Below are 235,303 nucleotides of genomic sequence, written 5' to 3'. Positions count from 1 at the left end.
GTAAATGGGGATAATGAAGCAAACTAAAAGAAGGCTACAATTCAACAAACAACTACATAAACATATGCATTAAATAGGTTAAAACTGCACAGTCGGTGTCATACCTGAACGCACGTGCTTCACTTGAAGAGGGAAAAAGTGCTGCACATGCGCAGTAGCGTAGACTGTAGGTAGGCCAAAAGGTCAGAAAAATAATAAATTCAGGTAATTTTATTTTAAGAAGGAAACAGAACACTTCCGTTTATATTGCACTGCTACATTGATCTGTGACATTAGAATCCACATAATTAATTTTTCAATAGTTTTTGCCGTTAGTGATAATATGTATTGTAGCGCGGAGCAGGCCGCTTTGACTGAGTGCTACAATGCACAATGGGAGTTCGGGGTGTTTGGGGTTTACATGTTGTTATTGTGGTTTATGTTAGTGTTATGGTGTTATTAGTGTTTCTTTTTTTGTGCTTCTGTGGTTTAGTCAGTCTAGCTCGTTCGTTGAGTGTTATGTTGTCAGGACCATGAGTGTGGAGTGTTGTCTGTTTAATGTCTTCCCTGGAGGTGCGAGTTTATGTCCGCGTTAGAATAAAATCATCTGTCAGCTGCAGATTGCATGAAAGACAAATAATTTTTTTCCAAGAGTGTTTTTCAGCGAAGCTTGCCATAGTGTTTTTCACAGAAAGGTATGTCTGATTTTCTTCTAATTTATGAAGGGGATAGAAAATCAGGAACTTCCCTGAAAGATGAAAACCCAGTAAAGATTAAGTTGCTGGGTCCTTGGTGTTTTAAAGATGTTGTCCACACTAATGTCTGTCATGCTTTTGGAGGACTTGCTCACTGTTTTGGTCACTGTATAATGTGCACTGAGTTTACTGACTTTAGTAAACATATAGACCTTTATAAACAGTCAATATAAAATTCAGATGGGGTGACACCTTGTGGCCAAGTTTAGTACAGTCTTCCACTGCTTTCGCTCCACTACACTTCAGAGGAAATATTCTACTCTTCTCAACTGTAAATACATTATAGATGTTTTTATTTGTAATTATGCAAATTCGAATTTTATATAAACACACAACATGCGTTGATGTGTCTGCATGTGTCAGATGTTTGGTCATGCCCAAAAAATGGCCTCACTGACACAGTGGTCTGTGGAAATCTAAAGAAATGATTTTGAAGTACGTTGATGAAACATTTTGATAAAACAAGATAATTCTCTTTTAGATATGAAAAACCAACAGCTACCTTTAATTTACTTCTAACCTGAGTTATGTGGAGGGTTTTCCATTAGTTAGAACAAAAATAGCTTTTTGGGATTTTTTTTTTTTTTGTTGTTGTTGTTGTTGTTTTTCAGTCAGATATTTGCTCACAGCTATGGGCTGACCACCTCTGGTGATTTGATATTATATTTTATCTCAGAAATTTAAAAGTATGGAACAATAAAGTTATAGCTTTATTTATTCGTCATATTGTTTTATGGGACATTTGAAACTAAAAGTCACTAACTTATTCACTGTATTTTAATGTTCTGTGAAAGGGCATTTTGAGTCATTCTCATGACATAGCTTGGAAAGCCGTCCTTTCTGGAAAACCTAAGGTGGAGTAGAGGTGTACCTGTCGTTTGCTAACGTCAGACAAACGTCATTTGTCTCTGTGCTGTAATTGGTTTATATCTCCTCATCGTTTTCCCTGCAGAGGCCATATTTGTTGATGTGTCATATCAAAGGGACTTGTTGGGCGATCAGCTGGTGGAACCGAAGATCTAAGTTCACGCTTATCCCGCTTGTCTCTGCATTGTTCTAACCATGGGATATATGCATTCGGTGAGTAAAATTACAACCGTCTTTATTTAGCTTTGTTGAGCATTTATATTAGCTGCTAGCGTTAGTTACGATGGCCACAGTGTGAGCCGATTGCACTGTACGAGCTAACGCCTCCCTTATCAACGTTAGCATGGCTAGCTAAAGTAAGCCTCATTATTCTACAATATGTCACTCTTTTGTTGAGAACTGAATACATACAAACCACCCGTTGTTAGTTTGCTGTTATTACGCCTTAGCGTATGTTGTGCTTAAAGCTAGGTTTCGCGTTTTCTTGACGTTAAAGCATTGTCCTGACTGTCTAAACAGCTAGTGAGCTTAAGGCAGCATAGGTAGTGCTAACGAGCTGAAATGTAATAAATCTGCTATATAAACAACTGGCTCACCGGCCTGCTGGTTGCAGTCACCACCCCGGTTCACTGACACGTTAAGGGTTTGTTTTAATGTCAACCGGCTACACACACCATGTTAACGCTTATGTTGTGGTATGACACCTGTCAGAAAAGCATCTTCAGCACTGCATGTGTAGTTGCAGTTGTGCTATCACTGCTCAACTGAAAAAAGCACAGCTATGTTACATTTTGCACGACAGTTTGACTGTAAACACAATATTTCCAGGTTTTAATTGCAATATATAATATGTCCGTCCCTATTTATGTAATTTGGCAGAAGGAAGAGCACAGACAGATGGTACTGAAATGCTATGGAGGTGATTCTACATCAGGAATCATGGAGTATCGTAGGAAGGGGCCTTAACCACTATATGTATTTCAAGAGAGCCGATCTTAGTTATCACAGCAAATATTATGGCACTAAATGCTGATAAAGCCTTTTTCTTTACAAGGGGACAAAGGTAGCCGCTGAATATTCCATGTCCAGAGGCCTACTTTGTTTATTAACCTTTTTCCATGGCTTTAGCACAAACATAGTGGCTGATAATGTCTCTTTAACTTACCTTTACCATTAATTTAATTCGGTAACTAGAAGTGTTGAGGAGAGTGAAATAATTACAACCACAAAAATGGTGTAAAATAATCTAGGAATGGGCACATGAAGTGAATTTCCAAAGTAAAAACCTTTTATTTTGGTGGATTAGAGACTTTAAAAAGCACAGTAATCCTTGTCAACTTGCACCTTCGAAAACCAAAAGTGTTTTTGATGAGTCCATCAAGGTTATGATTCTTCTTCTCAAAAGAAACTTGAGAAGGATCCAACACTATGTCTTCTGTCTTGTACCAGCCCCTTTGGAGATGCTTTATGATTTTAGGGCATGAGTTTCATATTACATCTATTGTATTGAGCCTATTAGACTGTAGCTACGGTATACTAGATATCACATTTCTCAATACTGTACGTCAAAGCTCAAGACAAACGTACTGATATTTTCACTGACATAATTGGCAAATTCTTTAAAATGTTTTTCATCAAGACTTCTAAATGCTTAGTGATACATTTTGGATATCCCTGAATACGTTTTCAGGGTGTGTAATAATCTTGAATACCTTGAATACCTGTCATAGTTGTATGGCGAGACCTCTATCTCATCACGGGCAGTGGCAGGACCACACCTCTTGGTCTGTGTCACTAAGTTTCCCGTTTACTAACAAACAAACTAACTTGAGGAAACACAAAGGTTGCTCTTGGGATAGTCAGGGTTTTTCCAGGCTCAGCAGCACTAAGATTTTGCTGTATGACCAGGAAGGCACAACATGCAAATAGCACAGGGCTGTCATGTTGGTGACAGCCGCTTGTTCACAGAAGCACTGTTGATACACTGTGAATTAAAACAGTTTATCACTTTGATCCCACTAATTTTTCTGTGTCTGTTTCCTCCTCTCTGTGCCAGATTTAAACCAGGGAAGGACCATGGAACAGCCTGGTCCTGTTACAAATATGATGGAAGAATCAGAAGTTAAATCTTCGTCAGAGGGATCATGCCAAGTGACTCAGCTTCTCAACAGCACGTCTAACATAGAAGAGGAGGAACAAGTCTCTCACAGCAGTGGACATGAAGCAGAAATATGCAGTCAGGTGACAGATGAAGTAGAGCTTGACAGTGAATTAGTCAAGATTATCACTGATGATGAGATGGACATAAAGACAGTGCAGGAAGCTCAGACATGCAGTCAGGAGCAGGCTGCTGATACCAGTACAGAAACTGAAAGGCCTCTATTTAGTCTTTCAAATGAGACTGATGGTGCTTTAGCAACCCCAGTCACCACTCTGGATGTAGTAGAAAGCTCTCCTTCTGTTCTTGAGGGGACAACAGACACCGTATTGACTTTTGATGTTGTCGTTACAAACAATAACGAGCAGCCATCACTTTTAGTTACTAATTGTTCCACAGAGCCATCACCTGAGGATCAAGATTCAGCCGAGAGTCCGTCATCCTCCTCTGTCCAGAGCACTTCGAAAAACTCACCCACCGACTCAACAACCTCCGGGATCTCTAATGGACCCTCGACCCCGAGCTCTGACACTGTCAGCTCCTCGCTTGCTTCCAGCCCACAAACCAGTGCCACCAACATGGTCCCCTCACATTCCTCGTCAAGTCCTTACGACACTGATTGCAGCCGAAAGCTCATTTCCCAGATTCAGCGCTCACTGTCACAGGAGTCACTGCTGGATGAGCTTGAGTCAGAGCTGTTGTCTTGTCAACTGCCTGAGGGGGAAAGCAGGGGTGAAAGGAAAGGGAGCTCTCCTGTGAATGGACTCACCACAGACCAGGAAGGCTGCATGGTGGTTTTTGAGAAATGTGTACAGTACAAGTATGCACAGCAGGAGAAAGCTATTCAGAGGTAAGCAGTGACTTTGTTTAAACAAATGAGACATACATCCATATCCTGGATGTTATCGGCTTTGGGAAGTAGACTATAATGCACTGGGCCACCTTTCATTTTAAAGTGTTATTTGTACATTACTTCCAGTGCACTAGGTTAATTTATCAATATGTTGAATTGTATATATATAAAGTCTGCCTCCATACACAACAATATCAAGCACTTAACAATGTTTTTCATAGTGAAACTCGTCATTTTGTGTAAATAACAAGAGTATAATCGGCATTTTTCTCTTTCAACTCTGTTTCTTGGCCTTCATAGTCTAAATTCTGCAGTACTCTGCATGGGCTTGACCTGAATTAGGGTTGTGTATGTGTGTGTTCATAGGTTGCTTGAGGAGAACAAGAGACATCAGGAGCTGATCCTGGGAATTTGTTCAGAGAAAGACAACATGAAGGTGGAGCTGAAAAAGAGGGCAGAAACAGAGAAGCAGCACATGGCCACCATTAAAAAGGTCGGTTTCACTCTGTGGTATTTTCATGTTGTTTATGGCATTCACCCTTTGGGAGACAAACTCAGATGATGTCGGTAAATCTTGGTCAAGAGCAGGCGCATTGTGAAAGAATGGGCTATGTTTGTCACGCATGTCTCTCCAAGCTATTTTAATAGATTTTTGTGAACAATGAAAGCCTGTTTAGCATCTGTTTTTGTCATCTGCAAGGAAATGCTCCACTGCAGTGTTTTGTCTGATGTCCTGTCTGTGGACATTGACTTCTGCTGATTGTGATCACGTTGCACCTGTAGTTTTGCAAAAAAACATTTGGGGCTTTTATGGCTGCAAAAGTTTGCATTGTTCTGCAGCAGCCATACAGATTTAAACAAACACTGATTGCTTGTTATATCACTTTTCTTGCCCAGTGCTGGATCAAATGAGAGCTGAGAACACATTTTCATATTATAGCTTGTTTTATTTGTCGAGTATTGGCATTTAGAAATGCTTGTTGTTGGAATATTTTTTTATGCAGAAATTGCACACATGGTCATTTGGGTTTCAGTGGTGGAAAAGTTATCCTGTGTTGGTTTAATTTGAAAAGGAATTGCATTCTGGGAAAATTTTAGAAATAAATGTCTCTTCTAAAAGCTGAGTTTGAATTTTGCAGACTGCTGCACAGTTAAAGGGACACATTTAAGGACAATGACACTCCAATTCAATTAAACCTGGATTCTAGTCCTGCTACTCATTTTAATGTCAAACAAAGCAACCCATTTGTGTATAAAAAATACTGATTCCTGATCACTGGTATTCAACAGCAATAATTGATTCATGCTTTCTAGGTGACACAGTTTGTTTAGGCGCTGTGCAAGCAAAAGGGTATAGAGTGGATCTTTATGACTTGCATCCAATACATGCTTACTTTTCTCTTTTTTCCAAATATGGAGTTTGCCTTGACGGAGCAAATGTTTAATTGACATTTTGCAGCACTTGTCTGAACTCTTGTAACATTTAAAGCTTTTCCCAAGTCAGACTGACACTGATTATACTTCAGGCCACACAATAAAAGAAACTCTGCCACATGTAATTATTTGATTCTTATCTTGTCAGACATTTTTTATTTTAGAGTAAAATAATCTGATTTCAAGAAATTAATCAGTGTCAAACTGATATCCTCTTCCTCTGCTGTCTAAATTTAGTTTGTTTTCAACAGTTTGTGTTAGGTGTCATCCTGTGTAGCAAGCCAAGCCAGTTGTGGTCCAGGTTTACAAATTGCCAAACAAGTTGCTCACACTTTGTACTCCCTGTTTCTGCAGTTGGAGGGCAGGGTGGAGGAGCTGCTGAAAGAAGTAAAGGAGTCGCGGGACAAACTAATTCACCAGGATCAGTCAGCTAAAGCCGCCCTGCAGCACATGCAGAAGGAAACGACTTACCGACTAGAACAGGTATAACTGGGACCTGAGACTTCTCGATAAGCTTGTCACACAGCTTAGTTTTGCCTTAGTTTAGCCTGTATATCCATGTTGAGCCATGTTCCTTTTGTGCTGCTACAGTGGTTCAGTAACCTGGCAATAGCCAGATTAATAATTGTGTAGTACTTGATAGTACTCCACAATATCAATCTGGGACCGCTCCATGTAAATCCGTTCAGAGGAAAGAGGCACGGACTGGACAATGCAACAGTATGTCCCGCCTCTGACAGGTTTGTTTTTAGCCAATCGCGGGATCTTCACAACGAGCGGAGCCAATTGGTAGATTAAACTCTTACCAAAACCCGTAGGTAAAAAAGCACAAACATCTTTACCATCTTTACCGTTGTTCTTCCTTCAAAGAAGCGATAGGAGATTCAGCTAAAACTGACTTAATAGCAGCATCTACACGATCGTTGTCCTCCGTTGCCATGTTTGTTTTGATCCACTGGCGCTTGGTGTCGTCTTCACACCCGGATATCCCGCCCATTATCCCGCCCCACACACGAATACTGCTGCGTGATTGGCCCGAACCAACTTGGTGCTGTACGAAAAGTGAAGGCGGGAGCGGAGCAAGATGGTTTCTTGAGAGATTTGTGAACTCACAAATATCGCGAGAAATCAACTTGCTGGCAAGGTTAGTGGTTCAGGTTTGTCACTTAGCTTCTAATGTTACCTCAAGAAATGATAAACGCAATCATTGCAAAGGCGGATTTGTGAACATTGATGCACGAAAGTTATCTGATTAAAAATGTAAATTCTGAGGTGAGGATGATAAAAGTAGATAAGACAATAGAAATTACTACCAGTTTGAGGTTACATTATGGATACGTGGGGATATATGTTTGACATAAAGTGCTCACTGTCAGTGTTGTTGATGTGTTGACAAGAGGTCAAGCTACATCTGTTGGTGTTGAAAATCCCAGAGAGGAATGGGCAGCAGCAAACTCTGCTAGCTAATGAAGGCATTTCCAATCACAACAAAGCACTCTGTAATCTTAGTCATCTGCAACCTTTCCGACAGTCAGGAAAGCATACTTTTATATACTTTAGGTACAGAAGAAAAATAGATTATCAGTGTTTAAGCAGTATATTAATCTTAAGTAACTGTAGTGTTTTTGTCTACAAACTAAGTTGATGTCTATGTATCAATATCTTCAGTGTAGGTTTCACACAAAACCAGCAAAAAACCGTTCAAGGTCTTTCCACGTTGAACTCTTGTTATTTCAAATTTAATCACTTGTTAAATGAATTGCGCAGAAAAGCACATTTTTCATCCAACAGTTTGTGCACCTGGTTGGGGCCACATTCAGGCACTCCCTTGACAGTTTTGTCACACTTCACAATTTTTAATTTCACTGTTCAGTGAGCAATACAAGTTAGGTTTTGCCCTCAGTGTCTCTTTTAAGCCCTTCTCTTGTATCAGTCTCCCCCTTTAAGTAACATGCTGATCCGGACCTAATCATCTGTTACCCCCGAGGTTTGAAACATTTGGAAATTTTAATTTTAGAAGCATTTGCCCCAACTAACTGAAAATGTCTGTCTTTTATTGTCACTTAAATATAAAAACTTTGAAGTCAGATGCACAGCAAAAAGGCTGTTCCTGGTTTCATATTTTTTGACATACAAATACACACAGCTGTATAGTTTGTAAAGTTTCTCCTATTTTGTCTTGCTCTCCCAAAACACCAGCTTGTTACAGCAAACAGTACAAGCTGGGTGTAGCAAGTGTCTCGTTGGTTTGAGGAATGAACACGCAGGTGTGAGACCAGAAAGGACAGCAATAAGAGAACCGCCAGGTTGAGAGTGAAGTGTCTGTTCTGCAGGTGTACCAGGGTTGCACTCGATCTTTAAAAAACTTGGGCTGATGAAGGACTTCGGGTAGAGACTAGTTGGTACCTGCAGAGTGAAAATATTTTTTGTCTAAAGGAAAATGTAATTGTAGAAACATACGCACGTGAAATTTCTACTGAATTTAACTGAGTTCAGCCTCTCACATATGAGATTTTTTGAAAAATGCAATTTTCTGTCATTTGGCTGCAACACTTTGACCGACAACATAACGAGAATGATAATTAATAACTAATTTGAGTCCTAGTCAGTGCAAAAAGGCAAAATATGGGAATACGTCTGGGTGCATTTGTACAAAATATCAAGGCACTGTTGTACACTAAAACAATAGAAAATGGTCTTTGTAATATTGTTGCCAAGTGGAAGCTTGTTGAATCCTTTTGCTAAAGGTTCACAAACTGACAGTTATACAGTACGTCAACAGTTTAATCTCCTATACACACTGCAACACAAATCCACAAACTGTCCATCTTGTGCCAGTCCATTGAGATAAGTAGAGTAGTTCATGCTTCTTGTCCCCTACCATCTCCTGTTATTGATTTCCCTGGAGAAATATCACTTTTTTTATCATCTTCCTTCCAACAACACAAGCAATGAAGTGACTGAACTGTGGAAAATGACATAAAACCCATCTCATGATATCAACACAATCCTCCCAGGTGAACAAGAAGTGTGATGAGGCACGCCAAGAGAAGGAGGCCATGGTGATGAAATACGTGCGGGGGGAGAAAGAGGCGCTCGACCTGAGGCGGGACAAAGAGAGTCTGGAAAAGAGGCTGAGGGAGGCAACCAAGGAGGTGGACCGCCAGGCGCTCCGAGGAAACCAGCTGGCTCAGGAGAAAGGCCGGCTGCAGCAGCTGTATGAAGCTAAGGTAAATGCTGTGTCTCAGTTTATTCTGCCTTGTTGTAGCATTATTTTTTTTTGGTTTCTTTCAGGACATGGAGACTCAATAAAAGGTTGATGATTCCAACTCATAGTGTCTCAAATAATTCCATGAAAAATGGTACCAGAAGCAGTTTGTCCATGTTCATTATCTGTGTGTCATATGTGTATATCTGAACTTGCTTTTGATCTGTTTTAATTCATTATAACCTTGTTAGCTTAGAATTAGTCGCATAGAAACATTGTGTTGGGGAAGTTGGCAGCAATAACACAAGGTATACTGATGTCAGCATTAAATCCCTGTTTTAAAGTAGCTCCTGGCCAATTATTATTGGATAAGTAAATCATCTCAGTCAAAGATCTGTTCACTGTCCTGTCCTTTTAATGATGTTCTTGCTTTACTCCTGTGTTCTAAGGAAGGGGAGGTCGGCAGGTTGACTCGGGAGACGGAAAAGTTAAAGGAGGAGATCAACTCCCATCTCATCAAGGTCAAATGGGCCCAGAACAAACTAAAGAGTGAGGCAGATGCACACAAGGTAATGAATTGACGTTTTGTATTTATTTTGTCCTTATTAAACAGTCATGCTGAAGCTCAGTATACTTTTTCAGTAGAGTTGTATTTAACATACAATGATTTGCAAACCAGTCATAATAACCATTCATCATTAACCATCATTATCAAAAACATAAAGAACAGAGAACCATGTTCTACTTAGCTGCTCATAATATTGTTGTGCTGTAGATGCTGTTGTAGACGCAGGTATGAGCCTGAGCATGCTGGAGTCAAATTTCATTCAAATGACACACAGAATCCAAATCCAGCTGCCCGCATAAAGTGGTTGCAGCTCCAGATGACTGTGTATATATTCCCTATGTCAGTGGAACTACATATTTCTTCTGCTTAGCTTTGATTTTCCTCAGCCTATTCCTGTTGTTTGTCAAAGATGTACGGCAGCATACAAATGACACCTCCTTCAGTCATTTTTATCTGCAGATGCTCCGTAAAAGAACATGATTAGATGCGTCTTGTGATTCACGAACGAAAGGAAATGGGCTGAGAATGGTACAGTAATGAACCTGCAAGAAATCATCATTAATGCTGTAGCTATTTTTGAAAATGTCTATTACAAAATAATGAGTTTTATTTTTAACTGCCTCCAAGCAAATACACAGACAACAAACAGAGAAGGAAATAGAAAAAAAACTCAGTCGTTGCTGGAGGCCCCAAGAGTTGAGGCTTTAATGTTTTTGTTTGTGGTAGTTTGTACAGCTGATGTATGTGTAAATTACTTTTATTATGTATATATTCATCAGCTAGAATCAGAAAACCTTCTCCAGTTTTTACTGGTTTGATTTGACGTGACGTTTTCTTTTTATTTTAGTGTCATGATTGCAAAAATGTGTATTTCTGTGCAGGACACAAAAGACAAACTGAGAGAGACCACATCCAAGCTGGCCCAGGCCAAAGAAGAGACTGAGCAGATCCGCAAAAACTGCCAGGACATGATCAGAACATACCAGGTTCGTGATATTTATCACATGGAAGTATTAGTTTGCTAACGACTGTCTGTGGAACAGATGTCGAAATGGATTCCTGTGCTTTTTGGCAATGTAAGGAATTTTATTTAGGACTGCGTTCAGTTAGTCTGCTTGCAAAATTACAGGTCAAAGAAGGTAATTTAGCTATATTACATGCCATATTCATAAACAAAGACTTTACAACACTGATTGTATGTCAATATTTTTTTAAAGGAATATAAGAAGATGTCATAAAGTAAGAAAAACGGAACTTCGAGAAGTATAACTCTGCACCAGGAGAGTGGCAATTTTCATTTGTACCTTGTGATGGTAGTAAAGAGCTGTGCTAGTTTTGTCTTTGTGGTGGAAAGATTAGTTTGAGCGTCTGTATTCTTTCAGGATTTCTTTCATGACAGCATTCACAGCATGTAATGAAGCAAGATTTTAAAATTAAATGACGAGAAGCTCACAAAAAATGTACCACTGTCATCCATCATCGTCAGTTGGTTCCTTTCACTTGTGTCCAGAAGTCTATCTTGTTTCCAGCTGTTATTTCAATCATTGCATCTTCTCCTTCATCTTTTTTTCTCTTGTTTCTGAAAGTTTCACCCCTCTCTCCCACAGGAATCGGAGGAGCTCAAATCCAACGAGCTGGATGCTAAACTGAGGGAGACCAAAGGAGAGCTGGAGAAGCACAAGCAGGAGCAAACAGACCAATTAGAGGTGACAGCCATCATGCACACACACACACACACAAACTCTTTCCCACAAAAACAAAGCCCTGATTCAGTAACTACATGTTCGGTCTCAACTAAATTCCAACCTGAGTTTGGACTTGTTACCAGTTCGCCTTACATTTTATATGGTATGATGTTACAGAAGTGTGTCATTTTTGGGAGGAAAAAATAGAAAGACTAAAAGTACAGGGACAAATGAAACGACACAGATTATTCTATATCTTATATGATTGTTTCTAATCATAATAGAGAGGGAAAAAAAAACAAACGCCACCAATAGCAGTGCCTGGCCACCTCTGAAGCCTCTGACTATACAAAATTATTGTGATTTTTAAATTGATTAAGCTACCTGTAAATAATGTTTAGCTAAAGATTCCAGAGCCCTTATTATTCTTTCTGAGTTTTTCTCTCCTTTTTTACAGTTTTTTCCGTAGGTCCTCGGTTTACGGCGTCCCTGACTTACGGCGTTTCTTGGTTACGTTGCCATCTAGCGTTAATTTATTAAGAAAGTCTTGTTTCATCATTCCAATGTACAGTGTTTGCGACGTTAAAATAAATTTCACAAGGAACTTGTTGGCGAGCGGAGCTGAAGAACACGTTACTGTACAGTGTTTTTATGTTCTAGATTAAGATTTTATCACCGTGTTAGCGTAGGTGAGTGACATAGGTACTTATGTATATATGTGAGTTACGACTTACGGCGAAATTCGTGTTAGTTCACGCCATAGGAACAGAAGTCCAACGTAAATTGAGACCCCCCTGTATAGCTTTCTCTGTAAATGTAAAAAACCTGCAATCTTTCACAGCCCAAAGTCCACCACAAAGGCAGTCATCCTTTTCCAGTGTTCCAAACACTGCTCTTTTCCTGCCTGAAATGCCTCATTTGAAATCCAGGGTTTTCTTCCATTACTTACTTTCTGATGTCACTGTGTCAACATTTGCATAACACCTCCCTCACAGCTCGATTGGCACGCCTCAAAGAATGAACAGACTCCTCAAAGTCTGCTATTATTTCTTCACTAGAGTTGCACCTGTAAGGCTACGTCTCTCTGCTTATGCTCTTAGATCTTGAGTTATAGAATGTTACCAATATTGCTTCGCTTTCATCAGGCCAGCTGACCAACCTTAAGCTTGCTAGGAGTTAAAACTAATTGTTTCAGTGAAAGGATGAGAAAAGATGCTGTAGCAAGGAGAAGAATTACATGTTTTTGAACAGTAATAGACCCCAAAAATAAAATTGTAAACCTGTCAACGTGTGTAAGATGGATCCCTATTTTGCATATACCAGCGTGTTTGTTTACATTGGCAAGAAAGTGACTAAAAGATCATATTTTGTTTGTAGATGCTGTGAAAAACAATGTGTTTGTCGAATGGCTCCTGACAATGGATAATAATGAGCCCTAACTAGCATAAATTTAAGTTTTTCTAACTTGTATCTTTTGCATTGTTTGACTAGGAGCCTTTAAACTTCAAATCCTTTTTTCTCCGGTTCTTTACATTGGCCCTGTAATTGTTCTTTTCTGTCTTTGTAAGCCAGCGCTTGCTTTATCATACAAAGCTTACAGAACCAAAAACTCTGAGACAACATTTAAAGCTAAGCAATAATAACATTGTTAGTGTTCATGCTTGTTTTATGTCTGCAGACATACTTCTCTGTCACTTTAGTTTCTATTTTTATCTGTGTAATAATCCACCAGAAGGCAAAATAAGCAGCAATGCAAGATTTCTATTAATTCAAGATTACATATACATTCTGTTACACCAGGCCGTTATTTAGCCTTTTATTGATGAGCTTGATGCCAGCTCTTCTAGTAAAAGTGTTTATTTTCAGCTGTTTTCCTCAGTGTGAAAGGTGCAGTTGCCTTAAGTTGGAATGAGTAACAAACTGGAACACCAACTCCGCAGGCAGACATGCATGCACGCAGGCACAGACATGGACTCAATCCAAACACAATGGCCTGTTTTTCTCTGTGCTCCACTCTAAAGGGAATCACACTTTAAAAATAAATGGCCTAGAAATAATCAATACGAAGCTGTGTGTTTCAACAACAACCCAGAAGGCATCACCCATTTCTTGCTGTCAATTCAGAGTCTGGTCGATTTTTTTCCAGAGTGTTAATAAGTCCTTAAAATGTCTTGATATGTAAATTCAATTTCATGTTTTAATTGTAACTAAAAAGTTATTTTTTAAAATTTATTTTATGTTAGAAATTCAATCATAACAGAATCAATAAAATGAACTTTAGCTGTTGTGTTCTGTTATCTACAAAACTTTTCCAGATGTACAGCCCACTGCCAGCTTGTTGCTAATACTGTGTGCCGATTGTTTTTAGGCCGGATATCAGCATGTACATTGATTCTGACAGCTATCTGTGCCCGGCTAATGAATAAACGGGTCCAAGCATATGTTTATTTTAGTATATGTGCTTATCCTCAAGTGATGATGCAGCTCGGGCATAAATAATGCAAACAAAGCAGTTCCCATTACTGTTGGGGTGTTAATTTTAAAATTGAATGGGAAGGGATGAAAGGAAGAAATGGACAGTGAATTTTCCAACATCTCCATTACTGGCCTGTTGTCTTGGATACCACGGGCTCTTAAATAGCATCTTGGAAAAGTTGACTAGCAGAGGCACCAGTAATGGCTCTGTTAAAAAGATGACACAAAAAACATTATAGAAACATCATTGCTTTCACTTGCTTAATGAGCGCAAAAGCAAAATTACTTCAGTGAATCCAACACTTGGCTTGCCCAGAAATGCATCTGCAGTGAAATAACGCTAAGATCTTTTTTTGTGTGTGTTTGAAAGAGAAATACATTCCATTAAGTGTGACTGGGAGTTACATCGATGTGTAAAAACCACTGACTTTAAATTTGAGTAATCACAGCTGGCATTGACAAAGAAAAAAGCTTTTCAGATTTGGGTTTTCTTTTTAGTGCAGCCTTTTGCGTATTCATAGTAAACACATAACACCTGATAGACGTCTAAAGGAGAATTTAATGCGTCCGACAGGTGCACCGAGTGAAAGCCAAGGAGCTGGATGACCTCAAGAGAAGTTATAAGGAGGGCATGGATGAGCTCGAAACTCTACGCACCAAGGTTTGTTACACAGATAAATGCTTCAACATCTGTGCATATGATGTCAGCAGGTCTTCAGCTTAATAAAGTGTAATATTCTTTAGTTAAAGTGTCTGGAGGATGAGCGCCCCAGATGGGAGGACGAGCTGAGCAAATACAGGGAGATCATCAACCGGCAGAAAGCAGAAATCGGGCGGCAGAGAGAGAAGTTGGAGGAGGTTACCGCACTCCAGGAGCAGCACCAACGGTACAAGCGCTTGCTCTGTCATTGATCATGTAGGAACAGTACTTAATGTAAAAATTCAAGCGTGGAACACTGCAGCAGCAGTAAGTGTCATGGTACACACACACACACTGAAGAGAAAGATCAATAATGCCCGCCACAGGCCAGTACTGCATGTCCACAGTCTGACAGAAATGGCTAAAGGACAACAAATTTGTCGATGACGTGTATTACCAGGCTACAGAAACGGTGTACAGCACTAAAATGGATGTAATGCAGTTTGGTTTTCGAAGCACATTTAATGCACAAACATGTGACATTGATGATTTCCAAAACTGCAACTTTATCAGCTTCTGATCACAGCACAAGAACCTTTGAGAAATATAATGCTAACAACTTTTTTTTATTATTATTTTTGGATGATTTGCCATGTTGGCTGATGAGGTGTGATGTGCAAAAAAGTTTACACTAAACTTTTTGGGCATCTAGTTAATAAAATGCAGCCACACTGGCAACTTCTTCTGTCATGGTGTCAATTAATTTAGGCCGACACCGAGTATATATTCAATATAAAGTTAGCTCTAACTGTCTCCATTAGGTTGAGAGAGTTCAAAGTTGTGTTTTTTTCCCAGATAGTCTTTTCCTCCTGCAGACAAAAATAATGGATTAATCTTGGAAGGCCATTGACAAATGAGAGGTGAAAAATGGTCGGATGAGAGCATATCGACCACATTAACTGGAGACCACATCCATAAATGCAGCCATGCATTGTGTTGGCTGTAGGCCACTTTAAATTCTTGACACCTGTATCAATTTTCTGACATGGACAGAACTGAGCAGGTTGATATCTAGTTCTTGCTCCTTCTTTTCAACGTTCTTATCAGAGCATTTAAAGGTAGGTCAGTGACAGATATAGAACTGAGAGCAGAAAGGGACTCGGGTCCCTCTGTGGGAGTGTGACTGCTGGCCGTGAGAAGAGAACTTGATAGAGTGAGGAGATGTTCACGGTAGAGAAACTTCTCCCTTTCCCCTTCTTGACGTGTTTTTTTTTTTTTATATAAGTGTCTTGCATCAATCCAAAATGATTGATGCAAAAAATACTGGCTGTCCTGTTGAAGAGCCACATGTTTTTCCATCACGTGGACAAACTTTTTAAGCTGTTGGCAAGAAACAAATTGCCATTTTTATTTTTTTGGTCTCGATGCAACTCGGGTGAAGATTGGCAATTTTGAGATTAGAATCACACAATTACAGGACATTTCAGCTGTATGTCTGTGTGAAAGACGTGGCTTATCTGAATGAATCATGCGTTACACACGATTGTAACAATGATAAGCTGTATTTTTGGTACTTCTGGCCTTTTAATTAAATAGTTTTTCTCACAAAGTTGTTCAAACTACGTATTGCTGCATTCCTTTTTTATTTGAGGTGACTGTATGTCTCATTCTTTCTGTATGCAGTGATGAACAGGAGATCACATCTCTTCATGAAGAGGTGGATAGCCTGACCAATCAGATGGCTGACCTGCAGCGTGATGTTCAGGGCAGCAGGGAGCGTGAGGCTGAGTTACTGGGCTTCACCGAGAAGCTGAGCAGCAAGAACGCCCAGCTCCAGTCGGAGAGCAACGCACTACAGTCTCAGCTGGATCAGCTCACCAACAGATTCACGGAGCACCAAGCAAAGCTGGAGGAGACCAACAGGCAACTGGAAGACAAGGTCAGGGTTCTCTGAGTGCACAGTGAAGTCCAGTGTGGCTTTCATAGGGTGCAGCTAATCTGATGTCAGTGGCTGAACACAGCTGGCAAAATGATTTATGAAGTTTCTCCATCATGATCACAATGTTTGCTTCTAGGTCTGCAGCCATTCCCTATTTATAGATTGTTGATTCATCAAACACTGTCACAAATCGTCTATGGAGTGATTCTTGTCTGCTGAATTGACTGACCTAGAACATACAGTGTCCTTTTGTATTGATATAGTCTGACGAGACATTCAGAATAAATTCATAAAATAGTGTCTTCCCTACTTATTTATTTATTTTCAGCCCAGTCATGCGTGTCTACACAAGCAGCCATTGCCACATTACCTTACCGCTCCATGATGACCATTATTGCATTGTCATCATATTATGTTCCTAAATCCGTTTCTCCTGCAGTCGAGACAACTGAAACAGGAGGAGGTGCTGAGGCAGCAGGAGGTGCAGGGTCTGCAGGAGGAGCGGGCAGCACTGCAGGTAGAGGTGTCCCAACTAAAAACCAGAGTGGAAGAGCTGAGGGATGAGCTGGTGACACAGAAAAGGAAGCAGGCTGCAAACATCAAGGATCTCACAAAACAGCTAACACAAGGTTAGATACAACGTTGCATTATGCCAAATCTTGTTTTGTTTTTTTACACATTTTTCACGTATTGGCACAGTGATGATGTGCTGTAACATTTTTTAGTCGAATGTTTCAGAACCACCTGCCATTTTTCACCCACGTTCAAAGCCATGCCAGTGTGCATTTATTGCACAATTCTGTATGTAACAATGCAGAAAGAAACAAGCTCCTTGATGCATTTATCACAATTGAAATAGTTCAGTTCTCGTTCAAAGACTTCTGCTTCGTGTGTGGAGCACTTTGGTTAAAGTGTAGCAGTATGAGAGAGTGAACTTATCAAGTCATCACCAAAACTAGTTGGAATACAGCTGATGTTGAAGCATCAGTGATAAAATACTTAGCAGATACACACATCAATATGTTTAGCCAATTGCTTTTTGCAAACATCAGTCATGTCACTATTAAAGACGTGACAATGCATGAAGTTAGCAGAGTAATTTGAAACCTGATAAAATATTTACTTCTTAAGTCCAGGTTTATGTAACGATATTTCCAACATAACATGGCTTTTTGTGTTCATAAAAACATGAAAGATGTAATTTCATAGCATAACTGTCAATTATATTTTCAGAAATCATTGTATCATTTCTGTTACTTTCTGCCCTGCCAAATTGACCATTGTGGTTATCTTTGTATATACATGCCTATGTTAATGTAAGATGGCACATCTGCTTAAAGAGGAGATTGTGCAGGGTGATTAAAAACCAGAGCAGTGCACAGATGGGAGCAGTGTCAAGCGCTAACTTTTCTATCGTGGTAGGATTATACTTAATTGAGTGAGCCAGCTTCCCCTGTTTGGTTCTCTGGGCACATAGAGTAACCTTAATGCTTAAAGTTCACCACTTTTATCTTTTATGCACACGTTTTTCATTTGCACTTGCCTGCTGGGGCCGAGATGACATTTTCTTGAGGCGATTCTTCATCAGCGTTGCAGTTGTACTTTATCAGCATCGTCATTTTAGGCCTTTGTTTTTGCACGGAGGGTTTGCTGAGCGGGCACTTTTCTTCAAAAGAACCCGTGTCACATTTGTTCAGGTTAGACGCCTTTATTGAGTAAAACTCCTTGAGTTTAGTCAAGCAATGACGTACAGCTGAACTGAACTGTATGTGATATCGACAGCCATGAGATGTCACACTAAGCACCAGCATCACAGACCAAACATACAGGCACGTTGTCCACGCCGCCATCCCTCTTTAATTTTACTTTACAACCAGAATCATTGTGCACATGACAGCCAACTGAAAATAATTAAGCTACAGCCTTTTGGTTTCTTTAGAATCACGGAGAGGGAGGTCATTTCAAAGGGAGAGACTCACATGCACGAGCATACGCCAGCATGTGTATGCATAAGCAAAACCTAGAACAAAACTTGTATTAGTGTCAGGTTTGATGGTTCACTCTATGTTTCTCTACAGCGCGTAAGAAGCTGGAGCAGGTTGAGAATGGAGGGTGTGACCGGGATGCCAGCAGTATGGGCAGTCGCTCCAGTTCCTCAGGTACTACTGCAGGATTTGGTTAGTATTTAACACATACAGTAGTAATATCATGGATCTTTATATATATATATATATATGTTGATCTGTTGGGATAAAAGTCTCTCTGAGAAATAACACAACAGTAAAAATACAATATTAAGCATACTGGTTCTTTTGTTTACGGAAAATAATACCTCAGAGCTAGTTGTAACATGACCAAAGCCACGCCAATAAACAGCTTTCTAAGTTAATCTCTCTGCATCCCCTCCATTTCCCAGGCTCTTTGAATGCACGCCACGGTGGGAGCGGCAGTGTTGAAGAGCGGTCACCAGAGAGCCAATCGGGTCCTTCAGTGGTGGTCGTGGACAGCTTCCCAGAGGTTGACAAGGCTGTGCTTGTGGAGCGTATTGTCCGTCTGCAAAAGGCCCTGGCTCGGAAGCAGGAAAAAATTGAGTTCATGGAAGACCATATCAAGCAGCTGGTGGAAGAGATCCGCAAAAAGACCAAGTGAGTGGCATGGACCAAAGTATGGGGAGCAGAGAAAGAGATGTGGAGAACTTTTTGTATTTTTTTTAATGCACTGGGATCAGTTTGACCATAGAATGCAGGGTAGAATATATTCAACTAATACTGATGGACAGATACAATTTCCCTTCCAGTACAAACACATCAGTGTGATCTGGCTTCAAGAAAACTAGTAACACCTCACATCAGTCATCACTGCAGTGTAGCAGAGAACTGAGAAAGTTTCTTGCAGGAGTTTAAAAGCTTCTTAATGCAAAGTCTATTTTAGTTGCACATTTAAACGCAACACTTGGAATTCTGTTTTAGTATTGTGACAATACAGAACCAGCAATCGGTAATGACAACTGAATTTAATACATCTTCATTTCCATACATATATACATGAACACTTTTATGCACAGCATTCCTCACTTGTCGACGTTAAAGTTCTCCGGCTGACCTTGATAGACAATATATGCTTGCACACACAGTTTATGGCCCCGTGCATCCTTCATTGTCTCTCCTTCTTATCTTTAGATACTAATTCATTCACACACCACAATTATTATTCGTGACAAACTTCAGTCAGAGCTATTTATAGTCTAGGTGATTAGCAGGGGGTGCGCCTTAGTATGGATCCTTAATGATGCTCCTTCCATATTCATAGCAATCACCTGAAATAAAAGAGACGGCGTAAAGAACGTGTCTCAATCACATACTCATTTACCATAAATTTTAGATCTCAAAGTGAATTGTGGATCTATGCCTGGGTAACATAGGGTGTGGATATGAGTTTCCCATATAATAAAACCTAAAAGAGCCGAAGAGACTTAGAGCATGGAAAGATTTCTCCCTAAGTAAAATGAGTTGATTGAATGTTGATTGATTAGTATAACTCTGAGCATTTATAGTCCTCTGAGGTATCCAGCCTTCCTATTTGATTCCACTTGGATCATCTCTTCTTTCCCACTTCTAATTTGTTTCCCAGCTATACACACGGATTGAATCCATTAGCCTCAACCTACATTTAAGAGTTAAAATTGAGGACGAATCCCACGGTTGCAGGGCTAAATTTAGCTCTGTAAAATCTCAGCTAAGCACGGGGGTGTTACACTATCCAGAGTATGGATGTGAATTTGTCCTTTTTGCCTTTCTGTCCTTGTCCCTCCAGGACAGCCTGGTGAACACTGACAAGCGAACTGTAGGCCTGAAGCAGGTGATGAGTAAACAGAAGTTTTGAGGGTCTCAGACGAGGGCCAGTTAGAGGAAGAAAGTCAAGAGGCTGATTTTTGATTTCCTTTACCACATCCACACCACTCTGTTGTATGATCATAGCTGTGATTCTGTATCTCTATTCTCACTGACTACTCATGCATGTCCTTTTTTTTTTTTTTTTTTTTAAAAGAACGTAGAGTTGCAAAGAGGGAGGAGCTATTTTAGGCTATCACTGGTTCCAGAAGTAAAACTTTCACGGTGCATTTCTTTACCCTGTTTCTATGGGTGAGCGATAAAGATTCAATTAGTACATGGATTTTGGGTTAACTCTGCATGGATTTGGCGTTTAACTGGCAATGCAAAAGTATTAAGACTGTGCTCTGCTTCTTTTGACTTGCCTGTTGTCCATAGCAACAGTGGCTGAGGCTCATGGGTGGGCTAGTATTTAGCATACTCATGAGAATACTAACCCTTTGCCATGCCTAACTGACAAAATAAAACACTGATTTAGTGGAAGCTAAGTGGTGAAAATGATTGAAGCCAGTGGCCACAGTTCAAACCTATATGACTGTTGCATTATTCATGAAACTATCATGGGGATAGTGGAAAATATATCAGCAACCATAACCAGTCTCCTCCACTTTGCAACTTTATTGCCACACGATTCTCTTTAGATTTTTATTTTCACCCATCATGCAACCATTCATTATGTTTTCCGAGGGGCATTTTCACGTGCTATAAAGTCAAACACGGGTCGTTGGCTGCAAAGTGTACAGTACAGTATAGGTGAATTGCAGGAAATGGGCTAAAACATGCAGAAACAGCGGTATCATCCCTCAAGGGCAATGATGTCTGTCCTTCAGGGCCCACACCTGGTTATTATGACTATTACGTCTAAATGGTGTGCTCATGTGACTTGCATTAAAAGGATGCTGTTGCGGAGCAGATGGGAATTAAAGCAGGATGAGGCCTTCTGTTCAGGTGGTAGAGATGCCTGTTTATCTGGAAAGCATCCTTTTCAATCTGCTGAAGTTGTAATCAGTGTGTAAAAAAAGAAAAAAAAAAAGTAATCACAGCGATGTGAGTTCTGTTGTGGGCTTCTATGGATCCACACCTGTCAAGTGTTTTAAATGTGTGGATCATTTCAAGGGTATCGGGGATTTTTCTCCCTTTACCAGCCAGGCCTGAAGCTACTGGATGTGTTTTGATAGTAGCTGCCATGTAAACAAATACCTCTGGTGTTCTGTAAATAACACAGAATATATATATATATATATATATATATATATAGATTGATTATCATTGATCACATTATAAATTATAGCCTGCGTATTTCCTTTTTTTCCAGATAAAACATTGCTTACTTTTTCCATCTTACCTTTCTGTCTTTGCTACTTTCTGGGTCCAGAGTTTTGTCACTTTAAGAGGCTTTCCTAAAAGAACCGTCACTGAAAAATTGCCGCTTTCACTCTGTGCATGCTTGACTTGCTGCCCTCATTGCCAGAAACAAAAGGACATATTAGTCACAAATTCCAAAAATAAGTCATTGTCTTCCTTGTTTCCGACTTGTTGCTTACATCTCTGCCCCCGCCGACCTGTGCATGCCATTCAGCATCCGCACCATGCGGTCACATCTTTAATTTCTGTCACTTTTTTGTTTTTTACTAAACACTATCGTGATGGAACTGGGGTCCAAATATGGACCCTTGCAAGGCTAGTGAGAGGTAAGTTTCATTTTCTGTCTGTGATAGCCCAGGTGGTGTGTGTCTCTGTGTGTGTGTGGATGAGGATAATTTATGGTGGTGGTTTCTTTGTAGTGCTTTCATAGCTTTGTTTTTGTTTTCTTTTGCACCACAGACTTGCTTTGTTAGTTCATAGTGTGATACACTGCAGCATAGTTTTGGGCTTATGTAGTGCTAGATATGAAGTACACAATATGGAAGTTTTTTCCTCCCACAGATTGCAAGAGCTAATAACTAGTACTAGTATGAGCCCTTAAAAGGAACATTATCAATCAGACTCTTTACCCTTTAGAGAGAATCTATAAGTAGCACATTTGATGTCTTCATTCCAGGTAAAACACTGATAAATATGTTTGCATTTCACAAGAGTTTGAAGCTGCAGCTGTGTGACCAGTAGGTACTACACAGCTGCTTTACTTTAGCAATGGAAACTACTATTTATGCATGGAGGGCTGATGAAAATATCAGTAGCATGTTTTCAATCCTTCTCAGACCTCTTTCATAGCATATTCATGCAACTAAAATGCTTTCCAAGAATATTAAACAGCAATAACTTAATGTCCAAAGAAGGACTATCCCGAGCAAAATCTTGGTGCTTACAGCTGGGGTAGGCAGGAATCTGAAAATCTGAAAAAAGTAACAACAAAAGGCCACCAGATCTTGATAGACTTCATTTCTCCTCTTTCTATCCTAAGCCCTTCCCACCAGACATCACAGGCATGTACCCGCACTGCATAAGAAATCGTAGCACAAGCTTGATCGAACATGAACATGACATTTAATTAGCGGCAGCCATCTAACAGCACCATTTGACAGCTGGCATAGTAAATCCACCTAAAACAACCAAGCCAGCCGCAATGAGGCGTATAGATATTCCAGGAAAATGAAGTTAGCAGCGTACTTGTCCAGGAGGAGAACAGCAAGCTCAGAATACAGTAGTTTGATGAATATATTTTGCTGATGTGGACATGTATTTGTATGGATTAAATATCAAACTCTCTTTTTGAAAGGGTTGCTTAACAGTGTAGGCTTTTTTTGCCACTGCTGGATTGGCAACTTTTCCTGCAGGGTTTCTACTATTGAATTCTGTACAGCAGTGCATCTGTGTTTGTAAAACAGCTTATAATAGCAGGAATGACACCCTCTCTGTAAAAAGATCTGAACAAAATCTCACATCATAGCTTTGATTTTCTAAAGATAGTGATTCCTTAAATAACAATATGCTGAAAAGTTAGCGTTGGCACCAAACAAATACTGCTTACCTCAGCTTTACCATTGAAAGACACTACCTAAAGTCCATGTCGTTGTCTAGATTGGATCTTTTCTAGTTATTGATTTGCTGTAGTCTGAAGAATTAGATATTTGCATATAGTAGTTGTAGTACGCAAACTGTTGTGTTTCTGTTTTCATTCCTATCTTGTCATAGATAAATATTAAGTTGTAGAGAGAGCGGTAGAATCTGCAGCTTCGGAGTATTCTCCTCCAGTAAATCTACACCCCAATTATCTTTTTGAAAATCCTCATCCTCACCCTGAATTTCAACTGCACAATGCCAGGAGGAGGCAGATTTTTTTTTTTTTTCAGGTTAGTGCTCCAGGCTATACGTCTGGGTTGAGAGCAGCTTTAGAATATTGATTACTGACCCGGTCTTCAAGAACAGGAGGCTGTTGACCTTTTCTGTAGGACAGTACACAGCCCTCTTCAACCGTCTTCACTCGTTTTCTCAGGAAAATTAAAGACTTCAGTTCCGATTGGAAGAGCCGCGCCATTATCCTTGAAGCGTAGCCCAAATACCCTCATTCTTACAGCAGCACGAGACGTGCACAGAAAAGCCTTTGACACAGTGTTTCTTAATCTCGCTAATTTGCTTAACGAGTGTCTTTGGGTTGATTAGTGCTTTGCGCAGTTTTTCCTTCTCTTTCCTCGCATGTTAAGAAAAATATGATAATGTAGGAGGCAGTAATGAATTTGAATCACAATAACTGCTCTCTCCAGGGCCGGTTTACTCTAAATAGAAATGCTTGTCAGTGTTCTCCGGACTGCGATGGGAAAATTGAAGAACAGGAAGTTTAGAGCTGTTAAGAAAATAAATTTTCTTCTCTCCCTCGCTCTGACACAGACATAGCTTAACCTCAACACACCATCAGTATTCTGCATGTTTTGGAGATGAAAATGTATTATGAATATGATTTATCTCACTTTCTCACACACGCACAGGCATGCAGTTGATTGATTGAATTCTGGCAGCCCGTTTTAAAGCCTTTGCCTTTCCTTCTCTGACTGGCACAATAATAATCGTCTTCCCCACTATGACTGAATGTATCCCATGTACACGAGTCAAATGACACATCCTACTGGAATTACTATTCTTGTAATGTCTGCTGCTTTTGCTGCTGCAAGTGGTCCGTTGCTCTGGAGGAGCTCTCCATGCTCCCTAACTATGAAATCTCACTTTCTCAATTTTCTTTGCTCGACAGTCTCCAGCCGATGCTGCGCATTCACTTCGTTTTCACTCCTTTTGAAGCACACAGTTTGACTAATCTCCTCCCCTTTCTCCCTACAGAATTATCCAGAGCTATGTGCTGAGAGAGGAGTCAGGGGCCCTCTCATCGGAGGCGTCAGACATTAACAAGGCCCACCTGAGCCGGCGGGGAGGCATCATGGCTTCACTTTACACCTCCCACCCGGCGGACAGCGGCCTGACCCTGGACCTGTCGCTGGAGATCAACCGGAAGCTGCAGGCCGTGCTGGAGGACACGCTGCTGAAAAACATCACTCTGAAGGTAACTTCTCTCCCAGCAGGCATCATTCCACCGACGCATTCAACTATAAAGGCAGGAAGACTCATTTAAATTCACTGGAAACATTGATGATGTGAGCTGTTTCCTTCACAGGCTTTTAATTTGCCGTGACTGTGTGATCGCTGAGGCTTACATGACCTGAGTCGATAATTAATTGGCTGTGTCGGTGTCATGCTCCACCTTTGGAGCCAACGCCGCCTGATGTGACTTAGTTGTTAAAGTGTGCAGACGCCACCATCACCAACACATTCAGTCAGATCCGAATAGAGAAATGGATTCACCGAAAAACAACATGAATTAAATGAAGAGACCATTAGTTAAAAGCAACTAAAACTGACCTTTTTGGTTCTTAAGAACATGTCACCTTGCTTTTTACTGAAGCTCTTAGGATTACCGTGACCTGTATAATCTACACAGACATACATGAATTTCATTAATTCATCACAGAATTCCTCAAGTCAGCAGATTTGCTCTTATTGCATACATCATGTTTATGTTTGTAAAGGGATGCTCTGTTTTTTTTTTAAGCAGGTAGAAGATTTAAATGTATGCATTTGAAATGATCATTTAGCTCAATCCCCTTAAGTCCTCACACCTACACCAGCTGCGGAGACTGCAGGATCCTTTCACTGGAGCAGATACCATATAGCACGCTACTATAGACTGTGACCTATACATGCAGAATACTGATGGTGAACCTCTTTTAGTTCTTTCAGTCCTCCAAAGAGACCTGGCTCAGGTGTCACAGCCAACCTACCCTTGCGCAGTAGCAGCTGCTAATCTCTCTCAAATCCATTCATGTCAGAGAGCAAAGCTTCAAATTCGTTGTGGAGATTGCCATGCTGAAGTGCTTACTGTTAAACTTCCACATGAAAATACTGTATGTGCTGTTAACCAGGGGTCAGACACATTTAATGTCATTGGGATTTTTATTTCAGATACATTTTCAATAGTATGTTTTCAGTCACTAAAATCCTTTCAGTTTTATACATCAACTACAACAAACCACTGTGTTTTGTTACTTTTCTCTTATTCAGTTAAAATGAGATAACCCAAACTGACAATATTCACAGTTACACATAAACAGCACTTAAGATGATGTGATTGTAGATGCGGATAAAAAGGACAGTTTGATCTGGGTATAGTTGGGTGTCAGACCACCCTCTGCCTTTATCAGTTCAGGTTTTCTGATATTTAGGTCATGTCTTTCAAGCCTTCAAAGTCAGCCGCAGCATGTGTCACATTGTCTGCATGCGATTTGACAAGCTGATGGTGTCCTCATCAGGATGTCAGCCTGACCTGACAAGTCGAAAACGCTCCAATTCATTCACGTCTGCAACTGAGACATGTTTTCCTCCTTACTAGTTCATCAGAACTAGTGGATTCGGTTCTGCGTTCGGTGTCCATCTTCATTTAATCTGTATGCACATGAGCTGTGTCCAGCATCTGCACCTGAGGGCCTTTTGGTGGGTTTAATTGAATTAAGATTTCGATTGAACCAATTTCCCGATGCGCTGGTGTCAAACGAATGAATCTGTTCCGCTTCTCAGCTCTTCGGTTTCCAACAGCAGCCACAGTCGAGACGTGGTTTGACCAGCTGGTACGTCAGACCCATAAGAAAAGGTGGCGCCTGGATGCCGGTTATGACGAATTTGTTTCCACTCAGTGACAAATGCACAGACATTTCGCACATTAATATGGTTAAAAGTTTACATTAAGCACCCAGGATACGTTTAGAACAGAGGTCCATTTGTCCCATGATGTCCCTCATATGTGTGTGTGGGATTTTTATTTATATATATATATATATATATAGTAGGGCTGGCCCGAATAGTGGTTTCTGGCCTCCAAATATTCGGGCCCTAATAAAGACGAATATCCGAATATTCGTTCCGCCCCGTAACATCCGACGGGGGGGGGTGATCAAATGCGGCAGTGGCGGCAGCGGCGGCTTGGGACACAGACGGGCCGAAAATTCGGATCCTTTTTCATTTTTAGAAAGTTCTGGCCAACATTTCCTGATGACAGATTGAACCCAGTGTAAACCGACCTTCGTTGCCTTCGTTTTGTCTTCAGCAGAGGTCTTCGGCGTCTTGTCTTGTGTTTATGCAACGAAGTGAAGCGTAATGTCAGAGTTGGCAGCCACCGGGCCATTCGGGTGGTGTTTACAAACACGAATGGAGGAGCCGAAATGAGCCGAAGAACATGGCGGGGTGAGCCGAAGTGGGCCGAAGGCGCAGGGAAGAGACGAGCTCCGAATATTTTTGTCTGGGGGGAGGAGGGGGTGATCACATCGACATATGTGTATATGTTTATGTGATCTCATGATGAGATGAGCCGATAAGTGCCGATGTGGGCCGAAGGCGGAGGGAAGACAGTAACACCGCATATTCTTTCAGCCCCGGTAACGTCCGACGGGGGAGTGGGGTGGGCGAATATTCGGATACCAAATTAATATCCGGATAGTGCCATAGCGAACGAATATCCGGATATTCGGGTCCAGCCCTAATAAATAGTCTATGTTGTCGCTGTATGTCCGCTGAATATAAAGCATGTCTCAGCTTTATGTAATAGATGGAACCAGCAGTCCAAAAGATTATGAACACAAAGCAACATTAGCATCAACTTGGAGTCTGTTAGCCACCTGGTGAATGTAAGTCCAATATTCACTCTCTGATTTGCTCTGCACCAACTCCTGAGGGAAATATCTCCCTTTAGCTGCTAAATTGGTGCTGAGGTGGCTAACAGCGAGTTTAAAAAAAGGGTTATTTATTTATATTTCTGCCTGCTGTGGCTACAATCAACGCTGATTACAACCAATTCACCACGGAGGCTTTTTCCACCGTCATTGTGCGACACACGTACCGCAAAACAGCTGCCCTATTTTTCACCATTTTACATATTAGAGAATGTCCAATGTATCTTAAATCCATGTCAAATACAGTGGGCGAAACACTCCTTCCAAGCAGGGGCAGGGTGACACAGTGTTAAAAAAAAAAAAAAAAAAAAAAAAATTAAAGGAAGAATGAATTTCTTTAATCCTGCAAGACACCCACATAATCGAAGTCTTACAACGTGTTCCCAAACTGCTGACATGTATTGTTACAGCCTCTTTGATTTTTGTCTGTTTGCTCTGTTTGCCCTTTTGTTTATGTGGGCACACGCTTTGATAAATATTTTCATATTTTGCAACCCATCAGCTCCCTATTGTCTTTATGTACTGTCAAATTTATATGAAAAGTTGCCCGTGTTGAAAGAAAAAAAAGTTGAATGGGACAATAAATTGTGTTAAAATGTGGGAGTATTTACTGGCAGAGGGTTTTCTTTCTGCGGATGAAAGATGATTGGCAGTAAGCAGGAAGTAATGATATAAAAGCACTCACCATGGGCACAATAAAATGACAGTAAAACAAAAATATTCTGACAAAAGGCGAATCAAGGCTTCAAATTTACTGTGATGGTTAATCGAACTTTTTCAATCTCTGGCTCTGTTGTGATTGTTCTTCATGCTGAATAAGAATATGTGGCAGCAAGGGGTTTCTGCAGAGAGAATCACAAAGTTATCTGCCGTGTTCAACCATAGTGCACAGAAAACATCAAGGAAATAGTCGAGACAGGGTCGAACTTCAGCAATACTAATAATAATTTTGTTTCTGTGTGTTTTTACGTTTTAATAATAGGTTGAGGAACGATAAACAGCACTACAGGCCCTTATTTCTTGACAGCATTTGTCAGAACTTTTAAAAAGGGAAAGAAAAACCTGATTTTCAAGTGTTTTTGACTGAACTGTGCGTGAGAGAACCGAACCAAATCCAAGCTTAAAATCATAATATTTCATCAAAATCGCTTTATTCTACATGTTTCATTTTAAAAGTCGCCCAAAATAAACCCTTTGCTGTAACTGGATCCTGTAAAGAAAGAAAACATTCTCCTCCTCCATGCAACTGAGAAGCTAACGGTGACAAATTCAAGGACTTTTAGCCTGAACTGCAGGCAATGTGTCCCAAAAACAGATAGGAGACAAGTATATAATCACATTAAAACAGTAGTAAAACATCTATAGTATGTAGAGGAACCACTTTTTCTAGTGTGGTGTCATCTGGGATTACTTGGGCAAGTGTTTTACATGTTAATTCCAGTGTTTTTCTAGCCTAGCCATGCTACACCAATGTTTCTGACGGCACAAGGGTCTAGGGAAGCGCGACAGGGAGGGAGGCGGGCTAAAAGGTTGTCTATCAAATCCCTCTGCAGCAATTGGGTAGGTAAACAACCAATCAATGCAACGAATAGGCTGACGTAGTTCCGAGAGCACCGGCGGATTGTGGCTAAGTCCCATTAGCTTCCCAACCAGCGGAGCCGCGGAGCCGTGGAGCCAACTGGTATATTAAGGATTTGCCATATCCCATCGGCATAAGTCCAAATACGTCTTTCTTCTCAATGAAACAATTCAGTGCCGTCCTTTGTTTATCTTTCAAGTTGAATGTTAGCTTCAAATCTTTAAGGGCTGTGGCCAAAGCCGAGTCGAAAGATAACTGTTTATTGTGCGCTGGTTGTTTCTGTCAGAATCGTCGCGCCTCTGTCGTCACTTCGTTACGCCCGCCTTCTGACTCTACACTTCATGGTGATTGGTCCGGCCAGTTTTAGGAGAATCCAGCCTCGAGCCTTATGGAGGGTAACAAGACCCACCCTGGCAGAGAATTAAATTCGTTGCCGTGGGTTGTCTAGCGCGGCTAGGCTAGTGTTTTTCAACTTTTTAAAAGGAAATGATCAAAGAAATTCAACTTCTGCCTCATCTTTTTTAATGATTTATAACATTATAGCTATAATTCTGACTTTACATTTCAGTAAAGCATGAACCCACAGTTAATAAATATGTGACAGGATGCTCCGAGTTCAGGCGGTTAAATGTTGTTTTGTCTGTTTCTCAGGAGAATCTGCAGACACTGGGCGCTGAGATCGAAAGGCTCATAAAGCGGCAGAGGGATCCCGAGGACGGCGTGAGGAGGAAGTGATCGGGGAAGAGAGAGAACTTTATGAATCTCCGTCTGACACGCACTCATTCTCGCAACATGTGAAGGAGCAAAATTGAATGTTGAAAGTGCCAGCAGGATCTCAGGTCCTTGATCTCCGATTCTGTCCGTTTGGAGAAGATGTCTGAACTTACTTGAACTCGTCGCTATTCCGTCCGCCTCTGTTTTCGCCTCTGATACAACGAATCTTCCTCTGGATCACGTCCGTCTCCCCCAGAGCCTTGCCAAGAGAGCTCTTTGGGCCAGTGGCTTCGAGCTTCAAACTCTGATTGCCTTGTAAAGTAACTGACTGAGGATGCCATCGTTATGAATGTATAGCAAATTCTACCTGGAAAATAGTTGAAAAATGACGAATTCTGAGTTGCCAGTTATTTCATCCTATAAAAATACGGACTGTCTTCTGGTGCATTAGCCTCCTCGCAGCTCTGTCCACCGTAGCGTACGCGCACTGCGATGATCATTGCCAGCATGCTCTTTCCATTTGTTTCCATCTGCCAATAAGCCAAATGTACTTTTTGAAAAGACTGCTGCTTCTGCTCGACTCCCGTATTGCAAGCGAAAGTGAAGAACAGACCAGCCTCAGCTTGCGGGGACCTGGCGTGCCACCTGTGCATTTTTTCCATCGGGTTCTTGTTCTGCGCAGCACTAGTCTGAGCTGGTGCCTCACATCAGCACCCATCTGTGCGACACCGGTGCTAGACTTACGGAAGCAGACTCCGATCTTCGCAGTGTTCTCTGGAGCCAGCGGCGCTGTGGAGGCATCCCACTGCAGCTGTGGAATATCAAGTATAAAAATCACGCGAAGGTTGAAATGTAGAGCTGGTCTTTAGTTTGGCCGTTCTGAATGTGATTTTTTTTTTCTTCTCTTTTTTTTTTTTTTTTACTTATTTTCTAAGTTGACTTAGTAGAGAGTTTCTATTTTAGTACGTGATCCTTTTTTGTTTTTAGTATTGTGTGTCACAGAAGAAAGCTTCCTCTTCGATTTTTTTTCCTTTTAGTTTAAAATAATGAATACCTTTTCCTTACTTTACTCTCTCGCGGCCACTTCATTAGCGCCGACTTCCAACAACTCATCTTAATCAGACGCAAGCATTTAAAGATAATCCTGCTTGTTGTGAAGGGGTTCATTTGCGTTGTGAGCATTTCTCAAAGTTTTCGCAGCATATCCGAGTGATTTAGTGAGGAAAGGACTAATATTTGAAGGCGTTCATGCCACACTCCTCTTTATTTTGTTCTTATTTTTTTGTAGTATCACTGAGTCCAGTAAAAATGGAAATCAAGTGTAGAAAAAAATCAAAGGGAGAACAGCAGATCTGTAGCTGTAGCTCAGGAAAGCCAACGGAACCTACAGAAATATATCCAGGGTCAAAGTGCAATGTTGTTCCTTTATGTTTTTATTCGCTCTTTCTTTTGATCCCAGTGCGTTTGTGTGCCAGTATACTGTCTGCAACGTGCAACTGTGCCGGTGGTCGAGTATTTAAAACTGTGTGTGCATGGCTGCATGTGTGCCTTTTTAACCTATCGGGCTTTCATGTTTACACCTTGTATACATGCTTCAGCTGTCAGGGCTTATGGTTTTGTCTTCTTTTACCCCCCCCCCCCAGATTGACCACAGTTTGTTCCATCCAGAGGGGTAAACCCGATTTGCATTTAGACCAGTGTCTGTCACACACTATATGCAGCTCAGTACCTCTCAGCCGTGCACAGCCATGCTTTTGTCTCTCACTGACACCTGTTTAGTTCATCACACAAGCGTACACGCTCACGCACGCTTCAGGATGAGGGATAGGGAGAGCAGGCAACCGGCTCCATTTCCACAATGCCCGCGTCTCCTTTCACTTGATTTGATCTGATTGCTGTCACAAAAGATAAGCATCCATCTTTTTATTTCCCTTCTCGCAGTCAGGAACAGGCTCTTACGGGTCATGAATGGCTACAGGCCGATCCCCTCCCCGTACACCCCGAGGCTGTGTTGAAACGGACCGCTACCTGAATAAAGATAAACGTTTCCAGGATCGAGGTCACAGAGTCCTGAAAGCCTCCCTGCAGCGAATGCTCTTGCGTTTGACGTACCTCTACTTTAATTTCATTCACACTGATTTTTCTTTGTGACGTGGGATCAGTATGTAAATGCACAGGCAGCCAACCTGGAGATTACCTCTGCATTCTCCTTGGTGTTGTTAACCTTTGAAACTCCACAGATTCAGCAAGGTAGCATCTTAATAGCATCGTCTCACACTGCAGCTGGCTTTGTTTTTCTGTAAAGGCTGTGGATAATTTCAAAATGATTTCAGCTATAAATCAAAAACCAGGTGCTTTGCTGCTGAATGAGCGTTTTGTTGTTTTGCAGCTTGTTTCAGGTGCAGAAGTAAAACACGACCTATGCAACGGCCTCGCATGGGATTTTCTGATTACGTCCTCATAATTCTCTGAGGCACGTTAATACGTTTCCTCTGATTCGGTCACCCGGGAGATACGATTGCTTTCCGCAGCCTTGAAACGTAGCCATGCCGCAGCTTTGTGTGGAAGAATGAATCGAACCTCACGTGTCTCTATATGAATATGAAGAAATAGTGTTTCAGTTTGTGCGAGTGCCGATCTGTAAAATGAAATGAGAAGAAGTTAGTTGTCTGTTGTTTTCCTGCTGTGCAATGATTCCCTTTGCCCTGTCTTGTGGAATATTCAAACTGTGATTATAATATACTTGTATTTGTAGATACGCCATTCTGTAAAATTATGATGAGATGTTTTTAAAAAAAAATATATTGATTCCGGATGATGTTTGTACATATGGTGTTTCAGAGGAATAAAAGGAGATGTGTCTTAGCTTCATCTTGAATGTCCTGCGCCTGCCTTGCTTCATGGTTTTTAGTGGAATTCATGTTGCACACATAACCTCTCACACATTCATTGGGGTTGGTTGCAGCTTTAAGGCCCACTTCAGAAGCAGCAGTGTCAGCAGTGCTGGAGGTCATAACATCGCTGCGACACTGTCTGTCAAAACCAAGCAGCCTTTCGGATGATTTAAAACCCAAAGCAGCTCCCAAAGTCCAAACGCTCCGGGGTCACCCGTCCTCTACAACCACTCATTCATTCATTTTGCTGTAACTGACAGCAGCATTCTTCTTTCTTCAGGAATTACACAAACTAAAATGTGCATTCAAAAGCAAATATAAAGCTTAAAAAAATTTTGAAAAATTTGTCACCGTTTCCAATACTGGAAAAAGAAAATGTTTGTATGGAATTTTTCCATTTTCTTCAAGGATTTTTTTTTTTTTTCTGCATGAAAAATATCAATAAACATACAAAAATTTAGTTTAAATTTACAGGTCCAATGAAAAAATATTAAAACCTGTAACTTTTGAAAACCGTAACATTTTTTTTTTTTTTACAAAGAAAGACTGTTAAACCACATTTGATAATTGTACAAATCTGTTCTTTTTATTAAATAGATTAAACTGTTAAATTCAAGTTTAATTTTGTAAATATATTTGTAACATTAGGTTCCACCAGTGACAACATTTGTCATTTCCAATCAAGAAAAAAAACTTCCTGGTTGAATAAAAGTAATTTTAAGTTGAAATTTTCTAGGGGTATAAATAATTTCAGGCTTGACTGTATATGCATACATATATATCTCAAGATATATAGATCTCAAGAAAAAAAAATGAGGCCAGACAATGTATTTGTTATTAATTATAGAACATGTATGTATTTTTTTGAGATTGTTATTTTGGTATATACAGCACATTATACTGTGTTTTTTTTTTTTTTTTTTTATCCCAGCAGCCAAAACATTTCCATTTCTTTTTACAATGTAGATGTCAAAACCCACACAGCAACATATATGAACTACTCCATTCTAGTACCACACGAGACAAAGAGAAGCAGCACATTTGCTGTGCTGGTTGAATGCCATCGCATTTATTCATCAAAGCCTGTTTACGGCTTTTGTGTCTCCAGAGGGCACTGTGCAAAATCTGATAAACCGCTTCAAGTGATGCCGCTTGAGTCAGCTGGGGTTAGAAAACTACAAGTCTTAAAATGAAAAGAATCTGGGGGAAAAAAAAGTGAGCTTATCGGACCCCTGGGCTAGCTGGGGCCGAGGCAGTCACCGTGTCCTTTGTTTTCCATCAAAATCAGCTCTTCTGTTGAACAATACCCTTAGTCACCCTTTCTGTCTGCTCACAAGCATCATGCGTGTGATTTTACACCACTCTTACCCACGTGTGCACATGTTCACACACCGAAACGACGCCCACAGACCAACTGATTGCATCTGTCATCAGAAGGATGCATTTAGCAGGGAAGTAAGACATTTGCAGACATTCTCATCATGTATGGGGGAAAGCTCCCATTTTCTCTGCAGGCGCAGCAACACACGGCAGGTTCAAATATCCAATTCAGGCCAATGGTTACTGACGGGCTATTTTTAGCCTGCAGATAGCGGATTCTCCTATCAGCTTAGATGACCACCCTTGAATTCATAAAGCATTGCTTGTGTTCTTTAGGGGAATGCTGCAACCATGACAGTAGCTCTCAAGGTGTGGAGATACTAAGCTTGTCCTGTCCTTGTCAGTTGTTTTTTGTTTTTTTTAGCCTAATATAGTCGACACCGAATCCAAGCACAGTAACAGCAGCTGCAACATGAAGATAAATACCATCTGAATATGAATGCTCCATTACATTCCACTTATTGTCTATTAAACTTCACTGTTATGTAATTCTGTGCTCAAAAATAGAGCTTTTAATTGGGAATATTCATGTATCCATCTGATCCATCCCATTAGAGGAAGGCTGCCCTCTCGTGTGGAACCTCTCAGTGTCGCTTTGATTGTGTGCCACTCTGTGCCTCTTCAGACGCTTCGCTGCTGCCTCTAAGATGGAAATCGAGACAATTATATTTCTCCAACAGAGCTGCAGCATATTAACACACCCTATAATGTTGTTCATTTGTATTTGTAGCTGATAAAAAAGGTGCAGAGCTGCAAGTTTTTGTTGTCTCCACTGTCCAAGTACAGTACGTCAGTGAAGGCTGTCGTGTCAGGTTGAAGGAACAAAAATGTAACATGCTTGCAGTGTGCGTCTGGTTATTGTCTGTCTTTTATTGCTGGGGGTAGAGTCAGAGCCTGGGGTCACTGCTGACTGCAAAGAGTCAGCAAGAAAGGTGGCGCGGGAACCTTGATTGTGATGAAGGCTTTTAAACAGGCTGGAGTTGGGTTTCACTGCTCAGCAGCAGTGGTGGAAGGTGACTAAATACATTTGAAGTGCTGCAGTTTAGTGAGAGTTTGCTTGTTTTTTCTTTCAGTATTTCTATTTAAAGGTACTTGATACTTCAGTTTCCTTACATTTCAGATGGAAATGTTTCTTTTTCCACACAGCTACGATCCATTGAGACATCAAAAAAATTACAAAATGTGTTACTGAAGAATAAACCAGTGGGTCGCTAAATGTTTGCCTTGTGACTCCCTACCAAAAAAAGTTGCATTTGGTGTTTTTAACATATCTTTCAGTTGTGAGTGGGCTCACCAAAGTGTTTTATCATCTAAGCATCTCCTCTGATTAACAGTTTGAGGGCTAAATAAGCATTTATACAATATTTGACTATGAACGCAAAAATGAAAGAAAAAAAAATCCACAAACAAGATCAGAACTTTATCTATTCCTCTGTCCTCTTTTCATTACTCTCACAGCCCCCACAGATTTATCTTGTGACTCTTTATAGGGACCAGAACCTTCACTTTTAGCTCCACTTTTTCAGTTACAACTGTAAATTGTTACTCAAGCACTGACAATGCTCAGGTTACCAAGTTTCAAACAATCCATCCATCCATCCTCTATACACCGCTTTATCCTCACTAGGGTTGCGGGGGGTGCTGGAGCCTATCCCAGCTGACTCGGGCGAAGGCAGGGGACACCCTGGACAGGTCGCCAGTCTGTCACAGGGCTACATATACAGACAAACAATCACACTCACATTCACACCTACGGGCAATTTAGAATAATCAATTAACCTCAGCATATTTTTGGACTGTGGGAGGAAACCGGAGTGCCCAGAAAAAAACCCACGCATGCACAGGGAGAACATGCAAACTCCATGCAGAAAGAGCCCAGGCCTAGGCCGGGATTTGAACCGGGGATCTTCTTGCTGCAAGGAAAAAGTGCGAACCACTACCTCACTGTGCAGCCCTCAAACGATCTTTTTGAAATAGTGGGTAATTTAATGTATTTTAAGGGAATATTGGGAATATTTAAGGGAATATATATCATGGAATATTTGGTCACAGAAGCCATATTTCTGCAAAATGAGGTTGTCTTTTTTTGCAGCTCTCTATGTTTTGCTTAATACTATTAGTTCTGTTTTTTCTACACTGTACTTAGACTTTCTTAATATTCCTTTTTGCTGTAGATGACAATGATTTTGCATCTATTTTTGTATATATCCACAATTTGCCCCTTTACTGTAAATGTCAGAAATTTTGACATTTTATTTCTTCGACTAGCATGATTTGCACGTTTATTGCATGTTCTTTTGTACATTGGTTTCCTTATCTTTCCTGAATGGAATGTGTGAGCTACTGAATACCTTGGATTATCCATCCATTCAAGTATTTCAGTACATTTTGTTGTACTGTTCTGTCCTTAAGTAGGACGCTGCGTGAAGGATTTTTACGCCATTGTGTTGGTGAAAGATTCCTTTCACCACTTTTGCTCCACCTCCTTGTTAAGAACCTCTCAGGGAGCAGGAATCTAAGCTGGTCGGCAGAAGCTCCGATGAACAATGGAGGAGGACGACTCCAGGGTCCGATGCACCACTGCGATGTTTCACTGATGAGACACTGTGGCATTTACTGTGAGGGGGTAAAAACCTTGAAGTCAGTCGGTGGGCTTGCAAAAGGGCGCTTTCAGCCTTTCAGGTTTAGGCCGGCCTCTCAGAAGGCTTTGAACACTCTGTGAAGCCACTCATCATGGGTGTGCACCGTCCAGCTCCTAAACAGAAATGTTATTGTGATGGACCGTCCATCCAGACAGCACTGATGGGGCTTTCAGGAGGATTAAAGGCGCCACAAAGACCAAACATCTCTTTTTAAAAAGGTTTGCATGCACGGCGATGGTGCTAAGATTGCTGCAGATCTGACAATAGGATCTCACTATCTTGGCCAACTGCTGGAATAACACATTTCTTTAAAGACCCAGGACTTTGATGAGGATTTAGAAATAGATGCTTGTTATCGTCAATGCAACCTTTGAGTCGACTTGAAAGGATAGTTTGGCATTTCGTAAAATGCACTTTTTCTTTCAACAGCAGTCAGTTAGCTTAGCATAAAGGCTAAAAACAGGCTAAAGAGAGAGCTCACTTGTGTCAAAAGGTTAAAACAATCCAGGAAGTTGCTACACCAGCTAAGAAATAGTCCACATAACCCCAAGCTAACCATCTTCTGACTGCAGCTTCTTATTTAAGAACCAGATTCGGGTGAAGCATCTTCTAATCCAACTTTGAGTGAGACAAGTCCAAATATTCCATTAATAGCGTTTGCGCACATAGTCATCCGGAACACTAAACTGAAAGAAATCCAGAAGGACCCTGGACCATCAGACGCTGAATCATCAGCTTATTGGGATTCCAGAGTAGGATTTAGTAAAAGGTCAAGAAACGTAGAGCTGGCACTCCAATGAACGACTGAGAAAGGAAGTCAGAGTAGATTTTAGGAGCTACAAAGCCTCAAAACAGCAGCTGTGCCAAAAGTTTCTCACTTAGAGCGACAAACCAGTGAGGAGGAGAGAAAATCCTGAGGAATACTGCACATCCAGCTGCGTTCATCAACATCAGTTCTGCATTTTTAAGCAGTTGTTCATCAAAATTTCTTTCCAAAATGGTTTATTCATAAGCGTCCACTGTGTAAGTGCATCTGCATGTGTTCCAACCTGTGCAGTCGTTGTTCCAGCTTCATTTATACTAAAGTTTTGGATTTATAAGTTGCATTTTCATGTCATATCTGACCTGTGATCACAATCTAGCAATCGGACCTCAGTTTAGTCCTAAAAGTAGGACTTTACCCTACGGATGTATGTTTGATATAAACAGGAAAGATGTACCTCAGTCATGTTTACTGGTCCTGTTGCAAATATTTCTAAAAGTGGATATGTGCTCATGCTATGTTTAGTCTCTTTGTTCATATTCTCACAAGTGAGTCAAGTTTTCATTACAAAAACTGAACGTTAATGCTAAACATGACTGACCGCATCCGATCAATCTTTACATGAGCCACAGATGGAGCAAACCAAAGCCCAACAGATGGAGTCCACAAAGTGCCAAGTTCACACGAGAATCCAAACAGATGGACACATGAAGTGTGGCACCTGCTTCTGGCGCTGCACCTCGACACTCACAGCGTGACTTAGAGTGGAAAAATCACAGGGGAATCGGATCTTACAGGGTTACAATGCGTTCGTCAGCCAATGGAAGTCGAACTCTATCAGCGTTTCTGCATCAGAGAGAGGTGTGCCAGCTGCAGGGTCTCCATGAGTTCATTCTTGTCATTCTGCCTTCTCTCACATTCATAAATAATATTTTGTTTCTCTATTAGCTAAATTTATCGAAGTATGTCCACAGAATCTGTCATATGGTTAAGAATTTTTGAGCTTGAGAGGCTAACAAAACATAACTGCATTTGATGTAGCGAAACAAGTGATTTTAAAGTAGATAAGGGGTGCAAAAGGTCGACTTTCATGTTCCCATAGCAACAATTTAGCACCTCTGTTGGGGTTTGATAAGGTTGTAATAATTAGCAATCAGCTATAATTATCTCCAGGTGCTGGCATTTCTTGCCTTCAGTCATTTCTTTTTTCGTTTTTTGTTCTCGTAGGTCGTACCAGCCTCCCCTGCAGTTACAATCCCTGCAGAAAATGACAATACACAATACAGTATTGTGTTTCCTAATCACATTTTCTGCAGAATCAATTATTTAAACGCGTGGCCACTGAGCAAATATCCCAAAGCAAATGTCTCTTAGCATCAATATCACAGTAGCACTTAGGGGAATGGAGATTATTATTAAGATTCACAAAGGAGCCTTACGGTCGGAATGTTTTTAATTATCTTTGATGATGTTTGTGTTGGTTGTTAATCAAGTGCAGATGGCAGTAGGAGGTGGTTGGCAGAGACAGTATTCATGAGCTGGATGAGAGGAGGTGAAGTAAATGCAATAACGGGATGAAACTTGACACCTGTCGCCAGACAGGATCTGAAGGAACTCCAGACACTTGCTTAAAGCTTCAGCGCAGAGCGAGTCCTGTCACCGGAGGTCATGGAAGATGTCAGACGTCATTCGGCTATGAAAGCTGACTTTTTTTATTATTTTATGGCCGCATTAACGTCTGGGAATGTGGGAATTTAATAGCGGGAGTGATTACTTCATGAGTTGCAGCTGGTTTCCTAAAATTTCTCCAGGTTCTTCAGGCCAAAAATAAATATGAACTTGAGCATAATTTTGGGATAAATACCAAATCACGTTCCGATAAAGCTCATTACCTCCTCCAAGAAATCAAACATTTGTTTTTTAGGTTTTTCATATAAAGATAGTGAGCTAAATTTAAAGGTGCTGGTAGGAAGATTTTGTTCCAGTTGGACCATCCTACCTCTTGACTGTAGCTACATGTTAGCTGCCCAGTTTTGAGCTTCTCAAAGTCTAATTTATTCAAAAAGCAGGTTTGAAAACAACAAGGGTTGAACCAAAAGTTTTGTACAATGAAAGTAGAGAGACAAATTTGCATGGAAATACAATATATATATATATATATATATATATATATATATACATATATATGTATATATACATTTATATATATATATATATATAAAATGTATATATACATTTTTTTATGGACAAAGGATAAGGTTCTACTTAAATCTTAAAAACTGAGTAAACGAGAAGACGTGGTTCTTTAAGTTTCTAACATTTGAGCGTCTATTTTTGAAGCTGGATCTCAGAGCATCTTGGAGCATCTGGTTGGCCAACCTCAGTGCTCTAATTGGGTTATAGTGATGCAAGAGTTCTGCTAAATAAGGGGGCTTCAACCCATTTGAAACCGAAAAAAAAACACCCAACTAAATCTTAAAGTCAGTCCTGAAACAGACAGGAAGTCAGCAGAGGGAGGCCAATGCTGGTGTAATGTGATCACGCTTTCTGTTTCCTGTTCGAAGATGAGCAGCCACATTTTCTAGCAGCTGCAGACGATGAAGAAACGATTATAAGAGTCTACACACATGGTAATGAAGTCAAATGTAGGCCTTCGTCTTGGATAAAAGTCTTGAAAAATGTCACTTTTGATAACTGAGCTGATCCGTCTATAGAATGGGGAGGAAAATATCACAAAAGATCCATTTTATGAAACCAAAGATCCAAAAGTTACTCTTGATCATCCAACATGTCCTTCTGACCAAACTCAACAGTCTTACTTTCATTAATGCTGAGAAAGTTAAAATCCATTCACGTTTGGACACATTTGAAACAGTCCAGTCAGAGCTGCACTGAGTCTTTTCTTTTTTTTCTTACAAGCAGACAGATTTGCATATAATTTGCAAAACAATGAAAAGGTAGACTCAGCTCAGTCTCAGCAAGAAACCGGATAACTGCATTTCAGAAATGATGAACAACGATTCAGCGTCTTGCAAAAGACAATGTCAGTCTTCTCCATTTATTGTGTATAAGCTATAATTGATCACATTCAATGAAGAATAGGAATGTGATTCAGCATTTAACGTCTATCTTGGTCTAATTTCCTTAACTGCATTGTAAAACACTCTCGAGGCACATTACCAGTGATACATTGTTGGTAAAAAAAACAATCAGGAACCAGACATATTTTTGAATCTTAACTCCTTGCAGACCACCAATAACCTCTGTTAAGGCAAAGGCCATGCTGATAATTCATGTGCTCTGACTCTGAAGCAGCCAAAATGTCGACTGATACACAAACAATTTGAAACGATTATTCTTCAAGCCACTGATTAGTCTCTCCATCTGTGAACTCACAGCTAATCTGCCCAAAACACAAACTTCCTGCCAAAACAAACAATGCTTAATAATGAAGTGAGCCTTTGCCAGGAGGCCATCAATGGTACTGGCTCCACTGACGGTGTGATTTTTGTTGAGTTTTTTTGTTCTCCTCCAAAACCTGAGATTCATTCACACCCATTAGCTCGGCCAATCATATCTAAGCAATGTTCATTAGAGAAAACAGCTGAGCTCAAGTCCATTCAGTTTTTCTGCTCTAATTGAAATGTACTGCCTCGGCCCTTTTGGGAGAGCATCATTAGCAAAACACATCATGCTAATGCATTTTAAAGACGTCCAGCTTAAGGGCTAATTAATATTCCCCAGAAAGAGGCGCAAATCTCCGCTGTAAGAGCCACTTCATAACACCAGCTGTCATGATGTTTACTGAAACGTTCTCCATAGGCTCTGTGAGTACGGCTTCAGGAAAACGCAACCATCAAGCTGCATACTCAAGAGGCAGTTAACCTTCTGAGTGCAACCGTTTGCAGGTGAGAGCTTAAGAACATTTGGGCTTAGCTTGATTGCAGATCAACGGCAGCACTACGATAAGTGGTGAAAATCAAGTTTGTTCTTTTCACCTTTATAGCATGTCCATGTGGTGTCTTTTTATATGTTGCAAGACATATTGTGAGCAAAGTAAGCTTTTTCTTGACCCTGCAGTGTACCAATCACAGTTTCAAAAACACAACCATTTAGACACAACCTTGCCAGCAAGTTGATTTCTCGCGATATTTGTGAGTTCACAAATCTCTCAAGAAACCATCTTGCTCCGCTCCCGCATTCACCTTTCGTACACAACCAAGTTGGTTCGGGCCAATCACGCAGCAGTATTCGTGTGTGGGGCGGGATAATGTGCGGGATATCCGGGTGTGACGACAACACCATGCGCCAGTAGATCAAAACAAACATGGCAACGGAGGACAACGATCGCTGTGTTTCCCCTGGGTTGAAATGGCTGTGAGGCAGTGGGGTGTATGCAAGGGCCAATGGGGGGGTGTGCGTGCATGGTTTGTCCCGGGTAGACAAGCGGCGGCAGGTGTTAGCCGACCAGCCAGCGGGGGAGACCGGGGGAGAGCAGCTGGCGGACCCGCACAGTTAAAATGACAGCTCTGGTGGCTTGGTGCTTTCCGTTTGTTTTTTTTGTTGTTGTTGCGCGGAGCAGTGAGGTGGAAATTTCGGCAAAATTGTAGTGAGGCGGTGGCCTATACCAGCGAGGCGGCCCGCCTCGTCGGTCATATAGGAGGGGAAACACTGCGATCGTGTAGATGCTGCTATTAAGTCAGTTTTACTTTGACCACACCATAGCACCTGTGCGAAACCCGATAACGACATATTAAAGTTTGCCGCGATTGGCTAAAAACAAACCTGTCAGAGGCGGGACATACTGTTGCATTGTCCAATCCGTGCCTGTTTCCTCCGAACGGATTTACATGGAGCGGTCCCAGATTGATATTGTGGAGTACTATCAAGTACTATACAATTATTAATCTGGCTATTGCCAGGTTAATTTAGACATGCAGTAATTTAACAAGCCTATGTATACTAGTTTTGCAGTGTTTGAGCATTGTGAGGTGAGCAGGTGTGCTCCAGTGAGTGGAGAAAGATGCAAAGACTTCATCGATCCAAACACCAGTGTAGACTTACATCCAAGCCATTTTAAACCAGTAAATGATAATTTTTTTGTCAAAAATAACTTCTAAATATGCAAGTTTGATACACAAAGGTGAATTTTAAGGGGTTGAATCAACAAGCATAGGAGACCTTTAAAAAATGCTAAACATGAAAACGCATTCATATTCAGCTACTTTAACATATTTGCACCAGAAAAAAAAACAACTTTACATTCTTGAAGATGCACGGAACTAATTTTATAGCAAAAGTTCTTTTTTTATGTCTTCAGCTAGATTTCCAAAGTCCAAAGAAGTAACTCTGATGATGCCACCGTGATGTCATCAGGGTTATTTCAGCTTGTTTTTGAAATTATGCTCGAGGGGCGGGGTTTGCAAGAAAGTCTAAAAATTGAGGATATCTGCTGCTTTGATTTTGACCACTACTTAAAAAAAAAAAAAAAAAAAAAAAAAAGATTTTGACCACTACTCAGACAATCTGTCGCTGATGAGTCACATTATTATACATTTCTAGAATTTTAAATCAGGGACTTGTAGTGTGAAAACCACAGCCATCTACAACTTGTACTTTGGTGCAGCTTAAAAACTAGACCCACAAACAGATGGGGGCAAAAGGGGTTGAAAGGTCTGCCAACAAATACTTGCATGTAATAGTGCAATTTAAATGGAGTATTATCACATCTGAATTAAGATTCCTTTACCAAACTGATTAATTAAACAGGTCTATACCCCTACAAAAGCCATGCTCGCGCAGGGGCAGCACAGGTTAGGGTAGCAGGTGTCATAAATAATGGCTGAATGCGATTCAGATGCTTCAGTTTCAGAGCTGTGTTGTTCTTGCATGTTGGCTTCCTGCCACACTGTCATGGCATGCTGGGAAAATCTGAACAGAAGAGAGTGTCCATTGAGCACAATGACACCTGTGCTTTTCATCTGATGTGAAACGCTCCAACCTCAAAGCATGTTGCTTAAAAATACAAATGTGCTGCATGAATATACCCAATAATGAAGCAGGATAAAAATGAAAACACTTTGGCCCCTTATCCATTTACCTGACATGCAAACCCTAGTGTTAGGGGAAAAAATTCTTACTTTTTAGCATCACTAAACACAAATTTATTACAGGGTTTATGTCTCTCTTGGTAAATTACTTGTGCATAAAATGGAATGGAGTACAGAATATGATAGAAAAACCTTTCCAAAATAAATAGTAAATCAATAATTAACAGTGAAACTTCCTTTTATTTTCACAGACGTCAACACACCACCTCACAATAGCATGTAAAGCCAGAGACAGAGAGAGAGGCTCAAATTCCTCACTTCGGTACTAATCATCACATACTATTTACAAAGGAGCTGCTCGCTTAGTAGCAAAAAGACAGCGCGGAATAAATAGGCTCTACGGCTATTTTACATTAATGTTTAATATAAACAAATACCTGTTTTACAAATTGCACTTGCCGATGGCTGTGAGGTAAAAAAAAAAAAAAAAATCATGGTGAGCTATATAAATACAGTACAGTCACTTCGACAAATGCTTTATGGTTACCTCTTTAACTTATGGGATACCGATTTCCCCTTTATTCTCATCCACATAGACTGCTTATCCGAGAAAGTCAGAAATTAAAAGATAAAAGGGATAAATCACAAGAGGGGATGCGCTCTTTAGATGCGTAAAATCCATTGAATCCTGTTCCTCAGCATGATTTATTATCGACTTTTTGCAGCTGTCCACCAAACTTTAAGGGCGATATGAGCTAATTTGGTAAATCGGAGTCCTGGAGAGATGTGCACAAAAAAACATAAAAGCACTGTTCCATATGCCGGTTTTTAAAAATATGGCTTTGAAATATATTTCTGATAATGTCGCCTGATTTTGGAGTTCACTGGTGCAGAAATAAAAATACAACAACAGTAAAAAAAACAAAAACAAAAACACCCATAAGGTCCTATGGCTCTTGCGCAAAAGTCCGATTTTGGGTCCATTTTGCCATAATCCTCCTCATTCAAACTTTATGATTATTATTTTTTTTTTCCATCACAGTTGTGATTCAGAGTGAGACAGCTTCGTAGTCCCCACCAGACTGCTGTCACTGTTGTCCAAACCGGCGCAGTCCGTCCACATCCCCAACGTGCCGGGCTCCAGCGGGGACACGAACCCGCCGGAGCACCGCGACAGGTCGCAGGAGCTGATGTGCAGCCTGCGGTCGGCTTGCCTCGGGCAGCACAGCAGCCTCTTGAAAGCTTTCCTGAAGTCCGGGCTCCGGCAGTAAATAATGGGATTGAACGCCGAGTTCACGTACCCCAACCAGTTCAGGAACACGAACAGATTCTTGTCCACCACCTCTGCGCAAAACACCCGCACCACGTTGACGATGAAGAAGGGCAGCCAGCACAGGGTGAACGTCCCCATGATGATGCCCAGAGTTTTGAGCGCCTTCTGCTCCCTGAGCGCAAGGATCTTGGACGGCCTCTTTTTGCACTTAGAAGTCAGCCCGGTTAAGGTGTTGTGGAACCTGCCCTCGCACTTGTCGATCTTCCTCAGCTGCTTTTTCGCCTCCCTGTACACGCGCGCGTAAACGAATATCATAACCAGGAGAGGAATGTAAAAAGAAATGATGGACGACGAGATGGCATATGCTCTGTTGGTGACAAAGTCGCAACATTCCGGGTCCTCGTAGCAGGCTGTGTCCACGCTGTCCCTGGACCAGTGCATGAGGATGGGCAGGAAGGAGACCAGCGCGGAGATGGCCCACACTACGCACACCATCGCCTTGGCCCGAGCTTTGGTCAGCAAGCTTTGGTAGCGGAAAGGTGATGTGATGGCCACGTACCTGTCTATGGCGATTACGCACAGGGTCTCGATGCTGGCCGTGACGCACAGCACATCCACGGAGATCCAGAACTCGCAGAAAAAGGAGCCGTACAGCCACGAGCCGCGCACCTCGAGCGCGGCACCGAACGGCACCACCAGCAGCCCCATGATGAGGTCCGCGCTCGCCAGCGACACGATGAACACGTTGGTGAGAGTCTGCAGCCTCTGCGTCTTGGCTATGGCCACGATGACCAGGATATTCCCGAACACGATGCACAGGACGATCAAACCCATCACCACGCTCATCCCCGCCATCCACTGCTCGGACGCGGCTGCGGCTGCGGCAGCGGAGTCCGGCGCGTCGGACGCCTCGCTCCAAGTGCCATTCTGGATGTTCACCGGCGAAGACGCGCCACCGTCCCCCATGACGGGCTGCTGCGCTGTGTGCAGAACCAGGGCGAGTTCATCAAGGCAGCGCAGAGCAGCCGATCCAGTCCACAGCTCTACTCCCGTTGCGCGCCAACTCCATCTGAAGCTGCTGCCGAGCCCTGAGCCTGCTCTGACTGCTGCGCCGGCCAGGACGGCAGAGCGGGCGGTGACATCACTGCTCCTTCTCCACCAATCAGACAGCACACAGAGGCAAACGGTCCCAACTGAGGAGGCACCTGAAGCTCAGAAAATGCACTTAAAAGTCTAATTTTCCCATCGTGTTTTCATGAATAAGCTGAAAGACACTTTAATTAGAAGAGAGAGGAGGATAGTTTTAGAAAGCAGCTCTCCAGCCTCCTACCTGAAGCTGTTCCTGTCTTTTATCTGCCCAGTCTTTGGGAACATGTTGAGCCAAAAATGGAAGGCCCAGAATACACCAGGACATCAAGAACTACAGGGATTTCCCTGTTTTCATCACTTGCCATCCAAAACAAGATTTGTTTTTCCATTTTATATTTTTATTTCTAAGAATACTTTCCCCGGACATGAGGTCAGGCCCAACCACAGATCTGCACTTTGCTTCACAGCAGCTGCATTACATGAAACTTCTTATCTCAAGTTATAAGTCGAGAAAGCTAGAACAGTGTTTGACTCACAGCCAAGCTATTTGTTCTGTGCCTTAGGCAGAAAGAAGGATTCTGGATCAGTTGAGAGTCATTAGGATACTGACACACCGACTGAACAAAGCAGCGACTGAGGCAGAGGAACATCAGGTGTAAACTGGTTGATAGAAAACACACAGCTTATACTTGAAACAAATCAAGCTTACACAAGAAAAGAGGGGCTAAACAAAGCTAGCACTGGGGCTGAGGAAACTTTGTTACATTTAACTGTATTACACAGTGAGTGGAAAGATGCAACAGAATCTGATGTGATTAGCGAGTAAAGAGTTTTTACTTGCAGAATCAGTGTTCAAGCAATAATGAAAAGTCAAAACGCTGTCAGTATGCATGCACATTCTATACATTTTAAAAGAGTTTACAGTCTACAATTGAAAAGCAGCCTTTAATAAACAGAGACCAGGACAGACATCTTGATGATCGCTAAGAGAAAGGATTTGGACGGGCCTTGTGACAGACAGACGGGACAAAAAGATGGACAAGGCCGTGCTCCTCGTTTTGCTGTCCTGTTGCTGGTTCATGAACCCGATGACCCAGGCTGTGACACAACCTGACCCAACATAACAAAACCCACCTTTGTGTCAACATCACTGTGTGGATTTATACCTCAGGCACGCAAAACACCTTTGTGCTGAAAGCGGCTACAGGGTCACCCGGCCTTTACCACTTCGGAAGCTGAAACAATAGCTGTGTACAAAGTTTTTTCTTTTAGGAATTGGTAGCTCCCTGCTGCAGTGATTCCCTACCAGTGGTGCAAATACCTATAAGGTTCACTTTAGCAGTGTAGCAGGGGGATATGTGGAAAATTAGCTCAGCACATCTAAAGAATTGAGGGGACCTGAACAAAACTGAGCAGAAAAGCTAACAGTTAGGCCAAAGTAATGGATAAGAAGCAGAAACGAACAATCAAGAGGAAGGAATTGATTATTAAAATAGATAAATAATGGTAAAAAAAAGTGAATAAATGGGTGAAAATGCTCATAGTTGAACAGTGTGGATGTACAGTGGAAATAGCTAAAACGTGAATGCAATTCAAATAAACAGGTCCAACCAAACTGACCTCTTGATAGTAAAGTAAGATCCAATTTAAAAACACTTTAGATGAACATATTTGAATATTTTACTTACATGGAGTCGATAAAAGGGTTCCTGAGACCATCTGATATGCATGTGGAGAAGCATGAAAAATGTTGGGAACCACTGCCCTACTTTAACAATAATCTTAACCTACATTCAAATTTAGCAGTTTTGGGTTATCGTGTTGCCCAGGAGGCACCTTGGAGGTTTTTCCTGACACCACCACATGTTCTACGCTTTAGGTTGTAATTTTAGTCACGAGGAGTCGAAATCTGTGTTAGTAGGGTACCAATTTTAAAACCAGCCTTCAAAACCGAATCCATTCTCATAAAACGTTTGAGATTTATGCAGCTGTTATTTGTTTAGTCCAGACTAAAAGACAGAAATCCACAACTGTAATTTTATTTCAGAACTTGATTATTAAATGTCAAAACAATCCATGTAACTCTAAAAACTCAACAGCTTTACAAACTCTAAGATTAAACTCTCCACAAGGATCCAAAAGAAGTTGGACTTCTACATGAGAGCTTTAATTATTCTTCATCTACTTCCTGAAAGGTTTGGTCACTAAAAAGACAAAAACTGATTTTTTTCAGTTGAACTAAAGACAGACTTTGTGATTTTTCTGCTCACATGTTGTGTTGTTGTCAATTTACTCTTTCAAATAAATAGCCACCTAACCCCCTGGAAACCAGCGTTTGTCCTGTTTTTGTGTCACTCCTTGGTGACCACAGCCAGTCGTAATGTGTTTTGAGCAACACACCATACTACAATGGTGGTTCAATGATGGTTCTACTATGAAACCAGTTTCACATGTTCAGGTGTTCTTTGTGTGAAAACTCAGAGATTTCAGGTATCAGAAGGTGGTTTTCAACTTTCTTTGTTAACTTTCTGCTTCAACTTTAAACTAAATTTACTTCACTAAGGCAGCCCTCTGGACTTCCAGTAAGCTGTGTTCCTATTGGCTGTTCAGGTGGCTGCTCAGCGTTATCAGGAACACCTGAGCAGCTCACTGTCTTCCTGCTGTGTTTGGTTGCAGTCAAACATTTCCTCTGCTTCTCTTCACTGAACTGGGTTTGGCTCTGTTGCTTTAGTTTGTTTTTTAGGTGTTGGCTTGTAGCTTCCAGCAGTAAAATCCTCTTTAATGTGTTTCTTGGTGAGTTTTAGGGCTTTGTACTGGATAGTTGTCTTTGGTAAATGTGGTTCTTTAGCCACAGTTAGCACGTGGTGCTAATGTGTGCAGTGATTAGTGGATTTGGTGCAGCTGAGTTGTGTCTTTATCTTGGCTGTAGTGAGTCTTTACAGGTTTTTGGTCAGACACATTCTGTATTCTTGTTTGTGAACCGACATTGGTTGTCCAGAAGGTAAGAGTTCCTGTCCTGATTCTGTTTAAAGAGCTTCTCTGGTAGGCTGCAGGAGACTTTAGCGTTTGGGTTGTGCTAGTTTGGTTTTTGTGCGGTTTCATTTGGACAACTATCTTGAGGCCCCTCCATGTGGTTTAGTGAGGTTTTCTGTAACTGTTCTACAAAGCAACCTGCAGCAGAAGAGACTTTTTAGGAAGTTCTGGAGACCAGACTTTAGATCAGCAGAAACATTTGTCAGCAGTTTCAGCAGGAGAAGGTGAGCTTCAGAGTAGAAATGAGGAAATCTTCTTGATCTGTGTGGTGAGGTCCTGTACCAAGAGTTTGAGCAGGTTGTGAAGAGTCTGTTGTTCTTTGGTCTGAAAGCACTGGAAGAGTCGACTCTAAAGGAGAAAACAGGAGATATTGTTGGTTCTTCTGCAACTCTGCAGTTTCCTTAGACTGAATATCAAGTTTATATTTTAAATTAACTGCTGTGTGAGGCCAAGAAGACTTCAAATAAACTCCCTCCATCCCCTGGACACAACAGATTTTATGATGTTCAATCTTTTTTAAAAATGTTTTTGAGTTTGAATCATTATTTTAGCGTAGTTTTTTCTTTTTGTGTGTTTAGTTTTGTCATCTGTGTGAAAGGTTCTAAACAAAGAAAGCTGAATTGATTAACTGACTAACTCATGATTGTGACAGAAGTATTTTTATTGTGATTTAAGGGTTTGTTTCATTTTTAAGGTTGGGGTTAAAATTTTGACAGAAAATTAAAGAAATAAAAAAACAATTAAATCAAAGGAAAAAACATTTAAGACAATAAAACTTAAAAAGAAAGTCAAACATTAAATGCTGTTAAATTATATTAGATAAAATATTTAGATAATTAAACATAAGCTACAAAACATGTAATTATGAAATTAAACATTTTTTCAACAAAAATATTGTTTGTGACTGAAACCAACCTCCTGAGAAATATGGCCGAGATGAGACTTGAGTTAAAAAAAAAATCAAAAACATCAAAAAATAGATGATAAATCCGCAAAAAAAAAAGAAGAATCAATATCTGAGCAAATAGCTCAGGGGGACAAGAGGAGAGACTACCAAGTGGAAGGTAGTAGGTTCAAGACCCACCACTGGCAGTTTTCTTTCTTTGGCTAAGTTTTTCAAAAAATTTAAGAAGGTCCAGGTTGAACTGGCAACCTGCAGCTCCATAGGCCAACCCTTAACTCACTGAGCTATAGACCAGATAAAGAAATATGATTTCTTCGTCCCTTTGACATTGTAGTTTGCAAGTGACCACATGGGTGGAGTCTAGGTGGAGTCAGGGCGGAGAATAGGAGGGGAGATGGGTGGTGGCCTCCTACCTCTACCCCCCACCGTCCCCCTCTACTCCCCCACTGCCCACCACACCTTCCCCCGCCCGACCAGTTTTTTGAAAATCCGAGTCTTGACAGGTTTCCCCGAGTTTCTCGAGTTTCCACCAGGTCGGAGGCAGAACAAGTTGTCATGAAGAGGTGTTAAAGTCGGCGAGGATGGAGGAAGATGACTAGAAGAGCAGGTCTCCATTTCTGTATCATTGCGAGATAGCGGCACAACATCACTAACTATGACAAGTGAGCACTACGTAAGCTGCTTGCTGATGATCACATGATTGCGATTCTACTACAAATTGACCGCTGCAGACCAACTTTTTAAAGAGTTCATCCATCAGAAATCATACAACAACATGCTGCACACACTGAGTACGTTTCTTGTTTTACATAAGTAATGTTATTTATTTCACAAATTATTTTACTTTTCTATGTGAAGTGCTTTGAGATGAGTTATGTTCTGAATTAACAGAACATAATTGAATTAAAAGTGCCTCATGGAAAAGAGGCTACAGAGGATCAGCACCAAAATCCCACTAATAACAACAGCAACGACATGTATTAATGAAATACCAGCAATTTAATCACTTTATAGAAAGGATGAGAATCAGCTTAAGGAATCATTCACAACTTGGCAACACAGACTTTGGGTTATAATGTTTTATGGTGCTTAAGACCTCATATACATTTAAAAAAAAAAACAAGCAACAAACATGTTTAAGTCCAAGTCTGTAGCAAATATTAATTCATAAAGTCATGTCCTGTATTATTTTCTGGAAATTTGTGGTTTTAGCAAAGTGGCAGCAGCTACGTTGTGCCATTTAAAGCGACGCACTGTTGGTTTAATAATAGGATTGCAAAAAGCTGAATAATTGGAAGTTCAGTATATTAGAGTAAGGACTAATTAAGGACAGTGTGCCCTGGATCAATAGTTGTAAATAGTAAAGGCTTCTTTGAGAACTTCTTTGAAGTTATACAGGGATTGATTCTTTGGTCGAGATTAGTTCCAATGAAAACTTTTACCAGCACAACAGGGACACTGTTTGCTGTTGGTTTTACAAATGTATTATGTTGGGTCACATTTTCAACACCGAGAGCATCTCAAATTAAATTTCACAGATTTCAAAATCCGGCACAAAAACTTGCATGAACAAAAGTTTCTTCCTGAATTTGGGCGGAGCGATCCTTTAGGCTGTTCAATCTGAAATAGAAAATACTCATTTTTAGAAGCTGCTCTCAAACACTTCAAAACTAGTTTCAACTTTGCTGATGTGCTGGTGTCTCTTCAAGGCCACATTTATAGCATTTGCACCTCGTTGTTGTAATTCAACTTTTTTTATTTTGCGCGCAGTTGTTCACTTACCTTAACAAAAGCAAAGAGCTCTTGACCACTAAACAGCAGCTGCCTCCCACATATCTTCACGTAGGCTTTTGTGTGGTGGAATAAAGAGAAGCAGAGGAGGTTCAACTTGACTCAGCAGCTTGACCTCGTACGTCAGCGCCGGCACAGAAGTCAAAGGCCAAAGTTGACTTCATTATTTTGAGTGAAGCCCTCCTGTTTAAAGGCAGGTGTCCCAGCTGAGGCAGACAAACTGGTCCGATGTGCACACGTGAAGCTTCAGCAGCTCTATTCATCATTTCACATTCATACGCTGTCACACAGGCTGGGAATACTGGTAATAATTCATCTCTCACAGTGATATGATCTTAATGAAGCCCACTCTGCCAGGATGAACAGTGAATAAATGTTTCTGCAAATTAAAGTGGTGGAAAAAGCTGCGATTTTCTCCTACACTAAGCTCCCATACGCTTTTTCACACGATTTCATAACTCCACTCCAAATGAAATCAATTATCTTGTTCTAAACACACCTTTTTATGAGCAATTAATCCAGCAACAATTAACCAGTGTCAGCTTTGTGCATCATATGAAAGTCATTAGAGGCACAAAGCCCCTGAAATAGCATTGAAAAGCTTTTTTGTGCTGCTGAAAGGAGCTCGCGGAGGCACTTATCTGATCACTCAGATCCACAATCCTCATGGCTTACTTAGGGGGCTTTGCTTATTTTTAAATTACCACTCGCTTTAATGCGCAGCTACACCACACAGGGCATCAAAAGGCCCCCTATGTAGCCTATAACCTTTGTTTTATCTCTGTTCATGTGCTGATCTGTGGTGGTGCTCTGAGTGCGGCTGTCCTCTGGCTGCATAGACAGGAGCCAAAATCATGCAGGGTTAATGATGCTGTCAGAGCGATGCCGAGGGAAGCAGCTGAGGGGACGGAGGGATAAGACAGAAGGCGAAGAAAGGAAAAAAAAAAAAGAGGGAGACGGACGCCAAAAATAGCCGCACTTCTGCTGCCTGCATTCCTCTAATGATTTTTTTAAAGTAATTATACGGTTGCTAGATTTATCGTCTTACAGTTAACGTTAAATATTCTTCACGTGTGTAAAGACGGATTCATACTTTAATATGACTTGCTGACACTTGCAGAAGTTTTCAAGAGAAGTTAACCACTTCAACTCTGGATTCATGCAGTGAATTTCATTTAAGTTATTCTAAGATGTTCTGTAGCAACTTTCTTGGTATAAACGTCTGATCTTGCTTTTTGAGCCTGGAAATTTTGGGCTTTTTTGACCTATTTGGACACACAAACATTTGATCCTCTTTGAAACAGTGCCTACAGATAAAGAACGCATTAAATAGACATTCGATCAACACAGACCTATAGTTATCACACCCTTTAGATCCATAAAATTAGAATTGGGAGTCTCAGATTAGGTGTAAAGGATTAGAGCCTCCTTAGGGAGTGACAGGTGGAAGCCATCTTGTTTAAACCTCTGGCATCTAGAGTCTGTTTGCCATTGTGCCAAGATCTTAAAAGCTCTCCGAAGTCCTTCAGAAAAAAAAGGTTTTGGATGCCAATGACTCTGGCAAGGAATTTTAGAAGATCTTCCAATCATTTGAAGCACATGATTCCACTGTGAGGAAAATCATCTACAGATAGGCTGCCAGTTTGTCCAGCACTTACCACCCCCAGCAAATTCAGCTCAAGAGCAGACCATCTGAGAAGCCTCAGAGAACCCCAGAATTTCGTTACAGGAACTGTACGTGACTCTTGCAACAGCTGGTGTTAAAGTGCAAGCATTTATCGCACAAATTTGACCTGCATGGAAGGGGAGCCAGGAAAAAGCCGCTGCAGTCCAAAAAGAGCATTAAAGCAAGACTACAGTCCGCCAGTGAGGTTATACACAAAGAGCAGACCAATAAAAGACAGAGCTTTTTACCCACAGTAACAGCAGACATGTTCAGTGGATACCAAAAATAGCTTTTCAGGAGATTTTTTCTGATTGAAAAGAAATGTGGGGTTATGGAATAGGCTAGTCAAAGGTCAAATTTGAATTCCATTTCAAATCCCCTGACAGTAAGCAATTCATGCAAGAAAACCCTAAAACATCTGAAGGTATTCCGCATAGACGAGTTGTCAAAAACATCCAGACTGGTGGACAATTATGTAAACTGAAGCTATGTAAGAAGTCATTGCTGCTAAACGGGGGCAACGCCAGCTGCAGAAGCCAAAGGTGTACTTACATTGTCCACAGAAGAACATCCATCCATCCTCCGTAGGGTCACGGGGGAGCTGGAGCCTATCCCAGTTGACTTACTGACCAGTCGGTCGGCAGTCTAACGCAGGGCTACACAGAGAGAGTCAAATAACCACGCACTCTCACCTCCGCATGTCTTTGGACTGTGGGAGGAAGTTGGAGAACCTGGTGAGAACCCACGGAGGCACAGGCATAAGATGCAAACTTCACACAGAACGATCCCAGGCCAAAATTTGAAACCATAACCTTTGTCCACAGAAGAACATTACATCTGTTCATATTTTTGTCCAATAAATGATTGAAAATTGGAATTCCTTGTGGTGTTATTAAAGTACATTTATGAGCGGGTACTGTTTTGGGATCAAATGTTTGCTTGTCCAAATATGTCAAAAAAGAAAAAAAAACATTCCTAGACACACCATTTCCACTGCTCCAAGTACAGACTGTACTCACAGCTTAAAATCATCCACAACACAAGCAGCATTTACTCCTTTTAGACAAACATTTCCCTAAAACCACAATTTAAAAATAAGTCAGCCTTTTCAGATAAGTCAAATTTATTACTTGTGACTTATCATTCATGTTTTCAGTATAAAGTTCGCGGCTGAACGAGCCACACACAGGAAACACTAAAACATTATCGCTTTTAATCTTTTTAGTCTTCAATTTTTCATGTGATTTACTGACATGATAAAAACATAAAAACTATTCTGAATTGACTCTTAAAGTGTATTCCCAACTATAATTGCTTTTAGTTTTGAAAACATTCCGAGAAAGTGAAAGTGCCAAGTTCTAATAATGTTTTCAACAGGAAGTTCGGCTTTTATTAGCTCCCAGAATAATGTTGTTAAAGGCAGCGTTCTCTAAAGACTTCTAAGAACCATTACGTGCGATCTCTCTTAAAATGTTTCACAATCATGGCGTTGACAAGAATTTATGAAAAAACACTCAATGTGTTACTTCAACAACATCTTCAGAGTAGTGCAGGGGGAAAAGTCGAATCTTTAATATTTTTATCAAATCACAGCTACCACCTGCCATCTGAGGCCTTGATAACATCTTAATAACTATCTTTTTTGAATGCTGGTTTGAGAACGTGCTTCCTTTCTTATCATGTCACACAATCTGTGGCCGACATCCTGAAAACACCCTCTGAATGTTAAAGTTAAAACATTGTGTCTTGACCTTATAGGAACATGATTTAAATGAATAAATATCCTTAAAATGCTCTTTTTAAAACTACAGCTTGGTAATGTTAGCCAGTGTTGTGGAGACATTTTGTACTAGCCTGGCCGTTCTTGATCAAATTCAGTGTGTTGACTCATTATTCTCTGCAAAATTGTATTAGATCCACACTGTTTTTCTTTGCAATCACCGTGTTCGAATTTTTCTAGCTTGGGCAGCGGCTTTGGGTTATTAAAAAAAATAAAAAATTTAAATTTAAAATGGGCAGAAAAACAATAAAATAACAATTTGTTCCTACAAAAAACTATCATAAAGGAGTTGTTTTGTATTTTTGATAGTGACTTCTTGCATAGTCACACAGCCACTTGTCATTACAGACTGAGAAACCTGCATGAGGCTGTTTTCACCCCAATTCATTGTAAACGTGCACATTTGCTTATGTAAAGCTGCCATTTGGGAGCAAAACATGATGAGGCTGAGTTTTCTTTAGCAATGAGAGAAAAAAAATGCGGGTCTCTTGTAAAAGGAATGAGACTAATGAAAGGTATTTAGTGCACATTGCAAACAGGAAGAACATTCATCTGAGGTGAGCTCACATCTAACCCGGGGTGGTGACAAATCTATAGTGGGAGTGAGCTCATTAGTGCAACTCGCATAGCAGACATGCAGTAATTCAATTTATTAATGGATCAAAAGAAGCCACACTGTAAAAAAAAATGCTCACAAATTATACGGTGTAAAACTGTCAAACCAGGACAGTAAAAATCTGTGAACTCTAACACAGTTTGACAAAGTTTACTTAACACAGAATCACCCTAAATAGGCTAATCAGGAGGAAACTGTATGCTGTCATATGTTTAACATCAATACTGTAATTTTTGCATTTACTTCTCAAAAAGAATACCAGTTTTCAGAGTTTCTACTGACAATGGAAACATGGCATATTTTTGACAAGTAACATGGTGATTTTTGCATTTATTTCATGTAAAAAAAATAGTTTGGACATGTCAAATTGATGAATGCACATATGGTTTAATATTTACGACAGCTACAACTGGAATGTTTGCTAAAAATACACATATTAAAAGTTAAATACACTAACTATTGTGCTGATAATGGAAAAAAAAAACGTTGCAATATTGATAATAGATCACACAAATTTCATTTTATATGGTGTTTTTATGTAAATTTTCATGGACAACTAAAATTTTAGGTGAAAATTTTACAACAAAATGTGGAACAAAGCACATTTTTTAATGATAAAATCAACCGTATCAAGACATTCCTTTACCATAAATGATTTTATGGAAGTGTTCTGGAAACCACAGCTGCCAGAATTTTACCGTAAATATACCTTTTTTTTTTTTTTTTTTTTACAGTGTATGTTAAATTACCTGATCCGCAAAGGCTGGAAATATGTAAAGACAGACGGAGAAATGTTTCAAGGACTGGCAGCTATGTGGTTAAAGTCTCTACAGAATACCTGCTATCCTTCAACACATTGCACGCACACAAACCAGACTAGATAAAAAATGCTTTATTAGTTTTTCCTTGCTCTGCTGCATCTTAAAGTGCAGCATTAAGCGTCAAGAAGGTCCTCTTGTAGTGAAGAGCACGCTAAAAGGGCTCCAAAAAAGCAAGACAAGAAATCAAGTGAGATTTGGAAAACAATATCAGGAACTTAATGCCCGCCAGCAGCCACTCAAGCCTATTACTGCTCATTAAGAAATGCCAGAGGGATAACAGAGCTGAGGAAACACGCAGGCATTACTTCTGCAGTTCATTTGAAATAAATAACTTGTGGGAATAAAAAGAAAAACCTCACAACTATATTGTTATTGCTTCTGATACAGCTAAAGTGTCGTCAATTTACACCATCCGTACAGTACGACAGCCTCTTTCCAAGGCACTTGGACCGGGAGATCGAAACCAAATAATGCAATCTGACGGACACAATTATGTTAGGAGACATGATGGCAGCGGTGATAATCAAAACACTCGCTGGCCCGTCTCTGACAACAGCTCATAACTTTGAAAACCAATAAGGGAAAATGACAATAACAGCGTCCACATTATCATATTGTGTTACACAACAGAAACCCGTGATGTGGTGCATCGGATCATTATTAGAGCAGCTCTTTCATATTATGTTCCCTTTGTGGAGCAGATATGAAGTGTATAAATGCGCGATAGAGGGGCTTTTAATGAGACTTTGTTTTCTTAATACAATATCCCACAGTGTTCAGAGCAGAGCAGCGGCGGTGTCATCAGTTCGAGAGAGGCTGCTGCTCCTTATCAAGACAGGCACTTTATTCATTACTTAGATAACAGCCATATTTTAGGGGCTAAATCAAAAGGGCTCCTTGTGTCAGGAATAATTATAATCAGAAGCACAATCAGTCATAGAGAGAGCAGAGATGCAGCGAAGACTCGGGCTACGACTGGAACTCCTTAGCGAGTTAAGATACTTCAGTCTTTAGACAAATAATCAATTGGAAACTGATTACAGTGAACCATAAAAATAAACCCCACATGTACACAAAGAAATACACAAAATACAAAGTGAAAAGGTTAAATAATGCATAGATAAGTTCTCATAAATCTATTATGGCATAAAGTTCATAAGCTTTCATTTTCCACCAGCTCTTTCAATGGGCAGAGACTAAGTGAAAGATTGGACATTGTTGTTTCCGATCCCACTAATCCCCATGAAAGCCTCTTGTGATAACATTTCTTTAGAGAAACTGGCCGTAACTTAATACGCGATTATCGACAGACTAAAACTGAATTACACATCAGTGCTGTTAAACGTCCCTTTTCTTAATTCCTACTATTGTTGCTCATCATAATATTTTAATGAGAACTGGTTTCAGAGAACGCAAAAAACTTTAACTAAGCTGTGATTATATCATTCAGATGTAAACCACGTCTGTGAAATTCACAGTGGTCTCACAGTCGAGGTAAAAATATAAAGCTGATCAGAGGTTTGGGCTTTTTCAGTGTTTCAAAGTAGGCTAAGTTTCCCAAAACAGAATTTAAATGATCATTTCTGTCAATCACTCACACAAACACCTCCACCAGTCAATTAAATAATCATAATTTCGTCGGTTTCTCATTAAAAACAAAGACTCTCTGACTTGTGGCAGTGTTTTTTAAGTAAGAGGGTACCGTGGAGTGCAAATTTTTCATCAACAAAACACTACTGCATTAGTAATGAGGACATTTTCTTACCGTTTGTGCAGCCTGTCCTCAGAAGAGTTTGGTACATAAATATTCTGATACAGATGCTAATTATTAGGCTGCTGCTGTATTTGCTGCGCAGCTTTATAAGATGTTTAGTGATGCCACTATTTGCATTCCTGTCAATAAATGTCGCACACAGTAAAGAACATTACAGTGCTGATGCGTTTTGTTTTATGGAAAGGGCATCTTAGTGGATTGAAATGAAATTCTCCTGAAAATCTGGTTTGCTTGAACTGCATTTTAGTCAGAAGTGACAGCTCCGTCAGAAACAATCTCCCTCCTTCCTTCAGAACAAAACAAGTGCTGGATTTATCCGAGACTGGAGGCTAAACTGACATGTCAACGCAAAGCAAAGCGTGGATTTTGAGGCTGTTCTAACTAAGACAAATAGGTGGTTTTAGAAGGCATGAGACAACGCCACAGTGATCTCGCCCTTTCCGGGATCTGCGCTTATTTGAAGAGGCTGGGAAATCGAGGCCGCTTTCATCATACAGGCTTTACTTGCTTCCGTACAGTAGTAAACCCATATACCTAAAGTGAGGCTTGGATTGCTGTTCGACTCCTTCATAACAGCTGGAAGTTTGGCTGAGATGCTGATGGGCTGCGACAGATCCACGATGCCACCGGTGATCACCTGACTGTTCAGCAGCCACTCGTTACCTATGAAAAAACAGAAGACATTGTCAAAAGGGACAAAATCAACTGTACATATTGTCTATAAAACTGGGTTCTAAGACTCATAAACAAGACAGTACAGTTGTCCTAGCTGCTGCATGAGGCTGTACTTTGACTTAGGTTTGCTTTATTTTGCAATAATTGCAATAATTTTGTCTTTGCTTGCAATACCTTTGAATTAAGTTGTTCATTACCTTGCAATACATTTGTCTTACCTCATAATACTTTTGGTTTGCTTCTAAGGATGCTAATTTTGAACAATTTTCTAAACCAATAGTTTGCCGCCTTAATTGGCAAGTTATCGATTAATCAAAAACATAAAACTCAGCGGACATCATCCTATTTTCTGATTGAGCTGCTTTAAATGCAGTCATATGCTCAACAGACTGCTCCACTACTGCAGACCATCAGCCACTAGCTCATAGGAACACTGTCATAGCCCACTTCAGCTCACCAATAAGATGAGAGCACTGGTTAGTGTTCATTAACAGTCACACGACACTTTCTCATGCTGGCACTTCACTAGATTACCTCTCAGCTTGCCAAAACAGAACTGTGATTTGTCCGATTTTTGCCCCCTGTGGTCGCTACCGTGATAAACAATACGAGCCAACCAGGCACTACAGCTGATCTACAATACATTTTCTGACATCTGATTGTCTTTCATCTACTGCCTTATCAGTTTATGTATTTTTAATTGGTTAAATTACCAACACAATTAATCAATTACAAATTAATCATTTACACTCCACTTACCTTGCAATAAGTTTTACATTCAATTGCAATAAATCGTGCGTTGCCGGGCAAATACTTTTGCATTGCCTCGCAATAATCTTTGGTATATTTTCTGGAATATTCTCTGTAGCATAAAAGATTAAACCCCAGCAGCAACCAAAGTCAATACATTAACCAAATCTAGCCTCAGGTACACCATCGCAGCCATTCAGAGCAGCCACACATGGATACCATCAGAGAGGGAAAATTAATATCGAGCCACAAATGCATCACGTAAACATAATCTCTCCTCTCTGCAGTGTCTGCAGAGTGTTTCACTAAAGTGGCAGCTTATCATGACTGGCCCGACACACCAAGTGCTCATATGAATCAGAAGAACTGTAAAGCACAATGTGAGAAAGTAAATAAAAAATTCTCGTACTAATGCCCGCATGCTAACATGCTAACAATGACCATGCTCATGCTAGGCAAGTACAATGTTCACCACATTCATCATGTAATGCAGGTCAGTATTTGCTTATTAACACTGACCAAAATCTACAGCAAAGGCAGGTGGGATTGTTATGAATTTTGCAAGTATTTTGTCATAAACTAAAGTCATCAAAGGGCTACAAAAAAAACAATACAAACAAAACAATAAAAAAAGGTTTAAGTGATCAACAACTGCAATTCATCCTGAGTGTGCCATTAATACCTAAACCAAATGTTTCTGGAACATTTCACTCAAATCCACCAGAATTAAGCTACTAGATGAAAAGTCAAATCATCAAAGTCATCATGATACAACCTCCGGGCACGATGAATGTCATGGCAGTGTGGCCAAAAGTTATAGATACAGAGTAGAATAAATATTCCTTCTAAAAACAAACTTGGCAGCCCACCGACAGACCCTTCCCCAGGGATTCACTGCCAGCATGGATGAAAACAAGATCAGTGCATAGTTTGGAAATATATCCATCTCATTTCTGCTATACTCTGAAAGAGCAGAAGTGTTTGTGTGAGAATGTCTGCCTGACATCCAGATTTATTGCTGAGTGTGGCTTAGCGCAGCCTCGGTGCTGGATGGCCTCGAGCGTGAGCTTTACACAGCATCAGCAAACAGTGTCCTCTGAAACAGTAGTCCCAACTTACTTTTGTAAATCAGATGAAGTCAGGGTGAGGACATTCATTTTCTGAAACAATTGGGATATTTTTAGATGCAAACTCACATCTAAAGAGACATGGCCACTGGAAGATAAATGAAAGTCGAAAAAGAAAAGCCTACATTTTCAACTGTGAGAAAACTTCACGCTAGAGAGGGAACGAAATCCATGCCAGCAGTGATTAATGAAGCTGATGCCTAACATAAGGTCCCAGGGAAGCCATTTCTAAAAAGCCACTAAAAAACAATTTAGATTCGCCGTGCACTTCGAAGTTGATCCATTAAAATTCCTGCCTGCTCTGATCAGATCAGTATGAGTCTAGACTGGGCATAATGCGACAGCGGCAGATCACGTAACATAGCCTGGTAGCTAATTATGTGAACCAAGGCATGTCGTCTTATCGAAATGTTCTAAAAATAGCCCGCTGATATCCAGGACTGCATGCTGCATCGCTCAGAATGATAGAAACACTTTTGTTCCAAACCTAATGAACGAACCATTGACTGTTGCTGGCTTGGTGTCTAAAAATCACCTCACACTCGATCTTAGAGTCACACTGAGGTTGATTACACTTTGGCAAAATTGAACAAAGTCATTTGAACAAGAATACGGACAAAAAAAAATCAGATTAAATTGTTCCTGCCACATAGAACCTCACCGGTGGTTTAAAAGAGTCCCTGAGTGATTTAAGTATTCCTCCATCCTTTAGCTGTGAACTATGAATCCCAGGCGTGGGCTGCCTGAGAGAGAATCTGCTTGTTGTACAGTGAAAATGACATCAAGGTTAAGCATCATTCACTGCCATTATTTTTTGACAGAATCATGGATCGCAGACCAAAATAAAGCCTGGTAGGAGAGAATGAGAGGTTCACTTCTACAGCAAGGTCATTACAAATGTAGAGAACCAGTGTAGGTTGTGACCATTCAGCACAAGAGGCAAACAACAAAACTTCAGCATAACATGAAATTCAATTTTTTTTTCCCCCTTTTGAAACTTGATGAAAACAATAGTGAGTCTATCCTAAATATGATCACATCATACCTCGCCCTTTTCACAGGTAACTCCTTAAGTGTGGACGTATGATTTTTCTGGTTCAACTTTGATTAAACGGTTAAATGCTGCCACATTCTGCACCCTCTCTCCCCCCTCACTAATGCCTTGGTGTTGCAAACCAACAAGGTGGAAAGCGGCATGTAGGCTTGTAAAACCAGTGCAGTATTTAAAACGAGAAAATGAAAACAAGGTTGCATGTAGGCTGTGTGTGAAAACCTCTTGACCGGTGCAACGCGTAACCACATTCAACATAAAGATGTGGACGTTAACCTGCAAAAAATGTGTTTGAAATGTTACTAGCAATGCATGAATAGCATTTAAAACTTGATTTGGCTATTGAAGAATGTGATGTGATGGCTCTTCTATTAATATTTTGTGTGTTTTCTGAGTGCTTGCTTACTTTTAGGCTTGTCCAAATTAAAATTTTGGTTTAACTGACAGTTCAATAAGTCCTTCAGAATCTCTGTTCTGTTGTTTAAATCCTTCCAGTTTTCCTAATACCTCTTTACCAGCATATATTGGTCATATCTTGGACTTTCCAGCACTGCCTGCTGCCTAAATCCCTCCTCTAAACAGCAAAAATGTCCAATCAGAGCTCAGCATTTGCAAACAGACACAGCAGGTCAGTCAAGCTTTGGGTTTCTCCACATGTTGAGCTGGGATCCAAACCTGGAACTTCTTTAATCTTTACAAAAGATGTTTGTCTGCTCTTACAATAAAATGCAAACATTACTATGTCTTGACCCACCTTTTCTTTTAAAGGTGCTACACTTTGCGCAGCAGTGCAACAACAAGGTGAGGCTTAACCAACTGTTAAGACGCCTTTCATGGGTATGAATTTAAATGTACATGTAGGGTCAATTGGAATAGAACATTTACGTGCACTTTGCCCTTGTAGCAATGACTGCATGTTGCCTCACCCTCAGCTGTGAGAGACCAGCAGCTGGGCGCCTCTTCGGTGAGTTTGGTTCCTTCTGGAAGCGATATTGTGACCGACAGGACGACAGTCTGCCCTACGGAAACAGCTACTGGCGGCATTTCCTTCCTGGCAGCTGATTTTGGCAGCGTTGGGGCTGTGGTTGGACCCGAAGGCATAGCAGGTCTCGAGTCGGTGCACTCAGTGGAGATGGGGAACTGGATAGGAGAGAGATTTGGATCTTCAGATCAAAGAAGAGCAAGGAGAAAGCTGGTGACAATTAAAATGTCCTTTCTTCATCACCTTTTATCCAACCTCTCCTTCCACAAAAGCTTTTAGGACAGATTAATTGCATGAACGTGGACAAAATGTAAAGTACTTTCTCAAGGTTGGAAGTGCACTTTTGTCAAACACACACAAACACAGATCTGACCAGTGAGACAGTCTTGGATGCCAGATCCAGCACTTTGACTTGGTGGTTGTTGGTGTCGGCCACATAAAGAAGCTTCCCGCCGTCGCCGACGCAGATTCCTCCGGGTTCACTGAAGCAGGATTTACTAAAGTCAGGGCCCAGAGTGTCTCCAGCCTCCCCTGTTCCTGCTAATGTGCTGCACTGCTTCGTCTTTGGATCCACCACCTTGATCTGAGCATAATCACACGCACACAGACATGTGAAAGACAAAATAAGGGGTATTATGAAAAAGAAAAGGACACGTTGTTATGTACGGATGTTTTTTAGATGAAAAGGGAGATTTAACCTCTGTGGGTATCCACTTAATCATCTAAAGGAACTCGTTACGACACAACACACCTTTTAATAGCAGCCTTGTGACAGTGCACCAGTTACCTTGTGGTTGTAGGAGTCGGCCACATAGAGCAGGCTTTGTTCAGGCGCCCAAGCTACACCCAAAGGATGCTGCAGTTTGGCATCCACTCCTTTCCCATCTACATCCCCAAAAGCAAAAAGGTTCTGGTTGGAAGAAGACAAAATATTCAGAAGAGGTCAAATGAAGATATGAATAGATACAAATGCCCAAACTGCTGTTTTTGACTCTTATTTTAAGCTTAACATTAATCAAATAACAGAATATCCAAGCAAACATTCTAAACTGCCTTTAATTAAGTATGGCCAAAAGTTTCCCTGTGCTATAAATGATCAGTTTCCATTAGAAGAACCCTTGAAATGAAAACATGGAAGCAACATTGGCTTCATTATTTCTGGGTCTCTTGAATAATTCATGCAGCGCCACAATTTAAACAGTAACAAGAACTAATAAGCTGCATTAGTAATAAACGGCGGCTGTTACTTCCAAATGCATTAATTACAGTGCAGAACGGAGATGAGTCATTCCCGAGAAGTTTTCAAGAAAAGTACAACAACATTAATATTAGAATATTACAAATGAGCACGTAATTATGATTAGGCGGAAGAAATTGTTTGCACGGTGACAAGTGACAAACCGATAAATCATTATTACAGCCAATCAGCAACCAATTTGTAGAGCAAAAATGGGGAAGAATTGAAATAGCTTTTCCTCCTGCATCACTCAGTTCAGCAAACAAAAAACTGAGATAACGATCTTCTGTCAAGTCTCATGATTCTGTCTAGTTCACAGACTCTCCACAGCCGAAGAGTGCGCTCGACAAGAGCAGCTGAAAAAGGAACAAATCCTTGGGAAAATCTCCTAGTGTGCACCAGTAGACTCGTTCCAAATGCCAGCGGATTTACATGTGCTCACATACTACCCGTTACCTCTGTATCAGATGGTGACGCAGCTGTGAGCGGAACTGTGAAGTTCCTCTGCAGCGCAAAGTGAATGAAATCTGAACAGTGAAGAAAGCTGATTGGGTGGGAAGTTTTTTTCCCCATTAGCTTTTACTTTTAACTTGGAAACTATAACTATCACCTGGAAGTGTTATGTCTTTGTTACCTAGTCAGGTTGCAGCTTACATCTAAGGTTGATGCTAGAGGTACGGACCCGTACCCGTAGCATCTGTACTAGAGGTACGGACCCGTACCCGTAGCATCTGTACTAGAGGTACGGACCCGTACCCGTAGCATCTGTACTAGAGGTACGGACCCGTACCCGTGGGATCTGTACTAGAGGTACGGACCCGTACCCGTGGGATCTGTACTAGAGGTACGGACCCGTACCCGTAGCATCTGTACTAGAGGTACGGACCCGTACCCGTGGGATCTGTACTAGAGGTACGGACCCGTACCCGTAGCATCTGTACTAGAGGTACGGACCCGTACCCGTAGGATCTGTACTAGAGGTACGGACCCGTACCCGTAGCATCTGTACTAGAGGTACGGACCCGTACCCGTAGCATCTCTACTAGAGGTACGGACCCGTACCCGTAGCATCTGTACTAGAGGTACGGACCCGTACCCGTAGCATCTGTACTAGAGGTACGGACCCGTACCCGTAGCATCTGTACTAGAGGTACGGATCCGTTAAGGTCACTGAAGAGCTGGCGCCGGTTAACTACTATTTGCTGCACATTACAGGCAGTTTATATGAATGACTTTGACGGCGAACATTGTATAATTTAACCAAAAATACAATATTTATGTACGGCTCATTAATATTTATGGTAAGGGAAAGTGCCGTATCCGCAGGCCACAGGCTACGGGTACGGGTCCGTATCTGTAGACACTACCTACATCGAATGTTTCTTCTGTACCCGAGTTATTGTGTCGAAAAACTGCTAGAAAAGTTTTTCAGCACAATATTGTGATGTCATGGTGATGTTAACACTGTAAAGCCTACCCATCAAACAATAGCCGGAAAATTCAAATTTTTTGAAACTGAGATGTTTTTTTTTTTTTTTTTACCCCTTCTAACAAAATCCAAAAGAAAAATTTTGCCATATCATTTTGTTTATGATACATTTTTTGTATCAAATTTGATACATTAGGTGTTTTTGGCAACTTTTTGCTCACAATAATCTAAAGCTAAAGCTAAACCACTTGCTCCAGTCTACTGATTAGCATTGAGTGAGCTGACACACTTCATAACAAAAACTGATATAATAATAATTACAATCAAAAGAAAGAACAAAACAACAACCTGCAGGGAGCTTTGTCTCCATCTCCCAGTAGGTTCTCACCCTGGACATATCTACTAATCCCACATGCATGTACATGCCTAGAACCTGCTCTGTCTCCTCCTCATGCTAACTGCTACATGTCACTTGTGTTGCCATCCAGTATTTTGTCGATGAAATTTTCAATGTACTTTCTTTTTGACATCTAAAAACTGGTCAACATAGTATAGCTATTATGATTTCAGAGAAATTTTTATTGTAAGAAATACTCGAAATGCATTTGAAGACGGCATTTCATTCATCAATTAAGTTAATTAAGTCATCAAAAGTAGTGTGTTGATGACATTTTCAAAGATTTTTTCCTCTCTTCCTCCTCTACTCTTGCTGGCATTTAAAAATAGGTCAATATAGTATAGCGCTTATGATTTCAGAGGAATTGATATTGTAAAAATACTAAAAATGCACTTGAAGATGGCATTTCATTGATCAATTGAGCTAATTAAGTATTTAAAATGGTGTGTTTGTATTTTCATAGGTATAAAGTCGATTACATTACAAAAATGTTACATGACAATTAAAAAAAAGCATGTTATAATCCTGGAGTATCAAATTTGATACAAACATTTTAACATGAGTTAACCGTTGACTTTTTGGATGTTAAAATGACACCACCTCATTATCAGAGGTGTGATATTCTGTCACAATAAGAGCATGAATTCTTCCGTTTTCCAATCAGTTAATTTTTTAGTCAAAGAGTTTGACTCAAATTTTGAGTCAAATTTGAAAAAAAATTCCCTCAAACTGTGTATTCAGTATTCATCTGCAGCAGAACAAAAGCCAACCTGGAAACATAAAGCCTCTGGCTATAGCTGTCACTCACAGAAAAAGGCATAAAAATGTCATTTTAAATACAGGTTTTAAAACAGAAATGTTTACGTAAATCTGTTGGGGTTCAGGGAACAGTTTGAGATTTTTAGAAATACCTTCTTGCCAAAAGTTAAAATGATCACTATCACTCTTACAGTAAACCTAGCATGCCAGCAATGGATTATATCTTGTTCTTAAACTTATACAGTGAGTTTGTATGCTTTAACTGAAGCCAAATTTGCTTACCTTTGGTCAGACATCGGCTCGCTATTTCCCAAATTCCAGCCATTGTGTCAAGCAAAGCAAATGAGCCGCGAACTACAATTTTAGACAAATCTGACAGTGACGGTCTTCTGATCCGTCTCTTGCTGTATCAGAGTACTAACAAGTTTGGTTTTTCCTTTAAATACTTTGAACATTGCGTAGTTCAGTGCATGACGCTCAGCTGACTCTATAAAAGCGGACAATTCATGTTTTTTGCTGCAATGCTGTCAGCCGCATATAATCAAATTACAGATTCTTCTGAAGCATTTCGGGATGCTGAAGTCAATATGGGGAAGTTGGCAAGATCACATGGTTTAAATCCCAGAAGTAAGATGGCTTTAAAAGTCTTGTGAGAGCTCAGTAAGAGACAGAAATAACCTAAATATTCAAATTCAAGTAACTGTCAGATGTAGTGCTGTGATGCAAATATAGTGACAAAAAAAGTGCAAATCTAAGAGGTGTTAGTTCAGATGGACATTTAAGTGTAACAGTTTTAATTCTCTTTAAAGTTTCATGTTTCATTGTCTCCCCATAATAGCTACAATGTCTGTGGGCAGCAGACTGTATTAATGGTTTTCGCTGGCTCTCGGCCACATTGAATAAACTGTATACGACTCTCCAGTTAATTACTCCCTGTTCTTGTGGGCAACTACTTTAGAGCTTTTGGGACGTTTCAAAAATAAACCAGTGTGGCGAGAAATCTACAGCAGAGGGGACGTATGAGGATAAAAAAGCAGTACCAAAAATTTGTTTCCAGGCTTTGCTTCTACAGCAAGCAAGAGAGACGACATGCATTTGTGGCTTTTTTTGAGTAAATATTTTCTGTCTATGGAAAAATGGCCCTGAGCCCTCGAGACTGGTTAAGAATTGTACAACATTTTTCATCATGATTGTCACAATGTTTACTATGGCTAGAAATGTGGTAGATTAATGAGCAGGAATTATTATAATTTCTGTGGATCTATGGAGGCACAACCAGGTACAGGACATATTATCATTGAGATACTGCACAAGGTTATGCAGTTCCTTCAGTATACTTCAGAAATGCATACCTAATTTCCTCTTTATTTTCAAGCTGCAGTTCGCTGTATAGTCTGTAAAATCATTGTGTACGAAAAGGACAAAAAATAAATGATTAAAAGTAGAGAGTTTACCCCCTCAAAGGCTCTTGAGGGTCACGTGGTGCTTGTTCTTTGTAGCTGTTTTGCTTAGATATCATTTCTAATCACCAGACCGTTACAATGTGAACAGTTTCTTGCATGAGTGGAAAAGACACACAGCAGATACAGAAAAACCTTCTCCACCATTACATTAATCCATCCATCATCTGTTGAATACCCACCAGTGGGTCCCTCTCTCCCCCGACCAGCAACTTGACGGCTCCATCTTTTAATGTCAGCGTTCGGATGGTGCTGCTTTCGCTATCTGCTACGTACATGCAGCTCCAGGGTTCCTCGGGGGCTACGGCCAGGCCTGAAGGCTGAGCAAAGCCTGCCTTGTGAGGGTAGGCGTTATTTCGGTTCTCCTCGTTGCCGCTGCCTGCCCATCGAACGCACATACCAGCCTTGGACTCACTGTTGAAGTTGTAAAAAGGAACACAATGACGAAAAGCTGTAACGCTTTTCTGGACATGATTTCAAATAAAGCAGAATCTGACTTTGTATTTATCGTAAACGTGGCTATTTGTTGAAGCTACCCAGCATTTTCCAAGATGGAAATCTCCTCTATCGGAAGGGTTTACTTTTGTTTAACTAGGACACATTCTTACATAATTTTTTTCACTGATTCCCTGTGATATTTCCTGCCACATATATCTAAAAATGGATCTGACAGGAGGAAAGCTGCAGTACAACAGTGTCCCCTAATATTCTTAGAAAATGTTATTCGTGGATTTTCAGCGTTGTGGTTGCCAGGTTGCTGTGATGGTCGTGTACCAGTCTCTCACCTTCCTTTGGGCAGTTTTCCATCTGCTAGGAACAAAGCCCAGATCTGGTGAGTCCCTGCCATGGCTATCCACAGCACGTTGCCTTCAGCACCGCCTACACAAACACATGAAACACAAATATTAAAAAGAAAAAAATTAAAACACTATAAATTCAGATGCAGGAAACTTGTGTCCTTGCTTCTGGCTGTCAACCAGTAATCCTCAATATCATCCAGAAACTACTATTTGTCCTTGAGGTCAAGTGTTCTTTCAGGTTTGATTGGAAAGTTGTATGCGAGCTAGGAAAAAAATAATATATATATATATTTTTTAAAGATGCTTTGAGCGTCTGGTGAATGCTGAGTGTCAGAATTAAGTTAAAAAAGCAGCTATGCAGGTTTAAGCGACCGCATCTGATCGCGTCTGATAAAGGTCACATCCCACCTCAGACACACTCAGCACAGGCAACACCGTCAGCATGACGGATACACAACCAATATAGACGTACAGTTGTATTTTTAATGCGGTGCCGAGTTCAGTCCTTTTTGATCACATCTGCTGCACTGTCAGGCATATGGATCTGACTCACGGCATCAATGCCAGTGTCGCACTTTATAGTTCAAAAGGTGTAGAATCCTGTTTATTTGGGTGAGTCAATTATTCATCCACACAGTGAATAAAACCATGAATATGCAATGAGTGTTTGGATGTACTCTCAAAGGACAATGTTAGAGGAGTTAAAGGTCTAGTGGCACATCCTCCGACCATGTGGTGACGCTTCAAAGCAGCAGTCATCCGTCAGCCTGAGCCCTAGCCTAGCCGCGCTAGACCCATGTTCTGAAGACACAAGGGTCTAGGCACGCTCGACAGGGAGGGAGGTGGGCTAAAAGGTTGTCTATCAAATCACTCTGCAGCAATTGGGTAGGTATACAACCAATCAGCGCAACGAATAGGCTCCTAGAGCGCCGGAAATCAGAGGATACGGTAGCTCGGTGAAGCCTTATTTATTCAGTCAATGGGTGAGGCTCAAGTATATTACAGACATGTTAACAGAAAGATTATTCAGAGTCGTTGCCGTGGGTTGTCTAGCGTGGCTAGGCTGGTTGTTTCCGGTTGTTTCTGTCAGAATCGTCACGCCTCTGTCGTCACTTAGTTACGCCTGCCTTCTGACTCTACACTTCATGGTGATTGGTCCGGCCAGTTTTAGGAGCATCCAACCTCGAGCCTTATGGAGGGTAACTAGACCCACCCTGGCAGAGAATTAAATTCGTTGCCGTGGGTTGTCTAGCGCGGCTAGGCTAGGACTTTGGGACATTTGGTATGCAGAAAAAAACATTTCCACACTTAATATGAGATGTAAATGAGGTATTGTGGCTCATCGAGAACTGTAGTGCTCACTGGATTATCACTTCTCTCACAGGGCCTGAAAGTGGGCGAAAAGATGGCGACTTGTCCGAAGCATCCTTTAACTAGACCCACCCTGGCAGAGAATTAAATTCGTTGCCGTGGGTTGTCTAGCGCGGCTAAGCTACCCGAGCCCAACATGTGACTATGACTGATCACCTCTGGCAGTGGCCTGTACGTAATGAGAAAATAATGTTGCAAAGATCCTGAAATCGTATGGTTTTAATACTTTAAATCCACATGAAAATAACCAATCAATCAGTCATAATAGACTACAATATAAAGTGACTGTTGAGGAGTACAGCACTTGCCAAAGGTAGAATAAACAACTCTGTCAAGGCACATACTGTCATCCTTTCTTTGATGTATTTAAGCACACAATGCAGTTGAACATGTACTTTCCTTGATGTAAAGGAGCACATACAAAGTTAAAAGTAAACAATGTTAACCTGAGGCAAGAAAGCCGACAGATAAACTGACAACTTAATAAATATACAAATTTAAATATATTCTAAAAGTACAAGTTTGATTAGAATCTCTTTATAAACTACTATGCTTTTCCTAGATTCTGAAAAAAACAAGACAATTGTGTAACAATTGTGTTAATTGTTAATAAAGTCATTAATTGGATACATTTTAAAACTGCATTTTGAGCATCTGTCCAGCCAAACACGGTCATCCTTTGTCGGATGTATTTAAGCACACAGTGTTACAGGTACGGCTCAACATGTGCTTCAGTTTTCCTTGAACTGAGGAAGCATATACAAAGCTAGTAGGAAACAATGTTAATCTGAGGCAAGAAAGTTGTAAGAAACACAGAAAACTGTGGCTATAAATATACAAACTTAAACACAATATCTAAAAGTAAAAGTTTGACTGAAATTCCGTTTAATATTTAGATTTTTCCTAAGGTATTATTTATTCTAAAATTCTACAATAAATAAGATATTCATGTGTGATAATTGGTAGTAAAGTCATTACTTGAATATATTTTAAAATTGCATTTACAGCAAATACATAAATTGCTAATAATGGATTGCATAATGCTCCGAAAGTGACACAAAGAAAACTAATAGACCTTTTAAAAATGTAAAAATCTATAATGTATTCATTACTAATATAAACTGAAATCCAAACAACTTTGTATTCATCATTTGTGAATGACAACAACCCAACCAGGAGAATAAAAGAGTGTTGTGAAATTTAATAGCCACATACAGTACCAATTTCTACATATGACAATAGTTCATTGCCATTTCATTTTATCTGCACACTAAATGGCCACAGATGGCACCTCATTCCGACACAAGACATACATTATTTAGAGATAAAAGGTCTGAGAGCTCCAAAAGCTGAGTTAAAAAAAAGCTTTTCACTTTAGTTTTAAAAAAAACAACAACTTTGTGCCACATATTAAAAGAGATTAATAATAAAGATACTCTGAATGCTGAAGGCAAAATAATAAAAGGCATTAGGAGGGACTGAGCTTTGAGGTAAAATGGAGGTTAGATTACTTTGCGAGAAAATAAAAGACCTTGTCAGGTAGCTTGCATAGTTTCCATTCATTGCCGATTTCTTGTCATCAAACGATTCAGTAGAACTAAAATAAGGAACTAGCAAAGAGCTAGACTGTACTGTATCCCCTTGGAACTAGATTACACAGATTAAAAGGCCTCTTCCAACAACTTAATTAGCCGGTTCTATCCTCGATCCATCTCTGAGAATCTCTGAACATGCCTACTTAATTCACAATGAGGACAGAAAAAGTAAGGGCTTAGATGATAAAGAGAACTTGCTTTCAGACGATTCTTTAAATGATAAATCCAAAGGTCTGCTTTTGAAAATTTGTTGTATAAGATTTTCTCTATACAGTGAAACAAGAAAATATTTAAAGCCAGTACGCTGCCAATCACAAGACTATCGCTTTTTTGGAGGCCTGAAAAGATCCTATTTCTACTAGACGGGAAAAGACATGGAATTAAACTAAGTTAACAGCGCGACCCTTAAAATAAGTAAACATAACACTATACAACTTATCAAGTGAAATGGCTTAACTGGCCAAAAACTGGAAATTAGGAGAAGATTGAGTCAGATGATAAGACAAAGTAATGCCATTTAAACCAAATGAGAGATTTTCACCGCAATCTGATAACACAGCAAATCCAATTCTTATTCAGTCAAAGTCATTGCACTACGCACAGGAAGACTCTCCATTACAGCAGAATCTGGCTATTTAAATTGAAACATCATCTGCAGAGTGCTACTGGAATACACACAAGTGGAGTTCTCCATTAAAAAAAATATTTGAAAGACGAAAAATCATCTCGATTCAATAATGATTGCAGAAGGCCACATTTTGGAGGAATGCAGGAATGTGTAGTCATTTTGTAAAAAGAGAAGCAAATTTGAAAACATACCTCATAACTGCTCTATGTATTACTCTATGTAGCTATGATAATAACTTTCTTGTGGCTGAGATACTCTGAATAAAGGGCATGGTTAAATAACTTGGCAGAATGTGGAAAATATGTAAAGGGAGGAGAAAAGGAAGTTTACATAACTATATAGATATCATCATACTCCAGTAAGATTCCACAGAATGAAACTGCTAAAGCTCCGCTCCTGAAAGACTGAGGTCAGTGTGATGGTAGATGTTGCATCCCGTGGGCCTGAGCTTAATAAATTAGAAAGGCAGTTTGAAAGATAGCACTTCCCTATGGGATCTTTTTAGACCTGTGCCAAGATTGATGGGGAGTCTGTTTGGATTTCAGGAAAAGGCAAAAAGCTTTTGTGAATGAGACATTGTCAGTTATGAGTTACTGTCTCACTGAATGTGCTACTTATTCATTTATTTCACCGCTTCTTGTGGTGATGTTTGCGGAGGGTTTCCACCTTTTTCTGGGAGTCCTTCTGTGTCAAATCCTCATCATACAGAGGTGAAAGGAGTCGTAATATTCCTTACAAACAGGGACATTTTCACACAATATCTCCACTTATTGTGTTGCACTGCATTATACTGATTAAAAGTGTCAAACAGTGGAGTATAAAATGAAAAAATAGAGATAAAAAGAGGAGTAACAATCCCCTCTGTCCTCTCTCACCTCTCGATCGTGGCATGAAGGGGTGTAAAATTTGGGAGTATCGGTTTCGGAAAGTTTGCACATAATGGGCGACGCAGACGTCCTACTGTCTGATGTCAGAAAGATCTGGAGTGAAGGGGGTCATCTGGCCATCTGCCATGCCACTCCTTCAATGTCACCTCCATCTGAACTCTGATCTCCGAAACAACAAGTTCCAACAGGTCTAGGTAATATAAGTGGTAGGAATGACTCTCAGGAACTATTTATGGTATAGCAGGATGTAGGAAGAATGCAAAAAGCAGAAAAGAGGCGATTCTGCAGGGCATGCAGTGACACTGGCGGGGCAATAAAAAGCTGGTCAAGATCCAGTCTGACCACACCACGAAAAACTCACCGGCAGTTCCAAGCGTCACATCCCAAGGAGAGCTGATTGGCTGCTGAGGTCCCATGGCTCCACCCTCTTTGTCTGTGCCCTGGACACCAACTCCAGCTAGAGTGCTGACTTTTCCCTCTAGCAGGTCGATCTGGCACACAGACACAGATATTCAGACAGAAACATACACAGAGACATTGACTGAATTTAAAAAATAAACAATGCCTCTACCTTTCGAATCAGGTGGTTTTCAGTGTCGGCCACGTATACAGTGTCTCCTTTAATGGCAACACCTTGAGGGGAGTTAAAGGACGCTTCGGACAAGTCGCCATCTTTTCGCCCACTTTCAGGCCCTGTGAGAGAAGTGATAATCCAGTGAGCACTACAGTTCTAGATGAGCCACAATACCTCATTTACATCTCATATTAAGTGTGGAAATGTTTTTTTCTGCATACCAAATGTCCCAAAGTCCTAGCCTAAGTCGCGCTAGACAACCCACGGCAACGAATTTAATTCTCTGCCAGGGTGGGTCTAGTTACCCTCCATAAGGCTCGAGGTTGGATTCTCCTAAAACTGGCCGGACCAATCACCATGAAGTGTAGAGTCAGAAGGCGGGCGTAACTAAGTGACGACAGAGGCGCGACGATTCGGACAGAAACAACCGGAAAAAAACTAGCCTAGCCGCGCTAGACAACCCACGGCAACGAATTTAATTCTCTGCCAGGGTCGACAACAAAAACGACAACAGTCGTTGAGCTCCATTAGCACCGACTCTGAATAATCTTTCTGTTAACATGTCTGTAATATACTTGACCTTCACCCATTGACTGTATAAATAAGGCTTCACCGAACTACCGTATCCTCTGATTTCCGGCGCTCTAGGAGCCTATTCGTTGCGCTGATTGGTTGTATACCTACCCAACTGCTGCAGAGTGATTTGATAGACAACCTTTTAGCCCGCCTTCCTCCCTGTCGAGCGGTCCTAGACCCTGCGTCTTCAGAGCATGGGTCTAGCGCGGCTAGGCTACCAGAGTCCTTTAATTGACTAATTTTACAATCCTAGGATTTCATTTAGCAGATGCATTTATCAAAAGTAACGCACATGTGAGAGTAGATGCAACACAAGCAAGGATCTAGTCAGGAGAGAACAACCTGGATAAGCGCCATAAAACAGGCTCAAGTGTGATTAGTGCCTAATTCTTTGACTAAGAATAAAGAACTGAATTACATTTCTAACAAACTCTCTCTATCACCACGGTCATGTTTTGCACTCATCATGTTCAGATAATTAAAACTTCATTTTTGTGAAATTAGAAATCTGTAACATTTTTTAACAGCAGCTAAGGTTGCATTTTTATTTCTTTAAATTTGATTTATTTCTGTTGCTGTCATTGGTAAAGATGAAACAAAACAACACAACTTAAGATGGGTGTTGCACTTTGTATTCCACAAAACATTCACATCATCAGTTCCTATAATGTTTGTGCACAGAGATGAGGTCAGCGCCACCAAAATAAATCCGATCTCTCGTTTTTTTTTTCCTCCTTGTTCGTCCACACTCAGGTCGGTGCCAGTTCCCAGCATGTACTAGTCGGTGCCGTTGCCAACCTCTCTGTTGATCTGGGGACTAACACAGGCTACCATGTGGCTCCTCTGAGGGTAGTTGAGGCATTTGCGTAATCCTAAAATACCTACGTCGCCTAAATAATGTTGTTTATTCTGCTTTTTTAAAAAATACGAACGATACTTGTTTTTTTCATAGATAACTCATTTAAAGCAGAACACAGCATAACACAAAGGTATGGGCCTTTTTTTCAAAAATGCCAAGGAGGGATGCATTAGCAGTGAATGCCAACATCCTGTCCAACTTCTTACCTCCTATGGCATGAAGCAGGACTCCAGTAGAAGTAACCACCAGGATTCTGTGATGTCCAGTGTCTGCTATGGCCAGTCTTTTATTATTGTTGTCTATGGCCACCTTTCCAGGGAAGGAAAGGATGCTGGGAGGCAGGGAGTCTCTGTATAGCTTGATCCCGACAACGTGACTCTTCAGCAAGCCCTTCTCCCCGTAATACCGGAGGGCGACCTCAGTGAAGAGCATCAGCCTGTCACGGTGGCCTTCACCCACCAGGGAGAAGAGCAGATTGCCACGTGGTCCCAGCAGGACCAGCGTGGGCCAGCAGGAGACCTCCAGTTCATGCCAAAGACGCGCCTCGCCGTCGTTCACCACGGGGTGGATGATGTCGTAGCGGAGAACGGCGCTGCGAATGTTGTCCAGGACCTGTGAAGGTTCAGAGATGAAAGCAATCCAATGAAAATCTGTTGGTGAATTTATTTGCTACACTTTAATAAACTCCTCACTTTAGAGTCACATTTATAAGAAAAGATGTAAGGCTGACATGGATGCTGAATATTGGCCAACAACTGATATACATTAAATGTCATGTTTTAACAGCATGTGATAGCAGAGAACCTGTCATTCATGACTAGACCTCTTCATTAATAAGGGTGACGAAAACTAAATATGCAACAGGAGTGATTAAATTAGGACCATCTCATCTGTTCATGTGTGATCAAATGAGATTGATGACTTTGTCTCGAGCTGTTCTGTCCGATATCTTCTTTTTTCTTAATCATTCTCTGTTTTATCGCTTTTATGTCCCACTACAGTCCATAAATTAAATCATGACTAATTATTGTTAATCATGCTGACAATCACTTTACCTCTATTTAAAATGACAACAATTTCTGCCTTGGTTTCTTTGTTGTTTCTCTTCTATGGAATTTATTAATTAGACGTATTATTGCAGACATGAAAACTGCTGCAAAAAAACAAATTCTGCAGAACCTAAGCTTAAGTGGAAACGCACGAATAAACCTTAAGTAATCTGTAAGTAGTTCTTTTTTTTCCTTTTAAAGAGTATTTTTGGGCAATGGGGTAAGAAAAGTTTTGCGCATATTGAGCATCTTGCCATTGACAGGAGAGTAGTGGACATTATTCTCCTGCCAGACATTATATGAAGAGGAATTTTTGACGATCTGAGAATAAATCTTTTAGTATAAACTGATAACTTTAAGCCTCTATCAACCAGACTGATTTCATGCCTGCTGACTGCAAAGTGTCTAAGTTCATTGAGAGGAACAAAAACAGAGAGCAAAGCTGTATCCACTACTTCAAATATGGAATCTGCAGCAACCTTACAACCTTACAACAAAGAAGGTCTGTACAATCTTCACAGTTCTAAAGTGGGCACCCAAGATTAGCATCGCCAGTTAAGCATGTGACCCTCTGTCCTTGAGTTACGGTGTTAAATTACGGTCATAAAAGTGTTTTTCCAGAACCTTATCGTGGCTTTTTGGATATTAAATTTCATCACTTTATCATTTTACTCCAATAGACATTTGTGTGCAATTTTATCCTTATTAGTGTGTGAATTCTTGAGTTTCAGACAAATGTGTTTTGTAAGGTCACAGGGAGCTTTGATCATAAAAATCTTATCGGTTTATCCCAAAGACTAAGTAAACATTCGTAGTGAATCTGAAGCAGTTCTCTCAGGGCGTTTCTTTCATTCACAAGAATGGGATGGAAAGATTATTCAAAAATATACACTTTTGGACATGTCAATGGCACAATATATAAACATTACTTTAATTGTGGTAACTGATAATTATTGTGCAAGCTTTAAAAATCTGATTGTCATGTTTGCTTCAGTACAGGCTCCTAGATTTCTTCTTTCACTAGAGTTGTTCATTTGACATAAGGTTGTCTTGCATCAAACTTAACAACATTGCCAAAATAAAAAAAAAAAAGCTTACACTTAACGGTTACGAAAACACTAAAAAAAAAAAAGCACTAAACTAACACTAAAACAAAACCACTTACCTTTTCATTGGGGAATTTGGCAGAGTGCACACCAACAATTACCAACCCATCTGAGAGACAGAGACAAATGCATAAAACAATAAGTGGTTTTGCAGAAGGGTGGAAAAATCAGAACTGCAAACAAAACAAAAGCACAAAAAGCTGTCTTTTCAGATTTGTTTGTCTTGTTTGTGTGATGTTTACAGGAAAATAAACAAAACAACCACCTCATTCTGCAACTTCGGGAGATGACTGTCAGTTTGAGTGTGTGACAGCAATTAAAAGATGTACAAGCAGTGCTAAACTCATGTCCAGCTACAGTGGCGAACTCATTCACATCTATGTTAACTCTTTACAATAAATGACTGTTCCAGAAGGTTCAGAATCCTGTTCAAAAACGAGTTTGCACTACTGAAGGTCTTTCTTTGTGAACAGGCTTCTAACCCTCAAGCATGTTATAACCTTTGTCTATGTGAGCTTCCTAGAAATGTTTTCAGACCGCAAGGCTGCAAATGTTTGTCTTTTCTCAGTAATCTAAGACTATCAACACTACTTTTATTGTGCAGACACTGAAAGCAAGTAATTATAATTTGTAGCTTTTAGTGAGAAGGCATTCAAATGTCATGTAACTGAATTGCGTAACACTGTGAAAGATGCGCGTTTGTGATGCTTTTTTGAACAGAGCCTTTCACAGAGCTAAAATTTTCAGAATAGGGAACTTACATAGCAGATATCTCAGGAAGTTTCCTTCCTGTTCAGAGTTAAATTATATGGAACTGCATGTACCGATGAGCTAAAACATTAAAAACAAATGAAGTGAAACGCATTAATCATCTTGTTCCAATGGTGTCTGCCCAGATGTGGGATACAGAAGGCAGCTTCAGTTCTTGAAAGTATATGTTGGAAGCAGGAAAAATGGGCATCGTGAGGATCTGAGCGACTTTATTATGGCTAGGTGACTGGACCAGAGTCTCTCCAAATGGTCACATTTTGTGCAGTATACAATGATTAGTATGTACTGAAAGTGGTTCAAGGAAGGAACACCAATAAACTGTCAGCAGGGTCACAGGCGTTCCAAGCTCAATGACACAGTAGTGAAGGCTGAACTCAGTGGCCTGATCCCACAGAAGAGCTACAGGAGCACAAACGGCTGAAAACTTCAGTGCTGCTATGATAGAAAAGCTGTCAGAATGCATCCCAGCTTGCTGCGTATCGGCATGTAGGACTGTCGATTGGTCAGAGTGCCCATCCTGAGTCCTGTCCACCACTGAAAGCACCAATAATTTAGACCCTCCAGAAAAACGCGATTATGCGATCGCATGAATTCCCGCATTAATCACCAAAATGCCGCTGATTATGCGGGGGTCAATTATTTCCCAAAGGGCCGCATAATCCCCGCAAAACAGCGCATAATTCCTGCAAGAATCTCACATTTCCACGAAAAAAAAAAGAAATATGCGGGTCCCACTTGATTTCACAATTTCCGCATAAAATGAGAAAACTATAACCTATATAAATGGAGTTGTGAGTTTTTATGTGACGCCTGGCCTGACGTCGTCAGTTCGCGCATTCACACACACACTGGAAAGCACGCGCTGATGCGGAGCGCGGCGCCAGTGTTGCCAACTTAGCGACTTTGTCGCTAATTCTAGCAACTTTCCAAAGCGTCCTAGCAACTTTTTTTGTCAAAAGCGACGAGCCACAAATCTAGCGACTTTTTCTGCCGTTTTGGAGACTGACAGGAAAACTTGGATCATTCTGCAGGTAATGTCCTCAACAAGCAGCAGGTGCTGCAGTGAGCTTCTCCCCCTCCCAAAGCACAGGCTCAGTCCAGTAACCCCGCAGCAGTCCCAGTGTCTGATTAGAGGACACGTCCCTCCACGGCCAGACGGCAGGTGAATCGCGCATATTTTTGCATATTTCACAACTTTTCGCATACTTTGCAACTTTCTGCAATTTCCCCACATAAAATGGCATATAAAAACCCGCATATTTATTCGCATAATCAAGGATTTTAGCCCGCATAATCAAGGATTTTTGTCCGCGTTTTTCTGGAGGGTCTAATAATTGGATAAAACAAGCTGTAGGAAGCAGTGTGACGCTGTGGGAAATGTTCACAGCTCTTGATGGATGTTACTATAACACACCTAAACATTGTTGCAGACCATATACAACCCTTCATTCCAGCTAATATATTTAGATTGTTGGTTTCTCTGTTTAAAATCTACAAGGTCTTCTCCTGAAAGATTACCTCTGCTGTGAATTGGTGCTATATAAATAAAATTAAACTGAAGTGAATAGTACTCCCCGAAGAGAAGGAAGTGCTACTCTTTCAGCAGGACAACGTGTCCTGTCATGCTACAAAAGTGTCCAAAAAGTGCTTGAACATCACAAAGAGCTCAATGTGTTGAGCTGGGCTCCAAAGAACAAATTCATGGAGGACTCAAGTCACAACGTCCCGGATCTGCTGCTAATGTCTTGGGGTCTGATACCACAAAAAACCTTCAGAGCTATTTTGGCAGCAAGCAGGAGACTTATGCAATATTAGTCAGGTGGTCTCGTGTTGTGGCTTAGCTCTTGATATAAAAATAACACAAGGGAATATGAAAAGTCCATAAAAAACAACACCTTTATGATTGAAAAGGGTTGAAACAAAGTAATAGAGAAAACTGAAATAAAATAGAACGAGAGGTGTGAAGAATTACAGTTACGAAACAGTGAGTTAACATGCAGAAAGCACCGATTTAAAAGGCATGAGAGTTAAAGCAGAGCGCAAGCTTTTGGTGATAGAGTGTTCCAGATATGTGGCGCAAAAACTGAGTGTGGCTCCTGTGTGCTTATTTTTGATTCCAGGGGCAGGAATAAACCAACAGCTTATAAGATGCATAGGAGGCATTCATTAAGCTCAAGTTAGCCTGTTTTTGGCAAAGAAAAAAAACCACCATCCTCTGTAAATGAACCCTATAGTTCACGTTCTAAACAGATGTAAAAACATAGTCCCAAAGCAGTCAACTCAACACAGTCTACCGTGGATTTCGTCACCCCAAGCCTCTGCCAAGCAGTGCAGCAGCGGCACAGATTGCAGTGACGATGGGTGGGTGGTGGGTGGACTGTGGGAGTGACTGGACTAGGTGGCTCCCACACCTCACTGACCAGAGCAGCAAACAGAATGTACCCGTAACAGTGCCAGAGATAAGGCAAGTATGATAATGTGCGGTGGTACTGCGGTGTGTGTGTTCTGCGTACTGTCAGGCTCGCAACGAGATTTCCGACCAGCGCAGCTTCCTCAGATGATCCTTTGAATAAGGGTTCTGCAGGATTCATAAAGTTAAATGTAGCTGTAATGTAACAGTTAGTTTAATACCCGTTTCATGGGCAAATTGAAATTAAAAAATGTGGCTTTCAGTGATTATTTTCGGTTTTCATGCATTTGATGAGCAATTCCGAGCTTCCCATCCATTTCACTGACCATCAAAACACAATCTGGACAAACGAGAGGAAGTGGATGAACAGATGGACTGATTAATGAATGAGAAATAACTAATTATGGGAGTCGATATATTCATTTTGCAAAAGGTCTGAGCTCTTAAAGGAAAGCACTGCTGATTCTCAAACCAATATTTACTGTAAGTCATAGAAAGAGCTGCTTCCTTTATAAGTCATAACCTGCAGCTACCCAGCCTTGATCTATCACCTCCTGTTTTTTTGGTTTTTTTTGGAGCTGTGTCCGAGGCACCGAACACCTGAGGCCCCTGAATATGACCCAAGGAGACTGTTGACCCACAAATGCTACAGCTGTGCTTGGCATTCATCCTTCAGTATTTCTGAATCGACCAGAATGAAAAAATCATTTGATTTTATTCAAACTCTTAACATAAAGTCATCTTATGATCTCAGACAACCCTTCAGATGTTTGATGCTTACATTTTATCCACAGTTGCTCCTTTTCAATGAACCTGATGCACACTAAAGCATGAGGAATAACAGTCCCACTCAGTCAGCTCATTTATCTACATTGTCTTTGCTGCAAATATGATAGTGCTGACTGACACTGCAAAAAACATTATTAAATAGTCTCCTGCATGTATGATCCACTGTTAAAACAACCAACATTTGAGATATAGGTCACACACAGAAATATTTTAAATGATCTCTGCTCCCTAGACTTTAGATTTAACGCTTAAAAAATAATCGAAACCATTTTTCATCAAGAAAACAGACTTTTAATACTTTTATTCTGTTGAAGGGGCCAGCAGGATGTCAGAGACTACTTTACATGGGTTGGCTATATAAAGCACAGCATGGAGAAGTTCCACACAGTACAGTTATGGGCCCTGTGCTCACTTACTCTGCAGCTTGTAATTATTTTTAGTGACCGTCTCTTGACAGCTCAGATAAGGGCCTTCATGCTGCTGGAAAAGAAGTAGAATGATGCACTACGGTTGCACTGCCCCAGTGAACTTACACATGTTCCTGTGATGCAGCATGACACGTAACACAGGAGCACTTAAATTGGGTTTCCTCTGCAAAGGCCTGCCAGAGCGCTGCTGCCTGCTGTGAGGCTCACTCACTCAGCTGTAGTCTGACTTTAAGGAACAGATTCCAAATGCAGGTCAGTGCTGCTTTTTGGAGGCATATTTAATTTGTAATAATAGAGCAGGGGATAATGGAGGGTAGAATTGAAACTTATACTAATCAGAATGTGTATTTAATTTTATCTTGCATCCTTTTAACAAGGAGAAAATCTATCATAACTGAACAGAGCCACATACTTGTATAAACCAAATTTCTCTGTACTACTGAGCTGTATTAGCCTAGCCGCGCTAGACCCATGTTCTGAAGACGCAAGGGTCTAGGACCGCTCGACAGGGAGGGAGGCGGGCTAAAAAGTTGTCTATCAAATCACTCTGCAGCAATTGGGTAGGTATACAACCAATCAGCGCAACGAATAGGCTCCTAGAGCGCCGGAAATCAGAGGATGCGGGAGTTCGGTGAAGCCTTATTTATACAGTCAATGGGTGAAGCTCAAGTATATTACAGACATGTTAACAGAAAGATTATTCAGAGTCGGTGCTTATGGAGCTCAACGACTGTTGTCGTTTTTGTTGTCGACCCTGGCAGAGAATTAAATTTGTTGCCGTGGGTTGTCTAGCGCGGCTCGGCTAGTTGTTTCCGGTTGTTTCTGTCAGAATCGTCACGCCTCTGTCGTCACTTAGTTACGCCCGCCTTCTGACTCTACACTTCATGGTGATTCATCCAGCCAGTTTTAGGAGCATCCAACCTCGAGCCTTATGGGGGGGTAACTCGACCCACCTGGCAGATAATTAAATTAGTTGCCGTGGGTTGTCTAGCGCGGCTAGGCTAGAGCTGTATTGCAGTGCTGTTGTCAAAAACAATTACAAACACATAATTGAGCCTCACATGACCCACACCGCTACCACAAACGCTGTCCTGGTGCCGTAATTATCCACAGGAGCGCCAAAAGTGTATTACTCCACAGCTGAAAATAGGCCCCAATAAATACACTATTTATTCCTGTTTTATTAGCGTTTCCTAAAAACTAAAGAGCCCAGATTTTTTTCCCACCTTGCATTGGATTTACACAGAACACAGACTGTAATTGCAACCCATTTTCAAAGATTTAGGCCTTCAGTAGGAATGGCAGGGCTTCAGTGCAGCTGTGCAAGGAAGTCGGAAAGTACTGTGAGATGGAAGAACACGCTGTTGTTTTTCTTCTCCTCACAGGGCTTATCATTTAATTCCAATCTGTCATTGCCTGTCGCAGATGCAATCCATTTCACTGATAAGACCGTCTACGCCGTCATGGGCGACAATTCAATTTTACCCCTACATTTTGGGAGAACAACTTCGAATTAAAGCATGCACGGTTAATTGAGTGATAATTATTTTAAACCAGCCAGACAAACATAAGACCGAGAGAGGACTGATAAAACATGCCTTCCTCGGTTGCATTAATACAAGGTAATTTACATAAACATCAAGTAATTTCTTATCATCATAATTAATTTATTGACACACTATTCATTATGGTAGCAGGGAGGATAATGGGAAGTGGCTTTTATCAGTACACTAAACACTTTTTGTGGGTGTTTTTTTCTCAGATTATGTATAACAGAATATTTCTTCACACAATGTCAGCGTTTCTTTATGTAGATTCAATTAGTTGTGTGAAATTGCCATTGTTACCACGCAGCTTTCATCAATGTCACAACCGTTTAGCATCAACACTCATGGTGACAGCTGTTCTAGAAGCAAACATCTGCACAAACCTTTCACGGGGTGTTTCTCCTCCAGCTGGTGCAGGTCCGGCAGGATGTGAATGCAGTTGATGCAGCAGTAAGTGAAGAAGTCCAGCAGAACCACTTTCCCAGCCAGCTCCTTGTTCAAAGACAGAGGCCCCTCCGTGTTCAGCCATTCTAAGCCTGGAGCGAATCAGAGTGGAAAATGCTGTTGTCATTTCTTTTAATTATGTTTAGTCACAGTTTGAGCCTTACATCGCTCACTGCTCTAAGAGGGTTGCGATAGCAGTCAGAAAACACCTAAGGGATGTATCCGTCTTGGACCTGACACAGCATTTTTATGTCAACAGTTGGAGAGTTTGATGGATCAAAGCATTGACTTGAGTGTTCTATTAAATACCGTAAGTGGATTTTTGTAGATCTAGATCATCTCTCATAAGCTTTGTCACACTTACTTCACATGCACTCTTGATTGTGTCTGATAAGATTTGTCACACTTAACTCACATACATTTGACACATTTCCTTTTTTATTTCACAGTATGCTTAACAAGGACATCCTGCCCGCAGCACCCGGTACAAACCCAACCCTCCACATGAATTTGTTTTCATAATCTTTCTTTACCTGCGCTGCTGCATAACTTGCCAATGACACATCCATCCATCCATCCATTCTCTATACACCGCTTTATCCTCACTAGGGTCGCGGGGGGTGCTGGAGTCTATCTCAGCTGACTCGGGCGAAGGCAGGGGACACCCTGGACAGGTCTCCACTCTGTCACAGGGCTACATATACAGACAAACACATTCACACCTACGGGCAATTTAGAGTCACCAATTAACCTCAGCATATTTTTGGACTGTGGGAGGAAGCCGAAGTACCTGGAGAAAACCCAGGCATGCACAGGGAGAACATGCAAACTCCATGCAGAAAGATCCCAGGCCCAGGCCGGGATTCGAACCGGGGATCTTCTTGCTGCAAGGCGAAAGTGCTAACCACTACTACACTGTGCAGCCCCCCAATGACACAGTGATTGTTAATTTTCGTAGCACTTCATTTGGCTGTGTAAAGTTCAGATTTAAAAAAGGAGTTAATCCTCTCATTCTATCTCAATGAATGATGTGATGGAAGCACAACCCAGGGAGGAGAAAGAAGCAGATTTTCTGACATCACTAAAAAGCGTGAGTTTCAGTTAGATCACACTGTAAGGATTAGGGATTGCAATGTCCGACCAACCTTTACAAGACACATGCAGCATTATGCATGATAACAACCACATGTTTGTAACTGTACATTAGTTAAAATCATGAAAGATTATCGCAATTTTCCATATTTTTACCACAAATTCCAAAGAAAGCAAGCCGCCACTGCTTGGACATCCTACATAAAACAGGGCAGGTGGCATACAAATACGTTTATTTGAATATTTAATAAAATAAAACCTTTGAAACATGTCAAGATATTGTAAACTACAAGCTGTTCCTTTATGTGTATATACTAATGACTTGTATAATGAAAGACTAATTTCTCTCATCTAAATTTAGAGTTTTCTTCATGTGATTCTGGTGTCAGTAGCTGCAACTCTTAGTTATGTCACCATTTATTCATGCCAGTTTGGCAGAGCTCCAAGAGACACATTGCTGACCAGTAAAGTGTTTGTTTTAGTCACTAAATCAAGCGTGTTTCAGTCATTAGACATTCAAGTAAGTTTAGCCATGTGACATAGAAGTCAGAAGTCCTCAGTTTGGAAGTTTTTGTGTCCAACTCATTTCTCGAAAGCTAAATCCAATCATTCTTTGTTGTGTTTGCCGTTTTTCCTTTTAACAGCACCATTTCTTCTATGTCCACTTGCACACAGTTTCAAAGGTACATGATAGCATCTTCAGGAACTTCCCACAGTTCTTCTGTGGATTGAGGTTATCTCAGTTGCTTCTTTCATGCAAACCCAGACTGATTTCATGTCGAGATCAGGGCTCTGTGGAGGTCTGATCATCTGTTTCAGGACTTTGTTATTCTTGTCACTGGAGATGCTTCTTTATGACTATGGCTGTATATTTGGGGTCATAGCCATGCCACCAAATGAATCTGAGACGTCTCCCTGATAGTACTGGATGATGAATAATAATGTAAATATCTAAAGTACCATAAACTTTTGCTCAGCACCATATGTCCTAAAGGTTCTTCTTCTTAAATTATTTTTTGCTCTCATTCTTAAAGGAAAATCACACAACAAAAGAAACATTTTAACATCTGTCTTGTATGCTAATTAATTAAAAAAGTCTAGAGGGATTGAGAGCCTAGATATGGTCACAAACAGCTCTGTTTATTCTTCAATTAGTTGTTCTACTGAAGATCACCATCTACTGGTGTGAACAGATATTGCCAACATGTTGAATCCCACAGGAGTAGATTTCCACCACTATCAACAAAAAACCCACCACTTTAGTTGCATAAACTGGCAACAGTTTCTTTATAAATTCTCAATTAAGGCTGATCAACTTGGGGGAACTATGTGATTGTGATTGCAGTTTCACTTCCAATGTGATTTTCTAATATGAAGCTTCACTTCAATATTGACGGTGCACTAGATTTCAAACATGATGGAGTATTACCACATGAGACACCAGGTGTGTTGTCACACAAGAAAGACAAGTTGCATTCACTTAACCATTGACATGACAATTTAAACCTTGCATCTTTTGGAATTTTATAACTGAAACTGTTTCAATGGCAATTTTAATTTGATGTCAATTAATTGTTTAGCTCTATTTTCAATCATAATTTAATGAAGTTATAGCAGCTAGGGAAGACAACTACTAGATTTGCAATTGTCATGTTTATGCTGGGGAAGGTATTGTTTAAAGAAATGAAAAGCATTTAGCAATTAACCAATTTAAAGATATTGAAAAAAACAATAAGTAATCTTAGTGTGACAGCAAAGCAAATCATAAAATAAATGAGAGATACAAACTTAGTTAAGCTAAGGTTTATATATATGTTGCTATCTAAGAAAAGCTGTATATTGCACAATTCCATTTTTTGCATGTTAAATTGCATACAACTAATTCTTCATGTGAGACCTTCTTTTGAAAGACACAGTACTTATGCAATAAAGTATGGCGATGCAGTCTTGAGAAATCAGATGTAAAGAAAAGAAGAAAAGGAAATGACACAAGAAAGTACTAAAAACAGCACAATGTGCCTGACATCTTCTAAAAAAAACTGTTAAAAGTAGAGCTAACAATAAGCTAGCAAATGCAAAATTGTCACTTTCGAAAAGTCAGACCTGTACAAAGTATGTTCTTAATTTAGTCAGAGCTTAACCTATGTTGCTGACTGCCTCACTGACATTATTGCCAGCTGTTTGGGCGAAGACTAGCTAACTAGGTAATTTACAAAGAGTTCATTTGTGGCTAAATGAATGTAATACTGTGAGAAACACATGACGAAAATATCAGTTAGCTCCTGTTTTGGTATTTAAATACCAAAACAGGAGGTGCTTCGTAAAAAAAGCCGTGAATGTGGGTATTCATACTGTGTGGGCATGTCCAGTCTTGTAGTGTCATGTTGAGTTCTCAAAGTCCACTCAAACTACTACGGATTGAGACTAGGTGCTAACGCAAGCTAAAGCTAAAATACGGTCTAACCTGTTTGGAAGTCGGGTATCTTCAAGTCCTCTTTCTCGTCTAACTTTGCCAAATATTGGTAGACAAGTTGCTCATTTTCTTCTTGTGTCGTAGCGTCGTCTAGGGCGAAATCCAGCTGACTCTGGATGGGAAATAGTGTAGAGAGGCTACACTGGGACGCCATGTTTCCTGCAACAACAAGCCGGTAACGTAAACTAATAAGAGATTCTCACCGCTGGCTTCGACACAAGAGTAAAAAAAATATTACTTGCTTGAAGGCTTTTTTTTAGGTATTTCTAATTTGGTTTCAGCTATTAAAATAACAATGAGGATATATTGCATTTATTCAGCCTTTAACTCGGACAATTAAGCAATTCCATTTTTCTAATTGTGTAGAAAGTGCTGAAAGGTTTCTCTAGTTGGTTTTACCACATTCATTGTAGCACTGTGGCGGTAAGCACTGACATGTCAGTGCGGGACAAAACTGTAAGTGGAGAAGAAAAATTGCACAGTATCGTAATTACTGATTATAAAAAAACGGTTTTGAAGTGACGTTTATCCACAGAATATTAAGGAATCTATCATTTGATGCTATGTCTACTGTAACGTTTATTATTACCGCGGAATGTTGGTAAACACCAGTCCTTGTGTAATACCAAGAGTGTTGAAGGGGTCGTTGGGTAACGTCAGGGCACGTTTGTTTTGGTCCAAATGTCACAGAAAGATGACAGTGAAAATGACATTTGGAATTATAAACCTCTTGAGAAGAAAAAGAAGAGACGTCAGTCACCGAATGCAGCTGCAAGTGTGACTAAAAGAAGATGCACCGCCAGGAAAACATCCAAAAAAGACACTTCTCTTCTAGTGAAGTCACATGACAAGAATATCAAAACAGCTGAAAGTGGAGATTGTTCTGCAGTTGGTCAAACAGACGACTACAGTGACTTAGAGGTACATAATTTAACTTCAGAACCATTTCCCACTGAAGAGACAAGCCAAAATGACAATGCAGGCGAGGGTCCATCCTCTGGAGACTTTTGTCCTATCTGTCAGATGCCATTCTTCATCCTGGTTGTGCAGTCTCCACGATGGCATGCTGCTGAATGTCTTGACACTCCCAGGGATACCTGCAAAGGTACAGACATTCATAAATATTGATCATGACAATTAATACATTTTGTTATGTGTTTTCCGGTGAATTTCATATCAGCAGTATAGTGTGGTTTTATGAGAATGGAAGCTATATAATGTATTCGTACTATAAATAAAAGCCAAACTAGAAACAGGAGTTGAAAATTAGCAATAACTGTAAACACATCAGCTTTATGATTTGTCTCCCTTCTGTGTCCATGTGCATCATCCCTATCAAACGAGAAAAAAGTTTGTGATCTCAACTAAATAACGCAGTATTCTGCTAAACAAAATGTTCAGCATAATCATCAACAACAACAATAAAGCATTGTGGTCTTTTTCTCGCACACACGGACTACATTCAGGTATATCAATTTTCAGATTTCATATAATGTAAGATGTCCTTTGTAATATTTTAGACAACTTAAATAGGAGTAATATTATTAATCATGTTACTTTATTCATATAGCACCTTACTTAACAAAGTTACATAGTGCTTTGCAGTAAGAAAATAATTTATAAGACTAATAATGTCGATGAAATGTGTGGAAGAGATGATATAAAGATCATAAAAGCAATCAGAGAGCGTAGAACTTATACTCTTCTTAAACAGAAGAGGAACAAAAATAATGCTTTAAAATACAGTTATATTTATCAAACATTCATAAACACTACCAGGACAACCAGTGATTTAATATTTAAATGTTAATAAGGTGGGGAACTTGCTAGAGACAGCTTTTAAATTGGTTAATGCAGCCAAGCTTGAGATATCCTGATTCCTGACTTTTATTTTGTAGGGTTTCCCAAGGTCTAAATGCACCATGTCTTGCAGATAATAATAATGACAATTAATTGCTACACTATGTGTATTAGCTGGGGTTTAATTATGCAGAACAGCAGTTTGAAACTGGTAATTATTGTAATTCTAACATGATATCAGCATGACATTAGATCTTAATTAGCTGGAACTTGACGGGTCTTTCAAACTCACACTCCACACTAAAACAGAGACTTTTAATTTAAAGTTGGAAGTTTTGAGGTGAATTAAAGAAAACCTGAAGACATAATTGGTGTTATTTTCTTTAGAAAGCTTTTTCAAAAGCCACAGCAAACAATTCAAATGTGTAAAATAGTAGAAATATTAGCTAAGACAGTGTGCCTCATCTTTTAAGCTGTTTTAGAAATAAAATCAATAAAACAAAACAAAAAAGCACCCCAAGTCTTTGAATATCTGTACAGAAAATACTTTTGCTTCATCATAAGTTTATCCTTTGCTCTGACAAGCTTAAAAATTGTGTTTTTGTTGTATCTGTTCATGCAGAGTGTCCAGACGGCCTTCAGTGCTCCTCCACCATTCCAAACCATTACAAGAAGTTCAACCACACACTCTTGGCCCGCAGTCGAGCAAACAGCGACACAGCCATCCTCAGTCTGTCCCAGCAGGCGGAGAGCAGCGGGGACAGCAGCCTCAGTTGTGTCCCAGCACTGCTAAACAATGAGGGAGATGGCTGTATGTTGGAGACTTCACAGGATAGTGCTCTCAGTGTGTCTGCCTCATCCAGTCACAGTGTTTCCTCTCAGAATAATCACACTGGAACACCTCAGTCGAAATTTGCAAACGGCCTTCTGTTACTGCGCTCTCCTGGTCCAGAGGATTTAAAAAAAAAGAAAGGCTGGTTGTCCTCTAATAAAGGTCAAAAGTCAATCTCTTCTTCTCAAGAAAGTAAAAAAGAACTTTTATCTACTCCTGTCAAGGAAGATGGTGAATGTGTCACCAAAAGTGAACCTTCTCCTTCCTATGATGATGAAATATCCTATTCTCCTCTTTCAGAGTTGCCTGCAGAAACTAAAGTCGATAATAACTGTAGAAAAGCTCTTTTTAATGATAATAATACCTTTAAAAATGAAGATGAAGACTCAATGACACTGTTCGGTGACAGCTTCTCAAGCGACGATGAGCTCCTTGCTGAATTCATAGAAAATCATTTGGAACCCAATAATATACCCGTAAATGAGCCGTCCTCCTCAAACTCCCAGCTGGGTTCAATTTCCTCATTAGCACCCACTACTCAGTTAGCTGCCTCCACAGTGGCAGAAAGCAGAGTTGATTCCTCAGGAGGAAAAGCAGCCCACGGTGAATGTAATGAAATAAGCAAGACTAGCATCCAGTCGCCACAGAGTATCGTTTTAGAGCGCCTCAGAGAGACTCTTCTAAGCTCAGATAACCTACCTTTAAAAAACCTGAACAACAGCAGTGTACAAACAGAGCAACAACGCACAGATTCTCCTCAACCATCTTCATCACAAACCTCCATTGTCCCAAGATCTCAAACTATGCCGCCTCAGAGGGGTCAAAGCAAGGCGGGTCAGGCCTCCGGTCTCAAGCAGACGGACATAGGGGTGTTTTTTGGCCTCAAGCCGCTCAAGGAGAAGGAGAAACCGGCTCAGAGTGGACCAAGCGACCTCAACAACTCCTCTATTCCAACAACTGGGGAGAACTCTGGACGGGGAAGACAAAGGAGGGAAAGGCAGAGAAGAAGTAGGGCTGACGCAACCGCAGGTGCATCGCAGGCCACAGAAACTGTCAGTAGCAACAGTTCAGTGGATGGTCAAGGAGGAGCAGGGAGAGGTGGGACCAGAGGATGGAGGAGAAGCAGGTGGAATAGAGGGAATGCTGATGGAGAAGCTGAATTGCCACGCCGCTGTCCGTTTTACAAGAAAATTCCAGGTTAGTCAGTTACTGTGTATATATCTGCACTCCCGGTTACTAAACTGCTTTTCATTATCTTAGTACTTGTATTCTGTGCATTGATAAAGTTGAATCTGATATATATGTATGTGTCGCTGTATAAAATGAATTTGTGTTTTGTGATTAAGATATGCAAAATTTATGCTCAGGGACCAAGTTTGCCATCGACGCCTTTCAGTACGGAGAGATCGAGGGCATCACTGCCTACTTCCTGACACATTTCCACTCAGACCACTATGGAGGGTTGACCAAAAACTCAACATTTCCAATCTACTGTAACAGAGTAAGTTTTTCTGTCTTGTTTCATTCTGTTTATATGGTGTTTATTGAAGGTATTTAATGTGTTTAACCTTGTGGGCTGTGCATAAGTTAGCCATGTGTAAAGTTACACCATTGTTATGTGAAGTAGGAATCAGTTGCTTTACAATATTACCGTTTTTATGAATCTGTGTGCACAAGACGGGTGCATTTTTGGCTATTTTATAAGGCTAAAGTTGGTGGGTTTTACCCCGTTTTAATTTGAGTCCACTGCTGAAACTCAAGAAGTTACTAATTCAAACAGGAAAAGACTGTAACTTTGTCATTTTATATAAGTCTGCAGCTTTATAGTAAATAAATATCCAAAGGCCTGTGAGTCCTTCAGTATGGACGAGATTAATTTATTTGAAAGTGATATAGCACGAACTCCACGTTAAAAACCTTCCTGACTGCCCTCATCCCACAGAATTCATAGAGGAGTTACCTGATCCATTTATCTCACGCCATTGACTCAGAGTAATGAAAAATTAGCCTGCAGTTGGCAGCTATGAATGCAAATTTGCCGAAGGACCCGAGTCAATTAAAATTTGAAGACCTTTGTGGGCTTTTTTTATTACAGTTGTGTGGGGGGAAAAAAATGCTTGATGTGCAGAAAATATAGTTTGTCTCGCTCTCAGGTGGTCTTTCTATTTCGCTTCATTGTCATTGTGCAAATGCAGCACCGATTAAGGTGCGTAAAAGCAATTAAATAAATGTAGTGAGGTATACATTTATACCGGACTTTGCAAAAGTTCTGTTACACTCGGTTTCATGATCTTTAGAGACGCTTACATGTTGGAGTGAAAAATTCCATTGAATAAACTGAAAGTTCTACCTTATAGGCAGGTGTCCTTAATACAAATTTTTTTCTCCGGTGAAGTTGTGTCAAGATGGAAGTCAAAAGAGTTGAGATATCTGCTCTCCTTTGTGCTGAACATCAGCCGGATGACCGTCTACAGAGTCGTGGAGAGGCTAAAGAATGGTGAAGATCTTTCAGGTCTTCACCATTCTTGAAAGATCACCTGAAAGATCTTCACCATTCTTGAGCCTCTCCACGACTCTGTGGACGGTCATCCGGCTGATGTTCAGCTGCTTGGCTCTGTCAGACTTGTTGTGGCCAGCATGAAGGAGAGCAGATATCTCAACTCTTTTGACTTCCATCTTGACACAACTTCACCGGAGAAAAAAATTGTAGATACCTGCCTATAAGGTAGAACTTTCAGTTTATTTAATGGAATTTTTCACTCCGACATGTAAACGTCTCTAAAGATCATGAAACCGTGTAACAGAACTTTTGCAAAGCCTGGTAATTTAAACCTTGCAGTTCTTTTTTCAAGTGCAAATAGACAGAATCGGTTTACATTATGTAGTGTTGGGTATTCTGCATTTTCTATTTATCTTTTTTTATGAACAGAAAAGATAATTGGAAGAAAATATGTTTGTGAAACACACAAGATTTGTAAGTTCTTCTGTCAAATGGGTCAGATTTATCACAGTGGGGTGTGTTTTCTGGGGATTAAAACTAAAAACAGACTTACTGGGACTCCATGGGGGTTTTGTTTATTTGGTAGGTCACAGAAAATCAGCGTGGGCACTAGGTGGGTCATAGCCCAGAAAAGTTTGGTCAGAAACACGGAGGAAATTGTCAAGTAGACTTTGAAAATAAGTTTTTGTGAATTACATTATGAACAGCAATGTGCTGCACTGAGTAGCTGTTTGAACCGCCATCGTGACCAGGTTGTCTAGACCAAGCATTTTGTTTTTTCCTCGCTTATATATTTGTCTATAAGTGAACCAACAAGATTTGTGTTGACTGATCAGATCACAGGGAACCTGGTGAAGAGCAAACTGAAGGTGGCAGAGCAGTACGTCCACGTCCTCCCCATGAACACCGAGGTCACCGTGGAGGGCGTCAGGGTCATCCTCGTGGACGCCAACCAGTGAGTCACCCATGACATCACATGGAATCAGATGCTTAGTACCAGTCACACTATTTGTTCACCGTGCAAGCTCATTGTGAGAAAGCTGGACTGGCCGCTGACATCATGTTGATCAGATTTAGCCGTTTGATGGCTTGTAAAGAGGACACAGAGGAGGGACTTTGAGCAGATGTACCACAAATAGCCAGACCATATAAATATGTGTTTATATAAAACTGATCCATAAATGAGCAGAGAATAAAGATTTTACTGTCAGTGTTATGATAAAATTAACATTTCAAATTCAGATAGCCCTAAGCTTAGAACCTATTAGTTTGACATTGAGGGATGATGTCATTTTTAGGGAAGTCAGTCAGCTTTTACTGTAAATTTAGAACTTTTAAAAAAAAATTCCAGACCTGATTATTTAGTTGTGATGGCTAGGTCCATACTCAATAACTCTAATTATAATAGCATAAATCTTTCCATCTTTTCTTTTGACAGTCAGGCCAATTTCCTATGTTTGAGTCATCAGTGTGCTCTGTTATTGTTCGGCTGGAGCTTTTCTTTCTACTGTGTTTCAGCTTCACTGACTGTCCCTGTTCGTCCTTTCAGTTGTCCAGGAGCTGCCATGCTGCTGTTCTTCTTACCTGATGGACAGACAGTCCTCCACACTGGAGACTTCAGAGCTGACCCCTCAATGGAGACCTACCCAGAGCTCCTCAGCTGTAGGGTGCAAACTCTGTACTTGGACACCACGTAAGTCGCTCTCAGTTTGACCACCTTTGAGTCGTTAGTCTAAATAACCCTCTGGCTGAACACATGACTACAACCAGTGCCTGAAAATTCTTCCTCAAGTTCCAAATCAAGGTTTAGTTGCAGTTTATGCACAATTCCATGCCCTTGGTGTACTGAAGTAACAAACTTTTTTTTAAATATATTTTCTGTTTCTCCTTTCTTATTCCTATAGTTACTGCAGTCCTGAGTACACGTTCCCCAGACAGCAAGAGGTCATCAACTTCGCAGCCAGCACAGCCTTCGAATTAGTGACGCTCAACCCACGAACACTTGTGGTGTGTGGATCTTACTCTGTGGGGAAGGAGAAGGTGTTTTTGGGTATGTATTTGGAGGAGAGGAGTTTGTCATCATACTATAGCAAACAGCCCATAGAACTGTTTGCGTATTGATCAAAATGTTACCTCCTTAAAAACGGGAGAAGTCAGTTGCCACATAATTGGGGGGGTTAGTTTGACCCGCAGATGGCACAGAACATTGATTTGAAGTTTAGCCCAACAGCAGGTTTGAAAGGAATGTTTAAAACTTACGAGACTCACTCCATTTACAAAAGCAGGAAAAACAGAATTGTTAGATTTTTAGCTTTCCAGCAGTCCTTGAACTACTAAACTAATATGATGTGCTGTTCTGTGAGGAAACCAAAATCTTAAGGTTTTATCACAATCACGGTTATTGTATATCTCATTTAAACGTTTGCTAAAAACACTAGCAGTAACTAGATTCTGCAAAAAAATCTGTACTTCTTGCTGCAGCCATGAAGCCATGTTTGAGTCTGCTGTGCCCAACTCTAATGTGACAAAAATTCAGGGCCTTTTTAGCTGAACTGAATAAAGGTAGTAGGTAATAAAGATAACCTTGAACCTTGAACTGGGCTGAGCTGCCCTCCAGAGCAGGGAGGAGATAAATATGGAAACAAATGCTGAGTCATTGTTTGTCTCTAGTGTTTGTGGGCGCTTTAAAAATGTTGGACACTTTGATTCCAGGTTTTTTCATATTGCTTTTTTTCATATAAAGCAATCCAACTTTTCTTCTGTATGATGTTTGGCATTATAAATGTTATTACTGCACAGATATTTAGCTATATTTTTTGTTTTCTAGCCATGTGATGCTTTTTCTATAGAGGTGCAGTACTTTATCGCAGTAAAAAAATGAATAAAAAGGTAACCAGAGGTAAAACAATACAAAGAAGCTGGCTGAAGTTTAGAGAGTAAATAAATTAATAAACTTGTATATTTACTTTTGGCATTATGACTATCAGTACTGCACAAATATTTAAATTCTTTCTCTGTATTCTAGCCGTAGGGTGTTGTCTCCATAGAGGTGCAGTACTTTATATTGCAGTAAAAAATAAGTTAAAAAGGTAGCTGGAGCAAAAAAGGTTGGAGTTTAGAGAATAAATAAATCTGTAACCTTTTGTATTGCTTCTTCATCTTTAGGTACGAGTTACATAAGAGTTATACTGAAAATAAATCTGGCTATGGAGCTGATGTAGCTTTCACATAATTCCACATCAATCTGACAATTAGGACGCTCTAATGCATCTATTTAATTCTGGATATAGCGATATTACTGTGATAGCTTGGGAGTACAGCTTTACTGCCAACACAGACCAAGGCTGTTTCTAAACCTAACAGTGAGATAAGTGGATTTTTCTGTCACCTTACATCTCTAGCTGACCTTTCCTCCCACCGAAAGGTCATCTCATATTACGTCTGTATTGAAATGGGAGCGGAGCGGCGTGGAGAATGCGTACATTAGTCTGTTTGTGAACAAAGGACGTACTCGATATGCCTTGTGCTCATGTGGAGGCAAACCGTCCTCGTGTCACGCATGAATAATCGGAAAATGACGCATTGAAAAATCAGCGTTCTATTGAGAGAACAAGAATAGGACGCATTCATTTTTTAATGACCACTGCCGATGGCTAATTCAGGTGACTGTACTGCTGTAGTTATTTCACAAGAGCATTTGTACACTTGCATGCACACATTATACATGACTCAATATATTCAGGTAATCTTTGCTTTTAACCTGAGCTGTTCAGCTGCTTCTCTGTAAATGCATTTTGGTGTAAACTACGTTGTTGTTGTTGTTTGTCTGTAATCCGGGTTCTCACACAGACCTTGTCGTGTTTCCTTTGTAGCCCTGGCAGAGGTCCTGGGGTCTAAAGTGTGCCTCTCTAGAGACAAATACAACACAATGTGCTGTCTGGAGTCGGAGCAAATCAGAGAACGTATAACCACCGACTGGAAAGAAGCCCAGGTCCACGTGCTGCCCATGATGCAGCTCTCCTTCAATGTAGGTGCAGCAGTACTGTTTATCATTTAGGGCTGGGCGATTTGGTCTAATTTGTATAGATAATGTGTATAATCGCGTTTGGAGCCTTCGGACATTCTTGAAATTCCTGTGCAAATTAGTAAGTGTACCGCCGGCGGTACACTGAAGTTTTAAAAATACTTTGCAGCGAGGCTTTGTCTGTTGTTCGTCTGAAGCATCAAAACCGAACCAGTTTCAAATGATTAAGTTAGCTGTGCCTTTCTTTTGAATGAGTTCTCTGTTACATGTTGCCGCTGCCACGGGGAAGGGGGGCTACGGAAGCCCATGAGGAATGGGCGGACGGAAAAGCGAAAGATGCCGGAAAACTGCGGGGGGAAAACTCGAGTTTGCAAAATAAAAATCTTTTTTAGCAACAAATTCGATAAATCGATTAAATCGATTTTTTGCCCAGCCCTATTATCATTAAATAATCTGTGTTTTAAAAAGAACAAAAGAGAGATTTGTAACAATTCTCCCAAGGGCCCTCGATACTTATCATTTTAAATGCATGTGAGTGTGTGTGTGCATCAGTAACTGGAGTAAAAAATAAGAGCAATTTTATCACAGTAGGCTTGAATGCAACAGACTGTTTATTTATTCACTGCCTACAAGCCTGTGTACTCCAATGGTAATAAGGAGTGAGATGAATTGTTATCACTGAAAAGGATTCAAAATAATTGAGAAATGCTAATTATAATGGGGCAGAAAAAGTGTCTCTAGAAGAACCGAGCTATTTAAATGTACCATCTGTATAGCCACAGATAAGTCCCAGAGTTGGTATAATTCATGCATCACTGAGCACAGAAGAGCTGAACGGGGGGAAATGGATGCAGGAGTTACGGTTTTCATGTGTGACTTATCAGCAGAGACTCCTTCAGCAGCGTAATCAACAAGAGCTACTGTACAAAACATTCAGAGAAAATAAGGTTTCTAATTTTATTTGCAGTAAGAGATGAAGTAATGTCGTTGTGCTTTTCAAGTTTGGAAGTTGGTGATTTAGAAATGCAAAATAAAAAAGGAATCTGTACTGTGGTTGTGTTTACTGCATGCTCAGAGTACAGTGCAGCTCCCAGAGATGGAAAACAGAACGACTGTCCCACTTTCTTATTAATAGAAGTTCTTTCATTTTAGTCGACAGTCCATAAAGTGTCAGACAATCTGATTTTAAATATGAAAGTCCTTCTTAATACATGGATGAAGCAATAATTAATGAAGGATTTTATATTTAAAGTTGGTGTGCCTCTGACATTTTGTGAACTGGAAACCAATACTAAGACTTCCATTAATAAGAAGTGGGACAGTCGTTATTTTTTCATCTCTGACCATTGACCGTGTCCTTAAAGAGCACCTCATTTTGTATTTTCTAATTTTTATTCTACCACCACTCGTGCTCTTGACCCTGTGACGATCTCCCAATTTCCTTCCTTTTTATAATGCGGCTCCTTTTGTGAAGGTCAAAATATGAAATATTAATTCCCATTTACCCTTGTTTAACCTCATCTGTTGTACAGAAACTGCGGGATCACCTGGCCCGCTTTTCACGGCAGTACGATCAGCTGGTGGCCTTCAAGCCCACAGGTTGGACCTTCAGCCAGCAGGTGGAATCAGTGGAGGACATTCAGCCTCAGATCAGCGGCAACGTCTCCATCTATGGTATGAAAAAGCAATTTTCCTCACAGATGTTAGGGTTTCGTCTTTTCCGCCAGAGGAAACCAGAAAAGCCAATTCTCATTGAGAGCATCAACGGAAACGCTCAAGTAAGGCCCATAGAACTGTGAGTGAGGACTTAATCATTCTCCTTACTACCAACTAGAGTTATAGCTGTTTTTAAAGTCCTCTGCAAGCTTAAAAGTATTTAAATTCTTTTTTTATTGACCAAAAACCAGGCGTAAACTAACCGTGACGTCACCCGTTGGTTTCAACGCCGAGAAAATGAAGCCCGGATTTTGCTACTTCCCGGTCGCCGTTTTGGATTTTTTGGAGCCAATGATGTAAAAAGCGTCATCAGACTGGACCGGTAGAGCAACTAGGGGCAGGATTGGCTGAGGACTCTCTTATCCCGCCCACATTTTACCGCAGAGGCTTCTGTTGCTGTCTATCAAGTATAGCCACGCCCCCTGGCTCCGCCAACTGTAACGATTTATTTAAAATTCAGTATTGATTTATTTTAAGATCGGCCACCTGATCTCTCATTTTGACCATGAAAACTAACGGGAAAAAGATCCTGAGCTGTAGAAAATCAGTCTATCAAATTTTTTTTCCAAAAATGAATTGGAGTCTATGGAGAAAAAGCTTTTTGGAGCCAACCCTAGCGGACGGCGTGATATTGCAAGTTTTTGACACTTCCGGGTTGGTTTCAATTCTGGAGCCAGATGCTACGTCCACTATATATACAGTCTATGCCAAAAACAGAACCTAATAAAGCTAAATTATGTTGTCATCACATCACACGCTAAGGCTTAATCACAAAAGCACCATTTTTTTTCCTTGCCAAATCTGTGAATGTTGTGCTCATCGAATTTCGCCTTCCTTTGGCAAATGGAGCACAAGAGAAGAGAGAATCAGCAAAGCAGCGTGAGAATACACAAAAGACCGTGGCTCGGTTTCAGGTAACTTCGGCTCGGTGAAGATGGAATAAATAATGAGGAGAATGCTCCGTCTTGTATCTTGCTTTGCTACCGTTCAGCTCTGCTGGACAGTAGTCTGGCACTAAACCCCACACCGAAACAGGTCATGACTTGATTTACAATTGCGGATTTAGCCAGTTTTCTTTCCTGGCCCCCTTTTCATGTTCTGAATAGATCCATCAGCAGCATCAGCCATCTGGCTTGTAACCTACAATCACCAGTGAGAGCCTTTTGCGATGCACACTCGCATATAATTTCTTCCTCCTCAGCAGTTTGTGTGTCACTCAGGCGGAAGCCAATTTGTGCTCCCTCACTCTGTGCCTTGTGTTTATCTCCTCCTCCTTGCTCTTCCCAGCCATATGCTACTACTGCTATTGTTCTCTGCATGTGGGAGGACTGACTGTATACTTGAGCAGACTCACTTTTACACGGATCTGTTTAAAGCTGCCGAATAAACCAAACTTGGGGTGACATTTAGTGAGGTCAAACAAGAGGCAGCAGCTTTCTGCAGCAGTTTATATTTTCTTTTTTGAAACGAGAGACATGTTTCAGCGTTTTAAAATTACTCATCACCTCAGAGGGAAACACTCTGAGCCTGTTGGTCTCTTCATTGAGCATCTGGTGCCTCTTGTAAGACTTTGCCCTGTTGCTTGTCTGACTGACTCCCTCATAATTTTAAACAGCTGGGTCCATGTCAAGTTTTTGCCTCAAACCCAAACCTCCTCTGTATTCACTGAGCTCAATGTTTCCTAATGGAGAAATTAGGAGTAAAAATATCAAAGCAAATGAGTTAATTGAAAAAACATGTCTGGAAAGTCCCTGTGGTCCACTTCTAAACCACTGCTGGCCTCTTTTCCTACAGGATGTCTCCACAGTAAATAGAAAATTGAGACAATTAATTACAACCTACACTTGCAGGAACCCTGTGAGGGAAAAACAAAATGTAGGTTATCTGCAGGCTTATAAATGGTTTCGGCTTGGCTTCTTTTTAATTTCTTTTTACAAATTTTTAATGAACCCTAAGCCATTTGTGAACATCTTTTGTCACATTTTTACTCAGTGTGGGCTCATTTTTAAGTCCTGCACTTCTAGGGAAACGACACAAATACGGATGGAAGTAGAGAGAGCTCAATAATGATGTCAAATTATATTCTAAAAAAAACTAAATTTGTATTTTGGTTTTTTAAAGTTTAGATAAATGGAAGCAACCTGAAATCAACATGTCTAACAGTTTCCAAATGACCACAGATGTCACTAATATTGTGGCATAAATGGCGACAATACATATTATCGATATATTACTATTTTGATTTTTAGTTTCTGCTGTGTGCACATTCTGTGGTTCAGCTGACAAATTTCTTAATTTTTCTCATGTGACTGTTGGTTGCAGCTGAGTCATCATTAGCATCACGGTTGCACCAAAGAGTGCAGAATTTTTGCTTTTTTATAGAATCTAGCTTACGAAAATTGCCTTTTTTTTTTTTTTTTTAAAGAATGATACTTATTGATGTCATAAAGTGATTCTGATGAAATATCACAATTCAAACGTCCAAACTTTTCCAACAAACTGGCATGTCACAGATGAGTAGTTCAAAGACCATCTGAAATCTAGAAAACCAATCATTCTTTCTGTTTTCACATTTTTAATATGCCTTTTAAACTTGCTTATAACTTTTGGGTTACAGAGGGTTGAAGCGGAGGTCCGTTAGTTCCAAAATGTGGCTGCATGATCCTTTCTGTGTTTTTGATAGGAATCCCATACAGTGAACACAGCAGCTTTCTGGAGATGAAGCGATTTGTCCAGTGGCTTCAGCCTCTAAAGATCATCCCTACGGTCAACGTTGGCAGCTGGGCCAGCAGGAAGGCCATGGAGAAGTGTTTCAGGGAGTGGATGACAGAAACTAAAGCTAAACTGTAACCTGTTTTCCAGTAAACTGTATTTCATGAACTCACCTGCTGCTTGCTGATAGCAAAAGCAAAGCCAATGAATTCACAAGTGCTGTATGACCTTGGGGAACAAATCTATTTTGCCACTACTCATTTTATTCCTTTTTATTGATGGCAAAAGCACTTAAATGTAGAGGAAAGGGTTGCGATGAAGTAAGCAAACATGAAATTCATCCAGGAATATTCACATCTGCAACAGAAGCGTTCACATTTAGGCTCGTCTTCCAGACATACTGTAACGCATTGGAACTGAGCTGGTTGTGCTACTTTCTGTAACCATCTCCACTTTTTCCACTTCATTCATCGATATACTGCTCTTGATACTGTGCAATTGTCCTTTCAAAGGTCTGTTCTTGTATATAATTCAAATTTTTATGCTGAAAAATAAATCTTTTAAACGTTTTTAGCAGTTTTACTTCTTTCTTTTTTTGTAACATTACCCTATTTAGTTTTTTTTCAAGATTACAAGGCATCAAATTGCATCTCTGCAGATCTGCTAATGCAGTGGATTTGTGCAGCCCCATCATGACGCATAAAGTGCTGAGGATTGCCGCTGTTGTCTAGCGGCTTTGAAAACGCGCACTTATTTTGAAGTGCGCCGTCAGATCTTTCAGGAGTTTATCTCTGAGGCAGCAGAGACGTGCACCGCAGATACCGCTCTCTGTCTCTGTAAAACGGGCTTTTCAGAGTCGCAGCATGAATTCTTTCATGTCAAATTCAACCCTTCATACGTACCTGACAAATGTGTGTGCCTTCGGTCTCGGGAGGAAAAAATGTCATAAAATCTGGATTCCACACATTAAAAAGGTTTGTATCGTTATGTATTGGAGGGTGTGAAACCAGTGATTGACACATTTTATTCTCACAATTTGGTTCCACCTGCAAAAAAGGACTATAAGGGCTGAATGGCATATTTATGTACATAAGAACTCATAAGCTTCCATCACTTCTTATGAGTATCATTTCTGACTTAGAGGTGTTAATGATGTAAAACAAAAAATAATTGGAAATAGCTTTTTTAAAACCATCTCTAGGAATTTCATTACACCTCCTGGCACCTTTCTCTTCCTATTTTACATCGTGTATGTGTTATCATACTTATCACTGTATTACTACTTGTGTCTGCACTGCACCATTTTTAATAATAATGTATTCTTCTCTCAGGCATGAGTTCCAAACTGAAATTGGATTGGCTGGGGGCTTTGTTGAGTCTAGCTGAAAACTAGACTGGGTGCCTCTATTTCAGACAGTTCTCCCTGATTTTGGAGAAAAAACATTTAGGAATCCGTCATGTTTTTTTGTTTTTTTGTTTTTTTCAAAAAAAAAAGGAGGGGGGGGGGCTGTTAAAGTAACAGAAAATCATGCATTCTTAAGTTGAAGTGACCTCCAAGTAAACAGATGGCACGCAGGAGCAAAAAATTTGTGCTTTTCTAAAATCTTGAACAAAAAAATGTGGCTAAAATATGCTAAATAGAATTGATTTTACATTTTCTTTTAATTTTTACACATCATCTCGCAGCTTCAAGTCCTGGCACCTGCAAGCTTTCACCCTGCTGATCACGATGCAGAGTCCTCACAACCTTTTGACTTTTATGTAATGCTCCAGCAAATATAACAATAAATGAATAATCATTAACTCTTGCATACTGTTCAGTTCTAATTTGACCCATTTTGATGTTCAAGAGAAGTAAATACCCCTGGAAGGTCATTATTTCCACCTAAAGTGACCCAAAATAAACTAAAATAAAAATATTTTCAAATGGTGATTAAAAAAACTACATTAATGCAGTTCCAGATTAAGTTTTCCCCTATCTACTGAAATTGATTTTAGATTAAATATATTTAAATCATTACGGCTTTCAGATCTTAGATAAAACAGGACATGATATTGCGATAGTAGATATTTTTCTCCAAAAATGAGTGGTGTAGAATAAAAAAAAATGCTTTCCCAGCTCTCTGAAACATTGAGCGTCTTCAGGATCGAGCCTGAGGCTTTGGGATCGAGGCCGAAACTTCAGGTTTCGAAGCTTTGGGATCAATTCTGAGGCTTCAGGTTCGAAGTTTCGGGTCGATCCCAAAGCTTCGGGCTTGATCCCGAGTCTTGGAGGCTTCGAACCTGAAGCTACAAACCACTGAAGCGCCAAAGCCTCGAACCCGGCTTCGGAGCTTGCATCAGTCTTCTTGAAGCTTCGGAGCTTGCATTGAAACACCACTGCCTGTCAGTGATCAGAATCTAAAACAGAGACACCTTCGTGAAGAGCTGCCAGTGGAGGCAGCCCAGGGACCGCTGCAGCAGTGTACGTGATCAGACCAGTGCCATGACTGAACGCTGGCCCAAAAAAACAAAACAAAAAGTGAAGGGCGGCCCAAACATCAGACCAGTCCACCCGGAATTGTCCCAGTCCTCCCGATTAGCCACTCCGGACCTGTCAGAATGCATCTCATACCACAGCTTGAACACCACAGCTGAGGCTTTAAGAGTACATGTGGTGAATAATTGCTTTGTCTTATCTTCTATCTGTTGAGTAGCTCCATTAAAACTTGAAACACTAATCTTAGAAAAGGCTCGAGGAACGGTTTGCAGCAATTCAAGCAATCGGGCCTTGCAGATAGTGTCTGTTTGATGTTGGCTGTTCTTAGAGAGATACTGGTCACTAGACATAGTGTTAAAAAAAATAGTATTAAAACCTTCTTCACACGTTATAACTACATTTTCAACAAAGTGCCCTCGACTGTCCGAGCCACCATTTGTTTGGAATCAGCGAGAAATAGATGAAACTTAGCCTGAGGTGAAACACCGTTCTGTCTGCATATTAATTCTCCCTGAGGTGTCGATGACATGAAATCCTGGTCTCTTCCTACATGGTTTATTTGTGCACTCCTAATTACTGTCAAAGTGCTCTTGAGAAAAATGAGAAAAGAGAAAGGGAAAATCTCCATGTATGTCAGCCTTTTTTCCCCCTTTTTGTTTCCATGTAACCAAATGCTCGCTTCACGTGCACATTAGGGCTATTTGAATATACAGGTCTACCCTTCTTTTGTGCTCTCAAGAAGTTGTCCTTCATCAGACTTGGCTTACAAAGACATTTCAAACTGACAATGACTCACAGTCTCTGACTGATGGCATTCACACTAGTCAGGCAACAACAAGTCTTCCTAAAGCCACAGTTGAATGATAAAAATAGAATTTAAATATATATACACACAAACCAGTGTCTCTTCTGAAAATACAGCCAACTTGATGTTATGACTGTGCTATTTTAAACCAGCCTTGAGTGAGAGTGCCTCTTGTCACCTTGGATTAACCTTTAATTACTAAAAATAACATTGACAAGGAAGCCACCTTAAGAATTTGTTGACAAATCCAGCTCACAGTCAGCAGAGGTCTTAACTGGTAGCTCTCAAGCTTTCCACTGGTTCTGCTGCCCTTTGTGTGCATTTGGTGTCAAAATGTATGAAGTGCAAGAAAACCATCTGTAAAAATGTACTTTTTTTTTAAAGACACTTGTCTTTGTTGCACAGTTCATTAATTTAATCTTACATACACATTTGTCTCATAAAATGTTGCGTAATGAGACTGACATGGTGCAATGCAGCATACAGGCGGAATGAGGAAATAAGATTCAGTGAAACATTTGTTTCCTTCTGGGGAATAAGCATCATATCTACAGCGATTACGTAACAAACAGAACATGAATCACATACTGAGCACTTGGCAAATAAGACGTAGTTGATCTGTTAATATATATAAAGAATAACATGACGTGTTAGATCAGTAAAAATCATTTTCATACTTCATTTTTAGTGTTTACCTTCATTTTAAGCTCCTTTAAAGTGGAGTAAACTGGTAAAGTGACAGATAAAAAAAAAAAGGAGCCATAGTCCTTAAGAAATACTGTCTGAAGTGGTCGATACATGGTGCAACCTCATCGAAAAGTCATTCCAACACATGCAGATATGTAGAAGTGGTAAATGTCTCATCAGTGTGCAGTCACTCAGTGCAGGGGCAGTTTGGTGAATGCAGAGGTGGACGTCCAGGCTGACGCAGGATGGTTACCTTCACCTAAAAATAGTCAAACCTTTGATTTAGACTCCATGCACTCATATAAACATATATCATCCACCTTGATAACATGATTGCGGTTCGGCATTTGCGGATAAATGTACCTCGTTCTTTAGCGACTTGCTGATGTACATGTTGAACTCCTCCACACTGCTAGCATGAAGGTCATTAATGGCCAGAATTTGATCTCCTTTGTGGAACAGGCAAACGGTCTTCGGCTGCCCCGTCCATCCATACACACTATGGCACACATACACACTTTTAGATACACTGTGTTGCTTCCTTGGGCATATTGATTTAAATTTTTTTTGCATGCTTGTAAAAAAAAAAAAAAAAAACTACCATTGCAATCTTGAGTTTTCATAGTCTCCTATAACTTTTACTTTTCTTTCTGGAACATTACAAAAATACACTACCATTCAAAAGCTTGGGGTCACTTAGAAATGTTCTTATTTTTGAAAGAAAACCATTTTACAGTCTAGACAAGTGGTAAATTACTATTCTGGCTGGAAACAGCTGATTTTTAATGGAATATCTACATAGTGTTACAAAAGCCCATTTCCAGCAACCATCACTCCTGTGTTCTAATGCTACATTGTGCTAGCTAATGGTGTTGAAAGGCTAATTGATGATTAGAAAACCCATATGCAGTTATGTTAGCACATGAATAAAAGTGTGAGTTTTCATGGAAAACATGAAATTGTCTGGGTCACCTCAAACTTTTGAAAAGTAGTGTGAATTCATGGATTTATTACAGGTCTTTTGAAAAACTGACAAAATCTGCTGGGTCAAAAATATACATATAGAAACCTGAATTATCAGTTTTGGTGATGTATGGAGTCATTGAAAACTCAAGACTGTTGTGATAAAGTCTGAATTAGTGCTGTAAACTTTGACTTTTACAAATTATGTATAAAGTAATCCAGGTCATATGATGTGGGTTTGGGGTGTGGTTGTGAAGCCCTTTCCTCACTGAGCAAGGAAACTTTATCAGTTTTACTAATCAAGGATAAACAGTGAAATGGCTTTATGGCTTTAATACCAAACTGCAAGTCATGTCGCTCTCGACTTTGGCCCTTTGTACGATAAGATTCATTAAGATGACAATAAGTTTATTGTTTTTGTATGTACTTTTTGTGGTACTTCTGCAGCTTTGGGCTCCCATAACCTCTCATTTAATGGTTGACACCTCTGAATATCTACTCAGAGTGGAAACCTGCATTGTATTTGACACTACTTGCTTACATCTTGCACATTTCTTGAGACATTTCAGTTGTGTTGTTCGTTCATCTGCTTAGTGCACTTCTCGTGGAAAAGACTAACTTTTTTTTAATTAATCCAGCTGTCTACACTCCCATATTTTACAGTTGCAACTTTGGCATTGTGCTGGTTGTTTTATTCTTATTACTGTGTCACAATACGTCCTATATAACCACTGGTGGAGGACTGAAAATGCTCCCTTCACGACACAGCCTGTACAGATAATGTATCTAGTAGGCTCAACATGAAAAGATCAGCTCAGAAGCATTATACAGCTACTGCTGCACCAACAAAGTCTTTATATAGTCAAATACTGTAATACAGAATGAGCCAAAAATAATAATAATAACTCAGTTTATGCCATACTAAAATGAGAAAAAGCCTAATTGTTACAAATGGTGTATGCTTAGTCACAGAATTCGTATACGTTTTATCTGCATTTCAAAGGGCTTAAGAATTTTGTGCATTTCAACTAATTGATGCAGTTACTAAATCCCAGCATGAATACACACGTGGACAAAATTGTTGGTACCCCTCAGTTAAAGAAGGAAAAGCCCACAATTCTCACTGAAATCACTTGAAACTCACAAAAGTAACAATAAATAAAAATTTATTGAAAATTAAATAATCAAAATCAGCCATCACTTTTGAATTGTTGATTAACATAATTATTTTAAAAAACAAACTAATGAAATAGGGCTGGACAAAAATGATGGTACCCATAACTTAATATTTTGTTGCACAACCTTTTGAGGCAATCACTGCAATTAAACGATTTCTGTATTTGTCAATGAGCGTTCTGCAGCTGTCAACAGGTATTTTGGCCCACTCCTCATGAGCAAACAGCTCCAGTTGTCTCAGGTTTGATGGGTGTCTTCTCCAAATGGCATGTTTCAGCTCCTTCCACATATGTTCAATGGGATTCAGATCTGGGCTCATAGAAGGCCACTTTAGAATAGTCCAACGCTTTTCTCTCAGCCATTCTTGGGTGTTTTTGACTTTGTGTTTTGGATCGTTGTCCTGTTGGAAGACCCATGACCTGCGACTGAGACCAAGCTTTCTGACACTAGGCAGCACATTTCTCTCCAGAATGCCTTGATAGTCTTCAGATTTCATCGTACCTTGCACACTTTCAAGACACCCTGTGCCAGATGCAGCAAAGCAGCCCCAAAACATTACTGAGCCTCCTCCATGTTTCACCGTAGGGACAGTGTTCTTTTCTTCGTATGCTTGGTTTTTGAGTCTATGAACATAGAGTTGATGTGCCTTACCAAAAAGCTCCAGTTTGGTCTCATCTGTCCAAAGGACATTCTCCCAGAAGCTTTGTGGCTTGTCAACATACATTTTTGCAAATTCCAGTCTGGCTTTTTTATGAGTTTTTTTCAGCAGTGGTGTCCTCCTTGGTCGTCTCCCATGAAGTCCACTTTGGCTCAAACAACGACGAATGGTGCGATCTGACACTGATGTACCTTGGCCTTGGAGTTCACCTTTAATTTCTTTGGAGGTTGCTCTGGGCTCTTTGGATACAATTCCAACGATCCGTCTCTTCAATTTGTCATCAATTTTCCTCTTGCGGCCACGTCCAGGGAGGTTGGCTACTGTCCCGTGGGTCTTGAACTTCTGAATAATATGAGCCACTATTGTCACAGGAACTTCAAGCTGTTTAGAGATGGTCTTATAGCCTTTACCTTTAAGATGTTTGTCTATCATTTTTTTTCGGATGTCCTGGGACAATTCTCTCCTTCGCTTTCTGTTGTCCATGTTCAGTGTGGTACACACCTTTTCACCAAACAGCAGGGTGACTACTTGTCTCCCTTTAAATAGGCAGACTGACTGATTATGAGTTTGGAAACACCTGTGATGTCAATTAAATGACACACCTGAGTTAATCATGTCACTCTGGTCAAATAGTTTTCAATCTTTTATAGAGGTACCATCATTTTTGTCCAGGCCTGTTTCATTAGTTTGTTTTTTTAAATAATTATGTTAATCAACAATTCAAAAGTAATGGCTGTTTTTGATTATTTAATTTTCAATAAATTTTTATTTATTGTTACTTTTGTGAGTTTCAAGTGATTTCAGTGAGAATTGTGGGTTTTTCCTTCGTTAACTGAGGGGTACCAACAATTTTGTCCACGTGTGTACATAAACTTCCACACAATGCAACTGAATGGTCTGAATCATCCACCAAAACTGAATAGATAGCAGCATTAAGCCTTATTATGGGTTAAGACTTTTCTCAACAGCAAAAAGAGCAAGTAAGGACATCTCGACCGGCTGAGCCAGATGTGTACTGTGGTTTTCAACAATACGAGTCTGCATTTGTATCCATCTGTTTCTTTTCAGATAAGCCTTTTCAGATAGATATCTGAATGACAGTCAAACATAGGTGACTTATATAATTTTAGAGTCTTACTTTTTTTGACAAACATACCTTGGCTTCCCATCCACTTCTGTTACTGAAAGGTGTTTTTTCAAATCGGCCTGCTTCACCTCAATATCCCTCTCCATGGTTTCCAGGCTTGAAAGAAAAATAAAAGACAAGAAAAGCTTCATTTTATTTTGAAATGCAGGAAAGAAATACACAGAAACCTTCCTTTCAGCACAGTTTAAATAGTATATTACCGTACCTGTACTCATAGAATTTAAAGTGAATAAAATCTCAGAGAAGTTTTGACTGTCTGGGTTAAATTACACTTCTCAGGATATGGTCAGCAAAAGTACAAAAGCACACCAATTTGTTGTTATTATTGTTTCCATTCTCTATTACATAAAGCTGCGTGTCTGCACTGACAAGGTCTTCCAAATTCTTTGGATGACTCTTTTCAATTCTGGCTGCAAAGTGGTTTAATGTTGCGGTACTGCTTAATATAAATCAGCTATTTTCATGCCGCCGTCAGCTTGCAAGTACCGCCAGAAACGACTCCAACCGGTCGGGCAACATGTCAGCGTCACAGTGAGCATTCCTCTTTTACTGAGTCACGCTAAATGCTGCAATGTCTTTTTTTATTTGTTCTCTGTCACCCTTACAAAGCTGTTTCTGAGTTTTTGACTGGCAGAAGAGCAAATGGTGCCCCAGTGGGGGTTTCAAATGCCTCCTCGTGGTGTTTACAAGTAGAAGAACTGTTGAAGGAGGGTGTTCATGTCTCACGCTGACTCTCTGATGATCAAATCCTACATAAAATGTCATTTTCTGTGGTTCGATCCGTGTGTTTAATTACAAAAAAAAAAAAAAAAAAACGAACCAAATTCAAATGAAGCTCCCAGGATTTGATTGAGGGTCAGAGGATTGCAGTTAATCTCACCACTTAGTGGAACTTTGTTTCTTCAGTGTGAACCCACTGCTTGTCTCCAGCATCTCAACGGGGGAGGTGGCACCATTGTCACTGGAGCTGCTGCTGAAATCTGAAGACGGCTGAGTTTCCTCTCTGTAAAACCAAGAAACAGCACGAGGGATTGTAGCATCTGATCTCTGTCAGCTCACAGTCGCTGGTGAATTCTTGGTTGATGTCTAACAAAAGACCATAAGACAGCTCCAAGACACGGAGGGAGTAAATTACAAAGTGGCGGTCATGTATCATGTAACGCTTTTTGCTAAATATACACACAAATGCTGAAAAGTGATACAAAGGAAGAAAACCATCTGAATCTGAGCACCCTGTGGTGAGATGACTCACAGGCAGACAGCGAGTAACAACAGATTTTGGCGCTTTTATAAAAGCCTTGGATGGACAGAAGTCCCCAACTGCCCTTGTGGCAGATAGTGACACCAGTAAAAGAAGGGTTGATGGGAGGTCATGAACATTGTACATGCCCAAAACCCAAACAAGCTATTTTCTGTTACACAAAAAGGGGATCAAATGTCTTGAGATTAATCAAAATAGTTCAAAAAAGCAGCATGGGTGAAGCAAATAATTCCCAAATCAGTGCAGAGGCACTGAAGGAATTCTAATTAAGAGGCACTTTACAAAGGAGTCTTTTGACCCATATGTCAAATGTAGTGTAGAAGATGCTGTTCCGAGTGGCAGCACAGCAGTTGGCCACACTTGGCCGGAAATCAAACATCAAATAGTGTGAAATGAAGAACCATGGCACAGTTTGCATCGTAGCAGATTTAATAGAGCAGACAGCAGCTGGAGATGATGGCATAGAAAAGGTGGAACAGACCAGAACAAGTGATCCTCTCGTGATTAATGCAATGGCTTTGGTAACAGGAAGGTCGAACTGATTGGCTAAACCCTGGCCTTCTTAGGAGACAGAAGGTCTGATGTGCTACATAGATTGAGAGTCAGATTTGCACAACTAAAACCTTTGGCATTGCAGCCTTAATGCTTCAAGAAAGGTTCTCTTAAGCAACTCCAGGAAACAGAACAAGCAAAACCTGTTCTAAGCTTTTATGCAATAAATAACCTACTCATGAATGATTTAAACACAATGAAGATATAAAAACTGCTTTATTTTACTTTTTTAATGTGCACTAAGTTGAGCCAATGTAAATTTTAGACGGAAGAAATAGCACATTATTCCACCTCGCAAATGCAAAGTTGATTTGCATTCAATTTCTAAACATGCAAAACTTTTGCAGCTACTGCAGAAAGACAGCAGTTTACAGAAGCTAATCTTTACAAATGTTACATATAGTGAAGGTAATAGCTGCCCTTTGTAGCAAAAGTTATGCCATTTCATTTGAAATTTTACAATATTCTGCATGGATACAAAATATACAGCACAGCAGATGTAAGGTTCTGATAAACAAATGCAGCTCACACTTAATTATTCAATCAGTTACATCTGAGCTGTGAGACTGAGCTTATAGAAGATTTTCATCAGAAGTGTGCATCACAACACACTTGTCCATGGTTCAACTATATGACAAACAATACAGATGAGCAGTGAAACACATAGTGTTATGGTGAAACCTCTCTTGCAAGATGAAAAGATACGAATTATCTGGCCAAGCACACAAGTTGCTAAACAGGCTCTGAGGTGCTGCCTTTTTTTAGATTCTTCCCTGGTCCTGGAGTGTCAACACTTCTGTTATTGTGAATTATTTGAGCCAACAAGGCTTGTTGATTGAGCTATTTCTGTATCTAGGGCACTGACAAAACATGTTGCAAAGAGCTGCACAGAAAGCAAAGAGGCGGTGACACCAAAGGCAAAATGAAAAAGTCAACCATAGACACAGGACCATCTAAAAAACAATTAATCTGAAATCTACCTGTCTTCAGATGCTTTTTCCTCTGCAGTTGGGGACAGTAGAGAAACCTGGGCCTTGCTTTTGGCATAGACCTGAATGACAGACCTCAAAATGGTGCCGGCGTTAACTTCCTCGACTTCACGATCCCTGGAAGCAGTTGGCACAAAAAATATTACTCATAACTTACTTCTCACTGTTCTAAACCATGTTTTTATTTGTTTTCCAGTCAGCTATCCTTCTATAATTTAATAAAAAACCTACACTTCCTCAGTTACTCCTTCACTGTAGGTAGATTCCATTGTTTCATATCTACAAGAGACAAACAGACAGCATTACATCCTGTAGCACTCAAGATCACAATCCCAGCATGCATCACTGGAACTACACTGAGTGGGTGTGACGTTTTGTATTTGCGGAATGATAAAAAAAACAATAATTCATACTCACAGTGACTCCTCGTTGTTTTCTGAGGCCTTTTCGCATCATATAGAAAAGAAAAAATGGGTAAAAATGACTAGGATAGTCATATGTGATGCTTTATTATACAAATATCTGTTTAAGGTTTCACCTTGTACACTGCTGGTTTAAAGAAAGATCTCGGGTAGTCATAGATTGGATTCACAGGCTCAGATGCACGTCTTTTGCTGTAATCTTCTTCCTGCCAGCAAACCAGAAAGCAAAACCACATACTGTAAAATAATTCTCAAATTCCCTGGGCTAATATTGCGTATTGGTTGCAAATAGTCAAGTCAAGATGTTGCACCTTTGATTTTTCCACATCATTATCCAAAGCGTTCGAAGACGGATCAGACATGGAGCGCAACTTCAGCGCTGACTGGAAAAAACCCACACATATATATATTAAACACCTTATGTGGTGGTTGTTGTTTTCTTTGTCGAGAAATGCCACAATTCCAAGAAAGATGTACAATGCATGTGTTATTTTCAGCCGATTCGGGTCAGTGTCCCTGGGTCAGACCTGCTTGTTAAATTTTTAGCTGTAAACTAGTTTAGAAAATGTGATCTTACAGGGATCCAGAGAGGATTGGACATTTCACTAAAGCTGATCCAAAATTCATCAGTATAACAAAGGTGTTATAGGTTCATTTGGGTTGCTATCGAAAGAGACTGTATCATTCTTCACTTCACCATACAGAGTAACATCACAAAAATACCAAAGCTCCAAAGACTTCCCATAGAGTTACGTTTGACTGAAGACACACATAACGTGCAGAAATGTAGAGGGGATTGCAACAACAGCGCTAACACAAGGACCTCTAAAATCTCTCTTACATGCATTTGCAGTTCGAGAAAAAAGTAAGAAGATGGTTCCACACTCGGAATGAAAAGAATCCCCTCAGCAAAGAGCAAAAGATTCACCCAAAGCAATGTGGAGGCTGATTGATTTGAGCTGAATCAGTATCAGGCTGACACCAATTCCATGTAGAGTTTCAGTTCCAACCTCATCAACAAACCTTTTCAAGCACAGCGAGTGAACTCTTTTTCCGCATTATGGGTTTTGATATTACCTAGCAAAAACAGGGAGATAGAAAACCTGTCGATAAGCACAGTTAATAGATGACTAACTAAAGGAGTCGATGGTTGCTTGCTGGATTTGCCAGGGACACTGAGGGAATTTCGACTGAGCGTCAAGTGCTGGGGAAATGGAAACAGTATTATTAAAGTGTATATGTTAGATTTCCAGTGTCAGTTAAAGGTAAAAAAAAAAAAAGCAATGTATTAGCTGATAAAGCTTTGTTCTTAATGATGAGTTAGATAGAAACATGAACATTAGGAGTTAAATGAAGTGTTTGACATTTGTAAAATAGTTTGATTTGCTTTCTTTTCCAGAAAATGTACAGTAATAGTCTCTGGTAGTCTGCTTAGCTTAACACAAAGGCTGGAAACAGGGGAAAACAAAAAAATAAAGCAACCATGGCTTTGCTTAAAAGGCAAAAAAAATCCTGATTTACAGGGTTAGCCTGGGGCATTACGCTCCCAACCAAGAAATACTTCGACAGATGACAAATAAACTGTCTTGCATTTCATTTTTGCACAGATCTCTTAAACAAGATATCAGTTTTGTTTAATTATTGAACTTTACATGCGCTGGTGGGTAGAATATTTTTCCTTGATCGTAGATAGACTAGCTGTTTCCAGTCTTTCTGTTCAGCTAACAAATCCACATGTCACCTAAATGAGAGTGGTACTGATCTTCTCATCAAACTCTTGCTAGCGTATTTTACAGAATGTCAAACTTAAATATGGTTTACAGATTATTAATACAGAATGACCTTCAAATATTTACCTCGATTGTTGTCGGCTTCTGTGTCAGATCCTACAGACGAAGGGTGCAGAAATAATTCTTAATAGTGACAGTAAGCATACAAGAAAGATACCAAAAAAAATAAAGCAACCAAGAAGTAAAATCTGAATGTACCTCTGTACTGAGAAATTTATGTGGACGGTTTTTCAGGGCTTCAAACAGATCAGAGAACCAGCCGTCCACATCATCGCTAGAGAAAGTAAAGAGGGCACTTAAAAAGGTCATTTTTAGACTTGGCAAATTACGGCTCCTGTGTTTAATTTAAAATTCAATAACCAAACTGAAATCAAAAGCGGAAATAGTAACATTTAACACAATTTAGCAAGAGCAAAGCCGTTATGAAATGATCGGCTCTTACTAACGGGGAGAGCAGCAGCACAATTTCTTTTTTGATTGCTTGCACTCCCAGAATAGTAAATGATTCGAAGGGCAGTGGGACGAGTTTTATGAGGAGCTGTGAAAGTGTCAGTGGAGGCCTGAAGACGAGGACTGGTCTACCTAGCTGTGGCCTGAATCCAGGTAACACCGTAAGTGATTTTCAAAATAAATTATTATAGGATTGATAAGCAGCTTTTACAGACTTTCTTTAATGCCAATTACTGCTTGTTTGCAGAGAAAAAGACATTCCTGTGTCTATTCCCACCGTGGTAAGTTCAGTGTTTATACAGTACGGTGTAGTAAATTGCATGAAAGTTGGTACTAGGCCCATAAATTCCGTCTCAGCTTTATGCCACCAGCAAAAGACCACTCGACGGACCTGTTTTCTCCGACAAGAAAGTAGTCTCGTTCTGCAGCCCTGATGTACAGCACACAGGACGGGGAGCACTTGAAGCTCTTCTGGATCCAAGCCCATCTATGGTGATGTTGAGGGCTCACATGTAACAGCGAGATGCTGATGGAAAAACACAAAGACAGATGCTGATAAGGATATTTCGAGGTTAGAGGCAACACACAAAACAAAATGCGAGATTTGCATCAGGCCACTGAAGAGCTATTTAAATGTTTGTGTTGGCAGAAATAACTCAGTGACACAAAAGAGAAAAGCAACACGTGGGAAAATTAAAGAAAAAAAAAAGGTTTATGTTCGTCATGATTTTTATGGTTAAAGGTGACGTGCATTTGTCAGAACACACCTCGACAAGTCAATGTTTCCGAGTGGACGGTGCTTCTCCCCTGGACTCCTGAAGTACATGAGGTGACGTTGCTCCGAGGTTTCGAACAGGACAAAATAACGCTTCTTCCATGATTTCTGCACAATGGCATTAATAAGAAATAAAATAAGAAAGGCAAAAAATGTGAAGATCTAGGATATTTTGCACCCATTGGATCAAGTCTGTCACCTCTGTCGTCAATCGTTTCTGGGGAGGCGACTTAAACAAGAATCCAGATCTTATTTCTGTCACATCTGTGACTTGTTTGTAGAACACTGTATTTCCGCCTGTGCCTGAGGGCAAAAGAAAAGGCTATTGTTCAGGGATCGTTGCTTGTGTGTTGTCTTTATTTAGAGAATGGACAATTTTAGTTTCCTGCTGTTGCCATTAGGGAAAAACAACCAAGGATTGAGGAGTTAAGACTAAAGAAGGAAATAAATAAAAAACAACAACTATTGAGATGTGTGTTAACGTGTGTTGGTTTATTTGCATATTCCAGTAATCTCTGTCAAACGTGTCTTTTGTATCGTGAGGAGAACAACTGTAAAAACAGGTTTTCTGACACACTGTAAGCAGTTTCAAAATAAAGGTAATAATAGAAGAGAGTAAATACAGTACAAACAGTGGATCAGGTCAGATTTCTAGATGCAGTACCTGTGCGCTTCTGGCTCTTTTGCATTGTGACACCACACCTTAACAAAAATAACAAAGGAATCTATCAATCCTTGTCATTGAGAAACAGCGTAAAAATAGTTAACCTTTTCAGCAAAAGATGTTAAAAATAGACTCTTTCACTCGTTCTGTAAAAGCAAAAACACACATCAGGGGTCTGTTCACACACAAAAGCCATGTTAAAGTGCAAGCGTGCTTTTTAAAAGAACATATTCTTGTATTTTAACACTAAAAAATAATGATCATACTCGATGCTGGTCATTTACTTTGCATGTAGTAGGTATGTTAGGAAATAAGATTAAAAAGTTAATAGCAAGTATGAACACTTGCTCTTGGGTGGACTTCCAAATATGTACCACATTACAGATAACTAAACAGGGAAACTAATCAATACAGAAAATATTCTTACCTGTGCAGCACCTGTTCAGATCCTGCTCACACCTCACTGTCTGTGACAATAATGTGGCTGCATGAGGAAGCTGGATGTTCTCTTGTGCCTGGTAAACAGTGAAAAGATTTTCATAAAAGGAACTGGAGTTTCTGGTTCCTTGCTTCAGTCTTTTCTTAAGGTACTCCTGCCTTGTTATTATCACTCAGAAGGCATGCTGGGTTCCTTGGGGTCATTTTTCCCTTTTACAAAAAATACAGGAAACTTCTTTTTCACATGCTAAAATGTCAATTCTAGTCAGAACGAAAAATGGTTTTTATGGTTTATCTGAATCAGAAAGGAGATACAAGTACTGATTTCAGCCTCCAACAAGTGGAGGAGGCGAAAAATATGAAAAAAAAACATTAAAAATCACAAACATTCATGCACAAAAGCTCTACAAAAATTGATTATGTTGTATTTAATTTGCTGTGGCCCTACATGCTCTCGTGAGAAAGCGGCTGAAAATTAAAACGCACCATAAAAGAAAGTGACTGATGCCAGCATTTTGACGTTTACTGATTTACAGCTGGATGTGTCATTGAGTGATGTCTGCAACTCGCAAACTGACATAGAGATGATCGCAGTTTTCAAGGAGAGGTCACGGCTTGGATAGAAGCCAGAAACGGAATAGAGGCATACCAAATTAACACGGAATAAAATGTTGATCTATACCACATAGCTGTCTGTGTGTTATTAAATAATGTCATCAGTGAGTACTATGTAGATACAACGGTCTTCAGAAATGTCACAATTGATGGCAGAGCTGTAGAAAAAAGTCACTGGTATGATCTGATGCACACTTGACATGATTTTTAATAAGTAAGATTCATGCAAGTGTGATTCTCCTATATGTCTCTCTGAACTAATTTCAACAGTTTCTACATCCAAACCATCAACATGTCTTTTAGATCCTATCCCAACTAGACTCTTCAAGGAGATTTTACCTTTAATTAATTCTTCAATGTTAGATCTGATTAATCTCTCTCTAGTAACAGGCTATGTACCACAGGCTTTTAAGGTTGCTGTCATCAAACCTTTGCTTAAAAAGCCCACTTTAGATCCAGATGTGTTAGCTAACTATAGACCGATATCCAACCTACCATTTCTCTCTAAAATTCTGGAAAGAACAGTTGCAAATCAATTGTGTGAACACCTACAAAGGAATAATTTGTTTGAAATGTTTCAGTCAGGCTTCAGAGTGCATCATAGCACAGAAACAGCTCTAGTGAAAGTTACTAATGACCTTCTCATAGCATCAGATAATGGACTAGTCTCTATACTTGTTTTGTTAGATCTTAGTGCAGCGTTTGACACAATCGACCACAAAATTTTATTACAGCGTCTAGAATATTCAATTGGCATTAAAGGGACAGCACTGGATTGGTTTAAATCCTACTTATCAGATAGGTTCCAGTTTGTGCATGTCAACAATAACTCTTCTGAGCAGACTAAAGTTAATCACGGAGTTCCTCAGGGTTCTGTCTTAGGACCGATACTTTTCACATTATACATGCTTCCTTTAGGCAATATTATTAGGAAGCATTGTATTAACTTCCATTGTTATGCAGATGACACACAATTGTATTTATCTATGAAGCCAGATGAAACTGATCAGTTAGCTAGACTGCAAGATTGTCTTAAGGACATTAAAACCTGGATGACTTTTAACTTCCTACTGCTAAATTCAGACAAAACTGAAGTCATTGTATTTGGCCCCAAACATCTTAGAAACTCGCTTTCAAAGCAAATAGTTACTCTGGATGGCATCACATTGGCCTCCAGTACTACTGTGAGGAATCTTGGAGTTATTTTTGACCAGGACATGTCCTTTAACTCACACATAAAGCAAGTCTGTAGGACTTCCTTTTTTCACCTGCGTAATATTGTAAAAATCAGGAACATTCTGTCTCAGAGTGATGCAGAAAAATTAGTTCATGCTTTTGTTACTTCCAGGCTTGACTATTGCAATTCCTTATTATCGGGTTGTCCAAATAGCTCTCTCAAACATCTACAGTTGATCCAAAACGCTGCTGCGAGAGTACTGACAGGAGTTAGCAAAAGAGATCATATTTCCCCTATACTTGCTTCTCTTCACTGGCTTCCTGTTAAATCCAGAATAGAATTTAAAATCCTTCTTCTGACATATAAAGCTCTTAATAACCAATCTCCATCATATCTTAAAGATCTGATAGTACCTTATTATCCTAGTAGAACTCTTCGCTCTCAAACTGCAGGCTTACTTGTTGTTCCTAGAATTTCTAAAAGTAGAATGGGAGGCAGAGCCTTCAGTTATCAGGCGCCTCTCCTGTGGAACCTGCTCCCAGTTTGGGTTCGGGAGGCAGACACCCTCTCTATTTTTAAGACCAGGCTTAAAGCGTTCCTTTTTGACAAATCTTATAGTTGGGGCTGACTGGGTGACCCACAGAGGTTCGGCTTGTGTCTTCATTGTACAGCTGACTCCTTCTTGGACGTCCCTTCGTTCTGCCCCTAGTCATGCTGCTATAGGCCTAGGCTGCTGGGGGACTTTTCTTGACGCACTGAGCCCTTCTCTATCTACCTTTACATTTAATATGTATACCGTTATTGCAGTACATTCACTCTGTTTCCCCCTGTGCTATTTCTCCGAGTGTCCCTGGTCCCAGAGCTGGATGCTTCAGATCTGCGGTCGATGTTCCACCAGCTGGTCCAGTCTCCACCATGTCCACTGTGGGATGCTGCTACTGACCTTCCACCAGCCCTCTGCTTCCAATTCCCTTTTTCCACGAGTCAACTCTGCATCGCCTTCAATATACTGTTATGCTAACTTACATACTGTTTGAATTTTACTGCTAGCTATATAAGGAGTATGTTTAATGTCAGAGCCGTACATCATAAGAGTAAACTATGAGTCAGTTTTCAATGTTAGCTTATACTTTGTCTGTGTCACATATCCTGTCATGCATGTATTCAAATGTGTGTTGTGTTTTCCTTGCTTTCTCACCCCTCCCTCTTCTCCCATCCCTCCCCCTTGCCCTCTTCTGTCCTTCTCAACCCGCCCGGCCAGCAGGCAGATGGGTCCCCCCTATTTAGAGCCGGGTTCTGCTCGAGGTTTCTTCCCTGTTAAAAGGGTGTTTTTCCTTGCCACTGTCGCCTTTGGGCTTGCTCTGGGGGTCAGGCATATGGGTTCTGTAAAGCGTCTTGAGACGATTTGACTGTAATTGACGCTATATAAATAAAATTGAATTGAATTGAATTGAATTCATTACCTGCTTTTACACCAGCATCCAGTGTGAAATGCATCAGTAAACACATATATGTGGCTACAGCTGTCTCATAGTGTTCCAAATCATTCATGAAATGCTTTATAAAAGCTCATTTGGAAGGCTGGATGGGGGTAAAATGAAATGTTCCAAAACGATATGCAAATTTCTCTACAGCAGCTGCATTGGCCATCCCTGATTAAGAAATTATCTTGTAAATGGGCATCAGAGCGATCGCAGCGCTCAGATGGAGGCACGAGGCCCTGCTGTGCTGCCACTTCCTCCACGTCCTCTGATTGGAAGTGTGTCAGGAGGATGTTTCAGGTCAGATTTTGAGGGTATTCTATACGCCGCCATGTTGACATGCCTGTCATTTGTCATTAGATGTAAAGGAGTCAGCTGCGTTTGATGTCTCCCTGCTTGTGCGTGGGAAGTATTTGTAAAGAGGTCCCGGGTCATGACAAACATTTTAAACGGGCGCCAGCAGTGGTACTAATTTAACTCCCTCAGGGCAGAGCTGCAACTCACAAAAATCACTGGATTGTCTGTGAGCTTCAAAACACCATTCAGACTCCTTCACAAGTGCATGTGGGTCACAAACACACACACATATATACATCAAGGTCAGTGCCAGGCTGGTATTTATGGACCTCTTATGGGCTTCACGTTTCGTAGGACATGAAATAACTCTTCCACAAGGCCGACAACTTGCCCGATCTGTGACCTTTCTCTGCCTACAGTCTCATTTTCTTCCTCTTGTCTCCCAAGTTTAGATTCATAGTCTCATCTTACAAGACACATGGTGGCAAGAGCAGTAGCACGGTGGAGGCACATTTCCACCGTGTTCCCCCCCTCCCCGTCAACAAAGCCTTCACATCTACAGGCCTATAAAAGCCCTTGTGGTCGAGCTGTCGCTGCTTAGTAGAGTTTAATCTGCACTTCTGCAAACAAAATGAACAGTAAGGTTGACTTGAAGGCAGCGAACAAAGTAAGCACTTCCACTTTGGTTGCTTTTCAAGAGGAAAAATCCGCGACACTGTTGATGACTTGCCGCCCTTTAGTTCTTACTTCTTTTTACCTGCAGTGCTGTTTGGTTTGATTTCCCTCATGTCTTCAAAGGAAAAGCTCCTGAAACATCAGCAGCACTTGCAGAGACAAAGAGACGCCATCGCCTACAGGATGAAGAAACTGGCAGCTAAGCAGGTGGAGATCACGGTAAGTCTGCTCCACTGTTTGACTTGCATGTGTTTGGCTGTCAGTAGAAATACAAAGGACACCTGACAGTAGTTTCTTAGTTGATTTCTCACTTTAGCTGGTATTTGTCTGCAGACTTAATCATACATGCTGGGAGCACACGGTGCAAGTTTTGACTTTGAAAGGTTAGTGAGGAGACCAGCAGTGATTGTGGTCCATGTCGCTGCGTCAGTTTTACTGTCTGGGAACAAGGTGTTCCGAAACATCCCAGGGCCCACTGTCATATTACTCAAATCACAATGCCTGGCCTGAAGAGATAGAATTGATCGGATCATGCTTTTTCTTTCTTTTTTTCCCATTCTTCAGTGGCTTGTCTTCTTGATTGTAGCTGACTAAGTGGAGTCTGTCCTTGTTCTGCTGTTGCACATTCACCCGAAGGTTAAATAAGTTAAGGATTTTGAAAAGCACTTTTGTATATCTGTTCACTTTTGTAATCCTCCTAGATTACCATTTTTCTGTGCAGACTCATCACAAAAAATAGCTTGTTTTTGTTTGTTGTGTGCTCTAGACGACATGAGTAGTGAATTAGTAACTGGGTGTTGCAGCATGATAATTAATCTACACCTATTATAGTAAATAATTTCTTAGCTTAACATTTCGAGCAAAAATATCAAGCATTTCTTCATTCCAGCTCAGTTTTTCGTTATCGAACGTGACAGTAACTGTGGTTTTGCACTTCTGAAGAGCCTCCTCTTCCCCGAACAACATCCATCCAAAAGCATCATGTTACAGCTAACATTCTCCCCTCTCATTGTTTTCTGTCTTCAGAAAAAGACCGAGACGGTGAAGGAGAAAATCAGGAAGAAGTACGAGGAAATGAAGTGGGTTTTGGAGGAGGATCTTCGGATCACGCTGACTCAGCTGGACACGGAACACAAGGCCGCAGAGACGCTGGTGGAGGAGAAGATAGAGGACTGCTACCACCTCACACAGGAACTGGACCAGGAACTGGCTAAGATTGGTGCTGAGGTGAAAACACAAGAAAGTGACATTCAGGTAAAACACAGTTATGATTCCAGCTCATGGGACGTATTCAATTTTAGTGCATGTCTCAAGCTGTTATGTCATTGAAAAAACTCCTAACAGGATTATTTTTTTGTACCTTTTACAGAATGCAGAAACAGAAAAGAGGTATGCTCACATTGCTGGGATTACTTCCCCCTCTTTGTTTGAGGGATGTGTGGGGAATCATGGAGTTACAGTCAATGCTATAACAGACCTGAGTGCATCAGCATCAATGACATACCAAACATTTTCTCACATACCAAACAAGAAGCAAGAAGCAACAGTGCGGAGAGTACCTGGAAATTCAAGCTCAAATTCATTCCCCAAGTATCTAGATCACTGCATTTACCGCTCATAGTCAGTTTTTACTTACTGAAAATAAACAATTACACTTCCTTATCAAAATGGGTTATCTCACCTGATTGACTAACGTCTTTCAGTTTAAATGGGTCATGCTCCAAAAACAAACTCAGGATAAGATTTCAGTATGATTCTTGTTTGTTACACACTTATTGTGCTTAGAATTAGTTCTTCCACATTATATTAGCATACACAGTAACTTCATTGGCAGGAATGTTTGGAGCTCTGTGAATGAAACAATCCCTCTTCTTTCTTTCGCTTGACATCAGAATATCTGAAATGTTGAAACAAACCGACCCCGACCTGATTCAGACGGATGAGTTCAAGAACGAACAGCTGCTGAGTCTTACTATTAATCTGCTGCTGTTCATCAGATCCCAGGTCCCTGTCACCAAGAAGCTGTTTCAGAGCTGTGAGTTCAACCAAAAAACACAGGTAGATTACAGGTTACAGTTGCTGTCAGACAGGACATGATCTTCATGATTTGTCTTGTCATGCACAGACGCAGCAGATGTCATCCTTGACGCTGACACTGCCCACCCCAAGCTGATCATCTCTCCCAAAGGCGATTCAGCTACATACACAGAAACCTGGCAGGACGTCCGAGAGATCCCCTCTCGCTTTGACAACACCCTGAACGTAATCAGCAAGGAAGGCTTCAGCGAAGGCCGCCACTACTGGGAGGTGGAGGTGAGCGGGAAGACCTACTGGGAGCTGGGCCTCACCTATCCCAGCATCCCACGGCAGGGCCGCGAGGAGGAGAGCTGGCTGGGCCGAGGCAAGGAGTCGTGGTGTGTGGAATACTTTAATGGAGACTACACTGCGTGGCATAATGGTGTTCAGCATGAGCTGCCTCTGCTGGCAGGAAGACAGTTTTCCCGTATCGGGGTATACTGCAGCTTCCCTGGGGGTTTGGTGTGCTTCCTGGGAGCTGACACCATGACGCCGTTCCATTGCTTCTGCTCAGGGACCTTCACTGACATCCTGCATCAAGCTCTCTGCCCTGGGCACGACAACGAAGGCACAAACTGGAAGTCCCTTCAAATTTGCGATGCTTCCCGCTCAGCTCCTGTTCTCTGAGGGAGCGGAAGGAAGGAATGTGTCTAAACAGGGGGGGCATCAGCTGCCTCATCTGACATTCTTAAAACCTGACACAGCCTCGGCTCTGGATGCTGAGTGTGTCAGGCAAGTCTAAATTTGCTTAAGGGAATTTTAAAGCGACTCGATTTTAGATTCACAGTCATTCAGTTGCAGGCCTCCCTTTATAGCGGACACGCCAAACTTAACATGCAGACTTGAGTGCTATCAAAATATAACATAGTGGTTATTTTTAAATGTTTATTCTTACTGTCATGATTAACCATAATATAGAGATGAAAAACTGCAAAAACAGATGTGAGAATGGCACAGAGAAAAGTGTCGCAAAACACTGAATTAATTATTTGTATGTATCTGTCATTAACACTAATAACAAATCCCACGTAAAGCCCAAAATTAAGCCTCTTAGCCTGTCTGGCAATATTTCTCAACTTTACTATGGTCTGTGGTTCTCAGCCTCAAGCCAATCTTAACAGACACACTTTTTTTACTTTTCACTCTTAAAAAATGCTAAGTCACCTCCTACAACAATTGGCTGAAGTAGTTTTTATTAGGTGTTACAAAAACATGGCTGAATTGTGCATGTGCTGGGGTCTATTTTTCAGTGTGCAATATGTGGAAATATGTAAAACAATGTGCCTGTGATTCTGGTAATAAATGAATAAATGTAATCAAGAGATAAGTAAAGAATATCATGAGCCTAATCTGATAAGTGTAAAGAGCAAGACGTTTTTCTACCATGTAATGCATGAATTCATGAATTCTAAACCAAACACTGAGTGTAACTTATGAAAATATTTCCAAATCCATTTAATTTCTTAGTGTCTTTGGCATTTGATTGCGTGTGTCAAACATCGTGTAAAAACTGTTTACAAATGTGCAAGAAAATAACACACACTTCATTACACAATAAATTCATGTTTAATACAATAAAAAGTTTACATAAGCATTCCTCTGTTTGTAGTTACTTAAACAAGGTATCGCCCCATTTAAAAATAATAATAATAATAAAAAAGTGGGCCAGATTATATTTCCTATAAAATTCATTCATTCATTTTTCCAAAATCTTTGCAAATATATTCCTGAGGACAACAGCATTTAACACCGGAAAGCATTAAAAAAAAATGTTACCCCTAAAAATATGTCTTTTTCCCTCCTTCAATTTCATTCCAAAACAAGTGGAGCAAACACTCCTTTCAGCACAGGTCGGGCACCACATCACTGATCAGAGATCCATGTGTCGAGAGGATTCAAGAGTTGTGGCTGCACTGGACAAGAACTGGGAATGCCAGTATTGACCACACTCCTGGCACCTAGATATATCATGTAAATGGTATTAAAATAATTAAAATGACTGATAAAAATACAAAGCGTGAAGAGGGGGGAAAGCGTAACAATAAGTGATATCTATTGCGGAACTTTTCCCGTAAAGCTACTGACGTGCAATCGTGTGAAGAATGTAAAAACAATGCAGAAACAGTGAGAGTGCGTATTGCAGATACGTGGATTGTGTATGTTTAGACTTGGAACTGCCAGTAATAGCTGCCTCTGTGATTGACAGACTTTGGGACAACAACAAACCTTATGTAAGGTCTAATAACTATCAGCAAATGTCATTTATGTGCTGAAATAAAATAGATTTTTAATTTTTTTTAACCATATAACTCAATAATAATATTAACTTACCAAATTGTGTAAAACTGAGTTCAAAGGGTGCACTAAGTGATTTAAAATAATATATAATTAAATGTATTTTTTATGATTTGGCTTTTTTAATTATTCTAAAGCAAAGCGCAATCTTTCAAGTAAAAATTGTAAGACACTGCTTGGCAACTTAACTACAGTTTAGTGTATGTTAAGACGATGTACAACACTAATATACAGTGAAATGATGTGGTATTTGTGCTTTGGGCTCCAGTTCAGCTTTACGATACATTTCCCAAATTTGTAACAGTTTTAGACATTCGTTAGTTGTCTATCTGGTGCAAAAATCATACAGCATGTATTGTATCTCTTAGTGACGATATGAAAGAGGAATGTCTAACTTTGAAAATGAGAAAAGAGAAATTCATGAAACTGATGTTTTTACCCTGACTAATAAATAAGTGCATAATTCTGATCATATGCAAGTACATTAGGTTCACTTATTTGGGCTTATAGAACAAGCAAGTGAAGTCTTATTGTAAAACTGCAAATGATCCTTAATGTTTTGAAGGGAGTGGACTGTATGCTATTCACTTGACCCAAAATCTCATAGAACTAATCACTACACAGCAAAAGATTCACACCTTCCTAGCCACTACGTAAAATGTTTAACACGACATTTTCCCACTTCATGGGACATTAAAGAACCTGAGGATGCCAGCATGCTGCTACCAACTTAAACTTGCTAGGAAGGCTGAGACACTGAGCCTTTGGCAAGAGCATCGTGACATGTTTCTGCTCAGAGGAGTGTTGTCATTTTCTTTTGTCTATTTTTTTTTTTTTTTTGGACGACTGACAGCTGAAAACATCAAAACACGGATAGCTGAAAATGGTCTCCTCTATTTTCCAGCTGCTTTTTTCACCCCCTTTAAACAACTCATTCCAGAGGGACTGTAATCAAGGCACTCTACTACAGCGATTAAAGGGTTTGGGATCACTCTTTTCAGTTTCCCTAATGCAGATTTTAATAAACTGACAAGTTTAGGTGGGGCGAAATCACATAAGATAAATCAAAAATGACAAGATTAATCCATTAAAGCTTTTAAATCATTCAACTCTCACCTTGTTCCCAATTTATTTTACTGTGTAATCATGAGTACACTCATTGTTTGAGCGGATAATAATCTGTTTTTGGAGAGACTCTCTCGATTCATTGAATTTATCATGAATCCAATTCCAGGTAATGAACGGTACAACAAGCTTTCGGCAGTCCCTTTCGACATCTGTTGCAAATGCCAGAAAATGGAGAGACACATATTCAGATATGATTCCCCAAACCCGCAGAAACTGGCAGCGAATTTTCCGGGTCGGTAGAATAACATGGATATTTCACAACGCCTGTCGACAAAGATCGGATCAAATGTGACGCCATTATTCTGTAGAAGAGGAAGAACCTGAAGAAGAGAAAGAAGTTTCACCATCAACACATGAACGCGGAGTGCCACTGTAATCTTTTTTTTTTTTTTTTCTCACGGAGTGCTCATTTTCGGACCCAACTACACATGCAAAGTGTCGTCTGTGCTCCAACTGTGCAGTGTCCTGCCGGGCCTGAATCATCCCTGAATGCTTTGACCACTTAGTCACTACCTGAAACAGTCAGTCCAGTCAGTCAATCAGTCAGTCTGCGGCATCGTGCAATGCAGTCGTTTGGGTAGGCGGTCAGTTGAAATATAGTTCTTTCGTGAGCATAGAGACCACGCAGGGAATCTGCTTCTTCTCACTGAAGCGTGGGTCCTCGGACCAGGACTCAAAGCTGGTGGCCACCATGTAGTTGACCCGTGTGAGGATCTGCATGATCTCCAGCTGCTTGCCAAACTCGTTGAGGACATTGCAGAGCGCTTGGACGAACCAGGATCCGCGTCCAGGGTTTCTCCATGAGTAATATCCTGAAAAATCATCAAGAGTCAACAGAGAAACATGCTACAGGTACCCCCAAACAATGTCACTTTAGGTATTCATTTAATGTAGCAATCAATAAAAAAAAAGTTTCAAATCAGACTTTGAATTCAAATCTGTGGTTCACCTGGCACAGTGGAGTAGGCAAAGAGGAAATCTGCCTCTACAGGGATCTTATGTCTTGGATTAGCATCTGTCTCCAGGGTGTCGTTTGGCGGACCCGAATCTGTCTGTATACCATCATCAAATTCGGAACCCCGACAAGCCTGGTGGAGTAAATGAAATGACATTTCATTGTGATCCTGAGTAGCTTTCTCAACAAAGACCTTGCGAAGCGATTAAAAATTAACTATTTTTAAAAGCTGGGAGGAGCAACATTTGATACAATAACTATCATTTGTCTGTGGGGAGAAACTTAAAACCATCCTAATCTGTTCTCAAAGACCCTTATATCTAAAAGCCTTCTTAAAAGACTTAACCCCTAAGTGGCCCATTTAGGCCAAGCGTGGCAAAACGTTAGCACAAATCTGTAACTGTCACACACATTTTTATCACACCATCATCTACACATGGAAGGCTTACACACCTGGATGAAGAAGAGTTTTGGCTTCCCGACTAAGCTTTTGCACATGTCCCCCCTGAACAGCGAGGTCATGGTCTTGATGGGCATGGCTCCGTCTGTGCCGTAGATCATGCCCTCCTCACCGTGGCTTAGCAGGATACAGGCGAAACACGAGCTGTCACTATGGTCTTCCTCCGAGGCTGACCCATACACACACAAACAAATACTGAACTCTTAGCTCAGCTCAGGCCTCATTAAACCGCTCTAATGAGTGTTCTCACAGTTTTAATGCTCCAGCGTGGTGTTTATTAAGCCTTTAAAGCTTTTTTATGGATTTCTAGAGAATCTGAAATCCTGCACCTAAGTTCTAAAGTTAGTTTTGAGAGACAATATGAGGTACTATGGGAAGAAAATTACAAAGAATGTACTCAGAAATCAAACAGAATCCAGTTAGTTTCCTTCAGGGAATGTTAAAGGGCAATAAACAGCCTGCATTTGTTACTGTAAATTATATTTACATTCACCTATTTACATTTTAATTAGTTTAGCTTATTTAATAACTTTCTAATACATTATTGGATGTTTGCAGACTTGACATTTTATCCAGAGAGTGCAATAGAGAAAAAGTTCTTGCAGTGTCAAAAATAAAAATAGACTGAAAAAGCTCATGAAATTTCAGAAAAGCTGCCTGAAAGCAAGAAGCAGCAGTAGAGACAAAAAGATGCTGTGAAGTTGACAGTTTCCAGCATCTCTCAGAATGGTAGAGAAACACCTGCATCTTGTTAGATCTGATTACAATTTCACAAAATGCCATAAGGCCCCATGCATGTGTTCGTACAGTCTACAAATGTTTAAATCTCGACAGTGTAGCCTATTAAAATACTACAGAGGAGACTTGGTGATCTCTACTCATGGTTCAACCTCTATCTTTAATTAATTTGTATGTAAATCATTGTTGTATGAGTTAGCCACTGTACATAAACTAGCTGAGCAAACATATTCTTCTCAAACTGCCCAGGACAATTTCAAAATAAGAAGAAATTCAAAGACAGTAGACCAAAATACAACACAATATCTTTCATTACTGATCCGTCAGATGCGTGGTCTGTCAGGGTTTCACATCTGTATAGATCCTCACATCCCTCACCAGAAGTTTCTGAGTTGTTAAATACTTACAGAATTGAATCAGTGCAGTGAAAATATACATTTTAACACCTACTTTTACTGATAAAAACCAGCATCAGCTACACAACACTTAGTCCGTAAAGAGAATAAACCTTCTGAAACAGACAGATCACATCAGAATTTCCAATTTATAAAAAAGAGAAAACTTTCTGTCAAACGTCACATTGTTGAGCCAACACTTAAACCAAGCAGCTGTGAATCAGATAAGGGTCAGGTCTTTCCCGTTATACCCCAATGCTGCCTACGCTCCTATGACATCAGAGCAAGTTGGACTGAACTGTACAGAAATCCCCAGTGAACGACTCTGCATAGGCTCATCAATGAGTCGACTTATTGGTGTTCCTAAGATTATACAACCTGAGAGGGTCATATGCTCTTATTATCTGTTAGGAAAATCTGGTCAGTGGCCCTGCAAATGCAACTTTCGTGGGATGAAGCCAATTTCTTGAAGCACCAGCACCACCTGCTGTCTAACTGTTTTAAGAAAGAACCCCTATCAGCGCGAGCTTATGCATGTATGTGACGCTGCAACTTCGTTCACCAGTTTACTAACTGCGCACTGAGCTGATAACACTTACCCAACCCAACCTGTTTGCAAAGTAAGAAACAATCTGTCCTTAAAATATCTTAAAATACAAAGCACTCTCTTACAAAACACCCACACTAGATGCTGTTCCAAATACTATGACGTCATTCTGTCATTATGTTAAAACTTAATAGATTTTTAAAGGTCCCACATGCTAGAATAAATGCAGTCGCCAAGAAAATCAGTCTCTAAGTAGGTACAAACTTCACCCGCTATGAAAGAACGCAGTGTTTCATGAAGTTCAAACGTGAAAGAACAAGAAAAATGTGGAAAATTTACTCAGGCACTGACATGAAACAACAGAAGGCAGCACGACTCACCCTCTTTGAGAAGACGCTCCATCTTCTCACATGTCTGATCATTGTAGATGCAAACATCGAAGCCCAGGCTCTTGAAGCATTTGAACAGCTCACCTGCGTCTCGGTCTGTGCCATTGCGTACATTCATCCCTGTCAAGACAGTCTATTTAGAGTACACATTCTTTATGCAATAAAAACAAGTGGAAATGAAAGAACATCGTATTTGAAACGTGGCTACTATACCTGTCTTTTCATCAAAGTTTTTGTTGTTGATGATGATGCACTTTCCCACTCGCTGATGGCTCATCTTATACTGGAATGTTGGTGAAACAATTCTGTAATGGCTTTCAGAAGAGTAGTCCTGCTCCCGCGTCTGGCCATCCTTATTCTTCTTACTAACAGAGTCAGAAAACAGAAACAGAATATAGACAATTGTCTCTTAGTATAGTTATTAACTGTTGAGCTTAAGTACAAAACATTTCTAAGTTCACCTGCTACTTGTGTACAAAAAACAAACAAAAAAAGAAAATCATGAACACAGGAATAACACAAAAATGAATTCTAACAACTCTTACGATAAGTTAGAAACAAATTTAGTCCATCTTCAATTATTCCCAAAAGCTTAGTTAAAACTTCCATAATGTTGAATCTTACCGTTCACTGGAGCGTCTTGCAAATGAATCGTTTTCTAGAAAATGTCCTTGACGCATGACTATGTTAGGTCAGAATGTTTCTACACATAATGATTAGTCCACATAAGAAAACGTCAAGATTTCCAAAACAAGTAGCACGCATGAAACTGAAAACAATCTCAACCAGTCACTCGGAAACCAAAGAATACATACATTGTCAAATAAGGCATTAATGTCACGGCCAAATTTGGTCGCAGTAATCCACCGTCGGGTTAAAGAAGAAACTAGAACATTTTCGCTTGGAGTAGATATTAAAATAATCCGAACCGCATCAATGTAGATTGAGCGAGAGGAAATGTTCCACGAGTGTCAATTCTCACAGACCTGTCATATTTCCATTCTTTAAAAGATCCATCCAGATAACTAAGCCAATAGTGGCCCACTGGGGGCTCACAAAATCCACGCTGGTTCCAGAAGAGCCTCGTCATCAGGTTACTCAAGCACTGGAACAATACACAGCGATGCGCACCAGCAGGCTCATGCACGCACGCTCACAGGCAGTTCAGCCATATTCTCATAAACATGTGATCCAGAACTTTTTGAAGCCCCCCTCCCACCTCCAAACTGTGCCAACATGCTGTGCCAAACAATTGCACGAGGGTGGGCAAAGAGCTGCAGCCCTGTTATGCTGTGGGCTGGGCACAGCAGAAAGAGGAGCAGCTACAGCAGGATGAATAGGAGGCCACTGTGTCCGTCTTACCTGGGTTCGTCATTAAGCGCTACGCCACTCTGCATCTGAAACGCCTTGGTTTTTGTCTCGTTTCTTTTTTTTTTTCCCCCAAAAAAAGCAAAGTTTCTCCACACCTGGTAGCTTAATTTTTGGTTGTGTGCTAGGATACTGACATGCTCTCTGTACTGGATGGAGACCTGACTGGGCCAGCGGGTGCTGAGGACGGGGGCGGCGCACTGTGAGCTCCCTGAGTCAGCAGCCTCGCCACCACACCAGTGCTTTCTAAAGGCCTATTCACACATGGCCCCCTGCGCCTCGCTCACCTGCTGAGGTCAGACAGGGCAACACGTTACACCGATGCTGACAGGCACAGAATCCACCTATACCGACATACACACAGCGAGGGCCTAGAAATCTGAACTTCCAAGGAAGACGCGCAAGAGATAGAACTAAAAAAAAAGTTAATTGCCCAGAAAATGTCCTCTTTGCCTTCACATATGACAAATAATTAGTTATTAATTCTGAATTGCTTGTGTCTTGGTTCAAAGACACACTTGAGCAAAAACGGTTCAACAAATAAAGACGACTGTCATAATTATCTTCATATCATAGACAATACCTTTACAGATGCAATTCTGACTTATTATTTATGGTCAAGACTTCTCAAAATGAAAAAGACATATACCCAAGTAGTAAGCTGAAGCAGTTAGCAGTTTAGTCTTATTTCTTATGATGTTGCTCGTTTGTGCTATCAGGCAACCATGAGTAAGTGACGGTGAAACACACATAACACTCGTACATTACATGTATGATAATTTCTCAAGATACTGTGCGATGTTTCATCTTGAAATAGTTCAGCTATTTGTGGTGTTGAACAAGTTTAAAGACCTTTCTATATGTTGGAAATCCAAAATCTGAGATGCTGCTTGGTGTTTTATGGCTATTAAAAACAGCCATCCATTGTTAATCTGATATTTGAGGAAAAAATCTAAATGCTAGACAGAGCACAGAAGCTTTTTGTTTGATTACCTGTGTTTAGGAGAGACACAGTTAACAAAGGTTCAGACTGCCACCTTGTGAGTAAAACAGGAATAAACAGTCCCCTGTGTCTGTGATGGCATCTGTACACTTCCCAAAAACAAATGTAGACCCAAGATACTGTAAAAACACTCACACTGTATAATATAATGAAGTCAAACATGCATGACTTTAGACTCTGCTGGAGTACAGTCTTATTTTGAGCAGCCACTTGAGGACTGACCCCAGTCCTAGAATTGAATTTAAGATTGTTTTCATGCTCCATTGCCCCGTTACACTAATTAGGTTACACAAAACTGTGTCGCAGTGTCAAATCAAGATTATATATTTCACTTCTTTCCTTTAAGTTTGAATAATCGGGGGGCACAGCTACATGAAGGTATGGGTTTGCACACCTTACAGAAAGCACACAGTTGCGGATGATCTTTTCTCCACAGCAACACTTTTACAATCACACCCCGAGAAAATACGACTCCTGCATGCTATCTAACTTGTAAAAACACATTTATTTACAACATTTTGGTGCTTGACCTTCATCAGCTGAATGTTTTGTTACAAAGACAAGCCTTAAATGGAAGCACAAATGCTCCATGGCTTTCCAAAGGCTTGGATGCTGACAGTATTTATGTATAAATGTACTGCAGAAAGTCTTGAGTAAATTCATTATCGAGGTGTTCTATTATTGGAGTTAATCTTTTCAATGAGCAATGATAAATATTAATTGCTTAAGATGTGCAATTATGCCATTGCCATTGCTACTGGAAGCCTGGAACATCTCCACTCAACAAAAATATAAATGCAACACTTTTGTTTTTGCTCCCATTTTTTTTATGAGATGAACTCAAACATCTAAAACTTTTTCCACATACACAATATCACCATTTCTCTCAAATATTGTTCACAAATTTGACTAAATCTGTCACAGGGAGCACTTCTCCTTTGCTGAGATAATCCATCCCACCTCACAGGTGTGCCATATGAAGATGCTGATTAGACACCAGGATTAGTGCACAGGTGTGCCTTAGACTGCCCACAATAAAAGGACACTCTGAAAGGGAAAGTTTTGTTTTAAACCAGACACTGACTGCTTTTCTGAGTCCCCAGACCCCCCCCCAAACAAACAAACAAACAAAAACAAAACAAAAACAAAAACAAAACTTCACCTTTCAGAGTGTCCTTTTATTGTGGGCAGTCTAAGGCACACCTGTGCACTAATCATGGTGTCTAATCAGCATCTTGATATGGCACACCTGTGAGGTGGGATGGATTATCTCAGCAAAGGAGAAGTTCTCACCATCACAGATTTGTGAACAATATTTGAGAGAAATGGTGATATTGTTTATGTGGAAAAAGTTTTAGATCTTTGAGTTCATCTCATACAAAATGGGAGCAAAAACAAAAGTGTTGCGTTTATATTTTTGTTGAGCGTATTTATAGGGACTCACATAATCCAATGTTCTAACAAAAGCAGATGTAAATCTGATGATTATTTAAAATATAAGTATGCATTGTGAGACCTTGTTTAATTATTATAGATACTTCTTTTTGTTCATCAAGGCCATTTCTAAGAACTGTGTAAAATGTATGCACTTTGGGCTTTTAAGCCTTCACCTCACAGTATTTTACAGATACAATGTAAACAATTTTGAGGTGCATTCATGATCGTGACAGTATTTTCTACCTCTCTGCATGCTAATGCAACTTGTCCTTCAGTTGAATGATGTTTTGGAATTCATAGCATATAGGGAATGTACTGCCACTATCTATTTTAGGAGGCTTGTCTTTGTAACAAAGTATCTGTTTGATACCTACAGGTCCAGCACCAAAATGTTGCATAAAAGTTAGACAGTGTGTTTAGAGTCTATTTAATATGCTCATCTCTCTCTTATGATATAGATGGCCCAGGAAATTTTTCACTTGTCATATGAGAAATATAAGCAAAGTGGCTTTTAATACAAAGCATACTTTATTACTCATCTAAACTGGACAGCAGAACAGCTATTTGCTCCAGAACAGTACCAACAAGCACTCCTTTCCATTAATCAATGGCAACTAAATGTGTTGGCTTACTGTTCAGATGAGAACCCTGCTCACTTTTCCAGAAAAATAGTGATAGCACTCTTACTAGGCCGGAGTAAAAAACATTTCCGTGTAGCTTTCAACACAGCAAACATCTGCTCTGCATGCTCTGACAGAAACAAATAGACATGCAAAAGGGGCTCCACTTTGAGTCATGTGAAGTGACTTAGGAAAGGCTTTTTCCAATTTTCACCACCAGTATCAGTCAAAATACATCAAATCAAAATACAAGTCGTTTCTGTCAGGCTATGCACAGCATTCTCATTGCCACACAACTGAATCTGAACTCCATCAGAAGGCAGGAGAAACCAGCAAAGCACTGCAAACCAAAAGGCCCCAGGTAACAGATTGCTCTCAACTGTTGTACAATAATATTAAAACATGTAAAGTCACAAGTGGGAGGACATAATAATGAAAGTGAAAGCTGCAATATAAAGCATGCAAATCATTATACATGACTAAAGTGATTTAATTTTTTCAATGCACAGAAAATGTGAGGTTCACACATGAATGTATGTATAGATTCCCATCTCCAGATACATTTAAAAGGCAGATCACCTTCCAAACAGTAGAAATCTTCCTCTGCGATCAGGTTTGGCATCCAGTTCGTCTACCGTCACCTTCCCTTCCTTAACTTCACCTCCGAGGTCAGTGGGCTCAGCAGGTTCACCAGCCATCTGTGGTCACCAGACAAACACACACAGTTAGTATTTTATCTTGCGGTTTGCTAAACTTATGCGATACGTTTACAAGTAGGTGAGCTTACCTCATTTCCTCCACTGTTACCGCTGCTCATAGCTGCTCTAAAGATTTAAAAACAGTATTTTAAACGCATAAACACATTACAGCTATCTAGCCAGCTTGGTTAGTAACTTGGGGATGGTTTAAACAGCAGCTTAATATTTCTATAAATACATTCTTTTATGTAAGAGTACGTATAGCTTAAATCCAGAAAACTCGTTTGCTAAAAGCAAGATTAAAAAGACTGAAACTAGCTTCAGCTTACAAATGCAAACGTTAGCGTGAACTTACACTCAGTCATTCGTGTAATGTAATAATTCAGCTTAATTGTTGAACTGAAGCTGACCTTCAGTTGTTTACTCTCCAAAAACCGTCGTCAGCTTTCAGTTCCCGAGAGAAAACTTGACAAAGTGGAAGTAGGTTGAGTTTGAGGTCTACGTCGTGCGTCATTACGTCAGAGCCCTGCGTCGCACCAGGATACCAGGTTTGATGATGCAAACATTTGACTACAACACAGCTTTTACTGGAGTTGGAAAATAAAAGTGTAAAAATTAGCATTAAACTATAATTAAAGGTAAACTTAAACTGGAGAAGGGCTTTGTTTGTACCCTTTAATTGCTGTATTTCAAACATAAAGAAGTGTATTTCAAAATATTCAATAAAACACAACTTGCTAACTGTCATGCTTCCAAATTTGTAAACAGCTAATGTGTGCTTTGTAAACATACAGCAGAAACAGCATGTCCTTAGAGTGTAAAATAACCCCAAAATACTTAAATTATCACATTGTTGAAGCTACTTCCTCTGTTTACTCATTTAATCTTTAATATACAATTGGTTTTGATGATAATTGATGTGACACTCTTAAAAATGTAATTAGTGTCAACATTCGGTATGCAAACTTTTTCGTTCACAGACAGCATTTTGTTAAATCACTTTTAAGTTTTCGCTTTCTCTCCTGGAAGTGAACTCTCTAGTGACATCGCTCAGTTTACTAAATTAAAAGACCCACACTTCATGCTCTCCAGTTCTGTTGTGTTTTTGTGTCTCTTGTGGTTGTTTCCATTTTTCCATTATTAGTTTGCATCCTGTTGTTAATTCTCAAACTTTTTTTCATTAGTTTGGTGGTTTTGTGGTTGGTTTACATTTTGTTCTAGTAACAGTAAGTCTCTTTATAGTTATTAGGTCAATTTGTCTTCTTGTCAGTATTTTATGTCACTTTGTAGAAGTATGATAGATTTTCTAACAAGTACCTGGACCTGTGTCCAGTTGACAGCAATCTGCTTTTTCTTGCTTTTACAGTATAACTCCAACTTGTGAGTACTTTTTATTGATGATTAAACTATTGTTTTACACTTGTGGTCAGGAATAAAGTTTACTGAATACAGTAAACCTGAAAAGACCGCTCAGAGTCAGTCCTTTTCAATATTTATTAGGTACGATAAACACATTTGGATAAAGCACCTCATCCATCAGAAAATGACAGAGACTCCATTGTCTACACTGTTAGTATCCTAAACTAATGTTCCTGAAGAGTTACAAAAACATATTGTATGCTTTGATTTGTTTTATTACTTAATAATTCTGTGCAGTATGAAATCATTTCTTTCATTGGTATTAAAAAATTACAAAAATGTATTAAATAATCTACACATAAGTACGCATAGCTTTGTCATGGTGCAAAAGTCTTTATCATGGAAAAACATGAGAACATGTTCATATATAAGCTATAAGTAGGAACTTTTGCAATGATTCTGGGACTATTTTGAAAATTCATTCCCCTTTTTTGTGAATGAAACTGTGTTTGTGTTAGTTTAACTTCCCTGTCTTTTTTGCTGGTTATATATATAGATTTCTTCTTTTACGTCATTTCTTTCTGCCAGTGTTTTCTAGGAATAATGACAACTACTGAAGCCTAGTCTTTCTATGTGTCAACATACATACGTGACTAATGAAGCATAATATTACTAAGTAAAACTATTACGCCATGAATCACGCTTTTATGTCTTAACATCATGGCAAGGTGCCCAAAGTTGAACTAGCGGTCCAACTCTGGATCATTACACATATGCAGTGACATCTGAACTCTCTGTCACTCTGTGTCTCTCCTCCAGCAGGCAGACAGACAGCTGGACTCAGCCAGTCCTCTGACATGGGGCATGGAAAGGGGTTGGTCCAACCTGGGGCATGGTGTCAAGTAAGAGAGAGTTTCAGAGTTTGACAGTCACAGAGCTAAGTTTACCCCCACCAGAGACGCACTATTACGACTATCTGGGAGCCACTGACAGCTCCTCGGCTAAACTGTCGCCTTGTCTGCCTCACTGACCTGACTCTTGCTTTTGGTTCACTGCTTTTTCCTGAAGGTTATTTGGGAAAAGGATTCATCATGCAGTCCTGTGCCAGGTGTGGGTTTGTGGTCTACCCAGCAGAGAAGATCAACTGCATCGACCAGGTAAGGCAAAAATTTAGGCAGACGATTTTACATTTGTCTGAGAGTGAAATTGTTGGTGAAATCTGTGGCATTTGTAGATGTTTTATGTTAACAATTAACCTCAGAAACATGAGATTTGTGATACAACTGGAAAAATATCTGGTAAAATTTAGGGCATTCAAGATATTTATATTCATCAGATGCATCTTTGTGTCCACACAGTACTGGAATGTAGCATCTGCCAATAAACTACAGTTTAAAGATACAAAAAAAATATGTATTTGTATCTTCCTAAAGTTCAATTTGCTATAATGAGCCTATGTTTGATATAAAACTAATGTAAATGCTTTCCCACCCAAATATTCCTGTTCTAACATATTTTGCTCCTTGCTACATTGTAATTATTGTATCCAAAAACATGGATAACTATTTCATGACACATCTTTTTTTTTAAAAAACTAACATGTTAGACAGTCACATAAAAGCTATATTTGAGTCAGTAGGTCCGTTTGGGGAACACATTTATTCTGGGACTCGCCAGCCTTTTAATGAGATGTATCTGAAATTAGCGGTCAAAGGTTTAAAACTGATAAACTACATTTAAGTTGTGGTTCTTCAAAGTTCAGATAATAAAATAATATGAGTGTTTTTTTCTTCTTTTGTCAGAATTGGCACAAAGCATGCTTTCATTGTGACATCTGCAAGATGGTCCTCACAGCGAACAACTTTGTCAGCCACAAGAAGAGGCCCTACTGCTCAGTGTAAGTAATAGATTTTGATACATAGGCAGAACCAGCAGGTGATATATTTGTGCATAAATTGATTAAAAAAAATCTGGCTTATGTGTTAAAATAGAACAATATTTCAAAAGACCATTTCTACTGCAGACATTTTGCTGCAGGAAAAAGCAAATTTTGTCAACAGTGCCCCTGTAAGCCAGGCTTGTGTTGCAATTAAGTCATTTTTAAGATCGATTACACCTGTGTATTTCCCGATATGACAAACTAAAATGTCCCTTTGTGACTCACAAGATTGGTGATTGAAAATGACTGTTCGATCCCTTTAGGCACAATCCGAGGAACAACACATTCACGAGTGTCTACGAGACCCCCATCAACATCAACGCAAAGAAGCAAAGCAAGGCGAGCAGTGAGGTAAGATGACATCATGTGCAAAAGCAGAGCAGCAACACACAACAATAAAATGGTTCAGCTTCCTTCTGACTCAGTGAGCATTGTTGACAGGCCGACATAAGTCATTGTCCATGCCATGAGTGAAACGGCCATTTATCAGCGGTTTGGTATGGCTGAGTTTTTGTAGAGACTGTTATTCATCATAGTCACCGGTGCCTGCATTCCAACATGAAGTGAATTTATTAAAAGTATACCAATATTACTCTCATTTTGCGCTTTAACATGGGTTTAAAATCCCTAATAGTTGCTGGAAAATGGCAATTCCTCTACACAAGCCATCACACAGTGAGAAAACTCCAGATCTGACCCTAAGCTGATGTATCTATTACTGTCAGATCATAAAGGTCTTTAGGAGTGGAGGAGAGAAGGTGGACTGCTGCTCTGAGTCCGTGGTGACAGCAGCGGTTTGGAATGGAGAGTGTGGCTCAGGTTATTTCTGTTCCTCCAACAGAGGCGAGACACCCCCATCGCTTAGCCCACTTTATGCTTCGGGGCGCTAAAATTATACATCAGGAAAAACAGCCTCGCATCCCTTCCTCTCCTCTGCCCTGCCACCTGTCTCTGTCTGTCCTGAGTCTGTCTGTGTCTACAAGTTCATGCAACGTTGTCAGGCTTATATTAGCAGTTGGCTAGCAAGCTCATCAGCTACATCTATAAGCCACTAGAGAGATAAGGGACTTTACATGCTGATATTTGATCTCAGGGCTAACTTCTAACCTCGTCCCACTGAACTCAAAAAATGTTGCTTTGATTCACAGATTCACATGCAGAGTCTTTATTTTCTTGGTATCATCAGCTCCTTGGTGAAATTTAGCTCAAACTTAATGTTTTCCTTGAGTTTTGATGGAAAATTGTATTAATTTTTATCTCTTTAGCATTGATGATCAAGAAATACATCAATTCTGTCTCTTATCATCCGCAATACACCTGTTCTAATATTAATTTTGCACATATTTACAGTTAAAGGATTAGAGCTCTATTCTGGATCTTCTTTGGCAAGTCCTGCACACTAATATTATCCCTTCATCATTTCGCATTTGAGCTCAGGTTCTCCAGCAGCATAGGAATAGAGTGAGGTTTGGCACCACTAATCTGAAATCAGGCACAGCAGTTGTTTTTCTTTTTTTCCCCTCAATTTCAAGCATCCAACTCCAAACTGGATGCCGTCAACACATGTCTGGTGTGTGCATGTGCCAATGTGTGCAGGCCTTGGCTTAATGCTTGTCATCCGTGTGCACTTGTAGCTAAAGTATCGCGAAGATGGCGAACGCTTTATGTCCTCCTTCCACTGTGACACGAGAGCCATGGAGCTGGAGAAGGCTCACCTAGCCAATCAGATGGCCAGCCAGGTGAGCTCCCGCTTATGAAACTGGCCATTACACCCAGTTAAAGGGAGTTCCAACCCAAATTCTGATCCTTAATGAAATAAGAAACAGTTGTTGAGCTTTGCTGTTTTGCTTATCTTTAATATATAAAGCAAAAAAAATCGAACTTCTGTGGTTTCTTGTTCCTGGTAGATAAGAATTTTGTCGCTTGTGTAGTTATTCCAGGTTTCACTGCAAAAACTGAACATTAACATTTAATTATACTGGAAGTGGAATTCTCATATAAAGCCATAGTGATCAGGCAGAAGAGTTGTCAATACAAAATGTTCTGTTTGTCATGAGTATACACAGATTTATTTAAGTAAACCGAAAAAGAAGTAGCCGTGGTAGGGCTGATATAGTAGAGAATTTAGTCCAGAACTGACTTTCAGTATTGGTTTAAACTGATCAGGTTCATCTTGTACATCTAAACAGGCCTTTCAGTCTCAGTCTGAGTTCTCACAGCAGCAGACGTGGTACTCAGGGATGGTGACCAACCAGGAGATAGTGACGATGTCCCAGTCGCAGAAGAACATCAGTGACGTGAGTGCACTTATTTTTTCTTCAAAGAAGCTTCTCTCATTTCATTAAACCAAACTTTTTTGGTTGGTTTGTAACTGTATATTCAGTCAAATATAGTGATGCTAATCCTGGAGTGGATTGTGTAAAATAGTTTGTATAAAAAGAAAGCGTAACTCTATATTTTGCATCAGTATCAGTCAATCGTCCAGACTGATTCTGTGCTTGTTTGGCAGGTGAAATACACAGAAGAATATGAACAGTCAAAAGGAAAAGGGAGCTTCCCTGCAATGATCACACCAGGTTACCAAGCTGCGAAGAAAGCCAATACATTGGCCAGTAATGTAAGTGAATATAATTCGCTTTTCTTGAGCAGAGAGTCGAAATCTAAACTATAATAATTCGGTTCTTTCTGTGAATGTTTCCATTTTCTTCAGCTGGAATACAAAAAAGGACATGAAGAGAGAGTTTCAAAGTACACCACATTTGTTGACCACCCTGAGGTACTTCTGGCCAAGAAACAAGGACAAATAGTCAGCGATGTAAGCCTTTCATTTATGAATGAATTTGACTGTGTTGTACTTTACTTTACACATGCCTCAACCATGATTTTCCTTCCCTTAGTATGCCTACACAGAAGAATACGAGCAGCAGAGAGGGAAAGGTAGTTTCCCTGCACATCTCACACCTGGATACCAAATGTCTAAGAAGGCCACTGAGCAGGCCAGTGATGTAAGTAGCAAAATATAAAAAAAAGCACATATATGAATACAAACATTGTGACAGGACCCTGATTAATGGTTGGTGGTGTTTTTTTTATGTTGTACCAGATAAAGTATCGTCAGATGTATGAACAGGAGATGAAGGGTAAAGCCAGTGCTGAGGCAGCAGTAGCTGAGGCAGTTCACGCCAGAGAAAATGCAGAGAACTTCAGCCAGGTAAGCAAATCACTCTTACTGTGGTATTTGAGCTTCCATGTGATAACCTTTTGCAAAACCAGATCAGATAAAAAGAGCATGCAATGATTATATGCTGCTTAAAGCTGATGTTGCCATTTTTGCATTCATTTATTCAGGTATGTCAAATTCAGCATGCGATACTACAGGGCTTTACGAGATACATGTGTATGCTGTGGATAATAGGTGAACTGAATTCAGTAAATGTTCTTCTATTCACAGATTGCCTACACTGAAGAGTATGAGCAACAACGAGGCAAAGGAAGCTTCCCTGCCATGATCACACCTGGTTATTATCTCGCAAAGAAGGCACAGGAAAATGCAAGTGATGTGAGTATCAACCTGCATACAACATGAGAGCTTGTATAAACCTGCTGCAAAGCTGTGAATATCTTTGGCAAGTTCGGACAAGAACATTGCCACTGCAGCATTTCAGAGGCTAGGCACAATGGAAATCCAATGGCAATGGATAAAATCTTCTTATGGATAGCTACCTGCATCTACGAAAAGTCAGCAATGACTTTATAATGGAAAAAAATCGCTTATCAATAAAAAATGACTGGATATCACTAAAATGTCAACTAAATAACCATCCTAATTTAACAACAACCACCTTCTAATTAGTTAAACAACTATAAAATGAGCTGATTCAAAAATTGTTTTGATTGTGTTCTTTTTATTAAGTTGAGATAATCATGACAGATGTTTCTGTTTCGGCAATATATCACATTTTATATGGAAAATATAACACAGCCTGTTCTCCTGCATTGTTGTCGCCTTAAATCATCTTTCATCCCTTCGCAGCTGAAATACAGGAAGGACTTAAACAAGCTGAAGGGCACATCGCACTTCCATAGTCTGACCTCAGAGGATAATCTGGCATTGAAGAACGCCCGTAAAATCAACAAGATTGTCAGTGAGGTGAGACGCACAAGATTCACACAGTGCAGCTGTACTGTACTGCAGCTTTAGCTTTATTCAGTTAGTAAAGAAGGGACGAGTGTAGCAGCTCTACACAAAGTCTATTGCAAAGCATCTTCTGTTGAATGTAAAGCTGCTGGTCAGTGTGTGTGTCTGTGTGTGTAAGAGCTGGAAATATTGGCGCTCTGTGTCAGTTTCCAGCAGACACGAGGCTACCCAACTGGCATTTTCAGGATCTCTGACATGCCTGTGTGGTGGGGTTACAGCTCGCCTCCAAGGCCGCAGGACATCCCATCAAACTAATGTTATCTCACACGGGAACACAGTGCTTCACTCCTAAATGTCTATTCTGAGCCCTGGAATTATGACATGCAAATGTTAGTTACTAGAATCTGTTGAATGTGATTCGTCTTGCACTGAAAATATGCAAAGACAAAGAGTGTTTGTTTGTTTTGGACGTAACTTGAAGGTTCATGGTGTCATTGTTAATCTCAGCGAAGCATATATAGATTAAAGGTTTGTCTCGGTGACTGTTGAGTTATGATGGATTGTCACTGGTGGTGGCGCTTTACTGTATATTTAGCACGAACATGGAGGAATGGCTGGCACCTTGGGGCCCCGAAGGATTATCCGTGACTGTCAAAAGCACAAAATGGGGGGTTGAGTTGAAAAATGTTACAGCTTACCTCTGTATTTATGTATATTCACTAACAGGTGGAGTATAGGAAAGACTTGGAGAACACCAAAGGACACAGCATCAATTTCTGTGAGACGCCACAGTTTCAAAATGCCGCCAAGGTTGCCAAGTTCACCAGTGATGTGAGTCTAAAGACAGCTTTTTTCTTTATTTTACTTAACATTTGAAGTAATTTAGACATACAAGTAGGCAACATAACCTCCAACTTCCTTATAACAATTGATGATGCTGGATAATGAACACATTGTAAATATAATATATTCATACGATGATGTACATGCTTCTATATCATGATTATATTTGAGAGTCCTACAGATTTTTCTCCATCTTTTCATGTTTTTCTAGAACAAATATAAAGAGAAATACACCAGTGACATGAAGGGCCACTATGAGGACGCAGGCATCGATAAGAAGACCATGCATGCCATGAAAGCAAGGAAGCTGGCCAGTGATGTAAGTCTGCTTTCCTTGGATTTTGGTTCGTATTAAATTTATTCGATGACATTTAAATGTATATGCCTTTTTGTCTTCAGCACATATTCTCTTTCAAAGACTAAAAGCCCTTAGAAGCCATAGGAATTAGAATACTGTGTTATTGTCTGTGCAAATGCCTTTCTAACGTATAGCTAATAAAAATGGAATTACAAACTGTGATATTAATAACTGTAGTGCTGCTGTGTAAGCGATAGCATGGGCATGATGTTCTTCTGCTGCATATTTCAGATTGCTTATAAACAAGGCTGTGAACAGGAGCAGGGGGAGTACAACTACCAGGCCACTCTCACACCAGGTTACCAAAGCCAAAGGAAGCTGGACCCACTGAAAGACGTACGTTCTTCCAAATATAATGTAATCTCAACATGTCAATTTTACGATAGAAATAGTAAAGTAAATACATGTTTGTAGCCTAAATGGAAGTAGAAAGCATTAACATATAAATGTTTGTGCTCAGATAAGGGAATCAATTTATGTGACAGCTTTTGTTCACATTTTTTTCCCTTATAACTGCAGAAAAACTACAGGCAACATATCGACCAGGTCAAGTACAAGGCGGTGACAGACACACCTGAGATCATTCTAGCCAAGAAAAATGCTCAGCTTGTCAGCAATGTAAGTAAACAGCACAACAAACGCATAATACCATTAACAAATAATAAGCACTTGATTTAAAATGAACTCCATAAGGACTTTTTGGCAACAAGCTGCACTAATGAGCGCTAAGTTAAAGTCAACACTGTGTAAACTTGTAATCCATGTGTCCCTTAGTTAAATTACAAAGCAGACTATGAAAAGACGAAGCACCAGTACACTCTATCCCAAGATCTACCCCAAATCCAAAAGGCTAAAGCCAATGCTGCCTTGTGTAGTGATGTAAGTTCACACTTTCCTCACATCTGCATGTTTCCATCACTGTGTGTATGCATGCACACTTCACCTCTTTTATTCTCCAAGTTATGAATTGCTAATCCATTACTGTCACTCCAGATTAAATACAAAGAGGACTGGGAGAAGACCAAATCTAAAGCTTGTGACATCGGTGTGGACGACCTGAGCGTCAGAGCAGCTAAAGCTTCCCGAGACCTCGCAAGTGATGTGAGGAAACACATGCTTCCCGAGACTGAATTGACTTCTAAGCAAAAACCTCAAGTGGATTTTATCAAATGTAATAGATGTCAAATGAAATTAAATCAGATGTCCATGTGTTTCAGATTAAATACAAAGAGAGCTACTTGAAGAACAAGGAGAAGGCGGTGGGAGTCAACATGAGCGACTCCAAGACTCTGCACTCTCTTCAAGTGGCCAAGATGAGCAGTGACGTAAGCAGACGCTGTTTTAATCAGTAATTTAAGGAAATAAAATTACACATACTTATGCGTTTCATTGCTACCACTTCAGATTGAGTACAAGAAGGGCTCCAAGGAGAGCCAGGCCCAGTACAGCCTTCCTAAGGACATGATCAACCTGAGCCACGCCAAGAAGGCTCAGGCGCTCGCCAGTGACCTGGAATATCGCACAAAGCTCCACGACTACACCGTAATGCCCGATGACATCAAGGTCCAGCAGGCCAAAAAGGCTTATTCACTGCAGAGCGAGGTGAGAGAATTCAGCTTCAGCATATATAGTTGCAAAGAACTGAAGAAAAAGCAAACAAAGAAACGTGTCAGAGATCGCTGACCCCTTCTGTCTTCTGCTCCACAGAACCAGTATCGCTCAGACCTGAGCTGGATGAAAGGAGTGGGCTGGGAGACTGAAGGATGCCTCAACATTGCTCAGGCCAAGAAAGCCGGAGAGCTTCTTAGTGATGTCAGTGCAAATATGTGCACATATATCTCCAAATTTGCTTCAACTTTGCACCATTTTAGACACACTTGCTTATCTGCTTTTGCCTCTTCTCTCAGACCAAATACCGTCAGAAGGCAGACAGCATCAAGTTCACCCAGGTGGCCGACGATCTCTCCGTCAAACATGCCAAGAAAAGTCAGGAGCTGCAGAGCGACGTAAGGTCCCCACTTTAAAGCTGTAATTGTTGTACATTTCATTAGGGGGCACTTCTCGTGATAGACATCTTCCTGATTTTCTAGCTGGCTTACAAAGCAAACACGGAGCAGATCATGCACCAGTACACCATGACCAAGGATGAGCCTCTGTTCAGACAAGCGAAGGCCAACGCTGACCTTCTCAGTGGGGTGAGTTCACTAAACAAGCAATGAGGGTAATTCCGACAAACACTGGCATATGTAAGAGAATTGCAAGTTTGTTAATTGGACTGTTTATGGCAATATCCCTTATGCTTTCATTGGTTCTGTTGGATCTCTCAGGAAAGGATCACCTGTCTAATTATGATTTTTATTAGTTCAAAGAAATTCTAATTCCTCCAATGTTGTATTTTTGCAGTTTTTAAAGAGTCGCTTGATGCTAAATAGATTAAGTTTTTATGCTGCAGCTTGTGTCGTCTTAAGCTGTTAAACTGTACATTAAATTGAGACAATAGACTGAATTTTCCTGCTAAGAGAATGCATTAAAGTATTTTTTTATTATTGCACACAAACTAATGAAATGCTTCCTGGAGTGATATAATTGAAAACATTTAAGCTACAGTAGCAGCTGTGAGTTTTGTCTCAGCAGAGCTTTGCTGTGACCTGATCACTGTTTCAACATGCTGCTCTTTTCGGCAACTTGAATCACTTTAAACCAGTTTCAGACCTTCAGCTCAGCTTATTTAGTGTCCCCACAAAATGAAGTTAATTAACGGAGGATTTAGTCCGCTAATTCAAAAATAGGAAAATTAGATTAGTTTTTAAAAACTACCAAACCTTAAATGACATAATGCACTTTATCTATTTAAAGATTTAGACCCATGCAATGTTTTACACAGAGTGTTTGTAGCCAAAATGTAAATTAAATCTGGTAATTTCCTGGTATAGTTAAGGGCTACAGTACAACTTTAATATTGTGCTTTTAGGACTTTGCTACATATCTTTAAAGCGCTAGATTAACACCATATAAGAGGGGGTGCCTGCATAGCTCAGTGGGTTAGGCAAGGGTGAACCACATACAGTACTGGTTCCTGTTGCAGCGGCTTGGGCTCAATTCCCACTCACAGCCCTTTGTTGCATGTGTCCCCCAACTCTTCTCACCTGCTTCCTATCTGCCTCTCACTTCACCTATCTAAATAAAGCCAAAAAAAATCCATATAAGAGGATTTAATTCTAAACATCGGTACGCTAACTGAGAAGAAGTAAAAATGGATCTATAAGATGAATAACAATTTATGTGAAACTTTAAAATTCTGTAGATAATTAAAAACCTTCATCACGTAAAGCTAATTTTTACATTTCTCTCTTTGTGTCATCCTCACATTTTGTATTTTTTGTACCTAACTGAAGCAGAAATACCTTTGAAAACTGTTTTGGCAGTTGATTTTCCTTATGAAGAAGAATTACTCTTTCTACAATTTATGTTTGTTGGTTTGCTTGCTTGTTTGTTTTTGTAGAAAGTGTACAAGAGCAACTGGGAGAAGCAGAGGGAAAAAGGTTTTGAGCTTCATTTGGACTCCCTGTCTATACTCACAGCTAAAGCCAAGAGAGACCTGGCCAGCGATGTGAGTTATTTTAGAAACTGCCTGCATCATTTGGGTCTGAAGAGAAAAGCTGTATATTTTTCTGAAGGGCAGTGAAGTTTTTCTAATTAAAACACCTTTGATTTTATTTTAATATTTGCTGTTGAGTGCGTTCCTGAATTTGTGATGTCAGATTTGATCATTAAATTCTCTTTTTCTTGCAGGTTAAATACAAGGAGAAGTATGAGAAGAACAAAGGCAAGGTGATCGGCATAAAGTCCGTCAGTGAGGACTCTCAGATGGCTCATTCTGCTCTGGCTACTAAACTACAGAGTGACCGCCACTACAAGAAGAACTACGAGGACACAAAGACCAAATACAGGTGAGGTTCCTTACCTCAATCTGTAGTTTTTAATTAATTTAGTACCACAGATGAGATGTCAAATAAAGAAAATTAACTCTAGCTTCAAGGTTTCACCCATGCTCCTTACATTTTCTTCTTCAATGAAATGGTAACATGACATATAATTATTTAGCTGAATGGATCTGTGATTAGAGAGATCATTTTAGTTTTCTGATATGTGCTTTACATCTGGTGAATTAAATGCATTTGTTAAAGGGGTGTAAATTTCTTAAAGAGGTTTTTAACATTTAACATTCAATATCTGTTTTTAGACCAGTTACTAACTGAAGCTCTGAGGAAACCACCAACTGAATCCCACTTTAGAAGACTGCCTACAGTATATTTTAAATAGATTCCTCAGCGTCAAAAAGTGATTTTGCTATAGCTAATAACCTGATTTAATTTTATGCCAACATTAATTTGGAAAGAAGATGCTTTTTATGAACATTTCAAAAGGTCACACATACCCTGACTGTTAGATAAAAGACAGTCATTTGCTGCGATAAAACACTACATAGACCATCACCCTGATATAAAAAGGCATTGTTGTATCCACCTTTTTCCATAGGACTGACCCCAATAACCAAAGAGCACTGATTCAGTGTATTGCATCAACCACAGCCTTTGAATCTTGGTACAAAATGCCTCATTTACTGTGTAAAATTAATCTTGTCCCCAGTGTTTCTCTGGATATGATGAACATCAGCCATGCCAAGAAGGCACAAGATCTGGCAACTGAGACCAACTACAGGACTTTCCTCCATGAATACACCACTCTGCCGAGTGACATGAATGTCGCCTGGGCTAAGAAGGCCTACGGACTACAGAGTGACGTACGTCTCCTTGATTGACACTTGTTTTGTGCAGAAGAAGCTAATTAAACCCCAAAAGTGTAGGATTTGTCATGTGAAATTGAAATTTATGTGCATCTGTCTTTAGAAACAGTACAGGTCGGATCTGAACTGGATGAAGGGTGTCGGCTGGGAAGCCTCAAAATCTCTGGATGTCCAGCAGGCAAAGAAAGCCGGAGAGCTGCTCAGCGAGGTAAGGTCTGACCCCGTGACCCACAATGCACTGCAGAAGGTTCAGGGCTGAAACAGTAGTATAAAGCAGTAATGTTTCTATTAACTCACTGCAACAGACCAAAAAAAATATCAAAGCCTTCCAGTTCCTGGCCTTCATTAACATTTCCCTCATTGCATTGTAATTATGTAGGGAGTAAAATGTAATTTAAGCCGATTATGATGCAGTGTTTGATTAACCACTCTTAAGTGCTATTAATATCTGTAAGAAGTATGTAGGTGAATTAGCACAGAGGCTATGGGAAAGTGATAAGCATGATTGCATAACGTGTGACTGGAAGACGCATAACTAGGTTTACAGCTTAGGTCAGAATGTATTTAAAGAGCTGGAGATCATTTCTGTTCTCTAGAAACTGGATTAAATATGTGGACAACACCATCCGAGAACAAGAGAGCCAACTGGTTACAGTAACTGTTGCATATCAAAGAGATTTCTATCCTTGTTTTTTTTCTATTTATTTTCTTTTACACAGCTGATGAGGTCTGTGCTGCAGCTTGTTTATTATATTTAAATAATATATTCAAAGCAAAGGAAAGCGGATGGATTGACTTGTATTATTAGTGTCATCCGAAGGGAATAGTGTTGATGCCAAGCGTCCAGTTGTTTGAAAGCATCTTGGTGCCAGCATCTTCTTAGTCCACGCCACAAGATTGATGCAAAAACTACAGAGCTGAATTGTTTTTATCTGTTTGTAAACCGAAGTAATTTCAGTTGCATCTATACTTAAGAGGACAAAAGTCAGACATACGGTAACATCTTTCACATCAGAGATAACTTAGGATCTACAAGTTATCATATAATGGAATCTTTTCTAGCAAAAATGTCATTATAACATTTGTATGTGTCTATATATACAGTTCTAAAGTATTTTTACAGCTTTTTCTCTTATTGCAATAGATATAGACAAGAAATATGTGAAAGAAAACAGTGGAATATCTTGACAGCAGATGTCCAAACCTGGAAATCAAACTGGGAATAAATCAGGGGCTGCTAGAAGAATTTTCCCCCATGTGTCTTCACCACTCGGCCACTAGGTTACCCCCCTGTATAGATATTTTAAACTGAAGACCTGGAAATGGTACATATGAGTCTTTTCTGTACAGACTGGAAGCACCAAACTCTATTTATAACCTCATCATGAACAGCCACTTATTTAAAGGGTCATTCCAGTCAGGGTCACCAGCATAAGAGCATGAAATGCAAATAGAACAGAGCCCAGAGCTCCGTCTGTGCTGGCTTTTATCTATTTATGTAGCTGTATCATTTACTGCATGTGTCAATCTAACAAAAACATTCAAAATCTTGTCATTTTCCTTTAGTTTCTTTTTAATTTTCCCATTTAGTATGCTTCCTAGGACTAGTGTTTGTGATCTTTTTCTGCCCTCTACTGGTTCGAAGCTGATAGTGACAATCTGGTGGTCATTCCTCTTTTTTTCTAGAAAAAGTACCGTCAGGATGTGAGCGCTCTGAGGTTTACCAGCGTTGAAGATACTCCAGAGATGATTCAGGCCAAACAGAGCAACAAGCTGGCGATTGATGTAAGTTCAGCTGCTATTTGTACTCGCAATTATTTGTTTTATTCAAAAGATAGCGAATGCAGTGATCTGAAACATAAGTTCAGTTATTCAAAGCTTGCTGTAGTCCATACACCTGTGATCTTCATTTTTTTTTATTGGTCAAACTACTATAGCACATCCAACCACACAATACAGTAAATATAAGTAAACAAGTACAAAAAAGTATTATGCCATCTGAGGTAAGGCGTATGATCACTAATTCTGTGCTTTGTCCTATACAGCGGTTGTACAGGGAGAAAGGTGAAAACGTGAAACACAGCTACACCCTGAGTGGAGCGCTGCCGGAGATGGTGCAGGCCAAACTCAACGCCATGAATATCAGCGAGGTAAAAACCGCATCTGCAAGAACTCACACATGGATGCATTAAATATGTTAAACAGCTGATCAGTGTATCCAGTCAGCCGACTTTGTGTGAGGTTTCCCACTGGGTTTGTACGTCCGCTGTGCATTTTCAGAGCCGTTACAAGGAATCTTGGACTAAGATACGGGATGGTGGTTACAAGCTGCGCCTGGATGCCATTCCTTTCCAGTCTGCCAAAGCGTCTGCAGAGATCCTGAGCGATGTAAGATTTTTATTCAGTCATTTCAGAGCACTTTAACTGAGGCACAAAAATGTTACAGTAACACCAAAAATAGCATTTGAATTTCCCAGCAGATATTAGAGTTCATCTAATTAATGATCGTATTAGTAGAGAACCATTTTTGTTTAGTGGAGATTTAACTATTCGGCTCGCTGAAATCTTGAGCAAACGCACACAGATGTCACATTGTTCAGCTTGTACCGCCAATGTTTCATTACAGCAAAAGTACAAAGAAGACTTCGAGAAGACTAAAGGGAAGATGATTGGATTGAAGGGGCTGCAGGATGATTTGAACATTGCTCACTCGGTCCATGCCAGCAAATTACAGAGTGATGTGAGTGATTCCTTATTGTGGTGGCAAAAAAATAATTACATGCTTTATTACAAATTCTTTCCTACAGTCTCTTGTCCATTTTCTGCCTTCTAGATTAAATACAAGCAAGAGTCTGCCAAGGAGCTCTCTAAGTTCCACCTCCCCATGGACATGATGGAGGTTGCCCACGCTAAAAAGGCCCAGATGCTGGTCAGCGATCAGGACTACAGACTCTCCCTGCATCAGTACACCTCACTGCCTGACGACATGAAGGTGCAGGCTGCAAAGAGAGCATACGCCCTGCAGAGTGAGGTGAGAGTGACAGTACACTGCAGAAGACAGCTTATTTTAGTTATACATTGATTTAATCTAGTTTATTACTCTGCCAAAAAAGAAGAAAGAAACTTGTGACATCATCAGTGATTTAGAAATTCAGTATTAAATGACTGGAATATTAAATGATACATTTAAAAAAAATCTTGCACGTGTACTTTGTTTGTAGTTCTGATTGTCATGTACACAAAAATATCGGAATAACATATTCAGAAAATAGAATAGATCTTTATTGTCATCGTTAAACAACAACAAAAGCCAATTTAGCAGCCCTTTGGCTAAGCTGCTAGCCGAGCCCTGCTATACCCATGTTCTGAAGGCACAAGGGTCGAGGACCGCTCGACAGGGAGGGAGGCGGGCTAAAAGGTTGTCTATCAAATCACTCCAATCAGCGCAACGAATAGGCTCCTAGAGCGCCGGAAATCAGAGGATACGGTAGTTCGGTGAAGCCTTATTTATACAGTCAATGGGTGAAGCTCAAGTATATTACAGACATGTTAACAGAAAGATTATTCAGAGTCGGTGCTAATGGAGCTCAACGACTGTTGTCGTTTTTGTTGTCGACCCTGGCAGAGAATTAAATTCGTTGCCGTGGGTTGTGTAGCACGGCTAGGCTAGTTGTTTCCGGTTGTTTCTGTCAGAATCGTCACGCCTCTGTCGTCACTTAGTTACGCCCGCCTTCTGACTCTACACTTCATGGTGATTGGTCCAGCCAGTTTTAGGAGCATCCAACCTCGAGCCTTATGGAGGGTAACTAGACCCACCCTGGCAGAGAATTAAATTCGTTGCCGTGGGTTGTCTAGCGTGGCTAGGCTACTAAGCTGCATAAATACAACAAGAGCATAAAATTATTACAAATAATAAAAGTCATTACAAAAAGAAAATAAAGATGAAATAATCTAAAAATAAGATTGCACTCTGTAAGAACGAGATTGTCAGATTTGAAATGCAACATACATATTTCACAGAAATTAAAGGTTCCACTCTCAGAATTTATTAGAAATAACTGTTTTTTTAATCAACCTGATCAAACTGATTGTTTGAAAGTTAATTTTAAAAGATGATGTGTTGTTTTATTTTCTCGACAGAGAGAATATCGCTCTGATCTGAACTACCTGCGTGGTGCCGCCTGGATCGCCACAGGAGCTCTGCAGATCGAAGGGTCCAAGAGGGCCACAGACCTCATCAGTGATGTGAGATATTATATTTGCTTTAATTCAGTTTTCATTTTGCCTTTTTCATAAATTTTACTGGGTATACGGCACCATAAATACACACCTGCATATACTGTAAGTCGAAATCATTACATTCCAGTCCACATCGTGTATCATTCTGAACATATCATACGTGTTATCTATCAATCTTTGCCATTGTTTCTGCTTCAGAAAAAGTACCGTCAGCAGCCCTACAACTTCAAGCACACCTCTGTCGCTGACTCTCCAGACATCATCCACGCCAAAATGAGCGGACAGATCACTAACGAAGTGAGACAGTGGGCTTTTTCACTTTCTGTTCTGTTGTTTGTGATTTGCTGAGTTAAGTTACACAGTCAGTAATATCGAGGCCCTCACACACCCAGAACTTTGTCATTCTTCTGTCCCAGCGTCTGTACAAAGAGAAGGGGGTGAACGACCAGCACAGCTACACTATCACAACCGAGAGACCAGAGCTTACACAAGCAAAGATCAATGCCGCCAACTTGAGCGAGGTACTGTTAGTTCCTGTGCACTTTATAATACTGTAACCGTCTGTAAACGTTTTCCTTTTTCTGTTGTCCCTGTGTTATATAAAGATGAATGTTTATTTGTTCTGCTGCAGATAAAGTACAAAGAGTCCTGGCACACTTTGAGAGCTCAGGGCTACAAACTCACCATGCAGGACATCCCCTTCCAGGCTGCCAAGAGCTCCACGGGCATCGCCAGTGATGTAAGCTCATACTACACTAAAAACAAGTATCACTGCATGATCTGGCAAAGTGATAAATAACACAAAATATGGCATAGATTGAAAGAATATCAAAGTAAAGAGAGACCACATGCATATACAGAATCCAGAATATAATGTTGAAATTGTCCATTCTGTGATTCAAGCATAAATGTCTTAATGTACTGAATTAAAAATAATGTTTGTAGATGTACCAAGTTTAGGGTTGGCTTTACATCAAGCCAGACTGACATCGCCTGTGTGTCTGCAGTACCAGTACAAACACAACCACCTGCTGGAAAAGGGGAAACACATCGGAGTCAAAAGCGTCCTGGACGACCCGCGTCTCCTGCACTGCCTGCAGGCCGGTCGGCTGGCCAGCGCCCAAGAGTACCGCAGGGACGCGCTGACGACCAGCGGGCAGTACCACCTCACCCCGGACATGATTCATCTGGTGGCGGCTAAGAACGCCCAGGCCCTGGCCAGCGATCAGGACTACAGGAAGAGGCTGCACGAGTATACAGTGCTGCCAGATGACATGAAGGTCAAGTGGGCCAAAAAGGCTTACAACCTGCAGAGTGAGGTGAGATATTGAGATAAGGGAGGGAAAAGTAAGGACATTAGTAGTATAATGCAACTTGTCTGACCAATTTTATTATGTCATATGTAGAAACTCTACAAATCAGACCTCAATTACATGAAAGGAGTGGCCTGGGATGGAGTGGGTGCACCTCAGCTGGAGTCTGCCATGAAGGCCGGAGAACTTTTAAGTGATGTAAGTATGTGATGTGGACGATGGTATAAATGAAATTTCAAATCTATTATTAGTACGTCAGAGCAAGTATATTCTTTTAAAAAATGGATTTATGATATTTTTTCTATATGTTGCCAGTATTCAGTGATACTTTTGTGAAATGTAACCACCTTATGTGAAGGTCTCATTTAAAGTATCTAACTGTCAGGGATGAAATTTTGCTTATTTAGTATTCTGGTTGGCTTATCTTTGTCAAATTAAATTACACTTTCTACTGTAATCATTTCATAAAATCCACATCTAATATATTTTTTTTGTTAAACCTCCTGCACATGGTACTTAGAGCCCTGATTGCTTATGTGGCTGCATTTTGCATTTACACAGGATTCTTTTATGTTCTGTGTCTGTGTAATTGAGCCTGAATTTCACTTTAAATGCCTTTTACTTTAATGCAAGCCTCAGCTATCTGTGTTTAAGTAATGTGGTCTTTGTGCAGAAAAAGTACCGTCAGCTGCCGGACAGCCTGAGGTTCACCTCAGTGGCTGACTCTCCTGATATCATCCACGCTAAGACGAGCTATCAGCAGTGCAGTGAGGTAGGATGAAGAAAGAAACTTGCTAAAAATAGTAATCCAATATCTCATTAATCTGTAAGAAATCATAGATGCTGATATCCTCTTCATGTCTATTGTGCACGCCAGAGGCTGTACAAATCTGGAAAGAATGATGACATGCATAAATACACCTTACACCCGGATGATCCCGACTTTGTCAGAGCCAAGATGAACGCCCAGCAGATTAGTGATGTAAAGCACACATCAGACAAAGCGAATCATTGAAAATTATTTTGAAAAGACACCACTATCTCCTTATAATATTCTCATCTTCACTGCTGTTTTCCCGTGTAGAAAGTTTACAAGGCATCTGGGGAGCAGGTGAAGACATCGGGCTATGACCTGAGGCTGGATGCTATTCCCTTCCAAACTGCTAAGGCCTCCAGGGAAATTGCCAGTGATGTGAGTCCGTGCGATGGTTCAGTCGGTGCACATAGTCACATTCCCTACTAAATGTACAGATCGTGTCCATTTTAACATAATTTTTGCTTCGGTATTCAGGATGTAACAGAATTAGCAAAGCAAAGACAGAGCATTCAGTAGAAAAGCTTTAAAAACTGTTTGTCTCCCTCAAACAGTTCCGCTACAAGGAGTCCCACGTGAAGGAGAAGGGCCAGCAGGTGGGGCTGCGCTGTGTGGAGGACGACCCCAAGATGGTGCACTCTCTGGCAGCCAGCAAGCTCCAGAGCAACCTGGAGTACAAACGCCAGTCCAAGGAGGACCGTGGCCACTACAAAATCCATGCAGACCAGCCCGAGTTCCTGCAGGCCAAAAAGAGTCAGGCTCAGGCCAGTGACCTCACCTACCGAAGCAAGCTCCACGACTACACGTGTGACCCAGAGCAGCTCAACGTCAAGCATGCCAAGCAGGCCTACAAGCTGCAGAGCGATGTGAGTCACGGTGCACGTACAGAATGCTGAAGAATGAGATGGTGGAAGTGGCTTCACTGTAGCCAGAATCATCATTTAATTCGCATATATATATATTGAGTGTGTGTGATACCGAGTAATTCTTTAAAATTTGATATTTTAAGAAGGAAACACTACTCTCAGGCACCCAAAAGTTCACATGCTATCGCTGTTACAAATTCTTTCGATGGAAATATGATTATTTTCTAATATTTTTTGTGTATTTTCAATTACAATCTCAGATGGTAAGGGCTCTAAGGTTGCTCCTCATTTGGATCTACTACATCTTCATGTGTTTATTGAGGGCAGAATTTAAATATTTGAATGCAGTGTACTGCCTTGTATGTAAATGAGGTCACGTTCAGCGATGAAAACACCAAATTATCACCCAACGTTTCAGTTGTCTTCAGTTCTATGGAGCATTTTAGCATCCTCCCTCCCATTATTTTGGTTTTCCAGCCCCCACTTTAGCTGTTTGGGCTGCCTCTCACCTTTCATTAGTGTCGTTTTTCAGCAAGTGTCTGTTTTCGTGTATAAAAAAAGGCTGTAGAAATGGTACAAAAATTCTTTCAGTAGTGGCCAAATAGAAGTTATTGCATAATTAAACAAACTACTTAAGTCAGATTATCACAAACTATTTGACACATCAAACATGGGGTTGGTAGTGTTCAAGTGTAGAAATAGTGGCTGGTTTGAGCGACTCGGTTTCATGTAAAATCAATAGAACATCTATAGAACATGCTGTAAAACTTACATGGAATCTGTTGATAGTATAAAAAAAATTTTTTTCCAGCTTGTTTTCTTGTTATGTTAGATAAGATAAATAAAATTGAAGCTCATTTTAGCTGTGGCATAAGATTGCTATGATTAAGTGTCCAATTTGAAATATGGTGAGACATGTCCTGTTGGCATCCTTCAACGAATTTGATTCCTGCAGAACTGATGTATTGCTCTAACTGCTGTTCCCCTCTGTTGCAGGTGAACTACAAGTCAGACCTGAACTGGATCAGAGGAGTGGGCTGGACCCCTCCTGGTTCCCACAAGGCTGAGCTCGCCCGCCGGGCTGCAGAGCTGGGTCTGGCTGAAGGAGTTAGCACCGAGGAGGCGATTGCCAACTACCAGCACATGATGATGGTGAGGGAACACAGAAAGGCAGATTCTCGAAAATCCATGCCCATTAATGAGTCATTATTCTTGTTAACTTCCTCCGTTCCATCTTTCAGCTGCATCACCAGCAGCAGATGGAGCAGCAGCAACAGCAACAGCAAACTTCTGAGCAGGTGGAGACCAGCGAGGAGATTCAGCAAGGCGTTAACATGGACGCAATGGAGGTCCTGCATGTGAAGAGGAAGAAGACCATCCAGACTGTTCAGAAGAAGTCTACCACCACCACAACGTCATTCAGATCCATGGAGAAGAAGTCCAGCACCACCTCGTCCTCCTCATCAGCTGCCCTCCAGAACACAGTCAAGATGTCCTCGTCTAGTAAAGCTGCTGCGATAGAGGACGCATAGATCGGAGTAGATTTTTTTAAATGATTGAGTTTAGAGACAGTTAAAGATGGTCACTTTCGGAAAGTGGTTTTAACTTTTACTGAGTGATTTATTTTACTACGATCATGTGAGATGCTACAATAATGTCGAACAGATCCGCTGTAGGTGCAACAGTGAACTGTAATGCACAGTTCATGTGATTACAAAAGCGATTAAGCATGTTGAACCAGAGAGGGACTTGTCATGTTTGTTAGGACAGGTTGTCTATGTGTGTGCGAAACAAAATGGAATTCAGAAAAGCTTCAAGATGCAAAGTGGTTTTTTTTTTGACATTTTATTAAAACGTCTGAGTGGGTTAAAATGCCCCTGAAGGACCATTTTCAACACCAGTTAAAGCATTAAGATCACCAAAACTGAATTAAGGTTGCCGCAGGATAGAAGTTAAACTGAATGAAATGCTGAAATGAAACATTGCGCTTTTGTATATCAAGTGTGTTCAGAAGATATGGAGCTGGACCAGGGATTGCTATGTGGCCAGCGATGCAAAGTGCAAAGGATTTTTACATTGTTTGTTTTTTATCTTTGGTAAATACAACATGCTGCAAGTCCAAATGTACGAGGCACCGACGCAGCCTTGTTGTAGTCATGCAGCACAGGTCTGATAATCTAGTGCACTTTGAGCTAGGCTCGGTGACAGGCAAGACGACTGTAATGACTTCTGTCTGGCAGGTTCAGCTTTGTGAGTTCGTAACAGGGATTCTTTTAACTCAAAGCTGGACTGGGAGTAAATGCTTGGTTTTGTCGCTGATAAAATAAACTGTTTTGTCAAGGCACAAGTAAGCAGCAATTCCTTATTCTTCCTATGATAAAGAAAGATTTCTATATGCAGAGTGGCAGCAAATGAATGTAGTTCAGTCAGCTCATTCACTTGTTAGTTGATCTTGCTTTCGATCCAGTTAAGGAACGTGTGGACGTTGGCGTAGACACCGGGCTTGTTCCTCAGACCGCAGCCAATGCCCCAGCTCACCACACCGGTGACATAATACGTACCGTCCTCTTCGCACACCAGTGGACCCCCTGAATCACCCTGCAGTGTTAGAAAGAGTGAGAAACATAATATCATATATGTAGGGTCACTAAGGAACACATTCATGCATATGGATGACAAAAAGGGATCTGCAACATGTCAAGTGGATTCTTGCATGGTATTTTAAAAATCATACAGACCTCACAGGAGTCTACACCGCCCTGTAGGATCCCTGCACATAACATGCTGTTGTCCAACACATTCCCATAGATCTGAGGAATGCTGCATCGCTCTTGAGAGATCAGCAACACGCGAGTGTTCAGCAGGTGGCTGCTGTAAGTGCCTGAAAAGTGGAAGTCAAAGCAAATCTGCATAAGAATTGAACTGGCTGTGGACAACAAAGCAATAAATCAGTAAAAAATTGGGGATTTTTCTTTTTTTTTAAAAATGTGTAAAGGTCTTTTGAACAGTCAACTGAGTCTTACGGTTTTCAGTTTTTCCCCATCCGGAGACCACACACTCCTTTCCAGGTGGGAAGGGCTGGCTTAGTAGACACGCTGCCCTCACAAAGCGAGTTTCTTTCGCACAGTAAGGGCTGTCTGTAACTTGAAGTTTGAGCAGAGCTGTACGGGAAGTAAGATATATTATGGGACATCAGTTATTTCATTTATAATCAAATGTATTTTAGTAGTCAATATTAATCTATGGACTGTGGTCTCAGTTTAAATGTCGCTGCTGGTAAATGTGGCAAACCAATGTCGTTGTATAAAGCCTCAGTCTTCTCCTTGTAGTTTTCATGAACAATCGTCTCTATTACGGGGATGGTCTGGTCAATTTCCTCATGTTTGTCAATGTTCACTCCTCCCAACACCACTTGCAATTCTTCATTAGGGTTTCTGGAAACAAAAGAAAACACTAGCTTATAGCAGGAAAACAAACAAACTGGAAAAGGCACACAAATAGGACACCTACATGCAGTGGGCAGCAGTGAGAACCCAGCAGGATTTGAGGAGAATCCCACCACACATGTGGAAAAACGTAGTGGATGATCCTTTAGTTCTTGTCTGCACCGACACCTGCCAGGGATGAGCACCCGGGAAAGACTTTTTTCCCCCAAAAATCCTGACAATGCGAGTAGGCTGTGGTTTTCCACACTCGGAGAATTGGGGAGGATTTGGTGCAACCGGTACAACCGGTACAACTGGTTGGGGTGGAGCAGCTGGGGCTGAGGAACATCAGGGTAGAAACAGTGAATTCTAAACATCTATATGCACATGCATGTGTGTGTGTGTGTGTGTGTGTGTGTGTGTGTGTGTGTGTGTGTGTGTGTGTGTGTGTGTGTGTGTGTACTTGTTTCTGCTATACCGGTGGGGACTTCGACCTGACTATTTGCTATAAAGGTGGGGACTTGTCTTACGGTGGGGACCTAAAATGAGGTCCCCACGGGTGGCAACACCGTTTTCTTGGCTATATTGTTGTTAATAAAAAATGTAAAAGTGCAAAAACGTTTGTTTAGGGTTAGGCATTGATTTGGTGATGGTTAAGGTTAGGGTAAGGGTTAGGAGTTAGATATGAATGGGAGTCAATGGTAAGTCCCCACCGGTGTAGAAAAACAAACGTGTGTGTGTGTGTGTGTGTGTGTGTGTGTGTGTGTGTGTGTGTGTGTGTGTGTGTGTGTGTGTGTGTGTGTGTGTGTTTGGCAGAAACAATCACCTTTCGAGCATTCTTTGACTTTGCAGAAATTCCAGTCCAGTTTTCCTCGCTTTTTGATAAAACACCAAGGCTTGTCGTCACCATCTGGGTTCCTAAAATGGAGAGTAAATTGTAAAATACAAAGAATTCAAGTAAATTATCCCACTGTGTCTGTTCTCATATTATTAATTCCAACAACAGAAAATTACTTTTGTCTTTTTCTGACCTTAAATCAAAGTATGTGTTCTGTAATAATTTGAAAAAACAAACAATTTATTGTTGTTAAATGTGGAATTTAAAAAAATGTTGACCTTGGCCACCCTTTGGAGTGCCACATGATGACAAAAGCAAGTCATACTTTCCTGAACTTTTATCAGTAATGTTAATTTCTCTACAAACAAAATCTTATTCCATTTAAATAATTTGAATTTGACAGATAAAAATGCAATACATAACAGCTTAAAATAGGTTAGAACAATACATAGGTTATGTCAAACAAGATGAACTGATGTAAACATAGGTATACCAGCTAAAAGTCAAATACCTGCAGTGGTTCTGTGTGTTTGAATCCAGGCCAGAGAAGTTTGAGTATGCGGTGAAAGGATTCTGTCCATTTAGTAGAATGAAATTAGACTTCCAGTCCAGACACTCCTGCCCATCTTCTGTCATGCTGACTGCACCCCTGTATGACTCTCCATTTCCCTCATAACAGTCATTAGGATCTACATAAAATGATCAGACGCGTATGAAAGTTATACAGTCACTGAAAGTGAGCTAAGGAATTCAGAAAAAAAATGTGTAAAAGTGGAACAGTTGAACAGAAAACCTAAAAAACGACACTGTGCTTGTCACTACATCATATTGTTTACTTGTGTGAGGACAAACTACAGTATGTTGAGCTGAATACAAAGTGGTCTTTGGGCTTCCAACCATAGATAATTGTCTGCGTTTTAAATAACAATAACTTCAACACCAGAAATACCAGTGAATGTGACTGTGGCTTTGCGTCATGAAGTCTTTACCAGTTCCACAGAACTTCCCGCTGTAGCCATCTGGACAAGCACAGCGGAAGCGGCGCTTGGTTTTTATGCAGGTGCCTCCGTTCTTGCATGGGTTGGGTTCACAGGGAGATGCTGGCACTGATGCAGACAAGGCAGACACTTCATTAGGATGCAGATGCTGGTTATTTTTCTGTATTTATCACAGGTTTGTTCACTGACTCCATAACTACTTAAATGCAGATCTGTATGGAAATGTTTCCTGCATGAGTAAAAATACTATAAACACAATATTTGCCAGAAAATAAGTGGATATTCTGTACAACGTGCTGTCTGATACACTCACATGTCCTGCAGTCTGAGCCTTGGTACGGAGGCTTGCATTTGCACTCGTAAAATGGCTGTTTATTTAGGTTGATGATGCAATCACCAAAGCCACATTTGACATCCTTGCAAATATTTCTCACTAGAAAATAAAAAAAAAATATCAATAGCCTTTAAAAGTGATTAAATTCAAGATGTGTTTCATTGAGTTATATTTAGAATTAAAATAAAATGTACAATTCAACATCCAAAAAATAAGAATAAAAAAACTAAACCCTGTAAAATTACAGAGTGAAAATGAAATGCAGCTAAAATCCCACCTACCTTGCTCACACCTTGTGCCTCTATAGGGCTCAGGACATGAGCATGTGAATTCTGTAGCAGATTTACTTTGGCAGGAGCCACCATTTAAGCAAGGATATGGATCACAAGCACCTGGAAATGGCAAGAAAGAGTCATTTTGCAGGGACAAAATCTGAATTAAAAGTGTCTAAATGTTAAAGGTAATACAGAAACAGTGATTAATCACATGCAGTCTACCAGAGCCACTTACTGGATTCTTCTAAGAGGTCAATCAACCAGTTATCATATTCGATATCAACAGGAGCCTCAGTGGTGTAGTCATAGTCATATTCTATGTCTGCCAAAAACAGAGAGCTGTTTAAAAACAGGAGTTTTGCAATAAAGAGCATGAAGAGATAAGAGGTTGAATTACAGAGCAAACCTTGCTGGGATATTGATTTAAGAAAAGACAAGAAATTCTACTTTTACTGTAAAGGAATATAACTTTGTGAAACAGTTTAGCTCATTTGTTTGGTGACATGTTATTGGAATGTATAATTTCATCCTGCATTCAAACCAGATGTGAAAGAAATAATGTGCTGAAACTACATTTATCATAAAAATGATGAACATCCATCATTCTATTTCATCTTAATTTTTTTTTTTAAATTCACACACATCATGCAACATGACGAAATTAAACAAAAGTGGTTGCTAAGTTTCTAGGAAATATAAATGAGGAACTGAAATTAATATCAAGCCCGTCACCACCACCGTAGATCAGCTGAAGAAAGATTCTTACAATAATCGACATCCAGCTGAAATGACAAAGTCACAGCAGAGAGCAAATCAAGAGTCAATTCCCACAGACAAAAATGCCCCCGTTTGAATAGTTTCCTAAACACATCAAGAAACTTACAACTGTGTCGGTTCCATGTACAGTTAGCACACTGAGGAAAATGAGCAGGACCCCTGCAGCCAGCATGGTGCTGTCAAACTGTCAGCACACTATGAGACCAGAGTTTTACAGTTTGACTTTAATACCCCCAAACTCCTCTATACCTTACTTAGTCACTTGTCAATCTTTAGCCAGCGGCATTGATTCCCTAGTAGTCTGTGTGTTTTTGGCCACTGCTTACTTTTTGTACCACAGTTTCATTTATTGAACCTTGTCTTGTTTACTTAGATGTGATGCTTTTACATTTTGACCTTAAACTTTTTAAAATCATCGCCCTCAATTTAGTAAGTTGAAATTAAACCACCGGTATTACATTTTTTCCCCCCATTTTCTATATTTGAGAAAAAACTCTGCAGTATCTGTTATTAATGTATTTAATGATTAATTTTCTTTTTAAAAGTTTTGTGTTTCTCCTTTAATTTAATTGCTTTTTCAGTGCAATTTATTTCTTTAATCTTTTTCCCCACGAAGATTTTAACCCCAACCTTAAAAATGAAACATCTCTGAATCACAAAAAATACTTCTGTTGTCACAATCATGAGTTAGTCAGTTGTTCAGTTTATCAATTCAACTTTATTTATTTAGAATCTTTCACACAGATGACAAAACTAAACAAGCAGAGTGAAAAAACTAAGCTGAAACTATGATTAAAACTCAAAAACATAAAAAAAAAAACATTTAACATGGTAATAAAACATGCATCCAGGGGATGGAGGGAGTTTATTGAAGTCTTCTTGGGCTCACACAGTAAATCATTTAAAACAGAAACTTGATATTCAGTCCAAGGAAACTGCAGAGTTACAGAAGAACCAACAATATCTCCTGTTTTCTCCTTTAATGAGTCGACTCTTCCGGTGCTTTCAGACCAAAGAACTACAGACTCTTCACAACCTGCTCAAACTCTTGGTACAGGACCTCACCACATGGGTCAAGAAGGTTTCCTTCTCATTTCTACTCTGAAGCTCACCTTCTCCTGCTCAAACTGCTGACAAATGTTTCTGCTGATCTAAAGTCCGGTCTCCAGAACTTCCTAAAAAGTCTCTTCTGCTGCAGGTTGCTTTGTAGAACTGTTCCACAAAACCTCACTAAACCACATGGAGGGGCCTCAAGATAGTTGTCCAAATGAAACATACAAAAACCAAACTAGCACAACCCAAACGCTAAAGTCTCCTGCAGCCTACCAGAGAAGCTCTTTAAACAGAATCAGGACAGGAACTCTTACCTTCTGGACAACCAATGTCGGTTCACAAACAAGAATACAGAATGTGCCTGACCAAAAACCTCTAAAGATTCACTACAGCCAAGATAAAGACACAACTCAGCTACACCAAATCCACTAATCACTGCACACATTAGCACCACGTGCTAACTGTGGCTAAAGAACCACATTTACCAAGACAACTATCCAGTACAAAGCCCTAAAACTCACCAAGAAACACATTAAAGGTGAGTTTACTGCTGCAAGCTGCAAGCCAACGCCTAAAAAACAAACTAAAGCAACAGAGCCAAACCCAGTTCAGTGAAGAGAAGCAGAGGAAATGTTTGACTGCAACCAAACACAGCAGGAAGACACTGAGCTGCTCAGGTGTTCCTGATAACGCTGAGCAGCCACCTGGACAGCCAATAGGAACACAGCTTACTGCAAGTCCAGAGGGCTGGCTTAGTGAAGTAAATTTAGTTTAAAGTTGAAGCAGAAAGTTAACAAAGAAAGTTGAAAACCACCTTCTGATACCTGAAATCTCTGAGTTTTCACACAAAGAACACCTGAACATGTCAAACTGGTTCCATCGTAGAACCATTATTGTAAAAATGTTATAGTATGGTGTGTTGCTCAAAAAACATTATGATTGGCTGTCTCGGATCACCGAGGAGTGACACAAAAACAGGACAAACACTGGTTGCCAGGGGGTTAGTAGGCTATTTATTTGAAAGAGTAAGTTTACAGCAACACAACATGTGAGCAGAAAAATCACAAAGTCTGTCTTTACTTCAGCTGAAAATATTAGTTTTTGTCTTTTATTGACCAAACTTTTCAGGAAGCAGATGAAGAATAATTAAAGCTCTCATGTAGAAGTCCAACTTATTTTGGATCCTTGTGGAGACGTGAAGGGTTTTAGTTCCACTAAACTCTCCACTCTTGTGGAGAGTTTAATCTTAGAGTTTGTAAAGCTGTTGAGTTTTTAGAGTCACATGGATTGTTCTGACATTTAATAACAGAGTCCTGAAATAAAATTACAGTTGTGAATTTCTGTCATTTAGTCTGGACTAAACAAATAACAGCAGCATAAATCTCAAACATCATTATGAGGAATCTGGATTGAGGTTTACTTGATAATGATCAAAACTTGAAATTTAGGTTGGTTTAAAGGAATATTCCACCTTAAATCTTTGAATGTTGACCTAAAAGGTTGGTTTCAGGAAGTATTCCACCTACAAGGTCCTCACACATCCACCTTAAAGGAACATTCCACCAAAAATCCCTGGACATTCACCTAAAATGTTGGTTTAACTGAGTATTCCATCCAAAATCCTCCGAGACCTGAGGGGCTGGTTCAAAGGAATATTCCACCTCAAACCTCAACTAGGGCAGTATGTGTAGCAGCAACAGCAGAAAGAGGTCCTCTCTTGGTGGAAGAACCGCGTCCGAGTGGCAGCTCCCTTTCTGCTCTTACCTTACACACTAAACTCAAGTGCCATGGAGGACTCGAGTAGTTGACGTTTCCTGCTGCAACCTTCTCTTTCACGTCTGATCACTCCCGACTCGGTTTTTGTCGACGTTTTTGACCCTTTTTCCGAGCTTTGACCAATCTGAAAACATGAAGTACATCATCAGCATCGGCGGCATAACCAATGGAGGGAAAACCAGCCTCACCAACCGCCTGATCAAGAACCTGCCCAACTGCTGCGTGGTCCATCAGGATGAGTTCCTCCAGCCCCAAGATCAGATTGAAGTTGGTGAAGATGGCTTTAAGCAGTACGACTTCCTGCTTCACACCTACAGGCCTTTGATGGACGTGCTAAACCAGCGTTACTTTATTTCCATCCCATATGAAGAATGCAAAAGGAGGAGGTGCTCTAGGAAGTACACGGTGCCAGACCCCCTGGCCTGTTCGATGTCCACATCTGGACCATGGACCTGCAACACAAGAACATCTGCTCACTGTGAAAGATTACTGAGAGCAGCTTTTTATTAGTGATGTTACGCTCGAGCCAGTTTGCTCGACACAGTACCGAGCTTTTGAAGCGAAAGTGTTCCGAGACGGTGTTTCGATCCCTGCTTCAGCACGCCCACAATCACGTGACTATTGAGAACGAGGCCTCGCTACGTCACATCGCGTGTTGCGGTGCTTCGAGCGAACTTTGAAGGGGTTGGACGTTTCAATCTGTCCAGGTCTTAAAAGGCATAGGGGTCTGAGTCACTCCTCAAATTGTGGGTTTTTGAGAGGAGGAGATCACGCTAGTGCATTTGCCATTTGTCATTTTGAGAGAAGTTAGGGAGAGTATACATTTAGTTAGAATTTAGTTTAGATATATCCAGTTGCATTTCATACATTAAATAACACACAGATACATATGCACAGATTCACTCATACACAACACACATTCATTCATAGAAACACACTATACATATATGCACACAAACATACATATATAACGCTTTAAAACATTTATTGCAAGTACAAAACAGTGTGAGACAAGCAGTCCTGAGGCTTTTTCTTTTTTTTTCCACTTGGATGCAGTTCTGACACAGGACCAGCAGATGTCACTCTTCTGGTTGTGTCAAATGCTTCGAAGCAATGTGTCATTCTTGAAGCAGATGTGTCAAAGTGGTTCATTGTTTCATGAAGCTTCGATTTCACCATCACTACTTTTTATCATAAAAGATTCCTTTATTATTTGAATATTCTGTATTAATATCATCTCTAAACCCATTTAGCAGCAGAAAAAGTAGTTTAAGACAATGTAAGTATGTTATTAGAATACTGTATGTGTTGGAAATGTAACAAGGAACTACACATATTTTTGTCTTACTTGTGTCTTTGGGAACAATCATGCATTGGCTAAATTGAGGCTTAAACAGCTTCTGCCAGACTCCACACAACTGCGCTGTTCTGGGATAAAGCTCTCATTTCATCTGGGCTCACTAAAGCAAGGTTTGGCCGAGCAGTGAGAGGTTTTATTGTAGCAGCCAGGAAGAGCACAAAGACCTGAGGGTAAACAGAATGGATTAACCTCATGACAGCGAGTTTGCTTTAAAAAAAAACATATGATAGTCAAGGTCCAGTCAGCCACAAAACTGTCCAAAGCAAAGCTGCAGTTGTGTTGAATCAAAGGTCTTTCTCGGAAATCCTTATTATTCAGGAGTTGTTGCAACTCAGCTGGCAAAAACAAAGAATTATACCGTTGGAAGGGTAATATAATTACAACACAGAAGTGTAAATGAGCTGATACATATGAGATAATACATGTTTAACACCACGTCATAATGGAGGTGGAGTGACCTTCTCTGACACAACGGGACATGACAGAGTCAGTGGCCGCATTTCTTTAACACCTGTGCAACATGGATTCTCATGAGAGTAAATGACGAGCGATCCAGTCAACAAATCTCCCCACATTGGCGTAAACACCAGGCTTGTATTTCTTGCCGCAACCGTCTCCCAGCTCACCACACCGACAACATAGTGGGTCCCATTACGCTCACACACCAGAGGGCCTCCAGAGTCACCCTGCAGGGGCCCAAAGATGCATGTTGTTACATTAATAATCGCATATCTTCCACAAAGAACAATAAAAAGCACACACTTGTGTACAAACCTGGCAGGAGTCAGCGCCTCCTTGCACGTTGCCAGCACAGAACACGCTATCGTCCAGCAATTCTCCATAAACATGAGGAGCTTTACATTTCTCCTGGGAGATGAGGAGAACCCGAGCATCCAGCAGCTGGTTGGTGCCATACTTCTCTGAGATGGAAAGAAAGCAGCAGCAAACAGTTCATTCAAATATGCTCATGTTCAAATGAAGTCAAAGCGACACACGGAGGAATGAGACAAAGAAGTTCATGCGAAAAAAAATCCTTTCCAGTTTATTCGCTTGCATATTTTTAGTGTCACTGTTGTGACTGCAGGATTAATAAAACTGAACACTACTGCAGTTTGCGCATGAAGTGTTTTAGCACACTATCCTGAGTTGTAGATACTTTAGTCATATTCATTGGGGAGCCAAATACTTCTCTACACTAAGTTTTTTTGAGAGTAAACGGTTTTCCACCTTAATATTTTGAACAATTAATTGTAATTTTACAGATTTTGAAAGTTTTATTTAACTACACAGAAAAAAAGCTGACAAAAATTGTCAATAATTTACAAAAATCTATATTTTTATGAATGGCAATTTGCTTTTACATTTGACTAAAAAAATGACATTTTTTTTACTGCATTTTAAAACAGCAAAAATATTGTTACTTTAAATTATTTTATATATATTTGTCATTATTTGAAAAAAAATGCACATTAAAGATGTTGACTGTACTTTTATGGCTGAAAATAACAACTGAAAATAAACAAAAAGAAATACTTTACCCTGTTTGCTTTCCCTTTCTCATTTGAAGTTATCCTATTAGGTGCTATTGTAGTGAACTGTGGCATTTTTCCCATTGGTGATTTGCCACTAAAACACTTTCTATATTATCCTTTATTCTGCCCAGGATCATTTCACATCACAACCCAAGTGTGGACTGCCAGAGTTAACAATAAAGTACCTTTAAGATGTCTGTCATCTCTGAGAAAAAGTTTTGTCTGGTTCTATTTTGTTTTCAGTGTGACTTTGCATACTGAATCAGATGAGTGAGACCTACAACACACAATGTTATAGTTCTGCATGGTCATTGACTCATTGGGTGTGAAAACCGAATGGGCAATAAAACAAATTCAGATTCTGATGTGAAAAATAGAAGCTCTCCTATCTACTAATGACAGATTATATCATCATGTGGTCTGTTAATAACCAAAAATGCTAAGATACTCGAGCTAACAGAAATTATTTTTCCAGACTGTCATAATTTGTCAGCTGAGCTGTTGTTTTATTCAAACAGTGATCACTTTACAGTGGGCGCAATATGCATATTCTCAATATACAGTATTATATAGCCTTTAATGTACATGTGGAGGAGACTTAACCACAATCTCTCTCCCTGTTTGTTAGCCTCCTCTTGCAGGAAAGTGGGTAATTACCTGTTTACACAGTAAACCCAGTAAAAAAATGTATTCAGGTTACTGACAAAGTTCAGAAGGAGTGCTTGTAAACCATATGTAATATGCCTTTTAACTTTGTCCTCAATTTTAATGCAAATGGTCCATGTTAATCTCACGCAAAACTCCAAACTCGTGTTGATGCCTCTGAAGACTCTTCAAACTTGCAACCATCATAAGTGCCTCAAACCTTGATTGTTGAACTGTATGGTGTAAAATTATCCCATATTCATGCACCATAACAGTGGTGTCATAAACCACATGCAGAAAAAAGTGATTAACACAGTGTTTAGGTCAGTCTGTCTGCATAACATTTGATGTTGGTTTAAATGAGCTAGTCTGAACCCAAAACATTCACATTTCCATTGGAATCTCCCAATATGCTATCCTTCAGGAGTGTTCTCTTCCACTTACATTTCATTGTCTTTAGAACCAGAGAACATGGCAAAAAATCTGGTGCAATTCACAGGTTTTTCATTGGAAACTAGGAGGGTAGGGTGCAGTTTCCAGTAAGTAAAAACAATATAAAAAGTCCATAAATATAGGCATATGATGCGAACTTTCAGGAGCAGAGTTTGCTGCACTAGTCAGTCCTTCTCACTATCAAACTCCATGACATCAAGTCAAAAATAAGTCACAGCGTGTCAAGATGCTTGTCTTTTTGTTCCTTCTGCTCACAAGTCCAGTCTCATGTGTCGTCCGTAAAGACAACACTTGTTCAGGTGTATTCCGATTTGCGGATGTAGTTGGAAGGCACGTATCCTTGTCGACCTCCTGCCTCGCCGAGCCACCACTCGCTGTTGCCGTTCATGTCCTGGAACTCCAGTATCCGCAGCTGCTGATTTGCTGAGATGCTCAGTTCATTGGCGCAACGGGCATTGAAGGAGTAGAGAGCGTAGTAAATCTGTTAACAAACAAAAAGAAAAGCGGTGTTAGTTCATGTGTTTGGTCACTTGGGGGCAGCAGAGGAAGCTCAACTCAACATCATAAAAGTTGAACTAAATCTCACCTGATGACCGTCCAGTTCGCTCTCCAGTTCTGGCTCCGGCTCATTGTACTCCTCTCTGGAGTAAGCAGACTTCTTCTGGCTGCTACTATCGCCGTTTCTCCACTGATAGGAGCTATAACTTTTCTCTGTGTGTCCACACCGCTCTGCACGATTGTTTCTTTGTGAGGAGCAAGAGTCTGTCTCAGAGAGGTCCGACGTCTCCTTGTGTCCGTAACCCGTATCGTACGAGTCTCTGTGATTGCCAGAGTGTCGGTACGAAGGTTCTGCATCTCTGCGACTGGGAGTGTTTCGGTGCGTTTGGTCTGTAAAGTCCCGGCGGTTTGAAGGATTGCGCGGTGAGGAGTTCATGGAGTTGGTCTGACTGGCAGATTCAAGGTTGGGTGCATCTCTGAGGTGACTCCTGCGAGACGAGGCGGAGTCCAGAGACGGGTGTGGCGAGGATTGGCTTTGGGGCTGCGATGTGGAAAAGCTGACTGTGGCCGTTTCCTGGTTAAAGGTCAGAGTGCTGTTGCTGTTCTGGCGGGAGAAAACAGGGGAGGAGCCACCGTAGCCCGACTCATTGGACGACTGGCTCTCGATGGAGACGTCAGAGTGGCTCCTGCGTGGGTTGTAGGGCTTGAGGAAGGAGCTGTACACAAAACCCTTGGTGACTGCGAAAAGAAAAGAAGAAATGTCAACAGATTCTATGGCTAAAAAGCTAATCTGTTTTCATATTACAGGGTTTCTGTAATTTTACCCAACTGGCTGGAACAATTATCACAGTGCTTCGGCATGTTTACGCAGATGCACAGATCTGACAAATCCTAGTCTATAATTATATATTATTATTATCAAATATTTTCCTTGAAAACTGCAGAAAGAATTTTTAATGCCATTAAGAATCAAATTTAGTCATTTTTAATGCCATTTAAGGCCTTAAAGGGGAATTTCGTTTTTTTTCAACCTGGGGTCTGTTTTCACATGTCATTTCATACATGTGAGTGATGGAGAAATGAATTTTCGACATAGCTCCAGTATTTAGCCAGGCAGGCAGCTTAGCAGCTCAGCTAGCAGCTCAGCTAGCGAAAAGTATGGGGCAGCTGCCCCCCCCGCGTCAAAGTCCGCCCTAACGTGCTTTTTTTCCCACACTGACCGGCTCAGATAGTCTCAATGAGTGTCCCACAACATAGTAGAGATGAGAAGTGAACGAAAACCTCCACATTACTTGGCAATCGCTCTTTGTTGTGGTCTGTATCCAAATCTCAGGACGCTAGAAAGCAAATCTCGTTCCAAAATCGCGCCAAAGCTGCTAAGCTGCCTGCCTGGCTAAATACTGGAGCTGTGTCGAAAATTCATTTCTCCATCACTCACATGTATGAAATGACATATGAAAACAGACCCCAGGTTGAAAAAAACCGAAGCTCCCCTTTAATTTTCGCAAAATCAACTTAATGACTTAATGCTTTTTAATGCCCTACAGAAACCCTGTATTAGGTATGAGAGAATAAGCAACCCACCTCCATTATCAATGAGCCAGCGGTTATGGCTACCCATAGGGTCCTGCTGCTTGATCACACCCACAAGATCTCCCTCCAGTATGGAAACATCCAAATCTTGGGCAGCATTAAAGTTCCTCTCGGCCTGGAAAAGTTTCTCAGGCCCATAGCGTACCATCAGTCCTGCACGGTGCTCATCAGTCTGCATGATGTAGTTGGGCTGAAAGGAAACACACGACTTAAGGCGAGATCATATTGCAGTAGTGAAACTTCTTGTCTGTTATTTACGAAAATAAGGAAAATGGGATTAGAGTCGAACTCACAGGTCCCTGCAGCTGCTTTTTAGAGGTCTGCTTCTCCAGAGTTTTCTTCTCGAAGGGCTTTTTCGTGACTGTGGCTGGAGGCAGGTTCTCTGGGCAGAAGCTAAAGCTCTGAAGAAGTTGAAGGACTCGACTGTATTCTTCTTGAAACTGTGCAATCAAGTTTCCCTCTGTACCGACTCGGTTAGAAAACTGGAGTTAAAGGTAAAGAAAAAAAGTACAGTTAATAGCATAGTATGAGGGCAGTAAAATTGGAGATGTGAGTTAAAGAAAGTGTCAATTTTTTTGCTGCTAACACCTTCATCAACAAAGTCCCACTCACAACCTGTAGGAGAGGCTTCAGCTCTCCCAGTGTCGTCTTCATGAAGTCCTTCTGGGCCTGAGCGAAGGCCCTCACGCAGCCAGTAAACAGCTCCTCTGCTGCACCGTGGAACTTAGGAAGCTCGTCCAGAAGTTGTGCGTTGAGCGCCTCGTAGTTGTTTCGGGCCACCTGCAGCTCGTCCTGCACCCGCCGGTCCTTCAGCCGATCTGCTCGCTCCTTGCAGTTGTCGTAGTCCAGCAGCTTGTCGAAGCGTTTCTGGATGAGTTTGTGGGGCCCGGCGAACATGAGGAGGAGCTGGGTGAGCGGGTTGATGACTAAGGCCTCGGTGCGCTCCTTCTGCTCGAGGGAAGAGTGGATCAGAGTGATCAGAGGATGTTCCACAATGCACTTCTATGGTCTAAGTGAGGCTAAACAGAGAAAGAGGACTTACAAACTGTGTGAACTGCTTGTCGCTGATGCAGCGGTGAGCTCTCTGGAAGCGTTCAGGGTCCAGCAGGCTGCGCTCAGTGTAGATGTCACAGAAACTGATGGCAGCCAAGACCTTCACTGATGCCGATTCCTGAAGAGAGAGGTATATTTTCACAGTTACAACCCAAATATTACAAAATATTCAATTAATGGAGTACATGCGTAGTATACATAAAGACAAAAGTGATGTAGATTAACCTCTTGTACATTAATCTTACTGTTATTTTTGTCATAATTGTTTGTGTAGTATTTTTTAAACCATCAAAATGTCTTAAAATTGGAATGCAAAACAGAGCTATATCAATATGAATTGTTTGTTTGAAAATGTTTAAAGAGAAGCCCATCTTCATTTATGCTCTATTAGGCTTCATAATTACGATATAATTCATTTAGGATTTAATTTTGAATTCATTTAAGTCTAAAAATACTTTCAGGGAGATAAAAAACAACACTGAACGCAATTTTCTGGAGATTTTCTTGTGTTTATCGTAATGAGCTGCTACCCTGATGTGCTGAAAATTAACCTCTTGCACATTAATTTTACTGTTATTTTTAACACTATTAAATGTTAGGGTATGTATTTTTTTTAACCATTAAAATGCTTTATAATCCTAATGCAAAACAGATCCATATCATGGATCACATACATTTCCTTTTTAGACATTTAAAAGATAGCCTTTCATCATTTAAATATTACATTACTATTCATTAGAATCCAATTCAAAGCAGCATTCTACATTTTTCTTGGGGTTTTCTTGTGTTGTGTTTATGGTAATGAGCTCTTACCCTGATATGCTGCAGGTACAAGGAAATATCCCTGATAAAAGACTTGATGAGCCTCTCCTGCAGCCTGAACTTCTTCTCCGCCTCATCAAACGCTTCGTCTTTAATCTGGGAAAAAGTAAAGAAGACAAACGGAGATCAAAACCAGTACAAAAAAAGCTTTCCATTCGCAACATTTCGCAGTTTTCGCGCCACTTAGGTTATAAACTTTGCTCCGAGCATCATGTACCTGAGGGGAAATTCCCGTGAGGTGCTTGAGGTGGCTGCTGACGCGGTTTGATTTTTTAATAATGGAGTGCATGCTCAGCTTGGAGATCTTGTCAATGAAGGTGTCTTCATCTCCTTTCCTGTACTTCATCACTGTGGGCAGCAGGGGGGAAATGTGAGACAAGAGGCGCAGACAATGTAAGAGTTGAACCTCTAAACTGGAGGTTGTCAGAAACAGTTTGGCATCTTTAAACGGCAACGGAGGCTTTTACCGAGGTCTTTCCGCCGCTTGTACTCGTTGATGTTTACGTTGATCTCCTTGACGGCCTGCACAGCCTGAGTCAGCTGCTGCCGGTCATGGTGGCTGTCCGGCGTCGCCCCCAGCAGCTCCATCAGCAGCAGCGGGTAACGCATCACCCGCTGCACTGGCTTGATCAAGAAAGAGCCGAGGTTGATGTAGTTTGTTTTACCCCTGAAAAAGAGGCGGAGAGCATATAGTGTGAGCAGGTGAGGGGCAAAACAGAACAGGTGACGTGTGAGTGAGTTCAGAATCAGAGTACAGTCACAACCACAGCTACTGATTGACTGTTTTCTTCCCATGCACTACCCTGTACTTACTATGATGGAAACATGTCCCACATGTCTCTATCATATGGATTACAAGAGCCAATGAAAGGAACCATCATCATATGTGCATATATTCTGATGATGATCAGTATGGTGCTTGTAAAACAGGGGAGGCACAAAAATATTGATTTGCTTAGTTTCAATGCGATCTAGAGGAAAAACAGCTCACACAAGGGCAACTTGAGTGATTTATTTTGGCATTACTTGGATTTAAATACATTTTCTCATTATTAGGAGATAACACGTCATAGTGGAAATCACTAGACTTCACATTAAATATACAGGGTTTCCTGATTTTCACCACATCTGCAAGCAAAAACTGCAGATCAGAAACTTATTGTAGTTGTTCTGACCTTTATTTTTTTTGTAATACAACATAGAAAAATGCAAAATTATCTCATAATATTGAGAAAGTTGCCTCTTGCTGTTATATACACCTGTGTTAGTGTAAATTGCTGGTGCCGTTTTAGTCCAGTAGATGGCATTAGATGTGTTTCACAAGATCAACCATTTTTTGCACATCCATAAAAGAGGGCAAATAGAGGGGTCAAGGACATCGATTGGAAATGCTTTTCTGCACAACAATGGTAAAGAATACACGCCCACATGCAAACACAAACGACAAAAATATTAAGGAGCCCATTTCATCCCAATGAGGGGAAAATGAAAAGGCCCAACAAGGCCAGAAGAGATGGTTTTAAAGCCACACTTTCATTTTTAGCTATCACATAAAACACACACACACAGAGATCATTTGTAAATAGGGGTTAGTGAGCAATGAGCATGCGGTCAAGTTGATTCTCATGCTGGAAATCATGACGACACTGCAGACTTACCACTCGCGATAAATGGCCCTGTTGAAGGGGAGGATGGAGGGAGATAGAAAAGATGACAAAAACAGGATTTATACTGCAAGCCGTACACCTGAATAAATGTTTAATTTTGCAGCAAGTCTAACATTCTGCACATTTCTAAAGGAAGGGTTTGCCTTTGCATTGACTAAAACCACATGATTTAACTCCACGGTCAGTAAAACAGCGACACCAGCTACGTCACTGGTTGTTATGGTTGTGTTTGGTGAATTTTCTCGTCAACCTGGACGGGGGCCCAGGCTGGCAGCAAAACTTCAGTTTCCACAAAGTGGCAGCACACATGACCTTTTCAAGGCTTAATAAGTGGCAAGAGAGACGCATTTTCAGAAAAAGCGATTATTGTCACAGCGAGCCCGTTTACGTAAGTCTTACAAAATGACAGATTTCAGAAGTAAGAAAAGGAAACTAAAAACGTATTGCGGACAAGGGATGGGCAGTGAGCGCTGTTTTAGATGCACATTGCACTTTTGCTTTTGACTACGGGTCCAGACTCCAGCCAATAAGGAATTGTGTTTATCTTCAAACACAGAGGGAGGACTGTATTTCAGACAACTCAAGTACCTGAGTCACGGTGAAACCAGACAGGAGAAACCAGGTAGAGCACATTCTTGAAGTGCTCCACAATACTGAGGGTTTACAGAACCAACGTGAGACAGAGCACGCTGACAGCAGGACGGACTACAAACTGAGGTGGCTCAGTTTGAGAGGACAGACTTGAATACGAAAACTGATAAAGCAGTTGTTTTGTTTAAAGTTACACAGTGACAGCTCTACCCTCTCATAACTTGCCCACGCATTATAGTCCAAAGTCTGCAGAGAAAACCCATCATAAATTAACTTCATGTGAATATGATGGAGGAAAATTTATTCCATAACAAGAAAGGTTTTTTTAACTGTATTTTGAATCTGAGCTGATTAAAAATCAACAGACTCTACATGTATTTTTCTATTCCATAAGCTGGTTTCAAATAACACTAGCAACACAGTTCCCATTGTTTTTTTCACTTTTTGAACTCTAAATAATCAAAAGACTTACAGTTAATATTTTACTCAAACTTCGTATTAGTGGCACTCTTGCTTGCTAAGTTGGTTTCATGCTCGCACACACAACATGCACATTTCTGTTTCTCACTCACGTGCAAAAGACTTTTTTAAAGAGTAAACCACACAGATCAAACCTACAATCTATAGCTAATAATTAACCTTTTCTGACATTTTCTCTGCGACTCACCTCAGTCTTTCCAGACACTCCAACACGTGGCGCTGGACGTTTTCGTCTTTCTCGTAGCTCTCCAGCAGAGAGATGGCATCGTCATGGTTTTGGCAGTAAATCTTGTACACCTCTTCCAGCTCGGCTTTGAAGTCCAGAAATACTTTTCCTGAGGAGACAGTGCACGGAAATGTAAGGGTTAATTTAGGAACGGAGGCAGGAAAGGAAGGAGGAGGAAGACAGGTTTTACTGAAAATACTCACAACACACAAAAAAGTTGGGTCAGTACAGACAGACAGCTTGGACCACTTCTACACAACACAACCATAAATTAAACATTGCTTTATACAGACATACTTTGCTTCCTTCATTTAAAGCTGACTAACTTCAACCTGCATTTACAGCCAATAAAATTCAGTCAGGTGACAGTCTATGGCTGAGACACGAGTAAAGTATAGTACACAGAATGCTTCTCTGGAAACAAGCTTCCTGATTGGTCGTGCGTCTTTTGAAAACTGGCTCCTCACCTGTAGAGTCCGTCTCCTTCAGGGCATCAAACAGCCGTTGTGACAGGTCGATCACAGAGCTGATGTTGCCGAAGAGCCCTTCAAAGTCCACATTCTTCACCTTCACAAAGACAGAACGGGTTAAAACACTGCTAAGATTCCTTCAGAGGTGTTTACTGACACATGCAAAACCAAAAAATACAGAGTTTCAATTCAAATATATGAGTATTCGGGTTTTTTATAATCAGTCTGTGTTGTAGTTGTACAATCTTTAACGATGTTCCTTTGTACTTCTTTGTCCTTCCTGACAACAGGCATGTAGATCTCATTATTTACAGCATTCTAGATTTTCAACCTTTTTCAGATGAAGTCTTCACACCACCTCTTCTTCTGCACACATCCATTTATTATCATATTTCCTAAATTTTCTGCTGCGTTTCCATTTTGCTACCTGCTTCCTCTGCAGAGGCTCAATGATCTCCTCGACACACATCTGCAGATCTTTGATGTAGTCCCCCTCCGTCTGGAGCAGCTCCTCGATGACCTTCGACCTCTTCTCCAGCATCCTCAGCTCAGGATCCTCGGCCCCTGTACCGGCGGCGGGGGTCGTGTCCAAGGTCGGCAGGGAATCCAGTGGTTTGGGTTGGGAAGACAAAAGCGTCATTTCTGGAAAGGTAAGAAAGGTTTTTTTTTCTCATCAGTCAGTGCTCCTCTGATTATTATATTATTTAAGACAAATCCATACAATTAATTTAACAATTTCTGCCCATGAATTGCCATGAAGGTTGCAAAAACGCAAACCTTGTTGTGGCAAAAAGGCAAATGAAGGGGGTATTGTAGAGATGACAGTGGGAAGAGTCAAGAGAAGAAGTTTCCCAGCCCACGTCCCCGTTCATTTAGAACCAAACACACTCCTGCCCACCCACCCGGTCCGCCCAGCACTCTTCGTCTTGTCTGACAAGCTTTTGATCAATGTCTCTGCTATCACTGGAACAGCGCTGATCTCTGGGGGAGCCTGGGACTGGAGGGGAAAAGCCTGGTTCACGCATCGCTGCTTTTTATGAATGGACACAAAACTGGATTGGACTCGGGCTCTTTGTGCGCGGCACAATGGCTTGTGACAGCAACTACAGACGTATAGGCTCTCAGGGACGGAGCAGACTTTAAAGAAGAGGCAGTTAGAGAGGGACAGGGGGAAGACAGATAACAGCACCGGAGAGTGATGGGAATAGGATCTGTCTGTGGGGCTCATGAACATTGTACATGGAGAGTGTAAGGAATGACCACTGCTGCTGTATGTGTTTGTGATAAGATGCATTTAAATTCTATAATCTGATAAAATATCACAACTGTAAGCTTAGATTTGGTGAAGCAAGTCACAGATAAACTCCAAGGGCAGTTGAAAACTGATGAAAAATGATTCCGATTTCACGATTTTTAGTTCTGAAAAATGGTGCAGTTGTTGTAGAAAACACTTTTCAAAATCTGCAGGTGGGTTTTGGGATTCACACAGTGACAAGAACAACATTTCCCCTCAGCAATGTAATGTACTCGAACCATTACGCACCACTACAAGAAAATACTTAAGTATACTACACTGGTAATACTTTCCACAACTGCTAGCTGCTATGATAACATATTTCTACATATCTCACCATATCTGCTACTGTGTCTTTATCCTAAGAAAGCACAACAGGATCTTAGATTATCAGCGTAATTACAGAAACACCTGCACATACAATACACGAACTGCAACAAATAATGCATACCATGTTGAAGCATGATATTATGATCAAGTAAAACTGTGCGGGGGGGAACACTGACTTCAGTTCGTGTGTATTACAGTTAGTGGATCGGGGATGCCTCAGCAGGAGGAGACTCAGCATGTGCTGCGTTGTGTTGACGGATGAAAGTGACGTCATTCTTCCTCCTCGAACAGATGCTGTCAGAGCCTAATGAAGTTAACTCTGCTTACCCTGATCTTACCCCATGCAGGAATTTGCACACTTGCATGCTACTCGCACAGACAAACAGCGACAAATTCACAGTTTTGTGGAAATTGCACAAAAGCATGCATAGCTTTAAAAAAAAAAAACTTAACCCTTAAGAGACCACTGGCTCTGTAAAATACCCACTTCTCATTGGAGGATTGTGGAAGAATCTTCTTCACTTTGTGAAGCATTTATGCTCAACTTCTTACATTTCAAGACACAATTTTTTCTATTTTGTAAACAGCACCGTGTGTGGTCTTACTGGGTCACCTGCCTTTTGTCTCCCTCACACCCTGACCTCATCCCTCTCTCTCTTCACGTGACTTGGCTAAACCTCGACCCAAAGGAGCTTTTCTCATCGCTTGCAGCCTGCAGCATCCGTCAGCGCCAACTGCCAGCACTCCTGCATTTTCTCCCCTCGCCGATGAGAAAGTAGTCCACTAATGGGTTTTAAAAGTCACATGGTGACACAATGCAGAGAAGCCGAAAACAAAAGACTCAAAATTTAATTGGAATCAATCGGTTCATTCCCACGTTTGATCCTCAACACACACATTCACATCACATGCTCCACTTCACACATTTCAATAAGCGACTATTTCCATCGAGGCCGACCTGTTGAAGTCACGTGCAGATTTTGACCCACTTCGGAGGGAATTTCGCTTTTCTTTGTTCTGTGAAGTTTCATAAAGAGGCTACAGGAATTACGTTTGTTTGCATGGCTGCACATAAACATACAGCAGCTATGAAACAACTCAAGTACAATTTACCCAATTCATTTCACAGCCAGTTTACAGTAAGCGAAGGACAACATTTTATATTTGAAAAAGAAATACATAAAACTCAGCCAACTGCTGCACAGAACCACTTCCAGAATGCCAGCTCTAATGCAAAGTAATGATTCAGTACAACCATTAAAGGTCCTCTGTATTCTCATTCAGATTAAAAACAATAGAAATGTTAACTTTTAGGAACATTTCTAGAAGTCTTGACATAAATCAGCAGTCATTCCAATAATTTCACCACCTGTCGATCGCTAAACAGCGTCCAAAAGTCTCACATTGCCTTTTCAGGGCACATTTACAATACTGTTCTTTCACTGCAGCACAAAAACAACAACCTGGTTAAAGGAGATGTTTGAGTTTTACAGGGAGAATAGAGGATGTTTGGATAGCTCTGGGTGTGTGTATTGTGCGTGGGCTTTGACTCTTTATGTGCTACAGTGTACAATAAGCCTTGTGTGTGTTCAGTGTAGTCAAACACAGACATAAAGATTTGGTGTGACACGGAAAGAATCTTTATGTGGGGGAAAAACTTGACGCAAGGACGAGGAGAGCAGCAGGGGGTTTCCGTGTTTATCTGCCATAAATGAGCTCAGATGCTGACCTGATTCCACATAGTAGAGAGTTTGGAAAATAAAACAAAGAGACTGCACATATCCAGACTTATGGGTGGAGTATATGGGTTAATGAATATGGGAAGCTTTTAATTCCAGTTCCACAACTAATTGGCATCTGGTTCTTTGGAAAACAAAAACTACTGGAGAATTATTTTGGATAAGATAAGTTTTGCATTTACCACAGGAAAAAAAAAACTCTGTTAAAGCTGCATTTGGAGCTGATATTTTAACAAATGAGGAAAAAGAACACACAAAAAAGCACAAAAATGCACGATTTCTCTCGTTTAAAGTATGTATTTCCAAAAACTATTGAAGTAAACTGGAAAAAATGTTGAATTCAAAATGATCTACCATATCCAGATAGTAATTATCCCCTTTCTTCTACTATTTTAGACTCATTTGAACACAAACTCATTGTGGGTCACGGCTTTAAGCCCCTGTTTGTAATGCACAGGCTTCCAACAGGTGCAATAGCGCGGATTAAAGTCCAAAAAGCAGGTACACTGACTCATCTATTGCCGTCTTTGCCAAGCGAAACCTGGAACAGCTCTGTTAACATCAGTTCCATGTCGAGAATGTTCTGGGATTCACTCAGCAAAGTCATCTGGAAAACTCAGTGAACTCATTTCTTCAAACAGGAGTCTGAAGATTTCTCTGGAACCAGGAAATTTGTTCACGGAAGCAGCTAGAATTTCCATCTCTTCTCCTTATCTCCTTATGAATCATGCTCAAGCTTATAGTTCAAAACAAATCAGGGAGTGGACTGTGTTGACCGTAACAGCGCTATAAAATGACATGAGACAGCTCTTGCTACACTGCAGCGTCTATCTACTGACACCCAGTATGACTCAAGTCAGAGTCACAAGTGTTAGATTAACAAAGGCCATCAAAGATTTAACAGAAACTCAGTAGCAGATACCAGCTGGAGGTCAGAACGCAGAGATTAAAGTTACACAAAAATGGGCGAGAGTGTGATCAGTGTGCTTTTGGGAGTGAATTTCTGGATTAAATATGCTCCCACTGTGATTTAGGGTTAATATGTATCATCTGAGTCACATGAAATCCAATATTTTCCAGCTTTTCTTTGATGAGATTGACGTAAAAGATGCTATCTCTGGCTTTGCCCACTTTAATGCATGCGTATTAGTTATCACAGATTGCATTCTACACTCTTTATCAATGCCTTTTAGTAAATATTCAAGCTGAAAACGTCCCCTTAAACCTAAGCCGTAAAGACACAAACACTCCCTAAAATTCCCTACAGCACTCTCTCTGATTTGATGCATTTTCACTGCCGTGCACCACAGACAAAAAAAGAGAGCAGAGGGTAGAAAAGGGGAGATGATGAGGCTTCACCCACCTGCTGTTCCCAACTTTCTTCAAACTACTTTAAAAACATGCACATGCCCCTCCGCGCAGAGTAGTTCAAACATTCTGAGATAGTCCATTGTCAATCTGAAGTCCGGCTCCTGAGCCTCGTGGAGAGACTGAGCGTCCCGCTGCAGAAGCTCCATTCCAGAGCTCCAATTACCATGAGAATGGATGGGAACCCACCATCAGTGCACACAAACATGCACACACCAGGCAGGACGACCACGCTGGTGGATAATAAAACCTGGAGCTGAACTCTGAAATGTTTGCTGGTGGAAAACCATGGAAAAGACGTCACAAATCCATGATACAAAGTGAAGACCTGCTTAGAATCAGTGTGTTGTCTGGAATTTGGACACCTGTGATGAGTTTTGCAGTTTTTAGATCTATCATGACCACCCTAGTGAAAGTGTCGTGTGAACGCGCTTATTGAATTCTCCCACAAACACAACAATGCCAGAAAATCTGGAGTTGCAGGAGTTTAATTTCTCATTTTTTAACAGACATCTAATAGCATTTTTTTTCTTTTTAACTTCAGAGGTGCAGTTTTGCTGCATCCTTGCATGATTCCCCTTTAGTTTCTTAATGATGTTTCTCTGACAGAAGGAGTCATGTTTGAGTTAAATCACATGTGGCCACAGCAATATTCACCGACTAAGACAGGCGAGTTCCGGTGAAGTTTAATCCATTTCAGGGCCTTGATCTGTTACATGTTTCACAATCTGCTGACACCTGTCCGAGCTCCTCCTCTGATCAGCTGAATTCTATCAAAATTCTGATGCTGTGATTGAACACCTTCTCCTCTCAATGCTCTCTCAGTTAATCTGCACTTAAGAATACTTTTTAAACTCTTTTATATAATCTATAAAACCACCAAAGTGCATTTTATCTCCACATGAAATGGCCATCTTGTTAATTTGCATTGCTTTGTTGCACAACCACCAGTCTCGTGATACTTTTCTTTTGCTTTCTTGGCGTTCCGCTGTCAGTCAGCTACACTAATAGCTGTGCAAAGTCAAAAGTTTGCCCCGCGGTGCACAGCGCGCTCTGAGGTCAAACACAATCAGCGCTGTTGTGCTCTGCTCCAAAGTTCAACACAGAGTGCATGGTCGCCATGGCAACGAGAATAGCAGGGGGCCCTCCTCATATCAAGCCAAGTTTTGGAGAGCCGGGAGTGGCTTCACCCAAACGATCACATGAGCAACTCTGCAAGTGTGTGTGTTCAACGTGAAGCTACTTGAGAATAAGTTCACACAGGCTATGAAATGCCAACACCTGCAACAGTATTTACCCTGCGAGTATCAACTTCCAGTTAACATTGAATATATTAAAAAAAAAAATCCATGACGCGGGCACCTGGGATAAGAAACAATGTCAGCAGAGGGAGTGCAAATATTAACAAGGCTCTAAAAGGGCTTCAAACTGCAGCCATTTCACACATTAGCTGTATCCTTTTGTCTAGATTTGTATCACCGGCGGCTGTTGTCTCACGTAGAAGGTCACTCAAAAACGGAAAAAGGGGAGTTTATTCAGCGACATACCATCCTGTTTATCTTTTTTTTAGGGTCAAATGTCAAAAGGTCACATTCCTGCTTCTGGCAGAATCTCACAGCAACCTCTACCTAACATTTGAGTATTCCTGGACTTTATTTGTAACCAGATATTATAAAAGCAGGCTATGTGTGGATACATGTAGCATCCAGAATGTGATTTTCTCCAGATCTAATCTTGTGCTTAGCATCGGCTCCGAGACACCAACAGATACATCTTTTCACGTTCCCAGGTGAACAAGGCTACAATTTGATTTACATGTTGAACAAATAAGATGCTTCAACTTTGCACACCAAATGGAGCCAAGACTTGGATCTCTGGCTTCTTTGGAATTTCCCGATTTGATTCATTTCTGTAATGAACAAGGTGCAATTACTTCAAGAGACCATCGGTTTTGCATATGTGCAGAGGGACCTTTAGGAGGGATTGAAATAATTAAGTCTGGAGCCTTTTGAACCAAAGAAGCTTCAAGCTAATGGAAAAGATGAGGACAATGAGTGTTTTGGGCCTCACAGGTGCTTCAGTGGTGCAACACCATGGTAAAAGAATGCTCAGGTATGTAAATAGTAAGAGACTGCCATTACATTTTTAGTCTTTATGTGACTTTACATGGCCATTTCATACATACATTGAGAGTTATTGCCTTTAGTTTCCCAGTGTGGGAAAATACTTTGTTGTGCTTTACAATCTGAGTGTGAGAACTGCCTACTCTGAGATGACTAAACTTGTTGGATTATATCTGTTGCTAAGTGCTGGACAAGTAAAGACAAAGATCTTCCTTGGGGCTCTTTGAGTTTTCCCACAACTAACTAAAGGAAGTATGTTATACAGTTGATCTCACTGCACTCTCTACACACAAAAATAATAAAATGATTCCTTTATATTCCTCAAACTACAGCGTTTTAGACAAGAAAGTAAGCTTCTTAGTGCAATTACCCTCTAACAAGTTGAATTTCTCTGTGAAATTGTAGCATTGTACTAAGAGATTATCAGGCTTACTGCTGCTAAAAATATGACTTGATTTAACAACTATCCAAATACAAGCCAAGTTGTGACAGATTTAACAGATTTAATATTCCAAAAACACAAGTAAATTTACAATAAATACCACAGCAATATCGCTATAAATGCCCCTGTTGATACAGTCTGTGTTGCTGATGTTATTGTACTCAAGATCAACATCTGTAACCACTGTGACGGTTTTGTACAATAAATATCAACTGTGGTAACTTTTACCATAGATATTCAAACAAACACACTCTGTTTATCAGATTGTGACACACTATCACTGACAACTAAATCATTTTTAGAGGACCAATCTTCATTTTTCAGATTAAGTCAGGTAATCTGGTGTAGTATATTATATTGTAGGCTTTTAACTTTATTTTTAAAGCTAGTTGGGTTAATTTCTACTATATACTCTTGCTTTAATATTGAATTTAGTCAGGTGATATTGTAGGATCTTAGCTGTAACATTTGAATTTGTTAAATAAATTTGTAACATAAATCTAATTTCCCTGCTGGAAAGTGCTATGGCTTAAGGTCTGTTGTTTTACATGAGCTATGTAAATAACTGTGACTTGATTTGACTTGGCAAAAGCCTTGAGAGTAGCGTATTGTAGAGCGCAAAATCGATGGAATAACAGTGTGTCTATGAGTGAATAGAACTTAAAAACAACAGAAAATGTGCAAATCTTACTTCTTTACTGCAGTCAAATCACAGCAGTTGTGGTAACCAAAAGTTTTCATCTCATGTCTTTGGTCAGCTTCTGCTCAGATTTACAATCTGCATCCCAACATAACTCTTCACGTGAGGAGCAACAACTAGAAGCTTATCAGCTGCAAACTAGTCCTGTTCAAAGGAAGGTGCACAAGGTCACATTTTTCCCACAGTTCTACCTGAACAAACACAGATGCCATCAGTCATGTTACTTACAGGTACCAGTAGTGTCATCTAACATGTAACTAAAGCATGTAGAGATGGGAACTTAATGTGTCAATCCAATCTCTTATATACAGAGTCAGCCAAAATAAGGTATACTCACATCAGGAAAAGAAAATTTTTTACCTATTGGGGGAAAAACTGCAGACTTTTACCTATGGAGGACCCTAAAGGATATTGTGTATTGCAGGAAACCAACTACGTTGGTGGCCCACAGACAAGAAATTGAAAATGCATGTGCAGCAATCCCATTGGGCATTTTGGCCAACGTTACCCAAGCAGTAGTCTGCCGTACACATACATATCTGGAAGCCAATGGCCACCACTTTGGGCACCTCTTGCAATTGTAGAAGCCAAAGGTAACGTATTAATGTCATGATGTCAGAATAAATTTGGTATTGAATTATTTATGCAAGCTTTTATTTTCCTGATATGTGTATCCAATATTTTGGTTCACTTTGTATTAGAATCATGGAGAATATATCACTTGATATGATGCATCTCTAGGCTTCTTTCCCTATGATGAGGTAATGACTGTTGAGAAATGTATTATTGGGTAAAGAAAGAAAAAGGAGTTGTAAAATCTAAACTACTAATAAATATCGATGGCAGTTGCATGACTCTCATAAATGATAAATGAGACATCAGTGACATCATTCAGATCTGTGAGGAGGACTCAGGATAAGCCAAAAAGACAAAGCGAACACAGCATATGTGTGTGACTCATGCAGCCTAAAGTAAGCTGACTTTTTTGCTTGCCAGCAGCGAGTTAAGACATCTTTGCAGCGATGCTGTCCAAAGATTCTCCGTCTTAACTCCTCACTCCCCCACTTCCACCTCCATCCCACCGCCCACCAATAGCAGCTCGAGGATTATAGTGGACGGCATACGCTGCCAGATCATAGATGGATGACGACACATTACTCACACACAGACAATCGATCACTGTACAGCAGAGGACATCTGCTAGAAGCGCAAAAGTGCAACCATAAGACAAAATCCAGGTGGATTCTCAGCCCTAGAATGATTTTTTTCAAATAGTAATATCTTATTATGCCAATTCTGTCCCTTTTCTTGGACATATTTACAATAAGTAAGCAGTAAAAGTACTCCATGCATACACAGACACACAAATAAAGCTCATAATACAAACATAAGTAGACCTATAACTGTTCTAGTGACGTGTGTCAGATAAAACATCAATTGGCAGTTGTTTACTTGACTCTATAGATTTTCAGGGACAGTCAGAGCACAGTCCAATACCTTATAGTGGATTAAAGAGTATAAAAGCCCTTAGACATGCGTAAGGCCCATCTCAAAAAGCCTTAACCATCACCTCAATGTCACCGAATCACAGTGTAAGCCCAATAAGCACTGCAACAAGACGGTCTAATGTTTTTAGCCCTGCAATCAAATACTTTACTCGGGGGCAAACCCCTGACCGAGCTGAAACAGTTTAACAAGATTAACGGATGACAAGACGCTGCAGAGGCCAGTGTGCCCGAGTGTGTGCGTGTGTTTTGAAATATGCCATAATTTCTGTAATAAGCCCTTCGAGGGATATCTAACACACACACTCATGTCTGCACACACACACCGAGTATCAATCTAGTCCTGCAGGGAAGGAGTCAGGGCAGTGCCGGCCACCGCCTGGCACCAGACAGATCCCCGCCATCCACACACCATGCTGACGCTAGGGATTAATACTTGGACTCCCGAGGTGGACGTGAGGTGGGGGCCAATGTTGACTCTGTGTGCGTGTGTGTGTGTGTGTGTGTGTGTGTGCGTGCGTGCGTGTGTGGCCATGCATGTGTGTCTTTCTAGGTGACTGGGGGAGGGGTGTTGGGGCGCCACCTGCTTCTTCTCAGACACAACAAAGTGATCCAGGTTCACTCCTTCTTCGATTCCTCCTGAAACACACTCACACACACATGACCACCAACTTTTTAATGGTGTTTTAGTTACTATTTGTGTGAACTGACTGTTAATCAGCCCAACACCCCTGTTTTTACAGCTACCCTTTGACTAGTCACGTTCATAGGCGACAACGTGACTTTACAAGGGATATACAACTATATTGGCATCATTATTGGTATCAGTTGATGATATGAACATCGACAGGCAAATAACGCCCGTCAGGCTAAAAGTTTCCAGATTTGTTTGAAAATGTTACATAAAAAACATTATGGTATGATTTACACGTAAGTTGAAGCCATTTTCTTACTTTGATAAGTGAATATATCCATTTCAAAACTGCTCATGATAAGAGCAAGCATTAGAATATCTTACATTACAGAAAAGATGTAATGTGGAAAGATTGCATGCATTTATCATTATAAGAGAAAATGACTTTAAAAAAAACAGCGTATCAGATATTGGCTAAAATCCAATATTGTGCATCTCTAGATTTTACTACTGCTGGGTATTTAAATGTAATTCATTCCAAGTACTAAGCAAAATGTGTTTGTAGCATTAAGTTTTGAAATTTAGAATCAAATGTTTGGTCATGTTATTGAGAACATGTATCCTGTTTTCTGATCTGATCATGAAATAATATTTAGAATTGAGGAACTTTTCTAACTAAAATAAGGCTTTCAAACTGCCATCTGTATTCTCTTTGGGCAAATGTTTTCATGTGACACATTGCACTGTTTGGCAGTTTTAAGGGGGTCAATACATTTTCATGTCCACTACATTTCTACTAAAGTTGCTGAAATGTCAAAAATACAGATTTCCTACTTTTTCTCCAACCTACGATTGTGTATAAATGATCTCCAGTCATAGAATTTGTGTCTTGATAAAGTTTGACCTTTCCTTCACTCCCTTTAGAAGACACACTCCCACAACCAAAGAGCTAATCTTAGATTAAAACAACATACAATTTGACTGTCTAAATGTCTTACCATAAAGGATTTGTGACACTTTGGCCCAGTTGTATAGGATAAATAAAGATATGGTTTGTGTGCAAAACAAAACTGAAGTTATCTCTGAATCTGAGCCAGTGGATTCCACCACATCCACTAAAGTGGGTTTTAAGTGCATTCCTGCTTGAAAAAAAAAGAACCAGGACAGTAAAAGACTAACCTTTCAGTCATGCAGTAATCGAACAGACAAGTTATGTGTACACATAACGTCAGTGATGCAGACGAAAGCAGCAAACAGGAAACCCAGACGGGGTGAACAACAAAAAACCAAGGACCCACAAAACCTGTTCTGCAGGTTCTTATGCCCACAAATACCTGACAGCTCACTTTCTTGTGGGATAGGTGATACTCGCACACACACATACACACAGCTACCAGCACTCACTTTCTAAGGAGGTGAGTTTGACTAGTCAGCACTCCCCCAGCATTGATTAGAAGGGCACCTCTGGAGGTCAACAATGAGACACCAAGGACTGTCAGCCTCCCCACCCTGTTTTATCGACACGAGTGATAAGAACCCTTTCAAACCATGTGTCCTCTTGTTTTTCAGGACATTAATAAAGTTGAGTTGTACCTCGAGTGGTGTCAACTAGATTTACAAAACATCACACATTCATAAGTGACATGTTGTGCAAATACAGGATGTTGAGTGCTTTCTCTCACATGAGAATATTCTTGTGTTTACCTGGTTTCTGCTTCCTGGTGGTGGCAAACTTGGACTTCTGCAGGGAGCTCGGCGCCGTCTTCCTGTAGAAGCTGTTACGATCCAGAGAGCCCACATAAACAGGCTTGCGACCCCGTTTTGAACCTACGCTCCCGGCGCTCGACTCATATCCCTTTTCCTGCTCGTCTCTGTGCTGATATACACCAGGATCCTCAAAAGAGTGCATTTCCCCGAGCGCCAACTTCTGGTTCTGCTGCTCAACCCATTCCTCACAGTGCGTCTTGCGGTCTTTCTTAGGGTATTCCTCATATCGTGAATCTCTATATCTGTCTCCGGACTTGTAGGGGGAATGTTCCACTTCTCTGGATTCATAGCGGTCTTCATTCTCATGGTCATAGTGGTCCACGGCCCTGCGCTCGTAGCGGTCTCTTGCTTTATAGTCCCTCCGTCTGTGGTTGTCCTGCTCATCTCTCCTGTCATCTCCTGCATCCCTGTATCTGGAATAGCGCTCCCTCTCCTTATATCCATAGTGCTCATCAACTTCAGAGTCATACTGGCCCCGTCCTCTACTGCTGTATGTTTCCTCACCCCTACGATTATAAACCTCCCTGTCTTTGTAGCTATGTTCTCTTTGTTCATATTGATCCTCTGCACGCCGGTCATAGTGATGGTCCCTTTGTTTTCGCTCATCATAGTAGCGGTCCTCCTCTCTATGCTGGTAGTAGTCCTTCTCTCTGGAGCGATGACTCTCCTTAGAGTCATAATAATCCCTATCATGGTCATTGTAGTGGTCACTGTCCCTGTAGTTGTCTCTGCGAGCATAATTGTCTTTACGATCATAGTAGTCTTCGTACTCACTGTTGTAACTGTCCTGTTCTCTGAGCTCGTGTTTACGGGATTTCCTTGTGTCATAATATTGCTTCTCCCTGTCGTCATATCGCTCATCATATTTCCTGTCATAATGGTCCCTGTGCCGGTATCTGTCATTGTAATCACGCTCTTCTGAGTCTCTGTGACCCCGATGGTCATAACGTTCAGAGTTATAGTCACTTTCTCTAACATAACCATCCCTTCTTCTTCTTCTGTCCTCCTCCAATCTATCATATTCTTCTTGACTTCTAAAGTCATTATTGTCTTTTTCTTGTGGCGCTCTGTTGTAGTCCTGGTGGCTGTAATCCTCAGGTCCCTGGTAAAAGCAATGTTTGCCTTTCCATTCAGACATCCTCAAGTCTAGGTGACCGTCCTCTGAACGAGGGTGGAAGTAAACATCCTGGTCTTGAAGCCTCTTGTCTTTAACAGCTGCCTTGTGCCGGTCATCATACTCCCAACTGAGCTGGCGGCTGACATTGCCCTGTCTGATTTGGGCCTGGTTGTCCCACTGCACTGGATATGGAGCTGCCACATGTGCCAGAGGTGGCATTGGCACACCAACAGGTACCATCATGCCACCTTGTACTGGAATAGGGCAGGCTGGAGCTGGATGTGGGTCACCAGGGCTTGGCAATAGGAGTTGTCCCGGCAGGTGGCCAGGAGGAACGACTCCATATCCAGGATATCCAACCTGTTGCTGGTGAAGCTGCAGTTGATGTAGTTGTTGAATATGTTGCAGATGGGCCATCCTTTCCCTTTCTTTGGCCCAGCCAGCATCCCCCAGCTCCTCAACACTCTTTCCTCTCCGTATTGGAGGACCTGCTGCATAGTTCCAATCCACTTGACCAAACATGACTGGGTTGCCATAAACTACCGGGCTCTTCATGGCTTTTGCTGTTTAAATCAGCCTACCCGGAGCTGATTTAGATTCTTCTTCAGCGTGCCTTATTCCTTCTTTCCAAAGTCTTGCATTCCATAACAAAGCGCGGTGGGAGACTCCACCTGCCAGGCATATTGTCTGTAACTCTCCCACTTGTTTTCTCTGTCTCCTCTCCACTGCCTCTGCAGGACTGCCTGGCCCAAGCACCTCCCAGCCCTCAGCACGACCGAAACACCCTCCCCACAGCCGTCTCAGCGAATCATGGAGGGGTGGGGGGGAGGCAGAGTTACCGAAGGAGGGGCCTCCTTGGGTTAATGATTCAGTCACATGAGTGCAGGATTAGCCCAGCAGCCACTCCCATTGTTTCAATTGGCTAGAACCTCTGTTTGCAGGAAAACAGTCTGTCTGGAGATTTTCTTTGGGGACAAACTTCACAGTCTGCCTTTGAGGGGCTACTAATGCTTTCATCCGTGACAGGAACAATTCTCCATCTTTCCTTGTATCCTGTTTCCTTTGTTTTTGTCATTTCCTGTGGATTTTATGGAAATATTCATGTCTAAAGTTGTAACTTTCAATGGCAATGACATTGATAAACGGTCTGTCCGGCATGTGAGAGAGAGGCAATCATTTACATGCAAAGTTTTCCACGTGATTTTGTTTGAGACAAGTTTTTCTTTTGAGAGTGCTGACTGATTCAAAGAGGACTGTTAAGTAGAATCAATGAGTGTGGAGAGAGAGAGAGATTTCTGGAGAACACACGGCCTGATTAAGCCAGAGCAGCTACTGAAAAAGTAGAAGCTGGAGCGTACAATGAGCTATTGTTGGAGACTGTCCCCACTCTCAGAGGAGACACGATCTTTCAGTGTGAGAAAAACTCAGTCCTATTCATAAAGCTGGTGTATAATATAGCCCCCCTTAAACTCTCCATGAAAGAGGCAGGCACCAAGGGACAGGTTTAAAGGAAACAGTCAAACGGGATACACACAGTCACACATGTGGGGTAGCATCACTTCACAATCAAACCAAACAATCTAAAATGTAATCCAAAGAATTTGTTGTTCACTAATATCCAAGTCTTTTTTTCCCCAAGATTTACAATTTGAGTAAAATCCAGTGTGTAGTATTTAATTAGCCTGAAAAAACAGAATTGATCAATAATCAAAATCACATTTGTAAATAAAATTGACACTCTTGACTAGACTTAAACGGAAGTTTACAGAAACAGCGAAAGGCTGAAATAACAAATACACCACAAGCATGCATACGCTACGCAATTGTGTGGTTTTTGAAGTTTAAATGTGACAGATTTATGCTTTTGCAATGCACAAATTATTATTTAGTTTCAGCCCAGACGCAAAATTTCACAAGGTTCTCTTCTTATGTAATATTGTTTAATTATCAGTGTTCCGCATCTCAGCTTTCAGTGGCAGAACACAACCGAAACTGCTTGTATGAGGACGCGATACAACTGTAGGAATGTCAAATACAACATTCCTCTCTGTGGCTGTGTTAGCTTATGTACAGGAGGCTACTCGGGACGTGATTAACATTAGAAAAAGCGATGTGATGTCCAGGAATAAGGTCACACATCAAACTGATAGTGAGGCTAACTCAGGGAAATCTGAAGCTGACACAGATCCTGAAAACAGTGTTAAACAGATCAGGCTGTGGTGTCATGGAAGCTGAGGGAGGCGTTTTAATAGCAGGTTTAAAGAATTAAAGGAGGCTGAAGGTCAGAGAGCTTAAAGGAGAAAAAGAGGAAATACAAAGAGATGGCGGAGACAGAAAAACCTGCACTAGTGGGTGAGTGTGAGAGAAAAAGCGCACTGTTTATGGCAAACATGCACATTTTAAACTGACCGAGGCTTCATCATGTAAACTACTGTAATGCACATACAGCAAAAGTTTTGAAATTACATTTTAGTGTCGATATCAAAGCATCTTTTTTGCATCTTTTTTAAATTTTTTTGTCAAATGCTCATCCGATGAAACTAACATTTTTGTCAATAAAGCCATGGACAGCAAGGAATAAGTCGGTATCATTGACTTTCAGCGAACCTGCATCATAAATAAAAAAATAATAATCACAGGCATGGAAATGTGATTGTCCGTATTGATGATCACGAGTAGCTGCGACACAAACAGAATAATTTATGAAATCATGACATTTTTCAAAATATAAGCTCAGTTTTGCCAGATTTAATTTGAAAAAAGTCAAATCAATTTGCCATATTGTGATATAGATTCATAAAAAAAACCAATAATATTAACACTGTGACGTTAATTTCAGACATATTTACAGTCTCTACACGCATCTTACCACATTACATAACACACTTTTTTTACTCAGTTACATTAAAAACTGTCGCTTCAGTGCTCTCGCTTTTATGCATAATAATTAGAACTGAAGCAACCCTTTAATAACATATATACATGTTCCATATTTAAATATATAGCATATAGGCAGTATGCATAAGATAGAAGGTGTCAAAATAAATAATTTCTTCAAAAAAGTACGACTGAGTTTGTGCAGTATGTGACTGCTTCTTTCTGTTTTGATTTTAAGAACTACAGCTCCTTTAGGACCGGCCTCTGCAGAGTGAAATGCAGGCAGAGTGTTATTCAGTACTGAAGTTACTCCCTGCCTTATAACAATAAGCTTCTATTGTCTTCCAGCGTCACACATAGAAACACACCCTGTTAAAGCACGGAAAAACACTCACTGCTGTGTGTGTGTGTACAGACGCATAGCAGCAGGATGACAAACACATTTTTTTGCAACAAAGATCCCAACACAATACTTTGATATGCACACACCTTACTCTCAGCTGAACGGGAAAAACAAAGGGAAAGTTAATATCCTACTGATGTATCGCACTAAAAGCTTTTGTGTGTTGACAATCAGCTCATCAAACATCTCGCAGCGGGAGTGTTTTTGTATGTGTTCCCCTTCCAGCTGCTGATTCTCAACTGAAATCATGACGCCATCTTCCTACATTTCCACATCTAACAGTGTGGCCATTAGCAAAGCAGGAAAAAAGAAACTGAATACTTGCTGTATGATTGTGAAAGAAGTGTGTGACGATTCTTACATTGTGATGAGTGAATGGAAACTATGTGACTGCATGACCCTTAGAGGCACCTGTAGTCACTGGAACCTGTTTTTGACCTCAGGCTGATTCTCTTCATTGACAGACGTAAAGATCAGAGTCGCCCCCAATATTAACAAGCACCGGAAAGAGGCTGATAAAATCTAATATGTGCCATTTAAATGCAATAAAAATAGAAACAATAAAGGCAAGTATTTGCTGATTATTAGTTCACTGCAGTCTTGCTTAGTCTGAGCAGAATGGGCAGGCTGCACCTAAATATGAGTCTGCTATAGGGGGAACAAACCCTCTTTAAGCTTCAGCGTTCCCTCAGAATAGTCAGGTGGAAATGTTGTGAAGTCACATTTGCATGCAGGGAGGCTCGCACTGTCATTAAAATTGCTAAGCCACTCTGGGGACGCGAGATCTGCATTAAGTGATTAAAAAAGGGGAACACTATGGGGCCTTTAAATTTAAATATGCTGGATTTCTCTCACACTAACCAGATCAATGAGATTATCTTGAAGTAAGAGAACTTCTTTGAAAGTCTCACAGTTTCTAATAATCCTGCCAAGGAAAAACATTAATTTGCATTAATGAGAAGTCCAATGTAAAATGAGAAACATTAGCATTACAAAAAGCATGCTTACTGGCAGTGATTGCATTAGAAGCTTCAAAATGAATGACAGTATTTGGATGTGTGTGTGAGCGTATCAGGGAGAAACAGTGAACTCTGCAGACAGAAAGTTAAATGTCAAGCAGAGTACAAATATATTAAACCAGCAGACAGTGATGCTAAATTCTTTCAGAAACTGTTTATGGATAAAATAACCACCGATGAGTGTCTGGTTTGACTAAGATAGCAGATTAAATGGCTCGAAGACAATGAAAGTGACATGATGGAAAAAAGATCTCTGCTGATTAAATACTGTAAAGTCAACCATGCTAGTGCCATGAAGCAAGGCACCCAACCCTTGCCTCATACACCGAATCCAGGAAATTGGAGAACTGCCACCGCAGCAGGTAATTCCCAGCTGTGACTGAGCTACCAGTTGACACTTCCGTAAAAGCAAAAAACTAAAAGTTCATCAACATAACACTGACAGTCAAACAGCAACTAACCAGAAGTCACCCCAGATTTAAACCTACCTGCCATTCTGTTGGCCGAGGCTTTCCGAGTGAGTCCGAACAGCGTGGACAGCTGTGCCACGGGCCATGACACAGCTCTCCACAGCCACGCTCTGGGTCCCACTCCTGAGTGGGCCATGCTCCGTGTCCACTCACCGTTAATGCATAAATCCTAAAACCACACCCAGCGCCCTCAGTCTCCTTGCTTTCTCTTGGAAAAGAACAGATGATGGAGGAAAAGGATAAAAGGGAAACTCTGAGAAAGGCGAGAGAGGGAGGACATTTGGACAGAGAGAGCCACTAAGACACGGTGTGGAAAAAGAGACGGAGGCACGTGTGCCTTGCTTCCCTCCTCACCAGGAGCAGGAATGTATCTCATACCTATGTGAAAAAGTGTTGGGCTGCCACAGATGGCAATGTGCACCCAGACAGCCCGACAGAGCAAAAACAAATCAGAGCCAATTAGGTCTGGATGCTACTGATCCACCAACTACTGTTTTTTTTTTTTACATTTATTCCATTTAGTAGAAAAAAATCGATCTATTTAATTTAGTAACAAAGTGTAGGGAGCCAGATAAAAATATTGTGTTAATAAATCTTCAATATTTAATTTTCTTTATTTAAATTTTCTTGGATTCAAACATTTGTGTCTTTAAAATATATGTGTTGGTTGTAAAGCAAAATGCAAAAACCAGATTCTGTAAAAAACTCCAAAAATATTTTGCTCCTTGGCACAACAGTGGCACAGATAATGACCCACCTTTGACCCACAGTCACCTGGCAAAAATTCAGGGACTTTTCGGCTGAACTGCAGGCAAACAAATTAAAATATAAAGAGTAAAATGTCTACAGTAAGTGTTTACAGTATTTTCCAATGGGTAACAACTACAGGGACTTAAAAATGTTGTTCATGTTGATTTCAGGTTTTTTCAGTGTATGTGAAGTCCAGAGTCAAAGTAATTCATTTAACTTTTAAGTTTTTTTTAGGATTATAGCTTTTTCTGAGTTCTCTCTACTTCTAGCCACAGTTGTTCTGTTTCCATAAAGTGACTTTATTGCAGTGGAAAATGACCCTACTGTGAGTAAAAATGTGACAGGAGCAAAAAATGACAGGAAGTTAAGAGGGTTAATAGCTCTAAAATTAACGAAATCCAAACGGTAAGACATAAAAGTGACCTGAAAAGTGGACAAATTCACTTTCCTTCACTTCACCTTCCACAGCAACATACGACTTCGGCCACATTTGCTGTACTTTTATAATTAACACTGAACTGAGAAAAAGCAAATTCCTCTGCATACAAACACACACACGTACACACACGCACACACACTGTTATGACAACCATCAATTTAAATATACTGTCCTCCTTCCACTGATAATTGTGAAGAGGAAAAGAGATGTCTTGTCTGAATAGTTTAGATCAGTCGTTTCTGAATGTGTGTCTGTGAGAGAGTTTTTTATAGCAGGTCAGAGAGGAAATCTGCTAAGTCTCATTCTTAGATTCCTTCTATATTACATTTTGCCTCCTGTGGAAGGGTATTATTCCATGAAATACGCTGCAGGCAGAAAGTTACTATGACATCAACTAAAACATATTCTCCTTTATTTATTTTCTGTTTTGCGTTGTTTCTACTGTTTGGGCATGTAATCGGTTCTGCTGGTTAACCATCTTGTAAACCAAAAAAAAAAGAAAAAGAAAAGGAAAACATCTTCATTAAAGGACATGAGCAATACCCGACTTCTCTACTGCTGCTGCTGCTTTACCTAGTTTCTTAATGTATCACTGATGAGAAAGTTTTGTCAGATTTCACAGAGACATCCACGTGTTGGATTCATGTGAATTTAAAGTATTTTTGCTTAATATTAAATAATCCTCTGCAAAAGCATTACTTTTTACATTCAGGAATCTGTACAATATCTGAATGACTAGATATGAATGAATCTGTACAGTATCAACACCATTTATGTATACGATGTTGCTTATTTATATTTTTTTCCATTTGATGTCAGTAAATTTTTGCCCGATCCACTTTGCTGCTCTAACACTGAAAATCTCCCCACTGTGGAATTAAAACAGGCTTGTCTAATCTTAATGCATCCATTCACTCGTAACTTCTGATCAACACATTGATTGCCTGCTAAGCATTTTAAGTGACAATATATCAAATATGTAAATGCATTAGTCTGCTTGTTAGGCTGAAGGTAACTTGATATCTATTATTCTGTAATCTATTTTCTTAACCCTCCTGTTGTCTTCCTTTACGGGCACCAAAAAATATTGTTTTCTTGTCGGAAAAAAATCCCAAAATTCATCAAAAAAATTCCCCAAATTTCTCAAAATTTGCAAAACTTTCAGGAATAAAATTCCAATAATTCCTTTAAGGTTTCCCTTAAAAGTTTTATTTTAAAAAATCCCCCGAATTTGGTGAGAAAATTCTTGGAAATATTTTTCAAAAAATTTAGTAAAAATCTTCAAAATAATCCTAAAAATATCTAAAGTGATTACATATATATATCAGTAAAACTTCTAATATTTCTTTAAGAACATTCACAAAAAAATCAACCAAAATACAGTGAATTTCGCTGGATTTTGTTTGATTTGTTTGTGAATGTTCTTAAGAAACATTTTTAGCATTTCTTTTTCCACCAAAAAATGTTCAAAAATTTCCAAAAAATGTTGAAAATGTGGACATCAGAAGTTTCACTGTGAAAATTTATTTTTTTCCCACATTTTCAAACCTTAAACTGGATCAATTTTGACCCGCAGGAATTATGAATTATGAATTATCTACAATCAAATCAAAAAATTGTTTGCATCTTAACCTAAATCTATGCAATACTGTAAAAAACAAAAAAATATTAACAACCAATCAATCAAATGAGAAGCTGCAACCAGTAAAAGCTTGGCATTTGTTTTCGGAAAAAAAAGAAAACAGAAATGATAATTCAGTGATTATAACAGCTGGACATTAAATTCTAGCTGAGAACTTGATCAGTTTATTGACTTACCAGTGCAGTTCTGCTCAGATCTCTCATATAGGAGATAACTTTTTTATAAGCTTAAACTCAAGCAAAAAACCCAAACAGCTCCCAGCGCCAAATCAAATATTTTGGACTCAGACTGTCTTTAGTTCTACTATCTTATCTTTATTAGGAAATATCCATTTTGGGGTCTAACTGAAGGTTCACGAAACTCCCACATCACCCTTGTGGTCTTCTCTGACTCCGCTCTATTGCCCACCAGTCTTACCTTGTAGCTGCTGCTGCTCCAGGGCCAACGTCTCCAGTGTGTAGTTGCAGAACTCCAGGTTCTCCAGAGCCTGCATTCGAGCCGTCTCCTCCTCCTCCTCCTCCAGCATCGCCCTGAGCTCCTCGGCCGTGTGAGCGTACGCCTCCATGTCGTGCTCCACCTCCTGCAGCCTCAGTAACAGCTGGTACCTCTCCTCCTCCTCCCTCTGCCTCTGACTCTCCAGCTCCATCTCCCTCTCCAGCTCCTGCTCTGCTTCCAGCTGGCTCTGGATTTCGTGCTCCTGGGCAGCTGCGAGGTCGCCGAACTCGGCCTGGCCTCCCACTGTTTGGTCGAGGAGGTTTGCAGCCGGCTCGTCGGGGGAGTAGAAGATGGGGCTGCTGGTGAGGGAGTTGTCAGTTGGAGGGGTGGTGTTTTGTCTCGGACAGCGTGGAGGAGGACGAGGAGCCGGGCGAGCTGGTTTGTACGGAGCTGGAGCTGCAGGACGATGGACTCTCGGACGAGGAGGAGGAGGGCGGAGGGTTCTTCTTCTTTCCAAAGAGAAAGAATTGGACTGCGTAAGGTTGGAAACAGGAGAATGTGAGGAGCCTCGCATGATATCGCTTTCATGGCTGTAGTCCAGGATGGAAAAGTGGCGTGAGATGATGGATTGCTGGTTCAGGTCGGCTACAGGCGACACACCTCTGGAGGCACCAGAACCCACGTTAGTATCGCTGTACGGTGTAGTCAAGCTTTTCTCGAATTCAAAAAGCTGCTGGGAGAGTTTGGCCTCCAGGTCACCGGCTGAGGTTGCCAAGGCTTCTAAGGTGATGGATGTTGGCAGCATCCCATTGGAGCCTCTAGTCGTCTGCTGGGAGCACGGCCGTGCGTCGGCAGTGTGCTGCATCATATCAGCATCACTTACACTGGCATGGCGAGTCAGCTTCTTCTGCTTATGGCCCTCAACAAGATTAATCAATGTCTGGGAAAGACTTGCAGCCCCGTTATTAGTGGAGGAACCATCTGTTGATGACCTCTGATAATATCTGCTGTCTTTAGACCAACCAGAATGAGTGCTAGGCAATGTTAGGCTATGAGTTAGTTTGGGTTTTAAGGGTCGAGTGTTTCCGTTTGTATAGTTTGACTGATTTCTGCCAGCATGTTGGCGATGGCTACGTGCAGGCAGGCTGGGTCGAGGTGGGAGTCTGGGCCTTGGTGGAGGAGATGATTTGGGTCTCTCCGGTCTCCTGTGTGCCGGAGCCAGAGGCCTACGTGGCCGAGAGTCAGGCCTGCTACCTCCATCTCTCTGTCTCCCATTATTAGTCTGAGCCCCAGAACTTTTAATTCCATGTTGCCACCTCTGTTCCTCAGTCCTCTCAAAGTAGTCCAGGTCCCACACTGTGTGGTCCTCATATGTCGTCCATTCAGGCTCATTCTCTGACCCATTGGGGCATAAATGATCTGAGCTGTATTCCCTGCAGCTGTTCTCTTTCTCTTCTCCTACTGGTTCAACCACATTCGTCTCCTCTGCAGTTTTCTGTCCATCATCCTCCAGTTTCACAAAACGATGAGGGAAGATACCCCGCCGCCCTCGCAGCTCGCCCTCCAGCCAACCATCTTCCAAAGTGCTCACGACGCGAATGCGATCCCCAACATCAAAGTCCAATTCTTCTGGCTCCAAGGCCCGAAATTCATACAGCGCCACTCCATAGACGCCTCCCTCCTCCTCCTCCTCCTCCTCCTCCTCCTCCTCCTCCTCCTCCTCCTCTTGTTCTTCTTCAACTGCAGCATCCTTTTGTTCTTCGTCGTCTCTCACAAAAACTTCCCCTTCTTCCATAACTTCCTCCTCAGTTCCTTCTCCTGCGTCATAAGCGTCCTCGTAGATATACTGTTGAGGGACGTTGTTCAAACCCTGGCAGTCCTCAGACTCCTGAGGAGATCGTAGGGGACCCATGAGCTCCACGAAGCCCTCTGGGAAGATGCCCCTGCGGCCCTCCAGCTCGCCCTGGAACCAGCCCGGCTCCGGCAGGCCGGTGATGATGATCAAGTCGCCCTCGCGGAAGTCCAGCTCTTCGTTGAGCTGCGCGTGGAGGTTCATGAGGGCTCGGGCTTGACCCAGGGCGTAAGATGGGAGCTCTGAAGCCTGGGCCTGAGCTGAGCGTTCGGACAGCTGCCTGGATCGACCAGAGAGGTTCATCTCCTTCACGCATGATGTCGGGAAGAGACCACGGATGCCCCAGGCATTACAGCCACGCTGCCAGGTTTCCCCGAGGTCCATGGACCCTCCGGCCTCTCCCACTACCACATCACCTAGAGAGACAGAGTTTAAAGGGGATTTCTTTTAATATTTATACTACTGATATAAATATAACTGAAAGACAACAGAAAGCTTGTTTTCTAAAGCGTATGAGGGGAGTTGTATGCACTCAGGTACATGGATGCAAACAAGGTAACTATAGTACATATACATTGTTTATATTCTTTGTGATCCAACAAATTAATGAATTAACAGAGAAAGAACAATGTTGGAGTCGACAGGTGCCTTTTTTACATCATAAAATGCCCTTCTGGGGGTGCATACTTGAACTAAACTGAGCATTTTCCTACATTTTTGTCTAAAATCCAGCAGCTTTAGTCACATTACAAAGACATCTAAGCAATTTATTCCAGATTTACCTCTATCATTGCACTTCTAATAACTTTACATGGGCTGTCACTAACATTATATGGAGAATCAGGGATTATAGGAATGTTGACTGGTCAGCCACAAGTCATGGGGGTCACATTCCAAAGACCTGTGGCTCCACCTCCCATTGTGTCCGGGAGCAAAACTGGATCACGGCCAACAGGACCGTGGAAAATCATACTGGAAATGAACATTTCAACTCTCGGATGGCCAATAATGACCGTTTCCTATTTATCCGCTGATCTGGGAAGTGATATTTATCCATGACAATGCCAAAATATGCTGGAATTATGGTTATTATTGTTGAATTTGGTCATGAGTCAAATCAAAACAAAATGAGAAACTGGACACACGATAAAGGGACACTGATGAGTTGCTGATGAACAATTTGTCATAGCTGGAGCTTCTGATTTGGCTGCTACACAGTTTTCCATGACCAGCAGCCTTCAGCCAAATTCCTTTTAACTTCAAAAGCACATTCAATTTCTGATTGCCTAAACTACTACTATGCGTACTACTAGAGGTACTTCTACTAGCATTAAAATACAAACATAGAGTTTTAACGATATAAAAGATCTCTGCAAACATCAATGCTGCATGAAGGAGAATGTTGTAAATGTAAAAACAACACTAACTGATGTGAAAAGAAAACAAAGAGCAGAAGACGGACTATGCCGGTTTATGTTTGGTCTCTGGGGACATCTAGTGGGGACTCTTGAAAAATAAATTTGTGTTTACACTTTGCTGCTCAAACACTGGAGGAATCTGCTCGGGTATTGTCTTATTTTATGCTTTTAATGTCTGCACAATAATCTGTAATCGTAAATACAGTAGAGCAGACAACGTCTATGCTCCAACAGGTGACTAATAGAAGCAGCAGAATGTCTGAGTATCTGAGCATTCTATTATTTCAGGAATAAATTAGATTAGAATAGAGTTTTGATTATTTATGATACTACAAACTGGCTTAATCTAAAATTCAGGCTTGCTGTTCCAGTTAAATCAGAATGTTGAATTTCTTAGAAAATGTGAGTCAAAGTTAAACCTTAAACTAGACTGAATTCCCCTTTGGGGGTTGAATATGTTCCTTTTAAAAATAGCTATGTTGTTATTGGTTTAAATATAGCAGTTCCTAGAAATATGAGCTCCTTCCCTAACAAGAAAGCAAAAAATACAAAATCAGACAGAGGCCTGTAACTGCAGCTGAATGTGAAATTCTTTTATGACGTTGCAGTATGTGAGGTTCTTTTGACCTTCACAGTATCAGTTCTAACTTGTCTTTAGAAATTCCATCCCGGTGCACAACATGACCTTTATCGTCCCTCTGATCAATTTTCTAGAGAAGTGTCTCCACCACGGAGACATCACAGGTTTGATCCTTGGCTTTTTCTGTTTCTATCCTTGGGCTACAGTTGTTTATTTCAAATAATTAATCTATTTTTATGTTACTGTTTACTTTAAAGAAGATGTCATACAGGAGCAATGCCTTGGCTCCATTCATTGTGATTAATGCAATAGAGTGTTTAACATCAGCTGTAGTTCCATCAATTAGAACATTAATATTAATTCCTCATAAAGTACCGGATGCTATTGAAACAGAAACAAACAACATCAATTTCTGGCATCAATTTTGGAGACAAGGCATCAGTCAGATCCAACAGTCCAACACAACACAAAACAACCAGTTTACCTGAGTGCTGCGACATCAACAAAAAGCGTTAAGCTAAGTGAGAGAACACAAACTTTTAGTGTCAGCAGTACAGCAAGTCCAGACAGAGCAAAAGCAGTAAAGAACAATCAGTGACAGAACTGTCCAAAGCCAGAAAACAGCCTGATTCATACTTTAGTCATTGTTTAAAAAGTCAGCATTATGTGCGAGTGCAGACAGAACGTCCATACCTCTCTTTAGGGACAGATTCCCCGGCTCTGCTGAGCTGAAATCACTGATGCACACGTAGAGTCTGTCTCCAGGCTTGGTGCTGGGAATGGTGACCTCCTCCACAAAGGTGCTGGGGAACTGACCTGAGAATAGCAGACAGAATGACTCCAGTTAATTCAATGGAAAACATCTTCCATACATGCCTGATACGTCTGTTTTCTCAAGACAATGACATCACTGAATGTTGTAACTTCCCAAATTCTTCTTCTCCAATACACCCTATATTCAGACTTACAGACATATATATTATTAACCCTCAGTAACCCCAAAACAATGAGCAGGTTTGATATCTTTACAAACATAACATTTATCAGAGCCAGAAATTGTAAAAAAGGAATAAAGCATCAGATTTTCAACTTTCCTGTGGTTCTTGAACCACTCATCAGTGACAAAACGTGCCTTCCATCTGAAAACGTCACCAGATTTACACATTTAATCACAATCTATCATTTAAATAACTTTATTCTTTGTGTTATTAAAAAATGCAAAAAAAAAAACCAACAGCTTGCATTAACCAGTTTCTGTTAAAAACAAAATATTCTGCACTCCTTAATGCAACTGAGAGGCAATGATTGACTCATCTGCAATCAACAGTCGCATGACAAGAATTCAGGGACTTTTCGGCTGAACTGCAGGCTGTGTTTACACATATCAGACAGGTGACCAGTACGGAAACAAAATAAAAATGTATGTAGCAAGATATTTATAGTAAGTACAGTCACCATTTCATTTTCCAGTATTGATAACAATATGCCTAGAAACTGCTTGAGGTTCAGAGGTTTAACATGATGAAGCATCCTCACTCTAATGTGATTACTTGCAGGCTACACCGCATATACAACAATTGTACAGGCTATCAATTAATAGGCTGTGTAGGTATTTAAATCGTTATCTGGAGAGAAAAGGAGCTCATGAGGGAGCTCATAAATGTGTATATTTACAAATATATTAACTTACATGGCTTCTGGATGGAATATGTCATTTGAAAAGGCTAGACAGAGCTTTATATAAAGCCAACTGTTAGCTATCTTAAAACGTCTATGTGGCTGTACCAGAACCAGAACCAGTGCAGGTATTTTACTCGGGGAAAAAAAATAGCTATTCATAATTTTAGGTTTACAATGGGGATTCACAGAGGTGACTAACAGATTCCTATATTTGGAGAAAACCAACAGGAGTTCGATCCAGTGAACAGAACACTATCTGAGTAAAGCGTCTAGATGAAAACAGAGAAATATGTGTATGTGAATTTCTTCTTCAGAAGATGTACGTCAACATTTTACCCTGCAATAAAGTCAGTTGCCTGTTAACTCCTGCTATAGATGTACTGATAATATCTGTGTTTTCCAGGAGTAGCTGAACGAGCCAAGATCGACTTCCCCTCCGCACTTCCTCTCCGAGGGAATACCCTGTGTCTTAAGGGATGTCAGACTCTTGGAAAACTTAAGTGGATTTATGTGCGTTTGACCCCTCAAGGGCAAAGAAAGCAAGGGAACAATGAGGAACACTTCAGCGGCGCAGAATGCATGTTGATCTTTCACTGCTTCCTCCGAACAATGACGACTGAACATCAAGTAACTACCTGATATTTAACCCTCTGAACCTCGAGCCCTTTCTTGGCGATTTTTTGCTCCTGTTAAATTTTAACTCAGTGTGGTTGCACTTTTCACTGTAAAATAAAGTCCTGCAACTCAATGGAAACCGCACAACCATGACTAGTCTGTACAGTATGGCACAGTTATGCCATTAATCATACAATCTTATGATTTTTTTTAATTTTTAATTTTGTTTTTATGCTTGTCTCCTGTCTGATCTGTCTACACACAGCCTGCAGTTCAACCCAGTTTGGCAGAAAAAAAGATTTTTTTTTTCACGACTGTTGATTTCAGCTGAGTCAGAAATGGCTTCTTAGTAGCACAGAGGAATGCAGAATTTTTTGTTTTTCACAGAGTACAGTTAGTGAAAAGACTTCATTTTTGCAGAATTTTTATATGAGACATGTCAAATAATGTTATTTTGATGCAATATCCCGATTACAAGCTCAACTTTGGTTAATTTCACTGATGGAACAGCAAATGATTAGTTCAAGGACTGATCACAGTAAAATATTGACATTATTAACCTGGCAATAGCCAGATTAATAATTGTGTAGTACTTGATAGTACTCCACAATATCAATCTGGGACCGCTCCATGTAAATCCGTTCGGAGGAAAGAGGCACGGACTGGACAATGCAACAGTATGTCCCGCCTCTGACAGGTTTGTTTTTAGCCAATCGCGGGATCTTCACAACGTGCGGAGCCAATTGGTAGATTAAACTCTTACCAAAACCCGTAGGTAAAAAAGCACAAACATCTTTACCGTCCAGAAATGCGCAAAGCGCCTCTCGTTGTTCTTCCTTCAAAGAAGCGATACGAGATTCAGCTAAAACTGACTTAATAGCAGCATCTACACGATCGTTGTCCTCCGTTGCCATGTTTGTTTTGATCTACTGGCGCTTGGTGTTGTCGTCACACCTGGATATCCCGCCCATTATCCCGCCCCACACACGAATACTGCTGCGTGATTGGCCCGAACCAACTTGGTGCTGTACGAAAAGTGAAGGCGGGAGCGGAGCAAGATGGTTTCTTGAGAGATTTGTGAACTCACAAATATCGCGAGAAATCAACTTGCTGGCAAGGTTATGACATTATGTCAGTTCTGCACATATCATAATATCAAATATTAATCCAGTGTCAGTACTTATGTGGTTGACAATGCAACAGAGGAACAACATGCAGCACAGTTATGGTTAAAGACTGTCTCTACATCCCTACAGTCATATTTTGAGTGTAATTTATCTGCCAAATAGACACATGACACACAATGCACAAATTAAAAGTGAACTTGTCTGATAGCATTATTTTTATTCATTTATTTTACAGACATTGTACTGCTATCATCATCACAAACTACTGACATTATGACAGTCCTAGTCATTAGGCAGTCATGAAAGTATTCTATTACAAAACAAGGGAGGAAGAGAAGAAACGGATGATAACCAATTTTTTAAACTCCACCTCATGTCCCACTTTAGGAGCAAATTGCTCAGACATGCACACTTCAGTGCTTAAATGAAACACACCCACAGCTTCCCGTGTGGATTAATTTCAGAATCAATACACAGTAGTAGGATTCTCTGTGTGGTTTTTGGCATTTTTGGCAAGCTAAGTGCAGCTTCATTTTCAACCATACAGGTCAGTTTACGTAATAACGGCCGCTGACAACTCACCTGTGACGCCATCTTTGTTGCCAAGCAACCAGAACTCGTCCACGACACTGAGCACCTCGATCACATCACCAGTGAAGAGTGGCAGCTCCTCGGAGACGCTGGGGAGAAACTCGAACACAGCACGCACCACCGATCCCGCTTCCATTACTCATAACCTGTGGAGGTAGAAAGACGGAATGCTGAGAGATTAATTAATAGATGGTTCTGACACTCTTTAATAAGAGAAAATTCACGCAAAATGACGAGGAAAAGAGAACGGTTTTCTGAACAAGGCACTATTCAAAATCCATGCTTTAGAAACCAACAAATGGCTCACAGAGAGAGCGAGCGTTGGTGAAATCACACCAAATGAAAGGGGTAGTGAGAGCGTGAGAAACCCGCAACAGAAAGGAGACAGAAAAAGAAAGAAAAGAGAGCTCTACTTAAGAAGGCTGAAGGACATTCCACAACACTGTTGTATCCTTCTCCTGTTTCTCTGCCTTCTGCTAAAAGAAACAAGTGTTGGGGATGAACTTGAACTTCAGTCCAAGCTGTACGAACAGGATGAGGCAATCCTTATATCGCACACAAATTCAATGAAGTCAAGTAGATTTCCTAGTGAAATCATCTCTGACTATTGCACAGATGTGTTGTGTAATTTGCTCCACACAAACAACACAAACAGTACAATTGGTAACGCACTCTAGCTTGAAGTCAGTGTTCTGACATCATGTTTGCTGCATGATACAAGTCATTTCAGTGGGGTGTGTCTGTTACGAGCTTATGTTGGATATATTATATAAGGTTTCTTTTTCCTTATTAGATGGACCTATGATTTTAAAATTTTGTCTTAAGTAACAGAGCAACTCAGTTAAATGTAAGTCAGTGGAATCTCGTAACATTTACCAACTGCTTTTCTTTAAAGATCATCCACCCTTTTTAGCGACACTTAAACCTACAAACTTCTGGGAAACAGAATGCTCAAAACCTGAATGACTGGGTAAAATTTTCAGCTATTCCTCTGATAAATTCAGGATTTTGGGGCTGATACTGATTTTAAGGAGCCAGAAATACTGATATCGCTATATTTGCAGTTAATGTTTCTATAAATGGGTCATTCCAACTGAATTCACCAAATTTGAAAAAAACAAAAAAAACAACACTTTTCAATTCCTTCAGTTTCACAGATTTTTATTTAAAGTAGGACTTTAAATGAAAAATAAAAATAAAAGCATTAAAGAAGCACAATGACTTGGAAAACCATGATATTTCAGTAACAATATTATATAACTGAGACCCCTATTGGAGAATTTTCCGCTATTATACGTGCTAACTGATGGTCCTAATATTAGCCATAAATGTAAAAAACAGAGATTCAATATTTTTTTCTCATAAAGAACACCATAATCTACATGTTTAAAGCTTTTATTAGTATCAGTCACAAGGCAAAAAAACTTAGGGTGCAACATGAAGGTTTTATGGTTGGTGGGATATCAGATTAGAAGAAACCATGGGCATTTTTAGACCAAATTTGTACCATCACATAACTGGGTAGTATTGAACTATCAAAGCAGGGTTGGACCATTAAAGACCATATATACACGTAAACGAGCTTACAAAATGTCAGGACTCCAGCTACATTATTTCTGAAGTAATGGCTAGCATTGCCGCAAAGAAAAGATGCGAAAATCAACATGACCCCACCATCTTTAAGAATTTTTAACTGAAACTAATGTTACCTATGAATCCAGATTTTACACATGGTCATCTCAATCATTATTCATCACTTTAATAAAAAAATCTGTCAAACTGAAGCTGATTAGGCGTGGGGTTGCCAATGAATTGAGATGGAATGACTCATACATATGTTAGAGTTATACACACGTGGACAAAATTGTTGGTACCCCTCAGTTAAAGAAGGAAAAACCCACAATTCTCACTGAAATCACTTGAAACTCACAAAAGTAACAATAAATAAAAATTTATTGAAAATTAAATAATCAAAAACAGCCATTACTTTTGAATTGTTGATTAACATAATTATTTAAAAAAACAAACTAATGAAACAGGACTGGACAAAAATGATGGTACCTCTATAAAAGATTGAAAACTATTTGACCAGAGTGACATGATTAACTCAGGTGTGTCATTTAATTGACATCACAGGTGTTTCCAAACTCATAATCAGTCAGTCTGCCTATTTAAAGGGAGACAAGTAGTCACCCTGCTGTTTGGTGAAAAGGTGTGTACCACACTGAACATGGACAACAGAAAGCGAAGGAGAGAATTGTCCCAGGACATCCGAAAAAAAAATTATAGACAAACATCTTAAAGGTAAAGGCTATAAGACCATCTCTAAACAGCTTGAAGTTCCTGTGACAACAGTGGCTCATATTATTCAGAAGTTCAAGACCCACGGGACAGTAGCCAACCTCCCTGGACGTGGCCGCAAGAGGAAAATTGATGACAAATTGAAGAGACGGATCATTCGAATTGTATCCAAAGAGCCCAGAGCAACCTCCAAAGAAATTAAAGGTGAACTCCAAGGCCAAGGTACATCAGTGTCAGATCGCACCATTCGTCGTTGTTTGAGCCAAAGTGGACTTCATGGGAGACGACCAAGGAGGACACCACTGCTGAAAAAAACTCATAAAAAAGCCAGACTGGAATTTGCAAAAATGCATGTTGACAAGCCACAAAGCTTCTGGGAGAATGTCCTTTGGACAGATGAGACCAAACTGGAGCTTTTTGGTAAGGCACATCAACTCTATGTTCATAGACTCAAAAACCAAGCATACGAAGAAAAGAACACTGTCCCTACGGTGAAACATGGAGGAGGCTCAGTAATGTTTTGGGGCTGCTTTGCTGCATCTGGCACAGGGTGTCTTGAAAGTGTGCAAGGTACGATGAAATCTGAAGACTATCAAGGCATTCTGGAGAGAAATGTGCTGCCTAGTGTCAGAAAGCTTGGTCTCAGTCGCAGGTCATGGGTCTTCCAACAGGACAACGATCCAAAACACACAGCCAAAAACACCCAAGAATGGCTGAGAGAAAAGCGTTGGACTATTCTAAAGTGGCCTTCTATGAGCCCAGATCTGAATCCCATTGAACATACCGTATTTTCACGACCATAAGGCGCACATAAAAGTCTTAGATTTTCTTCAAATTGTGCGGCGCGCCCTATGGTGCAGTGCGTCCTGTGTGTGTTGTTGTTGTTGTAAGGCGGACGTAGACCAGGTGGTTTTTTCCACGCATCACTGTCGCTGTTGATCTGTGACTCTATGCGTGCCCATCTCACAGCCGATGTGAAAAAACAAGTGAAGCAAATGAACTCTGAGCTTGCTGTCATTCCGGGAGGCCTGACAAAGGAACTCCAACCGCTGGACATCGGTGTGAACCGGCCGTTCAAAGTAAGGCTGCGAGCGGCGTGGGAGCGATGGATGACCGATGGAGCCCACAGTTTCACTAAGAGTGGAAGGCAGCGCCGGGCGAGTTACGCCACAGTTTGCGAATGGATTGTAGATGCTCGGGCTAACGTGTCTGCTGGTACTGTTGTTCGAGCTTTCGCAAAAGCCGGCATCATTTTCGAGGCGCCGCACGGCACGGAAAGTGACTCTGACAGTGAAGAAAGTGAACCTGGCATGTTTGATGGAGATTTAGCGCAGCTGTTCAATTCAGAAACAGAGGATGAGGACTTCCATGGGTTTGATTGATGACGATTACCGGTAAAAAAAAAATGTGAATACCAAACTCAGTTTTGCTCCCGCTCTATTTTTAAATACGCACACTTGTGTGCTTGTTTTATCTGTGTTTTACCATGCCCGCGCCTATTGATGATTAAAAAAATGTTAGTACTTTGTAATCAATACTTAAATAAAGCACAACCAAACTCAGTTTTGCTCCCGCTCTATTTTTAAATACGCACACTTGTATGCTTGTGTGTGTGTTGTTGTTGTAAGGCCGACGTAGTAGAGGACACCATGAGAACGTTAAAGGGGGAAGTGTGGGCGTGGATTGTATATAAAACCCTCGCCATATAATCAGGTGCGCCTTATGTGTGTGTTAAATACAGTAATGGCACACATAACTGAGACTGCGCCTTTTGGTACGGTGCGCCTTTTGGTCGTGAAAATACGGTATGTGGAAGGAGCTGAAACATGCCATTTGGAGAAGACACCCATCAAACCTGAGACAACTGGAGCTGTTTGCTCATGAGGAGTGGGCCAAAATACCTGTTGACAGCTGCAGAACGCTCATTGACAAATACAGAAATCGTTTAATTGCAGTGATTGCCTCAAAAGGTTGTGCAACAAAATATTAAGTTATGGGTACCATCATTTTTGTCCAGCCCTATTTCATTAGTTTGTTTTTTTAAATAATTATGTTAATCAACAATTCAAAAGTGATGGCTGATTTTGATTATTTAATTTTCAATACATTTTTATTTATTGTTACTTTTGTGAGTTTCAAGTGATTTCAGTGAGAATTGTGGGTTTTTCCTTCTTTAACTGAGGGGTACCAACAATTTTGTCCACGTGTGTACTAAAAGGAAAAATTATAGGGTTATTTTAATTAACTTTGCAGCAATGAATTTAACAAACTAGGCAGCAACTTGACATGAAGACAATCCTTTACTCTGCACCATCATCTGCTCAGTTGTGATACATGCTCTGCTACATGTGCTGCAGACAGTGCTGAGAGGATTTTAAACAATGGAGTTGGAGCTGCCTATGTTTGCATTAACAGCTCCTCTGTAATGTGATGTAATGGAATCACAACCACAGGTATGAGATGAGACCCTGTTTGAAACAATCGCATGCATTATTTCAGGCCACAGAGTCACTTACGGATTCTGTTCAAACTTCTGCTCATTTGATGACTTCTTCAATTATGAATAAAAATGCGCAAATGCACATAACAAGGATTTGAGCAGCCCTTGTGAATCATTATCTGGAGACAGACTAACCACAGGTGGGGATGGACACGCTGAAGGAGACGGGAAACGAGAGAAGAGGGCTGCAGTTCGCCTCAGTCAATGGCGCCTCTGTTAAGTTAGCTAACGGAGCCGAGGGGGGCGGGGTGGGAGAGGAACAAGACTCCAGCCCAGCTCAGTGCCACCGTCTCTGGGGACAGACACGGATCAGGTCGGGGCAGATGACCAGCGACAAAAAGAAGAGAAAGGCTATTTCAGTGCATATGTCTGTGTTTGGGTTGCTTCAGAGTGAAGGCAAAGCAGCAGTGTTTGGCTTAACAACAGTAGCCGAGGCCGAGTGTGTGGCAGGTTGTGAACTCAACACCGCACAGCGTTAAAACCACAAAGAAACCCGAGCCAAGGCTGTAACTAATGCAAGCCAAAGGGAGGTGGCTGGAAACGCAGCAGGCCACGAGCACAAATGGGCTGTCTGTTCATTTATGTAGTGGACAGGACACTCTGTTGTTGGAGGTTTATTGTTATTTCAGGCAGTATTATGTGTAACAATGCAAACAGAATGATGGGAAAGACCAAATTACCAAAATAGACCACAACAGTACAAGCATTTCTGTTTAACTTTACTCTTACTTTCGTATTTTCAACAATTAGAGCTTGTAGATAGTATTTATGATACTTTGTTACTATTTCATAAGCGTTTAACTCTTAAATATCAGCTGATCTGGACTGTGCAGGTGTTTAATCAGATGCAGATCAAACCAATCGGAACCTAGCTGCAGACAAGATAGCCTAACTTAACCGTGGCGCTCACATGTTTTCCAGTGAGGACGTTGTTCTTCCTTGTAGATTCTATGAGACATTCATAACTAAGGGGACATTAGGTCAGCTAATAATGCAAATAAGACTGAATACTGTTCAGTTTTTAGGGCCTTTAATAATATAAAACTCTTCCAGTTGGGACCACTATTGGAGAGGTTTCCCCTATCATACTTGCTAATTGAAGGTCTTCATATTGGCCATAAATGCAAAACACAGAGTTTCAATATTTTTTCCTCATAAAGAATGCCTCTGACTGGCACCACACTCCACATTTTCAAACCTTTGATGCACAACATGGGTGAAGAGATGCCCATTGTTTTCCACTGAGTATGGGTCGCTTTTGTGCATCAAAAGGGTTAAAGCTCTAACTGGTGTCAATCCCTAGCCTAGCCGCGCTAGACAACCCACGGCAACTAATTTAATTCTCTGCCAGGGTGGGTCTAGTTACCCTCCATAAGGCTCGAGGTTGGATTCTCCTAAAACTGGCCGGACGAATCACCATGAAGTGTAGAGTCAGAAGGCGGGCGTAACTAAGTGACGACAGAGGCGCGACGATTCTGACAGAAACAACCGGAAACAACTAGCCTAGCCGCACTAGACAACCCACGGCAACGAATTTAATTCTCTGCCAGGGTCGACAACAAAAACGACAACAGTCGTTGAGCTCCATTAGCACCGACTCTGAATAATCTTTCTGTTAACATGTCTGTAATATACTTGAGCTTCACCCATTGACTGTATAAATAAGGCTTCACCGAACTACCGCATCCTTTGATTTCCGGCGCTCTAGGAGCCTATTCGTTGCACTGATTGGTTGTATACCTACCCAATTGCTGCAGAGTGATTTGATAGACAACCTTTGAGCCCGCCTCCCTCCCTGTCGGGCGTGCCTAGACCCTTGTGCCTTCAGAAACATGGGTGTAGCGCGGCTAGGCTAGTCAATCCCAGGACAAAATTGTCCTCTTAGGGTGAGATATAAAGATGTCATGGCTGGAGGAAAATCATCATTTGTCTGTTTATCTGTGCAGCATGAACAGGATAAAGCATGAATCATGTTTTTGCTTATCCAGGTTTCAAAAGAAAACTGCCGCTGTAAGTCATTGTGAAACAAACATGTTCTGACTCGCACCTCAGAGAAATGGTTTCCATGAAACAGTGAATGATAATAATGTAACCAACAACAGCTCACAGCCTGATCAGTTGTGTCTGAGTGAATGTGAACAGTGAACACATTTTAGGGTTTACATGATAATGTCTCAGCTTGGGTCTAGAAGGATAAAACCTGAACCTGAAGTAATTTGTGGGTGTTTTTCCTGTCACAGTTTTACTCACTGTGGGCTAATTTTTTTTACTGCAATATAAAGTCCTTTTGTCTTTAGCGCAGTGAAGCCCAGTTATAATGTCACAAATCATAAAGAAAAAATGAAATTGCATGATTTCATTACTTATTTCACAAACGACAACAAAAACTGGAAACAAGATGTTGCTTTACAAGTTCCCCCAGGTATTACAAATAGAGAAAAATATTGATATTTCACTATTTTCATTGCAAATTTATTTCCATACTTGTCTCCTCCTTACACTATGTAAACACAGCCTGCAGTTCAGTCAAGTTCGGGTAAAAAGTCCCTGAATTTTCCTCACGTGACAGTTGGTCACATCTGAGGGATACTGACTGTTCAGTTGTGTTAAAGTGCACAGAATTGCTTACAGATTGTTTATTTTTTAAGTAAATGTTTAATTGAGGGTTAAAAACTAAAGTAATTAAGAATAAATGCCCAAATTTCAAGGCTGAATTTGGTTAAGGCTCCCAAAGGAAGAACCAGTCTAGAGACTGTTGAAAAATTGAAAAACACTTGTTGATTCTTTCTGTTTTCAGTTTAGTTTCTGGCTCCGACAAATGATGCAATTCTATCTGTCTTTCTGTCTTTCTAAATAATAATATGCCATTCAAACCTGCTGGTGAGGCTGAGGAGGAAGGAGAGAAAAAGAGGAATACTGGATGAGCCAAAAGATAACAACCTAATCTGAAATCGTAGCGCTCTAGCAGCAGTTCACATACAAGACACAGATAAAAAAAAGTCTACAACACACATCTTTATTGTATTACTCGTGCCTCAAAGAACGTCAAGCTAAATTTTCAAGCCGACAGTGAAAGAAGAGTCACTTCTGATTACCCATTAAAGTAGTAGATAGTTGCAGCCTTTCCATACATCCGCAGACGGTCTGTATGTAGCAAAAGCGCTTCACAAGCCACAAGAGAAACGCTTACCAAACGACGCGCCTTTGCACTTCATGTCACATCTGGCCCACAGCTGGCTTTCAACAAATCTCTGCCACTTTAGCTGTGAAAGTGCAAAGTGTCCTCTCTATTGTGTCTGCATTGTGTTAAGGTGATGCAACGACCCTATCGCGAGCCAAGTTGAAGCAAAACAGGCTGCCGTTATGGAAATTCAAGTGCAAATCTGACACCGTTGAAGGTTTGAATTTACGGGGCAGCGTGTGCTTTGTCTAATAAATGACTAATGTGAAGGGATTACACCAAGATACATACAACTAGTGACCTCTAAACTTACCAGTATTACTAAATTAATTGAAATGTCCTCATAATTATTACCATAAATGACACTACTCTGCTGAGAAACCAATGCTTACATTTGAATTAGGAGGTTTATGACAGATTTCAACAGATTCTGCAGGAACAACTCGGTATGTTTTTCTGCTAGCATGTGAAAGTGCAATTTAAGGTCATCTTACAGCAACTGAGCAAATTTCCCCATTAAAGCACCATGTGAAATCCATGTACAAACTGTAATATTCACAGCAAAGGTGAAATGTTCTGTGAATGATAATGATACTCATTGTAACTATGTTGGATAATAACCTACACAGAGCAATGTCAACACATGTCTGCAAATTATGGGAGAGAAAACCACAGTAAATGTGGCAAAATTGCCAAATCTACATCAGGCATTGACCAAAAAGTGCTATCATCCCGTGCAGGGGTGTCAACCATGCGGCCCGCGGGCCAAAACTGGCCCCCCAGACGGTCCAATGCAGCCCGTGGGACAATTTTGTAAAAAATACAGAGAAGACATCAGCTGCGGATTGCAAATTTGTAAAACTATTCATTTCAAATAATTTGTACACACGACAAGTTGATTTGATCATAAAGTAAAACACTAGATTTCCCATTGTTCTTTTGTCATTTTGTGTCTCATTTTTTGTAATATTTGGTCTGTTTGTGTTGGGTTTTTTTTTGTCTCATTTTTGTCATTTGTCTCACGTTTTTGTCATTTTGTGCTTCCTTTTTGTCTCGTATGTGCTTTTTGTCTTATTTTTGTCATTTTGTGCTTCCTTTTGGTCATGTGCTTTTTGTCTTATTTTTGTCATTTTGTGTTTCGCTTCATTCATTGTTTTTGTATCACTTTTGTCGTTTTGTTTTTCCTTCCTGTCTCGCTTGTGTTGTATTTTTTCCATCTTTTTGTTTCTTGCTTTTGTCATTTTTTTGTCTCGTTTGTGCCATTCGCCCATTTATTTGTCGCTTTCCACCATTTTTGTCTAATTTTTTTGTCATATTTTTGTTTTGTTTCGTGTCGTTTGTCTCATTTTTGTTGATTTTGTTTTTCGTTTTTGCCCTTTTGTGCCCTTTTTGCAATATTTTGTCTTGCTTTTGTTGTTTTTGATCATAAAGTAAAATACTATATTGTGCAGTTCCAGACACCTGTGACTAAATGTTTTGTGCTTTTGTAGATAAACTGTGATCTGGAAGTTGTAATGTATAAATGATAAACTGAGGCATAATGCTGTTGAAACAGAATTATTTTTTCTCAAGAAATGCCAGGTTGTTCATGATGTTTTGTAAAAAGATAATTCCTTAAATGTGAACATTTTCAGTGTACTTTTTTGAACTAAAAAAAAGAAAAAATTTGGAGGTGTGATTATGTATCGGGTATAATGTCATGATTTTTCTGGCCCTTCCCACTTGAGATCAGATTGGGCTGAATGTGGCCCCTGAAGGAAAATGAGTTTGACAGCATTGATCTAGTGCATCTTGTCCACCAGCACAGCTGAGAAAAAAAAAAAATCAACCGTCTATCTACGTTGGCCTCGCCCTGTAAAGAGTCACTGGGCTGTTGAAGCTTTCTGAAGTTAATCCTCAGATCTGAATCCAGCCAGACAAGCTCCTTAGTGTTATTTATGGCTTTGTCAGTGTGTCAGTGGCTGCCGTGCTCTGTGACTTTTACACCGGCCTCAAGCGGATGACAACCCAAGCTGCCATCAGGTAGCCCAACAGCAACCCCAACCCTCATCTGCTGTAATCTGGCAGTTCTCCACTGATACTGTGGGAAAGCACAGGAGGAGACTACGGCCTGGCACAAATTTGACTCCGGACAGCTGAAAACATAAATAAGCTTTTATCATTGACACAGTAAATTCAGTGTTGAATTCATTCCTTGTCATTTTTAAGTAATATAAACTGCTCTGATCCCACTAAATACAGTCCTTAGTGATTACATTGGCTGAAATTGTGCGTGGCTACAAATGTATAAGTGTTGGAGAAGTTACACCACAGAAAGCTGTATGAGATTTACAAAACATCACAGTATTTTTAGTCACATGAGGCTGATCCACTGGCAACACGATTTGATCATTGCTTGTATCATCAAATGGCATTTATTAGTGATTAGGGAGGGTGATAACGGACACACACTTGAAGTGTAAATGAAAATTTTGGGGTCAAAATTTAGAATAACAGAAACTCCAATGCAAAACTTTGCTGAAATGCCTGAAAAAGGAGTTCAGCTAATAGTGCTGTGGGCGGTAGTGCAACGTAGCACATTTTAAATATATATATTCTAAAAATTTGAATGTGATAAGCAGTCAAGCTGATCGTTTGTCGACCTCTAGGTGGTTTAACAGTTCAGTCCAAACTGAAATATATCAACTACCTGAGGTAGTGCAAAGGTAGAACTTTTTATCTCCAGAGGAGGAATAAAAAGTATTTAGTGATCAGAGGAAAACATCTTGACTACTGGAGGAATGAACGATTTTGATTTTGTTGATACTTTAACTCCATGAAATCTAAAATATACCAACGGGTGTGGAATGCTGTTCCAAAATAAAACTAACACTATTGATTATAAGAAGAAAGTGAATGATTGGATTTTTAACTTCCTGAGTGCCTGTGAGGTACTTTTCTGTGACATTCCTTTCCATCAGCAAAATAAATCTAAACTTAAAATCGCATTTCATCAAAATCCCTTTATTTAACAGGTCTTATTTTAAAAATTTGCCAAAAATAAACTGTCTGTTCATTAGATTCTGTACAAAACAAAAAATGCTGCGCTCCTCAACCTTTGCATTCAACAGTCACATGACAAAAATTCAGGGACTCCTCAGCTCAACTGCAGGCTGTGTTTACACAGAGCAGACGGGAGAAAATATGAATAGTAAAATTGTGTACTGTCTATAGACTCACATGTTCTTCCACTTTTGGTAACACCTGTGGGCACTTGGAAAAATCTCAATTTTTTTTCAATTTTTGTAAAGAAAAAGAAAAAGCCTAACTTAACTTTTTTGTTTGTTTTTTGTTTTTTTGTTTTTTGGGGCATTATAACTTCCTTATACAGCTCTGAAGACATTTCTGAAGTCTACCCCATGGTTGTACTGTTCCCATAAAGGTGCAGGACTTTAAATTGCAATAAAAAATGAGCCCACAGTGAGTAAAAACATAACAAGAGAAAAAAAAAAAGCTCAGAAATTCCTTGTGGTTCAGAGAGTTAATACGTTTTTAAGCACTGTCATCAGATCTAATTTTTAATTTGTCCTATATTTTGGTTTGGTATTCAAGCATTAGCATGACATGACACATTTGCATAGTAGAAAGTTGCATTTCCGAGCGATGTGACAAAACAAATCTCCTCAGTGATATCTAGTTTAATGTTACAATATCATTGCTTCATCATTGTAGGATCCAGTTCTCCTTCAAACATGTCTCAGCTTGTTCAACTACATACAAGGCTCATTAGGTTCAGTTTCCACCCAGCTCAGGGTTTATCAGAAGCTTTGCTTTTCCTATTAACAAATGAGCTCCCCTGCAAACACGATTTGTGAGATTTTACGGGGCATTAAAATGCTGAGAGTAAGCTATTTTTGCCTCGTGTTTCTGTTTTTCCGCATCTTCGTCGTCACGGATTGTGCTTTAACTTGAGGTTATGACTGAAGTATGATTCATACACGATGACGATTCATCACTACTTCACTTTAATAAAGACACTGGCTTACATGTTGGTCTTGTCATCACCACTGCAGCATGGAAAATCACAAACTTTATTCACTTTAAGTCAAAGATCAAACTGATTTTCATCTGCTTTCTCATTCTTCTGTTATTTTTTTTAATGGGAATAATGACAAATAAATGCTTAACCAAAGCTTTATAAATGCTGTATCTATTGTTTCAGACCACAGAAAAAGGTTTACTAAAAGCCATGGTTGAGTTTGCACACTGATGCAGCTGATTTCTGTTCATTCCACTCTTTGTCAGCCAATATCACATTATGTATTAATTACAGACCAGTGATCCCGCTCATACATAATAAAAAGAAATGTGAACACACTCCCAGATGTTAATGGATCTCTTCCTTCTATCCAGAATACCAAAAACAACAACAAATTTCACAACAGAACCGATTTTAATAAGCAATAGAGAGTCATTAATTGGGTATTTTCCTCTCTCATAGCATAAAATCCATCTTTCCGTTTGTCAGTGACTCAGTCTGACTCACAGCAGCTGAGGAGAAGAGAGGGAAAAGCAGGTCACGTCCAGGATAGCAGGCGTGTCCGGAGGAAATATTTCAACCAAGAAGGTATTGTATTTGAGCTACATTGTACTAAATTACAGCCCTTCCACTGGTGGAAGGCATAATTTTAGAAAATCTCCACAAACAAACCACACTAAAAGCCAGCTCCATTAGTAAAACAGTGAAATGAACTGTAGATGAAGTGTTGACCGCTCACCCCACGCCTCTCGGTAAAGTGCAAGGGGCATTACACATGTAGGCAGGTCCAAACAAGACTACAGGCGTGTCTTCTATTATGATCCGAGGTGTTGATAAGTAAAGGGACTCTGACCAAGAACGAAAATCCTGATACAAGCTCCTGCAACTGCATCAGATTATTCTAATCACAAGAATTGCACAAACAAAAGAACATTTTTAGAAGCTCCAGACCCTGAATACTGGATGCTGGATGCAGAATTTCAGACAAAAATTTAAATCTTTCCTTCGCTTTAAAGCAACAACAGCGGTTATTGATGACTTGTTTTGGCCAGAGACACTGAATGAGTCGGTGTGACTGGGACTAGTGTGAGCCACTTGGCGCTGTCCTGGAGAAAGTAACAGGATTACGACAGACGGTTAAGTCAACAGCTGACACACACACATAACCACACGTGCACTGTATCTATATACACACACACACACAGCTGACAGCTGGACAAAGCAGCAACTGTCTGACCTGAGACGTGGCCCTGAGCCATCACAGTCCTTTAGTAAACCGTCTGTGCATGTGTGTCTCTAAAATATAAATGATCGGCATAAAAGGCAGAAAAAGGAAGTGCTATGAGTATGGAGGGAAGTCTGCATTATAGAGGCACGCTTGCAATGCCCAGCATGTTTTAAACTGTAAATGCATTGGTGAGAAGAGTCAGTACAGCAATGAGAAGAGTCTTTTCACTCGATCTGACTCAATTTGAAAGCACGGCGGAGTATAATTTCCATTTAATTCATGTATTAAGATATTTTGACAAGAAAACAAGATAAGAGAAAGTGGAACAGCTTGTACAAAATACAAGGGTTTTGTTCCTGGCTCAGAAAGGTCCTCTGCGGATGATGACTCACAACAGAAAGCATAATCGGTTTGTGCACTTTAAAGGCAATGAGTTTGTGTTGGCTTAATAAATAGAAATCTAAGTGTTTTCCTGCTATTCCAGAAAAATGGATGCACAAATGTCCTTTATGCTTAAGTATAAGAAGCCCAATTAACAAAACTGGGTAAAATATACACTACCGTTTAAAAGTTTGGCCTCACTTAGAAATGTCCTTATTTTGGAAAGAAAACCATTTGTTTTCACTGAAGATAACATTAAATTAATCAGAAATAGAGTCTAAAAATCGTTGTGGTAAATGACTATTCTAGCTGAAGATGGCTGCGTTTTATTGGAATATCTACATAGGGGCACAGAGGAACATTTCCAGCAACCATCACTCCTGAAAAAAATCCTCTCTGTAGGGAAATCCTGGATTGTTGACTACTTAAATCAGATATAAATTCATGTCAAATAATACAACGAGACATGCAGAATTTAGAACACTCTTTGTACTTCTAGTTCGAAAAATAATCTTTTAACATTAAACATTACTGTCAACACGGCACAAGTCTGAACTGAGTGCAGTCACATTATCAGATTGGGCACGTACCAGCAGTGTACTTGAAGTTGGAAATAACGATTTATTTTTCCACATTTCAGAACTAATATTGGTTCAGAAATCTTAAATAGAGAAAAAGACACCAAAATCACAAAACACTCATCTCCTTCACTTGACCCTACAATTTTAAATCTAAAACAAACTGGCAGAAATGTGGGACAGACATGAACATTGAACAGCTGCAGCGCTTTTTTTTTTTAGCTGCTTGTAGAACCAGTCTTTTCTTTCCTTCTCTTGATTCCCAAAGGAATAAAACCGGCCACTCGTTCAGAATTCCAATTAGGAAAATGGGGATATCATGCTTGGAAGATGGGTTCCAAATGCTGTGGGCACAATTTGTTGGGTGCAAATTGGATATATTCTGTATATTTTCACATTTTGTTTCTTTGTTTTTTATAGTCCCTAAGAACAAAATTGTGATGTGGCTGAACAGGTCAGAATATGGCATGATACATATAATTCGGCTTCTGACAAAACATCAACAGGATTGGAAGTTCAGTTTGTTCCTTCCAGCTGTTTGTAGGATTCTTTCCTCTGAGTTTACTACATGTGAGCAGCAGCAGGATCCACATGAGACAGAGAGAGTTGTGCACTTTTATGCAACTGGAACAGCAGCAGTAACTTCATAAATGAGACATAATTATAAACCGTCCCTCACATGGAGACATAATTCATCAGTATCTAACATTAAGTCACACTATGGACTTTTCTTCACCTCAGAATCACGGTTTATCACCTGCAGTGAAATCATTTGTTACATAGGGTCAGAGTCCTGAGCGCCATCGCAGCTGTCAGGATATATTTATTTTACTGTTGATCAAGTAATAATAAGACGTTAATCACACTTGGACAGAATTTTCACTGTTTAGGAGGTCACATTTAAACCAGACTTAGTTATTTGGACAGTCTGACGCTTGGTATTAGTTTAAATGTCATCTTTTGTTTGTTGATGTACTGTCTCTCTCTTCTCTCCATCACTGTTGTGAAAGAAGTCATGAGAAACATTAATGTAAAAATGACCTAAATCTGAAGGATAGAATGCCATCACTCTAACAGAAAGATGAAGAAGCAATGATATATATAACCCAAGTCTGAAAAGGGCTTAACATTTGTCTTTATTTACAAACGGGGGCCAACATCTGACCTTTACTTTCCTTATACTTCTACCTGTAAAAAATGCTGCAACAGGATGAACTGATCCATCTTTTCCATTGCTGCAAGGCATCTCAAGCCTTCCTGTCCTAACAGGTACGGTCGGGTTGGTGCTTAAAACACTGCGTTGGTGTGAGAACAAAGCGGAGGAAGTAGGATCTGCTGACTGCCTGTATCTTTTATTGAACACCGTGTGACGCCAACAATAAAGCCGCTGCCTCAATATCTGTCTGCCTGCCAGGACGAGGCTCCGCCATCTCTGTGCCATTCATCCTATTCAGATACAGTGAAGTGGCGGGCGGGCACGTGCCTGTTCAGGCAGACGCTGGTAGAATCCTCTGGAGTGGCCTGGATGACAGCAGATGTCTTTTGATACCGATTGTTGACAGGGAACCCGTGCTGGGCGGCAGAATGCTGAGTCCGCTGAAACGCATTCACCTCAGAACAACATGGCCAGAGCAGGTGGACGGTTCTGGATATTAAAAACTGTGGGACATCTGTTGAATCCCTTTCGACCGTCTAGTCTTTCAGCACATGTGATTGTGGGGGCAGTGAAGCGGGGGGGAGAATGGGAAAGCTCTCTGACTAGCTGACAGTTGTCAACACAAGTCATGTGGCTTCAGGAGCATGTGTTTACAGTCAGCGCCTCACAGATCCCCTGTGGCTTGGTGACATAACCAATTTAGGTAATGTTTTTTTCTGTACAAAGACCTACAGCGACAAAAACTTTATGTTCTGTAACAACAAACACAAATTATACATATGAAAAGCATTTGAAATGATTTAGTTTAGGATTTTCTGCTGGCTTAGGACATAAGGACTTAATCAATTATGTGTCTATGTCAGTTTTAGCACAAACATGTATCTTTAGATTGCTAATTTTGTCTGACCAATACAAAAATATTCAGTTTACCATCATCCAATACAAAGAAAAGCAGCAAATTATCACCAATAATAGGCTATAATGAGCAAGTATTTAACATTCTGCTTGAGATTGATTTAAACATTCGACAGATGCTGAATCATTTTAACACATTCTGGGTTTAAATGCAGCCCAGAGGCTTCTGTGAATGTCACACAGTAAGGTACCACAGCGAGCTCTATTATCTGGCATTATTGATCCAAACAGCGTGTAAAAGGCAGGAGAGCTGCGCAGCTTTAGAATACATTTCATCCAGATGAGGCAGCACTGCGTGGCCTCGGCCAGCTGGATGCAGGAACACATCTGGCGCGTCGAGTCAAATGCCTAAAGATGCCAGACTATGTTGAAATATTTGGCGAGGTCGTCCTGTAGCAGTCAAACATGTGAACAGGCCTCAGTGAGCACAGAAACACGGCTGAAAGTGTGCAGACATATTTTACTGTACGCTGACGTGCCAGCTGTGCATTTCCAAACAAACTATCATACAGCAGAAACAAAGCCTGTCGTGTTACAAGGCCACCGGCAATGTACATGAGAAGAATGGACAAACTGTTTCTCCTACATAAAGCAGCGCAGACATATTACTGTAGCTAGAATTACATATCAGTTTGACATTTCCCAGCTATTATTGTGAACCTAAAATTGCCAAAATGACGCCTTTTTATCAGGGCCACAGACTGCACAAACAAAAACATAACCACATCTGGGCCTAAAATTGAGATATTTCATAAAACACTTTTTGTTCCACATGTCTATTTGCACAAACTGTCAGTAGAAACAGTTTGCACTAACCAGTTTCTGTATAAAAAAAAAAAAAAAAAAAAGAAGAAATAAATGCTGTGCTTCTCAGAAAAATGGAGAAACTATTAAAGACTCAGCTGCAACCAACAGTCACAGGACAAAAATTTTGAGCGTTTTCGGCTGAACTGCAGGCTGTTTAACGCATTGAAAATGAATTACAAATAAAGTAAAATATGGAGCTTAAATATGTGGAGCTGCCTTTTGTTCAAATATCAGTAACACCTGTGAGGCCAACATGTTGATTCCAATATTGTCTTTTTCTTTTCTGCACAATTTATAGCTAAAGAACTTAATTTTTTCTTCTCTTTGTTTAGAACCAATACGACTGTCACACTGCACAAACGACTTTTTGAGTTGCCTCTACTTCTGTTCATGGTTGTGCTGTTTCCACGTACAGTCAAGCCTGAAAATATTCATACCCCTAGCAATTTTGGACATGCTACTTTTTGGTCAACTGCTAATAAAAGCCGAGAAACACTTTTTTTTCCACAATGATGCCTCTTGGACATTGTCACATGATCTTTTGGTGGAAGCCTGTGTTATTTCTAATCCAAAAGAGCTTGCTGATTGAACAAAAGTAACTTCAAGTCAAAGTATGAATAATTCTGGGCTTGACTGTAAGTGTAGGACTTTAGATTTCAGTGCAGACGTGTGCTCACAGCCAGCAGTGACAAGAGGGGGGTTAGTCCATAAAGAGAAGCTATAGTTGTAGCGTCAACAGTGATTTTTGAGGGATTTTGTTGCCCCTGTTTTGATTCTTTATGCTAAGCTAAGCTAACCAGACACTGCTCCTGGTAGCCCCAGACTAAATGAACAAATACGAAAGTGGCGTGAAACTTGTCATGTGACTCTTAGCAGGGACGTGAATGAACTGTTTGCTGATCTAATCACCTGTCTGTGGTGCAGCTGGCACTACAGGATGTGCAGCATTTATTGCCTTTCTATTGGCCCAATGTGAGACACATGAGGAAGCACGAGGGTTGTCCTGCAAAACTTTGTAAGAGCCAAGACATTATGTAGTACAAAGCTGCTTACTTCTGTCCTGACTTATGATTAATTGAGTCAGAGCTGGACAAGCCCTTCTATGATCCTTTTTAAATCAGCCATCTCCCACACCTTCCACAGAATAGCCAGCCCAGTCTTGTCTCTAGACAGCAACATGTGTTTTCATTAAATATTAAAGACAACTGTGGCTTATTAGCTGAAAACTTCTGATAGTATGACGCAATAAATGATCATTGTCTTACAGTGTCTGTAGTGGAATTGAGGAGAGGAAAATGCTGATGCTGAATGTCGGGGAAAACCCTGGGTGGGTTCCTGTAAAAGCCTGGAAACACTCCTTTTGGCTCATCCATACAACTTGGTCCACCTCCGTCTTCACATTTTCATTCAGTTTGCTTTCCATCATCCACACTTTGGCTGATTCACAAACACTTCCCGAGGGAATACAGTTACTTTTCAGACTCCATTTCATCCTGACTAGTTTTTTACTTTCCATAACTCCCTTCATGTACATATTTGTGCCTCCATTCCTTTCTCAAGCATGCACGTGTTGAAGATCAGTGGACTCTATGAAACACACTCAAGTACACAGACTCTGGGTGGAACTGCACTTTTGCATAAACATTTCCACAGTGAGGAGGACGGCTCAGATGTCTGCGTTGTCACGGATACAGAGATCTGTTTGGATGGCAGAGGGTTTTCCCTGCGAGGACCCCAGAGGTGCCCGAGGATATGCCGCACCCCGAACACACGCCTGAGCCCTAATGGTTCGCATATGAGCTGTTGCATAACGGTTCTCTCCCTTGAGATCACATCATGACATGCCTGCAGGAACATTATCAATTCGTGGAGGGGGAAATATGTGCACTTTTTTTTGGGTAAAACCCATTGGAACAGAGAGTTCTCGAACATTATGTCCAAAGAGCTAAGAATTCAGGGTGAACTGAGGACTTTAGGGAGAGATTTCCAAGATGGCAAAACCTATCCTGCTTGATGAGTTTCCCTTACAGGGCTTGAAAGTGCTGCTGACATGTTAGTGAATCAGCTCTTGGGAAAAGCCTTACTGCGCCTGATCTGGTATAATCTGGGCAGAGGACTGTAATATGGCTATGTGGGAATTTGGCAAAATTCGAATATAACACTGCACATTAATCTTCAAATGGTAACATACTGACAAGCAACTATGTGAGAAAGAAATAACATGAGTGCACATTGCTGGGATCCAAGCACCAGGCTGCCACTGCTGGGTCCCTGAGGAGGCCCTTAGTCCTTTCTGCTCCCGGGACACATTAGTGTAGCTGACCCTGCCATCCCCCAACTTTCTGGGATAAAAAGAAATTTCCCCTCGAAGGATCAATAGAGTTTGTAAAATATCAATTGACCAAGACCAAGAGAAAAAATGTTCAACCATACTTCAATTAATCACTTTTTAAAAATTGAAAGTAAGTCTATTTAACACAATATCCAATTTATCCAGGTGGACTCATCATGCAATGTCCCAAGCTTGGTAACCTTCGACATGAAGGTATGTATGGATTTATATCTGATTTAAGTAGCCAACAATCCAGGATTTCTCTACATAGAGGACAAGCTGCACCTTCTTTGTATAACACTATCAAGACAAAGAGTCTCTGTATGACAAGCTGTTTATGAGCCACAGAGGAGGTTTGAGGTTTGTTCATGATACTGAATTTAGTCTTTTTGCTATGCCCTTTCATGGCATTTTGCCTTGACTGCATTTAGGTAAAAATATCAATCATTCAATCGAACAATTTTCCTATTGCTTAAAACAAAATGTGTATCACCAGTACACATCGCTATAAACAAATGAAGCTTACTAGGGTGTAAAAGCTCAATGGTTTGCAGGAAAACCAGGAAAAGCCTTAGGATTCTTGGTCTGAGCCATTTGTTGAAATTTCCACCTGGAAAAACCATCACCAGTTTCAGTCAGTAACAGCTCCACGACTGTTCAGCCAAACTGAACGACCTTGGGCTCTTTTAATAACAGGAACTTGAGAGAATTTTAAAATACTTTAAGTCTCTCTGTGCCCACCAAGAGACCAGAAATTCCACCAAAAGAACTTTATTTTTTTCCACTTAATCAAAGCTCTGCATTATAGAGTAATTAAGAGCCTTTTAGCGATGAGTCAGAAATCACTGATGCGAATGAACATGTCTATTAAATTCTCATATAACTCAATACAATCTGGTGAAACAGAAGTAAAAGCTTGGTAGATGTCACAAAAAACCCTGCAAACCTTCTCTTCTATTAAGACAAACATGTTGACTCAGAAAGTAACAGCTAACTAATGGAATAAATTACCGAGTCTTGGGGGAATGTTTTATTGTTTAGTCTCTCAGTCTCTCTGCCTCCATGTCTGTTTGCATCAGCTTGTTAAGTCTAGTCTTTGAAAATCCCTTATTTTGTCAATAGTGTGTTAACTCAGCAGACTCGCATCCACTTAATAAACATTAACAGGCCAAAAATTCACAGTGTGGAGGGCCAACTTCCTTAATTTGCTCGTTTTATACCATCAACGTTGGGGTGGGCGATCGACCGTCTCATATTGTGGGTGATCTAAATTTGGCGCGTGTTTCTGCTTTTTCAGAGAAACCACACAGATCATGATCATTCAGTGAATATAAACCGACGAGGTGCAAACTTTCCTTGTTCACATGAACCAAACAAAAGCATGATTGGTGGTGACACAAATAGGACGAGGCTCAAAGGACGAATTTTGGAATTTTGGAGACGTAACTTATTTTGTAAACAGTGAGTTTGTTAGGCTTGGGTTGACGGGACAAGGTTTGCATCAAAGCGCTCATATGCACAATTCATCACGTGATTACATGAGTTTTATTGAATTTGTAGGGAGAATTGGGTTCCAGATTGTGATTCTGCCCCAAGAAATCCCCGATAATTGAGCATTAATCAGGTGAAAGCTTCTCCCCTCATTTTGTTGCCTTAGATCAGAACTTATCAACCCTTAACTCTCCATTCATCCTAGCAAACTAATGCTTTTTCTGCAAACCAGGATTGCAAGGAATGTTGACATTTATATGAGAAACCTTCTGTCTGAAGCGATGGAACATTACATAATAGAATGAAAAATCGAATTTCCCTTGCTTCTGTAACTTCTTTTATATTATTGCAATTCTGTTTGACATTCTTTGCTGCAGCTGTAGAGCAGAGTGCCTTCACTTGGATACAACAATAACAATGCAACAGCGGCAACACGCAAAACTACGTGAGGCATTGCTTGCATCTGGACAGCTTCCGTGTAGTGTGTGTGTGACATGTAATACACGCAAACTGACACAAACATCTCAAGTTTCTTTGTCGCCAAGTGTCGATACAAGACCCTGTTGCCAGCGTTCAATAATTTAGATGTTTACTGTATGTGCTTCCAAAATCTTGACGGGGAACTAAACACAAAAGCAGCACAAAGAAGAGAAGAGAAAAGACATCAGCGTGTGATTAATGCTCAGCTCTGATAGTAAAGAAGCAGCTTCAGTTGGTTTGCCAGGTATGACTCAGATGAAGGAAAAAGTAAAATGCACTTTTCTGCATGGCTCTGATATACAAGAAAAGACAAGTTACTGACTCTTTAATTTTCACATAATGATGGCTGGTCGGATCCTTGCAGGCACAGAAAAGCTTGTGCTGTGCTTTTGTGCCAAAGCAGTGTGGAGAAGACACAAAGCTGATAAGGGCAGAGCAAAAACACGGATAAAACACTGACTGACTGCAGCGTGGATGTTTTAAAGACATGCATACATAAGTTCACAGCTGGTATTACTTATGGCGGTAAAGCAAGGATGACTCAAACATGACATTTAAGGTGCACCGTTTATATTTTACGCAACTTTCTCCTGCGTTGAAAATGTTTAAAACTCAAAACTGAAACATTACACTCACTTCCCTTGCTCATGTAGGTGCAGATGTGGAAAAGAACACAATAACAAACATGAGAGATGGCAATAAACTAAGAATAAAGCAGCAGCCCAAGTTGAATCTATGTTCTTTTTCTGTTCTGTGATTCACAAATTATAGTAAAAACCTGACGACAAAAAGCTAAATGGAACCATACATGAGCAAGTCATGTCGGACGAAGACGAAAGGAGGCAATCCATTGATTTACCAACTCTGAAAACATGCAGATCAGGTCTGTTCTGACAGATCTTAAACAGCCTGAAAGACACAGTAAAACTAAACAAACGCTGACCCTCTTATAAACACCCAGGATATTGAACAGCACTGACACTATCAATAAAACTGCTCTGCTTACTCATAAGATTGTAATGCTCAACAGCAAACACAACTGCAACTTGTTAACATGCAGTTTCCCCTCCTTCATTTTCACATAAGTAGCTCTAAGGCTGTTAAAAAGAATCTTATTCCTCATCAACTGGAAGTATCAGCTTGTTCAAACTCTTCATTTAATATAGATTATGTTGACACTGAGAAGCACAAGTGTGGCATCATTTCTTTTTCATAAGTGATTTATTGTATATTCTTGCAGTTGAAACCATAAATTGGATTCTAACCCAGGATTAATGAACATGCAATGTAATGGAAATATTCTAGGTGTCTTCTGCAGACTGACATATCTAGTGCCTTTAGAAAGTTTTGGATCTAAAATTACATTTTTTTACCTTTGTTTTGTAAGTGTGGACAAGATTTGGATGCACAGAAAAAGTTGCTGCTTCTTATGTGGTTAATGACATAATTAAACCATACTGTGCTCAAGTACATTAAGTCAGTCTTTTAACTGCAATCTATACAGTCTACAGAATTTGTGGCACACTCTAACCCTGCTTCAGTAAATCTAGATAACTGTGTAGGCTCAAATGCCAAACTGGCATAAATCAGCTCAGCATTCCTTACATCAAGAGGCTGAGTCAACTCTAAAAAAGCAAAATCTACCCATGAAAGTCTTTCCTCTGAGCGCAGCACCTTAAAGCTAGATTTAAGTTTGTTGCTGAGCACATGGACCAAGAAAATGTCTTCTAGAGGAAAGTTCTTTGGTCAAGTTTAACATAAATTGAGCTATCTGACCACAATGACCAGCTATATGGTTGGAGGTGAGACGATGAGGCCTTTAACCCCAAGAACATCAAGCCCACCGTCAGGCATGGTGGTGGTAGTATTATGCTCTGCTTTACTGGTACTTTACACAAAGTAAATGAAAAATGAAGAAGGAGGATTACCTACACACTCATCATAAAAACCTAAAATCATCACCCAGAAGGTTGGGTCTTGGATGCGTTTAGGTGTTAGAACAAGACAATGACCCAACATACACATCAAGAAATGGCTAGATCAGGCCAGAATTGAAGTTTTAGTCTGGCCTTCCCAAAATCCTGACTTACGCCCCATCAAGAACCTGTGGACTGTGCTGACGAAGCAAGTCTGTGTCAGAAAGCCAACAAATTCAGTTAAACTGTACCAATTCCGTCCAGAGGAGTGGTCAAAGATGCAACCAGAAACTTGTAGACGCCACCAAAAGTGCATAATTGAGGTGAAAATGGCCAAAGGACTTTTAACCAAATATTATAATTGCTTTAGGGAAATTTTTGGCCCAGCAGGTTTTGTCATACTTCCAGAAGACCTGCAATAAGTCTATGATACAACCAAAAAGCATGATCGTTTTTATATATAGTTATAAGAATCATTAGAAACTCGAGACGTCTATGATACACGTGGTCTTTGCAAATGTATGCAAACTTTTGTTCACAACTGTAAATTTTTCTCCATATAAAGTGTATGAGAGAGTTGCTGTAATTTTTATATGATTTTTCAGCCGACACACGTTAATCTGACTATTTGCTGCAATAGAAGATGACTAGACCATCTAATGTGTGGCAGTCCCCATTTCTCATATCTCACAAATACCAAATAGTCCCCAAATAACCTTTAAAATAGAATGGAATGTAAAGAGCAAAAAAGTGACCTGAACAAATATACCAGAACAGGGTATGAAACAAAACAGCAAAAACACACTGTTAATACAAATTATTGTATGTAAATACAACTAAATCCATCAAGATCTACTTCAGTTCAAGAGAAGTGGACGATTTCCTCCATAACACATACTATAGAGCTGTTTCTGGCCATGTAACAGAACCACAGAGTAGAATAGAAGAGAACATCATAGGGCTTGTGTGTTGTGTTGGACCAGAATATTCCCTTTGTGTTTGAGTGTTTGTTTGTGTGTATTACTCATGTTGTGAGGGCATAAATCTGTATATATATATATATATATATATATATATATATATATATATATATATAGTCATAGTAAGGGCTTGTCTCAGTTTGTGCACACAAAAAGCATCTGGCCAGAATGTAAATCATTAATTGTTGGTAAGAAGATTTCATTCAAACCTCGGAATCAAAAAATATATGCTATGATTTTTTTTTTAAATACCCGTTTTTCAGAGTTTGAAACTGTGAAAACCGAATAAACCACCAGATTTTTTACCTGTCCTTGAACAGATCACCTGTGACTTGAAGTTCCATCAGGGATATGAGCCAAATCCAAGCATAAAATTGTGATTGGGACTGTGTTTGAAATTGCGCTACTTTATTCTACATGTGTTGATTAGAAATGTGTCAAAAAATAAAACTATTTGCTCCAATCAGATTCTGTAAAAAAACAAAAAATTCTGCATACTCTGCCGCAAAAAATGAAATCATGTCTGACTCAGCTGTGACTAACAGTTATGTGGCAAAAATTCAGAGAGTTTCCAGCAGGGGTTTACCAATTATCAGTGTGGAAGAATATGGGACCTAATGTTCAATAATTTTTCTGATTACCGGCATCATTATTCTTTTTTTTTTTTTTTACCACTTTCCAACAAAATGCTAAGGCTATTTTGGTTCACCTGGTCACCTCCAAATGAAAACTCTGAATTTTTGGCACATGACTGTTAGTCAAAGCTGAGTCAGTCTTGATTGCACAGTTGCATTGAGGAAGGCATCTTTTTTTTTTTTTGACAGAATCTGGTTAGCAAATGGTTGCATTTTTGGCACTTTTTAAAGCAGGATATCTAGAATAAATAGAGTTTGACGCAATATTACGATTTTAGGCTGAATTTCACTGATTGAACTTCATACACGATATGTTAAAGGACTGTGGGAAAGGTGAAAATCCTGTGATACTTTCTGTTTTGAAAGTTTCTGACTCTGAAGATGAATTTTGTTGGAAGATACAATCAGCATGGTGAAACATCTTTGCAGGATTGAAGAGCAGAGTAGTGTGAAGTTTGTAACCTTAAAAATAGCATGTAGAATTAGTTTTTTTCCCAATATTGGTAACATTTGTGTGCATCTGTAAAAAAAAATGCTACTCTTCCACTTTTTTAGAAAATAATAAAACAAATCTCACATTTTATTTCTGCCTTTTTAGAGATGTATGAACCCGCAGTGAGTCAAAAATGTGGCAGCAGCAAAGAAACACCCAGAAACTGCTTGGAATCTGGAGGGTTAATGTTAGATTTAGGCTAGAAGCTATGATTACAGTTAGAATAAATCAAAGTACTGTCCTGTGAAAGGATGGAAAATGGCTGTGAGTGTCCTGATCTGTCTCACATGGTGGAACAACTGACCACAGGTGACAGACAGGCAGACAGACAGCAGGGGGATTATTTGCTGTGCAGCACTTGTGTCCACAGCCACCATCAGTCATTCAGCTCACGTCATGTAGTCAGTCAGCCTCACTAGTTGTGGATTCACACTGAGCTCTGTGTCTGGAGGAGAAATCATGTCCAAAGTACAACCAGATCTGCCTGAATAAACCACACAGTCGTCGGTGTGCATGTAAAAGCACGAGTTTTGGTGTTACTGCACGCTTACATCCATGTAGAAACACTATTCATGACACTGTACAGGAGAGAAACGCGTAAAAGTGGAGTATTTTGCGCGCCTTTCTTACCTGTAAAGTGGCTGTGCGTCCTGTGGAAAACGAGCGATCAGGCCGTTAGATCCAGTCAGACTAGATATCCAACTCGTCCAGCCTGGTGATGTGGTGCCTGCTTTGGGTTTTCTCACCGCGACGCAACTTTTGTGGAGCAGCTACGGGTCCCGGAGCTCCGCCGCTGAGCGCACAGACATTACCCTTATTCTGGTTCTTATTTCCAGGAAGGAGAAGAAGACGACGAAGAAGACGCGTTATTGTGGCGTGAAGGTCAACACAAACACGCTGAGCAGCAGAAAGTGAGCTGGAGGTCCAGCCTGGAGGTCTCGGTCCACTCAGCTGTCATCACATTAGCAGCAGCTCTTCTCTCCATGCCTACACACAACAACGCCACCCACTTTCCAGCAGACAGACCCGAGGCTGGCCCGGCCGCTGCCTGACTGAAAACACCCGAAACAGGGTCCAAAAGTCAATCAGGGCATGCCTAATTGCACTTCAAATCAACTGTAAGTTAATAAAATAATAAACACTGATATTTCTGAGAAAAGTGTGTGTGACACTGGTCCTGTAACCTGTGATAAAGTAACTAAGTATTTTTACTCTTTACTTAAAAAGGTTAATATACATCTGAAGTCACACTTCTCCTTTTTGTATTAGTCTGTTTAGGCTATGTATACGAGGAAAATGCAGTGCTTATAACTTCATTACAGTTGTTGTCATTGCTATGTATAATTATTGTTCACAACTGAAACTTAGTTGAGTCTACCATGGACCAAATTTAATGTGAATCCATACAGTCTTTACTGAAAGATCCCTCTGAACCAAGGCAAGCTCATTCAAAAATAAACTCCATTGATCTACCTACCTATCTTAAATTAGATTTAGTGACAACCCTTCGATAGTTTTTGATATTTATTTATTTTAACCCAGATGTCAGCTTAACGGTGCAAACACAATTTATGAGAAGTCTGGGGAGTACAAGAATCAGTAGATGTTTAGGTTTCCCCAGCATCATAGGCATCTGTACCAAACTTCATGGCAATCCATACAATATCTGTTTAGATATCTGTCTGGACCAAATTTTGTGACAGCCCTCCAACAGTTTTTGATCTTTTCTAACCAAAACCACAAATGTCAATCCATCAGTCCAGTGGTACAATTGCAATACATGATAAGTCTATATCTATCTATCTATCGTATGTTAAGACATTAAAAGTCAAAAAATTCAAGCTACCTAATTTTCTTTCTGTCTCATGCTCCTCCTCTGCTGACACTTTTAAGAAAGATCCCATGACATACACGTTTTCACTATCTTTTGGTTGCTTTTAATGTTCTTAATATGTTAGTATTTGATGTGTATTTTGCGTTGCAAGTGTCTTCATCACTGCTTTTGTGCATTTTGCACATATTTTTGTTGCTGGCTGCCATACGATACTGGCAGCACTTTGGTCAACTCAGATTGTTTTAAAACTTTGCTGTTATGAGCAAACTTGATTAGAATGAATGAGATTCAAACCATGAATCAGGTATTAAAATGGCTGCAGATTAATGTTTTGTTGGCAGACACATCATGTCAGCTGTGCTTCTGAGATTTGTTGATAATACTTTCTTTCTTTCTTTCTTTCAAGTTTATTTGAAAAAGGACAGCGTGCAGTTACATTAAAAAGATGGCTGCACCAGATTTAGCATCATGCTAATTTCCATCTGTAGTCCTTGGTCCACTTTTACTTAACACCTCAAATGTAGAATTTTTCCTCCTAATAAGGTGTTTTAACATTTTGTTCTTATTCTGCTTTAATAAATAAAATGATCTGAATGCATCTTCCACCGAAATACTGTAGAACTCTTATGAACCAGGAGGCAGCATGCTTTAAAATCCACCTGTAGACACTGAAATTTCACTGAAGCACATTTTGCTTCTAGGAATACTACACTAACTGTTTTTATAGACAGGAAGTACAGCCGAGGTAAATTTTACAATTTAACCTCCCACTTTTAATCAGCCTCAGTAGTTATGTCATCTGTTGCTGGTGAAATCCACGTGAGGATGAAACAAGGTAAATGGTAAATGGTCTGTATTTATATAGCGCTTTACTATACCTGCAAGGTACTCAAAGCGCTTTACATGATACATCACATTCACCCATTCACACACTGATGGTGGAAGCTGCCATGCAAGACGCTAACCACGACCCCATCAGGAGCAATTCGGGGTTAGGTGTCTTGCTCAGGGACACCTCGAGCACGACGGGGCGAGGATCGAACCGGCAACCCTTCGGTTGCAAGACGGCCACTCTACCCACTGAGCCATGCCGCCCAAGGGTGCCTTTTGTGGCAGAGGATGAGCCAAAATCAACGTGAACATTTCCTCAATTCATTACCTCATTCCTGTGCAGGTCAGCACTTGTTCATGTTGTCCACTCCACCCAGACCAAAAATGAAAACATAATGTTCACCGCAATTTCAGGAAGTAACATTAAGTTTAAAGGCTGGAATTTTTCTCTTGTTCTTTGTTTAGTTTAATGTGTAACAGATTCGGATCAAATGCTGTGAATGAGTGCTTTGGTTTGTTCAGTCTTGGGCATTTATTAGGTCTGGTGGTAATTTATAATAAGTTTAATGCAAATGCAAGTCTCAGCAAGTCAAGAGGGAGAGTAAAAGAGATAATGTGATGAGAAGAAATGTCCCTGTAGTAAAGCTTTTTGTCACTCGACAGAAAGGTGTACCCTGTATTCTCTTTTGTGGCTGCTGTCTTTCATTTGGGATCATAAAGACAATGAAATCTTTTTTAGAGAGGGAAAATGACAGTGATCGCATGAAGGATTACACGTTTGGTAACTCTTCTCCCAGCCGTGTCTATTCTGTGTTGTGGTGTGAACAGAGAATCCAGCTTTTTGCTGTGTCTGCAGTAATGACAGCTTCCTCATATGTGACTGTGTTTGTGCAGAACAATAGCAGGAAACCCAGTCAGTTCCACGCGTTTGCCTTCGAGAGTGGCCACGGAAAAGGAAAAGACACAGGAGAGGTCACACACGCACGCACGCACGCACGGACATACCTGCTTAGTGGTGTAGTGGTTTCTGGAGAAGTGGGGATTTTCTTGATCTGTGCCCCCATTTTTTTAAAAATAGCTCACCCAGGAAAGGATACAAACTAGTCTTGTATCTTTACTGCACAGAGAAATGACTCAGTAGGATTTGCATATTGTCACTTATCTGCTGCTTGACTTAAGGAAGTACAGAGGATGTTGAAATCAACATAAACCATGAAGAAAATGCCGATTTCCCAGTCATTCCTGACCCACAGATTGCACAGTAAGGCTGCTACATAATTATGCATTTTAATAGCCTAGCCGCGCTAGACAACCCACGGCAACGAATTTAATTCTCTGCCAGGGTGGGTCTAGTTACCCTCCACAAGGCTCGAGGCTGGATTCTCCTATAACTGGCCGGACCAATCACCATGAAGTGTAGAGTCAGAAGGCGGGCGTAACGAAGTGACGACAGAGGCGTGACGATTCTGACAGAAACAACCAGCGCACAATAAACAGTTATCTTTCGACTCGGCTTTGGCCACAGCCCTTAAAGGTTTGAAGCTAAAATTCAACTTGAAAGATAAACAAAGGACGGCACTGAAGTGTTTCATTGAGAAGAAAGACGTATTTGGACTTGTGCTGACAGGATATGGCAAATCCTTAATATACCAGTTGGCTCCGCGGCTCCTCTGCGGCGGCTCCGCTGGTTGGGAAGCTAATAGCCACAATCCGCTTATGCTGTCGGAACTACGTCAGCCTATTCGTTGCGTTGATTGGTTGTTTACCTACCCAATTGCTGCAGAGGGATTTGATAGACAACCTTTTAGCCCGCCTCCCTCCCTGTCGCGCTTCCCTCGACCCTTGTGCCGTCAGAAACATTGGTGTAGCATGGCTAGGCTAGCATTTTAACTTAAAACT

At 40.4% G+C, this 235,303-nt stretch overlaps 10 protein-coding genes across 17 annotated transcripts; 4 read left to right on the top strand and 6 right to left on the bottom strand.

Annotated features, from left to right (window-relative positions):
* The first annotated feature begins 1,675 nt into the window (after positions 1 to 1,675).
* Positions 1,676 to 32,823, top strand: ccdc186 (coiled-coil domain-containing protein 186). 3 transcript variants are annotated; one of them, XM_022196037.2, is made up of 16 exons: positions 1,676 to 1,814; positions 3,658 to 4,609; positions 4,979 to 5,105; positions 6,401 to 6,529; positions 9,064 to 9,276; positions 9,704 to 9,823; positions 10,704 to 10,808; positions 11,430 to 11,528; positions 14,557 to 14,643; positions 14,727 to 14,869; positions 16,306 to 16,561; positions 17,001 to 17,190; positions 18,640 to 18,720; positions 18,978 to 19,206; positions 24,724 to 24,943; positions 29,890 to 32,823. In XM_022196037.2, exons 2-16 carry the CDS (start codon positions 3,678 to 3,680, stop codon positions 29,971 to 29,973), a joined length of 3,015 nt encoding a protein of 1,004 aa, XP_022051729.2. In that variant the 5' UTR covers positions 1,676 to 1,814; positions 3,658 to 3,677; the 3' UTR covers positions 29,974 to 32,823. The 3 variants fall into 3 exon arrangements, with proteins under 3 accessions (XP_022051729.2, XP_022051728.2, XP_022051731.2); XM_022196036.2 differs by having other exon boundaries at positions 18,640 to 18,738; XM_022196039.2 differs by lacking the exons at positions 24,724 to 24,943; positions 29,890 to 32,823 and adding an exon at positions 20,375 to 20,597 and having other exon boundaries at positions 18,640 to 18,738.
* An 11,078-nt stretch (positions 32,824 to 43,901) lies between these two features.
* On the bottom strand, positions 43,902 to 46,073 carry adrb1 (adrenoceptor beta 1). Its single transcript, XM_022196040.2, has one exon. It carries the CDS (start codon positions 45,918 to 45,920, stop codon positions 44,718 to 44,720), a length of 1,203 nt encoding a protein of 400 aa, XP_022051732.1. The 5' UTR covers positions 45,921 to 46,073; the 3' UTR covers positions 43,902 to 44,717.
* Positions 46,074 to 56,710: 10,637 nt separating this feature from the next.
* nhlrc2 (NHL repeat containing 2) lies at positions 56,711 to 87,887 on the bottom strand. Its single transcript, XM_022196041.2, has 12 exons — positions 87,686 to 87,887; positions 84,069 to 84,221; positions 77,800 to 77,849; positions 75,792 to 76,197; positions 74,148 to 74,269; positions 73,938 to 74,067; positions 69,081 to 69,174; positions 68,478 to 68,709; positions 63,801 to 63,923; positions 63,387 to 63,596; positions 62,958 to 63,171; positions 56,711 to 59,091 (listed from the first exon to the last, which is right to left on the bottom strand). The coding sequence occupies exons 1-12, from the start codon at positions 87,846 to 87,848 to the stop codon at positions 58,829 to 58,831; spliced, it is 2,160 nt and encodes a 719-aa protein (XP_022051733.1). The 5' UTR covers positions 87,849 to 87,887; the 3' UTR covers positions 56,711 to 58,828.
* A 212-nt stretch (positions 87,888 to 88,099) lies between these two features.
* On the top strand, positions 88,100 to 101,847 carry dclre1a (DNA cross-link repair 1A (PSO2 homolog, S. cerevisiae)). The gene is made up of 9 exons (XM_022196042.2): positions 88,100 to 88,799; positions 90,117 to 91,523; positions 91,694 to 91,827; positions 93,663 to 93,781; positions 94,376 to 94,519; positions 94,731 to 94,876; positions 96,699 to 96,853; positions 98,383 to 98,524; positions 101,250 to 101,847. Exons 1-9 carry the CDS (start codon positions 88,376 to 88,378, stop codon positions 101,414 to 101,416), a joined length of 2,838 nt encoding a protein of 945 aa, XP_022051734.2. The 5' UTR covers positions 88,100 to 88,375; the 3' UTR covers positions 101,417 to 101,847.
* Positions 101,848 to 104,965: 3,118 nt separating this feature from the next.
* LOC110952475 (pleckstrin homology domain-containing family S member 1) lies at positions 104,966 to 116,705 on the bottom strand. Its single transcript, XM_051939925.1, has 16 exons — positions 116,524 to 116,705; positions 116,097 to 116,134; positions 115,632 to 115,735; positions 115,425 to 115,540; positions 115,049 to 115,183; positions 114,406 to 114,481; positions 114,274 to 114,303; positions 112,729 to 112,800; positions 112,534 to 112,623; positions 112,413 to 112,438; positions 112,227 to 112,274; positions 111,987 to 112,112; positions 110,074 to 110,196; positions 109,203 to 109,289; positions 105,613 to 105,748; positions 104,966 to 105,508 (listed from the first exon to the last, which is right to left on the bottom strand). The coding sequence occupies exons 2-16, from the start codon at positions 116,119 to 116,121 to the stop codon at positions 105,437 to 105,439; spliced, it is 1,266 nt and encodes a 421-aa protein (XP_051795885.1). The 5' UTR covers positions 116,122 to 116,134; positions 116,524 to 116,705; the 3' UTR covers positions 104,966 to 105,436.
* A 3,803-nt stretch (positions 116,706 to 120,508) lies between these two features.
* On the top strand, positions 120,509 to 124,318 carry si:ch211-28p3.4 (E3 ubiquitin-protein ligase TRIM39). Its single transcript, XM_051939747.1, has 5 exons — positions 120,509 to 120,998; positions 121,806 to 122,033; positions 122,149 to 122,168; positions 122,672 to 122,814; positions 122,905 to 124,318. Exons 1-5 carry the CDS (start codon positions 120,891 to 120,893, stop codon positions 123,480 to 123,482), a joined length of 1,077 nt encoding a protein of 358 aa, XP_051795707.1. The 5' UTR covers positions 120,509 to 120,890; the 3' UTR covers positions 123,483 to 124,318.
* Positions 124,319 to 124,402: 84 nt separating this feature from the next.
* casp7 (caspase 7, apoptosis-related cysteine peptidase) lies at positions 124,403 to 135,404 on the bottom strand. Of its 3 annotated transcripts, none has more exons than XM_022196045.2 (8): positions 135,299 to 135,404; positions 134,978 to 135,014; positions 134,770 to 134,888; positions 129,976 to 130,127; positions 129,754 to 129,882; positions 127,687 to 127,862; positions 127,228 to 127,366; positions 124,403 to 127,090 (listed from the first exon to the last, which is right to left on the bottom strand). In XM_022196045.2, the coding sequence occupies exons 2-8, from the start codon at positions 135,005 to 135,007 to the stop codon at positions 126,864 to 126,866; spliced, it is 972 nt and encodes a 323-aa protein (XP_022051737.1). In that variant the 5' UTR covers positions 135,008 to 135,014; positions 135,299 to 135,404; the 3' UTR covers positions 124,403 to 126,863. The 3 variants fall into 3 exon arrangements, with proteins under 3 accessions (XP_022051737.1, XP_022051735.1, XP_022051736.1); XM_022196043.2 differs by having other exon boundaries at positions 134,978 to 135,009; positions 135,244 to 135,388; XM_022196044.2 differs by having other exon boundaries at positions 135,244 to 135,387.
* A 1,795-nt stretch (positions 135,405 to 137,199) lies between these two features.
* nrap (nebulin-related anchoring protein) lies at positions 137,200 to 157,911 on the top strand. The gene is made up of 43 exons (XM_051939668.1): positions 137,200 to 137,404; positions 138,050 to 138,144; positions 138,450 to 138,537; positions 139,821 to 139,920; positions 140,353 to 140,483; positions 140,696 to 140,803; positions 140,897 to 141,001; positions 141,084 to 141,191; positions 141,290 to 141,397; positions 141,638 to 141,745; positions 142,220 to 142,336; positions 143,051 to 143,155; positions 143,379 to 143,486; positions 143,757 to 143,861; positions 144,045 to 144,143; positions 144,300 to 144,404; positions 144,519 to 144,626; positions 144,743 to 144,850; positions 144,930 to 145,127; positions 145,233 to 145,337; positions 145,433 to 145,531; positions 145,616 to 145,720; positions 147,028 to 147,135; positions 147,318 to 147,475; positions 148,176 to 148,329; positions 148,436 to 148,540; positions 150,019 to 150,117; positions 150,378 to 150,482; positions 150,613 to 150,720; positions 150,959 to 151,072; positions 151,166 to 151,363; positions 152,473 to 152,577; positions 152,770 to 152,868; positions 152,988 to 153,092; positions 153,203 to 153,310; positions 153,579 to 153,890; positions 153,978 to 154,082; positions 154,558 to 154,656; positions 154,762 to 154,866; positions 154,969 to 155,076; positions 155,253 to 155,564; positions 156,561 to 156,716; positions 156,806 to 157,911. The coding sequence occupies exons 1-43, from the start codon at positions 137,339 to 137,341 to the stop codon at positions 157,094 to 157,096; spliced, it is 5,433 nt and encodes a 1,810-aa protein (XP_051795628.1). The 5' UTR covers positions 137,200 to 137,338; the 3' UTR covers positions 157,097 to 157,911.
* habp2 (hyaluronan binding protein 2) lies at positions 157,850 to 162,506 on the bottom strand. Its single transcript, XM_022196051.2, has 13 exons — positions 162,318 to 162,506; positions 162,201 to 162,216; positions 161,670 to 161,756; positions 161,441 to 161,551; positions 161,139 to 161,258; positions 160,817 to 160,933; positions 160,339 to 160,516; positions 159,816 to 159,907; positions 159,075 to 159,327; positions 158,856 to 158,998; positions 158,588 to 158,725; positions 158,303 to 158,445; positions 157,850 to 158,162 (listed from the first exon to the last, which is right to left on the bottom strand). Exons 1-13 carry the CDS (start codon positions 162,381 to 162,383, stop codon positions 158,007 to 158,009), a joined length of 1,620 nt encoding a protein of 539 aa, XP_022051743.2. The 5' UTR covers positions 162,384 to 162,506; the 3' UTR covers positions 157,850 to 158,006.
* A 5,908-nt stretch (positions 162,507 to 168,414) lies between these two features.
* Positions 168,415 to 231,753, bottom strand: dnmbp (dynamin binding protein). Of its 4 annotated transcripts, none has more exons than XM_051939502.1 (17): positions 231,370 to 231,753; positions 205,339 to 205,493; positions 202,028 to 202,150; positions 197,467 to 199,752; positions 176,858 to 177,072; positions 176,428 to 176,527; positions 175,922 to 176,069; positions 174,655 to 174,672; positions 173,464 to 173,663; positions 173,214 to 173,344; positions 172,988 to 173,092; positions 172,164 to 172,292; positions 171,734 to 172,069; positions 171,415 to 171,603; positions 171,113 to 171,311; positions 169,617 to 170,266; positions 168,415 to 169,511 (listed from the first exon to the last, which is right to left on the bottom strand). In XM_051939502.1, exons 2-17 carry the CDS (start codon positions 205,481 to 205,483, stop codon positions 169,326 to 169,328), a joined length of 5,160 nt encoding a protein of 1,719 aa, XP_051795462.1. In that variant the 5' UTR covers positions 205,484 to 205,493; positions 231,370 to 231,753; the 3' UTR covers positions 168,415 to 169,325. The 4 variants fall into 4 exon arrangements, with proteins under 4 accessions (XP_051795462.1, XP_051795463.1, XP_051795464.1 ...); XM_051939503.1 differs by having other exon boundaries at positions 171,737 to 172,069; XM_051939504.1 differs by lacking the exons at positions 205,339 to 205,493; positions 231,370 to 231,753 and adding an exon at positions 201,819 to 201,851 and having other exon boundaries at positions 202,028 to 202,128.
* Between the last annotated feature and the right edge of the window lie 3,550 nt (positions 231,754 to 235,303).

The sequence above is a fragment of the Acanthochromis polyacanthus genome, chromosome 19, assembly GCF_021347895.1.
Source record: "Acanthochromis polyacanthus isolate Apoly-LR-REF ecotype Palm Island chromosome 19, KAUST_Apoly_ChrSc, whole genome shotgun sequence".
In the NCBI taxonomy this organism is placed as follows: domain Eukaryota; kingdom Metazoa; phylum Chordata; class Actinopteri; family Pomacentridae; genus Acanthochromis; species Acanthochromis polyacanthus.
Note: the sequence above shows the minus strand (reverse complement) of the source record. Positions and strands in the feature narration are given on the sequence as shown.

What these genes read in the sequence shown, in the direction of transcription:
- ccdc186 (XM_022196036.2), top strand. Translation starts at nt 3,678, where the DNA reads ATGGAACAGCCTGGTCCTGTTACAAATATGATGGAAGAATCAGAAGTT. An exon ending in ACATGATCAGAACATACCAG is followed by an intron (nt 10,809 to 11,429) that starts GTTCGTGATATT and finishes TCTCTCCCACAG; the next exon opens with GAATCGGAGGAGCTCAAATC. An exon ending in TCGAAACTCTACGCACCAAG is followed by an intron (nt 14,644 to 14,726) that starts GTTTGTTACACA and finishes AATATTCTTTAG; the next exon opens with TTAAAGTGTCTGGAGGATGA.
- adrb1 (XM_022196040.2), bottom strand. Translation starts at nt 45,920, where the DNA reads ATGGGGGACGGTGGCGCGTCTTCGCCGGTGAACATCCAGAATGGCACT.
- nhlrc2 (XM_022196041.2), bottom strand. Translation starts at nt 87,848, where the DNA reads ATGGCGTCCCAGTGTAGCCTCTCTACACTATTTCCCATCCAGAGTCAG. An exon ending in CCAAATTCCCCAATGAAAAG is followed by an intron (nt 76,198 to 77,799) that starts GTAAGTGGTTTT and finishes GAACCTTCACAG; the next exon opens with GTCCTGGACAACATTCGCAG. An exon ending in CCGACTCCTACAACCACAAG is followed by an intron (nt 63,597 to 63,800) that starts GTAACTGGTGCA and finishes GATTATGCTCAG; the next exon opens with ATCAAGGTGGTGGATCCAAA.
- dclre1a (XM_022196042.2), top strand. Translation starts at nt 88,376, where the DNA reads ATGTCACAGAAAGATGACAGTGAAAATGACATTTGGAATTATAAACCT. An exon ending in GTTTTACAAGAAAATTCCAG is followed by an intron (nt 91,524 to 91,693) that starts GTTAGTCAGTTA and finishes ATTTATGCTCAG; the next exon opens with GGACCAAGTTTGCCATCGAC. An exon ending in CGGCAACGTCTCCATCTATG is followed by an intron (nt 98,525 to 101,249) that starts GTATGAAAAAGC and finishes TGTTTTTGATAG; the next exon opens with GAATCCCATACAGTGAACAC.
- LOC110952475 (XM_051939925.1), bottom strand. Translation starts at nt 116,121, where the DNA reads ATGCAAAAGAGCCAGAAGCGCACAG. An exon ending in GGAAACATTGACTTGTCGAG is followed by an intron (nt 115,184 to 115,424) that starts GTGTGTTCTGAC and finishes TTTTTCCATCAG; the next exon opens with CATCTCGCTGTTACATGTGA. An exon ending in GAAGTGGATGGGAAGCCAAG is followed by an intron (nt 105,749 to 109,202) that starts GTATGTTTGTCA and finishes TGTGTGCCATAG; the next exon opens with TGTGTATGGATGGACGGGGC.
- si:ch211-28p3.4 (XM_051939747.1), top strand. Translation starts at nt 120,891, where the DNA reads ATGTCTTCAAAGGAAAAGCTCCTGAAACATCAGCAGCACTTGCAGAGA. An exon ending in CACAAGAAAGTGACATTCAG is followed by an intron (nt 122,034 to 122,148) that starts GTAAAACACAGT and finishes TACCTTTTACAG; the next exon opens with AATGCAGAAACAGAAAAGAG. An exon ending in CAAGAAGCTGTTTCAGAGCT is followed by an intron (nt 122,815 to 122,904) that starts GTGAGTTCAACC and finishes TGTCATGCACAG; the next exon opens with ACGCAGCAGATGTCATCCTT.
- casp7 (XM_022196043.2), bottom strand. An exon ending in AAACTTTGATGAAAAGACAG is followed by an intron (nt 129,883 to 129,975) that starts GTATAGTAGCCA and finishes CTGTCTTGACAG; the next exon opens with GGATGAATGTACGCAATGGC. An exon ending in TGCCTACTCCACTGTGCCAG is followed by an intron (nt 127,091 to 127,227) that starts GTGAACCACAGA and finishes ATGATTTTTCAG; the next exon opens with GATATTACTCATGGAGAAAC.
- nrap (XM_051939668.1), top strand. Translation starts at nt 137,339, where the DNA reads ATGCAGTCCTGTGCCAGGTGTGGGTTTGTGGTCTACCCAGCAGAGAAG. An exon ending in AGAGAGACCTGGCCAGCGAT is followed by an intron (nt 147,136 to 147,317) that starts GTGAGTTATTTT and finishes TTTTTCTTGCAG; the next exon opens with GTTAAATACAAGGAGAAGTA. An exon ending in GACACAAAGACCAAATACAG is followed by an intron (nt 147,476 to 148,175) that starts GTGAGGTTCCTT and finishes TCTTGTCCCCAG; the next exon opens with TGTTTCTCTGGATATGATGA.
- habp2 (XM_022196051.2), bottom strand. Translation starts at nt 162,383, where the DNA reads ATGCTGGCTGCAGGGGTCCTGCTCATTTTCCTCAGTGTGCTAACTGTA. An exon ending in AACACACAGAACCACTGCAG is followed by an intron (nt 159,908 to 160,338) that starts GTATTTGACTTT and finishes TCTCCATTTTAG; the next exon opens with GAACCCAGATGGTGACGACA. An exon ending in CTCACTGCTGCCCACTGCAT is followed by an intron (nt 158,999 to 159,074) that starts GTAGGTGTCCTA and finishes TTTTGTTTCCAG; the next exon opens with AAACCCTAATGAAGAATTGC.
- dnmbp (XM_051939502.1), bottom strand. Translation starts at nt 205,483, where the DNA reads ATGGAAGCGGGATCGGTGGTGCGTGCTGTGTTCGAGTTTCTCCCCAGC. An exon ending in CAACAAAGATGGCGTCACAG is followed by an intron (nt 202,151 to 205,338) that starts GTGAGTTGTCAG and finishes TGCTATTCTCAG; the next exon opens with GTCAGTTCCCCAGCACCTTT. An exon ending in ACAAGCAGTTCACACAGTTT is followed by an intron (nt 172,070 to 172,163) that starts GTAAGTCCTCTT and finishes TCCCTCGAGCAG; the next exon opens with AAGGAGCGCACCGAGGCCTT.